Raw genomic sequence first — 288,358 nt, 5'->3', positions numbered from 1 at the left:
AAACTGCCATTTCTCTTACCCTGTTCCTGTTGCTCACTTCAGGAGAGGTCTGGCTTTCTTTTATTTAAACCCTTGACTGAACTCATGGGAAAGGTCCAACCAACTTACAGGGGAACAAGTCCTGGTTTTGAGATTTAATGCATCTTAACTATAGAAACACCCTTGGCCAGATCCTGAGCCACAGTACAAAGTGGATGGCTAATTTTTACTGACTGAGGCTCTTTCCCTCAATGCGTGCTTAAAATTCAGACAAAATTGGGAAAAAAGAGGAATTTTTTAATATTAGTTTCAAACTACAAATCAAAACTACAGCACAAGCTCTGGTGACTGGGACAGCAGAATTTCCTTTGTCTTGTATTTACTTGGCTAACAAGATGGAAAGGGGGCACAATCAAATGCTTACATGCATTTATTACCTGCTGTTACAAAGAGCCATTTGAGGATGCTGGTGTCCCTGCAACTGTCACAAGGGAGAATTAGTCATGTGAGATGATATTTGCCATGTAGGAGTCCAGGCCCTTGATCCTGCAGAAAAATCTATTGCAGGGGTCGGCAACCCCCAGCACGCGTGTCATTAGTGGCACGCAGAGACATTTTTCCCAATACACCGTGAGGCACGCAAAGAAATTGGTTTTTTGGGGTTTTTTTTAAGTTGTTGCTCCAGGCTTTCCTGTGCAGCCACAAGTCACAGCGCCGCGGCAGGCCCCGGGGCAGAGCGAGGGGAGCACAGGCAGGGAGACTGTCTGTTCTCTGCTGCCCCTGCCCCGTGCTCCCAGGCTGCTCCCTCCAGCCCAGCTGGCCCCTGGAGGGAGCTGCCCAGGCAGGCAGACATCCTGTCCCACCCAGGGCAGAACCGAGGTGCCGAATGATGGGGCTGGGCAGTCGGGACAGGGTCTGGGCAGCGTGGTGGGGAGGCACCGCAGGCAAGCAGGCCCAGTCGGGCCTTTAGGAAGGCAGGGGCTCGGCGGGAAGTGGGGGCTGCCCTGGGGTTGCCCTGCGGGGTTGAGCTGTGGTGGGCAGGCAGGCAGGGGTGCCCGGTGGCACCCATGGTGGGGCCTGGGCAGCCCACACAGCTCCTCAGAGAGAGACCGCAGCCACCCTGTGCACGTGGGGATGCTGCCTGGCTGGGGGCAGGACGCTGGGCTCGGGGGGCTTCCCTCTCTGGGATCAACCTCCCTGCACCCTGGGCACAGTGCAGGCAGGGCAGAGCAGTGCCATCCCCGGTGGATGGCTGCGGGAGCCCCCTGGAGCCTGGGAACAGCCACCGCATCTGCCTCAGCCTGCCCGGGTCCCAGCCTTGCCAACCCACAGCTCCCCTCAAGGGACCAGAGCTGGGGCAGGCACTGCACAGAGCTGGTGCGCTGCAGGCTCCCGGCTGACTCGGCCCTGAGCACCGGCTGCGGCAGCTGTTCCCAGAGCCCGGGGAACAGCCTGTGGGTGCAGCTCCCGCTCGCAATGTACCCAGCACATACAGAGACCAAGCAGGGAGTTCCCTGAGCCCGGCGTCATACCCCAGCCAGGCAGCATCCCTTTGTGGGCAGGGTGGCTGCGCCCCATCCCTGCAGAGCTGCGCAGGCTGGCTGGGCCCCACCTCCGGTGCAGGGCCCCCCCGCTGTGACCCGAGTAGCAGAACCTCCTCTGCTCGTGCTTGTAGGGAGGCAGTTAGGTGGGCCAAAGCTACCATGGAGCTGAGGATGGCAACCCAAGTAAAAGACAACAAGAAATTGTTTTTTAGATATATAGGGAGTAAAAGGAAGGCCCAGGGAGGAATAGGACCACTGCTAAATGGGCAGAAACAATTGGTGACAGACAGGGGGGACAAAGCTGAACTCCTCAACGAGTTCTTTGCCTCAGTGTTCCTAAGTGAGGGACACGACAAGTCTCTCACTGGGGCTGTAGAGAGACAGCAGCAAGGCGCCAGACTTCCATACGTAGATCCTGAGGTGGTGCAGAGTCATTTGGAAGAACTGGATGCCTTTAAATCGGCAGGCCTGGATGGGCTCCATCCGAGGGTGCTGAAGGCACTGGCCGACATCATTGCAGAGCCACTGGTGGGAATATTCGAACGCTCGTGGCGCACGGGCCAAGTCCCGGAGGACTGGAAAAGGGCTAACGTGGTCCCCATTTTCAAAAAGGGGAGGAAGGAGGACCCGGGAACTATAGGCCAGTCAGTCTCACCTCCATCCTTGGTAAAGTCTTTGAAAAATTATCAAGGCTCACATTTGTGAGAGCCCGGCAGGACAAATTATGCTGAGGGGAAACCAGCACGGGTTTGTGGCAGGCAGATCATGCCTGACCAACCTAGTCTCTTTCTATGACCAGGTTACGAAACGCCTGGACACAGGAGGAGGGGTGGATGTCGTATACTTAGACTTCAGGAAGGCCTTCGATACGGTATCCCACCCCATACTGGTGAACAAGTTAAGAGGCTGTGACGTGGATGACTGCACAGTCTGGTGGGTGGTGAATTGGCTAGAGGGTCGCACCCAAAGAGTCGTGGTAGATGGGTCGGTCTTGACCTGGAAGGGTGTGGGCAGTGGGGTCCCGCAGGGCTCGGTCCTTGGACCGATACTCTTTAATGTCTTCATCAGCGACTTGGACGAGGGAGTCAAATGTACTCTGTCCAAGTTTGCAGATGTCACAAAGCTATGGGGAGAAGTGGACATGCCGGAGGGCAGGGAACAGCTGCAGGCAGACCTGGATAGGTTGGACAAGTGGGCAGAAAACAACAGGATGCAGTTCAACAAGGAGAAATGCAAAGTGCTGCACCTAGGGAGGAAAAATGTCCAGCACACCTACAGCCTAGGGAATGACCTGCTGGGTGGCACAGAGGTGGAAAGGGATCTTGGAGTCCTAGTGGACTCCAAGATGTACATGAGCCGGCAGTGTGACGAAGCCATCAGAAAAGCCAATGGCACTTTATCGTGCATCAGCAGATGCATGACGAATAGGTCTAAGGAGGTGATACTTCCCCTCTATAGGGTGCTGGTCAGACCACAGTTGGAGTACTGCGTGCAATTCTGGGCGCCACACTTCAAGAACGATGCGGATAACCTGGAGAGGGTCCAGAGAAGGGCCACTCGTATGGTCAAGGGCCTGCAGACCAAGTCCTATGAGGAGAGACTAGAGAAACTGGACCTTTTCAGCCTCCGCAAGAGAAGGTTGAGAGGCGACCTTGTGGCTGCCTATAAGTTCATCACGGGGGCACAGAAGGGAATTGGTGAGTATTTATTCACCAAGGCGCCCCCGGGGGTTACAAGAAACAATGGCCACAAGCTAGCAGAGAGCAGATTTAGATTGGACATTAGGAAGAACTTCTTCACAGTTCGAGTGGCCAAGGTCTGGAACGGGCTCCCAAGGGAGGTGGTGCTCTCCCCTACCCTGGGGGTCTTCAAGAGGAGGTTAGACGAGTATCTAGCTGGGGTCATCTAGACCCAGCACTCTTTCCTGCTTATGCAGGGGGTCGGACTCGATGATCTATTGAGGTCCCTTCCGACCCTAACATCTATGAATCTATGAAAACCCTGGGGCAGCCCCCACTTCCCATCTGACACCAGCTCTCTATTTACTGTAAAAAACAAATTAAAAAAAAAAAAGCAACATTAATGATTATTAACAGTATTAAATATGCAGTGCATCCTGCCATGTACCCCCTCTGCCCCAGTTTTGTTTCTGTGGTGTGCCGGTACTCTGGCACCTTACAAGGTAGACAGTGTTATTTTCTTGGCACTCTGGCCAAAAAACGTTGCCTACCCCTGCTCTATTGACTTCTCTGGAGGCCTTCTGTGGGCAGGTATGTCTCTCTCTAACCATTACACATGATACTATATTTCTCACCTAGGCCTGCTATCATTTTATTAGATAGCAATGGGGAGCCCAAAATGTTGACTGTCAGACACCTCAGGAAGGTGACACCCGTGACTCGCCCTGAATTCCATAGGACACTGAAATTCTCCACATCCCTTTGTAGTGACACCATGCCTTTTCCTGCAGGCTTCTAACTCAACTTGCTTTTAAAGCACCTAAATGCTGAAGGCTTGTGGGGAGCATACAGGAATGTGTAGTTGTTGTGGGCCAGGCAATATCAATCTCTACCATTAGTGCATGGACCCTTGGCATAATACGGCCCTAAAATGCATTAATTATGTTCACCCTTTTAACACCTCCTAATCAAGGCACTCCCAAGCTGTAATCATTTAACTTATGGCTATTTGAAGACAGGGCTTCCACAGGATAGTACAACGCAATGAAAGGAATAAGATGGTCAAGGCACTGGTATAATCTATCTCCATATGCACATTTGCTTAATTAGCTAGATATATATCTCGGTTTTGATAACTTTTATCAATTAGACATTCAGATAACCATTTACTTCTTTTCTCCTGCATTCTGGGCATGTCTATATGTGCATATTAATGCAAAGCAATAAACTCTGGAGCTTTATGCTCTGGTTGCACTGTTTGCATGTGCACTCAGGACCACAACATGTTGAGCTGGGTTGGAGCAGCCACAGCTGGCAGTGGCCCCAGAGGCCAGCCTGGGACTGTTCCCCCCAGCTCAAAGTGCTGCAGAGGAGCTGGCTGGGGCATGAGAGTGCTTCAATGTGGGGTTAGCCAGCAGGGGCAACTTCTATATGTGTGCTGCTGTGGAATTAAAAGCTCTGCAGAAGGATAGTATTATCCTGCTGCAGAATAAATTAGTTTATTCCAACCTAATAGAAGCACATGTAGACGTGCAATGCTTACTGGGCATGTCTACAAGTGCATTAACACACTTTAATGTGCATTAAATCTAGTGCTGGAGGGTACTTTTACACATGCTCCGAGGGGAGGTGACAGCACTTTAATTAGCACATCTCCGAGAGCCACTTTAAAGTGCTACAGCACCTTGTGTATCAGCATCCCCGCACTTCAAAATGGCAGTGGGGGCACATGAACTGAAGCTTGTTTGATACATGAGATACAGGAGGCTGCTGGAGCATGGTAATTGCCACACTCCAGCAGACTTAATTAATGTGCTGATTAATCAAGTAATTAAATTAATTAATCAACTAATTAAAGCACAGATTATATTAGTCTGCTCCAACGTGGTGTAATTACAGTGCGTCAGAGTAGCCTTGCCACTTATGTACAGGCACCCTATATTGTGAGGTACTAGGAAAATGTACATTATCTTGTCTTAATGCACATTAACTAAAGAGCATGGGGCACATCTACATGTGTGTTAATGCACATTAATCTAGTATCTCCAGGTACCTATACACAAGTGGCAAGGTTGCTCCAATGTGCTGGAATTCCAGTACATTGAAGCAGACTATATTAATTGAGTCTGCTAGAGTGTGGCAGCTGCCATGTTATAGCAGCCTCCTGCATCTAGTGTATCAGCATCCCCACACTCAAAAATGGCAAGGAGGCACTTGAACTAAAGCTTGTCAAGCAAGCTCCAGTTCAAGTGCCTCCACCACCATTTTTAAGTGTGGGGATGCTGATACAGGAGACGTGGCAGCACTATAATTAGAGTGGCTCTTAGAGCAGCTCTATTTAAAGTGTCACCTTCCCTACCCCCAGAGCACATGTAAAAGTGCCCTCCATTGTGAGGTACTAAGAAAATGCACGTTAGCCTGTCTTAATGTGAATTAACTAAATAGTATGGCTTTTAGTGATTTTTCAATGCACATTAAAATAGGCTAACGTGCATTAAAGCGCATGTGTAGATGCACCCATGGAATTACAGTGACACTTAATGCACATTAGCCTATTATAATGCATATTAACTAAATAGCACCATTTTTTCAGTGACACTTTAGTGCGCATTAAAATAGACTAATGTGCATTAAAGGGCATGTGTAGGCATGCCCACTGTGCAGTTAATTCATTTACTGCACAGTAAATGTCTCATGTAAATGTGCCTCTATTGCCTAAATTGCTCTAGTGGACTTAAGCAGTTAGGGTCCAAGTCTGAGCTCACCCAGGCTTAATACTACCAACATCAATAGAATTATTCCACATGTACTTTGGCACCTGGGATGAGTGGATTGAGCCCATGCTGTTTGCAGATTTCAGCCCTCTCTGCAGGTCACATTCAATTATTTTTAATATGAAATTAATTCATGAAATATTAATGAAATATGCATACAAACTGGGTCTATATTTCCATCCTGCCCTTTGCTCACTTCTCTAAACTATAGTTATCCACAGACAAAATGATAGCACATGTCAATTTTCACCATAAAACAATTCTTAGATTTTAAAAAATTGTCATCCTCCTTTGCTTTGCATGCAGGTTTTGTACCAGTCTAACTCCATCTGTTTAGAAACAGCTAGGGAGTTGTACCAATAAATCTCTAGTATGCAGTTTCCAAAACAAGCAATCTAAGCATCTTTATATCACTACAATTACATGCATTCCAGGGGACTGCACAACCTTATCTATATTGGTTTCTTGACACATAGAGTTAAATCAGCACAAAAGCTTTACTTTGGCCCAGGCCCAGGATGCCAGCTCTTTGGAGCAAGGAGGGATGTTACTGTATCTTTTAAAAGTGCCTCCTACAGTGGAATTACTTGCACCCCTCCACTTGATATGCAATACCTCAATAAATGTTACTATTGCAATAATAACTGACAATAATGTTACTATGGCAATTAGCTCTTCCCTCTTCCTGCAGTCCTGTCTAGAATATAGGTAACCTTTTGTTTTATTATTACATTCCATTGCACCCCCACTTCCACCTCCAGTGCCTCCCTTATCAAGTGATGCACACGGCTGAGTTTTTTGGGTTATCTTGATTGGCTTATTTGAAATATGCTGTACTGTCCATGCCAGGTGAGCTGCCCTAACTAGCCAATCAAGTAAGGAGTTATGTCACGGAATATTGCGTGTACTGTTTGGTAAAGATTGAACTAAAGTTTGTGTGTGGGGGTGTGTTTTTGTCTGTGTCCTGGGTTGCTGGGAGGTCCCCAAGTGATTAGAAATGTTTTAGTCATTTGCCTAAAGAATGCAGGCTTAATGTTTCCTGTCTCCTGGCTGACAAAAAGAAACCCCAGTGAGGCTTTTCCACCTGCTCTCCATTCCAAAGCTAACTTTACCCCTCCCTTCTTCTGACCAATGCAAATGCGCAGCATTTATATAGTCTGACATCATCCTTTGTTAAGGGTGATTCAGGCGACTCCACAGCATGATTTTGTAATCAGTGTATGACAATATCCCATAACTTAGCCCTGTATAAACTGGCCAGGGAAACAGCATTAGTTCCCCGTAAGCAAGAAATGCATTTAAACATGTGCAGTGTAAATGTGCACATACCTTAGAAGGACTCTGTTGCTCAGTGCCATCTAGTGGATCCTGTATTTCATGCAGGGCAAGTAGCTGGCCAGAAGGATTACTGAAGCTCGTATTATTTGTCTAATTGTGTCTTCTCTGTGTGGGTCATACGCATATACGTATAACCTTTAAAAAACAAGTTATCACCCAACTGTGCAGAAAGGTACTCAGACCTCATCCCTTCTTTCCTACTATTGTTATATCTAATGCTTGCATCTTGATATAGAATCTGAGCTCTGTGGGCCATGCATTATGCTCTCCCTTAAGTTTGTACTGATCAGGGCCTCTCATTACTCCTCTAATATGGGAAATAATGATTAAGTAAGAAGCATTGAGTAGTTATGTGTTCATATTGTGTATTAGAAGAATTCAAGGCAGAGATAAATGTCTGTTTCATTGCAGAATTGGTTCAGGGGATGTCTAGGCTGGATGTTAGTTCAGGTCCATGAAAGAGTTGTGCCCAAGCCATGGAATCTTGACCTAGAGCCATTATATAGATCTTAATTCTGCCTGTGACTCAATTTAACTTTCCAGCACCTCTTTGTGCAAGTCAAGAATTTCGGATTTACAGACTCTGAGATCAGGGGCAATGTTTCTAGGAAATCTCTTGAGTTCCTTTTTAAATGTAAATGTTAATAGTTATAAAAGCTTTCCCCTTTGCAACCCAAATAGGGCAGCATTATACTGCTCCAGAGGAAGCAAGCAGTGAAGCTGACTCAAAGCAAAAACGAATACAATGAGGGTATAATAGACAAAAACACATTTGTTTATTTTTCCCCAGATTGATTCATTTTTAATGTACTAAGCCAGACATGTTCCATCCCCAGCTCATGGAGCCATGTTATTCAGCCTGCAAGGTTCCTCAAAGGTTAAGAAATTTGGTGGCAGAGGAGTGGTGGCAATTAACATTGCCACTGCTTCCCCACTGCCACATTTCTAAGCCCCAGGCAGCTGGATCAGGCCCCAGCTGGGATGGCCCTGTGCAGCTAGAGTGGATCCACAGACCAGATCCAGTCCACAGACTGACTTGACGCCACTTATCTGGCCCATAGGTATGAAAAGCATGGGCACCCCTCTACTAAATTACTAAAAGCAAGCATATTTATACATATCAAAAAATCTAAAGAGGCAGTGTGCTTTGGTAGAAAGTTTTGGGTGTGCAGTTCATTCCTTTGGAGGGCAATCGGTAATCATGCTGCATTTTGCAGAATCAAAGTATGTTCAGATTGGCTTATATTTCTGAATCTTCAAAACCAACAAATGCATGTGAAGGCAAAGCATTGTTCTTTTGTACTGTAGGGCTTTTCAACTTCATCAAGTTTTACAGTTAACTTACCTGTGATATAGGTTGTTACAAAACTGTCAAATGTTTTAGTACCAACTACTGCTGCTGTATTAACATAACACCTAGAGGGCTCATCTGAAATCAGAGCCTTACTGTGTTGAGTGTTGTTATACACACTGCAAAAGACAGACCCTGCCTGAAGAGCTTGGAGTTGACAAGACAGATAAAGATGGGAGAGGAAAAAGGCAAAGTGAATTGCACAATATTAAACAGCAGGTCAATGATGGAGCCAAGATTAGAACCCACCAGAGCCCCAAGCCTTTGGATTGCACTGTCTTCTATGTATATCTAAGCACTCTATTGCCTACAGTAGGAGTCAGCAACTGATAGAGCAGGCAATTATTTTGGGTGGAGGGCTGCTTAAGGAGTTCTGGCAAGTTGTCGAGGGTAATGAGGGCAGCTCCACCCCTTGACAAGTGCCCCGCCCCCTGGTTACCATCTTGGGACCAGAAGTCCTGCCCCTAACATCTGACCTTTGTCACCAGAAATCCCGCCCCTGGCCCCCAGAAGTCCTCCTTGGCCAGCTGGGGCGGGGGTGTGTGAGATGTGGGCACTGACATCACTTGCCCAGCCAGGGCAGGGGCGGGGCGGGGGGATGAGATGTGGGCATGGTGGAAGGTACTGGGAGCGGGGGCTATGCCCTGCTACTGCTTGCTAAGCTGGGACAAGGGTGGGGGGCACAATGCAGGCATGGCTCGCTCTGGGCAGAAGGAGTCAAGTGGCAGCAGGGCATAGCCCTCGCTCCCAGTGCTGCCGCACCCCCGTCCCGCCCCCCCACCCACCACAACAGACTTACCATCTGGAGCCAGCTGCATCCAGCATGGTGAGGACTGCTGCCTGTTTAGTCTATGGCCGAATCTCCAAAGCGGTGCCGAATCTTTGGATCCAATTCAGGCTAATTGAAATGCGACAGTGATTCAAATCTCTGAATCAAATCACTGTCCCCCTGAATGGGCCAAATCTGAATCTGAAGCAAATACTTGTCACTTCGTACAGGCCTCGTGTGCAGTCCCAACCCCATGTGCCTCGCACCTGCTCCAGGCTTGCCCTCCCAGGCTGAGTAGTAGCAGCAGCAGTGGTACTGGGCAGAAACTGTTGCTCAGCATGGGGGGAAAGCAGCCCCTCTCCTTTGCTGCTGCTGGGCAGTTCTTGGTGCAGGTGGTGGGGCCTGCACTGGGCTGCCCTGCAGCTCTGTCACTGCCCAGTGTGGCAGCAGTGACTGTGCAGTGCAGCCCAGCCCAGAGGTGGTAGTGATGGAGCTACAGGGCAGCCCAATGCAGCACAGGCTCCACTGGCTGCACCAAGAACTGCTCAGCGGTGGCGAGGCAGGGAAGACTTTCCCCCCATGCTGAGCAACAGTTTCTGCCCAGCGCTTTTGCTGCTGATCAGCCCAGGCGGGTAAGCCCGGAGCAAGCATGGGGTGTGCAAGGTTGGTACTGCTCGTGTGGGTCCCTGCTGATACCATGGGGCTGGGGCCAGTGGGGCAGTGTGGAGTGGGCATGGGGTGCACCAGGGCTGTGCACTGCTGGTGGGGGTGTGGAGACACCACAGGATGAGTGAGCTGCAGGCTGTTGTGGGGTGGGGGTGGGTGCTGACTTAGAAAGGCAGTCCAGCTGTGGTGCTGTCCCAGCCCCACTGTGCGCCCAGGGGGTGGCAGACGCGCTGACTAGACGGCACCTCAGCCAGGCAGGACTAAGGGACATGCCTTGGGCCGTATTTTGCTCACCCTGGCTATAGAGCCACTGAATCTTCAGGAGGGACATGGATGAGCTTGAGAGAGTGCAGAGGACAGCCACTCACATGATCAAAGGCCAAGCCTTACACGGAGAAGCTGAGGGTCACAGGACTCTTCAGCCTGGAGAAGAGAAGGCTCAGGGGGCACTTGGTGGCAGCCTATACGTACATAAGGGGGGTGCACCAGGATCTGGGAGAAGAGTTGTTCACCAGGGCTCCCCAAGGAATAATGAGGTCTAATGGCCACAAACTTCTGGAAGGCCGATTAAGACTGGACATAAGGAAAAACTTCTTTATGGTCTGAGTGTCCAGAGTCTGGAACAGACTTCCCCCAGAGGTGGTGCAAGCACCTACTCTGGACTCATTCAAATGGCGTTCGGATGCTTATCTTGTGGGGGTCATTCGACCCTAGTAGACTTCCTGCCTATGGCAGGGGAATGGACTCGATGATTTTGCCAGGTCCCTTCCAGCCCCCAATGTCTATGAATCTCTGAATCCAGCCCACAGAGCCCCTGAATCCAGTCCACAGACTGTAAGCTTTCACTGTAGGCAGTGAGGGGGAAGCAGTGACAATGGTGGTGACCAGGTCCTAGCTCTGGCCTGCCTTGGACCAAAGCTGAGTCATTCCAACCTGCTTGCAGAAAACATTGCTGACCCCTGGTCTGTCCACAGAGATAAGGAGCCAGTTTGTGCTCAGTTCAGAACAGATTGCTGAAGAGGAAATGCCTGGTTTTGTACTTTCCTCAAATAAGCTTCACTCTGCTTTGTCCTGTCATGCCTTAATCCAGCATAAATGTAACACTGAAGAAAAGTCTTGCATTTCATTTTGCATACAATAACTGGCAATTAATTATTGATTATTATGCTCTTTGAATTCAACTTGACTACTCATGTGCACGGGCAAAAATGTACAGGATCTGGGGCTAAGTCAGCTATGACTTACAGCTATTTATTCAAGGGTTTTTCCTCTCACCCATGAGTTTAGTATCAATGGACTGGAATATAGCTATAAAAATGAACATTTTAAAATCAGAAATACTGAGAGGTTAAAAAATTTCTGGGAACTTAATTAGTTAATTTTTATAGTGTGCTTTGAAGATGCAAAGTGCCATGTAAGTGTTAAGTGTTGTTACTGCTAGCAGCACGTAGCACAAAGAATTTGCCCACGGCAGTGAAGCAAGGAGCAGCGCTACATTTCCATAGCAGTGCCAAGCATTTTTAATTTAAAGGGATAGAGAGTTATGCAATGTGATATGTTACATATATGAATTTTACCATATCTTTGCTGCCTCCTTAATTTATTTCTTTTTTGTTCTAAAATTCTCTGTTTTTAGAAGTAGTAGAGGCTTAACTGCAACAGTATCTGTCTGTGGACCTGTGACCAAACTGAATATCAGATCTGGGCTTGGGGAAGAATTTTATTGCAGGATACGTTGTCAGAGAACTTGGGGAAAGGAACTGTGGCCTTCCTGTGATGCGACCACCTGCCGGGATCAGACAGCCTCACAGAAAGGCCCTGTAGGATTTTCTAGAAAATTATCATTTTCTGTAGGTCTTTTAGGCCCTTTTGTCCAACTTGATACAGAATTTCATAGATTTCATAGACATTAGGATTGGAAGGGATCTCGGAAGATCATTGAGTCCAGCCCCCTCATCGAGTCCAGCCCCCAAGGTGGGGTGGTGAAGGAATGGTAGAAGGAATTTTATTTCCATAATAGAGTTCTGTAGGTTGGTTCAAAAAAAGTTTGGTATTTCTAGTAAAATCTATACTTTTCTTCAAGTAATTTCTATATATTACTATAGACCAGTGGTTCTCAACCTTTTTCACACTGGGACCCATTAACATAATTATCAGCTTGCCATGACCCACACCCCCTGGCCCTGACCCACACACTCTCTCTTTCTCTCTCTCTTCTCCCCCATCCTCCCCCCGTCTGCTGCATCCAGCTCCCTCCCTTCCTCTCCGGCTCCAGGGGCTGCTCTCTAAATGCTTTGTGCTCGGCACACCCTGGGCTGCCTGCAGCTCCATGCAGGCTGCCAGCCTTGCACACTAGTGGCTTCATGCTCTGAGCACTTGCCCTCCCCCCCGCACCCCGCTCTGCTCTCTGGCCGCTTGCCACCCCCCACCGGACAGGCCCCGCACAGACTGATACACCCCGGGCCCCTCGCACCTCTAGGGTCGGCTCTGATTCCCTGGGGTGTCCCCGTGACCCTTTACAATCTTCTTGCAACCCACTTTTGGGTTGCGACCCACAGGTTGAGAAACACTGCTATAGACCTTCTATAAAGACCTTTTAACCTTCCCATTGCATTGTTCTTTCTGCCTTCTCAAATCACAGAATCATAGAGAAGTAGGGCTGGAAGGGACCTCCATAGGTCATTTTGTCCAACCCCCTATCCAAATCATCCCATACAAATCCGTAATATAACCTCTTAGTAAAGCTACCATCAACACTGACACAGCAAAGACATAAGAGCCTAGCCTGTCACAGGTAAAGCAGGGGGATCACAAGAGCCAACATCCTGCTTCTGTAAAAAGTTGATATATGCTCACAACATCCCAGGTAGAGGGCCAACACCACTTCCCTGCCATTAGTCTATCCCTTATCTTGTATCTGTTTTGTTCCATTGCATTGATTATAAGGCCTTCAGGACAGAGACTCTCTAGTGCTATATTCATACAGTATCTAGCACAATCTTGGGCCCGTATGCATTTCTATAATAAATATGATTATCTAGTTTCATTATTGCTTCCTTTAACTCATTGTGGGGTGGTGAAGGAATGATAGATATTGATGATGGACCTTTGTCCATTTGTTTTCCCTCCGAAGTTTGTAAGTGGTGCTAAGACCTAAACACGTTGCAGGTGCATGCAGTAGATTCTGACTTTGAAATCTAGCACTGTTAAGTAGCATCTCACATGCAACAGTGATTTCCTTTCTGGATTGTAGGTGTACCTGGCATTTTGGTAAAAGCCCATCTGTGATTGAGAGAGAGTAGATATAATTCCATCTTTGGCAGTCTTTCATATGGCCATTTCAACTATCCTGGTTGGTTTTTTTCCCCAGCACCTCTGGTAAACACCACCCCACGTTGCCTGAACCAAACAGGAACATGGTAAGTATGTGTTCATTCTATAAATGCAGGTAAAGCAAATAAATCTGTGCAACAATTTTGCTTAAGTTACCATTTGTGTTTCAATAATTTATGCCTTTCAGCATCTTGCCTGTACTTTTTAATTACTTCAATCCTTCCATCATTTGTGTAATTTAAAAAAAAGCCAATTATAGGAAAGGTTTGATTGCTTAATGACGTAGTAAAATGTGCAAATTGGTTAGCGATGGTGATTATTCTTTCAGGTAAATGTGGCTGTTGACTTATTTGTTTTTGTTCTCTTCAGTAAGAGCTTTCTGAGTTATGTAACTGTTCCCTTTGGCTTGTAATCAGGATTTCAGTAACTTTGGCCACCCTTAGATTCATTGGGGTGCTGACATATGGCTAATCTGTGTGACCACCTCTTGTTCCATGTTCCTGAATGTGATACGGATGGAGGACTTTGCTGTAGACATGGATGTTGAGATTGTAATATGAAAGAAAAAGCAACTAAGGTCCTGATTTCAGTCTCTGCAATGGCTTTGAGAATGATGAGTCACAGGCCATCAGTTCCGGGAGGTAATATTGTACTGTTCTGTGGGGTGGGCATGCAGAGGGTTTTTTTCCAACAGAGCTGTGGTGCTGAACACCTGTAAAAATTGGCCTTTTGGAAAAACAAAATGGCACCCATGTGGTCCTGAGTGAAAGAATAAAAAATAACTAGGGGCTGAGTTAGTTTGTTTATGTAGGATCTACAGTGTTCTGTTCTCCGGTATTATACAGAAAGCAATTCAAATGGAGGCTCCAGCCCTGCAATTATTCATTATTATTATTTAATTACTTATATTATTATGTATGCAGCTTCTAGCAGCCTGTGTCAGGGACCTGGATACCTCTGTGCTGTGTTGTGCAAACGCAGAACAAAAGAAAGTCCCTGCCTCGGAGAGCTTACCATCTAGATTTCCTGAAATATAAAGATGTGAGTAATCCCTGCACATTAATATTTGTAGGACTGTATCTACAACCTCTGTGGCCCGCTGAAGTCAGTGAGGTCTTATATGGTTGCAGGGTCTGTGCACTCATGGAGAACAACTGGTGGGACAAAGGCCTAATAAACAAACCTGTTTACCAGATCTTTGCCAGTCTTTAGTGAAGCCTCATTGAGGCAGAAAGCTAACTAAAATGCCACATTAGCTTTAACCTTTAATAGAAACCTAAAGGGCTTGCAGTAAGGGACATCAGTAATTGACTGAACCAAACACCTGAATTAACCCTGGGTCTCAGTCTGACTTTAGATTGGACTTCAAACCTCTCTAAAATTTACCAGATTCAGCCTACCAGAGCATCAGGGTTTCTGCTTTTGATCTAGATTTTAAATCGAGTTGCTCAGTGCAGAGTATTCAGATCTGGACATCTGGTTTTGGTTACTACAGTTTGGATCTTGAATTTTTGTTTAGAGTCATCTTTAGGGAGAAAGGTGCCACATACCAGGGGACCCGAGGAAAAAGGCAGAAAAAGCAAATGTCCTTTTTCACCCTTGGGTAAGTGTGTTATAAAGAATGGGGAAAAACAATGTGTAAGTACTCAAGAGAGTCCAAGTAAATGTAGAAGAACACTGTCAAATAATCCAGTAACTCTTAAATGGACAAAGAGCCAGCCTCCATACTGTATCTGTGCAACAAATAATTTGGAAATTACTGAGTGCTGTCACACTTGTGAATGATAGCCAATTCATTGCTACCTTCAGAGCAGCAGGCATCCAAAGCTGGTCCAGAATCTTTTTCTTTGGACACCATCCCAACTGGAAAAAAGATGTGTGTGTGGGGCGGGGGGGGAGTGGAGGTGGGAGGGGTCATCTGAATTATCTGCAGAGCATTAGATTTAATTTGGACTCTGCAGGTAGTTCTTTATCAGATTATATAGCTCAGTGCCCTCATATGAGGGGAAACAAAGCAGAGTCAAATACCATGGTGTTACTTACATTAAAAATTGCATGTTGCAAAAATTTGCAAAAATTGTATAAGAGTTCAGCTTTTACAAGAATGATCTCCATCACATACAAATGTTATGTTTTTAGGCAGCCAATTGTATTTGTTAATTGGCTGAAGGAAGCAACGTGTCCACAGGATATCTGAAGAGAGATTAATACATCTTTTTGTTCCCACCCATTTCTGGGGTGGTCCCACTGTGAGTTTGGCAGCCAGTCTTGGAATAAAATTGTATTTTTTAATTATATGGCAGATTCACAGGTCTAGATCACAGCAAGACAGCTGGGGGCGGAGGAAGGGCTGCCTTTTTCATCAACAAAAACAATATGCTGTAGAACTGGAAATGTTCAGTGTAAATTAGTTTTTACTCTTGATTTAATGGGGGAAAAGCTGGTTTCTGTCTGGCAGTGGGCAGAATTTGCTTGCTGAGCAGAAAAATAATATGTGAATATGAATTTTTCTTCTACAAAAACAAAGGCATATTTGCACAATATCACTCCACAGCCTGTATCTATCACTCCCTGTTCCTGCTGTGCACGTGTTTATGAAACCTAGGAACTACCTTCAGACTCACGAAGGCATTGTTTGTCATGTTTTGCTCACTTTATGGAATAGATTGATTGCTACCATAATAATGAATGCATATTAATAGATGAATGGAATATTATCAGAAATTGTTATTAGTATGTATACAGCAGCGGTACCAAGAAACTAAGCAAGGCTTGGGATTCAATTGTGCTAACAGCTGTGCAAACACAAAGAAAGAAGAGATGGTACCTTCCTTAAAAGTCTTGCAAAACAAATTACTTGGTACCAACCCCAAATGATAGAAAAAAAACCCACAAAAAGGCTGAATATGGGATCCACTTAATTTGGGTCCCCAGCAAAAAGGGGCACTTGCTGAACTCAGAGAGCATCTCCTCCTGGTTTTTTAATCTACTCTCCAGTAACTGAGATGAAGGTTCTGGTTTAATTAAGAAATTGTGTAAGCCTGGAACAGAATGCACTTGCTGCTACAGGCATGTTACTAATCTTTTAAGCATCAGTTGCTTTAGCTTTGCTTCCTTTTTTACTCATACTGTATATCTACTTGACACAATGTACTGCTACACAGAGATATTTAAGCTAACCTGGGCACTGGAAACAGGACAGCTGAATTAGTATTGTGCTCCACCTGGGATAATTAGCCCAGCTGGCAAGATATTTCTCTCATGCAGCATTTGCAGCTTTCTCAAAGCCTTTTCTTGCTACTCGTGCTCTGGATGTTGAGCCCTAACCCAAGCAATAACTGCAACAAAACGAACATTTTGTAGTGTTAGTTCATCCCACCACAACGGATGATTAACCAGAGGAAAAGTAAGTGGAATATTACAGAACTGGGACTAAACCTTTAATTAAAAAAAAATTAATATCTTTATTTAAATCATAGCATTTTTGTCTTTGAGCTTTTTCATTTTTAGAAAAAGGCCCATAAAAGCCAAGTCTTAATTCTGCAAAAGTGTGCCCACTGGATTTTGCTTTTGAAAAATCAAGGCTGAACTTGGGAACAATTTGAATTCATGTTTTGTTTAAATGATCATATCTCAGAGAATGGCATAAAGGCTATGCTTCTGGCTTATTTACTCAAATTTATGAATGGTCTTGCTGTATTTTCCCAATAAGAAACTATATATGGTGCAACAATTTAAGTATTAAGTGGGAAACTGAAGAAAAAGTTAAAATATCAAAAATATTATTAATCTGAATGCCTCAGGAGATCTGTTTTTAATTGCTCACATCTGTTGTCCCTCTGCACACGTTTTGTTTCCACTCTCCATCTCGGATCCAAGATCACTACAGGAATTATTTCATGTCCATCCTTTTAATAGAATACATGGGCATAGAAGTTATATTTCTGTTTATCTTCAGCAGAACTGTATCTAGAAGAATGCATAATAAACTGGTGTAGATTATCACTGTGTGTATCATTGACTTCTGCTGGATAGGACAAGAGCAACCCCTGTCCTGATAATGAAGATTCTCTTTTAGAGTAAGGCAAGACCTTTGCTTTTCAAGACAAAGAAGGAGCAGTTCCAGCTATAATCTGGCGGCATTGCATTGATAATGGCCGTAAGTGTAGACCACTTGCTGACTATAAAGGAAAGAGATGTGCATTTGTAGGGCAATTTTCCTGCTTCACTAGAATCATTTCACTACTACAAAGGCTTCAAAGAGAGCCTATCAAAATTCAGACTTTACCCTCTATCTACAGCTTGAACTTGTTTATTAAAATTGAGTCAGAGCCAGAAGAATTAAATGGAGGGGTTTGCTTCTTGATGTCTGTCTCATACTTTTCCCCTTTTGCCTTGAGATTTCTATGGGATGCTTATGGAAAAGTCTCTTAAGACTTAATAAGAATGTAAGGCTGGATTCAATAAAGGATTTATGCACCTTCAAATTAGTACTGCAACACCAACATATTAGATTCCTGAATCCTTGAGAAATCCAAATCCCAAAGTTAGGTATTTGGGCTTATTATACAGTTTGTGGGGTGAGTCACATGCCTAACATCATACACTGAGCAAGTAGTTGCCTAGAGCTTGCCAATAGGAAACAGTAGAGCAAGGGTGTTTCTCCTCTCTCCGAGGGCCTTAGCACCTGTGTCAGGACTGAGGGCAGGTGCCTTTGTCCACTTGGGAATCACAGCCCCAAATCTTCCCCTGATGGCTCCAACTATTCTATGAAACATGGGGTGGGGGTGGAGCTATCTGCCTTTTGGGTAATTTTCTTGTGGTTAGAATACCTATCCAGGAAGGGGGAGATCTTGATTCACTGCCCTCTTCAGCTTGGAGATAATCTAACACACTTTTCCTACTTCCCAGAAAGATACTCTAGCCACCAGAAATTGGGCTGGACTTGATGGGGACATTCCCTATCCCTTCTGTTGAAGCTGGGCCACTGTGTAGAAAAAAATGCAAAATTAATGGGACCAGAATGAGAGCTAACAAGTGAGAACATGACTGGGTAACCTACTTGTTAGGACAGTCTGGTTGGAGGAGGAGTTCTAGCATCTGGTCGCTGCTTTCCAGTATTATCTTTGGATTTTCCCCCACACAATGTCTGTTTAATATAAATCATATAGAGGATCCTGGGAGCAAGGACCAGGATGTCACAATACTTTACAATCCCTCTGCCTCATTTTTGCTACTTTCTTACTGTCTCATGGTAGAGAGGAGTGTTAATCATTGTTACTCAGCTTTGCCACATACAAAACATTTGTAGTGTTTTTCCAAACCCACAACACATCCCATATGATTTATTTATTTTTTGGGGGGGGATATTTTCCTAGCTTGTAAAACTAAAACTAAGTGTCTTTAGTTTTCTTGCCAAATGAGTTTAGATGTTCTGGTAGTGTTTGAGTGATGCCGTAGCCATGATGGTCCAGGAGTTGTGAATAAAAACTCTTTTCATTTGAAAGTCTGTTTAACTTTATCCCAACTATACAGTTGCTTCAATAAAATATATCACCCCCCACAACAACAAATTGCTTTTTAGAAGTTCTTTCTTCCAAAAGATTAATCTGATTAACCAGAAGGTGGCGCCATAGGCTTCCATGTCAGGAGTGTCCCACTTCCATACAGTGCATTATATCTCAGTAAAGAGATTGTCTCTTGGACGAGCCCACTCTCAGTCATGAATGTATGAACCTCCCATCTCTTTTGCAGTTATATAAATTGCCATAGAGATTATATATAGTAGTCTTCTACACAGAGAATCAATTTTAGTAGAGTATTTCTGTCTATTTATCTATCTCCTTTAATAAAACTAGTATCTAGAAACAAGAAAGCACGGACACCATGCAGCCAGTTTTTTGTAGGCCAACAGCAAGAATCCACTTGATCGCCATTCTTTAACCATCGCTCGGCCATGGTTTCTCTTGTGAGGGCTGGGCTTCGAGCGCGTTCCTTTGTGTTCTATCAGTCAAGCCCAACAGAAATGATTTCCCCATCTTGGGATTAAAACTTGGTGTTGCATATTCAGTTCAGTAATCAGTTGATAGATCTCTGAGGGTGTAATCTACAAGCTGTTTGGGTCATCTGATTTCCTCCCTTGATTTCAAGGGAGTTGCGGTCAGGTTCTTGCTGAATCCAACAAGACAGGTGAGCTAGGAAGTAATAATTGCCAGCTGTTTTCTCCATGTGAACTACAACAAAAAATTAAGAGCAAGCATTTAATTCTGCACCTCATTTATGCCAATGTCTGAGAGAACTTTTTTTTAAGGGAACAATATTATTTTATTTATCTAATGTTACCAAAAAATTTGAGAGGTATTGTATCTGCCCAGAAGAATTTTATGTGGCATAATCCTTTATCCGGTCCCACCAAAGTCAGGTTGCCTACATGGAGCAGATTGCAAGACTGGTGCCTACATGACAAAGTAAAAATTCTGGATGAAGATGCGATGTAACAAAAAAGCAAGTGACTAAATTTAGAATGGTCCTTATTTGTTTCACTATTTCTTTTAGTAAGAGAAGTGGACATGCTCATGTAGCATATGAATAATTGGTGGAAAAATTATTTTAAGAAACAGGGACAAACACTAACTCTGGACTCATAATAGTCAAAATCTTGGAAATCATGTCCAGGATGCCTATTGTATGTGTATCACATGGGCATTTGGGCATACACACGGGCATTTGTATCTGCAGCCTAAAATTCCATGGCAATACATATTAAGACTAATTTTCACTCTGGGATGACTTTGTTTCATGGCACATTTACTCATCCCACCTCCTGCTGTGGCATATCAAAACTACTCTGTCATTGCCAAGAGCTTATCTAAGTCTCTGAGCACAGCCTGGGGACAATGACTAGGCTACTGTATCATTTTACAAAGCTGTTGTCCTTAACTTTCTCATAAATAATTAATCTTACTAGTTTCAGAGGTAGTTTTCAGGCCAAGCAGCTGTCTATGAATAGTCCTGAATTACCTGTGGTAGAAAAATATCGGACATGAAGAGTGGATAAGCAGGGCCTTCAATATGATACTTCAGAGTGCTTTATCTTCTCTCCACAGAGAGAGAAAATATGGATTTGAACCCACAAATAGCAGTTGTACATAGGGATGCATGATTAAATTCTTTCAGCTTTACCAAATTCCAGTCAGCTTCAGTTGCACTACCGTTTCCATTTCACTAACTGAGATATTGTTGTATAGGGACGTTGTGCTCTATTGAGCAGTGGTTATTTTTCAGCAGTGGGTGAAGTTGTCCCTGCTTGGAGCCCTTACCAACAACACCGGCATGTCTAATAGTTAATTTGTGAATTCTTATAAACTATTTTGAGAGTTTTCAAAGAAAGACATTTTGGAAGTGCAGAAGTGTCTTGCTGGTTTGAAATATGCATTAATTAGAGCAGATGTACCTCTAATGTTTGACAAGATTTCATGAGAATTCAGGACATGATCCCTGTCTTGATGTGGAAGAAACCATTCCTAATAGAGGGAGGGGGAATCTCTTACACTTGCATTGAATTCCATTGCTTTTGGAGGTACATGCCAAGAAAGTGGAGGGCTGGAGTGGAGAGCTCACTGATTATGGAAAACCACTTAACTACTGACAGCAGAATAGGAAATTATTTAGCAACAATTACCTTACAACATGGTCCACAAAGCAGGGGCTTGTCTTCTGCAAGGACTTTTTCATTTTAGTTTTAATAGACTTTGTGACTGCCTTTTGCAGTTATGACAGGGAGAGGCATTGAATGTAGCAGGTGCTGTGGGAACATCACAGAATCTCTTCTTTTAGCCTGTGCTGTGACATCACTGTTAGTCTAGTCTAGCTGAGGTTCATTTAGGCACAGGCTGTCTATCATGCACAACCCTGTGATGTTCTGAGACAACTGAACATGCATTTGTCTGAAATGGAATGTGAACTTAAGTCTTCTATTACCAGAGGTCTGGGGCCTGAATTCTTCACAGCCCTAGGTCAGTTGAGTTGCAGTTTGTTGCCTTGACAGTGAAATGGGATTTAGTGCACTCATCTGCTAGGGCCTTTGTACACACCACGTTATTTGCCCTTTCTTGTGCTGCAACTACATGACTGTTTGCATGAGCAGGATTTCTGGATGTTTTAGAAGTCTTTCTGGTACATTAAAGTAAAACTCCTAGGATGTAGTTTTGTTTGGCTCATCAGGAATTAAAATGTTGCATCCATGGATTTGTTGCATGCAAACACAAAGAGGCACTCAAAGTTGTGTAATGAGCCTCTTTTTCCACCAGATGGCTGCAACTTTTTGTAGTTCGCCCCTTCGAATTGCTTTCACTTTTGAATTGCTTCCATATTTTTTAATTTCTTGTGTGGTTTGCTGTCTTCCCTGCTTCCACAGCTATGTGGCAGGGCATGGGAAGGGGTCTGTGGGCCAGTGGGCAGCACCGGACTGTCCCACTCTCTTGTGGTGCTGGCCGGAGACCAGGCTTAATTCTTTTGAAAACCTAGTGCGTGCAACACTGACGCGATGCTCCAAAATAAACAAGTTAAATTTTATAAACCTATTTAATTTAATAAGGATTAAAACCCATGGTGTGTACAGGAGCCCCTACATGCTATGCTGTCTGCTTTGCTGTTGCTGCTGTGAGTACTCAGCCTGTCATGCTGATGTTCCTGAGTCACTCTGTTCTGTATAACAGCTGCTTTGTATTCTTTGTGGCAATGGAACAACTGCATCAGTTGTGTCCCTGCTTGCTACTAGCTTGTTGTTCTGAAATTGGGCAGGCTGTGATTGGCACAAGTAATACTGAGAACAAGAGAATTCCCATAGGTCCTTTTTTTTAAATCTGAAGTGTTTGCTTCTGGTGACTCTCTGGTTTTACATGTCCTCCTACATCCCCGTCTCCATCTCACTGGACACCCTGCTGTCTCAGGTGTATCTTGAGGCCGGGTAGTTAGATTCCTGCCAGTGTTCTAGACTCTGGGTAAGAGCCTTGGCGATTTATAAAGATTGTGAGATTCACAGAATTAACACCAATTAGTAAAAGAGCTGATATGAGTTTCTGTAGCCAGAACTTCAACTGGTATAAATATGTACAGCTCCATTTACTTCAGTGAAGCTCTGCTAATTTGTGATCTGGCCTCCTGCTTCTTCAGGGTTGCCTACTGTCCCCAAGCTCAAAGTCTCAAAGTGTGCTTTGGGAAACAGTAGCAGTAGTGCTGGTTAGCTCAGAGGTTAGCTCCTTAGGTTAACCAAGTACTTCAGCTTGGGTATTATGATCAATAAGCCTTAATTTCCTGCACAACTGGTATATAAGATTTGCAAAAGCAGTGGAAGCACAAGCAAAGCATTAGTTTGTGACATACATTGTTTAGCAACACCCATGATAGATGTCTGATTTTTGGACTAGAAAGCCCAATCAGTAGCAGAGGCAAATGAATGGCTAACAAGTTTTTCATTTATATATAAATGTTCATACCCACAAGGGACACTGAACACTAAAAGCTGACCTGACTTATTTTTAGATTTGTAACCATTTTCTGCAATGAGAATGGAGAGTGGGAAATGAGAGAATTTTGCAGTGTTCTCCTACTTCTCTTTATCCTGATCACCTCTATTCAGTTGCCAGGATGGCATTTTATTTAAAAAAACCCAACATGGCAAAATATCTATTGTCAGAAGACTTATCAAGTTTCTTTTTAGGGTACCAGATGCCTCTGACATTCAGTGTCAAAGGGCTATAAAATCTATTATCATCAAGTCACCTGTTCATTACAGGCCCCAGCTGGGAGTAACTGAAAGCCATTACTATTTGCAACCTGGAGTTAGTGGCTATAGAATAGGTTGATCATTTCAATCCATTTTTAGTGCTCATATGCTTACAGTCAACCAGCCACCATCACAGGGGGCATCCCTACTGGCAAGTGCGGTGGGAGGCCTAATAGGATTGGAGACAGAACTGTCTATTCCTATCAGCGCTGCTCCTGATTTGGGCTGAAGCAGGTTAACTAGGGAGCATACAGAGGCTCAACTGCTGATGTCAGTTCTGTGTTTAAATAGAAGGCTTCTCTCTCTCTTAGAAGCACTTACCAGTATGTGCCTACCCCTTGGTTCAGGTGGCTACACTACATTTGTGTCCTGTGCAGTATGTACAGAGTGCAGTATGTACAAGGTGGCTGTGAAGTGGTTTACTGCATCATGGTACTATGACAGCCTTGACAGGGCCAGTTAGTCCCCTCTCATTATGACTGTTTGCTTTAATGGAAGTGATGATATTTTTAAATGGATAAAAAATTAAAGATCAGTCCTATGATGTGTGTACCCTTATGTCAAAAGCCAAACAAATATGTTCTCAAATTTGTGGCAGTAAAATGAACTGCCCCTTGCCAGTTGCTTTTGTAAAACCCAATATAACAATTGAGCACTGTATTATGTCTCAGAGAGATTATTTCTGGAAAGCAGGGATTAGAATGCTAGAGTTACACAACAAGGCAACATCAGCTGAGCAGACTCTATTATGTGCTCTGTACATTGAATAGCCAACAGCAGTTGGATATTGTTTCACAGTAGTCAGGAACTGCACTTTTAAAATCAATAACTACAACCACTTTTTATTATTTCTGCAAGTGCAAGAATAGAATCTGATGTGATACTAGCCTGGGTAAACATTCAGAAAATGTGCAGGTTGAGCCATAGCAGACCAAGGTCTATGCCATTTAATCAGTGACTTGCCTGTTAACTGTTATGCTGTGATGCAGTTCATGGCCTCAACTTCCAGCATTTTGCATAAGCCTGACAGCTTTGAAAGTACATTTGGACTTTGGCAGTGGGTGAATGAAATGCAGTTGGATTTTGGCGTAACTGAATCTCTCCTGCCTTATGCAGAAAGCAGTCGTCTTCTATACGCTCAGTGAGCAGCACGCTCATTATGGAAACAAGAAACCTGGCTTTTAATTCTGCAGAGATTTCCTAGGATTGAGCTATCAGGTAGAAGGCAACCCTAATTTAGAACAGTGACATCAGCCATTGCAGTTTGTTGGCTGGGTATCAGCAGCAGCAAAGGACACAGATCGTCACCGTCCCTCTCACTCATGGACGTCAGCATTCTTTACTAGGCCTTTTCATTCAGTTAGTGTATATTATCAAGACACCTTGTGGACAGCAAACTATGGATCTCAACTTGGTTCTTCCCTTGCCTGTGCAGCTCCTATTTCACTTAATATGCATTATTGTAGGAAAATTGTTTTTATGCATTTCCTACCTCCATGTTTTAATTTTTTCATGTTACTTAATTGTAAGACAGCTCGTCCATTAAGAATTTTAAAGGGTTGAGTTGGAGGAGGAGGTGGTGACAGAATGGTTAAGCTTGTCTTACTATGGCTCCAGAGGTGAGAGTCTGAGGCTTGGAGTCATGCCAAAGGTTACCCCCAGTAAACCCAGCTGTAAATGGGTACAGGTGTAGACATAGGCGGAAGGAGAAAAAATTATTTGCGGGAGGGCATGGGGGCGTGTGCCCCTGGATCTTTGCAGGGGAAAGCGGGCTGCTGCTGCAGGCTGGGGCCAGGGCTGTACCAGGCTCTTCCCACCAGGGGGTGGGGGTTGGGCTGCACTGTGCTCGGGGCAGGCAGCAGCACTGGGACGGAAGTTTGGGGGGGCTACAGTGAATTTTGGGGTGGCTGCAGCCCCCCCATAACTCCCATCCCAGAGCCACTGCCACCTGCCCCAAACACAGCCCAGCCCAGCCCAGCCCCCACCAGGAAGAACCCAGTGCAGCCCCGGCCCCACCCCAGAGTGGCAGCCCACCTCCCCATGCAGATCTAGGGACATGCGCCCACCATGCCCTCCTAGGTGTGTGTAACAGCAGGAGCTGTGGATCTGTCCCATGCCCCACCCCGCCCCACCCTGCCTGCCCCAGCCCCAGTCCCAGTCCCAGTCCCAGCCCCAGCCCCAGTCGTACTTCCACTCCCTCCCTCACTGCTGCATTCATGTCCCTCCCCACCTCTGCTGCAGCTGCTGGAATCCCACAGCTGGTTAGTGCCCTGTTAGCGCCCCCGCTTCAGCTGCCTATGGGTGTAGATCCAAGTGCAGAGTGTCATGTTGCAGTTGTACTGCACTGATTCCTGCTCAGCCCAAACTTTAAAACCAAATGCTTAGGAGAGGCAGTGGCATTTCTATCCAGGCAGCACTGAAGGAGTCAATTGACTTCATGACTCAAATTTATCTGGTTCCTGCTAATCTCTCTTCTTCCATGTTAACAACTCTTTCCTTTTTAATGGTCTTGATGTTCATCTGCTCAAATTATCTTTTCTTCTGCATTTTAGCTGTCTGTTAGCCATTCCTGGTAATGTCTCTTTTCTATTTCAGAGCCCCCTAGACTGGTTTTAGCTCTAGCTAGAAACTTTAACTTAGGTGTGGTAATATTAACTCAGGTATAGAAATGACTTCCAATGAAGTCTTGGAGGCACTGTCAAGGTACTCAAAAATTAGATTTTGTTTCATGAATCTAAATAAGTGATGTGCATTTAACTATAATGACTATAGGACTAATGGCATAATGTCTTTTTACTATTTTTTTGCCTAATTTGTGTTTTTTAATATAATATATGATCTACTAAATTAGCGCAGATTTGCACAATTCAATAGTTATATTTGTTTTTGATTTGGTCTTAAATTGAGTAACAAAGCACCAGGCCCCTAGAATATTAGTAAAGTTTCTGGTTTCTTTTTAATTGAAGAAAAATGTGCCACACCATCTGTACTCCCTTTTCAAAATCCTAGATCTGTCCATGAATAGTTACTTGGTCATTTGGGCAGGGAATCAAAGATGGCTTAGATGTGGTGCTGGCCACAGCCCTCTCTTTAATGTTGGCTATAGAAACTGGCCTGTATTAACTATGCTAACCCAAGGACAGCTAGACCGGGGAAAACACATCTGAGTTAAAGTCTACTTTGACCATTATTAAGTAAAGGACACCCCCCCCCCAACACTTGCTTTCCCCAAGTGAGTGTTTTCCCTTCAGTGCATGATAATATTTTTTAATTTTCTTAAGCTGTTTCCTTCCAAATGAATGCATTTCATCCACCTATTCCACTATATTTCTTAAGACACACAAGCCAGCACACTATTTCTTTAGCGTTCTTGTTTATGCAGTCATATCACAGATCAAATCAGCATGGTTTTGTGACTATGGTCTGTTTAGCTAACTTGTACTCTCACTAATGTCAAAATAAACACAACTCAGGGTTAAATTCTGTCCTTGGAAGTGTGTGGTGTACTCATTCTCTCTCAAGGCTTGCTTTGTTTTTAGCAGATCCTGCTGAAATAGTAATAGAGTTGTGAAATACTGAGGCATGGAGAGGGCAAATAATTTGTAGTCATTTAAATACTGTCAGAGATGTGCATAGTACTTTAAGGGCAAAGATAGGATCCTACCCCGTGAAGCATGTAGTTAAAGTCAGACAAAGGACAGCAGATGCTCAGAGACCAGAAGAAGGGAAGAGGGAGGCATGAATGGATAAAGGTTAAAGCTTAAGACAATTAAAATGCTTTTGGTGCATTACTCAAGGACATGGTGAACTGGAAATAGAGCACAAGAACCCAGATGCCTCCTAGTCACCTACCTTAATCTCTAAATGATGCATGCGTGTGCGCTTACGCTCTCTCCCTTCTCTCCTCCCCACCCCCATCACCAAAGAGGTTTCATTGCTTAATGCTGAATTAGATTATTAGAACCAGAAACTGTGTCCTGACTTGTTTTTGTGAGGTGTCTGCCATATAAAATAATTACCAAGTAAATTGACAATTCAACTAGATAATCCTCTCCTGGCACAGAGAAATTGTTAACAGCCTTATTCTGGGTGTGGAAAGGGGTGGATCTCCTTTTTGGAAGATATCAGAATGTTACTCTGACCTGGGAAGTCTGGCTGGGAGTCGAAGGTTTGTGCAGTCAAATTAAAAGGCTAAAGAATGGATTCAATGGATCCATTTAGCCCCTTAGGTGCTTAAATGTTAGATGCTGCAACACTTAACTTTTATGTGCCTGCACCTTAGAATGGGGTCTATGTTGAAGACTCGTGTCTGCTTGTGTTGTGGTGAGACCATTGCTGTTGATCTTGACTCTTCAGAAACACACACATTAGACTCTGAGGGTCTGTCTACACTGAAGTCTTAATCCACATTCTTAACCATGCTACAGCCCAAAGTCTTTGGCCACCTACAGGCAAAACCCTTGGGCTTTGAACTATGGTCCACTTTCATGTCTGAGGTTATGGTTTGGTGAATTTTGAAGGACATAGCCAAAGTCTACATACCTGTGCTCATGTTTTGGTAGTTCTCCAGTGTCCTGGGTGTGGCATAAAGTAGTCCTGGAAATGTAGTGTTCAGGAAGTGTAGCATACCAAGAGACTGTCAAAGTAGGACCAGAAAGACATTCCTGATGTGGCAGAGCAGTAAGAATATATAGCGAGTTTGGGCTCCAGGGGCAGCTGTGATGCCTACTGGGGGTCATGCAAACCTTGCCCTGCTCCTGCCCTGCTCCTGCCACACCTTGATATATTTAATTGATCAAAACGGAGGCTGCTTAATAGATCCTAGAGCAGTCTGCCCTTTCCCGGACAGTCAGCAGATCCTTCCCAGACTGCAGGTTTCAAGCCTGGCTTAACGCTAAGTGGGCTCTTTCAGCCTATCTGTGCTCCCCAGGGCACCTGTAGCCTTAAGGGCCATTCATGACCTCCAACTTCCCCTACAGCCATGCCCATACCCATGCCTCACAGGTGTTATGGTACATTCTTTCCCTTATTAGGGCCTTGGGCTTCCCAACCTCTGCCCCTTTTCTCTAGCTAGGCCTTCTAGCCCAGGCTCACTGTGCTGGACCTGGCTTCTAGGCAGCAGCTCTTGTCTCAGTTACTTCAGTTCTGGACCCTGTCTCACCCCTGCTTTGGGCACTGGGCTGTCTAGCTCCATCTCTGCCCTGTTTAGAGCACTGGTGGGACCTCCTCTCATCCCTAAAAGTCTGAACTGTAACAAAGAAATAAGCATGCTGGCTATAACACAAACTAAACTCATGCTAGGTCCAAAGATCAACAGTAGTTTACTGTCAGAGCACCCATATTTCCCTTTGCCTTGGGTAACCCCCCCTTGATAGCAAGTCTTCAGTGCCTTACTTGCATCCTTAGGGGATTCCAGCAGTCCACAGAGCCCCTTCTTGCAGTTTGCACCCAGGAACTCTTCACTCTGCAGCTTGCTGGTCACCGGTGTGCCCCTTCACTCTAATGAGCAGCTCTTTGCCTAGGCAGCACTTTTTTTTTCTGTCTTCTTTCTCGTGGCTGGCCACTGCTCAGCTCTCTGTACTCTTACCTGCTGCCATTTCTCTCTTTAAAGTAACAGGGGCCTAAGGCTCCCTGTTACAGAAGGGTAGTCACCAGACCCTAGGAAGGGCAACAGTAACGTTATTACCTCTTTACTATAAAGGGTTCTTGATGTAAACCCTTAATAGAATAAAGGGAGTTGCTTGCCTGCCACAAGCCTGATCAAGATACTATGCTGGGCCTGTGCCTTCCACCTTTCTGCCTATGCACTTTTTACTTTCCTTTCATGCATCAGAAATTCCTGTTTCATTTATCCCTGGCATATATACACCCAACCAACACATAGCCTTAGATGATGGAGAAAGTGACTATGACTCAGTGTTCCCAGCTCCCTGAATGCAATGCCTATGGGTTTTCTGAATGGGGATAGTCTGATTTTTAGATGCCACCAATGGAGATGAGGGGCCAGACAAGCTAGAATAGACCTCAAAGTACGCCGTGGTTCTTGAGCAGACTCAGAAACAGGTTACACAGCTGGGTGAGATAGGGGATATCCTCAGGTCATATTTTGAGGAAATGTTTAGACCTGTACCTAGGAAACAGCCTAGGGAGGAAGTGACACTGGAACAGAGGGACTGGGAACTACAGCTGGGTAGAGAGTGACCAATATCTGTTGCTGTAATGGTATAAATTCCAGCATAAGTGGGAGAGACTTCTGGTTGTGGAATGATTGCTTTGGAAGAGTATATGTGCTAGGGGTGTGCAAAACAGGCCCTATTAGATTTGGATTCGGCCCCAATTGGGTGCAGTGATTTGATTTGTTGATTCAGATGACTGTCCCTGATTTGATTTGTCCGAATCCAAATCTGAAGATTTGATGCTGATTTGGATAATCAGTGATTCGGCCATAGAAGCAGCTTTAAATGTTTTTTCGACATACCTCAAGGTGCCAGGTGTCTTGTGAACGCTGCGATGCAGGGACGGATAAAGCATCCCACAGGAGCGCGCCCCTCTCCCGTGTGCTTGGTGGCAAACCCAGAAGTGGACCAGAAGTACTTCTGCTCCACTTCCAGGTCTGCTACAGAGTGCATGGGGGGCGGTCTCCCCTGTGCTCCCCTGGCTTAGCAATCAGCTGTGGGGGTATCCTGGGTGCCCCCCCAGACCCGGGAGGCACCAGTTGCCAAGCTAGGGGGATGGGGGGGGGGGGCAAAGTGCTCTCTGGCAGACCCAGTAGTGGACTGGAAGTGCTTCTGGTCCACTTCTGGGTCTGCTGCCGAGCATGCTGGGGACCCCCCCATGTTCCTGTGGGATCCTCAATGCAACCCAGCATCACAGGATTCATAAGCTACCTGGTACCTAGAGGTATATAGGAAAAACATTTATGTCCGAATCAGCGAATATTTCTGAATCTGAATGGATTCAGAGGGTTCTGATTCAATTTGGAGAGATTAAAGGTTCCTCTGATTTGATTTGGATTTGGAGATTCGGCCGCTGAATCGGGCCAAATCCCTGCTGAATTGAATCAGGAACCAAAGCTTCACACAGCCCTAATATGTACTGGGCTGATATCAGTTGAGATGGAAGCCAGGCTATTTCCCTGGGTTCTCTTCTTCCACCCCTGCACCAACACATATGATCCAAGGTGAGTCACAAATGGAGAGGAGGGGAGAACGGGAGAATTAAGCGTGCCACTCAGAATTCATTTTTAATTTTGCACCTTTTATTTAAAAAAAAAAAAAGAAATCAAGGCAAAGCTTACAGGTCTAGCAAGCATGAGGGACATAATTCAACTGTCATGCAAGTTGATAGTTGATTGATTATCAAGTTATAGTATTACTATAGAATTAAAGCATTATCAGACAATCTCAGGTATAAGTGCCAGTGGCTGTGTTAATGAAAAAGCCCACTGGGGAGGATAGTCCATGGCTTTCTGATGCTTTCTATTTGTGGTCTGCTGTCTGGGAAGGAGTCTTAAGGGAATTAATTCTGCTATTAGTTACCTTCTGCATCTTCTAATGGTTGCCTGGATTTTCCCCTACTTTAGGTTGATGATGATTGAAGTTCTGTGAGATTCCTAGGCCGAGTAAACTTCAGTTGATCATTCCTGCAGTTTACAAGCTTTTTCCATTCTTTGGTTAAATATTTTTAGTCATTAAATGATGAAAAATCTCCTTTGCATGGAAGATGGAACTCCAGCATTAGATGGCAGAAGCTTTTTCCTCTTCCACTTGGGGATGTCCAGCAGATTAATGTTCTTGAAGACTTGCATAGCCTTACATAATGACAGCATTTCTAATGGCCCCAGTCTGATTGTCCATATGAATATATGGCTTTTAATGAACTAAGTATGAACCTCTTGTCATAGTGTCTGTGTACTGGCAATGTAATTAGCAGATGCTTCTGAACAGGCCATTGTGTGAAGGTGAAATAAAGAGCACTGGGTTAATGAAAGTAACAACCAGAACTTGCTGTGACACAGAATGTAAAAAAAGGGGAATTCTTTTCTTTTACTTCCATGAATGAAAAATGATCACTTCCATTTCCTTGGCAGAATCTTCCATTTCTCTGTACCAGAGCAGCTCCAGGCCCAGGGAGGGTGAACTTTGACCAAGCAGGCTAAATATAAAGGCTCAGAGGGGACCTGCTGCATGACATGGACAGCAATCTTGGTGGAGGTTACATGAACACGTGGACGACTAGGGAGGGAAGGAGGAGCTGGAGCTGGAGCAGGAGTAGGAGATGGAGAGGAAAAGGGGAAAAGGCAGAAGGAAGAGAAAGCAATTACACATTGCTTTGTGCATAACCACAAAGGAGGAGCAGAACTGAATGTAGCAAAGCACCTAAGCAGATCCTCACCATGATGGTTCCCCGGCTGCATTTATGAACAGGTATGTACTCTTAATGTCCTGATGCCAGGCCTGTACATCCCATGTTCTTAGGGGCAAACTGGTTAAGTTTTTAACCAGTGACTTGAGAACAGGCCTGGCAGCTGTCTTTTTATTGATTCATTCATTTCAGTCACTAAATGATGACAAATCTCCTTTGCATGGGAAGATGGAAGTCCAGCATTAGACTGTAGAGGTTTCTTCCTCTTCCACTTCTGGGGGGAAATTTTCCTTCTGTATCCTGGGCCAGTCTGCCTGTAAATGTTGGTGTTTATGAACCTGCTCTTGTGCTTGACCAAGACCTTCAAAACAGTCGGGCAATATCCTTTCTGTGTAAGATTCACTCATTTCTTTGGTAAGATAAACTACTGGCACATGAGCACTATCTGTAGCAGTTTGGGAAGCCTATTTTTAAAGCTCTGTTATTATTTTCAGTTACATTAGGTATGTCTACCATGAATGGGTAAACTCATGTGAAAGATTAGCTATTTTTTTTCTTTATTTAGTAGCCTGGGGTATAACACCTAGAATTAATGATAAGCCTAGCTTTGAGTATAGCCATGGCTACTGGTTCAGCATTTGACCATGTATTTGAGTATTTCAATCTTCCTTTAACCAGATTAACTTTGCATGTGGGAAAATATTTTGGAAATAATTTTTGCTCATACAAGAAAATCTTTAAGCAGCTCACATCCTATAGTCAGTCAGAGATGGCCCATTTGTCTTTAAACTCAGATTTTTCTTTTTTTCTGTTGTTAGCATATATAAAGAATCCATGACAGCTGCTTTTTATGGCATTTATCTGTATGAGCAAGGTGGGCAGAGATAATTCATTAGTGTGTAACGGTAAGTATCATATTCCCATCTCTCTTACTTACAAGAGGCAAATGTTACTTCCTAAACCAACTGTCTTCTCTTTTTTAGAAAAGATAAACCTGTTTTAGGTGACAGCTGTAGAAACATACAAATAGAGCATGTATGAGCAAAAGGCTGTTACAGATCTAGTTAAATAGATGAATGCTGTGCTTCAGTGATTTCAACCATCTCATCAGAGCTGACCTTTTAATGCTGCTATTTCAATGCAATGTGAAATTGGATTGAAAGCCTCCCAGGGCACAGACTGCAGTTTCCTGTATGTGAGTAGAATATAGCACAGTAGTGCATCAGTCCTCTTCAAGGCCTTTTAACATGGCTGAAGTATAATTGATAGATAATAAGCCACAAAATGCAGTTTGGTTGATTTTCTTGCGGCACAGTGTTTAGGAGCAGGGCTTAAGGGGGTACACTGGATAAATGTTACCATGTGCACTATATATATATATCAGATGGGAACACATGGAGTATGCCAACAGGGAGAATGATTTAGTACCTCCTACCTCAACATGGAGTGCAAAGGCTTCACATCTCAAAAGCATTGCTCCAGAAAGGGTACTCAGCCAGTATGGTTTCCACAGGGAAAAGCAGCCTTGACAGAAAACCCTTTCATTTGTATCTGTGAGTGAAATGGTTAATAAATCAGTCATGTATTGTCTGTTGTTCCCACCCATCCATCTCATGCCCAAAAGCCAGTGTCTGTTCTCCTTCTTTCTTCCTAAGATTACCCCTAAATCCTATCAAAGAACAGAGTCCGCTAGCTGTGCTTCGTGTTAGCACCCTAGTGACCTACAGCCAAAGCCGGTAGTCGGCAAGCAGACAAATTCTCTTCGACATGTTGAAAGAGCACAATGTGCCTTGACCAGATCCATCGTTTCCCATGATGGTTCTTGTTTCCCATGATAATGCCTCTGTCTAGAAAAACAGGAGAAAACCTAACAGTATAAATTGACACCAAACAGAAGAGTGGCTGAATGTTTGTCACAATGTATCAGTCAGGTCTGTACTGTGGGGAGGCTTGCTCTGTGGGAGCTCGGCAGGACTAAAAAAGGCATGAGAGCTGGAGCCACAGAACATGAGCAAGGTAGGTACTTAATGGGCTTTCATTCTTTCTGAGGCGCATCAAATATTTTATCTCTTGTAAAAAAATTAGGCCTGTTCTGTTAAAACAGCAGCTAGGAGAACATAAAAACAGTTCACGCAGGCAGCTTGTAAAATGAGCTCTGTTGAGACAATTTATGGGTTGCAGGCTCTTTCTGTGTGTGTGTTTATAATGCAGCTTCAAGACAGTATATTTGACACAGTATGTCACCTATTAAACATTAAAATGGGTTCCTTCAATTTAGTAATGATAACTGAACAAATAGCATAGGATAGTGAAGAATACTTCCATTTGGTTTTGACTAATTTGTATCTGTTTCCTCTGTAATTATTCTTTGTCATCTGATATAATTTATACAATTATGTACATAGATACTACAAAATATATGTCTGTCTTGTTCTTTAGGCACCTTTGCCAAAATTTGACGATGAGCATTTCAGAACATGCATTTATTGAAGGACTGGCTTCAACGTGTATAAGTTTTATATTTACAAAAAGACTTTGAAAAGTACTATATATGTATGCAATACCACCATACAGCAAGCGTACACTAGTTTTTCTGTTAAATATTTTCTTTGCACCCCTACAGACAGTCTCTCGAATCTATTATTAGACTCCTAAGGGATGATTCAGAGACTTTGAATCTTCTTAGCACACAGACAAAGATAACAGGATATAGCCTGAAAGACCATGAAAGATAGAAAACGTTGGTATTTAGACTTAATCCAAAATACATAGCTATTAGCTCAGTGATGCGTAAATGTGGAAACTTTCTTTTTCAGACCATCCACAATGAATATGAAAAATGGGAACTTCTAGGTGTGCTGCCTGAAACTAGCTCTGAACTCTTAAAGTGTTTAGCTGCTCAAACAGTGATTCTCAACCAAGGTGCCACTGGGGTGCCTTGAAAGTCTTTCAAGGGTTCTGCAGGGTGCCATGCAATGTTGGTACTGCTAGGTGTGCAAATAATTCCCAGGATAAACCCAGAGATTTAAAATGGGAATTCATAACATTAAAAACATTCTGCCCTGTTGTGGTCTTTCTGAGTTTTTTGCAACAGAAAAAAATTGCTCTAGTATTTTTTATAGTAGAAAAAGAAGTGAAAACTGAAGTGAGGACTGGAATTTTCTTTTCCTAGAGTCTAACAAGAGGTGTTTTGAGTCTAAAAACCTTGATAATCACTATACTAGAGCCAAGAGCAGGCCTTCTCAGCACTCTACGAGGGCTAGATTATGGAATGGGATTATTGACTCTTGGTAGGGGCCCCAGTTCCTCAAGACACAGCATGAAGTCTTAAAATGCGTTTTCACAGAAAATAATTTTCCCCCTCCATTATGTCATTAACAAAAATGGGCTGTGTAGAGATCTGGGTGAATAACAGATTTTTCAGTTTGAAAAAAATTAAGAAACAAATTCCAATTGGTTAAGAGGAAAAAGAAAATTTTGCAGTTTTTCGGCAAAATGGGGAAAAAAAATCATTTTCAGTCTACCAAAATGTTTGGTTTTGCTTAGGACTTATTTAATTCTTATGTTTAAACTTTATCTTCTAATTCAGGTCAACTTTTAAATGAAAAATATTATTTTAACATAAGTTTTGCTTTGAAAATGTCCATTATTCAGCCAGCACCACTCCATACCACTCCCATGCAGGTAGGCCAAGACTGGCCCACCCCTCTTTCCTTTTTGTTCACAACATAAAAAAGCAGAAATGTTCATCCTCAGTGAGAACTTGGGTTGTGGCTTTGTCATTCAAAATTAAATCTTTTCAAGAATTTTCTCTCTTTTTTAGTTGGAAGCAGTCACTGAATTTGTTTAGAATTTGTAAACAATTTAAATCCCTCTCCTTTTTTCCCCAGTGAATTTACTATTCATCATAAACATCTTTCCTGCTTTATTGTTGAGTCTTATGCCTTCCCAGGAGACAGCTTTTCTGTGGATGGTCCCTGCCATTGTTAGTGATCTCCATGTCTTTATAGTTCTGGATTGTCTTATTCTAGTCTTGGCTCTGTCACCTATTTGCAAGATATTGGGCAAGCCACTTAACTTTTCTGGGCTTCAGTGCCTCCTCAGATGAGGCTAATAATATTCACTCACCTTTAGGCACTTGGAGACTTCCAGGGAAAGGGTATGTAACTACATCAGGGGTGGGCAAAATGTGGCCCGGGGACCAGATGCGGCCTGCCAGGCCATTCTATCTGGCCTGCGGGGCCCCTAAAAATGTAGAAAATTAATATTTATCTGTCCTGGGCTGCCTGTTATGCGGCCCTCAATAGCTTGCCAAAACTCAGTAAGTGGCCCTCTGCCCAAAATAATTGCCCGCCCCTGAACTACATGCTATTATTAGATAAATACTGGTTGTGAAACATTAGTAAAAAAATGTCATAAAAAATGTTAAATGGTATCCAATACTTCACTGACATTTTTTAGGCTTTCAGTGAGAAACCAAAAATGGAATAGTATTCAGTTTTTGGTTTTCAGGAATTTAGAAGTGATGGGCAGCACCTTCTAGTCCTGGAGAATCTCAGGTGCTTGAACAATGGGAACTGCAGAAAGAAACAGGTTTTCTATTACGGTCCTTTCTGTAGGTGATAAACATACTGACTAGATAGATTTGATCTGCCTAGGAGGATTTGTAGTGTATTTTAAAACTGCTCTTCCACTTCTATGGTTGAAATCTTCAGCTGCAATATCCCCAAAAAAAACTCTAGATCCAAGCTTCATAACTTTAAACCATTTGCCTCTTAATCAGTAGATAAAATGGTTCTCAACATAATTAGCCAGGTTATATAGATAGAATTACACTGTTTTAAAATTCAGTTCAGTCCTAGATTGGAACCAGCATGGACAAAACATTGACTGCTTTGTTTGTTGGCCAAGAAATTCAGGCATGGTGAAGAAATTCTGCATCTGAAGAGCAAATTAGGAAAAATAATAAGTTAACAAGTAAAAGTTCTTGCTGGTATGGCAGAAGGATGGTTGAAAAGGAAAAGGAAATCTAAAAAGAATAGAATATTATAACCATTCTGAGTAAAAAAAAAAAAAGAAAGTAGAGAGGGAAGGAAAGAAAATGTGATGCTTAGAACAAAACACAAACTACATGTTTTATATTAATTTTAATAATTTTTAATAAAAAGTTTACTTACTGGATATTAGGATAAATCATGTATCCTCTTTCTGAGCAGTACAATCATTGATCATTGGGGAATGAATCATACTTTGCTTATATTGGCAAATTACGTAATTTATACCAATCCAACATTATTTTTAAATGACTGAATAAAGTGCAGAGCACTGCAGATAGAACATGCCTGCATTGCCTCTGTGCTGCACTTGGGAATACCACTGTGAGATATACAACTCCCACTCCCTCCAGCTCTGCATGCTAGCTCCCCAAAATGAGGCAACATGGCCATCTTATAGTGGCCCAGGGCTCAAGTGCACTTACCAGGATGAACTCAAGACCATTCTGAGGCACTGCCTCATATCTGGTATTTGGTGTTCATGGAGTAAGGGGCTGCAGGTGAATGTGTTTTATAGCAGTGCTCTTAGCAGCAGCATTTAGGTGGTGCAGATAAACCCACAGAGACCCAGAGACTTAAATTATTTGTGAGATGGTCTTCCCACCTATCAGCATGCCTTCCCTGCAGTACAGAGACATGACTGCTGCTTATATGGAGTTTCCTGAGCTGGCTTAAAACAAGTTAGCTGGGGTGCTGATAACTGTGTAATGGCAGCAACTCCCAGGTCAACTTGGCTTTCAGTCTCATGTGGGACCCTGGGTAGGTGCTCACTGGGAAGAGCCCATGTGGCCATTACTAATTTGCTATCCAGATGTAAGCTTGGGTATATCTATATGCATTACAATCACATTTGGTGTGCAGCTTACTACCATTGAAATACAATTTAATGCCATTTAAAATAAAAAAGGAGAAAACTGAAGCCTAGTATTTTATAAACATTGTGAATGATGATTGCTTGCTTCTTTAGGGTTGTTGGTTGTAGCTGTGTTGGTCTAAGGATATAAACAGGCAAGGTTCTTTGGGTAGATATCACCAAGTATTTTGCTTCTATAAGGAAATATTGCCAATTTGGGGGGCACTGAAGAAAGGCAAATCCTCTATGAAGTAAAGATGTCAAAACCCTGGAATCTCAGTAATGTATAAATGGGTGGAAGGGGCGGTACCAGTTAAGCAATGTTGAAGAATCCAAGTTATGATACAGGCTCGGTCTTTGTTCCTCATGTCAAACCCTGACCAACATGGTTGCTTTTTATCTCCTTGTTTAGTCCTAGGTGCATGTTGTTGTAACTGTCTGAGGCCAACCCAATGACCTTGTATTGTGTAAGCATATTCATTGACAAACTACCTAGAATAGAAATACGTCAGCAAGCATTGAAGACTGTCAGTGTAATAACTGCATTTAATGTTGTGTGTGTTTTTTCCTTTTTTGTCTCGGAATATGTGGGAGGATGACACATTTGTCAATTTTGGATGTTTCTGCAATTTTAGTAGATTTTAATGGTGATTTTTTTGTGTTTGAAGGCATCTGGATACTTTTATCTTTGAATTTTACAGTTGGGATTTATTCTACATGGCCTTTGGCATTTTGCAGCATGCCCTGCCAGCTCTGTTCTCTGTATGTGTGTGTTCAAATAGCTTTTTTGCCCTCTCCTTGTGCTGTCATCTTGTTTCCCAGGTATTTCATAGTAATGAAAAGCTTGAACACATATGCATAAAGTGGGCAGTTTTATTACATTTCAGAGAGATTGCATACTTTAGAAAAAAACTGGGCTGTAACAGAGGTTTCTGGCAGATTGAGCCTTGCCTGAGATTTAGCAACAAAATATAGCTGAAGCCAGACCATGCGTGTTGTGCTGTAGCCTACAAAGAGATCTCATGAATTTGCTCACAAGCCCAGATGTGTGCCCTAAAGCTCTGATCGCTGTGAAATTGCTGCTTTGAAAATGTAAAATAGTGAACATTTGCATATTTTTACATTGAATATAATTTTAGGGATTGTGTTACCCTTGGACACTGGGTCCCACTTAGAATGCGTGGTGACTATATAAAAGAATCCCTGCTCTGAACATTGTGAATTTCAGTGTTTCACCCCATGTCCCAAAACTAACTGGAACTTGTGCTCACAAAAAAACTATTGTGATACCTTTTGAGCATGGGATTATTTATGTATATGCTGTCAGGCATATTGGCTTGAAACAAGGACAAGGACATTTCTGTGTCCTTTTCTGTGTCCTGTGACATTCATTGTGATAGTGTTTAAGTAAAAGTAAATGGGAATTTTAAGATAGAGATGCAAAGGCTCTACTCACAAAAGACTTGGACTCATGACTCTATGGCTTGATTTCTACTCTTGTGAGACATTAGTTTCTCAGTGGAAGACATCAGTCCCCCAGTACTCTCTGCCTTCTTTCATCATGGCCTTGTGACTGAGTGAGGAGAACCATTGATCAGCTCCAAAGGAGTCTAAAACCTTTCTGAAGCCCTGGTGATGAATGTAGCTTAAGAACCTAAATACAATAGCCCTACCCAGTACTATGTGGCACTATGATGTACAATACTGAAGAAAGTTTGAGGGAAGGCCTTTCTGATGGTGAAATAAGTTCTCTGAGACCCAACCAAAATCTCCCCACCATAAAAGATTTGCTACTATAATTGAAAGTGCTTATTTCTGTTTTACTTACAAACAAGGAATATTACTATTGTGACGGCAACGGGCCGCCGTCATGGGTGCAGGTGGAGGATAGACAGGATAGGGGGGCAACAACACCCCCTCAAGAAAGACATGGGCCGGGCTACTCACCACCGGGAGGAATGGCGGCACCAGAGCGGGGACCGCAGCAGCAGATGCTTAAACAGCTGTTCCTGACAAGGGGAGCAGCCGCTGCGGCTGCCATGGGAAGTTTAAAAGCCCCGACAAACCCCGCGGTAGTGGAGAAGCCAGGGAAGGAGGGAGGAGACATGCAGCATGTCGCTGGTGCTGCGGCTTCCCTGGAGCAGGAGCCTCAAACAGGCAGCTCTGTACTAGCTCCGCAGCTGGAGCGAGAATTAGAAGCCCCGGTGGGGGCAAGAGGAGTGATCCCTGGGAATTGCCAGGGTCAAGGCATTGATCTGGGAAATCTCCCCATCCCGGAGGAGTATGATTTCTAGAGATCAGGGGAGGAAAGAAAGGAAACGACCCGAGCTAGCAGCCAGGTTAGCCGGGTTCCAAGACAGGCGGACTGAAGTCGACCGTTGGCTTGGATCCCTTTGGTCGGGAACTCCGGTCGGCAAGAAGGCTGGCGAATAGCAGGCAAGTGACCATCTCACGCACAAGTGACCGGTTGGCGAGTGGACGGGGTGTAGGGGTGGCGGAGCCCCGTGGAACACCTGAGGACCCAATTGTGAGTACCCCCATGTCGGGTAAGCCCCTCTGGTAGAAGATCTCCACTGAACCCCTCCTTCGAATTACCAATAACATCAAAGTCGTGGCAGGTGGGACAAGGGGAGGGGCTACCGGATGAAGGGTGGTACCGGATGTGAGGCCCACAAACGTCACACTATATATATCAGAAAAAATCTTTTGTCTCTATTTAAAGCATATGCAGTATTAAAATAGATGCTATATTTAAAGAAAAATGTCCTCTTTCATAGGTGCGGCATGTTTACAGCTCCCATCAAATTCCTTTGGATTGCATATAGTCAAGATTTCTGAAAATCAGGCCTAAGCTGTGTCTCATTCCTTTTGCAGTTACTGTAGAATACTCAGACACCACTGACTAGCTATATACATTTGCTTGGATGGAACAGAGCTTCTTGGATAAAACAAAGTAGACACCTATTCTCTCAGGTCTAAAAGTTAAGCCCATACCCTTATTGTATAGTGAGGACAGTCTAGCTACCAACATTCCTCACTAATATGCAAAGCATAAAAAGTTCTGTTAGAATGGATTAAATTAAAAGGTCAAAATAAAATATGACAGTAAGATCCCTGATCTGCTGGTTTGCATAGTTGCTATTGCATCTAAAAACAAAACAGATCTCCTAGTTATTGGCCCAGTTCTCTTTTGTTACACCAGTGCAATTCTAGTGAACTTAATGGAGCTGATCCCTATTAATGAGAAATGAATTTGGAAAATAGGATCTCAGGGAGAAAGCTTGCTTACAGCAAAGTGCTTGAAAATAACTGTGATGGCAGAATGGGAGACCTAGTTCTAGCAAAAATATGAGTCTTTAGAAAGCTGGCAGAATTTTAGCCCCCATGTACTGCCCAGCCAGGTTGACTGGCTCGGCCAGATGACCTGCACCCAAGACTCCTGAAGGAGCCGGCCAGACTCATAGTGGTGCCTCTGGCGAAGCTATTCGAAGAGTCATGGAACTCAGGAGTGGTCCCAAATGACTGGAAGAAGCCTCTGTGGTGCCCATCTTTAAGAAAGGGAAGAAGGATGACCCTGCAAACTATAGGCCAGTCAGTCTGACTTCAATCCTAGGAAAAATCTTTGAAAAAATCATCAAGGAAGCCAGCAACCATAAGCTTGTAACTGGTGGGGTACTGAGAAAGAACCAGCATGGCTTTGTTGAGGGGAGGTCATACTTATGTGTCCTTTTATGACCAGGTAACTAACCACCTGGACATGGGGCATGAGGTGTCCTTTTATGACCAGGTAACTAACCACCTGGACATGGGGCATGAAGTGGACATCATCTACCTGGACTTCAGCAAGGCCTTTGATACTGTTTCCCATTAGATTCTCTCAATTAAGCTAGAAGGTACTGACCTAAATCAGGCTGCAGTGAGATGGGTTGACAACTGGCTCAGCGGCCAATCCCAGTGAGTTGTAATTGATGGGGTGACCTCATCCTGGAGGGCCATCTCTAGTGGTGTCCTCCAGGGATCAGTGCTTGGGCCCATATTCTTTAACATCTTTATCAATTACCTGGATGAGGGAGTGGGAAGCACAATGATTAAGTTTGTGGATGACACGAAGCTGTGGGGAAATGCAGGCACATCTGAGGGCAGGGCAAGTATCCAGGATGACCTTGACAGGTTGGTCCTATGGGCAGAATACAGTCAGATGAAGTTCAATAGGGATAAATGCCAGGTCCTTCATCTGGGTAGGAAGAACCTTCACCATAAATATACAATGGGTGGTGGCCCACTGGCTGACACTGCATCTGAAAGGGACTTGGGGGTGACAATCGACTAAAGGATGAATATGAATCATCAGTGTGATGAAGTCGCTAACAGGGCAAATAGAGCTCTGGCATGCATCAGCCCATGTGTTGCTAATAGATCCAGAGAGGTGCTCCTTCCCCTTTATTCAGCATTGGTGAGGCCACAGCTGGAGTTCTGTGTCCAGTTCTGGGCACCTCACTTCAAGAAGGATGCAGATAAGATCAAAACTGTACAGAGAAGGGCCACCCATATGATCAGGGGTCTGGGGGATAGGCCTATGAGGAGAGACTCCAGAAACTGGGTCTGTTCAGTCTGAGTAAGAGAAGACTGAGAGGCAACTTGATAGCCACCTACAAGTCTGTCAGGGGTGAACACCAAGATCTAGGGGAGAAGCTCTTCAGAAAGGCACACCTCAGGAGGACGAGGTCCAATGGGCACAAGCTAGTTGAGGAAAAATTTAGGCTACACATAAAGAAAAACTTATTTTCTGTAAGGGTAACTAGAATCTGGAATATACTCTCAGCAGAGGTGGTACAGTTGCCATCCCTGGAGGTGTTTAAGAAGAGGCTAGACACAAGCACCTTGTGTGAACCCAATTACCTCTTGCCCATGGCAGGGGACTGGACTTGATGATCTTACAGGTCCCTTCTGGTCCTTCTATTCTATGAGTCTATGATACCATAGCAAGCTTATTTTGATTTGTTAACTGTTTACTGTGGAATAACTTTTTTAAGCCTTTGCTTTATGAGCAGAGCCTTAAAAGGCAAGCCATTACAAGGAAAGGCTGAGGGATCTGGGACTCATCAGTCTGAGGAAAAGAAGGCTGAGAGGGGGACCTGGTAGCAGCTTACTGCTACACTAGGGTAGGACATCAAGGGCTCAGTGAACAACTGTTCGCCAGGGCACCCAAGGGGAAAACCAGGAGTAATGGCCATAAACTCCTGGAAGATCGATTCAGACTCAACATTATGGAAAACTTCACAGCTAGGGTGTCCAGACTGTGGAATAAGCTCCCTCCAGAGGTGGACCAATCACCTACTCTGGAAATCTTCAAGAGGAGACTAGATAGTCACCTTGCTGGGGTCACCTGACCCCCAGTCATCTTTCCTGCTTGGTGGACAGGGGGCTGGCCTGATGATCTTCCGAGTTCCCTTTCAGCCTTACAATCTATGAATTTACTTCAGATGAAACCATCATCCCAAATCTTAAATATTGTGGGTAAATTCCTAGCTCCTGTGAGGCCAATAGCAAATCTCCTATTTGATTTATGAAGCCAGGATTTTGCCCTGCATTTATAAAGTAGTAGAACATTACTAAACCATACTTGCCATTATGCTCACCCAAAATGCCAGTGGGTTTTCTTAACAAATATTATTTCTTCACCCATGTTTAAAAGCAAAGTACTGTAGTGAGATTGCTAGCTAATACTGTAGAATATCTGATTAAAAAAAAAAATTAAAAATGCCCCTGCCTCCGAATTGCACAGCAGTTGTCAAATGAGCAAAGTACATTTTTATGTGCTATCTTTGGATTTTTGTTAAGTTTGCCTAGTTTCAGTGACTTGCAGTGGGTTTATCTGCTCTGTATCTATGACTTCCCTTGGTAACTGCATAAAAATGTTAATGTTGGACTGGTCAAACATTTTGGCAGTTTTAGCATGGCTGCCATATAATGTTATAAATGAATATAGTGTTCACAGAAGATTGGATGAACAACCTGTGAGGCCCTCTGTTTATTAAATTTTCTAATAGGTTTCAGCCTTGTTTCAGGGGGGATCCCACTTAAGCTTAAAAGGGGAGAAATTCTTACAGAGTGCTCCAATGCTCCGTGCTGAGACTTCCAATAAGAATAGATACTATATAATTCTACCTGACAGTTGCCCATTAGGAACTGAACCGAGGCCATCAAATCATTTTATGTAAGCAGATCATTAAAAACCTCAGAAGATAATAATTCCTATCACTATTGACTTGGGATGGATTTGAGCTGGTCATTTGCAAGTGAAGTGGCATACAGTATTATTAAATCGCTGATCTATCCAGCCCCTCTACAAACCTCTTATAATGAACAGACATTTTTCCTGGAAAAGGCTGTGTAACACATTGGTATGTAATTCTTACATTTAAAGAAAGGGTATGTAACAGAGCGCTGTTCCAGAAAGCCACTCCTAATGTAACAAAGCAAGCAGCATTAAGGGGAATTCCTGGACATAACTTAATAGGGGAGCTATTTCTAATGCATTAGGGCTATATGATGTGGGTATATTGTTACTGCAATATAAGAAGTACTGATGTATTCCTGTGTAAACTATGATCATCCAGGAATAATTACTAATTGTTTGGGTATGCTTAAACCACATTGGCTTCTGTAAAAGACCATGGGGATAAAGAACAGAGTAGTTATTTTATGTCTTTATATTTAAGGGTGAGTTTTTGCTTTGACTTAGAACAGAAATGGAATCTCTCTAAAGGTGTAGTTCTTCTTCCAGTCAAAAGATGGTAGTATAATTTCTATTGCAGCAATCCCAGCCTTGGAGAGCAATTATGGCGAATCTGTCAGTTGCATGATACAGGAAGGAACATTGCAACAAAAGATGGAGAGTGCCAATAAGTAGGTGAGATTACCATAATCCTCCTTTTCTCATGGACTGCTTATGATCATGCTTTTTTCTCATGAGCAGTACTTTTCTTCAAATCATAATGGTCAAGCTTAATTATCCCTAGTGCAGCTACTGAACCAGCTGGTGTCAAAGTGAACATGTATGTGGAAGAACTTAATGAGGTGTTCAGGGTTTGAGAGATCATGAAATGGAAATATCCTTCTCATGCATCTCTAATGCTTTCAGAAAAGTTTGCAGCTACTATGAAAATTGTACTTGGAGCTCTCTTCTAAAATGTGCATCTCAAATTATTTTATAGCAAGGTGTAACTCAACTTGTATCAAAAAGATGATGACCATATTATGTGTGAAAGTCATATCCAAAATTTAGTTAATTAGAAAAAGAAAATCACTAGTGGATTTACTGCTTGGACATAGTTTTAGAATAAGCCGTTACTTGGAAAATATGTTAATTCTGGGCTCCTTTTATCTCATTTAATTTTACAAGATCATAAACCAAAATAAAATGCACTAAGAAAGGTACTACTAATTACTTTGTTCACATTTATTATCAGCTGTATATACCGATATTCTATTTAATTTACAGTGCACCTTTTTATTTCCAGTTGCATGTTTCTGCTTATTTGGGCATAATATTGATTTTAGAGGTACCTGAAACTAATTTTTGCACAGGACTTTTATGATATTCTTTGACTAAATTGAATCATGAAGCACCTAATTATTCCTAGCTTTGTAAGGTTACCAACAGCACAGAGTATAGACATGTTTGATCTGAGAAAGTGTTAGCCCAACTGCATTGATGGATTGTTTATGCCATTTGGGTGCATCTACACAAGACGCATTACTGTGCATTAGACTAATCTAATGCTCAGTCGAGTGTCATCATCTAGACATGCATGAGACTTACTGCACAGTAAAATAGGCTAATGTGCTGTTTGCTAGTACCAGAACATACAGGTACTAGATAAATTGTGAATTAGCTACTGTGCAGTAACGCATGTGTAGATGTTGACTGGGAGCAATTTGCTTCCAGTCAGCTCAGGCAACAGGGGCCCACTGCTGCCTGATTAAGCCCTGATCCAGGGTGAGCTGTGCCAGCTGCAGGGGCAGCTGTCTCCCTGCCACATTGAGATCAGGACCCATCCCAATCCTCACATGGCCAGGAGAGCTTTTCTGGAAGCCAGCACTGCTGCATCCCAGCCACGTGGAGATGAGGTCAGGACACAATTCTCACATGGGTGGGAGAGCTGTCTCCACTCAGCAGGGATGCTGCCTGCCAGCCATATGGGGATACCAATCTCCACATGGCAGGCAGGCAGCATCGGGAATGACTGTTCTGGCCATGTAGGAATCAGGATCAGCCCCTGTGGCCCCTGCCAGCCCCAGAGCTGGCACCCAGGGGAGCCTGGAACCCGCCTTGGCTGCTGCAGAGGGGCAGAGAAGGTCAGGAGAAGTCCTGGACTGCACTACTCCTGTCAGGTGAAATTTGCTCCTGATGAGGGCACATGTGTGGATGCATCTGTTCACATTAATTGCATGTGTAGACATACCCTCTGCGTATAATATAGGGCAATGCTATGAACATTAAGTCCCATAGAAATGATATTGTTAATCTGCATAGAAATAAGACTAAGGATCTTAGAGTCCTGTACTACAAGGCTACTGCACATAGTGTCCTATATTTCAAATGTTCTTGAAGCAGCCAATGGAATCGATGGCATCTGAACATCAAAGAGAGCCAGCTGAGATGGTTAAAAGTAGAGTGATCAATAAGGTGGAAGAGTTGACCTCAAAATCAGCTGGAGTGAAGAGACCATGGAAATCCAGAGGGTTGTTAAATCTTTATAACAATCATGACATAAACTGCCTCTTGTTTTGGTGTGTATATAGGAAAGTATTGATCTGTTGGAACAAATGAGCAGATGGGTAGATTACTAAGTAGAAAGTAGCCTGAGAACCCAAAGAAAGCTTTTGAACTGTCTTTGGGGGCTCTGACCAGCTATTTGACTAAGCTGAGAGTCCGTCACTTTTAGGAATTTTCATGCTATCCCTCTAGTTTCACGTATGTCGAAATCTCTAGGCCTATAATCTACAAAGGCAACAATGGTGCTAGCATCCCAGCTGATATATCAGGCCTGAATTCTCACTTTCCTCCACAGCATCCATAAATTGCATTTCCATCCCTAGGCACATGAGAGAGGCTGATGTTCAGTAGGATTCTTGTTTGAGTTAGGAGCACTTGGTTAGGGCACCAGGATCACTAGGGGTGATCTGCCTTGAGCAGGAGGTTGGACTAGATGATCCCATGAGGTCCCCTCCTGTCCTACTTTGATTCTATGAATAATTATACCAACACTTTGCCTGGGACTGTGTGTAGGGTAAGTCATGCTGCTTTCAGGAAAAAGAACTGGTGAATTAGGGAAGACTCTTTTTCTCCTACTCACAGTAGAAGAAAAGGGATTCTACAAAACTAGAAACAGAAGTTAAGTGTAACACACACACCTGACAATCTTTGTCCTAATATAAAATGTTTTCTGCTGGTTTTGAGCTTTCTGTAGGATTTATTTTTTCAGGCTTGATTTGCCGTGTGGTTCTTAAATTGTAAGTAATCTGATGAAATAGCTGATTTGGACTTGAGTTCTGGAAAAGATTAGTAGTGAGTGTTTTGAATAAGAGCTTTCATCATTTCCATTCTACATGAAACCCTTACTCTCGCAGAAAATAATTTTATTCATTCTAAATTTGAGGTTAGGCCATAAAGAGGTCTAACTAGCTGAATATGTTAGGCATATTGGAATCTAGTTTTCTCTGTGGACAATTTTGGTTTGTGCATTTGACTTATTTCCTTGTGTTCAGAGAATTAAAAATGTTCAGAATAACTTTAGGGCTTGTGGAAAGTATAGTCTTGCTATCCCTGGAGTCTGAAGCCCTCTATTATATCTCAGAGTTTGTAGGGAACAAACAACACAGCAGGCTGCCTCACATTGCTCCAGCAACGTGAATCAACGCTGACTTGAGTGGACCCGGAAAGCTAAAGGTAACTGCTTCTTAATTAGTAGTTGGCTCCCCTTGAAAGTGCTAAGACAGCCAGTTAGTGTCAGCTGTAGTAATAACTTTTGTGCTCTGGGCAATCCTATGTTTCATAGATGAAAGCAATAAGAGGAGGAAAGATGTCTCCCCGAGCCCAGGGCAACAACTGGATCATGGCACCAACTGATAGCTTGTTGTGTTCAAAGTGAAGATATTCTTGGCATCTTCTCTTTACCATTTATGAATATATCCACCTGGACATTCTTGTAATCAGGCCCACCACTTCCTTCTTAGCTACTTTCCCAAAATAGTATGAAAAAAAAAAAAGACAATTTATTTAATAGTTATGGCCATAGAGATGGCCCCGGCACTCAGAAGAGTGCATGAACTGCCCAAGATATTTCTTGTGGAAGCAACTGTGTCAAGAAGGGGCAGGAAATAATTAAAGACATGGCTAGATATTTTGGGGAAGAGATGTACTGCACCTCAGAAAGGGGTTTTTCATATTATCCTCAGCACCACTGATACAACCAAGCATGAGTGGGGTGGCGGGGGTGTTTATTATTCTCCACCTTTCCCATGTTACTAGAACTCCACAATGTCAAAATGGTTACTGATGAATTCTATTTTTCTGCTATTAATACTCATTGTATATGAGATCATGTAATGCAATCCACTCTGTAATTTGATAGAATTAAATTGCTTTGCATGCTATTATCTTCCTTCTATTCCAGCAAATCACACTGAAATCACTGGCTAACGTTTTTCTTTTGATCTTATCTAGATTATTCTGTAGATGCAATTGCATAGAGTACTGTGGATTTCTTTAGAGGTGGACATAAAACAACTTGATTCCACATGCATTTCATTTAAATGGAAAGGATTTAAAAAGATTAAAGTAACAGAGATTGATAAGTGCCAGAAATTTGGGTTTGATCAGTTTACTTGATATTCTGATATGAGAAAAAAGGAGTGGATAGTATAAAAAACATTCAGCTGAAATTGGAAATGTTTTTTCATGTCTTCTAATATTTGTGAGACAAATATAAGGATTTATTATTATAGAGCTCTAATAAAAATTGTAGGATTTTAACTGTGAAGCCCTCTCCTGGGGGTTAGAATTAACAAAATTTTAAGAAGCTTGTAGATAGATTCTGATACAGGAATTATGTGACACAATAATTTGGGGATGAAGTCCGTACTATGTTTGCGAACACAGTTTTAAATAAATTGAAAACTAGTCTCTGCATTTGATTCAAAGCCAGGAACTCTTTGATTCAAAGCCAGGAGCTAGTGTCTGGATACTGAAACTGGCTCCCTCTGATTTTAGGAAAGTCATTTAACCTTTCTGTCTTGCTCTGTCCAACTTTTATAAATCAGGCATGATAATATTTAGCAATCCAGTGGGTTAAATGGATGTGAAGTATTATACCTATATATATAGGTTCATATCATAGAAACATAGGAAAATAGGGCTGGACAAGATGCCAGAGGTTATCTAGTCTAACCTCCTTCTCGAAGAGGGATCAGACCTGTTAAACAAGCTGTGCCAAGTGTCTGTCTTGAATTAAAAAATGTTTGTGGTCAGAGGGCATGTGTAGATGAAACGGGGGCCCTAAATTGAAGTAGTGGGTCTTTAAAAACACCGCTTCAATTACGGGCCAATTAAACCCCTGTGTCACGCACACACCCTGCTGACTTAACTGCCACTCTGGTGGCAGGTAGGGGAGGGCAAGCTACTGGCAGGTGGAGTGGTCCCTGGGCTGTGGGGGGGCTGGTGCTTCCCTCTGCAGCATCGGCAGGTTCCCCCCAGGCAGCACCCACCCACAGGCACCTGGCTCGGGTGGTCCTGGGGGCACTGCAGCTGTGGAGGGAAGCACCAGGCCCCTGCTCAGCTCAGGCAGGCTCCAGGGGGCAAAAAAAATCAGGCTCACCATTTTTCTTGGGCGGAGCCTGCTTTCCCAGTCTGCTGCCAGGCTGCCTGCAGGGCTTCCTGCAGAGCCGCAGAGCTGCACAGAGCCGGGTGCTTCGCAAATGAAATTGCCTCATGTTGCAATTTAAGACTGTTGCTTCTTGTCCTGTTCCTTTTGGACATAAGGGCCATGTCTGAGGTGCTACATACTGCACATTCAGTTGTTCTCTGCACTGCAGGATGGTGGTTGTGGGGCGGGGAGGAGGGGTTTGACCCCTGGATATCCAGGGATCAAAAAACCCATGGGAAAAAGCGGAGCAGCACACACAGGGACAGCATGCATCACTCAAAACCAGAGCCTGGCTAGCTGAACCCATGCTCTGGCTGCTGGTCAGGCTCCACACGGCAGAATCTCCACTGCTGCAGCCGCAGGAAGTCCCCAGGACCCCACGTAAGGCTGCTGGGGACAGCCCAGTGCTGGCCCCAGCCTCCCCTACCTGACACAGCGTAACTTGCTGCGTGCCAGAGGGCATATGACATGGGCATTCCAATGTCCACAAAGTGCGCCACTGTTAGTTGTCCCCAGGGAACCAAATGTCCACACACATGTGGATGCAGCCAAGAGTATTATCCTCCATTTTTATAACAAATCTTCACATATCTGGAGATGATCTCCTCCAGCCTAAATAATACTATTTCTTCTAACCTTTCTTGTGTGTCATACTTTCTATACTGCTAATCATTTTTGTTGTTCTCCATGTTGTTCCTCTGTGTTCTCACATGATCAGTGTAGTTCTTCTTTTGCATGAGCTCTCTGTCAGGGTGTTGTCTATACATTACTTCAAACAAAAGACCACACATGATAGTTCAGTGGCAAAAAAGCTTGGCCAGGTTTATTTCCCTACACAGCACTTATTCACTAAAATGCCTGTCTAAAGGGTTATAGGATGTTAGCCCAGGCTCCTGGTGGTAAGGCACAAGCATAATTTAGAATTGCTTGTGTCCCCTTTAATTTTGCAACAGTAGCACACTGTTAACTTATTCTGCTGTGGTCCACTGTAACCATCCTGGTCCTTTTCTGTAGTACTGTAGCACCAACATCTGTTCCCCAGTTTGTATGTGAGTCTTTGATTATTCCATCTTAAGTGTGGCACTTTGTACTTGGTCATACTGAATTTTATCCAATGTATTTGGGATTATTTCTCCAAAGAAGCAAGCTCATTTTAACTTCTAATCCTACAAAGTGCCTGCTATCCCACCCATCTTGGTACCAACTGCAAATTTATGAAGTATAAACTCAGATTCATCCTTCAAGTCATCGATGAAGATATTAATTAACTGCCATACTGGATCTAGGAAAGACCTCTGAGGAACCCCAATCAAAACCTTCTCCCAAATAGATATTGTGCCATTGATGAATACTTCTTAAGCATGAAGATCCAATCAGTTGTGTACTCATTCCACAGTGACTTCATTTAGCCTGTGTTTCCTTAGCTTACTCATGAGAATGTCATGGAAGATGGTGTCAAAAGCCTCACTGGTGTTTAGGTATATCATATCTACTGCTTTCCTCCTACCCACAAAGCCCATCACCTTGTCATATGTCTAAAATATATAATTTTGTAACATAGTTCCATTCCCCAAGAAGTTGTCATCTCTGCTCTAAAGTGAGCCTAGAAAACAAATGGTTCATTGAAGTCATGTTGTAGAAACCTGTGGCACTGCTGATACTTAATCTATCCTAAAATGAGGGCTGCCAGATCAATTTACATGATTTGGAGGATGACTTTTCTGACCTGACTGCTAGAACCTTGGCTTCTAAAACTAGGGAAGAGGTAGGTAAGCCTGTAGTCATGAGAGTTAGCTGAAACTTAAAACAACAAGTAAGTCAGGCAGTGAGCCACTTGCAAAACATTTTGTATGGGTTCCCAGACAAAATCAGATTAGTTTTAATCCCTGTGAAGATTCTAACAATCTCAGGGCTAGAACCACTGGGGGATTTATGCCATACATAGGTGCCTAACTGCCACTTAAGCTCAAAATGTAGATCCTCAAAAACATGCCCCCTAATCCTGGAGTCAGTCCCCAGTTGCAAATAAGCGTGTCCAGTCTGGCAGTGCTATAACAGGGAACCCTCACTCTGTTACTGGGAGAAAGCAGGGGGACAGGCAGGGCCAGTGAGGACCCTTTAAGGCTGGAGTCTTTATGGCTCAGAGAGGAGGAACTACAAGCAGAGACAATATAGGGAGTGGAAACGGGGCATCCATGGTCACCAGAGGCCCTGCAGCAAGTGTGTCAAACCCAAGCAGAGCAAAACCGCTCAGTGAGAAAACCCTGGGTGCACATAGCGTGTCAGGGCAATGTGGCCAGGGTAGGGCTTAGCAGTATAAGATAGCTGCCCTCAGGTCAGTATGAAGTCCAACCCTGACTGAGGAAGGGAGAACACTTCCCAGGAAAATTGACATGGATCCAGGAAGGGGATAATAAGAAGGGCCTTAGTATACAGATGAGCCTCCTTTTCTTTTTTCTTATCTTAAGTTTGCCCACAGTGGGCATGATTCTGAGTTCTGTTTTGATTTTGGTTTTGTGGAGGTCCCTTCCAGCCCTACTTCTGTATGGTACCCAGAGGAGCTGTATTTTTTTCACAATGGTAAAGACTAAAACTGGAGAACTGGAATTGCTAATAGAGAAGGTATGGAGGCCGCAGGGTGCCTGAGAGGTGCCCCACATAGAGCCTGTTGGGGGTAGGTGCTATCTGGCCTAGGCCCTCTCTGGCCCTACATCTTACCGGGGGATGATGTCAAGACGGTGGGGATCGATGCTATCATAGCTGCTCTTCAGTGTTGTATTTCTCTCCTGCCACGTCTTTGATAGGTTTTCAAGTTGGGAGCTGGTTAGGTCTGGGCCTGTCAAAGGAATTTCTTTGTGGGGCTCCGCCTCCCCTTATACTGCATTCTTCCCACATCCTAGACATTATCCTGAATTCTTCTCTTTGAGGCATGGCCCCTTGTGACAAGTATACTGGTCCTTCCTTAGGCTGCCAGGATCCGAGTCAGGCCCTTCCAATGGATTCAAACAAAGCCACTCAGCGGGGCAATCCTAGTTTTGGTCCACCATTCAATCAGGGTTCATCCCTTTCTATTAATTGACTGACAGCTTTCCTATGTAAATACATTTAAATCAATTCACTAATGCCTCAACCATAGCAGAAGGTGCTTCAGCTGAAGGCCCTTCCTTCCTTCAGGGTTGATCCCCTACATCAGTTTCTTGGCAGTTCCAAACAGGAAAAATCAACTTAAAGGTCTGCATTCATCCAGGGTTGATCCCCCTCTATCAATTTATTTCTCAGCTGTCCCAAAATGGAAGAATCAACTAAAGTGCATGCATTCCTACAAAGTTAATCCTCCTCTCTATCAGTTCCTTTTGTTAGCAGTGCTGGAAAAGAAAAAATCAATTTAAGCAGACAAACTCACACTGGCTGGCTCTACTGCCCCATTCCCTGAAGCCTTGGGCTCCCATGCTGTACACCGCCCCACTCCTTGGGCACCTACTTCAATTTGGGGCTTCAAAACTTCTCTAGGCATGCCACCCCCAGTGTTCTGTCAGTGATCCTCACACTGGTTGGTGGTTCTCTGACCACTCGTACCTGTTGCAATGTGCCCCTTCACCGCAGTTAGCTGCAGGCTGGCACAGGCAGGAGAGTCCTCTGGCATCTTCTCTGCTGGGATACTGCAGTCTTTCCCCCAGCTGCTCCTCTCCAGGGCCAGAAAATACTGCTTCATGCTCCCTGGCCACCAATCTGGCTGGAGCACATGCTATGAAAGCATGGCGAGGCACTCTGGGCTCCAGCTGTGTTCTTTTCCCCACCTGAGGTAAATGTGGGGTAATTATCATTCCTTGGACCTCCACTGCAGCCAGAGCTTCTTCCTTCACAGAGCCCCATAGAGGTCAGAGACTAGAAGAGAGGCTAAGGGGCCCATCAGAAGACTCAGAGGGCTGAATGCCTGAGGAGGGCAAAGCTGTGACCAGGGGCCCAGAGTCTGAGAAGGGCAAAGCCAGGACAAGGGGCCCAGAGCCTGGGAAGGGTGAGACAGGGGCTGTAGCTCAAAAAGCCAAGATTCAAGGCAGTGGATCTAAGCTGAGGGGACACAGCTAGATAAAAGGGCCTAAAGCTGAGAAGGCTGAAAATTAAGCTGTAGGACAGATTAAGCCCCAATAAAGGTCTGAGACAAAAAGGGGCCCAAGTGTTACTTTGGGGACCAGCCCCTCTTCCTTAAGTAAGCAGGTACCACGTGGAGGTCACAAGTACAGGTTTCCCTCACTTTATGCTATACATGCATTCCTGGAAAACGGTGCATAACTCGAATTCGCATAAAAGGAACCCACTTTACAATGTAACAAATAGGGATACTTTCTAAGACTTTGACTGTACTGACCCCCAGACCCATTTCTACCTCTTTTACAAGACAGTGTTGGTACTCACCAACAGCAGACAGTACACACAAGCACAGGGCACTATCATAATGGGGATGGCAGCTACAGAAACACATGTTGCAGATAACAAGCGAGGAACACAGATCCACACAGGAAAGTATAATTTGGTACATGTCACTCCCACAATGCACTGCACAAAGCAGCTGACTGTGGGCTTCCACCATATCAATCGCATAAGAATGAATTTACCTTGCATATAATGAATTTTTGGTATAAAAAGTGTCATTGCATAAGAGTGAATTTGTACATACAGAACACACACAAGCAAGGGAAACCTGTAGCTCATAAGGCAATTGGTGCCCTGAGGCACTAATAGGGGCCACATCTTAGGCCCTGAGGGGTAAAGCAAAACTGGACTGGGCTCACTCTGGGCCCTGGGGCATGCTTTAAACTACGTAAGTAGCATCAAGCTGTGGCAGGTGAGAAGAAGGGAAGATACTTCAAGGAGCTAGAGTTGGGCAGGGATCAAGTCATCTCATGATCATCTCATAAAAAAACTGGACAACTGTGACCTTGGCTACATCACAGTCCATTGGCTGGGGAATTGACTCCAAGTTTGGACCCAGAGAATGGTAATTGACGGAAGTCGATCATCGTAGTACGCCATGACCAGTGGGGTCCCCTAAGGTTCTGTCCTTGGGCCTATACTCTTTAACATCTTCATTAATGATGTAGACATTGGTGTCAGAAGCAGGCTGACCAAGTTTGCCAATGACACCAAACTTCGGGGGTAGAGCGTCCTCACCTGAGGACAGGATAATGACTTCCCTCAGAAAATGGGCGGATGGAAACCTAATGGTGTTCAACACTGAAAAATGCTAGGTACTCCACCTTGGGCAGAAAAACCAGCGGTATGCTTATAGGCTCAGCAGTGCTACGCATGCTAGCACTGTGGCTGAAAGGGACTTGCGAGTCATGGTTGAACAAAAGATGAATATGAGCCACCAATGTGATGTTGCAGCCGGCAAGGGATGCAAAACTCTGGCTTGCTTCCATAGATGCTTCTCTAGCAAATCCCAGGATATCATCCTCTTGCTGTACTTAGCCTTGGTGAGGCTGCAGCTGAAGTACTGCATTCAGTTCTGGGCTCCACAATTTAAAAAGGATGTGGAGAAGTTTGAGAGAGTCCAGAGGAGAGCTACATGCATGATCAGAGGGCAGGAGAACAGGCCTTATAATGAGAGGCTGAGAGCTATGGGACTCTTTAGCCTGGAAAAGCACAGACTCAGGGGGGACCTGGTGGCTACCTATAAGTATATAAAAAGAGTACATCAGGATCTGGGGGAACGCCTGTTCACCAGAGCACCCCAGGGATGACAAGGTCAAATGGTCACAAACTCCTCCAAGACCATTTCAGGCTGGACATAAGGAAGAAATTCTTTACTGTCCAAGCCCCCAAGGCCTGGAACAGACTGCCGCCAGAGGTGGTGCAAGCACCTACTCTGGACTCCTTAATGAGACATTTGGACATTTATCTTGCTGTGATCCTTTGACCCCAGCTGACTTTCTGTCCCTGGGGCAGGGGACTGGACTCAATGATCTTCCAAGGTCCCTTCCAGCCCTAATGTCTATGAAATCTATCAAAGTGGCCACTAGGAGGCATTGCAGCTTCCCTGGAGCCCTGCCCTGCCATAGGTGCCCAGCAGTTGAGTACCTATTTCATGCTTAAGGCCCATCAGGATAAAAAAATGAGGCATTTGTCTGCTTATCTCATGTGGAGTGCCTGATCTGGCAGGTATTCCCAGAGCCCAGCTACTAGATCAGGCCCTGAACCAAACAAGAGCTCAGAGGTTATAGTCCTCACCCGGGAAGGGAGAGAACTGAGTTCTGATCAATGCTTCCATGAATATTTAAATAAGTTTAAATTAAGTATTCATTGCAGCTGGGTTGGCTACCCAGGTTTTCTTTCCCTCCCCAGAGAGTGCCTTAATCACATAGCTATAGGATCATGCTCATTCTCACTCGCTCTCTTTCACCCAATTAATATTTAATTATTCTTTACAAAGTAGGATAGATGCAGGAGGTTGGATTGGGAAAGTTCTGCCCTAGAATACCTTGGAGCCTAGTGCCTAGGGCAGTCTCATGGGAGATTAGTTTCAAACCCCCACAAACAGAAGAGGTACTTGAACAGAGGTCTCCTATATTCTGTGAGAGAGGTCTAACCACTGAGGGAAGTCACTGCTACCACCTCCTGTTTGGCTGTCTGTTGTGTGAAAGGGTAGGCATAGGTCCCTAACTCCAGAAAAATGTCTAGATGGAGTTAGTTATTCTGCAACCCAGAGTAAGATGTCTTAGTCCTGGCCAGAGTTGTGACTGTCCTGGAGATGCGGGAAGCTTCAAAGCCATTCCTGCCTACTCCATCCAGTCTGCTTTGGGGCTGGGCTTACCTGGAAACTGCAACAGCAACAGCAGTGATGGATAGGGAGATTCCCCTTCCCTGCACCACTGCACCTCCTTTGGACCTGCCTGTCTCTGTTCAGTATTTGCTGTTGGATAGTTTGGAAAGCTTCATGTTCAGTGTTCTGGTTTTTGTGAATCCCATTTTTAGGCACGTAATCTTCCCCATATATTTTATACAGAGCCTAGATGCATAACTCAGGCCTGTGGATTTCAATAGCTTGCAAAACACCTTAAAGTAAAGCATGTGCCTAAGTCCTCTTGTGTACCTATCCCTCAATCTGTATACCGATAAGACTGTTACACTGGGTTTTCTTTTACACTTTGCTGCTACCGTTCAGTAGTGTGGTGTAACACTACTGTGCAGTAGCATTGGAAAAAAAAACATGTGGTGAAGGTACTGCACACTAACACTGGTGACTGCACAGTCATTTAGTATTTACTTATACAAGTAGTAAACAACTGCACAGTAACAACTGTGTAGTCCTGTCACAGGCCGGCTAGGCATTGTGAGTGTATCAGCCGTTAGGCTGCTGGGTTCGGGATTGAGGAGGTGAGTTGGGAGTGAAGTAAAGGCAAATTTACTTATAGCTTAGCATACAACAGTTAACAGAAAGGTTAATGTGACAAACAAATAGTACAATAATAAAGAGCTATTAGTAAATAATAACAACAGATAGACAAAATGACAAAGAGTTCCCACATGGGGTTGGCAACTTATCAGCAGTCCCTCTATGCCAGGTGCACGCCAAGTTGTTCCAGCGAAGTCAGGCGTCCCCAATGAACACTGTCCGAGGGGTCATCGGGAAGGTCCCTTGGTCAGGATCCGGTCCTCAGTCACACTGGGAGTCCAGGGTCCAGGCTTGGTACAGCGATGGTCCTGTCCTGTCTTTCAAACTGGTTACTTGACATGTGCGTTCCTTTGTGCCTTATTTTAAACTAATCTGTTGGCTTTAGAGCCACTCACAATCTTGCCCTATAGCTGTTACCCTATGGGATTAAAAGGTGTTAGAAATTATCATGAGAGGTTACCGCCTGAACTCGGGTTCACCCAATAAGCAAATTACACCACATTACTTTGAGGTTTGAAATTAGCAGTACTCTGCCCAAACTCAGCCCCTTGGTTTCTTATTCCTTGGAATGTGCTAATTATATTAGGTGGTCAGATCTTGTTATGGCTGACCTTTAAAAAACCTGTTAGATCAGCTAATCTTGTAGTTTTGCTTATTTTTGGGGCCCAGTCAGTCCCATGATCGGTGCAACAGTTAGATTCAACACGTTGGTTAAATTATGACTGACAAATTCCACTTGCGGGTTGCAAACTTGTAAGCTTTGCATTAGCTAATCTTAACTGCTAGACTATTGCCTGGATGTCTCCAAGAGCATATATTTATTGCTCAAGATAGTAACCCCTCTGGTTCTGGCCACCACATAGTCTGCTGCTCATGTAGATGCAGCCTGTGTGATTTAAACCTGCAGCAAACGTAAGTCCTTCTTGGCTGCTCTAACTTGCCTCTGTTTTCTCCTCCACTATACTCTTGTCCAATCAGAAACCATATCTAGCTGAAGGTACCAAGTGAAGGACTCTCCAGATGGGCACAGAGAAAGTAGAGGAAAAGGGATTTAGGTGTTACAATAATCAGGGTTGTGACGATTATTGTTTAGGCTTTAGGCCATTTAGTGGAAACCATAGCCATTAGTTAGGTTTCTGGCCCTTTATTCTATGCATGGGGAAGGTCTGGCACGAAGGATGCCAGATGGACAGCTTTGGTGGAGGAATTCCACTCTTGAACTAATTGTTCATAACGTGGGGAGAGTTGAGGCAGAGTTGGTACAAGTGTCTACAACAATACTCTCCCAAACTACCCAGGAAGGACCATCTCTAGAGGCAACCGGTAATCCTGACTTCTTAACCAGTGAGATACTAACTACAGAGTGCTTCATAACATGCATCCCTGTCTATTAGAAACCAAGCTAAGAACACAAAGTAATTTCACACAGGTCACTGAACATCTGTTGCTTGGTTACTGCTTTATGTCATTACCTACCTGGCTTGATTTTTGAACTACCGATTTAGAAGTGAAAAACCCAAATCTTTCCATTTCCCAAAAGCATTGTTTTATAATCTGATTAGATCCTCTCTCCTCACTGTGGATTCAGACAGGGTAATCTCTTCTGAGTTCCTTGAAAGGGATGAAAGTGGAGTACACAGTACTGTGTCTGCGTTGTTCATGCTCCACTGTATACCATGTCTCATTGACTTGAACAGTTCCTTTCATTCACTTCAGCACATTTTAAAATTTTATTTTACCTCATTTCACAGCATATACAGCTATTTCAATGATGAAATCCTTTCCCCCTATTATATCTGGATCTGTTATTAAATAAACTGTTGATTGGTGCTGGCATTATCAATACTGATAATAAATAAAACATGCTAGCATACTGATAGCTGCTATAACAAACAGTAAGCTTAACAGCAAAATACATGACTTTTCACCTTTATCATGTAAAAATCCTAACAATGTGCCTAATTTATTTTGATTTAGAAATTGCTTTGCCTTCGTGTGATGCTGTGGGAGTGTCCATTGCATTGGAATCTTAATGTGTTTTTTTAATCCTATATTCATATTGTAATTTGTCACGTGACTGTATTTCTTGACCTCCTCAAATCACAACTGGCTCTCATTTTATCACTGGAATTTCAATATTTAATTTATTTAACAAACAAATGACAATCTAGGCCATATACATTATGTAAGGTTGCCATAGCAACAGATTCTCAGAGGAGAAAACTGGCTGGCTGTAGTTTCCACAGAAACCACTCCCTGCTGAGACAGGTGCCTTGAAGGGAAGGGAAGGGAATATAAATGAGATGCAGAGAGAGAGAGAGAGCGGGAGGCAAAAAGAAACACATAGATGTCATATGATCTCTGCGGCATCCATACATTGCATCAGGATTTTTTTTTTTTGGCTTGTAGGTTTTAGTGGTAAAACCAGCACCATTTCACTGTTCTCTCATCATGTAAACTCTGATTGCTGCTTCCTCACATGGAGCTGGTTTTGTTGCTTGAGATTTGGAAATGCTCCACCTCAGCAGCGAACTGAAACCGAACACATCAGATATTAAGGTCCAGTGCTTTAAGAATCACTTTGCATGGGAACATTTCAATGGTAAATGAGGATCTTTTTTTTTTTTGGTCACAAATTCAGCGAAGCAGGATAGGGAAACATTTACTTTTACGATGAAGAAAGTGCAAGGGGGCAGGGATAATTTTCAGTTAATTTGGGGGGTTGTGTTCGTACAATTTAAGGAATATCTAGGGTGAAAGATCAGGTAGCGGTAAAAAAGACAAGGAACTCCACTGTCAAGATTTAGGTACTGGAGGAAAAAATGAGTGATTATAGTTTTAATATCACTGTGACACTTATTGATTAACATTTCCAAGATTTTTTTTTTGCACAGCTTTTTCATCAGGCAAACAGCAGTGATTTATTTTTTCTTCAAAGACAATAATACTGTGACATTCGTTCAAAGCTTAGTGCAGCCATAACTGCAGATTTACAAGCTGGCTCCTTCATCTTCATCCTGTCATCTCTCTGCCTCTTTATGGGGGAAAGAGGCTGACATGGTTATTAAATCTGGCAGCTGTGTTACACGCACATGGGAAGCAAGTAGAGCAGAGCATATAGAAAATGAGTAGCTTTCAGATAACAGCCGCCTTTTCACTGCTACCAAGCTTGAAAGGCAGTCTAAAAAGCTCTTTTTCTTCTTTGTAATCATCAGTCACTGGATCAGTGCACAAATATCGCAAACACAATTGCAAATGTAAGTATTCCTGGCCTCTACGCTGCTTTCAGATTGCTAATTAAGGTTTCTACCTCTGTTGTTCCGGCTGAAAAAGCAGCGAGATGAAAGCCAAAAACATCCCAGCTGAGTACTGCGATTGCTTTTAATGGAAGAGCTAGAGATAAAAAAGGATCCTTGGTAGCGTTGTGGAGCAACTAGGTTACCATTGTGCTGGCTGATTTTTGGATTGTGTGTGCTGCTTCATTTGCGAAGGGAAATGCCAGGCATCTGCTGGAAATGATGGTTGTTTTTCTGCTTGGATTACATAGCCTTAGTTGTGCAGTTAGAATAGTACCCCGGCAATACGAGACTGCCTGTAAGCACAAAGGAGAGAAATTTGTTGTGGAGGTTTTCATCTGGACTACTCTTTAAAAAAACCCAATCTAAAACCAGGTTCCTATTGTCCTACTGAGTCAGCAGTACCATATTACAGATGAAAACCCAAACCGTCATCATAAGGGGCACTAAATCTGCATCTGAACTGATAACAATGACAATAGTACGGTGAGCCATGCATGTTTTTCACCTGTCTTGCACTCGGTGTACTTGAAAAGGATCTTTGTTTGTAGGAGGCAGGAATGCTGAATAATATGGTGGTTGAGAAGCTGTGGAATTGCAGGTTTCCCTGCGCTGCAGATAGATACAGTAAACAAGAGTGCAGGCTTTTGTTGGTGAGAGCTGTGCCCATAGACTCAGAGCATCAAAGAGATGCACCTTGGTTTACATTCTCCTATTTAAGTCAAGGTTTCTGTAGTGTGATTATCCTATTGTTTTGAATGTCAGTTTATAGCTGGGGAGCTCTGATTATATTATGAATGAAACCTGCATGTTGGAAACAATCCACAACTGGGATCACGTACACGTTTCAGATAACTGCATAAGAAATGCCTGTCATGTCCAATTTGTTTGAGTTATGATGTCAAGTTTCTTTATTATTTTACGGGAATTGTTATTTTCTGGGGACAGTCATGATACTGTAAACCATGACAAAATGTCACTACCAGAAATCATATGAACAGGTGACCAGCACAAAGTGACTAGGATTCCAGCAGCTTTTGTATCATGCGGGTTTTTTGTACTGCAGACTTTGGGCCAAGTGTACCTCTGATGTAAAACCCGTGATGTCACTGTTATACTTGAGATGTATTTGGCCCATATGTTGTTTAGGGGGGTTTGCTTCTGCAGAAATATAAGCCTGAGTTTCTTCCCATATGTATGCCTATTCATTGCAGCTATTAACATTAGTTTGTGGGCTTCTGTTCTTTTTCTGTATACCTCCCTCCTGCTCACAGAGATACAAATTGGCACTATCTATGGAAATGGTCATTTTTATGACATTTGTTAGGGTTAAGCTTCCCATGGCTGATTGGCAGCAAGCCAATTGCTGAGACAAGCAGTGACTTTTAAGGACAATGTCCATCACAAAAATGTGAAAATATTAAAATGGCAGGCATCAAGTGTTGTGTAGGCAGGGAAATATCAGCAGGGGAAGGCACTCAGCTAAAGGAAGTTAATCCAGTGTCTGGATGGATTAAGTGCTGAAAGCCCCAAAAGTAAGCCCCTGGAATGCAGAGAAATGGTCTTTAAATGTACTGAATCCATTCAGAAGTTCATGTGGGAGGATTTGGGACAGGGATTAAAAATCTGAAAGAATTTAAAAAAATCTATTCAGGACATAAAAACATAAACATTTAGGACATAAAAACCTAAAACATTAAAAAGAAAAACTTTTAGCCCTGTCAGCTGTACTTCACATGTACCAGATTTCCTCTCAGATCCTTCATCCCTGCTGCAATTTGATCCTGATGGAGGCTAAACAGAGTTCAGTGACGCACAGCTGTGCAGTGAAATTTTGAAAACATGTGCAGTGACTTTTCAGGCGGATGCTCAGTGAATATTAAACAACCTCCTGGTGCTGCCACCCAGGGACAGAGCCTCATTTCCTATTATTTGTATTGACGTTTTTGACCTTTGTGTGAAGGCACTGGAGTTTAAACATAATTGTGGCAGCCTCTGTAAAGATAATTCCTCCCCCCTCCAATTAAACTACTGTGCGTAAGCATACCTTCTAATAGAGAAGGCATCAACAGAACTTACGCACCCGGTTTCGTTTTTGTTCTTTCTGTCAAATATTTTGGCTATTCTCGGTCCTTTATGGTATGGAAAACTAGATAGTCTTTGAGGCTGACCTAGGGACTAGCCTAATCCTTTAAGGTTTACCTCACTAGAGTGGAACAGAGTTTGCAAATCTAATGTTAACATGTATGATGGGAAGCAATTACACTGATCGTAGAATTTCCAGTCTTCTCTGTTTGAAGTGCAGGGAATATTGCCAATATGGGTAAATGCCAAAAACATCAAGATTTTAATAGTACAAATTCTGTAATCCTCTTTAATGGTGCAAACTCTATAATCCTCTTCATTAACATACACCAAACAGTGAAGATGTAATAGTCTTCTCCAGTGTTTCTGCCCCTTTTTCCCTGGAGTGGGGCCCTGCCTCCTCTTCAGATAGCCTTCCCTACAGAGAAAATGACATTCTGATTTTCTTAGCTTCCAATAGTCCCTAGCATTAGAACAATCCCTGTTTTCTCGTTCACCAACTGAAAACCTCAAGTTCCTTCCACTTTTGGTCTGTACTGTCAGTGCAGAAGGCCTTTTGTCACTCTGAGTATGTCTGTCTGGCCACTGTGCCGCCTCCAGGTGTACTACCACGAAGCATGTGCCACCCTCTCACTCCCGCTCCATACACACCAACCCTCCAAAAGGAAGCAGCGTACCTTCCTTGTGGCAGAATCATAGGCACGGTTTCAGGCGTGCTTATTATCTTATGCTCAGTGCTGCTCCCAGATGGTTGCATGACCTTATTTCCAGGATTTGAGAGTAAATCAGTAGGATGTGCTTCAAGAGTGCTCTGGGGCACAGCAGGGAGGCAGTGTAGGTATGTTGGTTTTTCCAGAGGTGTAGGGAGCTCTTTCAGCACCCAGGGCACAACCGGAGGGGGTGGGGGGGGGTGTTATGCTGACCACTGGAAAGTATGGGAGGGCAAGCGGGGCCTAATGGGCATCTCCTCTGGCAGTAGCTGCTTGTGTTGTTCAAGACAGCTTCAAGCTGTGCTGCCAAGAAGAAATACGCAGCAGTGCCGGTTCCTTGGTGTTTCATTCTTTCCCCGCTCCAGCCCCCAAGTGCAGGAGTATGCCTCCAATGGCAATACTTCCCAGCATCATGCGAGCCTCCCCAACCCTTCATATACACTGCTGGGTGCTGGGCTGTGCCTACCCAAGCTGCTGTGGCCAGGAAAGGGCACCGCAGAATTGCACAAAAGGTAGCGAAGACTCATCTAACTCAGTGCTCTGCTCCCCCTACCCTAGTTACACTAATGGTTTCCTTTCTCCTCAGTTATTTATATATTGCTCCTTCTCCTTCCTAATTCCCACTAAAAGGAAACAAGATGGTTCAGAACAATTTTCCATAAATACTCTGCAACATTTTTTAACAAATACTCTTTAGGCTTGTTTGCCCATTCTGCATTGTCTTTTCATCACATTTTTTGTGATTTGAGTTTTATTTGCTTTTGAACCAGAAACCTGACTGGAAGAATGCAATTATGCTCATGTAATCAGGAAATGGAAACAAAACCATAGGACTAATCATAGCTAGACAACACAGTTCAGATTTGGCTTTTGAATTTCAAACAGCAACCCAGAGGGTAAGCAAAATATATGACATTTTCACTGAATAATTTTGAATAACAAATCACAGTCTCTTTGCAGATATTTCATGAACAGGTTACTTGGCAAAATTATTGAATAAAATATTATCTTATTGAATAAAATAAATATTCATTCATTAATCACTGATTAAATTGTCCTGGGCTGGAGCATTGCATAATTTAGCCAAAGCCTGAGTGATGCTACACTGTCAAAGTATATGATATGGTAGGATCTGTTTTTAAGCAAATGTGAGAGAGTCATTAAATTTGGCCTGAAATGTTAACTATTGTACTGGGTGCAATCACTTCATTCTCCATCACTATTATTATAATTAGTGTTGTTTTTTAATTTTATCACAGTATGTTGGAGGCTCAGTCCTTAGTTATGACTTGTCATCTTTGGTCCTATATAGAACAAAAAGATGGTTCTTGCCCCAAACTGCAGGGAACAGAGCAGTGATTATGTGAAATAGTTGTAATTAAAACTGTCAAAACATCCATCAATTTTCTCTTTGTTTTTTATCAATGGGTGCATCCACACATGCAGGCACGTGTGCTTGCAACAGCTCAAGTAGCAGCAGCACAAATTTGTGCCAGAGATTTGTGCCTCATCACACGTGCCTGAACGTGCACTTTGGTGTGGGGCAAATTTTGCCACTTGGGGCAAACTGACCCTGCCCAGCTCCTCCTGGACCTTTAGCCAGGGGGCGCTAGATGCTGGGGGGCCACTGGACAACTCTGCCTGCAGCAGGCCACAAAAGCCCTGAGGGCCCGCTGCTAGCTGCTGCCACCGGGGGTGGTGGGGGCTGTGCACTGTGGGGGCAGGCAGAGGATTCACCTCTCCCCCACAGCCGCCCCTCCCCCCCCCCGACTCCCCTGCCCCCATATCCCTACTTACCAGGAACAGAGCCTGGGTCCAAGCCACCACTGTCAGCCTTGCCCTGCTTCTGGAGCAGCAGGGGCAGGTGGCAGGCATAAAGATGCTCTGGCTGGGTGCTGGAGCATCTTTTTGGAGGACCCAGACTCTGGTTGCTTCAGAGCACACTCCAGGAGCGCGCCCTGTGCCACTTTTTTCCAGCATGTTTTTTTTAATACTGGAATTTGCCAGTATCAAACTTAGAGTCCACACTGCAAATATTCAGTACAGGGAATATTTTTTTTGTTCCTAGCATGCCTTCTGCAGCATCTCAAACTGCTTTGAGATGTCACAAGAGGCATGTGCTTGCTCATCTGGATGCAGCCAATATGTTTTTGTATACTCATTAGTTTATTTTAAATGAATCAGTCATGAAGATATTTAATACCAAAACACATAACTTTCATTCCTTTTGAGCACTGATGTAAATTATGCCATAATTCTGAGCAGCCAGAGATACAGCTAATCCAGTATTTATTAGGTAGCTATTATAGTGCCTTGCTTATAGGTGGAGAGGAGCTGTTAATATCCTGTTTGTCTTGAGCAAAAAGCTCTTGTGGGATAAGCTCTGTACAAATGATATATATACCAGAGTAACTTTCATAATGTTATAGTTTTACCTCTGATTTGTCATGGGATAATTCTATACTGAATTGGTCAAAGCCACAACAGTGTAAAGGTTTATGCTGTCTGGTTCTTTTTTATACCTGTGTAAAGTTCAAGTACATCAGAATAAATGTGTCATCAGTCCAGACATTTACATGTGTTCTTTGTATGTAATGAAAATATTAAAATGCCATAAAACTTTCTGTGACCTGGTTCAAAATAATTCTCCTGACCTAATGGCAGTATTTCCCTTACAGTTGCTAATATGCAGCCACTCACTGAAATGAAATCATCTCACCAAAACATAAAAGTTAATTATTAAGCAGTTGTGGGCCACTGATGATAATTCCCTTAAACTCATTAGTATGAGGTCATTAATTTAATAGAGTATATTCACCTAAATTGAATCGCAGTGCACAGCATTGAAACTAATTGCCAAACTATAACAGCAACAACATGATTTCCGGTCCCTCAAAGAGTAATTTCCTTCACTCAGGCCCTGATTCTGCAAGCCCTTCCCCTTCTTTCTTTGCTCCTCTCCCAACTTGCAAGGATTGTTTTAATAGCAGGTTTCAGTAGCACATTGCACAGCCTTAAATGCTGCCTTTCTTCTCATGTTTTATTTTAAATCCAGACTGCAAACAAGGAGGCAGTTATCATGTACATAAACTAGGGAGGAATCTGCTATTTAGGCTCAGAAAAATCTCTCACAGACTTGCAAAGCCATACTATATCTACAGCATCCAGATCTGGAAAATCTATACTAATTAAATACATGGGATAACGTAACTGGGCAATGCTCCATAAATAGAATGCTAGCTCAGCATTTCGGTGATTTCTAGGTGGTGGTTTTTATTACAGTCTGAGCCTAGTGGTCCATTATGTTAAACTACACAAGCGCGAGGGGCCCAGTTGCAGTGGATTTGAGGAATAAACTATAACTCTGAATTTCCTGATTTTAGTTTAGTTTTAAGTTCTGAACTATTCTTAGCAGTAACCCAGCTTTTTGCACTGTTTATGTAAGCATGGTAACATATTCATAATCATAGCAGGCACTGATATCAATCAAAAATTTAAATATACTCTGGCAGTCCCAACATTGTCCTTTCCCTACAGCAATCACAAGAATCTAAACTAATGCAAGCCTGTGAATATGGAGAGCCATTGTACTCATTGCATGTCATTTTGGCATCCAAAGCAGTGTTTCTTTTTATATTGCAGGGAACAATGAATAAAGCAGTCCTGAAAGATTACTTAAGAGCATGCAATTAATCATAAATCCAGCTTGGTCTGGATAGTTGAAGCACTATTTATCAATCATGTTAGCTAGTTGTCTGAAAAGGATTTTGCAGCCTTCATTAGCAAAGGAATAATAGGAAAGGTGTCTCTTTTTATGAAGCAATAATATGGCTCCCAACTGAGTAAGCAAGAAGGCCAAAGGTAAAATAATTTACCCCTTGAAAGATCTGGATTGCTACCAAGAAGGTAAGGAAGCCCCATCCTATTATTCCACCACCAGAGCGCACAGCTACAAGTGAGAGTTCAGTGTTAAAATTGTAAACTGGACTGAACCTTATCTGTGCTTGGGTCACGCACTGGGCCTCCCCAGTCTCAGCTTTGTACTCAGCCCCTTGTGCCTCCATAAACAAGCTTCCTTGGAGTGAAATTGATGCTCCGTTATGATTGTTGGTTTGGGAAGCACATTGAATGTGAAGTACAAGGAAAGGTCAGGCTTAATTTCATACTTCCCCAATTCAGTTCTGAAAGTGAGGATGATGGTACTGGGGTGGGAGTGGTAGAGGTCTGGTACATACTGAACCAGGAAAGGAGTAAGATCTCTTCCAAGAACTTGTTCTGGTGGTACAATGTGGTGATACAGCTGCATACCTGACTGATTGAAAATTTTCTTTTACTTAGTACAATCAGCAATAGTGGGCAGTAATATACACTTAGATTTCAAGGACATAAGGAGCCATGACTACCATCAGCTCCTCTTTGATTCTGGCCTAAGAACCTGACCTAATAATTTGTTCATTGAGCTCATAATTTCTGCTTGTTCTATAACATATCTTTCAGAAAGCTATTCAGTCTTGATTTAAAGACTGCAAGTGATGAAGAATTCACCACTGCACTAGGTAAGTTGATCCAATGTTTAAATGGTCTCACTGTTAGTTTTTTGCTACTTTATTGAGTTAGGAACCATTAACTTCAGGGCAGTTTTTAAGGACCAAGAGAGTTTACGTATTAAGAGAGCTGGTGAACTATTCCATGAAAAGTACTGTAATGAATTGACTAGTCTTATGTTTTTCACCGGATACAATCCGGACTGTTGGAATCTGTCTTCAGCTCTGTTTGCTAACACCGATTTCTGGCTGAGACCTGTGATTTAGGAATAGGAAGCTGTAGGTTCTGATGCTTTGAAATGCCAAGTGCCAAAACAGTGCAGCTTCATAACAAGTGGTTATGGATAAACAAATGGTGGTTATGGATTTGTTACAGCATATTTAGCTTTAAGACAAATTATAAATTACTCATTACTTAATGTTAGGCATTTAGGTCCACTTAAATATTTGATGTTCCTGAAGCACATTAACCATAAGCCAAATCCCACTATCATATAAATAAATATAAATCATGCTGAAAATTCTCTGGGCAGAATTTTGTCCTATTGTGATCCCAAACCCATCATACTGCTGTCCATAGTCTACTTTTTTCCAACCAAAATGAAAATTGATCCATGCAGTTTGAAATGCAAATGTAAGAAGTTGAGGGTTTTTTTTATTTTTATGAAGTTAAATGGCAGTTTTAAAGTAGCAGACTAAGCTCTAAAACATAGCAAGCTTTGTTTAGAGCTTATATGAATACTATTGCATAAAACATGGGCTGTGAAATCTTGTACTCCTAAACCTTGATCATAGTTGACAAGAGAAAAAACCATTATTTTCATTATACTTAAGGGGGAGCTGGTGGTGGTTTGCTTTCATTCTGATTTTGATACTTTAGGCACTGAAAATAAGCAATTATTGCTAACTCGTTTTGCCAGAAATTTTCATTTTCTGGTCTGCTTCAGAAAATCAGGATACAGGTGAAATATTGTACAAACTTACTGATGTTTTTATTTCTGAGACGGTTCAGGTTGATCATTTAATGGCAGCAAGTAGTCATAGCATTGGCTTGTGGCTTAAGATATTTAAAAAATGGCTCTGCTCTTAAATTCTGAGAGTTTTTGCTATGCTTGAAGAGGAAAGGGCCCAGAGGCAATGACCCTCAAATCTTTTATCCTGTCTGAACTCAGAAGAGCAGGGGCTGAAGGGAATCTGTTGCAGCTCCCTGATCCTCAGTCATTCAGCCCTGGGACACATGAGAGCTGTTTTTGATCAGCTCTGACTTACACAATTTGGAAAAAATTCCTCAGACCTTCAACCAGTGGAAAATTGAGAGAAGCAGAGCTCTGTTTTACCACATTACCAGCCTTCTTTGCATCCTGCCCATGCCTTCCCAGCTTCCCCTGGAATGTGCCCAAATCCTTCCTCCATCACAGGGGAAGGTTGGAGCCTGGCATGGCATGCTGCTGTAAGAGGAGGCAGTAGCATCATTGTTATGTATCCTACTGTACATCCTATGAGCTATGACTTCTAATACAGCTAGACAAAGATGTTTAATAGACAGGGGGAGAGAAAAAACAAGCATTCTTTGAATTATTATTGTAATATGGTATAAAAATTAAGAATAGTGTCTGTTCTATTTTTAACTGTTTAGGGTAACAGATTGCCTGTTGCTTGTGAGTATGTTTCTATATGGGTGTTTATCAATGCCTTTATGTGTACATATGTCCACTATTGTTTGTTTATCTATGTATATAGAACAGATGCTCCAATAATACAACTTTAACCAAAGAGGAATTGATCAACAGCACAGCTGGGGCATGAATGGTACAAGAAACTCAATCCATCATTTTTCAAAATGCCTGATGAATAACTTGATTGTTGTCACTAACAATTGTTGGCCATTTTATTCATGATAGACATACTATGATCCCACTGTAAGCCAACACAGCAAAATACAGTGACAAGGGAGGTTTTTTTCCCATGAACGACTCGTGCCTCCTGATGGTTGAGAGGCACGGCAACCACTCGCAGGCGGCAGTGTGGCAGCAGGGACCATGGTGACACTGGTGGCAAGGGCGAGCCTAGCAGGGACTGCCTGCAGGCAGCTGCAGCAGTGTTGGTGGCAAGGGGGTGGGGTGGCAAGCAGCAACTGCTTGCAGACGCCAGTGGCAGCATCGGCAGTGGTCAATCTGAGGGGGGCATGTGCCCCCCATACCCTTCCGATGTGTTGCCTATGTCTTTTTCCATTCAGGAGGTTTCATTCGCTCCCAAAATTCCACTGGCTTACACTGGAATCCAAGCCCCACTGGTGAGTGGGTCAGTGGTGTTCAACTGCTTCTTGGCTCTTGTCTATCATAGAGCCTACAAACCCAAAGGTGAGAAAATGGAGTCAAGAAGCAACAGGACCATGCTGTGACAGACTCTTTTGGTAGGACTTCTAGGTAGCTCTCTCTGGACTGTAAAGCTGCTGTCTTCTGATTGAATCCTCCAGTACCTGGTGTTGCTCCCTCTTAACCTCTTTGGGGTTGAATGTGACCACTTTTATTGAACTGGATTTCATGCATCTCCTTTCACATCTATCTTTCTTCATTACGGTTTTATACTACTGCCCATTACTGTACTAGCTGAGTATCTTTTACATAAATTTAGTAGCTATAGTGATGTTTCGAGTGCACTTCATGGGATCTGTAGCACTTCTCCCTTTTCAGAGCAAATTTTATTAATCTTCTTTTATTTTTTTATTTTGTTTTGTAAGGTCTGTTTTCATCCAATCTCTAGAAGTTTGTTACAAACCAGGTCCCCTTGACCAAGAGTGCTTTGTTCTTATCTTTGGCTTGGGCTTTGTGATTGGCTTTGTCTCTGGAAAGTGCAGCTGTTGTGGTGGTTTACAGATGGAAATTTGGTCTTTAAAGGAAGCAGGATTTGATCCATTAATTGCTATAAAATTAAGACTAAAGCCTGAAGCTGGTATCAGAAGCTGACTGGAAGGACTTGAAAAGGGGAAGGAAAAATACTCATTCTACAATATGCCCATACAGTGAGTGTATGTCTTGAAAACACTTTCCAGTGCAAAGTCCCTTCAGGATTCCTTCAGTGGATTCTGTTATGGAGTAACATATAATAAGAGATCTATGTACAGGTTTCCCTCGCTTTATGGGGGTTCTGTATGTGTGAATTTTTTCTTATGAGATGACTCTTTTTATGCTAAAAATTTTATATGTGAGGTAAATTCACTTGTATGCGACCAATGTGGTGGAAGCGGGCAGTCAGCTGCTTTGTGTGGTGCATTGTAGTCCAAAATATAGTCTCCTGTGTGGATCTGTGCTTCTCGCTCGTTGTCTGTGACACGTCTTTCTGGAGTTGCCATCCCCATTATTATGGGCAACTGGTGCCACCTTAGTCACGAGGGGTATGTGCCCCCTCCCCCGCCCCCCCCGGTGACCAGTCCACCCTGCAGCTGATCCTGCTGTGGCCAATCGCTGTAGCCACTTCCAGGAATGGATGCGGCTGCTTCTGGGATTGGCTGGCTGGGATTGGCAGCTGCAGTGGGATTGGCTGGCTGGGATTGGCTGGCTGGGATTGGCAGCTGCAGTGATTGGCTGGTGCTTACAGTGGGGGCACCGGCAGTGTCAGCAGCAAGGGGGGCAGTGGTGAGCTGTGATCACCTACAGGCGTTGCTGGCAGTGTCAGCAGCACCTTTTCACAAGGGGTGCACTGCCATGCTCAGGGGGTGCACATGCACCCCATGCACCCCTTATACATCTCCATTGCCCATTATGATAGTGCCCTGTGCTTGTGTGTACTATCTGCTTTTTGTTAGTACCAAAATTGTCTTGTAAAAGTGGTAGAAATGGGACTGGGGTCAGTATAGTTGAGGTCATTACATTGTAAAATGGGTTCTCTTTATGTGAATTCAAGTTATGAACCATTTTCCAGGAACGCATGTACAGCATAAAGCAAGGGAAACCTGTATACGTGTAGATACTATTGCAAACAAAAAAGCTACATAAAAAAAAGCTCCCGTGTTTAAGACTGTCAAGCAATGCAAAAGCTATGAATGCCCAATTAATGTTGCCTGTGCAACCTTAATACAGCTGCCTAGTGTGTACAGATTGTGACATAGTCAAGTTTGTGTAGCTTTTCATAGGAACTACACAAGGTATATTCCTGGCAGAAAAGCCTCCCTCCCCGCCATCAAATTTCAACTGACTTGCTTAAATTATGGGATACTAGTGCTTTGTCCAGGAGAAATCACCATAGTTTTTAATATGGGAAAAACAATGTTTTCCTTAGCCCTCAAATATGGCTCCATTTCTTTGGCCTGAAACTTTGCAATTAAATTCACCTCTAGGTAACTGTTTGGCATGGAAGATTTCAGTTCTAAGCAACTGAAAACAAGTCTCATAATGGGAAAGGTTTGGAAACTTTCCAAAGAGATGGTGCTATCAGCTACAATAAAACAATAACATGCAACATTATTGATATCTTACAGCAGAGGTTTCCAAACTTTTTCTTATTAAGTACCCCCTTCCAGATTGACCAGCTGCCTGCATACCCCTACATTTTATATTTTATCCCTTAAATGCCAATTATTATTATAATGAAAATTAAATCCACTATTACACAATTTCTCCCATGTACCCCCCAGAAATGTCTTGTGTACCCCCAGAGATACATGTACCACAGTTTGGGAACCCCTGTGTTAGAGTATTTAGCAAAGTTGTAGTTTTATAGTGCAAAGGTCTTCCAGAATCTTGCTGTTACAAGATGTCTCAAAAGAAACTTGAATGATAATTAATGCTGCTAGGAGCAGTGTTACATTTTTCTATGCTTCTGCCCCTTCTGAAAGATTGTGTCAGTAGTTCATTACAGCAGTTTGGGTTTCTAAGAAAGCCAGAGTGCCAAGGAAAAGCAAGAAACTGGACGTAAACACGGACAGACAAGCTTGCACTGGTCTCATACCTAATGTTCCCAATGGATTCTTGTGATGTATGAAAGAATAGGGCATGCCCCTCCCCACCAAGCTATCAGACACATTATGACATGGACAGAATATGTCAGGTTCTCTATGGCTTGAAAGCCAAATTGATTTCAGTCTGCTTTTATCTTTCCTATGAGCTTTACTAAAGGGTCAAGGGGTTGAAAGAAGGGGAAAAGATTGCTTTGTACTTCTCTGTTCTCATTGTCTCAGACCCCATTAGGGAAAAGCAATTTATTTTCTTACTAAAAACTAACACAGATTCTTGAATCCACATACTATATGCTGGATGGAGCTGTTTTGCTTTGCAAAGTATCTGTCTCTTGTTATTCTGCATTGTTGGGTTCAGACATTTTTTTGGTTTAAAATATACATATTATCCAGGCCTGCTATTTTCTTCTTCCATCTTTTAATCTTAGCTTTTACCTGCTATATAATATGAAAGATTTCAAATTGTGAGCCTTTAGGTGCTTTCCTTTTAAGAGTGCCAAAGGGGCTGAATGCAGGGTATGCTTCTTTTCTGGCTGACTTCTGCTGCCATGTATTTTACGTGTACTAACAGAGACCAGACCAAGAAATATAGCCTAGAAATTATTAAATGAATCCAGGCAGTGTTACAAACCACTCTGTGGGGACCATCAGTGCCCTGAGTTTCTCCCCACTTGTCCCAAGGAATAGATGAAGGTTTGCCCTGGGATAACTCCTTATCCCCACAAGCCTCAGCTCCATTGCCTTGAGGCTGGACCTGACATCTGCAGGGAATCTCTGCCAGCTCTAGACGGCTTCCCTTTTGAGTTATGACACAGCTTCATTTTCAATTAAAAATGGTAGTCTGTTGAATTAGGACTGCCTTCACACTGCAAGCAAAATTTAGTACTACTCTCTTCATTTGCTCTCTTCTCCTTTTCATCTCCTTTTTTAAGTACAGACATGCACCAATTAATTGTGGTTTTGTATGAATAATTGTTTTTTTTTAACAGGAAGTAATTGTGTCCTAAAACATGCAGTCTTTTACAAATGTTTTGTGAAGCATGTGTGAAACATGCTTAGCATTTAAAAAAATGCTAGTAAATTCCAGTTGTATTTAACGCACTTCACAAATTCCTTCATTTTGTACAGAAGTGAGATGATAAAGGACAGTATCAAATAAATTGAATTCCTATTATCTGATCTACTTTATATAGGATTACTTGATAGGTTAGTCTGGGAGCTTCAAAGACGTGCGCTCCAAAGACGTCTACAAGCAGGATACAAATGCTTTTGGAATTGACCTTAGGGAGGCCTTAGTAGGATACAGGACAAAGTGGTGCTCCCTTCTCAATCAAGGAGTCCAACATCATGATAAGAAATGCTCACTCAAATTACAACATAAACGTGACTGAAGGAAATGGCCTGTCAGTACAGTAGTCCCTAACACCTTGTACCACTGTGACCACTGTGGCAGGATCTGCAAGTTGAACATTGGTTTCTAGATCCACAAAAGAAAACGCACCACCAGTCAGCAGAACAGGTGCAATATCCATTATAACTTGCTGATGAATGGATGCCATACAGTCTGTGAGAATTTTCAGCACCAAATTTTTTAGATTGTTGCTATAACCTAATACAAATGATGAAAAGTGGCGATGTAGAATGACCTTTCTGTATCCCCATGACTGAGTTAAAACTCTTGGTATATACTATATGCCAAATATTTAATTTGGTTATGGGTATATCCCATGTGCACTGTAGAATCATAGAACATTAGAGTTAGAAGATACCTCAGGAGGTCATCTACTTTGACCCCCTGCTCAAAGTAGGACCATCCTCAACTATATCATCCCAGCCAAAGCTTTTCTAGCCAAGGATGGAGATTCCATTTCTCTGAATAATGTGTTCCAGTGCTTTACTACCCCCTTGTGAGAGAGTTTTTCTTAATATCTCACTTAAACTTCCCTTGCTGCAACTTGGGACCATTGCTCCTTGTTCTGTCATCTGTCACAACTGAAAACAGTCTAGCTCCATTCTCTTTGTAACCAACCTTCAGGTAGTTGGAGGCTGCTGTTAAATTCCCCATCAGTTATTTTCTCCAGACTAAATAAGCCCAGTTCCCTCAGCATCTCTTCATAAGTCATTTGCCCCAACTTCCTCACCATTTTGGTTGCCCTCTACTGGACTGTCTCCAATTTCTCTATATTCTTTCTGTAGTGGTGGGCCAAAATTTGACACAGTACTCCAGATGTGGCCTCACCAGCGCTGAATAGAGGGGAATTATCACTTCCCTCGATCTGCTGGCAACGCTTCTACTAATGCAGCCCAGTATGCCGTTAGCCTTGTTGGCAACAAGGGCACACTGCTAGCTCATCTTCAGCTTATTGTCCACTGTAAACCCAGGTCCTTTTTTGCAGAACTGTTGCTTAGTTAGTCATTCCCCAACCAGTAACCAGTGCATGGGATTGTACCATTGTAAACACAGGACTTAGCAATAGTCCTTATGGAACCTCATGAGATTTCTTTTGGTCCAATGCTCCAATTTGTCAAGGTCTCTCTGAATCCTAGCCTTACCCTCCAGTGTATCTACTGCTCCACACAGCTTGGTGTCAAACTTACTGACGGTGTACTTCATCCCATCTTCCAGATTGTCACCACAACTTTTAGTGACACTATCGTGTAGGATTATCCAACTGGCAGCTCACAGGCCACATGTGGCCCATTGTGAGATAAACTGTGGCCACAGGGCTTGTCAGCACAGCTTTTGGAGCTGCTGTGTTGAGGCTAAGGTGATGAATGCTGCCACCATTTTCCCTGCATCTCCTTTCCCAGTGCCGAATTTATGGCTTTTGGTCACCACTGGTGACAGGGGGGAAAGGGGAAAGGGATGACCCTGGGCTCTACAGCTGCCCCAACACAGCAGCTCTGGCAGCCCCACCAGCAAGCCACCACCCTGCCACTGGAGATAGGTCATCTGGCTTACGAGAAGCCCTACTGTCCAGATCTATTCTGAAAGGCCAAAAGAGTTAGATAGTCCTGTTGTAGTGGGTCAAGGAATAATTGTATTTTGACTGGCTTCTCTTACTTGACTACAGCTGCAGTACAAGTGAGCCCTAACTTTCTGGGATCCCCATTATGCTGTTTTTGTCTGCTATTCTTTATTTCATTCTGATGTTTTAGAAGCTGTAAAACAGTGGTTTGCTTGACATACTAATATGGTCCTGTCGCTAGAAGGGGTTGGATATTTAGGACCTTGACTTTAGAATAGCCAGATCACCTCAAGGTTCTCACACATTATCCCACGAAATAAGGGTGATACTTAGAAAATAAACAACACCAGCACCTAATATCTACAGTCTTTTTTTCTGTCTTCTTCTGTAAATGATTCTGTCTTTTGTTGCACACATGCAGTTCCATTTAAAGTGGTTTTATTATTTTCACGTGCCTGTATACTAGGTAACAAGAACATCTCTTTTCTGCCTTGATAATTGACAGTCAGAACCCTATGAAGCTTTGTTGCTGGGACGCTCATTTGATAATGCCGCAACTTCAGCCAGTTACATAAACACATGCCAAACTTTAAACTCAAGCGCAGTCTCATCAAAGTAGCACTGAATTTGATTGGGCTGTTCCTTTGCTTAAAGGTAAGTAGGTGTTAAAGTACTTTGTTACATCAAGGTATTTGTTCTTATACTGTTTACAGAGGATCTTAACCTGTCATGTTCAAATACCTTCTGTTTTCTGAGCATCCTCAGATACAGAGTGCCAGTCTTGTGCCAAATAAGACAGTGTAAACTGTGCTGTTCATTTGGGCCTTTTATAAGGCATTTGAGGTACCTTAGCACCTAACAAAATCAGAAATGTGTTAGAAATAAGCTTCATATAACTAATTATCTATCCAGTCATATGACGGTAATGTCTGAATAAAGGGCTCCCTCAAACTATTTTTCTATAAATGGTCTGAGGTAACCAGGAGTGCATGCTCACTTTCTCACAGCGATAACTAAAGAGAGAAGCAGCACCATATGGCAGGCAACATTTATGGATATTGCTGACGAAGTTTATATTGTTCTTTAGACCAACACTTCTAGGGGTATGTACAAGCATTCAAATCAACTAATTGAAGTTCAGCAGCTTAGGACCCTACTACATGTTTAAGTTAAAGCTGGGTAGAAACCAGCTATAGAGTTGTTACACATTTTTGAGCACAAACTTTATAGCTGATTGGCTCTTTTTATAGTTGGATAAACATTTTCATTGTGTGATAATTACTCTGGCTGGATAATACCGTGGCTGGTCTACATTTATTGCATGATTAACCAGTTAATTGTGTGCTAGTTACTTTGCATGTGTGGCTAGTATCACTTTGGAAGTGTGGCTGATCTAAATGTATTGTGTGATTAACCTGTTAATTGTGCAATATGTGTAATGTGTAGCAGGGGCCTTAATTTCAAGTGGCTTAAAGCTGTACAAGCATGCAAAGGGTTGTATGCATGCTCTGCAAACAGCCTGCACTGCTGATAGCACGCAGCCAGGGTGGGGGGGCAAACCACATGTCCCAGCATGTTTTCCAGGCTCCTTTATCTGCCTAGAGACAGATGACAGAAGCTCAGGGCACAAGTCAGGGCTGACTGACTGGTGATCCAAAGGGACAATGCCCACCAACCCCTATCTCCTTCCCTTGGCTATCTAGCTGTCAGACAGCAGGCCCTAGGTGGGTCTGCTGTCTTCTAAACCAGGGCCAGAATCTCAGCTTCAGAGGGGTATTTTGCTGCAGGCGACTGCCTACTGCTGTCAGAGTTGGGAATCTGGCTGTGATGGAGGGGGCTTGGCCATGATGCTGCTGGGGCTGCACTCCCACCACTGCAGCCATAGTCCCAGCATGGGGGCATCAAACGCAGCAGTGGGGGAATCTCTGAAGTCCTAGCTGGGGAAGGTGATGGGGGAAGGGGAGGGAGAGGGGGCTGCACAAACAGCAGGTGTCAGGGTGAACCGGGGGTCTGGTGCTGGTGAGTCATATTCCCCAGCAAATAAGGGTGGGATGGGACGGGTGGGGGAAGTGGCTGATGGTTTCACAGCCCCAGAGTTATGAAGAGGGGGATGGGCTTTTCTAGCCTTGAGGGTGATGGGGCAGGATTTTGCTCTGTGCCTCAGCCAGAGCAGTAGTGTTTGACTAAGTCACAGAGGCTAAGTACAGACATTCAAAAAGCCCAAGCCTGAATCGATTCAGTCTTTGCAGGTTAGTTTAAACTGCATAGATTGAACTGAAAAGCAAGTGAACAAACATTCACTTCTGATTCTGGAAATGCAACCACACGCCTGCAGTGGCTCAGGCCAGAAGCTGGAGCAAGCTCTCCTTTCCCTTTGGCAGTGGCAGGAAAGCAGGAGGGAAGCTGGGAGAAGCCTCCAGGTTTTTCCCCTCTCTCTGCTTGAGCTTGGTGGGTGAGCATGGCCAGGCCTCAGGAGGCCACTGAGTACAATTGGAGAAGGGTTTAAACCCCCACCCTAGCCTGCATGGTCCCCAGTCAGGTGTACCTGGAGGGGGAAGGGGGAAGCAACCCCTGCCAGACTTTTCCCCACTCACCCCTCAAGCAGCAGGGGCAGGGGTGTGTCTAGACACCGGCCAGGGGCCAGCACCCTGAGGTGAAGGGGAGAGGGAGAGAGACTTAATCCCCTGTCTTTCCCCTCTTCCACCAGCATAGGACCTCAGCCAGGGTCTGCCTGGCAGGGGCACAGCAGCCTGTGCCAGGGGTGAAGAAGTCACCCCAGCCTGGTGATAGAATTTAAACTTTAGGACACTACCAACTACTATGTAACTACCAACTACTACTATGTATTTTTAAATTGTTTTCACCAACATACACACAAAACTGGCTGTAGTGTAGAGATATCTGTTCTAAGTCTAAATTACCCATTTGAGCACCTGAAACAATTTAGCCACAATACAGGCCTGTTTCTTGTCCTCCATGCTACTGCAAGTAGACTGCTACAGGTAACTAATTTAAAACTAGTTCAGGTATGTCGAACCCCCCGCCCCCCCCCTCCCCAGCAGTTGTAGTACAGAGAAATTCTACCCTTAGGTTGTAAGTTCTTTTGTGCAGGGACAATCTTTTTGTTCCATGTATGTTCAGTGCCTAACACGATGGGGTTATGACTGGAATTCTGAAGTGCTACTGCAAATAAATGATAATTATAATAAACAATTAATAAGTACCTAAATTCCCACTCCAACACTCAATTCACTTTTCTGAGGCATGAGCTGGTAGATTTATAATAAAGGTCTCCGCTTCAGTGATTTTTTTCCCCGTATTTGTTCTTGTGGGTGTCTCATGAAATACTGGATTGGTTTGATGTGTGTTGATGCCAGCTGTGGATTAGCAAGGTTCAAAAATAATAAAATAATACTGAATATCCAAATCAGTGGGCTTTTGTAAGCCTTAGTTATAACACATGGATTTATAAGAATGAAGATATAAAGAGTAAAGAGAGAAAACCCAATCCTTGTCCAATGAAACATGTCTATGTTTAGCTATTGTCTTCAAGTGAGAGGGAGAATTCAAGCCCACAGTTTGCAAGGCAAAATTAATGGTCCACCTGAATGGCATAGTAAAGGCACATACAAAGAATAGTTTGGCCATTGCAATAAGAATTATCCTTGAGCATAAGCTTAGCATAAGGCATATGAATGTCCTTAAATGAAGGCATAAATTATACATAAGGGGGTGAAGAGGCCTTTCTGCTGGCCCTCTAAATTTAATCCTGTTGCTTAGGCAGGCAAGGTTCTTTGGGTAGATGTGATATCTTTTATTAGACCAACTGAGTAGTTGGAAAAAAAGTTCTTAGCAAGCTTTCCGGCAGAGTCACCCTTCATCAGGCATAGGGAGTCTCTCGCCAAAGAACCTTGCTTGCCTAAGCAACAGGATTAAATTTAGAGGGCCAGCAGAAAGGCCTCTTCACCCCCTTATGTATAATTTATCTACCCAAATAACCTTGTCTGCCTACGTCCTTAGGCCAACATGGCTACAACCAAAAACCCAGCATCCTGTTGCTTAGTGTGCTTCAGTCCCTTTGTTAATTGTTCTTGCTAACATGCTTCCATTTGAGGTGCAGATCCCTGAATGCACGCGTTATATCTGGAACAATTCACTCTGGAGGGACATTTAAAAAAGAAAAAAACAACTCCCTCCTTGTATTCCATATGAGTTTAGCTGAATGAAGGAGGAAGAAATAAGTCTGGCCACTTCCCCAGTACTCATTTGTGACCTGCCACAGTTTTCCAGCAGGATACAATGTGACAACTCAGTCAACTAAAGGAACTGCCAAATTAGAAGCATTACATCATAAGAACAAACACTCTTGTTTCAACCAAGCTCTACCTAGGAGGCTTGACGTTGCATTTAATTGCTTCAAAAGCTGTCTTCTGCAGATCAGCAATGTTAATAACAATCTACGCTTTCTGTGGGATATAACAACATGAATGACTGAGTGAATGAATTCTCACAACAGTGCTGTGAAGTCAGTTAAGGGATATCAGGAAACTAAATCACAAAGAGATAAAGTGACCTGGCCAAATTTGCAAAGAAAGTCTGTGGCAGAACTGAGCTCATAAGATACCTATGTCAACTGTTAGAACATCCTTTCCTTCCACCCTGAATATTATAAATAATGCTTCTTTCTCTGTATTTAGGGGTAAAATCAAGAGAGCTCCATCTTTTTTTATAATGGTTGGTTTCATTCATATTAATCTCCATTATTCCCTATCCCTTCTGCACACTAGAAAGCTATTCTCAGTGGTCTGTGTGGCATTCATTAATGCAGTCATGTAGGAGGTCCAGGCTGAGAATTTCTTTTCAGCCCAAACACTGATCTGTGAAGTGCCCTTAATGACAGTCTTGTAAGAGTTGTGAATGGAAAGGCAAAGTTTGAAGTGATTACTGACAGCAAATGAAGGAGATCATTAAAGAGCAGGCTGGGCGAGTAGTGGCTGAAGGCCTGCACATTTCTGTGCTTTGATGCCAAAGGGAAGTTGATGACAAAAATTATTTCACTCAATAAAAAAGATAGGGAACATTTTTTTTCTCATATGGGGCTTCAGAAGATTCAGGTGTGTACCCACTATGTACCCATAGTGTTCTTTGGTGTAAGAAGTGAGGTATCATGAAGAGATTAAATATTTTCCCATGTTATCTAATTAGGAAATAGTCCAAATGTTCGAAGTTCAAAATACACAGTGTCTGACACAGGACTAAGCCCAGTTTTCCATTGACTGTGGCCCCATATATCAGCTCACTAAATCTATGTCACCTCTTTTCCCTTGCATTTTTTTCCATCTGGCTTAGTTTTCCTTTACAAAGGAAAAGCAAAAAAAGAAATCAATTCCCCTCTAGAGTTTTTGGCTACATACAGACATTGCATTTTTACCAGTATAAGTGATTGGAAACTGCTCTATACCCATAATAGAACAGAAATTCAGCACACAGACTGGTTTAAAATGCTGGAACCCAGTCTAAGATTTGCCCCTCCACCAAAGGAAGAATACTGTGTTCTGTTTGCCACTGATCTAAACTACGCCACTTACAGAAAACCACGTAACTTAGATTGATTTCTCCTTGGGTTTTTTGAATGTCTGTATCTAGACTTTGAGTTTATTGGTTCAATATCATAGTTCTTCAGGTGTCCAGTTTAAGGACTCTCTGAAAATAAGTTGTGACCCACTTTATAATTGAAACCGTGCCAATAAAATACTAAAAAATACAAACCACACTCTTTTAGCATAGGCAATACATGACTGATGTATTCAGGGAAATATGAGTGAAACTTAAACCAGAGGCCTCGGTTTCATCCTTATTTGCAGTAATGTCACTTAAGTGGGGCTGTGATTTGAGGAGAATAGGCAGATGGGAAAAGGTGAAAGGTAGGGCTAACACAAACAGGGTGGAAAAAGTGCCCCTTTTCCTACCAGAATTAGAGAGTAGAAAGATGCTGCATGGGCTGAAGAAAGGGAACACAGAATGCAGGTGAAGTTTCATTAAACCAGAAGCATAGGAAGGGTGAGAGGACGAAGTTCTTGTCATTTTTACCAAATGCCATTTGTTTGCTGTAGTAGAAAACAAAAATATTTCCATTTTTACTTTCCAAGCCCAAATATTTTCAGTGAAAAACTCAAGGTTTATTTACCCATAAAAATTTTTCCTTTGAATGTGCAAACTACTTGCCACTGGCTAAGGCTAGGAACAGGCGTTGCATTTGTCCCTGGATAAATTGTGCCTGTGTTTGTGCTGGAACAAAAATATCCTGGGATTGGCATGTGCACATATCCTTCTTCTAATTAGGGTTAGGTAAGCAGATGAATGCAATGCAGCTTTTCTGCCATTGATTCAATGATGCAGTCCCAGGAAAACTACAGATGTACCTTGAAATATCCTGAGATAAACTGTTACTATCTTTTAGTAGGAAACTTTTTGAGGACTTATCCCAGGACAATGGACATAGACATCTGTACAATTGCATTTTGCCCCAGGATTAAATGGTTTATCCAGGGATACATGCAACATCTGTTTTGCAGCCTAATTACACAAAAGTAAACATCAGAGCTTGGTTTAGATTTCAGTGACTAGACCATGCACACGTTGTAGCTGTGGTGGGCTACAACAGTGTTGGGAGCCTTGCTGTAACATAATAAATGGTGGGCAACTGGAACTCCACCCCCAGGCACCCATTTAGGGGTGTGCTAAAAAATGAAGCTGCCACCATTGCTGGCCCAGTTGCCATAGTTGGCCCAGCCCCTGCCACTATCCCTGCTGCTGTTGCATCGGGCACAGACCCCAGATGTTATGTTTCTGGGACCTTATGTTTAAAGAGTGCTGTGTCTCGTGGGGTCATCTGGGGATTAGGTGGTAAAATCACCAGCACCTAATCTACATTTGAATTTACACAGTTAGTGGTAGTTCTGATAACCATTTTCCTAAGTTAGACAAGCCCTTCAGGACAAAAAGCCAAGTTCATTCTTGGCATAACTTCACTGGCGTGGAGTCAAAGGAGTTATACCCAGGGTGACTTTTGTCTGAAGAGTGTGCCTTTTCAACACAGTCCACTAAATCAGCCCATTCTTGCTCCCTCCTTTGTTTCTTTATTTGTGACTACACTGAATTAGCATCTTAAAGAAGCTGCCATGGGAATTGGAGATGAAGTAGCTAGCATTTTTGTAAACATCTACAAACTGTTTGTCATAGCAATTCCTGGCCCAAACTCAGGTACACAGTTTATTCATCTTGGACCTTTGATGCTAGTCTGGACTCCTAAAATCTAACAGCATAAGATGAATGACATATGATGTGTGGATGAGAGAGACAGGGAGACCCTCAAATACATACTTATCGTATATACTGAAATATCTGCTATTTTTATTTATAATTACATAAATATCAACCTTCTGCAGCTATTTCTCATGCATCTCCCTCTAGTGCCCCTTGTCTGAGCTGTGCTATGTTTCTTGTAGGCATTGTGGCAGAAGGAAATCATACAAAGGGATTTGAAGGAAAAAAGATGAGTGAGTGTTTCATAGTTCCACACATAAGGGACTGTGCAAAAGGTTTGGCAGAGGGGATGGCAAGTGGTCAAGATCAGCATTGCTGGTGAAGGAATTACATGCACTAAACACTAAGAGGGGATGAACAGGGAAGGGCAGAGCTGCATAGGACAAACAACTCACTTTGATATGAGTTGGTGGAGGTGGCAACGGGGGAGAGGGGTGGGGAGTGGAAAGAGCAGGGAGCATTATCTAAGGACGAGAGAGGAGTGATCTGAATGTTGGGGTTGGAGGGAAGCTGGGCATCAGTAGTCAGAACTAAAGGTGATGAGGCTGCAGACAAGAGCTTTAGCTGTCTGGGCAAAAAGGAAAAGTCTGATTTTGAAACGTCGTGGGGAAGGGCATAGCAGGATTTTGTCACAGATGTGTGGAAGGGTGAGGTAGAAAGGTCACCAATAATGACAGCACAGGGGTAACAGAAAGGGCAGAACTGGATTAAAGCATAAGAATTATAGGCTAAATCCCAGGATCCAGTGGATGGAGTCATGTCATTGCTCCAGAATCCCAGCTCTCATTTAAAAAAAAACCCAACAAAAAAACCCTCCTCTGTTAATGGTAAAAAAACCCCCCCAAAAACTTGAAACTATGACCCAGCTTAACTACTGCAGCAGTGTATACCTGAATTTGTGGATAGTATGAAACATCCATGTTGAGATTTGTGAATTGCCTGTCCATTTTAATGGGGTATTGACTAATATTCACTGTCCTTGGGGCACAGCTCCCCCACTGAAGCAAATACATATTAGCTGTGGAAGACAACAGCGCCTGCTCCCAGCTGGGTCACTCAAAAGGAGGAAGAAGAATCCTACTATCACACTTACTGCTCCCAGGAATTGGCAGGGTCACACTTTAGGAGGAAAAAGACTCTATGCCACTGCCCCTCCCTCACATGGAGGGAGTCATGGGGTTGGAACCATGAAGGACCTTATGTTATAATATGATTAGGACCTTTAATCTCCCCCTGGAGAGGTGTTTGAAGGTAAATTGAGCAAGTCAGATTGTGGTAAGTTAAATTAAAGTGAACAAGGCATATGGGGAGAAGTCTGCGGAACAGATTGAAGTGTGGGATTGGAGGGAGGGGAAAAGGTGAAGAGCAGAAAGGCAAAACAATGAGACACTGACATAAAAGTGCTGACTTAAGCAGGTGATAACACCCAGACAGATGGCATAATGGAGAATAAGAGGTAACAAGAACAGCACCCTATGGGAGGCCCTTGAAGAGTGAGAAAGGAAGAAGCAGATCTTCTAAAGAAGATTTTCAAGGAACAATTAATCAGCAAGGTCAGAGGAAAAACAGTGAAAGCTAATGAATGACAGCGTCTTTCGAAGGGAAGCTGTGTTAAAAGTGGCAAAGTGTTTCAGGGAGCTAAGAGCTTGAGATGCAGTGAGGAAGAAGTCATCATTAGAGAGACCAGTTTTGGTGTCAGGCAGAGGGTAGAAGCCAGGCCAGATGGGATTCAAGAGGGAAAAGTAGAACCATTAGTTGCAAATTGTACACTCAAGTGTTTTAGAGGTAGAGGGAACAACGGAAATAGGAAAATAGGTAGAGTCATGGATGTAGGTTGACCATATGGAAATCCAGGACTTCCATCTGGGAATCCAGGACACTGTGCCCCAGCTGCGTCCCAGGCAGACAGCAATGCCTGCCTGGAAGGTGGTCTGTGCTGCTCTGACTCCCAGCCAGACTATGCCCAGAGTCCCTGCATTTCTGGGATTCCCATTACATTTCCTAACAGTTGTCCGGGACCAGCCTCTAAAATCTGTGATTGTCCTAGCTATATCAGAACATATGGCCACCCTATTTGGATGGGTTTTCTAAGGGCGAGGAAATGCAAAATATACCAGCATTTTGGGGAGAAACAAGACCATAGCAGCAAGGGTGTAAGAAGACAGAAAAGGGAAGCAATTCTATTAAGGCTGAGGAAGAGGTTACAGGCCAGGACAGATCCAAGAGGTCATGGCAGTGTGTTAAAGAAAGACAGCAAATGAGAAACCCCCACAACAGGAAAAGGAGGTGACAGGGATGAACAGTGTGTTAGAAGAGGAGAAAAAGAAATGAGCTGGGGAGACTATGACAAGCGCAGCAGATCTCATTGATTTTGTTTCTTCTTAAACAAAGAAAAAAAATCAGTAGGAAATTGTGAAAGAGAAACGTTTTTTTCTTTCCAAATAGACAAGGACCACAGCTCTGTTCCCAGGGGGTTTTTAATTGAACTAAAAGCAGGGCAAAGCTAACTGTAATGCAGATGCCTGTTGGTTTTCTAGAAATGATTATATGGAAGCACAGAAAATATGTGCTTTTCCAGGAGTGACACTGGTTTTCTTTCTCTTCTGCCCTAAGCCTTTTTTTGTTTAGCTGTAAAGCATACAACACTAGTTCTTCCTAGTCAGCTCCTCTCACTCCCCCACTCTCCCCTTCTTGAGAATGAAACACAATATCTTAAACAAACAGATCCTAAAGAGGCTAATCATTGGCTCACGTTGTCCCCTGATACTGCAGTCCCGCCTCTTTGGCTTATGCTGACAAGCTGTTTATGTTTTTGCAAGGCCACCCTTTAACTCAGCCGCCTGATGGCCATAATGGGACCAATTGTCTGAATGCTGCAGGGAGCTGAATCTCCTGGTCAGCAAGACTGAATTTCAGTCTCTGATACTCCTGAATGGACGTTATGGAACACTAGTAAGTAGGCTTCTGACTGTGCGGTTACAGTTTTTATAATGAGGAGGTTAAGAATAATCAATCAGCAGAACTGGTAAGAAATTACAATTCCAATCTTTGCTAGAATAAAATGTGTCCTTCTGTTTGAAGTAAAAGGACAGCTACTTTGTATTCAGTGTCACAACTACAAAGACTGGGTTATTTTAATTTCCAGTGAGAATGAGATCTTCTCTCCTTGGGGAGAAAGAGATAAAGTTGAAGGGAAGCAAGGTGTTTAAACTTGTTCCCCTGCCCCCTCCCTCCCCTTCCTACCGTAAAACTATAGGGACTTTAGGTTATCATCAGCATTTAGTTCTTTTCTATTGGCCACATTTAAATAATTTAGCATCTGGTTGTATTTCAAAGGACAGACTGTGGCAGCATTTTCTGGTCATGCTGCTTGGAAAAGCATGAGAGAGGAGGATATGACTTATAAACTTAATGCTCCATAAAAGTGCTTGAAGGTGCAGTTGTATTGTAAGATATACGTCTAGTAGTAAGGAAAAAAAGTCCATGTTCAGCAATTTTAGTATGCTTTACAGTCTGCTGTAAGAATACTGTTAGGCATTTCTCTATGAAGTAGGAGATTTCAGGGTTTGAATGGGCTTAGCTTTCTGCATCCCAAGCATGTCCTTTCTGATTCTTAACATAGTATATTTAAATGGTGCTTTTCATTTTTAACATGCCTTGAAAAGATGAATGAATTACTACTTATCCCCCACATCCTACAAGGCAAAGTCAATATTATTTCAAGGAGAAGTGGGCACAGACCAGAATCTCTGAATTAGTCCCCTGCCCACCTCCCCAGAGCCTTCATCCATAATTAGCTGTATAATTTAAGCCTATCTGTAAATCCACATTTTACAAATGGGGAAAACAGAGACACAAGGGCTTAAGTGACTTGTCCAGGCTGTGCAAATAGTCATTGGGGAAGCAAGTACCAGAATTTAGACTGGCTCCCATTCTGGTACGCAGTATGTGGTGTTGTCTGTCATTGATTGCAAAATCCCATCAGATAGTGCAAGCAGACTTTTGTAGTGATGAGCTCATGTCAGAAGCGTTGTTTCAGCTAAAAGAAACATCCAAGGGTTTGGCTACTTAGCAAAACTTCACAAACCACTGAGAAATGCAAAACCAGGCTGGAAATCTGGGGAGAGCAGATTCCCAATATCTTTTGTGTTGCTTTCCTTTGCTCTGGTTAGAAAAGTACCCTGGCAGTACTTAATGAAATAATTATGCTGGCAGAACAGCCTTTCTTGCTGCTGTCTGCATGTATATAATTCAGGTACCACTGGAAAGGCAGCGATTTACAACAACAAAGAGGAAAAGAGTCCAGTTCAGGTTTTGGGAAAAAAGATACATGGGAAAGAAGGCCTTTATTATAAATTGGTCTGTTCACCAGACCCAGAACTAACCCTTTTTTGATAAAGTCTAAGACGAGAATTCTTTCATTTTTAACATTTAATTCAAATCATCATTAACTTTGAGTCACAAACCAAAACACAAAAGCAAGTTCCTAGGTAATTATGTGAGCCAGTTCTCAAGACTGTTATGGGCAACCAAAAAAGGTCACATACCTAGGATTGTCACGGGGCAGAAGATTGCCTAGGTGGTGAGGTAGCAGCCACCTTCGCCCTACTTCCTGGGTTCTCAGTTGTGCACAGTTTGAGCCGACCTGAGGATCAGGCCTGATGCTTATTACCTCATCCCTCTCATGCTCATCCATAAAACATTTATCATGACTCAGATCAAGGAACCTTGCATTTCAGAGGGTCATCTGTGTGAAATAGTCACTAAAATACCATACAGTGAAGCAAATATAAACCCAGGTTTAAAATAAAAAATGCCATCAAGCATTTCATGTAGTTCATTTTAGATGTATGTAACTTGGCGCTTATGAAATAAGCCTTTATTTTTGAAGTGCTAAGGAATATATGAACTTGGTCTATTTTAGAGGTACACAGTATACATCAGATAGTATAGTAAGTAAAGTATACTATACTCACATTGTAGAGTATACAGACCAATGCTGATTACTGAATTAGGATAGTTCTATGCTGGGCCAGCTGTTATATATCATAGGTTTTCAGTGACTGTGTCTAAGCAATGTATAGATGTTGCAGGATTGATGCAAAAATGGAAATTAATTTGTTTCTTGTGTGGGAGACATGGCACCCAGACCCCCTTCCCAATTAATAGGAGAAACAATGGAAGATGCATCAGATTTCAGTATCTATATTGTGACACCAAAAATGCACCCAGACATTTTAGATGCATTTTGAAATTATAGTGTTAAAAAGAATCAGTAAATTCATTGCATTGCATCCAGCAGAAGACAGGACTACGAGGCCTATCTGGAGCTGTGCAGAATATGACTGGCTCAGTAGGGCAAAAATAATTAATATTGGCTTATCTTCCATAGTGAGAGAGAATTTTCTGGATGTGTTCGTAGTGATAGCTGAATCCAGGAACTGCACTAAGGTCTCTATGAAAGTAGCTGACTAGAGTGTACCCCTCGTCCTCTAGTAATAATACCTGGAGATGCTGAGGTGATAGCCACTCTGTGAAGACAATGCTTTACATTTATTAATGAAGTGGACCTTAAAATAGCCTGCAAGGAAGATAACTGTTATCCTCATTCTACAAAATGGGGGAGTGGAGTCAGCCAGGGAGCTGAAACCAAAATCAGGATGTCCTGCCTCCTAAAGCTATTTATTTGCCTCAAGATCATATATTTGTGTGGTTCATGTGCCATACCTGGGCTGTGTTCTGATTTATCAGCAGCAGCACTTTCTGTTCCTTGTGTCCTTCAGCCTGTAGGTACAGTTGTATTCTCTTTAATGTGTAATAATTAAATTAAGTAATCAGCAATTAATGGAGAGTATAAATTTGAGGTTAACTGTAATCCTGATCTCTCATTGCTGCTTTCCAAATCTACTTCCCACTGCCAAATAGATTATCTGTAAAGCTCAATCTGATTTAATATACTTCCTTGGACTTGTTCTTAATGAAATGTATGTTAGACCAATCCTTAGCCTTAGCAGCCATTTGGCGAGCTCTGAGAAATTATATCTTTGTAAAGAATAGGAGGCAATTTTAATTTTAATTTTCACTGTCTTCTGACTTAAGGCTAGAACCCATGAAATACTGCGCATTCTCAATCCCGAGTGAAAGTATAGGATTTAAGGGTGCTTATTGCTTTGTGGCTTTATCACATACAACAAGTACAAGCAGTGATCATTCATGTTTTTTAAAATGACATGCAGTTAAGCTTAAAATTAGAGCTGGGTTGAGAATGAAATAGGAGACCTGCTTAGGTATCAAAGGCTCCTGACTGAAATAACTGAAGATAGCTGGAAAACTAGCCTAACAAATAATATAGGAAACCTGTGAGTGCCTACTCCACCCCCCCACTCCCCTCCCCAAAAAGAAAAGAAAACCCAAAACACCTCAAAACCCAAAAACAAAACAAAACAAAACAAAACGGTGACAGGGATGTAACCAACTTTCCCTTGAGACACATTTGCAGCAAAGTGATTAAACAAAGAAGAAAAGAACTAAGTTTTAAAAGGAAGAGGCTAAGATAGAGGAGATAAGGGTTGCACACATAAGAAGTTTTTTTTTCTGTCGGGCTACTTGCAGTAGAAATAAGGGTACATCTATACCACAGTCACTGCTATGTGGACAAAAGCTACATAATACTTGGACTTTTAATCTACACTGAGTTCTATGCTATTGTAGCCATGCTGCTAGGAGAAACCAAGCTATTTAGTTTAAAGCTAGCTCTGATTGACTGTAGTGTAGATATACTCTAAAAGGCTACTTCAAGACAGAACAGGTTTGACACATGTGAGTGGGAGCAGGTGAGTGGGACCTGCTTCAGAATATCCCTCACTGGCTAGGGACAGATGTTACAGATAAACAGGTACAAATGATCAGAAATCGGATCAAATCTGTAACAGAACATATGGCCACCCTACTTCAGTCCATATGAATCACTTTCAAAATGGCTGAAACCGGTTTAAGATAAACCCAGAAGGATGTAGTATCAGATTTAACTGATTTAGGTTTAATCGGTTTATTCAACTTCTGTCCCAGATCCCCTTCAGATTCAAGTTAACTCAGTCCTCCAGCATCCCAGGATGCTTCGCACATCCCCCAGAAGCCCCACTTGCAGGGTGGGAGCCTAGCTTTGGCCCAAGCTGTCTGCTCTAGTCAAGCAGGGTGGCATGCTCTAGTGCTTCAAGGCATGTGGCTGCATTTCTAAAAAAAAGGGAATGTCTGTTTGCTTGCTTATCAGTTCAATGTATGCAGTTTAGACTAACCTGGGAAGACTGAACCAATTCAGCTTCTGTTTTTTTGACTGTCTGTACTTAGCCACTGAGAGCACTGAGTAAGGTGTAAAGAGATGTAAGTGACAAATAACCTAGATGTGACCTTCTGCTACAGGCCATTCTGTCCTTATCTTTAATATTTTTGTTGATGGATTAGATATTGCCTTCCTTTCGCAAAGGGGTAATTGCAAATAAATTATAAGTGCCTACGAAATTCAAATTCTGTCTCTCTCTACAGCAACCCTTTTTTGGGGGGGGGAAATTGTAAACAGTGTCTAGAGACAGCATTCAGGACATAAGGCTAGAATTTAGTTTTGCTTTGGACCTTGTATGTCAAATGGCCATTTACACCCAAAGTCTCTGCAAAAGTTTTTAAGGCCTTGGTATGGTTTAAGTCAAATTTCTTTTTGGGATCCATTTTCCTGATTCCAAAAGGGAAACAGCAAAGAAGTTATAGTAACATCAGAAAAGGAAATGTCCACAGGTAATGGGCATTCTAAGCACATGCTCATTTCTGTTGTATGTATATCTCAAGATGCACGGAAACAGCTAAAGCTAGTGGCTCTTCTTTTGTTTATGTTATTTCTGGGCAATTACTCATGGTGGTAAACACCATGCTCAGAAATAAAGATTGTAAGACTGTTATTACGTAGGGCAATTTCACCAACCACATAATTAAAAAAAAAGGTGGGGGAACTTAAGTCATTATTTATTATGGGTGCTGTCCTGTGACCTACCTCTCCTGGGAGGTATAGTCAAGAGTGTGGCCAAAAGGAAGAAAGAAAAATGTGGCTTCATTTTGTTGCCTAAATTCTTGGCCACTCAGGAGCTGAAATGGTTTATGGCATAAGGTAAAATGGTCTTGAGCTGCTTTAATTTATGGAAATCTTCCCATGCCTGTAGGCCTGATTGCTATGATTTCTTTGCTTCCTGTCCTGGGATCTTCCCTGGCATGCCAGAGATTCCAAAGCAAAAAGGCAGCAGAAGCATCCAGATGTCTATATTGAGTGTACGTTGATCCTATACTGGGGTTCTTTTAAGGCCTCTTTATACCCCCAGAGCTGTGTATAGGGACTGGGATCCTCAATTGATCCCTTAATATACTCAGTTCTTGTGGAAATCAGTGCCTTTCAGAACTAGGTTCCATTAATACAAATCTTTGATGGTTCATAGAGTGCTAAGCTCATCACACAATGAGCCAACTTCTTTTTTTAGATTAATACCACAGAATGGTATTACAATTCCATTTTCAGGCAGCCCATTCAGATTCTTTTGATTGAATTTTTAAAGCAAGCAACTCTGCTGGTCCCAGAAAGCAAAGTTTTTTCCAGCATGGGTGATTTTAAACTAGGCAGGAAATACTATGGATGCCTTTGCCCTGGCATCTGTGATGGAGCTTTCGTGGCTGTCCACTTTGATTGTGTAGCTGGGCCAAAGGTCAGGGGAAAGCAGCAATTTAATCTGCTAGGATAAAATGTCCTTAGCGGGGCAGATGGATCTCCATGTCCTGTTCTGGTTATGAACATCTGAAAGAATTATTAGAACTGCCCTCAGGTTTTTCTTCCTTACCACTCTTATGTCCTTTTGTGGGTATTTGATAAGTATAATTCACATTAAGTTTTAAGCCTCATGCTACAATTTGCTCCATGAAATCAAATAGATCTAGGGCTCCCTTCTCCTCTGGGACCCCTAGAACCTAACCACAAGTGCTCTAAGGATTAGTCAGATATTAAAGTATGTTTGGATAATGTCCTGAGCTTAAATTCTGTGGGCCTTAGGCCAAACTCCTATTAAAGGTAAAAAGAGTCCTGGCTACTTCTGGATTGAAAAAGAGCTGAAAGATAAGTATCTTCTGCCATGTGTTGTTCCAGTTCTTCCACTTTTCCTTTAGCATTATGTGTCTGCTTAATATTTCTCTGGTATCTTTTCAACTTGTTTTAAAGTTATAGAATAGATTGGAATATATACTCTTATCTTGGTTTTCAGAATGTTTTACAGACTTCACGAGCACTATGGCCTACATATGCTTGAGGCCTCACTGTCTAAAGAAATCCTCTGTCTCTGGTGCTCTTCTCCAAAAGCTTAGACAGGGATGTCCATGATTAGAAAGGGATCGTCCATGAAGAGATGACAGACAATCATGGACATCCCTTTCTAAGCTTTACCCTTTCTAATACTTAACCTCCATACACTAATATAGATCTAGCACTGCATCAAAATGCAGTATTGCCAATGGTGAAGAAGAAAATGTCACATCTTCTCTCCTAAAGAAAAAGATCACAACCAACTGTGTGTGACATCAAGATGTGTAGTCCCAGCCAAGGCTGGGAAAGCCTAAAGCTGGGTAAGCTTAATATAATGCACAATTTCTTCTATAAATGTAGACCTTTCCATTCCTGCTGGCAAATCGTTTACATGCAAACTGTCCATTATTTAACAAATATTTTGTGACTAGAGATATGTAAAGACATTTAAGTAAGTTAGGGAGAGTTTAGATTGACTTAAAAATGGCCACCCAGTCTAAGGTAAATTGGGGTGGGGGCTAGCGGTGGGGGGGCTTGGAAAGATTGGGTGGGGGTAAGTAGGGTCTGCAGGGGGAGATCAGGGAGGCAAATGGGGTGCACAGGGGAGGGATTGCTAGCATCTGGAAGGGTTTGGCAGGATTGGGAGGGGCAAATCGGATCCAAAGGGATGGGGGGCTGTTACCCCCACAGGACCAGGGGCTATTTTTAGTCCCAACCCTCCCCCACGGTTAACCAGTTCCCCCAATTATGCCTGCCCCTCCCACCACCCTGACTTACTTCCTCAGTTCCCAGCACTGGTGAATGCCAGTAAAACTGGCACTAAGGGCAGCTTACAAGGGGGGGGGGTGGATTGGCTGGTTCATGGGATGGGTTGTCTATCTCAGGGAGAGGCAGGGCCCAAGGGGTTAAAAATATCATGGTGCCTGGGTGGTAGTGGGAAGAAAAGCCCAGCCCTGGAGCTTTCCTAGCCCTAGGGCTGCACTGGGAACAGTACAGAAGTTCAGTTAGAATGGTCTTGCTGGAACTCATCTAAGTTAAACTACTTTTGATGTAGGGTTAACTTGGATCACTTTGGCTATTTTTAGACCAATCTAGCCTTCATGAACTGCTGTATAATTTGCACTTACATTGACCTAACTAGGGATCTAAGTGTAGGGTCCACACCTGTGTGAACTAAGTTAGATCCTTCACGGTTCGTGTGACCAGACTCTGGAATAGACTCCCAGTGCAGCTGGTGCAGGCACCTACCCTGGAGATCTTCAAAAGGAAACTGGATTTACACCTTACTGGGGTTATTTGACCCTAGCAGTCTTTCTTGCCCAGAGCAGGTGGGGCTGGACCCAATGATCTCACGAGGTCCCTTCCAGCCCTAAACTTCTGTGAATCTGTGTGTCGGGTGGCCATTTTAAATCTAACTTTTCCCTAACCTTCCTGAATGTCTGCATGTACCTAAATGTCAGTCTACGAACTGCTCACAAACTGCTATGCATATTCATTTAAGAGTTTGCTAATTGCTTTGTGTGACTGGTCACTTTGATCACATTGGGAAATTTCTGTTGCTTGGACAGAAAATTTTTATAAACAAAAATGAAGACTTTGGGAATGCTGGTTTTGGTTCAAAATGTCTATAAAAAATCTGTTAAATATTTGTTTCCCATGTGCATTCTTTCAAATAAAAGAGGTAAAGTTTTTTTTTGTTGCATCTTTTATTGGTCCAACTGTACAGTTGGGAGAGCTGTTGGACAAGCTTCCAGGCATCAAGTGTCCTTTCTCAGGTAACTTGATGCCTGAAATTGCCCAAGAGCTCTTCTAACTATAGAGTTAGTCCAATAAAAGATAACATAAAAAAGCCTTGCCTCTTCACATTTCCTGGGCTATCACAGCTACAACAACACTGCAGATCATTAAATAAAAGCTTATTTGTGTGAAAGTTACTAGAAATGCTTATTAGAATCTACTAATTAGATTCCCGCTAATTGCTCTTCACTCAACAGCTATTCATGACCCACTCTCCTTGTTAATTGTCTTGATGTTCCACTAATCAAGCTGTATTTTCTTCTGCAATTTTGCTGAAGAATTTGCAATTTTGCAATTCCTGGTCTCTCTCCTCCTATTTCACAGCCCTAAAGACTGTTTCAGCACTTTTCAAAATCCTAGATCTGTCCATGGAGTCCAGTCTTCAGCAGCAGCTACAGTTTCAGCCAAGAGCTGCTGTCATTTCAGCTGTGAAAGGTTTAAAACTGTAACTTTTGCCTCAGGAGGAAAGGGAGGGTACATGGTCTGAAGATTAGGTTCTGTCCCTGCTGTATGTGGCATAACTCTAGAAAGATCTTATTTTCTTTATACCTTCCCAAATATAAGGTGTGTGTTTTATTGGAGGCATGTGGTATGCAAGAAAATACTATGATCTTTAAGTATGGAGATTTTTAGGTGAATTCATGGGTTTAAATGAACTAGGGCTAGTGAGTGAAAGGAGAACTCATCACTCTGTCAAGCTTAGAAAAGGCCATGGTCTGGATATCACCAGACTTCTAAGAATCAGATGATATATTTCATCCAAGCTCAGCTCAGTGAAACAGCAGGTGGCTTTTAGAGCTTGCAGGATGAAAAAGAAGGCTTTATTTTACCTTTATGCTTCCCCTGTTATGGGATCATCCATGAGCCAGTTCAGACCCTGGTGTAGCCCTATGGTCTCTAAATTGTACCCAGTACTCTGGGGCCTCATGGTGATTACTGACAGGTTTATTTGTATCGTCAGTGTAGACAGATTTTTCTAGAGGTGTGTCAAAAACTTGAGGCCATGCCTGAGGCAGGGGTCTTCCACTGATGCAAAGCCTTTCTGTGCCTCTAATTTATATTTTATTTTATACTTTTTCCTGTGTATCCATGATTCAGAGAAAATTAATAGATCATAATAGCTGGGTCCTGCTCTGGAACACTGGAACAGGTGACCAAGGGAAGTAGGGGCCTGATGTTTTCAAATCATTACTGGATGCCTTGCTGAAAGAGGTGCTTTAACTAAGCACAGGTTACTCAGCTCCGTATAGGTGTAACTGAGTAAAATTCAAGGGATTTTGTTATATAGGAAGTCAGATGATCAACAGTCCTTTCTGGCCTTAAACTCAATGAATTATGAACCAGGAGACAAAAGTGATACATATATTAGCCGTAAGGAAATGTTCACCAAGGTACTCATAAAGTAAAAGCTTCAAATATTTCTAATGACATAACTTTTTCTTCCTTAAAAATCTGTTGTCAGAGCCAAAGAATATCATTACATTCGGTCATTGATAAATGTGAATAAATAAGTAACTTGACCTAAGACATGGGCAGACCGGTCTCTATTTAGCAGATTTGTTGCTTTAACTTGGTATACAGCCTGACATCTTATTTGAATCAGAAAAGTAATATGCATTTCTATGATGATCAACTAGCTTAAAATCTGCAGAAACATATTTAAGATCCTGCCAAGTAATCACTACCATTAAAATTAAAGGCAAACACACTGGGAGTTCTTACCTCACTGCTTAATCTGTAGCACTAAAATTCAAGCATTCAAGCATTTTCACTGATCCACATTAAATGGAGCTGTACTGCCAGCTCTGAAACCAAACCATTCATATGTCATTTACTTCATGACAATCTGTGTAATTGAGCTGAGAAAAAACTGTAAAATTCTCCTTCCATTTACACCTCTGGAATGCAATTAGATTTCAACACACATGTACCAGAGAACAGAATCTGGTCCTTAATAATTTTTTATTCTGTCATCTGTCTACATAATCCTGTCATTTTTTTTTTACTCTGTCATCTCTGTTCTGTCATCTCCCTCATAATCTGTCATCCACCAGTCACCACTGCAAAGGCGCATCTTCTGTTTGCTCTAAATAACCTGTAATACCACTTCCTGTTCTTCACCATTAATTAAAAAGATACATGCACACCAAAGGTAGTGTGCCTCATCTTTAACTGGGTAGTCATGGCTCGAGTGGCATTTATTGCCTTCCCTTCACTCTTGTCATATCAGTCAGTGAAGAAATATCAGGGTAATTTCTGCTTCTATGCAAAATAATGGAAATACTTTTAAGTAATATTGTAATTTATATTTTAAAAGGTAAAACTCAATTAATGACAGCTGTCGTTGTTCTTATTTCTGTCAAACTCATCATCATCCTCATCTGGTCTGCTGCCCTTGTTTTCACCTTCTCTATGTGCAGTTCTCCTCAATTCTCCCTTGCCCACCAGTGCATCAGTAAATATTTGCCATCCTAGTTCCATAAAAAATTAAGGCCCTTGAGCAATTTAGAAAAGAGTCTCAAATAAGAGAAATATAAGGCATGAGGAAGAGCAAGGAGTCAAGCCTGTGGTGATAGGTAACAGGCTGTTTGATTGAAGCAGAAAGTTCAAGGAGAGAGAAAGTAAGAAACAAAGCAGGAAGTCAAGATCTAAGCGGGGTGTTGTGGGGTAGAGAAGATGGGATTCAAGTTCATCCTGGAAAGGGAGATATTCACCAGTATTTGCATAGTGTGGATAGAGGGAGGGGATAATGCATATTTTATATTTCGGAAGGATGACAACAGCAACCTTGCAAGAGGAAGGAAATAAGAGAGCACCATTTTCTGCCAGGGAAATGTATAAACAGAATGTGTGAACTCTGCAACACAAAAACTATTCACAGACCCTAGGAATTTGGAAAGTATTATTTATTAATCAGTATTTATTGTTTTTGAATTCTAACAAGGAATTTTTTTCATGATATTTATCTTCCTAGATACTCTTTGAGTGCGTCTGCGTGAGATGCTTGCCTGAACAGTAGCATAGTTTACTGCGCAGTAAGTTTGCACGTCTACACATATGCACACTTACTGCACAGTAAAAACACCTAATCACAAGTAAATTTGCTATCTGCAAATGCAGGTAGCAAATTTACATGTGATTAGTTACCGTGCAGTTTTGAACATATGGACACAACCTGGGAGCAAATTTGCTCCTGGATCAGCCCTGCCACTAGGGAGCTGGCCTAAGGCTAGCCCCAGGGCTGCAGGCTGGGAGCCTCTCCTGGCCCAGGGCTGGGCTGCCTTTATGGCCCCTTTGTCCCTCTGTCTAGGTAGGCCACAGGCTAGCTACCGTAGCTTGCTTGAACCCTGCAAAGCTGCCTGCCACTGCACTGCTGTGTGCCTGCCAGGCCTGTGCCGTCCAGGTCTGCAGGCTGCTCCAGGCTGCTGCAGGCTCCAGCCAGGCCTACCAGCCCCCAGGCCCAGCTGCAGGCAGCTTCTGGCTGCTGGGGCCAGCTTCACATGCCCTCAGTCCACCCCCATCAGCCTGCTCTGAGGTTGTGGGTGCTGTGGCGCATTGCCTCTGCTATGCAGCTGCCAGTCCCATGCTGGACCCCTGTGCTGGGTGCCACAGTTAGCTGTCCAGGGCCAGCTGTCTGTACACAGGGACAGCTGCATGGGGGCCCAGAGAACTAGTGTGGGACCCACTATGGCATCCTCCCTGTCCGTGGCTGTGCCCATGGCTGTGTCCATCACCAGGGGCCCCAACTGGTCCATGGAGAAGACTGGTGACCTCATGGCACTGTGGGGCAAGGCAGAGGTGCAGCATGAGTTCAAGCAGGATGTGCACTCCAATGCCCATGTATATGAGGGGCTATCAGCCCAGATGTGGGAGTGCGGGCACTCCTGGTTGGTGTGGCAGTGCTGCATAAATGTCAAGGCCTTGAGGGCACAGTGGGCTGCCATCACCAACCACAATCAGCAGTTGGGGGGTGCCCATAAACCCATGCCCTTTATGCAGCAACTGACGGACATCCTCACATCCCAGGACCTAGGCTGTAGCAGTGCTGTGTACAGCAGCACAGGTAGCCTGTCTGAGCCCCTGCCCCAGCCTGGCACCCCTGGTGACATGTCACTGGGGGAGGGCCCCTCAGGCATCCAGTAGCCTGTCCTGCTGAGCTCTCCAGCTGCACCCTCCACCAGCAGCTTGGGGAGTCTGGGCCAGCACCTGCCCCAACAGGTCTGCAGTGCCAGTCATGAGGCATGGCTGGCCATGACACCACTGGCCACGAGCAGGGCCAGCTCCTGCTGGGGGAGTGGGGAGCCCAGCTGGGTGCCCTTCCTCTGCACCTTGACATCTGAGGACACCACCCAGAGCTGCATGCCATCGCTGATAGCCATGACTGCACAGAACCAACAGCCACACCAGCTCTGGCCACATGGTAAGCCCCTCTTTAGAGAGGAGGGCACTCCTGCCCCTGCCTCTGACCCCTGCCCCTGCCCCCCCTCCGTGCCTGGCCTGCCTGCTCTCCCCTGGCCCTGGGTTCCCCCCCATAGCATGCAGGGAGATGGGAGACAGTACCAAACTTTACTGAGCAGCCTATGCCCCTGCAGCGAGGTGGGCACGGGCCTCTCACATGCCGAGGAATATGTTGATGCTGGTAGTGATGTCCACCTCAGCCGTGGGGGGAAGGAACATGTAGTGCAGCCACAGGTAGCCGTCTAGCCAGTGGTGGAGGTTGCAGGGCAGCCTGGGCTTGCTGCCCATGCCATCGTAGCTCAGGGTTCCATGCCAGGTCTGCAGGTGTGTCTGGGGCACTATGGTCATCATCATCAGCAGGGCATAGTGGGTTGGGCACCACTCAGTCCACATAAACATCTCCTCATGCACTATCCAGGGAATGTGCCGCAGGGGCACGCTCAGGGTGCAGTGGTGGCATGGGGGAGGGCTGGCCCTGGGGTGCCTCCCTGGAGAAGAGCCCTGTGGGGAGGGTGGAGGTGGGGGCAGCTCCTTGTCCCAGTCATCTGGGAACCCTGTTCCCCCCCTCAGCCTAGGCACCGGTTGGCCTGCAGGAGGAGAGGGGAGAGCAGGGTCCGGAGCCATGGCAGCACGTGTTGCTAGGAACCTGTCCTGTCCTGGCCTGGGAATGGGGTGAGGGAGGCAGGCTGCTCATAGCTAACACCCAGCAACCTGCTGGCCCCAGGGGAGTGAGCGGGGATTAGTGGGGGCTGCCATTGCCACTGCAGCTGGTACTCCTGCTGCCTGGCATCCTCTTCATGCCATGGCTCCTTGCCCTCATGCAAGAGCTCCCTCCAGGCCTCACAGATGTTATGCAGCATGCAGGCTGCAATGATGACCTGGAGGAGGTCATCCTTGGCGAACTTGAGGCGGTCAGTGAGGGTATGCCAGCATCCCTTGCGGTGGCCAAAGGTGCACTCCACCAGGGTGTGGGTCTGGCCCAGGCAGTAGTTGAAGTGGGTCCAGGTGGCCAAGTAGGACCACATGAGCCAGGGTGGGAGTGAGTAGGTGGGGTCCCTGATGAGCAGGACCGCCCAGGTGCAGGTCCAGCACCCCAGGCACAAAGCAGCTTGCACCAGGCCTGGCAGGCCACAGTTCCAGAAGACATGGGCGTCATGGGTGCTGTCTGCCCAGCCGGCACTCACGTGTGTGAAAACACCTTGGTGGTCCATGACAGCCTGAAGCACCATGGAGTGAAAGTCCCTCTGGCTGTAGTACGGGTGGTACCATGGGGCAGGCAGGTGATGGGAATGTGGGTCCCGTCTGTTTAACCATGAAGAAAACCTAAATCACTCGCTTCACTTTCTCCAGTTCCTTGAGGGGAAACAAACATCATTCAACTGGCCCTGCAGCCCACAGACTGAGAAGAATTATTTGCATCCACTGTAATGTAGTCTCAGTGAAACTTTTTGGGACTAGTTAAGTAAAAAACAAGCCTACACCTCAACAGCTCATCCAATCAAATGGATACATTTTATGCCAGGGAATTCTTCTTCTGAAAGTAGTAATCATTAAACTCACCCAGAATTCAAATAGTCAGAAAACAGTCTGTATTGCCCTACAAGCCATGCTGAAAGTAGTATTTCTGCACAGAACATGAAACATTTTTTGGCACCAGAATTACAGCCCACTAAGCCAGGATCAGGTTTTTTGATTGTACTAAAAATATCAGTGCTCAGGAAACAAAATGTAGTCAATTCATCCCATTCATTCACCAGCTGGGGATGGGATGACTCACAGCTCCCAACTCACCCCATTTACTTTTATTTTTGTATAACATTTACCACTTGTTTTAATCCTGCCTTTTCCAGAAAGCGTTTGTACATCCATTGGGACCAGTGGCATTTCAACTGTTTTGCCATTCAACACTTTGAATGTTGGCAGGTGTTTGGGGAAGGAGAACTAAACAAAAAAGAGGAAAAAGCTAGAAATAAGCCAACAAATATGGATGTGTCACAGTTCCCCTTTCTTATGTAGGGCTGCAGACTTCTTGGTGTCTGAATATTATTCATTGGGTATTTTTGTTTAGATTTTTTACTCTAATGCACTTAGTGGCTTGCTTATCTTATCTTTTCTTTTTTTTAAAAAGTACATACATGAGAAAGAGGGAAATGGGTGTTATTTTTTTTTACTTCTCCTAGCTGTTTAATGATTGACTCAGATATTCTTTGTTCTTGTTTTATTTTTAAATTTTATTTTTCTCTTACACTAGAAGTCCTGGCTTGTCTAACTTGAAATAGTGCACAGCTATGAGTCAGAAAGTCATATTGTAACATCACAAAAGAGGGACAGTTGGCTAGTGAGAGGAGATGGGATTTTTAGTGGGACTTTTATGGAGTAGTGGGGGGAGGGTTGTTTAAACCTGTTATTATGATGTCTAATGGATGTTTTCTGTTCAAGATGCATTCCCCAACCCATTTAATTAGCAGGTAACTACTCCCAATACACTTTCTTTGAGAAGTCCACTAGCACAGCAGTTCTCAACCCATGGGTTGTGATCCAAAAGCGGGTCACAAGAATATATGAAAGGGTCATGAACAAACTTTAAAAATGGATCAACAAAAATGGATTCTCCTTTAAAGGAGGAAAAAATATGGGAGACGGTGGGTTTTTCCTTGCAGGCTAGCCGAGTTCCAGTCTGCAAGGAGCTGCCTGGGGCCCCCCATTCCCCTTTTCCCCCCACACACTGGGGGGCTGGGTATGGGGGGCAGCAGGTCAGCAGTGAGGGGCACCAGCAGGACCAGGGGGATCTTTTCTACTTAAACTACTTACTGGGTCAGGACTGGCCATTGATGTTTACAAATGGGTCATGCTGCAAAAAAGGTTGAGAAACATTGCACTAGCACAACTATGGAAGATTGGGCCAGATCCTGACAGTTTTGTAGTGAGAAAGTAAGAACCAAACAGAATAAAAAAGCAGCTTGTTTTAAAAGCAACAGCAAAGCTTTTGAGCAGGAGTGCTCCATTCCTGGCCTCTGGGCCAGATCCAGGTCTTCCCGTGGGGCCAGAAATTTGGTGGTGAGGGAGCAATGGAAATCAACACTCCGCTGCTCTCCTGTCTCCAAATTTTCAAGCCCCACATGGCTGGATTGACCTTCACTGGGCCAGCCACGTGCAGAAGGATCAGACCCTATTTCCACATGGCTGGATTGAGCCTTGGTCTCATCCAGCCACATGGAAACAGCATGGCCAAGGTCTAATCCAATCATAAGGAAATGGCCTGACCAGAGCTGATTTAGCTTAACAGAGCTGGGGCCTGATGCAGCTACTTGGGAATGACTTGGCCTTGAGTAGGCTATTCCCATGCAGCTGTATCAGGCCCCAGCCAGACCAGCACAGGAAGCCAGATCAGGCCCACAGACTGGATTCATCCCACGCACAGACTTGGCACTACTCTTCTGAGGATCAGAAAGTTGAGATAAGCACTCAGACTTTTAGGTACTTAGATTACTCAAACCTCTGAACCTTCAAGCTTGTGATGATACTCGTAACATGTTTAAAAGTGACTAAGTGATTTAGGAGCTTAAATCATATTGAGTGTAACCCAGGTGGTGGCCCAATATTTCCCACCCCTGCCCAATATCAGGGATGGTGTGGTGAATAGGACAGGGCTTCCAGCCAGCACCAATTTACTTTCCAGCCAGCCCCTGCTCCCTACAGAGCAGCCCATGGTCCCAAGAAGGTCTAACATTTAACTGATTTAACTATTTACACTTTATTTACAAAACAAGAATAATAGGAAAGGTTATTTACAAGTGAACTTAAATAGCAAAACAAACCAGAATGCTTTAGTCAACCTCTGACTCAAGAACCACAGGTAGGGTAACTGGCAGCTTTCAGCCACTGCTGAGGTGCTACCACAAGGAAGCAAGGTGCTCACTCCCTGCAGCTCCAAACAGGCTTCCCAATAAGCAACAGACTGCAACAGGTTAAGCTCTTCTGGTCTGCAGCAATCAAATTGTATCAAACCCCAACCCCCCAAAGAGGCTGAAGGGTGACCTTCTGTGGCAACCAAAAAGGCAAGCAACAAGCAACAAAGTAGGCTCCTGCAGCAATCAGCATGACACAAGCACAAAGCTCAGGGACTCCATCCGATGACATTCAGCTGCAGAATAAGGGACAGGACTGAGTCCCCTCTGGGGCAGTCAGTGGCAGAGGGTCAGCAGCACAGGCAGCTCCCAGGGGTCGTTGCTCTAAGCCCCTGGTCCAGATGACTGGCCAGGTACCCCACATGCCTCGCGGCTCGCCAGTCCCGCTCTGAGCACCGGCCTGTGCCCCGAGCTTCCAGGGCCCCTTGTCCAGGCACTCTGCCACTCCTCAGGATCCCAGTGCCTTGCCTGCTGCTGTCACGCTTCCCCAGTTTCCTTAACTCGCAGGTCCAGCTCCCTGCTCCAGATAAGGATGCTGCCTGCACTCCTGGTCGCTGCCTCTTCTCTGCAGTGGAGTGGGGGGCCGGCTGCCACCCCTAGCCTCTGGGACACCTGGCACGTCCAGCACACTGTAATGGGGCCTTGGGGCACCAGATCTCTGCCCCAAGCCTTGGCTGCTGCTCCCTCTCTACTGCAGGGCTGGAGGCACAGCTGACTGCCGCTGCCTTCTTCTCCCAGGGCCTTTGAGGATCTTCAGAGGGGTCTCTCTGCTCCCTCTGCTGGGTTATCTCACCCCAGCTCTTCAGAAGCCTCCTGCATCATTCCCCGGAGTCACTGTCAGCAGCCTCCATGCCAGTTCAGCTGCTGCTTTCATCTCCTCTGGCAGTCCCACCCTGGCTTGCAAACCAACCAACCAGGGCTAGGGTGGCGGGCCCCTGACCCCAGCCATCCCCCTTCCATGCGAATGAGGGGATTGAAAACCCCTTCTTTCGATTGGGTTCTCCTTTTCCACAGGGCAGGGCTCCCTGGCTCCACCCTTAGGGTTGCTCAGAGTTCACTGGCGCTGTTTCTAGCCCAGAGTAAGTATCTCAAGCCAATCTGGTGAGCCCACATTGGCAGTCTGTTACATGAATTTTGGTAAGATTTGGGTGCTTTTCAAAAAATTGCTCACAGTACCTTTCAGAAATAGATGTGTGCCCTCATAAGCTAAGGACAGAAGTTACACATAAACTGGTCTAAGTGATCAGAAAATGGTTTAAACCTGTAATAGAACATAAGCTTAGCGCACACAAACTGGTTTCAAAATGGGCGGAAACAGACCTGCCAGGCGCAGCAGCTTGTGCCCAGCCCATGGACCTCTGGCTACAGCCCCTGGACACCTTCTGCCTTCCAAGGCATTCTGGGGCTGGAGCTGCAGCTCCACATGCTGAGCAGAAACTGCAGGGCTGAAGCTTCCCACCCCTGAACCCAGAGCAGTGCAGTATGGCCGTGGCACCAGCAGCTGGAGGCAACGGGGCAGAACAGCATCCCCGGCCCCAGCCAACCCACAGCTGGTTGTGCGCCTGCAGCCCCAGGTGCTGTATGGGATTGGGGGTGCAGCACCAGTGGCCACCAACACCTCCAAGCTGACCCAGGAAGCTCACTCCCCAGCCAGCCCCCTCCACACTGCTAGGCCAGACTGTCACAGCAGGCTGGGAAGGACTCTGCCCCCACAGGCTGCCCCACAGGACCCTTCCTAACCAGCTGGGGCTCCATGACAGCCCTGCCTGGCTTGGGCGTGAGGAGCCTGGAGCAATCTGGCTGCATAGCCTCCATGGCCTCAGCCCAGACTGCCCCTCTGCCTCTGCCCTCAGCAATACCCACAGGTTGGATGGGCTCAGCCTTGCAGCCCCAGCTCTGGGTGGATAGCAGGGCCAAGCCCCCCACCACCTGAGCAAGAGCAGGGGGGAAAGCTGGGCAGACACCAGCTGGAGTCCCATGTCCACCCAGAGACAGGAGAGTTTAATCCCCACACCTTGCCCTGCTTTTCCTAAGGTGCTGCCTCTGCCAGTGTCTGGCCTTGGGGACAAGTCTGGCAAGGGCTGCTTCCTTCCTATGTTCCTACAGGCCAGGGTGAGGGTTTAAACCCCTCCACAATCATGCTTAGCTCCTGAGGGGGCCTGGCTACACTCCCCAGGTCAGGCTCCCTCCAGCCTTGCCGCTGCTGCAAAGAGAAGGAAGGGCTGCCATAGCACACTCTGGCTTCTAGCCTGAGCCACTGCAAGCATGTGCCTGCATTTCCAGAATTAAATGTGAATGTCTGTTCACTTGCAAATCAGTTCAATCTTAGCAGGTTAGACTAACCTACAAAGATTGAATCAATTCAGGCTCCAGCTTTTTGAAAGCCTGTCCCTATCCATAGTGGCTGGCTTCTGGGATTTCTCGCAAGGACCTCACTTAGGCAGACTTCCACTGACTTAGATAAGAGCTTATGGGAATTTGTCCATGTTTGCACCACAGCGCCCAGCTGTTTTAAAAGTGACCGGTGCTGCAGCGTGTACAGTTGTATAAGTGGCAAAATGTGTGTCAGCACTGAGAAAATGGCGATGGCGCACTTTGAACTAAAACACCTCAAAGGTGCTTTAGTTCAAAAGCGTACCACCACCATTTTCTGAGTGATGACACGCATTTCACCACTTATACAACTGCACGCTACACAGCGCAGTGCACGTCAGCTTGTGTGCGGAGCAGACTTGATTAACTGAGTCTACTCCAACCCACCAGATCTCCAGCACATCACGGGATGAAAAGGTATATGTATAAATGCCCTAAGAAAGACCTCTAGGTTTGCATCTCCCCCCACTCCCTTTCTCTCCCCAAGGATTTCAAAGATGTAAGTCATTAGTATTTACTTTCTCCCATATAAATACCAAGCATTTTAAATGACTTACCTAATTATCACTAAGATCCAGTCAACAAGCTAGATATTTTTTTTTTGCCTCAGAGCTATTCTCATTTATGTTGGGTGGGGAACTTGGGGGTTGGTTTGCTGTTGCAGGGGTGAAAGCATGAACACCCTGTATATTAATTCATGATGCTGTTGGACCACTTGTGGCTGAGTGAGCGCTTAGTCATCTGTGCTTATGAGCTCATAAACTGGACACAAAGGTGGCTGTTTTTTTCAAAGTCTTTATACCTTGGATGACTTGTAGGGCCAGTGCTTGGGAAAACTGGACCAAATATACTGCCTGACTTGTCTGCAATTTGTAGCTTATGAAAAACAGATGAGTTAATGCTCTGAAGTTAACATTGAAAGCTTGTGACAAGAGCAGCTTTGACAAAAAAACAGAGTTAAGAAGATTCAAACTCAAGCTAAATTGTTCCCCCCTCCCTTTGTCTATTTTTACTTCATTGCTGGTACGTGTCCAAGGAGAGTCAGCTAATAGCGTTCAGAAATATGAGGGGATAAAGTTTTAAACTTTCAGATCTTTTCAAGCTGGACATCCTCAGGAGTAAATGAAGGGGGAGGTGGGGGAGGGAATTTGAGAGGGACGTTTTCATTAGGTGAAGTTGTTTTTTGCCTGCTCAGCTGACAGCGGTTTGAAAGAGAAGAGACTGCAGCAGATCTTTTCCCATTGTCGTTCTAAATATACTGTAAGTTATCTTTTCATTTTTGCTTCTTGTTAGCCTTGTGTGCTCTCAAGCATTTTCTTTTGGCAGCTTTGAACTCTTTCAGAGATTCTGCTGTGTGTGTGTGTGTGTGTGTGTGTGTGTGTGTGTGTGTGTGTGAGTGAGAGAGAGAAAGAAAAACCATGAATCAGCTTGTATTGCTGTATTTTTCTTCTTTTGAGTCCCTTTTATACAGCTAACTGTTGGCTGTTTGACCCGTCTTTTTGCTGATGGCTACACCAGCATGATTTTAGAAGTTTTGGTACTTTCTATTGTCTCGTGCATTAGAACTTTTGCTGGATTTGTATAGAAACTGAACTGCAGTTGGCAAAAAAAGCCCAACAAACAACAGCAAATGTTTTGAATAGGGATCATGTCAAATGTGCTGAAGAGCTGGCTTTCAAAGGCAGATTGTATGATGCTGAGCAAACAGGACAGGATGCGACAAGGGAAAAATAATTGTTTCCTGCTGCTTAATAGTAAAAGAAAAAGTTGAAGCAAAGCCAAGACATTTGCAAAAGGAAAGTTATCTAGCCAAAGCAAGAAAGTGACTGCAACCTTGAAAGAACAATGTTAAGTTATATTTAGGAATTCATAAAACAGCGTATTCCCCTTTGTTGTTTAACTCTTTGAAGCGTGAAAATAAAATACATTGTCTTCCCAAATTGTTTTCTCCTTCTTCGTACAGACTTTGTCATTTTAGTTCTTTTACCCGTTTTTTGGCTGCTCAAATATTAGGTGGATTTCTTGTTTATTTTTAAATATTTTGAAAATATAATGTACAAGAAGTTGCAGGGAGGCATAAGGAAGAGCAAGGCCAGTTGGGAATTTTGGGCCTTGACAACTTCGATATTGTAGGCCTCAGATATGTTTTCTATCAACCTGCATGCATACAAACTGCCTTATCTTTGAAATGTATCACCACTATCAGCCTGGGAAACAAGGAGACCAAAACAGACCCCAAAAAATGTGTCAGCTTAATGTGGGCAAATGGTACTACAGAAAAGATATAGTAGCTAAACAAATATATTCACTGAATGAAGAATCAGTATACTTGGGAAATGCCCTGTAGCACCACATGAACAATGGCAGTGGCTAGATCCTGCTTCCAAAGAAAGTGGGGCAGGAAGTTCCTTTCCCCTCCAAAATGTGATTATGGATTGTGTAGGTTGAAGGCAGTGGATTTACTGCCTCACTAACCCTTTGTAGAAGCAAGCAAGCAAGGTTGCCAACACTTTTGGTTTTATTGTGAGTAACATAATATCCAATCTTAAATGTCCCAGAGCTCCCTGACTTGTTGATTGCTTGAAAATCTCAACTTCACATGTTTGTTAAATGAAACTTTCTAGGCCTCAAAGTGTTGGGAAGGCACACAGAAAGAAACTACATTTACTATCTTCTCATGAAAAGAAGCATTAGTTTTAAGCTGACCTGATTTTTTTGAAGGATCTCATGATTTTGTATCCTTGGTGTTGGTAATATCAAGAGGGGCCAACCATCTACTGGGTAGTACAGATGCCTGTTGTTATTCCCACATGCAGAGACATTTAGCCAGCTAGGAAAAGGCTTCTCGTTCTTAATAGATTTTTTTAAAAGATTGATATTGGAGTGCACTGCCCACTTACAGTAGATTTCATAGACAGTAGGGCTGGAAGGGACCTAGAAAGATCATCAAGTCCAGCCCCCTGCCCAAAAGTCAGGAAGTCAGCTAGGGTCAAATAAGCAAGATAAGTGTCCAAATGTTTCTTAAAAGAGTCCAGAGTAGGCATCTGCACCACCTCTGGTGGAAGTCTATTCCAGGCCTTGGGGACTCGGACAGTAAAGAAGTTTTTCCTTATGTCCAGCCTAAAACGGTTATGGAGGAGTTTGTGACCATTGGTCCTTGTCGTCCCTTGGGGCGCTCTGGTGATCAGACGTTCCCCCAGATCCTGATGCACACCCCTTATGTACTTATAAGCTGCCACCAAGTCACCGCTGAGCCTGCGCTTTTCCAGGCTGAAGAGTTCTATGGCTCGCAGCCTCCCTTCATAAGGCTTATTCTCTGGTCCTTTGATCATGCGCGTGGCTCTCCTCTGGACTCTCTCAAGCTTCTCCATGTCCTTCTTGAATTGTGGAGTCCAGAATTGGATGCAGTACTCTAGCTGCAGCCTCACCAAGGCTGAGTGCAGTGGGAGGATTTCATCCTGAGATTTACCTGAGAAGCATTTACTTGAGAAGCAAGGAGAGAATTAACAGTGGATGCATAGGTTTGTCTTGACCATCAATGTATTTTGATGGAAATTCTTTTCCAGGCACCAACCATAGTTCACTAATTAAGCAAAATTAAGCTTCTTTAAAACTGCCATTAAGGAATTTAGAGTTAGGGCCTGACTTCTAGGTGTAACACCTATTGTGTATGCTGACTATCTGTGATGGCTGCATAATGCCTGTGCCTATAGGACTGGGCAGTCTGTTTATCTACATATATTGGGATTTAAATAATGTTGCTTGGAACCAGGATTCATGTTTGTGGGGTGATGAAAATGAAGTGAAAATCTAAACATCTCACAGAGCAAAGCTTCTAAATGTTAATTTTAGAAATATTAAAAGGACTTTTCATTTCAGCCTTATTGAATCATTTTGTTTCTAGTCAATATATTATTTTGATCTTATGAAGTCAATTTATGTTTCATTGTAATTTGTAGCAAAACATAAGTCAAATTAATTAGACGATGAATGTGTCATGATACACCACATCATGTGTCACTGATACATCACAATATAATTATATGCCATAGCATGTACTTTAATTTATTGTTTTGTTTTATTGTCATCATTCAATTAGGGTGCATCAATTATGCTAATGATAATTGGTCTTCTAACAGGCAATTAATGTTTTGAATGATTTAAAAATAGCCTGTAATTTTCTATTGTAATTGGCCAGGTATAATATAAAGGAAAATGCCATGACATGTCATGTTATAGTATATTGTGGTACGAAGGCTCCAGCTAGCCAGTAGTCAGGCAGCCTGCCCACTTGCCATTGAGGAAGTAGGTGAACTCAGAATTTGGGGCAATAACTCATTAATGGATGCCAAATTAAAAGGAAGAATTGTAATTAAAAGTGCACAAGGTGAATAAATGCTTAAGTGCATGGGTGAGCAGTGGCTGGCTGGCTGTTCTAGTAGTAATTAGCCACGGTAGAGTTAAATGGGGCACAGCTAAATTAAGGGTGGGGGGGACTAATCTTAGATATGTGAAAAATGTTAATAGCATGTATTTTGGCACTTCCTGTTCTACATGATGATCTAGTTACTATAGACATAAAAATATACCCAGTCTTCAAATGCCAGCTAGATTACTAAATTCATTTACAAACAAGCAGGCTACTGACAATATGCTTTAAAAATCAGATAACAGCCTTATAATAAAATGTCCTGTCATTAGAAGAAAAAAAAAAAAAAAAAGATTTACAAAGGAAATGGGAACAGAATTTGTCAGCTACTATGTGTGATTAGAAATATTGCTCAAGTAGCTCCATTTAAATGAATGGAGTCCTAAAAGGCAATTGTGTGTGGTAGATTGAACAAGAGACTGAAGGAGTGTTATATGAGGCATTAAAGATGTATATTCAAATGGGAATATAAAAAATTAAACAGCGACTTTTAGAAAAGCAGATTGAAATACTTGTTCTAGTGGGTCTTCCTTTTTGCCCACGTGCCAAAGGCAGGGGCAGATCTAGGGTTTTGAAAAAGAGGGTGTAGATGGTGTGGTGCACTGTGACAAGGTGCCATCTGGGGACCGAGTTTCACATCGACCTGCCCACCTGTTCAAGTAGGTCAGTCCGTCCAGTCTCGCCTGCCACAACTTTGCTGATCCCCAAACTGGTGTAAAAATATGAGAAGCTGCCCATTTTGATTCCCCAATGCCAGGGGGCACTATACACAACTCCAGCCCCCCCTTATCATGTCCTTTGCCTTGCAGGTGGCATCCTGAGATGGCTTTATGCAGATGGCTCTATGCTTTGGCTTGTGGCCAGGCCCAACTCAGCCCCTTGCTAGGCATCATTCATTCGTCCATTCACTATGCCCCATCAGGCTTCATTCATACTGCCCCCTTCTCACTGGGGCCTCTTACATGCCTCTTACACCCTCTTCACCAGGCCTCTTGCATGCTGCCTGTCATTGGGCCACACCCAGCCTGCTCTGCTCCCTTGAGCGACTGCATAGGCCATCAGGCTTGGTTACTCACTCTCCTTGACTGGCCCTGGTGCAGCCTTTTGTGCCTCTCCCATGACCCTCATCTGCATGGTGATCAGCCAATTTGTCTCGCTCTGAGTGGAGTTTGGACCTGAGCCTTGCTCCAGGTAACTTATCCTTGCTCCCTCCTTGGGGCCAACTACTCGCCCTTTTGACCCAAACTCAGCCTCACCACATCTGAGGGCTTACCGATGTCTCCCTCTGACCCAACACTTGGCCTCACCGTGTCTGAGGCCTTACCACGGTCTCAGCCTCTGGCAGCCTCAAGAGTCTCTAGACTTTCCTTGGCCTATCTGCCCCCTCCCTGGGGCTTCCACTCCTGCCCTCCTCTAGGGGCTTCCAACTATGCCCTCTACCTGAGCCTTACTGTTATGCCCTCTTGCTGGCACCTCCGGGATCTTGTTCCCCATGGGGCTCAGGTGTCCGGAGATGTGCCTGGCCCCTGTACCCATCCCTGGATCTGGGTAACCCACTAGGATGTGGGGGCTGGAGTTTTAAGGTGCCCCTCCTTGCCTTTCACCAGGGAGGTAACTGTCCTGCCATGGCAAGCCCCACCAAACCACCCTTCCTGGCAGGGTGCAGTTTTTGGTCTTACCCAGGACCAAGCAGGCCTACCTGCCCTAATCTAGTTCCCTCATTAGGTCTTCTGGCTGATGTACTTGGGCTCTCTCTCTCCTTGGGCCCAGCTCTTACTCTGACCCCATTCAGATTTTGTAACAGCCTGCATGTTTAGAATAATTGATTCATAGATGTTAGGGTTGGAAGGGACCTCAATAGATCGAGTCCAACCCCCATGTTGGCTGACCCCTACCCTCTTCGGCTGTGATGTCCCTCCATTGAAGGGACCTTCAGCCCTTACAGGCTTTAGGCCAGTTGGGGTGCCAGATAACTCACTGTGGCCCTGGCCTGCCCTTTGCGGTGGGCTTAATTGCCTTTCAGCCCTCAGGCCCTGACCCTCTTGCATTGACTAGTGTGAGGGATCAGAAAGTCATTTTAGCAGCCTCTGACCCCCTTAATCCAGAGGGAACACTTCTGGGTCGCACCATAGAGCCCTCTTCTACACCAGGACTTGCCTGGCCCCTTGTAGGCCTACCTGCTGTTAGCCCAGGGGTGGGCAATTATTTTGGGTGGAGGGCCACTTAGCAAGTTTTGGCAAGTTGTCAAGGGCTGCATGGGTAACCCCGCCCCTTGACAAGTGCCCCACCCCAATTACCATCTTGGGACTGGAAGTCCCACCCCTGACCCTTACCACCAGAAGTCCCTCCCTTTGCCCCTGGAAGTATTCCTTCGGAAAAGAGGGTTTGCTATCTTAGAACTGGAAAAAAAGACAAATTATGTACTAAAAATCAAATACCCATAATATTATATTTTAATTCAATTAAAAAATATTTTTGTCCTGATACCTGTGTGTTTTTGCTTTATATGTAGAAGTGATTGCATTAAAATTCAAAGTGTAGTCTTACTCCTGTATAGTGTGTGGGGTGTGCAGCGGTGTTGGGGGCGTATGGGGGGGTGGATGTGGGATTTGTGGGGAGTTGTGGATCTGTGTGTGGGGGGGTATCTGTAGGATGTGCGATTGTGTCTGGAGGAGGGTGTGGCTGTGGGGTTTGCAGGAAGGGTTGCAAGGGGGGAGCCAGCTGGGCCCTTACTGCCTGAAGCCTCATGGCCGCATTTGTGCTCTGGCAGCTCCTGCTGCTGCCAGGAGGCCAGGGCTGCCGGGAAAGGGTCTGTCAGGTTCAGGACAGTGTGAGGGGCTCCTGGAGCCACTGGGGGTGGTACAAGTCAGTGAGGACATGGCCTAGGATGTGGAAAGCCCAAGGAAGTGGTGCACTGGGTGCCTGAGGCAGGAAAGGCCTGGCTGGGCCCCCCCATGGGTGGCCTGGGGGTTGCCACCACCCCTGGGGGATGGCCCAACCCTTCCCCCCACAGGGGTCCTGTGGCCTGACAGCAGCTTGCCCCCTGGCCCTGGGACAGGCATAGGGGCTGTGCCAGGAGCCAGAGCAGAGCCGTGGCTGCTTTTCTCCTGAAGCTTTCAGGAGGTCGGGGGCCCTGGGAAAGCTCCTGTCCTGCCCTGGAGGCAGTGTGGGGGGGCCACCTGAGGCCACTGGGGGTGAAACATGGGCCAGGATGTGGGAAGTCCAGGGATGTGGCATGGAATTTGCATCCTGCACCTGAGGCTTGGGATGGTAATGGCCGGGGTCCCCCGCCACAGGCGTCCCCAGTGGGTGCCACCACCCTGGGGGGAATGCCCGGCTCCTCCCACCCCACCCCACAGGGGCCCAGTGGCCTGGCAGCAGCTTGCCCTCTGGCCCCAGGATGGGCAGGAGGCTGTGCCAGGAGACGGAGCAGAGCCTCAGCTGCTTTTTTCCTCTGAAAGCATCTGTGGCCTTCCCGAGCTTCCTGCACCCTGGGCCAGGACCTTTCCAGGTCGTGCCACCCCCAGCAGCCTCAGGAGGTGATCCATGCTACCCCTGGGGCTGGCCAGGAACTTCCCCAGGGCTCCTGGGCTCCTCACAGCCAGAGGAACTTCTGGAGCAGAAAAGCGGCTGCGGCTCCACTTCCACTCCTGGAGCAGCCACCCCGCCCATCCTGTGGCCAGGGAGCGAGCTGCCACTGGGCCCCTGTGGCCACATCCCCACAAGGTCATACCACCCCTAGTGGCCCCAAGCACCCCCAGCGCTGCCCCCAGGTTGGGAGCCAGCAACATCCGGGTGGTGCCCTGAGGCCAGTGTCGGCAGGGCCCAGAGCAGCTGGCAGGAGCCCAAGGCACAGCTGGCTGGGCTCTGTGGAGCTGGGCTGGGCTGCCCCAGCAGGGAGAGAGGGGAGCCACCCTGCTCTGGGCCCCACCAGTGCTGGCTCCCATGCGCCCCCTCGTTCCCAGCCTCCAGCCCCATGGCCAGACGGGGACCAGCGTGCCCCCCAACCCCCTCTTATCTGAGTTTCCCACTCCAGCACAGGCAGGAACAGCCCCATGGTCCCTCTGGCTGGGAAGTGGGGGGGGGGGGGGGGCAGGACAGGGTGGGCCCTGCTCTGCCAGGAGCCTACTGTGGCTTCCTCTGGGTAGTACTGCCCCTGGCTCCTGTCACTTTTGACAGGTGCCAGAGGCAAATAAATATTAATTTAAAAAAAATTTCTAGGGGCCCCACAGACCGGACAGAATGGCCTGGCAGGCCACATCCAGCCCACGAGATGTATTTTGCCCACCCCTGTGTTAGCCCCATGCTTAGGCTGGGCCTTGTTCTCACTAGGTTGAAGCCTTCTTCCTGGGGCTCTGGACCCCACTGGGCCTGTAGGAACCTTCTACCATCCCCATAGTTCCTCCCTTACCTCCACAGTGTTGAGCAGCAGCTCAGCTGGATGTTGTTGCTCCCCAACTGCTTGCAGTAGACTACTGCCTCTGTCCTGAGAGCCTGGATCTTAAAATGGCTACCTTATCAGGGCCGGCCCACACTTGCTGGCTGCCTGCTCTCAGCCTTAAAGTGGCAGACACCAAAGGTGCTCTGCCACATGCATCATCCCCAGGGATCTGGGTTTTCTCTTTGCTGCAGAAAAATGTGGAAAAATACAGATTTTTCTCCTTTTAAGGAGAAAAAACATGGGAAACTGAGTTTCACCTTACAAGCTGGCAGAGTTCCAGCCTGCAACTAGCTGCTTTGGGCTGGGGGGGAGGAGTGCCATCAGGCAGGGAGCGCCATGTGAATGTGTGCATGCACATATGCATGTGGCAGCCAGGCAGCATGGAAAGCAGCTCTTGCAGGTAAGTCTATGGGAGGAGGGCAGATTGAAGCCCCCACAGTATGGGAGGGAGGGAGTGGGGCAGGGCTGGGGCTGGGGGCACTTCCCAGCTGGGAAGATACACAGGGCCCAGGGCTGGGGTGGGAATGCATGGCTGTAGGACCCAGTTGGGGAGTGGGATGGAGCCACGGGCAGCTTGTCTGGTGGGTGGGGCCCACTCCCCATCCCTGCACACACTCCCAGGGAGGCGGGGAATAGGGGGCAGATTTGTGCCTCCCCAAATTTGTGCATGAGTTGGAGGTATATGTGGGCTGCCTGCTGTGGGCTTGAGGCTCCCAGCTCTGCTGCCTTCCCCCTGGGGCCTCCACAACCCAGCAGACAGGACCCGGTGCGGAAAAGCAGAGCGGAGCAGGCAGACTTGGTACTGCCACCAGAAGACCCATACTGGCTGCACTGCCATGGCAAGGCACCTCTGTCCGCCCAGCAGCAGTGTGGGACACAACTCTGCACTGCCACCACTGCTGTTGCTGGGTGGGCAGGGGGTGCCTCACCATGGTGGGGAGCTGGCACAGGGCTCCTAGCATTGGCAGCACTGTGCCTCCCTGCCCTTCCACTCTGGGTCCCGCGGGAGGCCCTAGGCAGAGGGCAGCAGGGCACGGAGCCTGAAAATAGGAACTTGAAAAGACTCTTCATTTTTGATAAGGGGGAACAAACAGCTATATGTTGTGTGGATCAGTAAAAACTAAAAGCAAAACTACATGACCTATGAGTTTAAGATACTGTATTTACTCACATGTCACACCCACCTTCCTCTCCTGCCCCCCAAATAAGTCATTCAAAATTGGGGGGGGGGGGGGGGGCGTTAAGTAAGGAAGCTGAAATGGAGTTATGGAGATGCTGTAATGACTTCTGAGAGCTGTGCTGCTTTCCTGGACTTATGTGCAGGAGTAGCAGAGTTCAGTGCTCAGTGCCACTCACCCTCTTCTTCCAGCTCCAAATCTCAAACTTTGATCCATTTAAGCTGTTCAGCCAAGAGCTGCTGTCAGTTTGGCAGCACCTGTGGTAGGGAGATGCTTGAGCTTGAGCTTTGGAGCTGAAGGAGAAGTGAGTAATGCGTGTACCCAGCAGCATTCATCCAGGACAAGTCATGCTGTGGTAGGGACAGGGAAAACTGGAAACTTTTTTCTTTATTCTGCCCTCCTAAAACAAGGTGCATCTTATGGGAGAGGGGGAGGGGCAGGCAGGAAGGGGCATATGGTATGCCAGAAAATCCAGTACTTTTGGACTGTAGGATAACATTTAGAATTATTATGAAATACATCTGTCATGACTATTTAGAGAAACTTAAATATGGTTGTGTACTATAAATGTTAATTTAAAAAAATATTTTGGCAAATATCAAAGTTCAGGTAAAAAGGTACTACTAATTACACACTTGACTGTTTGTAGTCAGTGTCTGGAATAAGTACTGTGCTATTTGACTCAAAATATTTTGAGACACAGTATATTTAGAGAAGTTAGCATGCTTTGTGCAATACTACTCCCATTTCATAGACATCACACAGCAGATGTCTCCAGATACTAATGTATGGCAGGTGTCTGCAGGGCCAAGTTTGGGTATTTTGAGAAGTGTTTCATCATCCGACCGGTGAATGCTGTCATGTTTACTGCCACTCGAAGAAATGAAAACTCAGAATGGGTAAACAGGCTTTCACACTAGGCTGTGAAACAGCTGAATCTCAGTCACATGGACATTTGTGTACAAAATTCACACAGCAATTTTTTTTCATAAAAATGGAAGTATTACATAGAAAATTTCAGAACAGCCTGGACACTGCAACTTTCTCTACTGATCTTCACACTGGTGAAAGCGATGTTATAAACCTTGATGGGATTAACTCTCATTAGACATAAGCTCTTGAAATCTTTTTAAATTGTTTTGTAAATGATACAAATCTCATTTGCAATTATTTAGAATCCAAATAACTGCGTCTATACAGTAAACTCTTGATTTGCACTTTTCTAGTCTGCAAACCCCCAAGTCATACTCATGTGAAAATCAATGATCTTTTTCCACGTCTCACCTCAAAAAGTATTTTTCTATAATGTGTTGAAGTAAAGTTTTCAACCATCATATAATTCTTTTTCTCAAATATAGTATATTTATTAATGTACAATGAAGTATCAGAAATAATTAGAGCAAAGCTTTTTGCAACATACATTTTGAGATGTACGACACTCTAAAAAAGAAATCTTTCCTACTGCACAATATTTGATCTTTTGCAATGGGTTTCCTTGTCCATTAGCAAGATATAATCAGAATAGCATAAGGTGTTCAGTGGGTAATAGGAGATTGTTTACTTGTAAAGAATAATTTTATGTGTTTATTTATTCAGTGTATATACAGCCCTAATACTGTATATTGCATGCAAGTTGAAATTATAACCCTCTGTGTTCCTGATTTCAATCTGTTCTTCTCCTTCAATTCCTGTGAAAAAAATGCACTGGACTTACAGAAATGTGAGTGCAGAAATGTGCTGGTGTAAAGTAACCATGTGTATAAAACTAAAGGGGACCATTTCCATGCACACTGTATTGTACCTTCTGTCTCACACATCAATGTGTTATCAAAAAGTGAAATATTACACTGGATTTGGGGTAAGCAAATAAAACAGCAGGAATGCATTTCATTGTCCTATATTTAGCTATTGTGATGGATGTTTTTATTGTAACTGCTGCATCATGACCTCTACCCTTTGAAAACCCATCATCATTTCATTTCCATGACCTTTTCCCCCTATAAAGTATACTCTGATATTTACAACATAATGCTGTGGGTGAGCTAACCAATAAAGATATTGGTGTTTTTTGATATGCTGGTAGAATCTTATATCCTGAAGAGTATAAGGATATATAAGAGTATAAGGAGTATAATTTCATAGTTTGTAGGGTCGGAAGGGACCTTGACAGATCATCAAGTCCAACCCCCTGCCATTGCAGGAAAGAGCACTGTTTTCAACATAAGATGCTGCCTACTGCAACACAACCTAGTGACCTTAATCATAGCCTCTTTTGGAAAATGTTATCTTTTGTCAGCAACTTTGAAGGTAAAATTCACCCCAGGGAGGCATGCCCAGGCCCATGCATCATTTCCACAAAGCTCTAGAATCCTGTATATGGTTTGAGCAGTATATCAAACTCCAGGTTGCTTGTGCACAGGGATGAACTTCATCCTTGAATTAAAACATAAAATGAAAGCATAAGGATATTATGAGAAGCTGTATGGAAATATCTTCACCAGAGGCTTTTTTTATTAGCTAGGGAAATTTGAGAAGGCAGGCAGGATGGAAAGAGCTCTGTTTTCATGCCACATAATGTATCTATTATGATAAAGCTTTCTCTGCAGAGCAATGCACAGTCCCTCTCAACCATCATACCACCTTCTTGTTACCATCATTCAGAAATATGTACATAGGCTGAGGGCATTTCATGGCCCAAAGTGGCATCCCTTATGAAATCATAGTACATTAAGACAGCTATCCAGTGGGTTCATAGATCTTAAAAGCTTTCAGCTGTGGTGTTCTGCAAAGTCATCAAAACAGCTCCCTGGAAGCATTAGATCATGATTCCGGGCCAAATGGATGTGGCCGTCATGCGCATTAAGGCAGCTCTGGTGATGTTTATGCTTGGTCTTCAAAAAGCGGCGGAGTAACCAGCAAGTTATTGGTAGTGTCAAAAGAGGTTTCTGAAAGAGGTGAGAAGGCTGAATATAAACTATGAATAAAGAGGAGCAGGGAGTTTATAATGCCCCAAATTCAGGTCACATAGTTTCATAGTAGCTAGGGTCAGGAGGGACCTGAACAGATCATCCTCTTGAATTTGCCCAAGGTAGGGGTGAGGACCACTTCCCTGGGAAATTGGTTCCAGATTTTGGCCACCCTAACTGTAAAATATTGTCTTCTGATCTCTAACCTAAACCTATTCTCCATCAGCTTATGACCATTGTTCCTTGTCACCCCAGGTGGTGCTGGGGAGAAAAGGGCTCTGCCTATTTGCTGTTGATCCCCGCTGATGAGCTTGTAGGCAGCCACCAGGTCCCCCCTCAGCCTCCTCTTGCTGAGGCTGAACAGGTTCAGGTCCTTCAGTCTCTCCTCATAGGGCCTATCCTGCTGCCCTCTCACCAAGCGGGTGGCCCTCCTCTGAACCCTCTCCAGGTTGGCCACATCCCTTTTGAAGTACGGCGCCCAGTACTCCAAATTGGACGCAGTACTCCAACTGTGGCCTGACCAAAGTCACATAGAGGGGGAGTATCACTTCTCTGGACCAGCTTGAGATGCACCTTTGGATGCATGACAAGGTATGGCTGGCCTTGCTGGCTGCGGTCTGGCATTGGCGGCTCATGTTCATCTTGGAGTCAATAATGACTCCAAGATCCCTTTCAGCCTCTGTGCTTTCAAGAAGGGAACTCCCCAGCCTGTATGTATGCCTGCATGTATCAACATTATACAAGCAAAGTATTTTTGATTTTTTTGGCACAGGAAAATATCATAATATGCTAAGGCAGGGATCGGCAACCTTTCAGGAATGGTGGGCCACTTTAATGGAGCTAAGTCCATAGGTGGGCCACCACTTCTGGCCCAGCTGCCACTGCTCTCCCCCTTCCCCTGTCACAATGCCACCACTGCTGCTCCCTGTTCCCCTTTCCCACAGGTCCTGTCACTGAATCATCGCTATTATCCCCTGTCACTGAATCACTGCCGACATTACAGGAATGTGGGCTGGATTCAGTTGCTTGGCAGGCCGTATCTGGCCCATGGGCCATAGGTTGCTGACTCTCGGCCTACGGCATTTAAAATATCACTTCTTCCCCTTGATAACTGAGCAATGTAATGAGGTACAAAATAAATATCATATATGTTATAAGGGTAATTTTTTCTTTATCAAGCTATCTTAATGTGCCGTGGTTACTTTATTTCTGTTCCTGTTGTTACCCACAATTAAAATGTAGTGTAAGAGGAGATCGATCAATCAATTAGACCATTCCAGTCACAACTCAAAAGCTTTATTAGGATATGCAGGAGCAAAGACTTATTTGGATTAATAAAGACAACGTTTGTGTTGCCTTGGATTCAGGAAAGAAACAGGTTCACTGGCCAGGCTTCCCTCTTCCCCTGAGGATTTGAGTTGGTTCCCTGAGCTCTGGAGAAGTCCAAATGGAGAAGTCCAAAAGTAAAAGTCCTGAAAGTAAAAGTCCAAATTTCCCTCCATTCTCTGTCCAATATTTGTAGATGGCTAGTTTTAATAGCCTAATGATTGATCCCTGATTGGTTTTATTTAAACTTTTTTGTTTCACTGAAACTTTTGAAACTGAATTAAACCAGATTTCTTGCAGACCTGGAAGGTGTCAGTTAATTGTGATTTATATCCCTGTGAAAGCAAAAGGAGCAAAAGGGAGGCTTCCTTATCTCTTTTCCCTTCCCATTGTGGAATGCTGTTAACACTGGTCTGTTACTTCTCCACCTTAGTTTATGATCTGACAAGGCTGCTTTTTTTTTTTACAATTTATCTAAGCATGCTAACAAAAATATATCTATTATAACAAAATAACATTCAATACATTTGGTTAAATCAATCTTTGCTTCTAATTATTTTAAGATGAAGCTATGATTTGGAGCAGTGGTTATCAACCTGTTTTGTACCAGGACCCATTTGTAAAAATCAATGGCCAGTCCTGACCCAGTGCCCCTCATTCCTGACCCACTGCCCCCCACCCCAGGCCCCAGCTCCACTGTATATGGGGAAGCGGGTGGGTGTGCGGGGCAGGGGGCAGTTGCGGCTGGTGAATTCAGACTGGTGGGGTGGGTGAAGTGTCACGCGGAGCTGAGTGGGGGTTGCAGCCAGCCAGGAGCAGGAGGGTTTGTAGCAGGCTGGAAGGGGGTGGGGAGTGAGAAGGGGTTGCAGCTGGCCAGGCACTCCAGCCGAGAGCAGGGAAGCTGCAAATCCCTCCACTCCTAGCCAGCTGCAACCTGCTCCCCACTCTGCTCTCGTGTGTTGCTCCACCACTCTGAGTTCACCACCCACTCCTGGCAGGCGGGTATGTGTGGGGGATGGGGGGCCCCAAGCAGCCCCTCATAGGTTGGAGCTCTGCCAGCCTGCAAGGGAAAAACCACGGTTTCCCACTTTTTTCTCCTTTAAAGGAGAATCCATTTTTAAAGTTTGTTCATGACCCTTTCATATATTGTTGCGACACACTTTTGGGTCACAACCCACAGATTGAGAAACGCTGATTTAGTGTTTGGATTATTTGATGCATGTTCTTTTTTATAGTGTTTCCTTTTAGACCTTGTGCTTTGTGGGTGCTTGCAGATGCAAACCATCCCCACCTTGCCCTTCCCCCCCCCCCCCCCCCCCTGGAAAAATGGCTTTAAATTTGGCACATTCCTGTACTGAACCTCATGCATGCCCAGAAGGGTCAGTGCACTAATTCAACCCAGCTTGCCCAATCTCTACAGACATTGGGCACTTTTGTGGGGCTTTTTTGGAGCTTTTATCTAATAGCTGATTGAATCAGCTTTAGTTAAAAGTGCCAAAAAGCCTGGATGAAGCCCCTGATCTTTATAGATGGTGCAGAACTGGGTTTAAGTAACACACTGCTTCTTCCAGTAAAGTGCGATTTGTTTGGGGGTTTTTTAACATCTGCAAGCAGCCTGTTTGATTGTGTCTAATTAAACATGTGCATGGCTTCCTTTGCTTTGTTGATCAAGCTACTTATTACATCTGCAAAGATTCATGCTATAACAGTCACTCAGGCACAGGCTTTTGAGGCCTTCTGCTTAGCGACACTTCTGACTTCTGCAGCTTTGGCTTAGGTCTCTGTCCAAGTCTGGCAGCAATGTAGCCATGACTTATATTGCACAGGCCTATCTATGCACAGCCTACACTATACCCAAAGTTTTCTGTGGTTTTTGTGAAGCTGCAAGGCACCTTGCATCCTGAACAGTGCAATAGGTGTTTGTCCTAGTGCTTGTAAACCCTTCAGCTATACACACACTAAACTTCATAGGCTATTATAATTACACAAAGTATTCAAACAAATGGCTTGTTATGAAATCTTTTTATATAGTGAGGAAAGATCCTAATGTTGCAAAGAGTCCAGTGGCAGTAACTATACTGTAAGGCTGTTGAAGCCTGGGTTATCTTTTGTTCTGTATTTGAATAATGCTTAGCACAGGAGTCCTGGCCCGGGACTGAGACATATAATAGGTATTATCACAATACAAATACTGCTATGGATGATTTAAGGTTCTGCTGTTTAAGAGCACATCCTGCCCAACTAGTCCCACCTACATGGTATGAAGCTGCTCTGGAAATGTCCTTGGTGCCTTCTCTCAAGCCTGCCTTGGAGAGCAGCTGTGGGGAGTGTTGTGGGATAGATATAGCCTTAGATTGTGGTCTCTGATTTTTTTTTTTTGGCCATGTACCTCATTCATTTAACAATGCAGCCCCTTGCTTGTCCTTAGAATATTTTTATGTAAATACAGAAAAATACAATTTGGCATGTATGTAGGAGGCACTTGAAAACTTTGTCTCAGGATATCATATAATCACTATTACTTGTTTGTTTCCAAGCCCCATATATCTTATATTAATTGAGAGCACTCACACTTTTAGGTAATGTATACCTCCCTACTTAGATGTCAGTCACATCTTGAAGTGTGGAATCTTTGCATGAAGTTAAACTTACAAATGTCTGGCCATTGGTATATTTTGCTTTTGAACGACCTTATAAGAAGGTGGTCTGTCCTGTTTGAGGGCCAGTGTTCCTGGATTGAACCTGTCCTGTTTGGTTATTAGACACATTGTTTGGGCGTTTTTAATAAAGGGAAGAGCAGGAGTGGATTCAGGAGGGGTGCAGTCATGCAGCTGCACCCCACTTTGATTCCTGGTCCACTCTAAGTTTAAAAACAATTGTCTGGCAGTGAGAGCAGGATTTCTATTCAGGCAGCAGTGAGGGAGTCCATTGACTTCATGGCTCATTATAATCTACCTGATTCCTTTTAAACTCTGCATTTCACAGGTGTTAAAGACCCTTTCTGCTTTTTAATGGTCTTGCTGTTCCACTAATTAAGCTATTTTTATTTTGCTATTCTGCTATTAATGATTCGTGGTAATGGCACTCCTATTTCACAGCGCTGCAGGTTGTTTTTAACTCTAGATAGAAATGTTGACTCCAGTGAACATTAACTCTGGCATGGAAATAACTTTCAGGTAAGCACTGGATGCCTGTTGAGATGCTTAAGAAGGCTACACTGGTTTTATAAATCTGAAAAAGTTGTTCATGTAATTCTAATCACTACAGGACTGGTGAAACAATATCTTTTATTACTTTTGCCCAGTTTATTGTGGGGGGGGGGGGTTATACATAATAGATGATATAGCAAATTAATGTATGTTCCAATAAAGTTATATTTGTTTTTGCTTTGATCTTAAACTGAATAGTATAGCCCTAGGCTCCTAGCATATCAGTAAAACTTCTAGCTTCCTTATAACAGGAAAAAAAATGTATTATATGTGATGGTGCACCCCACCTTTTCAAATTCTTTATTTAGCAGTGTTGGGTGGGAAGTGGGTTTCTGTGATTGCTTTTTGCCACTGCAGCTTATGTTGGTCAGGGGGAAAAATGTCCTCTGAGAAAAGGGCCTGAAAGACTGGGATGTGCTATAAAGTCTTCCCAGGATAGGGAGGTAAGTACCAGCCCCACAAATCCTCCCAGAGCATCATACAGTCATGGATTCTCTGTGGCTATAGGCTTTTGCATTACAGACAGACAAACAACATACCACGATGGCTATAGTGAGACTTAATTGTGTTAGCAAGCTTTGGGAACTCATACATTTCTGCAGAGGAAGCAGCAAAAGTTCCTAAGACAAAGGAATCCCTTTGTCTGTTCTGTAGTTCTGATAAGTGAAGTTTCAGCCCTTTCTTGTAATAATGTTAGCTTTAATAGGAAAGAGACAGTTTAGATCTTGGAAGTCCTGTTTACCTAGACAAATTCAACCACTTGGTGTTCCTGGATTTTGATATGCTGAAGGTTGACAGTGGCTGCATAAACACATTCAAATGACCTGGGAGAATTGTCCCAGATTTGTTCACCTGGTGGAAAAACTTCCCTGACAATGCCTGAGCAGACTTTTAAATGCGGGGCCCCCGAAGAGCAGAGAATTTGCAGTGCTGATGTTGCACAGCCAGAGGGCCCCTGTGCACACATCTGAGTTTGCTCTGCAGACTCCCTCAGCCAGGGCACAGGGACTGCTTATGATTAGTCTGCGTCTCCCACACAGAGCCGCCCCTAGGGTGGGGGAAATCAGGGTGACCGCCCTGGGCCCTGTGCTTTGTGGGGCACCATGGACAGTACCATACAGGCACACGCCAAGGGCGCCACCACTCCGCGCAGTGCCATGTGCTGCCGGCTTCGCACTCTGGCCACTTGCCAGCCCCCCGCCCCATTGCACTCTGGGCGCTTGCCACCCCCTACCCCACCCCACTCTAGCCGCTCACTACCCCCACCCCTGCATAGGCTGATATGTCCCAGGCCCCACAGACCCCTAGGGTTGGTTCTGGCTGAACTATGTGAGGATTGTCAAGGTGGTGTGTTCTGCTTCCTGCTTGACTGGAGCAGTAGAGTCCTGTGAGCAACACGCTGTCTCCCGGGGAGGTGGGGGCAAAGCACCCTGGGATGCTTTAAGACTATGCTGCGGTTTTTCTCAGAAGAGAACATGTACAGACATTCACTCTCCCAGGAGAAACTCTCCTAGGAGTGTGTCGCAGGGCACCTCAGTGCTCTGCTCCTAGGGAGTGGAAACTGCCAGGGAGAGAGAGGGAGAGCCCTGGCAGGATATAACGAGCCCAGCTGAGGGTTGCCAGGGTAACGAGCACAGCTGCAGGTTGCCGGGGCAACTAAGGAGAGCCAGTTGCCTGTAGGGGGCAGGGCCTGGCCCTTATAAAGCCCAGGGCTAAGGCCAGGCTGGCAGTTCCTTGCCAGCAGTCAGAGGGGCAGGAGCTCCTGGAGCTAGGAGGCGAGAATCACAGGAACTGCTCTAGCTGGGTGAAGGATGGCAGCTCAGAGAGGTTTGAGCACCATGGTTCTGCCAGGAGGCTTTATGTTTGAGTTACAGCCAGGAGGCTTGAGTTTATGTTTGGCTTTGATATTAAACCGGTGGTTTGGGTGAGGCTATAGGGGTTGGAGGAGGCCTCATAGGGACCCCCAGAGGGGTGGGGGGCCCCAGCGCCTGAGGAGGGCGCAGTGTACTCATAGGGACCCACAGGGAGTGGGGCCCTAGCGCCAGTGAGGGTGCAGCATTCTCAGGGGGAACCCCAGTGGTATGGGAACCCCGATGCCAGTGAAGGCGTAGCGCCAGTGAGGGCACAGCTTGCGGGGTGCGTAGGCTCCGGAGAGGGGCAGCTTTGAGAAGCCCCAGCATGGGCATGACGAGCCCCAGAGGGGGGGCAGTGTTATTAGGAAGCCCAGTAGGGGCACAGCAAGCCCTAGAGAGGGGGCAATATTATTAGGAAGCCCAGTGCGGGCACGGTGAGCCTCTGAAGAAGGGCTAGTGCTGCGATAAACCCCGGAGCAGGGTGGGGTGCTGTGGTTCCCCCCGGTGAGAGGGGGTAGTGGCCTGGTGAGCCCTGGGAGAAGGGAGTAGCAGTGCGGTGGGCCCGAGAATCAGGCGGCATTGCCAAGAAGTCCCCAGAGTGGGCACGGAGAGCCCCAAATGGGGGGCTGTATTTTAGAAGCCTGAGTTTGGGCAACGTTGCAGGGGGAGCCCCAGGAGGGGGCACTATAGAAAAGGCCCCAGACAGGGGGCAACACTATAGAAAAGGCCCCAGACAGGGGGCAACAGGGAGGCCCTGAGTGGGCTCTGAGCCCACGAGAAGGCAAGAGTATGTAGAGGAGGCCCGAGGGTGGGTGGGTGGGTGTGAGAGAGACAGACAGACAGACCAGCGTCTATCCCATCAGCGAGCCTTGGGGCGTGGTATTAGGGGTTGGTAGGAGCCACGCGTAGCCCATAAGGCTAGGGTGTCTGGGGAGCACCCATCATACTGGGAGACCCCCAGGGGGTCCGGGAACACACGGGGACAGAGGTCCCAGCTAACTGTACCCAGGGAATCGTAAGGCAGCCTCCCAACTTTACCTAAACATCAAAGACGTGGCGGGCGAGAATCTGAAGGTGCCCTTGGGCCAACTTGGTACAGAGAGGGGGCCTCAAGGAGATCACGGCCCTCCTGCGGGACCCTGCCGTGACAGTGCTTTAACCCTGGTTGTTCCCAAGACTTTTTTGCTCTGGGGAAAAAAAAACTTCCTGAACACTTGTATACTTCAAGGAGAAACAGAATATCTGTGCAGGACTAAAGTCATATTAAAGGGATGAGCTGGGTGAATGCAGGTCATGAAGACATGGAGTCTAATGAGGATTAAGTACCATGCTCAAAACTCCCAGCAATTTAATTGGGAGTGGTAGACACTTTTACCTGTTGGCATGAGCCTCTGTGTGCATGGCTTTTCTTACAACCCACTGGAAGTACTTTCTGCCAAGGTTACTCTGACACAGTTTGTACCTCAGTGTAACAATGCTGCCAGGTTACGTGCCTAGGGGTGTGTGTATGTGCATATATGTATAAGCATAGTCTTGAAGTGTAAAAGGTTAGCATGAGATTTTTTTTTTTTTCAGCACAGGAAGGTTTTAGCAAACCCCTTTGCTGCTTACATCCTGTTGGGAACCCTGTGGGCTTGGGTAAAACAGATGTATACGGTGCACTTGAAAGGAACCTCTTGCTGTGTGGGCAGGCATGGAGATGCCATTGGGGAAGGACTGTAAAGAAAGGGGAGGAGTGAATCCAGTAGCAGAAGCTATGTAAGACTACAGAGGACTAGCCGCCATGTTTAACTTCAGTCCAGACAAGCTGCTGCAGAGAGGCTGTGCCACAACCCAGCCTGTCTTGTAGGTGGAAGGGGAATCCTGCTTCCCCTGCACTGTTCCTGACACAAACTGCTTGCTCAGTCTGCAAGCAGGGAGGTCTGAAGTGCTTCCCCATTACTCTTGTTTGTTTTTATAATTTTAGGTTCCACTTATTGTATCTTGCTATGAACCACATTCATTCCTTCTAATACATTTTGGTTTGTTGTTTATATCCTTTACCATCTGGCTGGTTAGGTTTCCCGCCACTTAGGATAATTGCTCAAGCCTATCAGTTTCCTGACTCTTTTTTTTTTTTCCTGAAAACAGCAGTCCTGTATCACAATAACAACAATAGCAGTAATAATGTATGTAAAACCTCTGTTGTTCAAGTTTAAGTATCAGGAATTGCAAAAAATGCCTGAAGACCATCTCTGGCCCATTAACCCACATACATTTTAATTGAATTTGTTAAAAAGATATTGACATTTATTTTTATTGTTTTATTATGCAAGGCTATTCTTTCTCTCTCTCAATTTGATCCTATTTAGGCTGAAGTACCTATACAAAGTACCGGTTTGCAGGTCAACTGTGCTTCAGCATGGTTAAAAATTAGTTGGGTTTTAGACTTTGTCCTACCTAAGGATTTTTCATTTCTCGGACTAGACCACCAGAAAAGTCACAAAAATACGTCTAGTTGCTATGGTAGTAACCATTTCTCTTTATTACTAAAAGTGAAAGTAAAGGTTCTCTACACTAGTGCTGAATCAGAAATAGCATGGGTGAGAGTTTATTTGCTCAAGGCCCCTAACATAAACAAGGTTTCACAATGCAGATGTGTTCGAACCATGCTATATTACAGCCTTTAGGGCTTTTTTCTTTTCTTTTTCAGATAAATTTAAAATGGAGTTTAGCTCTCCTTCCTCTGAAAATGAATTGTGGTTTAGCCATGTTTGGAGGCCTGGCATACTTTGGCTTGGTTCTCTACACCGGTAGAACTATGGTGTAGTTCCTAATCTTAGTTTCCTATGATTTATATTTTTCTGCAGGGAGGCTCTTGTATGTGAATGCTATGAAAAAGTAACATGATGCCTAATACAAGAGGAAGCAGAAGAGCAATGACTTAACACACTATGGTAGATAAAGTACCTAGGCACAACAGAATTCTAAATGGCTTCTAAAATATAAACCTATTTGTTTGCTGGTGGTGTTTTCAAGTAAAATTCCTTTTATTTGAACATCCTTTCTTCGCGTTTTTTGTTACCTGGAAAAAACTTTCTGAAGTAGCCAAAATTGAAAGCTGCAGTCTTCCAACTCCAGACACACCAATGTAGGAGCATAACTTCCACTTGCATCGCAGAGAAACCTCCCTCAGGTTTGTGGCATTAGGCAAATATCATGTCATAAGGGGTGGAAATGCATGTGTGTTTAGTTTCAGAGGGACAGCATGGATCAGAAGTAATGTTAGAATCACTGTAAACCTTGAACACTTTGAGACTTTGCATACCTTCTTTTTCTACAATACATTTTAAAGTCAAAGGAGGTAATATCCCATCCATACAAAATAACAGACCAAGACTTTGTTCTATTGCAATAATGGGAAAGCAAGCCTCTATAACTTTGTTTTGGTCTAGTTTGGAATTAATAGGAGGTTTCTACCCATTTTTATAGTCAAATAGGTTTCTATGACAAATGCTAGATCAATTATTTTATACTTGGAAAGTAATTATGATTGCAAGAAGCAGTTCCAGGGAAACTGGCAGATTATTAGTGAATTCATTTTGTTCAGTGATTGCATGGTAAACTGTGATTGCTGGATGTTGTACTGTACATTGCTGAAGTGAATTCTACATTGGGCCAACAAAATCAGATTTAAAAGAGAACGATATAGGAGCAGTGTGGAGCAAAGCAGACCACTTTGTCTTGGTTGAAAAAAAATTAAGTAATAGGCTCTTTCATATTATGCCCTCTATGAGGCTAGGTACACACAGTCAAAAAAAAAAGAGGCTGAATTGGTTCAGTCTTTGCAGGTTAATCTAAAATACACAGATTAAATTGAAACAAAAGTTAACAGACATTTACCTTTGACTCAGGAAATGCAGCCACATGCCTGCAGTGGCTCAGGCCAGAAGCCCGGGGGTGCTAGGGCATGGCTTTCTGGCTGTGTGTTTACTTCCTCGTCCTGCTGCCCTGAAGGTCTCTGAGATTTGCAGTCCTGCTGCTGTAATTCTGGACTCTTCAGGGTTGTTCATCACTTCCCCTTCCTGCTTCCAGGTACCTCTGGGGTTTATAGTCCATAGTCACAGCCAGTAGTAAATTGGAGTGGGGGAAGGGGTGTTTAGCTCCCCTCTCTGGCTCCAGACCCCAGCTGGGGTTTGCCTGGGATGGGGGCAGTCCCCTCCTATAGACTGGGCTGCATCCCCTAGCCAGGCTTGTTTTCTCCCCCCCCCCCCCCCCCCCCCCCCCCCCCGTCAGCCAGCCTTCACTGCTCCAGCTAGGGAGTAGAGGGGTGGGGCCAGCCCTGCTCTTTGGGGCAGACAGCACAGCCCAGCCCAAGGCTGGAAAGCATGTTGGGATGCTGGGGGACTATGATTTAACTTGAATCAGGAAGGGGCCTGGGACAGAAGTTTCATAAACCAGATTGATCCAAATCAGTTAAGGCTGATAAATCTGGTTAAATGTAGCATCTTAAACCAGTTTCAGCCATTTTGAAACTGGTTTATGTGCACTGAACTTCTGCTCTGTTACAAGCTTAAAGTAATTTCTGATTGCAGGAGTTACACACAAACTGGTTTGAGTACCTAGCCTGAAAGGAGAGCTTGAAAGCTACTAAGTCAAATCCATGTCTAGATGGTTCTCGGCTGTGGAGCGGACAAAGAGGTAGAAACCCAAGGAGGGACACTTAGAGAAAGAGTGATGACGTATTCTTTGAAAAAGATTATCCTTCATGCTGGGGACTGCTGTTGGACTTGCCTAGCATTTGCAGTGTCATTTGCTCTATTTGGAAGGTACCTAGCATCACTGAAAACATTGTCTGAAAGGTCACATTTCAAAGGTACTGAAATGCCTACAGATGTAGATAGATGCTTTCAAAACTGCCTCTACTTCCTGTAGGAATTAGAGAGTCATTGACAGTGCTGTTATATAAAATGACACTTTAGAACAGGCACCTAGAGAAGCTACAATGAAATGAGATAACCAAAGCAAACTGGCTACTCCTACTCCAAGGTGTGTAAGAGTTTGTTTTAAATTTTATTTCCTTTCCTGTTGGCTGTTAAAAGCAACAACACAGAAAGTTACAAACACAGAAATGGGGAAATAAAGGAAAAATAAAGGTAGAAAATGCACTTGGCATTCCTTGTGTGACTCTTATTTCTGATGGTCCTGCTGAAAAAAGGCAGGCACAGCGCTTGATCTTACCACCCCCTCCAAGACCTGGCAAACGTGTACCAGGCCCAGGTTAAGCCATTGCTTTTAGCTATATCTGTTAACAACCCATGTTGCAAAAGATACTCTCTTGGCAATGTAAGCTAGACTCTTAAAAAGTGAAAAGAGAGAAGAAATAATGTGAGCAAGGAAAAGGAGGCACAAATGAGGGACTGACTGCTGGAACTCAAGTCTCATCCCATGTGTTAGTTAGAACTTGGGTGAGATGACAAAATTGTGTGTGTGTGTGTGTGTGGTCGGTCCCCTCCCCCCAGCTTGATCTGATCATCCCTGACCACCAGGATAACAAAAGCCCAATAGTGTCAAAGTAGTTTCCAGGACACAGTAGTGGTGGTAACCACAATGGTAGAGCTTGTTTCTTTCTTACCTCCTGTTCTCCTGGCACAGCTGTCAAATTAGAAACTCAAAGCAGGGGTGAGGGGTGAAATAGCCCATCTTCTCATTATTTTATTCACCAGATAGGCCTCGTTTCCAGCATGCTAATTTGGCTTAATTGATTTCTGGCCCTATGCTTCTCTTGTATACTGGGCACAGTCTTAATACTGTCCTTGAGTTGCATCAGTTAGGCCCTTATGTTTTAACTCATGCAGGCTTTTTTATCTGTGACTTCTACAAAGAGGACACATTAGATTACTGGTGTTTTGGCCAACTTAAGAGTTTAGACTTCTGCACAGATAGTTAGTCTGCATCTAAAGCATTATTATACATACGTGTTTTTAAAACTCAATGTCATTAACCCCTGGAGCCCTGAGTTTTGCCTTGCTATCTTGCGGTTTGTCCCAAAAAACAGGCCTGGGATTTCTCTTTATCTCTGCAAACCTAAGCTTCACTACCCTTATACTAGACCTTATAACTGCAGCAGGGGGATCTCTGCCAGCTCCTGGTGGATTCCATTTGGGTTGTGAAAGAAGTCTAGGTTCCCCTTTCTTAGGATCAAAGCCTGGAATATCATTGTGCTCTTTACCACAGCCAACTAGTGAAGACAAAACACCGAAAGGATTTATTATGTAGGAGGAAAGAATTATACAAATAAAACTGGCCATAAATTTGAAGCTAGAACAAAAGTCAAGTTTCTTATCTTCTCACCTGACAACTACCTAGTCTTTCAGAGAGACCTGCCAGCATTTTCAGGGATCAGCCTTCCTGCTGATCTTGCCATCCCTGACTGCTAGGGACCTGGACTCCTCCAGAACCTGAGAAAATCCAAAGATCAGGCATATCACACAGATTGCTCTTAAAATATGTTCAAGCTAGCCGTCTGCATCAGCACTGTCCCAGTCACTCCGAGTCACAGTATCATTTAGAAATGTCTTGCCTTCCCCAGGCACCCAGAGCACCTCTGGCTGATGGGCCAGTTCTCTTGGATACCTGTGCCATTAAATGACTGTTTTTCCCATCACAAGTAGAAAATAACTGGTATGCCCATTCCACCAGTGGCTTTTTCTGTTTGTGATTAAGAGGGCCAATTTTCCTTGCCCTAATAGGAAAATATCCAGAGATATTTAGCAGTTATACCTACTTCCTTATCCATAAGTAGGTATGTCTGAGTTCCTTTAACTAAACCATGTCCAAAATCATAAAACTGTAGACAGATAGCATACCATAATTATACAGTGGCAAAAACAACATCAGTGGATACAGCACAACATAAGCTTTTCAATGAGACCACATACCATATCAGTACAACAAACGCAAGAAAATCTGCATGACACACCAGAGACTACCCCCTTGCTTTTGGTGGGGTGCATGACACCCATTAGTACTGGAGTTTGTTTTTTGTTTGTTTGTTTGTTCTGTTTTTTTTAATTTGCTACTTCTGATCTTCAAGAATAGGAACTGGAACTGAAGGGGGAAATAACAACAAAATAACATAAGAAGCTATATTGTTGTTACAGCGAAGTAGGAAGCCTTAGCTGCATCTCAGTACGCAGGTGGCACATGTTATATCATGTTTTCTGTTCAGAACTAATTTAATTGACTTTGTACAGCACTGGGGGTGGGTTGGGGTTGGAGATGGGGGTGGGAGGAAGGAAATCCCATGGGGGAGCAGCTTATTGTAAAAACTTATTTGAAGCTGGCTGCTAGTAAAGTGCAGCACGATTGTTCATTGAGCTGTAAATCCATTTGAAGAGCTTAAGGTCATTACTGGCTGGTGCTTTCAGAAGTTAGTTATAAGAAAACTGAACTTTTGAGACACACAGCCCTTTATGTTGTTGATATGTAATAGTATCTTTTAGTGAGAATGATTATAGCAATGCTTCTCTGGCAGCCTTCTTCAGCCATATGTTGTGCTGTGGTCTTTTTTGTGATTCAAGGGGGTATGTAGTCATTACTATCAGTATTTCTATTTACAGGGAGCAATAACTTGTATACAGTAATTGTAGTTCTGTTGGTGATTTTATTATATGTAAATTTTATGGTTGTAGCTATTGAGGGGGTAAGTAAGTACAAGCTGCTTGCATGCATATCCCTGAATATTTTGTCTTTTACTTTAGGGAGTGTCAGTTGTGAATTCTGACATCTTGTTTTTGTTTCAAATATATCCTTTGTTCAATTGGCAGAAAAAGTACCCCAGATTGCCTTGCTAGGGGAGTGAAGGATGTTGATGGCTCTAAGTAAAAAAATTTTCTAGGCAGGCTTTTAAACCATGAATCCTGCTGTCAGGTAACTTTTTTTAGTTCACCGCTAAAAGAAAAATTACCTAATTTACTTCTTCTGTCAGAGTTCAGTAAAGGTCGAGGGAAGTGGTGGAACCATATTTGATACCAGAGTCTGCACACATCCCTAGCACATCATTTCTCATTGTAATCCATTTTACAATGTGTTTTGCCACAACTGCAGCCTCACTGGTTTAAAACCAGTCTGGTTAACACCATTAGACCTGTAGTGTAAATGGTATATAGAGTACTTTCTCACTTTGTTTTTTATTTAATTATATATAATATGGTAAGATGTTGCTGTATAGGAAATAAAACAAAATTCCAACAGACTTTTTTCCCCTAGGAAACTTGAAATGTTTTGGCAGGAAATTATCTTCAATGGGAAATTATCAAAATGCATTGTGTTGCATTTTTATTCTGAATTAATAGTATAATAAATGTTATAAATATGGAAATACCTTTACTTTTAATATGGTAATGATTAAAATATCAAAGATCAAAATATTTTAGTTCATGAAAAATTTTGTTTTTATTTTGGGTTTGTTTGTTTGTTTTTTAACTTTTCCTCTTTATTCAGGATAAAATCTCAGAATTTGCTCCCTCCTTTCCTGTAACAAACAGCTCTGTTTACATCTTACGGTTCAACCAGAGCTTCTAGCAGTGAAAAGCTCTCAGGAGCTGGTCACAGTTCTATCTGCACATGAGAGAAAATTGCAATAATAGAATCAAGTTTAGTTCATACTAAAATAACTTCCATGCATTTTACTTGATTAGCTCAGGAAAGGAATAATTATTTTCTGGAAACAGTGTTTGTGACAAGTTTCAATAATGATTTCTAAAACTATGAGGTCTGGTCTAATTAAGCCATGTTGGCATGAACAGAGAAAATGATCTTTTCTCTTTAATGTAAATGGGTCCTCGGAGTCCTGTTGTTTGTGAAAGCTCTGAACACACCTGGTAGCTGTAGTTTCAGGTATAATTTGTTTTTTCTTTTTCAAAATAAATGTGGACTCAGTATATTTAAAAATGCAGACACTATCTTGTATGCAAAAAATACCTCCTGCCGTTGAGGCTGCAGAAGGACAAAGCTAATTTCTTTTTACTTTCAATTAGTAGGTCGTGTACACAACAGCTTTCTCCTAATGACCTGCTCTTCATACCTGAGGACATAACATTGTAAATAAGCTTTGTGGCTGTTGGCATCTGACAAAGTATGCTGCTTGCCTATAGAAGCTTGTGCCCCTGAAACAGTTAGTCTCTAAGGGTAGGGTCAGAAATTATATATAAATCAGTATAAGTGATTGGCAGAGATCCTGGTTTTCTCTGATAAAAGAAAATTCCCAATTTTCAGATTTAAAAAAGTAACCCCAAATCCACATTTTTCCATGATTAAAATGAAACCGCAGATAGATAGATAGACATTTTTCATTTTAATCACAGGAAAATGTGGATTTGGGGTTACCCTTTTTAATTAAAAAATTGGGGATTTTCTTTTATCAGAGAAAACCAGGATCCCTGGTGATTGGAAACTGGGTTAAACCTGTAACAGAACAGAAATTCAGTGCATATACTGGTTTCAAACTGGCTGAACCCGGTTTAAGATAGAAATGGATGGATGTGGTATCAGACTTAACTGATTTAGATTAAACCAGTCTATTGAACTTCTGTCCCAGATCCCCTCCTGACTCAAGTTAGGTCGCAGTCTCCCAGAATCCCAGGATGCCTTGCAACCCTGCCAATCCCCCGCCCCTCCCAACAGGGCAGGTGGACTAGCCTCAGCTGCACCGTTTGCTCAAGCCCAGCCATGCTGGCTCCACCCTTGAAATGTCACAGAGCTGAGGCGGCAAAGCTTCTGCTCCCTAGCCTGCACCCTGCCTGTGCCTGTCAGCCTGGCGGGGTGGGGGGAAAGGGGAACAGAGCTTCTCCATCCACCCAGCCCCAGCCCTGCCCCTGAACCCTGGTCTGCCCAGCTGCCCACCCCCTTTCCCTTACATAGCCCACCCCTGCAGGTGAGAAGGGGGAAGCAGTTCCCCATTCTGGTGGCAGGGGCTGCCCATGGGGGGGTGAGCCACCTCAGAGGGTCTCCCCTGGCTCATACAGGGTCCCCCGAACTCCAGCCTCTCCTGCTACAGGAACCTTAAAGTCCAGCTGCTGCTTGGTCAACCCTACCCCTACAGAAAGGGGGCTGACTGAGCAGTGGCCAGACTGTGCAGAGCAATGGACGGGGAGGAAATCCCTGTGGCTCCCATGGCAGGGCAGACCAGGGCTTGGGGGACCCCAGGCAGGCCAGGGGAAAACCCCTGAGGTGGCTCCCCCTGAGTGGGTGGCCCCTCGGCACCAGGACGGGCACTTCCCCTCTCCCGAGAAACAGCAGGTGGTTGGGGAGGGCTGCTGGGCAGCTATCAGGGATGGCCCAAGTTGGCTGGGCTTAGCTGGCAGGCTAGGAGGTATGCTCTAGTGCCTGCTGCCTTTTGGCCTGGGCCAGTGTGGGCATCTGGCTGCCTTTCCCAACTGAAAGCTGAATGTGAGTTCAGTTCATTATCAGTTGAATCTATGCAGCTTAGAGAAACCTGTGAAAAGTGAACGTTTTCCTCCGTGGGCTTTGTGACTATCTGTACTTAGTCTAAGGTGCTACCCTGCCCCACCTTCAGCCCCATTGTTGTTATTGGTTAGTTTTGTCCTACAGTCAGTAATAGCTTTCTGGTTCATTAAGCTGTGATTTTTTTGACGGGTAAATGGATTAAGATAGAAGCATGTAATATTGCCCTAACGACAGTAAAAAAACAAAAAAACAACCCTAAACATTCAGCTGTGATTCTGTTGTGTTCTTGTTTGATAGTGTCAACGGTGAAATCCCCAGTTTGTGGTATAGGACATTTCTGCTACTTTTATATACTAAAAGTATTTTATTTTATTTTTAGAGATTCTTTTGCTCTTCTTTAAACAGATTTGGAGCCACAGAATACAGTTTTTACATTGCTGAAAGTTGTGGCAGGAGATCACTATTTTTCATAATACTCTGCATCTCAAAAAGTCAGACTGAAATTCATTTATCTTAAACTGTTCTCTTCACTGTGAATGAAAGTGCTTTCATTTTCTCCCGTGACTGTTCTGATAATTGATGTTGTATAATATTTACTCTCCCTCTGAGTTAAGTCCTAATTCTGATTTGCAAGTAATATTTGCACTTGTATTTCTAAGCTGCCTTGACATGCCAGATGCACAGTGGTAGCTGCCTCTGACTGCTAATCCTGTAATAGTGACCAGATTCAATGGCTCTGTGCTGAGCCTGAAACAGCTGATTGCTGACTAGGGAGGGGAAAAAAAAACAGCGAATCTCATTGCAGCTCTCTGCTGCATCCCTATCCCACAATCCTTTGCACAGTTTGCTGCAGTCTTTCTACACAAGCTGAGTGAGAAAAAGATGTGCTAAATAAAGATTGATTGGTTCGAATCCTGAAGGGGTCTCCCACTTGTTAATGACCCAGGGGGGAAAAAATTCATGACGGCTTCACTGGGCCTCCTCTTATTTCTTCCATTTTTCTTTCCACCTGTCCTTTATATGGAATGGAGCATCACTGCCTAGAACAAAAAATATGCTGTGCCTCTAATAATGCCTGTGCTTTGATAGGGATTCTTTAACAGTTTCACGCCTGAAGCTCTTAAACTTGAAATAGTAACAGAATTATGTTTTGTTCGTTTGGATTACTGCGGAACAGCAGCTCCATCCCTGCGAGGAATTTATACTCAGCACTGCACTGATTAAGCTATTTATCTACAAAGATGGGTAGGTCTGAAATTTCAAGTTTGCTCAGTATTATTCTTGGCGGCTACTCCTCCCTCTGTGCTGGCTCCCTGCTTGTTCTTTATGATGCTGCATGCTTTCAGAAAGGAAGATGTTTGCTCTATGTTTTAAATAACAAGGCACCAAACTATATGAGAGAGAAAAGAATGCAAAAATGAGCTTAACAAGCCTTTTTATACAACATGCTAGGTTTCTATAGGATGATGACGGTTAATTTATTCTGTATTTTAATCTAGTATGTTTTAGAATAAACTAATCTGGGGCTGCTGCTGTAACTGGATTAAATTTTATCCTTTTATGCTTATAAATGCAGGCTGGCAAAGTGTCTGGTTTAAGGAATTCTACCCCAATCTTCTCCTATGTGTGAACCAGCGTTATTTAGATCCCCCCCACTCCTTTCTACAGAACTCCAGGCCTGACAGTTCCATTGCAAATGTTGCCACTGGAAACCCATTCATTCATAATACATGAATAGACCCTCTGGGTTCTGAATACCATTGATAAGTAGCAGACGAACAAACAGCAAACGAATTCGTCTGTTCTGACCGTTCTTGCAGTCTGAATCTAGTCATCATTGTGGCTGGGTGGAGTTCTGCAATAGCACTATATCCAAGAACAGAGAGTTCTGCTCTTTTATGAAAAACTCCTATAGAATTTAACAGGCAGTTACAAGTTTTCTATGGGTTTTTTTTAAACAATGAAATTTAATTGAGAATGAAGATCTTCTTTGTTTCTCGAGACTGGCTTAAACCAACCTATAGAAAGAATATAAGTTTCTATGTAATTATGGAGGTTTTTAAGACCAACTCAGATAACGTCTTATTTGTAGAAGGCTAACAATCTTATCCCTTCTATAGGAAGTTCTGGTCTGGAAGGGTGTGGCTGAGTCATGATATTCCTTCTTGAATTTATGGATGCTTATTGGGTTCAGGCTTTTACATTATCCTACAGGGCCCAGGGTTTTTTGTTCTGTGCTGTGACAGATATATTCAGCAAAAAAATTATAAGCATATTTTCTAACAGAAGGATAAAAAATGGAAATAGAGTGATGTCATTTTGAGGAAAGCTGCGAATGAGTATTGAATGGGTGACAAAAAATGCTTGCTTTTTCAGAGTTCTTGTTCTGGAATTGGTTTAGAGAAATACAAATCAGGTTCACATGAGTGGGTGGGGTCCTTTCTCCTCTGAGAGTCTATTAAGCTACAGGTTTAGATAGATAAATATATTGCATGTATACATATTGATATCCAAAGCCTTATCTTAATTTTAAGTGTTGATGGGTTGCTAATTCATATTCCAGTTGTTTGAGCTACTAAATTATGGGCACCATTATTAAACAGTGAAGAAAAAGTTTTGTATGTGCTTTTGAAAGTAGTAGTCGGTAACTTAAGGTTTGTAGAATGGCTTTTCCTGAAAGAATAATAGTTGGAGGCTTATTGTTTAATTTAAGCCACATTACAAGAGTTCAGGGATCTGGGACAAAAGTTCAGTAAACCAAAAAAAACCTAAATCAGTTAAGTCTTATACTACATCTGTCCAGGTTTATCTTAAACCAGTTCGGGCCATAATTTTGTTTGTGAATAATTTTATTCTATTTTGCTCATTGTGAATTGATCCCCAGAGGACGTCCTGGAGAAGCCAGTGCAGTATGTCTGTAACTATTCCCATTACCCTAGAAATAATTAGTCACATAGAATATAAACAAAGCCTACAACTTGAACAATATAATCTGAGTGCAGTTCCATTAGATGTCTCAGCTTTGAAATTATAATAGTTGCTTTGCATATGATATAGAGGGCTATACCAACAATTCTTACAGAATACCATGGGCCAAAATATAAACTTTGTGTTACTCCATTGACTCCTAGGTCCATGTGATAATCATCATAGACAACTTGGGTTACTGTTTTCATTTTGGAGAGCCTGCACTGGTGTAAAAATATGTCAGTGTAACTGAAGTCATAGAATCGTAGAAAGTTAGGGTTGGAAGGGACCTCAGGAAGTCATCTGGTCCACCCCCTGCTCAAAGCAGGACCAGCCCCAACTAGAACATCCCAGCCAAAGCTTTGTCTGGCCAGGTTTTGAAAACCCCAGGGTGGAGCTTCTGCCACCTCTCTGGGTAGCCTGTTCCAGTGTTTTATTACTCTCCTAGTGAGAAAAATCGTCCTAATATTTAACCTAAATTTTCCTTGCTGCAACTTGAGACCATTGCTCCTTGTTTTGTAATCTGCCACAATTAAGAACAGTCTAGCTCCATCTTCTTTTGAACCTTGGTTCAGGTAGGTGAAGACTGCTATTAAGTCTGCTCTGTCTCCTCTTCTCTTGACTAAATAAGCCCAGTTCCCTCAGTCTTTCCTTATAAGTCATGTGCCCCTTACCATTTCTGTTGCCCTCCGCTGGACTCTCGCCAATTTGCCCACATCCTTTCTGCAGTGGGGGACCCAAAACTGAACACAGTACTCCAGATGTGGCCTCACCAGTGCTGAATAGAGGGGAAATAATTACTTTCCTTGACCTACTGGCACCACACCTACCAGTGCAGCCCAGTATGCTCTTAGCCTTCTTGGGTGTCTGTATGCACCATGGGTTTTAATCCTCATTAAATTAAATAGGTTTATAACATTTAAACTAGTTTATTTTGGAGCGTCGTATATGTGTTTGCACACACTAGGTTTTTGAATGAATGAAGCCCGGTCTCTGGCCAGTGCCTCAGGAGAGCAGAATGGTCAAGCGTTGCCCCCAAGCCCAGGCCCCCCCCCCCCCACACACCCTCTTCCCATGCCCTGCCATGCAGCTGTGGAAGACAAACACACAAGAAAAGCAAAGAACTCACAAGAAAGCAATTTGAAAGCAAAAGCAATTCAAAGAGGTGAACTACAAAAAAGCTGCAGCGCCATCTGGTGGGCAAAGAGGCTCATTACGCACCTTTGAGTGCCTTTGTGTTTGCACACAACGAATCCATGGATGCAAAGCTTTAATACCTGGCAAGCCAAACTAAGCTATGTCTGAGGAGTTTGAGTTTAATGTGCCTGAAAGACTTTTAAAGCATCAGGAAATCCCGCTCAGGCAAACAGATATGCAGTTGCAATGCATGAAAGGGCAAAAATTGTGGTGTGTACATGAAGCCCTTGGCAACAAAGACACACTGCTGACTCATATTCAGCTTATTGTCCACTGTAACCCCCAGGTCCTTTTCTACAGAGCTGCTGCCCAGCCAGTCAGCCCCCAGCCTATACCAGTACATGGGATTGTTCTGTCCTAAGTGCAGGACTTTGCACATGTCCTTGTTGAACCTCATGAGATTCCTTTTGGCCCAATCCTCCAATTTATCTAGGTCACTCTGAATCCTAGCCCTACCCATTAGTGTATCTACTACGTCCCCCAGCTTGGTATCATCTGCAGATTTGCTGAGGATGCACTCTATGCCATCTTCCAGGTCGTTGATGAAGATATGGAGCAAAACTGGCCCCAGGACTGACCCCTGGGGGACTCCACTTGATACCATCTGCCAACTAGACATCGAGCCATTGATTACTACTCTCTGAGCACAATTCATAGATTCATAGAAGTAGGGTCAGATGGGACCTTGTAGATCATCAAGTCCGACCCCCCTGCCCTGGGCAGGAGATAAAACTGGGCTCAGATGACCCCAGCCACGTAGACATCAAGCCTCCTCTTAAAGACCTCCAGGGTAGGAGCCATCACCACTTCCCTTGGAAGTTGGTTCCAGATCCTAGCCGCCCTGACTGTGAAGTAGTGACTCCAGATGTCTAGTCTAAACCTACTCTGTAACAATTTGTGGCCGTTATTCCTTGTTACCCCGGGGGGGGCACTAGGGGGAACAGGGTCTCTCCCAAACCCTGCTGGTCCCCCCTGGTGAGTTTATAGACAGCTACCAGGTCCCCCCTCAGCCTTCTCTTGTGAAAGCTGAACAGGTTAAGGTCCTGTAGCCTCTCCTTGTAGGGTCTGCCCTGCTGTCCCCGGATCATGCAGGTGGCCCTCCTCTGGACCCTCTCAATGCTGTCCACATCTCTCCTGAAGCGCAGCTCCCAGAACTGAACACAGTACTCAAGCTGCGGCCTGACCAGTGTCGCATAGAGGGGGAGGATCCCCTCCTTGGCCCTGCTTGAGATGCATCTATGGATGCATGACAAGGTCCGGTTAGCCCTACTGACCGTGACCTCACATTGTCGGCCCATGTTCATCTCGGAGTCAATAATGACTCCAAGATCTCTTTCTGCCTCCGTGCTCTCAAGAAGGGAGTTTCCCAGCTTATAAGTGTGCTGCTGGTTCCTACTGCCCAAGTGCAGCACCCTGCACTTGTCCGTATTGAAACCCATTCTATTTTCATTAGTCTACCCCTGAAACCTGTCCAGGTCCTGCTGTAATCTGTCCTTCCCTACTAGCGTGCCCACCTCATCCCAAATCTTGGTATCATCAGCAAATTTAAACAGGCTGCTTTTTACCCCGTCGTCCAAGTCACTAATAAAGAAATTGAACAGTGCGGGCCCAAGGACTGAGCCCTGGGGGACTCCGCTGCCCTCTTCCCTCCAGATTGAAAATGACCCGTTCACCACTACCCTCTGAGTACGACCCCTCAGCCAATTTGCAGTCCATCTGACTGTGTAGACATCAATGCCACAGTCACCTAGTTTTTTTTTATGAGAATGGGGTGGGAGACAGTGTCAAAGGCCTTGCTGAAGTCCAGAAAGACAATGTTCCAGTCAGTTTTCTAACCACCTTACAGTCCGTTCATCCAGCCCGTACTTCCTTAAATCAGTGACTAAGAACTAATATTTTGTTCAAATGAAGAAAATACCTCCAAAACATCATGGTATTCTTTCTTTTCAGTGGAAGAACAGCATAGTAATTATTGGTTATAAGGAGAATTAGATTGCTGCTTCTGATTTTTCCACAACAGTATATTTGTATCTGCAGTAGTTGCTTGTCTTATTAGCATTTCCCAGTACATTTTAACAAGCTTTCAATTCCTTTTGTCTAGCATTACTTTGCCCTTTTCCTGTCCCCATTTTCTGTCCTTAATATTCACCAGCCTTCTGTACATTGTCTGTGTGTTTAATACTATTCCATTCTTTGGAGTCCAAGCTTCTTTTCCCCTAATACTGCCTTGGGGGCCATTGGTTTAGGTGAGCAGCAATTCCAAGTGTACTTCTGATTTCTTAGTTTATGAAGAATAACAAATTTTGTTGTTGTGCTGTCAGATTGTATTCCTCACCCTCTGCTCCATTATGTTCTTTTTGCCAAAGGAAGTATCAGCAGACTTCAGTCATAGAGGTATGGGATGGGCTCACTCCTTGACTCTGGGACATTCATTTTCTTTAAGGCTATGAACAGATGTTGCATTTATTGCAGGAGAAGGCCTTTTGTCCTAGGATCATACAGACATACATGCCCTATGTTCCACTTCTTTGAGTCTCACTTTAGTATGCTGGATAAAATGTAGTAACACTTCTTTCCAGAATGTCCTGTTGTACATCTGTATGGCTATTGTAGTTCATCCAGTGGTCTTGCTGTCATCTACTGACAAAGGAGCATCAATGCAGATTGGAAGGGGAACATGTGTAAATGACTGTGCTGCTCCTGTCTGTGTACAGCCATAGTTTTGGGGGGTTTTTTTAATATGTTTCTTGATCCTTCTGCTTCCCTGTCTGCTAACTGCATTTGCTCATGCTTCCTGCTGGCACGCTTCTTTGTCTGCTTTTAAGACTTCTGTCCAAGCCAACTGACTGCATTCTTAATTTGAATCTATTAGGGTAATATCTAAGCACCTTCTTCCCTGCTTCCCAAACCCACATTCTGGGTGTGTCTACACATGCATTTAGACATGCCTAAATTTAATGTGCATTAGCTTAATGTGCATGGAGGCAATTTAGGCTTGCATCTACACATGCATGCATTAAAGCACATTAATGCTGTGTACATGGACTGACGTGGGACTTAAGTTAGTCCCAAGTCAGTCCATGCACGTTGTTAATGCACCTTAATGTGTCTACATGTGCATTAATGTGCTTTAGCTATTTGCACCTAAATTTTATACCTGCTTTTGCAAATAGCTTAAAATTTCCATTTCTAAGGTGCATTAAGGGCGTGCATGTGTAGATGTGCACCCTTAATGTGCCTTAAACCAGGCTAATATACCTTATATCAGCACGTGTAGACACGTCCTCTGAAGACAAAACTTCTTTCCCTTATGGAGACTAAATGTGTCACACCTTAGTCATTATGGCTAGGGACAGAAATACACATAAGCTGTCATAAGCCATAAGAAACTGATTCAAACCTGTAACAGCAGAAATTCAGTGTACGTAAACCATTTTCAAAATGGGTGAAACAGGTTTAAAATGAACTTCGATAGATGCAGTATCAGACTAAACTGATTTAGGTAACATCAGTTTATTGAATTTCTTTCCTAAATTCCCTCCAGATTGAAATTAACTCATAGCCCCCCAGCATCCCAGGATGCTTTGCACCTACCCTGCAAAGATGCTTCACAGGGTGGGTAGGCAGGCTAGCCTTGGCTCAAGCTGTTTGCTCCAGCCAAGCAAGCTCAAGCATCCCAGACGAGCCATGGTTCCATCCCATACCCCACCCCACCCCAACTGGGCAGCACCTGCCTCAGCCCCAGCCCCTGCCCTTGTCCCAGCCCTACTCCCTCCCTCACTGCAGGGGCCTCAGTCTGCGCCCCACCCCCTACATCCCTTCCCTGCCCCTGCCCCTTCCAGGTACGCAGAAGGCATGTGGCTGCATTTCCAGAATAAAAAATGAATGTCTGTTCACTTGCTTATCGGTTCAGTCTACGCAGCTTAGATTAATCTGTGAAGATTGAATTTATATCGATTCCATCTCGGGCTTTTTGACTGTCTGTACTTACCCTATGTGCACTGACAAGAAAGTATGTTATATGAACTATTTTAAAACTAATTTTCAGCAAGAACAATTTGGCTGAGTAAGGCAGTTCAGGATGGAAAGTTGTTGAAGCAGTGATGGTCCAGGAAACGTGTGAGATGCAAAACTTTTTTGTAATATTTTTTTATTGGACCAACTATGTAGTCAGGAGAGCTGTCAGACAAGTTTTTGGACATCAAGTTCTCTTCTTCGGGTGTAAGGAAGAGGCAGTCGCAGGTCAAGCACTTCAAGCATAAGCCCTTTCAATGCTTTAGGTTCTTGAAAATGGTTGGGCACAAACCAGTCTGAAATCCTTTCCATCAAAGCCCTGTCTTTAAAATGATATTGGATCAGAATCAACCTTGTACTTCTCAAAATGCAGCTACAACATGTTTCTCTAGAGTACCTGTTTTGACTAGAGGTGCACTGATATATCGGTCTGATATCAGATCAGCACCAGTATAAAGACAATTGACTGTATCAGAAATCAGCGTTTTATCCCTGATGTGGCTAATAATTTGGCCAATAAATGCCCTGTGCATGTGTGCAGCTACAGTGCAGTATGTAGGCAGCGCAGCGTGTAGCACAGCCCAGCAGTGTGGAGAGCTGCGTCCAGCTGGTAAGTCTGTTGTGGTGGAAGGGGCATGGGTGGGGGGCAGATCGAGGCCCTCATGGAGAGGGAGGGAGTGGGGCTGGGGCTGGGGCAGGTGCTGCCCAGCCGGGGCAGGGTGAGGTATGGGATGGAGCCACGGCTCATCCAGGGGGCACTGGGAAGGGGAGGCAGCTTCTGCTGCTGCGCACACCCCAGGAGGGCATAGGGGGTGTGTGCCCCCCAGATCTGCATAGGGTAGGGTGGGCTGCCACTGCAGGCTGGAGCTGGGACTGCACTGGGCTCTTCCTGGAGTGGGGCTGGGCCAGGCTGTGCTTGAGGCAGGGCAGGCGGCAGCATTGGCAGGCAGGGTTGAGGGGGCTATGGTGAATTTTGGGGCGGCTGAAGCCCCCCCAGTAACCTCTTTCCCAGTGCCACTGCTGCCTGCCCTGAGCATAGTCCACTGGCAAGAGCACAACGCAGCCCTGGCCCCAGCCCACAGTGGCAGCCCGCTCTTGCCCAGCACAGATCCAGGGGCACACACCCCCCCATGCCCTCCTGGGGTGTGCGCAGCAGTGGGAGCTGCCCCCACTTCGCTGCACCCCCCTGATGAACCGCGGCTCCGTCCCACACCCTGCCCCGGCTGGGTAGCACCTGCCTTCAGCCCCTGCTCCAGCCCTACTCCCTCCCTCACCTCAGGGGCCTTGATCTGCCCCCACCCCACCATGCTCCTTCCCTTCCCCCGCCCCTTCCACCACAACAGACTTACCAGCCGGACACTGCTCTTCAAGCTGCTGGGCTGTGTATTGGAAATCAGATCGGTATCAGCCGATACGCCTCCTTAAGAAATGGTATTGGCCCCAAAAATCTCTATCAGTGCACCCCCTAGTTTTGACCTAGGTTCTTATTATTTATTGTGTAATAGAAATGTCTAACCATTTCCCAGCTCTGTGTCGTAATAGAACATTTTAAAGGCTTCATTCTGGCCTGTTTTGATTGAAATGAAAATATTAGCTCCCAGATCAAGATGAAGAGTATTTGGAGCTGGATGTTGATTTAGGTTTTGTTTTTTTTCTTTGTTTCAGCACTGTGCTGGGTAGAAGAAAACGGGACCCATATGTCAGTGGTCTAGGATGGCCAGTGAAGGCTCCAACATCCCAAGTCCTGTGGTCCGTCAGATTGACAAACAGTTTCTGATCTGCAGCATATGCCTGGACCGTTACAAGAACCCTAAAGTACTTCCCTGTTTGCACACTTTCTGTGAGAGGTAAGAATTTTTTTTCCCATTTGTAACTCTAATTTTTCCTCACTCAGCTATCATAGACTTTAGCTCTTGGAAATCTTTAGCTACTTTCTAACCAATAATGACCCTTCTCTCCATCTCAGGATGGAGACAGTTCTCTCTAGCTGTAAAAATTAGATGTGAGTTAAGTTAAAAGATTAAAATGTGGTGATGGCTTGCTATTTTTCATATTGGACTGTAAATAGAAGACAGCTACAGAATATCTGCACAATTATTACTGTTTTTTATAAACAGATTCAAATTTTCCTGCTCTGGCCGTGCTGCTGGGGGGAGAGGGCTGCATCATCTTAAGTCCCCCCTGACAAAAATAAAAGTTGGTCCCTATGTATTGGCATGAGAAGAGAAACAAGCCCACAACATTTAAAAATCCATTGTGCTTCTTATTCTAGACATTATTTCTAAATGTAAAGGTCTTGACATAGGAATGCACATTGCATATAATACTGCTGAAAACTCTATATCTCCTAGTTTGCCTTAGATTTTAAAGAGCCTCAAGTCTCATTCCTATGCTATCTGTATAAATAAGAAGTAAAACAAGGGAAGTCAACAAATGGAGTTGCACCAGCAGCACCATAAGAATAATGAGCAATCAGATGAGGATGATAGATTAATAGCCTCAATTTTTTATTGATTATCCCATTATTAGAAGCAATAAAAACTTTCTTTGTTGATTTACTAAGCAGAGAAATAATTATCCCATTTTTAATGTCCAAGTATTAGACATCTTATATAAAATATTAATAACTGGTGATGAACTATTCTCATTATTTTGCCGTTTGGGTGACTGGTGTAGAAAAATTTCTCTCAAAGGAAATCTGAAAAAAAAATCTGATTTCTGTTATGCTCTGTTGAATATACTGAGCAGGTAGCTATAAGTAGTAATATTGAAGCTGTATTTTCCACCAAGTAGCAGAAAAAACAAATGGAAGTTATGGAGAAATCAGTTTAACAAAAATTCAGGCTAGAGACCTTAATTTGACTACAAGATCTGGTTTGTGATGGACTTTCTTATCCATGGTTCCATATATAAAATGAATTTAAGTTGAACAATGCTTTATGGTAGTGTATAATTTAGGACGTTTTAAAAAATGTTATTTCCTAACCAGCTTTTTCCAATTAGAGTTGCCTTGTTAAAAAATTGTTTCTCTCAGATATGGTATTGGTTTTCCATAGTGAGCTGAATGAAATAATGTAGGTCCCTTGTAGAAGGCACACACCATAGAATCCTGGTTTCATTTAAGTCAGTGGCAAAACTCTCACTGATTTCAATGGAGTCAAGATTTTGCCCATAATGTCATATGTATCTTGATTCTAAATTCTCTTGAAACTCCTAAAGTCAATTCTGGCTGTCAGTGAAGCCCTCTTCTGCTAATCTGGTTATCTACAGATGTTATATCTATCCCTTGGGGAATTCCTCAAATACAGGGCTGATGAATGCAGCTTTCTTTAATGTAGAGACAGCAAAGAGATGCGTTGGGGAAGGATGAAGAATGGTCAGAGCAGAACTGTAAGACGAGAAAGAGGAGGATGGATAGCCAAAGCCATGTTTTCTCACTCCAGATTAAAGTATGCTTTCCTGTCTGTACCTCCTGAGAAAGGCAACATGGAATTTGATCTGTAGCTCATTTAGTCTCGTGAAGAAGTGCCTTCTTCCACTTGAAGAAGGGCCTTTGAGTTTCTGATCATTTGAAATTGTTAGAGGAAGTTCTGCACATCCAGATTAATTGATTGTAATGACAACAGGGACCTCTGGACTAACACAGGGACTAATATCCCACCTCACAAGTTTAGCTGTAAACCTGTATTTTCTGTTTGTGCGAGACCATGTTTATTAGGGTTTTCTTTTTTATACTTATTAAAAAATAAGATACTGTAAAAATTAAATTACAAAATAGTTTATTTTTTGTCTAAGAGCAAGTATAATGATGCACATGGATACAAATTGAGAAATTTTTGAGTTCCATTGAGATTTGTATTTGCATATAATCAAAAGCCAAATGCTGACCTCATTGAAATCAGCAGGGAAGCATCCAATTGATTTCACTTGGTTGTAAAGTATTGAAACAAAAAATGTAAATTAAAAATGGAATTTATAAGGAAAAGGAAATCTGTAGCCAAATAAAAAAGGGAGACACAAATTTTGGCATAGGAGCTTATTTGTCATTGCATATCAACTCATTGGTCCATCTATGGCAGAACACCTATGGTGTCTGCCACTTTAAGAGCTGGGATAAGCAGCTGGCAGGTGTGGCCCCGGCTCTGATGAGTGGTCGTTTTAAGATCCAAGCCACCAGGGCTGGAGGCAGCACTTCCATGGAAGGAACATCTCCTGGTGGAGCTGCTGCTCCTGCAACAACTTGGAGGTGAGGGAGAGGCTATGGGGAAGGAGGAGGCCTCTTGGTCCTGGTCATAACTTGAAACTGCACCCTGCCGGGAGTAGGTGGCCTGGTGGGGCTCCTAGTGACATGGGAGCCCCCAGGAAATGCCAGGCCAGTTACCTCCTCGGTGAAAGGTGAGGAGGGGTGCCTTAGGCCCAGTCCCCACCTTTGGACAGGTTATTTACCACTGGAGGCAGTAGACGGCCAGGCATGCCCAGGTGTGGCCACCTGAGCCCATGTGGGGTGCAAGACCCTGGAGAGTGAGAGTTGTGGGCCAAGCATACCCAGGATGCACCTGAGCTCATTGGGGTGTAAGGCCTGGAGAATGGGTGGTGGGGCCAGGCACACCCAGAGAGGCACCTGAGCCCCAGTGGGGTGTATGACCCTGGAGAGTGAGGTGAAGGCCTGAGAACAGGGTCTGCAAGGTCCAGGTAAGCCTTTAGGCACCTGAGGCCAAAGATGGGCCAAAGGCCAAGGAGAGACCCTGAAGGTGAGGGGCATGAGTACAGGCCTGAGGAAGGGGCATTATGTTCTGCTGTGGGGCCAGGGCTAAAGTAGGCCCCACAGTTGAGCAATCACTCAATCAGTGCACAGTGGGGTAGTGGGAGATGCCTGAGAGACGGCATCGGGGCTGACCAAAGAGTGGGGAGTTAAGGAGTGTAAGAGGTCCCGGGGAGAGAGGGGCAGTATGAATGTGACCTACAACATGGCAATGTGAGAGAGACACAACTGTGTGTCTAGTTGGGCTTGGCCAAGAGCCAGTGATTGAACAGCATGTAATCTGAGAGGCTTGGGATGCAGTACAGGGGTAGCTGGAGCTGCATACATAGGCCCAGGAGAACAGGGCATTCAAAGGGCAGCCTCCCACCTAATTAAGACCATAATTATTTAACAACAAGGCATGGCAGAAGAGAAAAAGGGTGGCATGCCCAGAGGTGGGTGGGAGACCAGTATTGTGGATGGTTGAGGTGTTCCCACCTTACCACACCATCATTTGTAGTCTCCTCTGTTCTCAGATGGTATAAAACCTTCATAATAATGTCAGCAAGTTGCATAAATATTGGTGTGTAGAGGTGGAGGAAAAGAGGAGAGAAGGTTTAAGAAAAACATTCCTTCCTGAGCTTCATGATCCTCATTTTTCACTTGGAAAACGATTAATTTCTCCCTTACTAGGCATGATTACAGGTGTTACAAGTTAGAATAATTCTTTTAAAAAAATACAAAAACTTTTCTATTTCAATGATACTTGTTTTTTTTCTCTCAATCTTTCCTCATAATAGGTGCTTACAGAATTACATTCCAGCCCACAGTTTAACGCTTTCTTGCCCAGTGTGCCGCCAGACCTCTATTCTGCCAGAGAAAGGGGTTTCAGCACTCCAGAACAACTTCTTTATCACTAACCTGATGGATGTCCTGCAGCGAACACCAGAAAACAGCATTGAGGAGTCCTCCATCTTGGAGACTGTCACAGCTGTTGCTGCAGGAAAACCACTCTCCTGCCCCAACCATGATGGCAATGTAAGTTCAGTGAGCTACTGTAATGCATAACAAGCTAATCACATTGACATTTAATGGCAGTGGTTTAACTACAGTCTGAATATATTTAACTACAGTCTAAGCCCCAGAATTTCTTTCCCTCTAATATATATATATATATATAACTTAATCTTTTAAGAAGCTGCTAGAGGTATATATATTATAATCTATAATAATATATAATATCAATATTCTTATCTATATTATAGATATAAAGTAGATTAGGTTAGAACATCTTACAGTATTCAAGGTAATCTGTTTTATTACTGTTCAGCTCAGTTGCTATTGTCTCTCTAATATGGTTGGTTAACTGCTTGTTTTCCAGAGCACACTGCAACATAGTTACCATTCTAGCTGTACTTCCTGGTTTTGCTGAGTTCACCCACTCAGGAGGCAGTTCTTGTGCCCTTACCTATCCAGAAGCAGATTTTTAATTCTGACACTCTTAAACTGGGCCCTGGGTTCTAAATTCCCATGTGTCAACTTCGGGTATCTGCAAAAGAAATAAAAGGCTTATCCTAAACCATTCTGTTTTTTCATGCGTTTTTTAATTGTGTACAGTCCCCAATTAAAGAACATAAATACACAGTATTAATTAGTAAGTGTCCCAATAATGGAGTCAAGATACAGTATGCCTAAATTATTCCAAAATAGCTGCAGTTCTCTCATGCACTCAGTCACTTAAATATTTGGAAGTTATCTATGATTTGGAACATGAACATTGCAACTCTTCTCTCTCAGCCCTGATCATGCATGTATATAAAGCAGCCCAGTTGGCAAAACGTATCCTTGCTGTGCTGTAAAGTGAATGCTTTGTTTGTTATAAGCCAAGAAATTTGTGCCAGAATTTCAAGGTCACTTTTTGCAGGCCATTTTATTCGTGACTCAGTTTAGATATTGTCATAATAGAAATAAGTGCTTCATCTGATGCTGGTAGTATAGAGCAACAATTTTTTACCCTGTCATTACTGATCTGCTAGATTTAGATTGGTTTGAACAGACCTATTTTATGCTTCAGTGATACTAGTTATTGATTGACCAAAGTATTCATTTGTAGTTTTGTTTTGCACTTTTAAGGCATGTCCACCTCACCTCACCTCTGTGGAGGTCTCTGGCACAGTTAAGCATGCCACATGTGCTCTGCACACAGTACAGAAGTACTGTAGCTGCTTTTGTGCAGTGCTGAGCATGTGCCAATAGGTTTTTCCCAGAGAGAGAGGGTGTAATGTAGCACTGCAGTGGCTAAGATACTTTTGTTTTGAGAGCTGGTCAGTGCCATACCTAGACTCCTGGCAGACCCAGGTGAATTTTTAGTGTTGGGGGCCCCCCCTTCGCCAGAGATAACGATAATAATAATCAGACAACGGGAAAAAATTACCATTTATACATATAAACCGAATTTGTAGAAATCAAAAAGCAGGATTAGGTATACATATATGTGCCATATTCACCTTTTTTTTTTTTTTTGCAATTGTAATTTTTTTTTTTTTTTTCATTTTCGGGCCCCCTTTCTGTCCAGGCCCCGCCTGGTTCACCCATGCCTGTGTCCAGGTCTAGAGCTGGTTCATGCAGAGTGGGCACAGTGTACCTTACTGCAGCATTCACTGCATCTAAACCAAGGTGGTATAGACAGGTGAATTGCCCAAACTGAGTGACAGTCTGAGTATTGCAGCAAAGGTGTAAAAAGGTGTTCTCAAACCTGACTATACCAGAGCTATTTGTTTAAAAGACAACTCTTTGAAGACCTCTGTACTGCACATTCGATTTCTTGGATTTCTTTAAAATTTAGTGTGGTGCAGGTTGTTTTGGCTTTCAAGTCTGGAGGAATTTGACCAAAGGACTGCTAAATTACAGCACACCAAAAACAGCTATTTCTTATTGTCACGGCGCACCTCGCTGCCCCGCTCCTAGAGAGGGGAAGACAGTGAGAGGAAAAGCTCTGGCAGTGCATAAGGAGCCCCAGCGGTGATTAGGGAGTACAGCTGTGGGTTGCCGGGGCAACTAATGAGTCAGCTGCCTGTAGGAGGCAGGGCCTGGCCCTTATAAAGCCCAGTGCTGAAGCCAGGTTGGCAGTTTTTCCTGCTAGCAGCCGGAGGGGCAGGAGCTCCTGAGTAGGGATGTGAGAAGCAGTGAGACTCGCAAGTACAGCTTATGGCAGCTCGGGAGGCTTGAGCCGTGGTGTTAAGCTATAGCCAGGTGGCTTCAATTTGTGTTACAGCCTAGGGGCTTGTGTTTTGCTTTGGCGTTGTTGTTTATTAAACCGGTGGTTTGGGTGAGGCTATAGGGGTTGGAGGAGGCCTCATAGGGACCCACAGGGGGTGGGGCCCTAGTGCCAGTGAGGGCGCTGTATTCCAGAGGGGGAACCCCAGTGCCCAGGAGGGTGCAACATATGGGTTGTATAGACCCCAGCCCCAGAGGGGGCATTTGAGAAGCCCACGTGGGGGCGTGGCAAGTCCCAGGAAGGGGGCAACCTTTTAAGAAGCCCAGAGCGGGCACGGCGAGCCCCAGGAGAGGGCACTACTAGGAAGCCCAGTGCGGGCATTGAAGAGCCCTAGAGACAGGGCGTTATTGAGAGACCCCAGTGTGGGCGCAGAGAGCCCCAAAAAGGGGGCGACTTCGAGAAGCCCAAAGTGGGTGCAACGAGCCCCAGGAAGGGGGCAACTTAGAGAAGCCCAAGTTGGGCACAACGAGTCCCAGAGAGGGGACAGCATTATTATTGGGGAGCCCGGTGCGGGCGTGTAGAGTCCCAGAGAAAGGGGAGACTATTGAGAAGCCCCAGCGTGGGCACGGCAAGCCCCAAAGAGGGGGAGCACCTTATTGAGAAGCCTGAGATGGGCGTGGCAAGCCCGGTTGAAGGCTAGCACAGCCGTAGACCTCAGACAGGGGTAACGTGCTGTGGTGGGCCCCAACGAAAGGGGTTAGCAGTACAGTACCCCAGGAGCAGGGCAAGGTGCTGCAGTGGTCCCCGGCAAAAGGGGATAGCAGTGCGGTAAGCCCGCGTGAGAGAGGGTAGCAGTGCGGTGGGCCTAGAGGACCGGAGACTCGGGAGCAAGTCCCGGAGCGGGCTAGGTTATTTTGGAGAAGTCCCTAGAGAAGGGGGGCGACATTGCAGGGAAGGCCCCCAGGAAAGGGGGCGATGTAGTAGGGAAGGCCCCAGAGAGGGGTGACATCACAGGGAAGGCCCCAAGTGGGCTCGGAGAGCTCAGGAGGGGGCAGTACAACAGAGAAGGCCCGGGAGAGCGGGCGAGTTGATTTTGACAGACCAACGTCCAGTACATCTGTGAGGCTTGGGGCGTGGTATTAGGGGTTGGTAGTAGCCACGCGTAGCCCATAAGGCTAGGGTGCCTGGGAAGCACCCATCATACAGGCAGACCCTGGTGGGTCCGGGAGAACATGGGGACAGAGGTCCCAACTGACCGTGCCTAAAGAGACGTGAGGCAGCCTCCCAACTTTAACTTAAGATCAAAGACGTGACGGGCGAGAATCTGAGGGTGCCTTTGGTCCGGCTAGGCACAGAGAGGGGGCCTTAAGGAGATCATGGCCCTCCTGTAGGACCCCGCCGTGACACTTACAATTGGCAGATTCTAGCTTTTTCACTCAATTCAGGATCAAGCCGGGCCTATTATACCCCAAATAGTGCCAGTTATCTGACATTTAACTTAGCTGGTGTTTAGCACCCACTACCCCTTCTGAGAAGCAAAATTAAAAATGATATTTCAAATAGGAGTTTGGTTCTCTGGACAGATGCAAACCAGAGAAATTATACTATGCAGGCTAGAATTAGTGACTAAAAGGCTTCCTACTATGCCAGTGTTCATTTGGCCTAGATGGGAAGGGGGTGTGCAATAACCATGGAATCTGATTTAAATTCAGGTGGTGTCTGTTCAAATTTGACCCTTAGTGGAAATATGGAGAGGGTGGAAAGATAAGGAAGACCCATGGCTACAATCCTCTGTCAAAGAGATTTTTTGGGGGTGGAGGGAAGGGAACATAACCTGAGTATAGCACACCACTCAGAATGTATTCAAACTGTTTTTTAAGAGAAAAGCAGTTCAACATATCAATACCTTCTGGGAGGGATTAAGGGGCACAGGAGTAGGAGGATTAGGGGAGAAGGGTTTAGAGCAGTAGTAAGGTGCAGGAGATAAATGAAGTGGTAGAAGGGGTTGGGATCTCGGGTAGTGGGCAAGGTAAAATTGAAACCCTGGGAGAAGTAAGAGCAGGTATATGGTGGTTTGGTTTTTAGAAGTTTTAGTTTTATTGAAGTTGATATTTTTGAAGGGTAACTAACTCTGTACAAAGAAATTTTTTTGTCATTAGGTTGAAAAATGAAAACACTAGTGAGAACTTTTGTTTTACACTCTGCCTAATCAATAGAAGAAGTTGATAGGATAATATTTTTCATTTCTTTTTTGTTTGAAAGTAAGAAACTATATCTGTGCTTGAAGAATTTACTGAGGGAAAGCTAACAAGATAACTAGTTGTGCTTTAGTTTTGGGAGTGGTGAGTAACTATTATGTAAGAGAAAGCTGGTGACACCTTCTCTTATTAAGATTGCCTGGCATTACCCATTGTAAATTGCTTATTACTGTGAAAGACTTTGCCTATTTGGATTGAAAATTTCTATTTAGGTGGAAGCAACTGCTGTTGGTTATTTATTTCAGCTAAAGTGGTTTAGCTGTTTCTAGGAGAAAAAGGGGAAACGCAGTGTTTTACCCATGTCAAGATTTTCTGGAAGCCTTTTCTTTGATCAACTCTAGCATCCTCATGCTTTGGATAAAGCACAGGGTTGCTAACTGTCATCAAATTTACTGTCAGTAAAAAAAAAAATCAGGCTAAAAATGATTGTCAGCAAAGTTAGTAAAAAACTTTAGCTATCCATAGAAACACTAAGCAGCCACAGCTTGATTTGAAGCTCTGATAGACAGAGCATAGCAGCGCCACCTGGTGTCTGAGAAGGAGAATAGCACCCCGCAGACAGCATTCTCTCATCCATGTGCTGCTGCTGTGTCCCAGGCTGTCTGTAATACTACTGGGTTGTAGGTAGGGTTTTAGGTTGTAGACGTGTTCGTCTAAGGATATAGGCAGACAAGGTTTCTTGGGTGAATTTGATATCTTTTATTAGACCAACCCAAATGGTTGGAGAATAGTTATTAAGCAAGCTTTCGGGTTCAAAAACCCTTCGTCAGGCTAAGGTTGTAGGTAGGCTTCTTTGGGGTTCTGTGCTGGGATGGGAGGAGCAGAACCACTGGGGGATGGGCTGGGGGGGTAGCATGGTGCAGGGTACAGTCAGGAGTGTGGGGGTGAGTAGGGGTGGGGGCAGCACTGTGTAAAATCATTGCTGCAGTCAAAGCAGGGTTGCCAACCCAAGAGAATTCTTTTTACTGCAGACATTTTACTAACAACAAAGCTTTTTTTACTGTGATTAATATTAAACCCCCAAATTTGAACCCAGACTTCTAACTGGGGCCTGGCAGATGAGTTACATTTACATTATGTAAAACATATATCGGTCAAATTATGTGCCAGTAAAAAAAAGTCTGGCTGCCAATAAAAAGCTTGCACATTATCAGTTCACTTCAGGGATATCCCCATGAAAACCTTCCCCATGAAAACCTTCTCCAGTTCAGTTATTATATGCCTTTGAAAAATTGCAATTTGTACATTCTTAGCAGAGACTTTATTTAGCAGTCAAAATCTATGGAGATTTCACCCCCATGGAGCATGCCATGGTTTCTCTTAGCTTTTACTCTTGCCCAGAATGCACATGTGCCATCCCTGCAGAGAAACCAAGCATATTCCAGGCCAGGGCTATAGTGGTGAAGTCAAACATTTTCTATACTGACTGATCAGCATAAGTGTTTGATGTTCCCTAGGAGTTAGGGATATTGTAGAGGAAGTACATATTTCAAAATACTTCTTTCTTCTTACTGGCATGATCTCTGCCTTGCCTGTGTTTTAGCTTTAGCCAACTGCTCTTCATTAAAGCAAGGATTTTAACTAGTCACTGAGTAAACTACAGATTGTTGGCTGGTTACACAGAACATAAGGGAGATTTGAAGTGGGGTTATCCGCATGCTGCCAGCACTTCAGCCCATGCATTCTTCCAAGACAGCCTTATAAGATGTTGAAGAATATAGGGAAGTCGATTAAGCCTTGTGGGACTCTGAGTGAGGTCTTTGGCAGTTGCTATAACAACCTTCTCTGGGTTCAGCCTGAAGGGAAAGATCTGACCTGTGTTAGAGGATTTGTACCTTTGCATCTTCTAGAAGATGCTCCAGAAATATTTTGTGGCAAATAGCATCAACTGCCACAGAGAGGTACACCAGGATGGGTCTGCCTGGCGCTTCCTTCTCTCTATATGAAAAAGGCATCCAGAAAAGCCATGTCTTTACCATGCCATGGCTACAAAGGATCCAATGTAATGGCTGTTTTTTTATTCTGTTTCATTGTTAGGCTTTTGCTTAGCTGGCTTAGAAGAAGGGGGGTTAGTAAGGGATAACAGGGTATAGCTTGTGAAATCTGTAATGTTCATTAATGGGGACTTATGCACTGAACTGTTGTATATCTTTGGGAGGGGGTAATTCATTTTGTCTATAAAATGAGATGCGAGTTGGAGTCTCAAGTGCTCCACTGCCACAAACAGAAGCTGCTACTTCTTCACAGAGGTCTCATTTCTTTTTTTTCCACTGATAAATCTAACCGCTAAACAGCTATCAACACTAGTAAGGACTGCTATGCTGACTGTTTAGACCAGTTAGTTGATTGGAGTGAATCCCTGGCATCTCATGTTATAGAGCACTGAAAGTGAATTTGACTAGAAGAAGAACATGTGGAGTGATAAATGTGAAACTTGAGAAAAAGATAAGATTTTTGGGAGGAGAGCACTGGGTAAACTTGGTGATGTACTTTGTGCATGCTTTTAGGAATGGAGAGATGTTCTGCACTGATTCCTCTCTTCCTACTGTTCTTTATATTTCTCTTACAATTTTGGATATTATGTTCCAAGTTCTACCAACATATTTAAGTTACCAAGTGGAAAAAAAAAAACATATGAGGCATTATCATAACTTGTCAGATTTTTATTTTTAGATAGAAATTATTATTTTTTTATTGAAGTAAATTTAATCCCTCTACTGATGTTGGATTAAGATCATAAAAATCCCTTTGACTAAAATCAGATAGAGACTGATTTGTGGAGAAGGTCATCATTTTTTCACTGTCCTGAATGCCTGCTTTTAGCTTAACCTACTTTAGTCCTCATAAATTCTATGATCTCTCTTCCAGTTTGATTCTTAATCTAGTAGCCCACATTTTGCTAACTTGCATGTATTCTCTTATTTCTCTCATTCAAACATGTTCTTTGATACAATATTTGGGTTTTTTTGTGTCCCTTATGGTAAGTAAAGCTTAGAGTTTTAATGTCAAGCTATTTCCTGTGTTTGAACTATGAATAGGTGCTTACTCACAGTTACCCAGCATTTATGTTTAAAATTAAGTTCATTGGTGATATACACTATAAAACCTCTAAATTGGAATCCCATGTCATATCTAGGCACTGAAATAAGAGTTGCTTTATTTTCAAATGTGCTAAACATCTGCAGCACCTATTAAGTAAAGAGATCTGACTGTAAGCCTTAATACAGGTTTGAAAATCTTGGCCTAGGATAAATTAGGCTAGAAAAAGAAGACTTGCTGGATTAGTAGGGGTCAGCCTTTTTGGCAACTGTGCCATGAGGTAAGCCTCACACCCTCCCCGAGTGCCATTCCGATTTATTTTCTCTGCCAGATCTGTTGCTCTGCTTTCTGCTCCCTGACCAATCTGCTGCCCTGCTTTCTGCTACCTCCTCTATTGTCATGTGCCACACGGAGGCATGTGGCATGTGCAATGAGTTGGCCATTCCTGTAGTAGATCATCTTATTCACCCTATTGCAAGTGTAGCATATAGAATGTCTTTAGGTTATGATAGAGAAAAATATCAATGTTGAATTGATACTATAATGGCTTTTATCCAAAAGACCAAAAAAGAAGTGATTTGGCAATTTGATAGGTGCAGGTCACTGTCTGGAATGTAAGAATATTTTGTAAACATACTAGCTGTTCAGCCCTCTAAAGCATCCATTTATTGCTTACAAGAAGTGAGTGATAAAATAACACTCCTTTGCTTCCAAGGTTGTTGCTTATTTATGTGTTTTAATTTTTGTGTCCTGTACTATGCTTAGCACCATGAGGCTAGGTGAATAATCCTGTATGTCAGAGTTAACACTTTTAGGAAGGGCTAGAACTAACAAAATGGATGGTTACTAACAGGTGAGAGTTTTTGGTGTTGGGGGAGCATTCAGGACACTGGTTCATTTTTAATACAGGAAGAGACCATATTATGCCTTTGATACTGTAGTGCTGGGTTGTCAAAGTATGGCTCGTGAGCCAGATCATGCCTGTGGTGATGCTTGCTATGATGCAGCATGCACTTGAATTAGCCCTGCATGCAGTATGTAGAGCCCAGCTTGCATAGGCTGCACATAGTTAGGGTTACCATACATCTGGGTTTTTCCAGACATGTCCTCTTTTTTGGTCCCCTGCCCTAGTGTCTGGGTGGGTTTTTGAAATGCAGGCTAATGTCCAAGTTTTTGCTTTGCCTCTGATTTCCTAGGCTGGCTGCTTGGGGCTGGGAGCAGCGGGCAAGGTGATTGGCTGTGGGTGGTCACATGGTCTGTGTGCAGGCCCTGGCAAACTCCTAGATAAGAGAGACAGATTGTGTGTGTGCATGGGCACATGTGCGCACACATGTGTACTGCATGGACAGCAGCGCTGAGGGGGCAAGGAGCTGTGGGTTGGGAGTGAGGGGCACTAACAGGGCTTGGGGGGTAGGGGGCTGCAGGTTTGGAGTGCAGCGTGTGCATCAGCAGGGCTGGGGGGGCAGGGATCTGTGGGTTGGGAGTGAGGGACACCAGCAGGGCTGAGGGGGGACAGAGGGCTACAGGTCAGGAGTGCAGGGAACTGGCAGTGCTGGGGGTGGGCAGGGGCTTGGGAGTGAGGGGCAGAGGCAGGGCATGGGTATATCACTGCCTCCCCCATCATATACCCTTCCCCCCTCTCCTCCTCACTGTCCCCCACCCCCGTTCCCCTCCCTTCTGTCATCTGGAAATATGGTAACCCTACATGCAGTGCAGGACCGTTCTGAGGTACATGCTGCATGTGGCACTTGTACTGGATCAGACCTGCACACCGGATCTGGGGCTGGTCCAGACTGGCCCACATACTGCCCCCATGTGCTGGATCCAGTGTGCAGGGCCAGTCTGGCCAGGTGCCACACATGTACCACAAGCCCTATGTGCTATATACCATGTCAGGATGGGCACATGCAGCATGCTGCACTTATAGCTGGAGTTGGCATACACGCTGCAAGTGTGGGCTAGATCCAGCATGTTGGGCTCGTTTGTGAGTCTGACCAGTCCCCGTGGTCCAAATGATTTTGACACTCCTGCTGTAGTGTATTTGGTTGAACTAAAACCCTATGCAAAGGATTTTGGTCTTTCACTTGCTTGTGTATGAGGTTTTTAATTCATTAAGCAATTTAAAACAATCCATGATACAGTAAAGTTTCAGTTCTGCGGCATATAGGGTAAATGTTTTTTAAGATTAAAGTAATTATGTGAAAATTACTACTACAGTTTGGTTTTCTGTAGTATATATTCCTGCCTTCATTTAAATGTGGATATGACCAATGGATGAAAAATTTCCTTACTTTCTAATCACTGAGAGACTTTTCTAGGGCCAAAGACTGAGTTTAGGCTAAGTGGAGTCTTAATATAAGTGATCTATTTCTAATGGGCATGTATCTCTGATCCTACAGATAGCAAATTGTGACAATTAAAGTATGCATAGGCTTAGACCTCAAAGCAGATCATTCTGCTGCCATATAGTTGGATGGTTTATGGCAGAGTTAGTGGATGGGATTTTCAAAAGTGATTAGTATTGGTTTAACTCTGATCTCATTATAGCCAATGATAAAATGTCAATTGACTTTAATGGAAGCAGAGTTAGATCAGTGCTAAGTGCTTTAGAATATCTGTTCAATAGGACTGGGGAGGTCTCTTCCATCTGGAAAGTAGAGATTTGGTCAGATGTTTCTGAAGATACATTGTAAGAACTCCCAAATGTAAAGTTCACTTTTGCTTCCACAAAAATGCTGTCTTGGCACCCCATTCAGTTACAAAATAAATCAATAGATTTATGTCAATATTTAGAAACACAAAGGAACAAAATATTAAAAGTCTTAGCATATTAAGAGATGCTAGAGAATCTGAGAAAATCAGCTTATCTAGAGAGGACTGACTCTAAGCCTAATGTATATTAACAGTTAACTTTTTTTCTTTCATTTAGCATGAAAATCTCTATATTGAGTCATATCAAAGTAAAAGCTTATTCCGCTAAAATGTTTTACATTTGTCTGAGACAAAGTGGAGAGCTTATATTTAGGCATATACATTTTCTTTAGAATTCAGCCCCTCTGCCTATACTTATTTATGTGATTCCTAGGTGTTACAATGAGGAGGAAGAAAACTAACTGGGGTAAACTTCTATAAACCAGCAGAAACCAATGGAAAAACTGGAAAATATGAATTGAATTAGTCTAGTATTTCAAGTTTATGCCTCAAATACATGTTGTTGCAAATATGCAAGTGTATTATGGTGTTTTAAAATACAGCAATGCAAAACATACTTAATCATTGTATCTGAAGACCAAAGGTATTTAAATCACTACAGAACTTTTAAAAATGTCTTCAGATACAGAAGGCTGACATTGTGACAGTGAGTCAACAGAAAGTCTATGATCATCCAATGAAGACTGTGAAGGTTGTCAAGTAATCTTTGATGTTTGATTTGTTTTTCATTTTGTTTTGTTAATATCAGCACTCTTTGCAAATGTGAATATATTCAAATTTATAACAAGATTCTTTGGGTAAACCTGATATTTTTTACTGACCAGCTAAAATAGTTGGAAAAATCCTTTGCAAGCTTTTGGGTGCAAATACCGTTTGTTGGGCTGAGGAAGTGTCTGCAGTTGGTCTGTGCACTTCCTGGATGGAATAGAAAAGAAGCCAGAGGCCAGTATGCACGTGAGAATGCCAGTCTGTAACTTTACTTCCCATTGACTTTAATGGAAGCAGAGTTAGATCAGTGCTAAGTGCTTTAGAGTATCTGTTCAATAGGATGGGGGAGGTCTCTTCCATCTGGAAAGTAGAGGTTTGGTAAGATGCTTCTGAAGATACATTGTAAGAACTTCCCAAATGTAAAGTTCACCTTTGCCTCCAGTTTTAAAATGTGATTCCTAGGTGTTGCAATTAGTGAGCATTGGGTGGGTAATAGGTGCTCAGTTTTTTCTGTGGTCAAACCCACTGCTACAGTGGAACAGACAAACTCTGTGCTGCTAAGAAGAGTGTAAATATGTTCCTGGATGTGAACACAGATTGGAACTTCTTTTTAAAGTGTAGATCAGTACTCTCAAATCATCTCCTTTATGGGGATCTAATGGTTCAAAGGATTGGTAATGGAATATGGGGTTTCTCCCATGTAGGTTATTGGTTCAGCTACGACCCTGGTCATTGGCTGAAAGTCTTGTTTGGTGAATTCAGGCCAGTGTTACACAGATGGTCACATTATGAAAGACAGACTAAGCTAACCTTTTCTTTGACATGACTGATGAGGGAGGTCAAGGAATGAGTCTGTGCAGAGATAAATGACCTGGTTTCAGAGCCAGTTCATTTCATAATATAATTGAGATGCTGGCATCTTTTACAGGCTAATGTCAGGGTAATGTTAAGGCTAACCACTGCAGTCTGTGCTGTATCTGGCATTCAGTTTCCTAGCTGTTGATCTGATCCTGCTTCTGTGAACTAAATTCATTGGAAGCAATTGGATGTTTAAAAAAAAGTAATGAATATATTAACTTGTAAGGAACATATCTTAAATTTTAAAGCAGCCCTTTTCATAAACCTTTATACTTTATACATTTTACATCAAGCTACAATCTCAGGGTTTGGATAACATATTTAGAACATCAGGCTTGGAGCTTAAGAGGTACTCGAAGTGAGGCTGCAGCTGCAATGTTAAATTTAGAATTGCTCACTCTTGTTGCAGGTGATGGAATTTTACTGCCAGTCTTGTGAAACAGCCATGTGCCGGGAATGTACAGAAGGAGAACATGCAGAGCACCCCACTGTACCACTCAAGGATGTGGTAGAACAACACAAGGCTTCTCTACAGGTCCAGCTGGATGCTGTCAACAAAAGGTACACAGGTTATACTGGTTGTGCCCTAACATACTGCTGTGTGGAAAGTGATTGGTCAAGTTGTCAGTGAAACCACCTTCCAAATCAGTTTAGCTTGTTCACACTTTTCCTCCTGGAAAGATGCTAGTGTGTCTATCATGGTGAGAAGGCAAGATAGAGATGCACTTTTATAGACTAAATGAGAGAGAGAAACAGCACAAGCTTTTGTGAACCCAAGTTTGCTTCATCAGATGCTGTGAAAGGATGTGCAGAAAGCAGCGTATAAGAAGGAGAGAAAAATGAGTACACAAAAGACCAAGGGAAATGAGGAGAAGAGGGAGAGGGAGGAGGGGGGCAGTGCTAGGAGAGAGAAACAAATGAGTATTAAACCTGTAGGAACAAAAGGGGTCTCAAAAGCTAATCCAGATAATGAGATAAGAATCCATAGTCCCTGTTTAAACCATATGTAGCACAATCAATCCAGTCTGTTGTACCCATACAAGACATTGGTAAGGATTGTAGTATTAGTTGCTGCATAGTTAGCAAATTGTAGTTTGCAGTGTTTCCAGCATGGTAGTGCTGGTTTTGATGATCATTTCTTAATAAATTGCTTTCTTTCACAATTTATGATTGAATTGGGTCCTCAGGAAAGGGAGATACAATATGCACTGAATTTGTAGACACCTGCTTGTACAAACTTCTTTACCCAGTTCTGAACATGACCCCATTACCCCAATCCTGGACCCCTTGAGGAGAGCTAGACAGTGACAATCATGCTGAGCTATGTAATGCATTTTTGCTTTATTTGAGCAACATAGATTTCTTCCTCACCTAGTCCTAGTTGTATAGGAGGAAGGTGAGTGGATATGAAGCTCATGGGTTAAAGCACTGAGACTCAGGACATCTGGGTTCAGTTTTTAGTTTAACAGACTTCCTGTGTTACTCTGAGCAGGTCATTTAATCTACTTCTGGCCTGAATTTTCCATCAGCACAAGTGGGTTAATGATTTCCTACCTCATTGAGGTGATATGAGGTTAAAATCCATAAATGTGTGACCCATTCAGATCCCAATTATACTGCAGAGAGAAGGGCCTACCTTTTATCTGTAAGATAGTGGCCAGGTTTTGCATATGCATATCCCTGATGGCTATATCCCTTCTAAGGAAGGAGATCAAAATGCTGGAGAGAAAAATATTAAGTGTGAGCATTTAGACACCACACTTACAAATGGTATTCGAGCTTCAAAAATATATATGGGAAAATAATAAAAATGTGGCACAATTCTAATTCCCTAACAGAAACATGAGTTAAGGACAGGAAGTCAATGTCCTACCTCATTTGGAAATAAGGAGAGAGTTCTAAAGTCTTTGCTTAAGGAGGCCTTTGACCTAGAACCTCATTCTTGCCTTATCAAGGTTTAATCTCAACAAAAACTATACTATAACAAAATGGGTAGAATAAATGGCTGAAAAACACTGTCTTTTAAAAGCTGTATGGTGATGGCCTTCTTTCACCATAGGATTTTAACACCAAAGTAATGCCTTGTGAGACACCAGTTTTTATAATGTATTTCTTCCACAGGCTTCCAGAGATAGATTCTGCACTTCAGTTCATATCTGAAATCATACATCAGTTAACCAATCAAAAGGCTAGCATTGTAGAGGACATTCATTCTACTTTTGATGAATTACAGAAGACATTAAACGTGCGAAAAAGCGTGCTGCTTATGGAACTGGAAGTGAATTATGGCCTTAAACACAAAGTAAGATGCATATTCTTTTCAGCTAACATCTGTCAATTTAATAAGTCATTTTTTTATAATGGGTGCATGATTCCAGTAGATTGAATTGTATTACAGGGCCAGATCCATTAAGGGACTTGAGCATCTAAAGAAAGGTGCTGCAGCACCTAACTTGTGGGTTCCTGGTTCCCCAGAGTGGAATACAGAGCCCTGTGTGTTAGGTAACCTGCTCCCTCCAAAGTATGGAAGGCACCTCAGAATAGGTCCCAAAACATCCAGCACCAAGTGGGGAGCTGTTTAAAATCACCAGGCTTAGCAGGAAGTTAACCAACAGGGAAGCCTTGAGAGCAAAGATTACTCTTAAATCCTGTTCCTCAGACACCTTACTTGGGGCTCGTAAACCAGAACCTTCTCCTGAAGGTGGGTGCCTGTGCCATTGCTTTCATAGAAGTGAGCAGGGCTCAATCTTTCTTTTACAATATGTCTGCTTTAAAAGGTAGTGGCTATAAATTTTATATTAAAAAGTGGTTGGATGAAATACATCCACAGTCCTTGGAGCAGAAACAAGAACCAAAATCTCTTTTACTTGGTGAAGGCCCTAAATGCTAAAAGATAACCCTGTTTACATTTCCACTCTCTCTGTGACCCCATGGATCTTGAATTATTTTCTTTCCAATGACCCAGGTTCAGCAGGTAGCTTGTAGAGTGCTCCCAGTCAGTCTAGCGCAACATCTTGGTGGTTTGGGCACTCCCTTAGGAAGTGGGGAATGTGGGTTTCAATCCTACCAAGCTGAGTATGAAGTTCTTCTACTGCCTGGGTGAGTGCTTTAACCTTTAGGCCACTGATAGATGTGGAAAAAAGAAAACCAAAATGATGCTTTACAGGAAGAGGAATTGTGTTTGTTTGTCTCAGCTCCACAGCATCTGTATAGATCATGTGCTTTAATGGGCCTTTTCGGCATTTTTATCTAATAGCTGATTCACTCAGCTGTTAGATAAAATTGCCAAAAAACCCTGCTGAAGTGCATGATCTATACAGATGCTGGGTGAGCCGGGTCAAACTAATGTGTTTCCTCCTCTGGGTGTGCATTGTGCTTGGTGTGGGGGCGTGCTGAGCTAAAAGTAAAGTGTGTTTCTTCCCCCCCCCCCCCCATCTGTCAGCAGCCTAGATTATAGGATACAACTATCACTTTCTCCTCTATGTTGTGTGGGCTCCTATCAGGTCTACCCAAAGAGCCTTGTCTGCCTGATCCTATCAATGTGTTCTGAGAACACCCTCAGGCAATTTAGGCAAAGGGATCCTTAGTTTCTAGCCCTGAATAGGCTTAAAAGTTAGCTAACTGTCAAGCTGTTCAACACTACCATAACAGCTTGACAGAGGTGCTTATACACATAAACAGGAGCATACCTTTCAGGCACTAAGTGAACTTTAAGTTAAAAAACTTCAGGTCCTATGGAGTTTGGACATTTCCAAAGTTAGACAGCTGCTGATTGGGGGGTTTCAGGATTGAAGATTTAGATATAGTTCAAATTTAGGAGCCTAACTCCTTCACTGGATCTTCTCCTGAGATCACATTTCATGAGCTCCCAAAAGGGGAGGGGAGGGACTCTTGCCCTGGACTGGGCAGCAAATGTTATGTTACAGCAGTTAGGTATGGACAACCTGGGAGTGATACAAATGTAGCAAAACAGCTCCAACTTTAACACTGTAGTGTGTCTACATGAGCACACTTACTACACAGTAATTTAGGTTACTACACAATAACTATGGCAACTTACGCCAACTTGGGCGTAAATTTGCTACCTGCTTGGTGCAGGTAGCAAATTTATGCTTGAGTAGTTACTTTGCAGTAGCACACATGTAGACACATTACTGCTCAGTAACACTGTGTGTGGACTGACTTGGGACTAACTATACTCCCAAGTCAGTGCACACACAGCATTACTGTGCTGTAATGCTTGCATGTGTAGACACCGACTTAAAAACCGCTTACTGCACAGTTACTATGCAGTAAATGCACATGTAGACATGCCCAGTTTCATTCAGAGTTAAACTGGGAGTAGTTTTGCTACATTTGTATATCACTTCTAGCTTGTAACAGCTATAATGTAACACCTGATCAGCAGCTTCTCTTTTGAAATGTTCTTCTTTTGAAACAGCCCAAAATATGTGTCAACCCAAGGTACAACATAATGCTGTTCCTATCGATGCATATTTTCAGATTTTTTGTGTTAATTTACAGTGTCAGGATTTTTAGATTTCCATGAGGTTTTTTAAAGCAGAAATTTTAGACACAATTTTGTTTTGAGACAAATATTATTTCCCTGAGGAATGTCAAGCCCAGATATTCCAGCATCATCTTGATAACATACAGTAGGAAAACCAAAAAAATGAATCGACTGTAAGTACACTTGAACAAAAGTGAAATTGTTCACTCTGAATTTTATGAGTTTATAATACTGGTTTTGGAGATTAATACAAGATCTATCTCATTTACGAGTATTTTTAGATTTACCTCTTTTAGCATCATTTTTGTCTGAGAATATAGGAACTCACAACTAAAAAGGCATATAGATTAATTTACTATATAACTGAGAAAGTAAGTTATTACATGAATACATTTCCCTAGTCAGATAATATAAAAAAAGAATGAACAGGATAGAAATAATTTCCATTCTCCAAACTGATTGGCATATGCCTTGCTTTAATGCTTTAAACATGTTTAAAATATTAGTTATGGTAAGGTTGAATAGTTTTCTTTTGTGTGATGAAAGAAAACAAGTTATTTGGAGCATAATGATTTAACTCTATAATTGTAAATTGTTTTCTCCCAGAGTTATGGTTTGTTACCCTTAATTCAATAATTCCAACATACGGGTTATAGTTATTTTGGGGCTGTTTAATAGCCAAAGTATCAGTTTAACTTGGTATGTCCCAGGACAGGGGCTGGGTGACATTTCACTGACAGCAGATCACCTCAGTCCTCCTTGGGCCAGGGGCAGCAATTGACAGAGGCAGCCACTAAGTGTTGCGTTCCTGTGCAAATGTGCCTGGTGGGTCTGATATCATCTCTTCACAGGCTGGATGTGGCTCACAAGCCATAGGTTGCCAACCCCCATTCTAGAATGAAGATGGGATAGAAAAAATATGTGGAATTTTGACTCCTGGAAGACATTTTATATACACCAAAAAAGCATTGTGAAAGGCGATTTTGAGATTGCAATTTGTTCCCTTCTGTCTCTGAAATGGTTTGTAATTATGTTATTGTCTGCGCCTGCCTATAGACCATGTTGGCTGCTGAAAGCTGGTGAGCAGACTTCCCTGCCACAGCTCCTTCTAGGGGAAGCTCTTTTCTTTCTTTCTTTCTTTCTTTCTTTCTTTCTTTCTTTCTTTCTTTCTTTCTTTCTTTCTTTCTTTCTTCTTATGGTTGAAATTTACCCTTCTTGTTCAATATGATCATGAGTCTCTCAATAATGCCTTCTTGTCTTGATTGCAATTTCTCCCTACTTTAGTTGTAGAGAAGGGGTTCCCTGCAGCCTCCTATATAAATAAGGGGATGACTCAAAAACACCGTAATCTCTGTGTGCAGAGCTAATTGCTCATATTGTTTAACAACCAAAGACTGCTCTCAGGCAGAAGGATCAAAGTTCTAACCAGCTTTTTCAGCAGTGCAATCTAGTAGACCTTCAAAAGCCACTGTTCAGAGGTCCAAAATAAGAGGTCCCCATCAAACTGCATGGTTGTGCTGGTTATATAAAGGTTTACATACCTAGGAGTACTTAAAAACTTGGTATTGCAAAACCTCATGATAACATCACACTAACCAGGTGTTCTGTGTTACATTCAGGTTCTCCAAACACAGCTAGATACCCTTCTAGAAGGACAGGAGAGTATTAAGAGTTGTAGCAACTTTACAGCCCAAGCACTCAATCATGGTACTGAAACTGAAGTTCTACTGGTTAAGAAGCAAATGAGTGACAAGCTGAATGAGCTGGCTGACCGAGACTTTCCATTGCACCCACGTGAAAATGACCAACTGGACTTCATAGTGGAAACCGATGGACTGAAGAAATCCATTCACAATCTGGGCACCATTTTAACCACTAATGCTGTAGCTTCTGAAACAGTTGCCACGGGTGAGGGACTGAGGCAGACTGTTATTGGACAGCCTATGTCAGTTACCATCACAACCAAGGACAAAGATGGGGAGCTCTGTAAATCTGGAAATGCTTACCTCACTGCTGAACTGAGCACACCTGATGGGAGTGTGGCAGATGGAGAAATACTTGACAATAAAAATGGCACTTATGAATTTTTGTATACTGTTCAGAAGGAAGGGGACTTTACTCTGTCACTGAGACTTTATGATCAGCATATCAAGGGCAGTCCATTTAAACTTAAAGTTGTCAGATCTGCAGATGTGTCCCCTACTACTGAAGGGGTTAAGAGGCGTGTTAAATCTCCTGGCAGTGGCCACGTGAAGCAAAAGGCCGTGAAAAGACCAGCTAGTATGTACAGCACTGGAAAAAGAAAAGAGAATCCCATTGAAGATGACTTGATCTTCAGAGTAGGTAAGGAATGCATTTTCTTTGTATTGATTATATTTATAGGTTCAGATTGATACTTTAAAAAAAATATTTTACCTACATATTGAGGGTAAAAGAAAATTTTAAAAAGTATGCTTTAGAAAGCAGATTAATTTAATTTGTATTATAAAAGCTAAATCAGATATGGTAAATTATGTAGCTTCACCATTGGGCAAGAATTTGGATTTTTTTTGTGTTTAGCTCTACCTCTGAATTTTATGAGTTTATAGGACTGGTTTTTGGAGATTAATACAAGATCTGTTTCTCATTTACAGACATTTTTAGATTTAACTATATTTTAACATAATTTAAGTCTGAAAATATAGGAAATCACAACTAAAAAGGCATATAGATTGATTTACTGTATAACTGAAAAAATAAATTATTACATGAATACATTTTTCTAGTCACATTATATGAACAAAGAATGAACATAAGAAATAATTTTCTTTTAAAAAATAGGAATGGCAGTGTTATGTTTAAGAGAATTTGCCAACAAGACAATATGCTGATTTAGCCAGACACCAAAGAGCAAACATATAGTGAAGACTAGAATATATTTAGAACTCTGGCAAAAATACAGGTAGATAAGATTTGTTATTTGATTAGCCATATCTATTTGATACATTTATTGGATTTATCTGCATTTCTAATGGATTTATAATATCTAGGCAGAATGTAGACAGTTAGTATTTCTTTTTTTTTTTTTAATTTGATTTAACCAATCTGATCTGGTGAGGAGGCCTTAAAGGTACAGTGAAGAGAAGTAAAGCGAGTATGGCAGGAACTGCTCAGAAGCTCCCAGCCTTTTCTAAAGAAACAATTTATAATTTCTTATAAGATAAATGATGCTATAAAATATCAGAGTCAATATATGTTACTGATTCTTTCCTTAGCAAGATTGTGTCCTGTTTTATTGGCAATAAAATTGATTTTATGAAGACTGCTGGTTCAGCAAACTAGAAGATATAGAGATTTTCATGTCTTTGTCAAATCCAGGACTCCTCAGCCAAAACTTATGGTATCATATCTGTTAAGTGCCCTTAATAAATTCAATTTAGTTCTTGGTGGATGTTCTCCATTTTCTTGTAGGCGGGTATCTTCATCACAAAAAAACAAAACCCACAATTAGTGCCTGTTGTAATCTCACTGGAGACACCAGTCTTTGAACAGACAGTGAAGACTAAGCAACCTTTTCTCATGTCAGCTTCATCTACACTGCAACTATAATTTTCCAACAATGCAGAGCCACTTCTAGCAACAACAACAGAGGGAATTGTATGGATATGGCTCAGACATGTTTACTAGCAGTATGTAAAGAAAAACAGATTGAGAACAAGAGCTATGCAAAACTCAAAGCTTTCAGTCTGTGGATACTGGAGTTTCTAGCACTGGGACATGAAAGTCAGTGCTTCTGTCTTAAAGGCTAAATACAGGCAGTCAAAAAGCCTGAGGCTGAATTGATTTGAAGGTTAGTCTAAACTGCACAGATTAAATTGAAACAGAAGTGAACACACATTTACTTTTGACTCAGGAAATGCAGCCACATGCCTGCGGTGGCTCAAGCCAGAAGCCAGGGGGTGCTGAAGTATGGCTCTCTGGCTCTGTGTTCACTTCCTCTTCCTGCTGCCCCCAAGGTCTCTGGGATTTTCAGTCCAGACTTGCAACAGCAGGACTCTACAGGGTTGCTCATCACTTCCTCTTCCTGCTTCCAGGTGCCTTTGGGATTTGTAGTCCACAGTTGTTTCTAGCACTAAGTTTGAGCAGAGGAAGGGGTGTTTAACCCCCCTCCTTGGCCCCAGACCCCAGCCAGCGTTTGCCTGGAGGGGCCAATCCCCCAACCCTGTAGACTGGGCTTCATACCCAGGGGGATTGGGGCACCCTGCAGCCCTCACTGCTCCAGCTAGGGAGCAGAGGGGCAGGGCCCCCTGTTCTTTAGCGCAGATAGCACAGCCTGACCCAGGGCTGCAAAATGTTGGGATGGTGGGGGACTCTGTTTTAATTTGAACCAGGAAGGGGTCTGGGACAGAAGTTTCATTAACCAGTTTGACCCAAATCAGTTCAGTCTGATACTGCTTTCAACCAGGTTGATCTTAAACCAGTTTCAGCCATTTTTAAACTGGTTTATGTGCACTGAGCTTCTGTTCTGTTATAGATTTAAACTAGTTTCTGATCACTTAAACCAGTTTGTGTGTAACTTCTGTCCCTAGCCAAAGAGTTCATGTACTGACAAGAGATGAGATTTCTGTGAACCATCTGACAAATCTGGCTGAGTTCTAGGGTTGTAATTTAACTTAGGCAAGGTTAACATTGTTTGGGGCTTGGTAGAAAACAACTGTTGTTTTGTTGGAAAACTATAACACGATGGGCCTATAGGCATCCAAATACATGGAGCATGTGGATATTTCTTCTGAAGCTGTTGTAGGTATTTTAAGCACAAGGAATTTGGTGATCAGCATCTGGTAGCAGATTCCTTTTGTCCTTGCATTAGTATAAATGGGATGCTTGTAATTACTGTGGCCATGAGGAATCATAACTGAGATCTTTTGCCAATTAAAATCTTCTGTTTTAGCAAATGAGTATGCGTTTTGGTCAATTTCTTGCGACTAAGGTACTGACTACACCTGATTATACAAGTATAATTATTTTAAACAAACATAAACACAGGAGCAGAAAAGAAGCAAGAGAGTCTATGTTCTATAAATTAACTTAATCTCTTTTTCAGGGATGTCTTTAGTAGTCATGTTGGTCTGAGACAAAGAGAAATGCAAAACTCTAGAACTTTTGGTTCAGAGATGATACCTTTTATTAAGCCAACTAAAATTGCAAAAAAAATTCTTTTTCTGCAAGCTTTCAGGCACAAGCACCCTTCCTCAGGCTTAGGGAAAATTAAAGATGGTAAAAAGTCCCCATAGATAGAAAATAAACTTAATTTTTGCACAGTGGAAGCCGAAGGAGGAAATCTGTTCTTCTGAGTCCATGAGAGACCTTTGGGTAGAATTAGCTCTCTTCAAAACATGCACACACACATTTCTAGTGTTTTAAACACTAGAAAAGCAAAATTTCAAACTTTTTTTTAACAAACATAATTCTACTGCAAGCCCTTTAATGGATAATAAGGATAGGAAATAGAATTTGCTATTCTGTCACTGTAATGGCCACTGAATTTATTGCTAGCTTTATAAAAATTATTTCTCCTAATAAGGCCAACTAATAAATAATAGATACTTATGCTGCACCAATTAAAACAAGAATTTGCTTTAACTCTCCAGATAGCTGACAGCAATGATAGCACAGGAACTGGATGTGGGGGCTACATGTCATTCCCTCCTCCTTTCTTCAGTCCTATGGTCTACCAGTAGGGATCAGTCACATGTACTTTAACTCTCTTTGTGCCCTGATTTGCACTTTGCCATATAGCATCTTTCTCTGAGAGCTCTTTGTGACTAGGTGTTTCAGTCTGATTCATGAGTGATGCTGTCCTTCTCCCTGCTATTTCTTCTGCTTTACTTAAGCGTGGAACTGGAGACAGGTAAAGTCTGACAGCAGAGCTGATTGTCTACTAAACTTGGTAATTTTCAACTTTCAAATTTTCAGCCCATGAAAACTTGTGCTATATATATAAGGTGCAAAAATCTTCCCTGATTTCATTTTCAGCTTACCCAAACTGTGGTTTGTTGCATAATTGAGTACTTTGGTTTAGTAGAAGCATTTACACCCCGATTTTAAAAGCTCCCTTATACGTTGGTTTCCTCCTCCTATAAATCACATTGCTGAGGGAAAGACTGGAATTGACAGTGGTGGTGGTCAGGCAGGGTGCTGAGGAAGGGGTCAGCTACTAGTGCGGCTTCCTCCCTCTCTATAGAGCTAAGCCGAAACCAAATACTTAACTATGTACAATTTATTACAAGAATAAATACAGACACTTAGTATAAAACAGAATATATACAAGGCTTAACATATATTGCTATATATATAATATTCCACAATTCATATAATACCAAATTTGAACCAAATAACTTACAACTTTTACAACACAATTAACACATAGGGATATTAACTTATATAACCCAAGTAAATTAACAATAATATTTCTTTAAACCTTCACAAATAATAATACCAATATACACACTGTGGCATTAAAACACATAAACCATATAAACCCGCTTAAAAAATACCCCTAGCTATATAGCCCTTAACACAACGACAACCTCAAAACAGGGAGTGCACTCAGCACCTCCCCAAGGGGTGTCCCTGAAGCCCCTCCCCTTTAGGGCCCTGGGACATGGACACGCCCCTCCCGCAATGGAGGGTGGAGGCAGCAGACCCTCCTCACCCATGTCAGCCTCCCCTGTGGGGCCCACTTATCCAGAGAGGAAGCATGAGTTACTGGGGAAGTCGAGGCTCATCCTCTGGTGGCTAATCTTGCAAGAGCCTCTCCCCAGTGGCTCCTTCAGTTCTCCTCGATGGCCTGGTGCCCCACACTGGGCACTCAGGGCTCTCTCTCTCTCTCTTGTGGGAGCCAAGCCCTTGCAAAGTCTGACACCTTGGTCTCACATTGGGAGTTCTCCCCTTTCCAGGGCCCTGCTCTGGGCACCGGTGCTCTTTTAGTTAAAGGTGGAGCTGCACTGCAGGGCTCTGGTCACTTGGCCTAGGGCTGGGGCTAACATGAGCAGCAGCGATCTGCTTCCAAAGCAGTTTCTCCGTGTACTGACCCACGCACCGGATGAGGCCTGAGCAGCCACGAGCTGCTCCCAGGGCAGATTCTGTGTGTGCCGACCTGCGTACCGGGTGAGGCCCAAGCAGCCTCAAGCTGCTCCTAGGGCCAGCTCCCTGTGCACTGATCCATGCACTGCTGAAGCTCAGGTGAGGTCCCAAGGACGGCCATCTCTGGAGCTCCTCTCTCCTTGCCATCCCTCATCGTCTCTCCCTAGCCTGCCAAGCATGCTTCCCTTTTATACTCTTCAGGGGCCCCACCCCCAAAGTTCTCTGGACCTGACTGGCACAGTTCTGATTCAGTCCAGCTGCTCCTTGCCCCCTCCCTTTGGAAAAGGGCATGGTATTGCTTCCCTTTGCTGTCTCTGGATTGGTGGACAAGCTCCACCAATCAAACAGCAGACCGTTGAGTCTGGGACTTTACCCAAGTCCTGAAAAAGGTAAGCCTACTACATTTGTAAGTTGCCACCAAATCCCCCTGAAGTCTTCTCTTTTCTAAGCTGAACAGTCCCATATCTCTCAGCCTTTCCTAGTATGGCTTGCTCTTCAGGTCTCTAATCATATGAGTGCCTCGTCTCTGGGCGCTCTCAAGCTTTTCCACATCCTTCTTGAAGTGTGGCACCCAGAACTGGACACGCTACTCCAGCTGCAACCTCACCAATGCTGCTTGGGAGAGTGGGAGAATAACTTCCTTAGTTTTGCTTGAGATGCATTGGTTGATGCATGCCAGCATATTGTTTGCTCTGCTAACTGTAGCATCACACTTGTGACTCATGTTCATTTTATGGTCAATTATGACCCCCAGGTCTCTTTCGGATGTGGTGATAGCTCGTGTAGCACGACCAAGCCTGTAAGTTTGTTTCAGATTTTTCCTTCCCAGATAGAGCACTTTACAATTCTCAGTGTTGAACAGCATGTGATTCTGGTCTGCCCATCTAACAAATCTCTCTCGGTCTGCCTGCATTGTCAGCCTACCCTGAAGCATGGCCACACTTCCCCAAAGTCATCATCAAACTTTGCCAGTATGCTTTTCACCCCCACATCCAGATCATTGATGTAGATGTTGAAAAGCACTGGTCCAAGTACCGAACCCAGGGGGACTCCACTGACTACCTCCCACCAGGTTGACACAGATCTGTCTATTAGTACTCTCTGGGTCCAGCTCTGCAGCCACTTTCCCACTCATCTGACCATTGAATTGTTGAGTCCCCTAGTTTTACTTTGACAGCCTCATGAGACACCAAGTCAAAGGCCTTCCTAAAGTCCAAGTAAATGATGTTGACCTCATCTCCCTTATCCAGGTGGTGAGTAACCTGGTCATAGAAGGACATGAGGTTAATCGGACATGACCTCCTCGTGACAGCCATGCTGGCTGTCATTCAGAATTTTGCCTTCTACTAGCTTATCGCATATAGAGTCCTTTTCCTGGGGGATTCTTCCTGGGATTGAGGTCAGGCTGATCAGCCTGTAGTTCCCTGGATCCTCTCTTCTCTTCTTGAAGATGGGCACAACATTGGCCCTCTTCCAGTCTTCTGGTTCCTCTCCTGGCCACCGCAAATTCTCAAATAGGTTTGCCAATGGTCCTGGGATGACCTCAGCTAGTTTGTTTAGCACTCTTAAATGAAGTTCATCCGGTTTTGCTGACTTACAGATATCCAGCTTCTCTAGCTGTTCTTTCACCAGCTCTACATTGACTGTTAGTAAGTGATCATCTCTACAGCAACTATTTTGCATCATATTTGCATTTAGCAGGCTGTCACTCTTAGACTGGAGGAATACAGATGTGAAGTACTCATTCAGGAGTTCAGTTTTCTCCTTGGTGTCAGTGATCAGATGTCCAGATGCACTAAGCAGTGGTCACACATTTCCACTGTTTTTCCTCCTGTTACCTATGTACCTATAGAAGGACTTCTTATTGTCCATGAGTTCGGTTGCTAACCTGAATTTGGTCACTACCTTTGCTTTTCTAATCTGCCACCTACAGGTGTGGGCCAATCTTATGTAGTTCTCCTTAGGGCCTATTCCTAGCTTCCATCATTATTAAGCCTCCCTTTTCTTTTTCAGAAGATCTGTGACTTCCCTGTTGAGCCAAGATGACATCCCGGCCCTTGTGCCACCTTTTTTGCGTACAGGTATGGACAACTTCTGCGCACTGAGGATCGTATCTTTGAGGAATGACCACTCTTCGTCTGCACTCTACTCACTAAAGCCCTTAGCTTAAAGTCAAATTTGTACCTTACTGACGTATTTCCCCAGCCCTACGACAGGCAATGAAAGTGATAGTGTTGTGGTCACTGTCGCCTAGGTTACCTCTATCTTCAGATCACTCACCAGGTCGTCCCTCTTGACCAAGACTAAATCTAGGAGGGCAGTTCCTCTGGTCGACCCATATACTTCCTGAGACAGGTAGAGCTTGTTGATACAAGTCAGGAATCTATGTGACCAGTCAGATCTGGCCAAGTGTTCTTCCCAGGAGATGTCTGGGTAGTTAAAGTTGCCCATGATGACCATATCCCATGCTCTTCCAGCCTCTTCCAAATCTAGCTCCTCATCTTGATTTGGAGATCTGTAATATATTCCAAAGTTAGGTCCCTTTCGCCATGTCCCCCCTGTATCTTGACCAAGAAGGTCTCAAGTTGCCCTTCCTTAATACCAATTCATGTTGTCACATTGAGGGAGCTCCATTCCCACAGCTCATGCTGTAGTGTCCTTCCTGTCATCTCCTGTTGTAATGGTTGTTTGTTTCTTGGCCCCTGGGCTTGCTCCACTCGTTGTCCTCCATCCCCTGGCAATCTTAGTTTAAAGCTCTGTCGAGGAGGTCCGCTATCCTGGCCAAACCTTCCCCTTTGGTGTGAGGTGGATACCATCCCTTCCCAGAAGACCTCTGTCTCTGAAGTGCATGCTGTGGTCCAGGAAGCCAAAACCCTCTTGGTAGCACCAGGGCTGTCCCTGGAGGGGGAGCGAATTGGGGCAACTGCCTGGGCCCAGCACTTTAGAGGGCCCCACAGAGCCAGGTGGAGAGGCCACAGCTGATGTTTAGCCCACCCTCCCTCCCAGCAGGTTGGATGTCTCTTTTTTTTGTTCTGGCTGGAAGTTCTGGCCGCCACCCCTCCCACTGTGTCTGGTGTGCTGGGGCTTTCACTCCCTAGCATAAGTGTGCTGTGGGATGGAGAGAGGGGCCCCGTGCAAGCTGCTTTGCCCCAGGCCCTGCACCTGGGATCATCTCTGGGTAGCACCATTGCCAGAGCCTTTGGTTCACCTCTTTGATACATCTGTCTCTCCTAGGCCCATGGCCTGCAACCAGGAGGATGGATGAGAAAGCTACCTGTTCCCCTAACCCCTTAAGCCCAGCCCCCAGAGCCCTGTAATCACTCATGACCCAGCTAGGATTGCTCAAATCTGCAGTGCCTTCCTGCCCCCTTTTACCTTGCTTGTAAGGGCTTTCCCCCCATGTTCAATGGAGGGAAAAACCTTGTCTGGGATTCAAGTAAATATGGGAATAGGTGGGATAGAATCTGTCCCTACAAGTGTTTTTCAGATCATGGCAACAAGTGTGTCATCGAGATACATTGCTATTAACACACCATTAAACAGTTACCGGCAATCTTAGTGATATTGAACTATCAAGCTCAAGTAGTTTTATTGCCATGAATATAATTACAATATTTCCAAAGCTATAAAAATGAAATGATTACATTTATTGTGTGATAAGATGAAAATACCTTATTTCTAAAACCAAATCATTAAAAGAGGGTGCTGCAACTGCTGCTAGCATTTGTGTATGTCTGCACAGACTGACCCTTGATGGGTTCCCCAAACTCTTCCCTCCTATACCCTGTCCTCTGATTTCCAAGTTCCATGAGTGTTGCTGCAGAATTAAGTACATTCCACCTGCTTTCTTTTCCAGGGACTCAGCATAGGTTGGAAGGGTTGGGAAAAAGGTAGCCCAGGTAGTCTCTGGATCTGACTACTTGGGAAGCACCAGAGCATCATCAGCCTATAAATATTGAAAACAGATGGATCTATTTAATGTTTGTCTTCAGTTCTGTGCGGTAAAATCTCCAAGGGACTGGAGGTCTCAATGTGTGTCCAGGGTGCACTGAAGAAGAGGGCCAGCATCTTTACAGCTACTGACAGACATTCATTTAAAGGCACAAGGGGCTCTGATCCCCCCCATCCCAACAATCATGTCTCCTGCCATGCCACATTGGTATAGCAGGATGTGCAATTTTGGGATCAGAGAGCAGTTCTCAATTTTGTGTAACTTCTAGTGGAAAGGGAACCTGGAATCATAATCCCAGGCTCTCCCTGCCCTGCCAAGCTGAAAGCCAGATCCCTGACAATAAGCTGATTTTTGGCTGGTTCCACAACTACACAGGGCTCCAACCAGCTCCATAGCTGTCTCCAGAGCCAAGCAATGATCAGATAATGATCATCTAGCTCTGGGGACCACACCAGGGCCAGCTGGAGCTCTGGTGCAGTCCTGGAGCCAGCTGACAGTCACTTAACTCTGCCATTGGTTCAAGTTAAGGTGTGATGGAAACCAGCCACAAAATGTGGAATTCATGTTACAAAAAATGTGGAATCATTAATTCCCTTAACATGTGGCCAGGCTAGTATTTAAGACATGATTAACAGACTAATTATGCCTTATGTGTAATGTCTGCCAGGGGCCTATTAGACAATATTCATGGTAGAGTTTATCTTGTAAAAAGAGGATTTATGAGCCAAGTAAGTTCCTTGGATGAGGTGTCACCCCTACTCTGTTGATCCTACATGGTATTTGGTGAAAGTTCTGGGTTGCTCACTTTCTTGTTGATTATACATTAGAAAATTAGCTGAAGCTAGGTGCCATTTTCTTCCTGCTGGAAAATTCACTCCAATACAGAAACACCATAGAAAGTCCTGCCTGCCACTCAAGAGTTTAATAACTGCCAAGTGCCTCACACAGACCCTCTGCTCTGGGCTGAATTTCACTCTCTGTAAACTCTGGCAATAAATTACCATTCATAAATTCTGTTGGGAACTGTAGCTGTGACATTCCTGAACAATGTCCACTGTTTTGTTCTCCTAATGTATATTTACAAGGTCCCATTGAAGAGCACTCTGACTAGCCCTTTATGTAACTCTGAGTTATCTTAAAAGTCAAGGAATTTTCATTTTAGAGAATGTTCTTCTTGAGGAAAAGATTTTGCATTCTGTAAAGTTCATGTTAGTTGTTTCCAGATGCTCTAACTTACGCCTCCTCTTTTTATGACAAATGCTTTCCCTCTTCCATCAGTAGTAAGGGGAATGCTTCTCACTTTTCACCCACTTCTTTTGGCTGGAGGGCACAAAGGGAAGTTATCATTAACATATGCAGGAAGAAAATTACTGGGTCAGCATGCATGCCCATGGGTATAGCTCATTAAAAGAATACACAGAAATGACTCAAGTCTGGGTAGCATAACTCAGATATAGCTTGCTTTCCCTCTATCATTTATTTTCCCTTTGCAATGCAAAAATTACAAGAAGTATGCATCATATTGAGAAGATACAAGTACCCTGCAGTCATAAGAGCAGGCTGAGAAAGAAAGGAATATATTTTCAGCACAAACTGCAGGGCAATTAAGTGCTCTTGTTAATCAATAATGGAAACTGTGAATCCAATCCCCACCACCTGAGCAGATTGAGAGGAGGAAAGGCATAGCTCTTAAACGTGCATCACTAATGAAAGCTAAAGGCAAAGTAGGGCTAATGCATCACTCTTACATCCAGAATCACAATCAAACATTTTAATAATTGTACTACAGGATATCTGAGGCTAAAACAAAATACAGCTTTCAAATTAAGACTATATATTGAAACATATAATGTGTAGGATATGCAGTCAATGATTGCTTGTAAAATACTTTCCCACATAAAATAGCATTACAGTCAGGTTTTAGTAAACTGCATAGTTAGTTGGTTGTTTGAAAATAAATATAGTCATTATGTAGAGTTACAAACTACATTGTTTCAAGATCTGGCTGTTCTTGCAGAGGTGATCCTTCTTACTTACAGGGACTCTCCAAATGTCTCCAAGGGTGCGTCTACACAAGCGTTTTAATGCGGAGTAGTTTATTTTAATGTGCATTAAAGTGTTGTATAAAAAACTGTGTTAATATGCTAATGTAAAATAAAATAGGCTACTGAGCATTAAGCATCACTAAAATAGTGTGCAATTTCGCTACTGTGCGTTAGGGCACCCTAATGTGCATTTTATGTAGTACTTCACATTGGAGGTACTAAATGCAATGCTTATTAGGAAAAGCGCATGAATGCACATGTAGACACATCCAAAATGGAAAACAAACAACTGAGGCATCCAGATTTAGTGAATGCTGTTGAAAGCTCTTGCTTTCAAACACGTGTTGCACTACAGGAACTATTTTTTATGTTTAATATATATACTACAATAGCATTCTGAGGTCCCCATCAGGATCACATCTCCATTGTGTGAGATATTGTACAAACCTTTAACAAAGTTCGGTCTCTGCCTCAGAGCTTTCAATAGAAGGAACATCTACATATTATAAAATGAGAATTATGTATACAGGTGAAATGGATGAGCTTAGGCCACTAACACTACATACTCATCTATGTACCCAGATTCTTATTTTAGTGCCTTTCACTTAGTATGTGAATATCATACCAGTCTCATTCCCTTCTGGGCATAATGAAGCCAAATAGCCATCCTGTAGGAAGTATTTTGTTTGTTGTCACAGAAAAGCATCAGAGGCAGCTGTTTCTGAAAGGCAAAAGGGATTACTGCTTTAATGGGGCTAAAGAACGATGCTGTTTCGTTTTCAGAACTGTTGTTTCGTGAGTTAATTTTGATTGAGGAAAGGAACAATTTACCAAGGAAAGAAAGAACAAAGAACAAATATGCTGAGATCAAAAACCTTAGTTGATTAGATGTGTATAACCTCACTTGTGTGTTTCACGTCCAATTCTAGGTACCAAAGGAAGAAACAAAGGGGAATTCACAAACCTTCAGGGGGTAGCTGCATCTACAAATGGAAAAATATTAATAGCAGACAGTAACAACCAGTGCGTGCAGGTATGATAATTTGCCATATTTAGTATTTGACTTTAGTAGAGACAAGTTTTGGAAGATTCAAGTACTGATAGAAAATATAAAGGAAGCCCGCCGTGTGCAACGCCCATGGTTGGTCATTCTGGTTTCTTGAGATAACCGGTATCTAGTTCAGATCAATTAGCAGATTTGCAAACATGGTTTCCCTTTTTAATATATTTAAATATAAAGAAAAGACCAATCAGGAAAGTGATATTAGAAAAGTGTGTCTTATTTGCAAGTATGACTTGGCATTACAAGTTTATCATTTCCGTATTTCCACACAAAGCAGAATTAAGTGTCCAAACATCTAGTTTCATAAGCTGACCTCTGAGGAAAAACAAAATGTAGGTGTCATTTCAAATGACTTTTAGTTCTCTTAATTTACTTTTCTCTCTGATTTTAAAATGGAAACATTAATTTCTATAGCAGCAGGCCCCATGATGTCTATTTCTTGCCTTTAGGTATTAGGCTTCAGTTTCCTGTGTGAAAATCAAGCTATGTCACCCCCTGCCCCCTTCTATCATGTGTCATTTTCACTGTTAAGGATTTGTCTGCTCTATTTGGACAGCATGTATGGTTGGAGATAAATGGACCCATGCTTTCATATTGTCAAGTTTTCACTAGTGGCTTCTAAATGTGCTCTTAACATTCTGCACTCTCATTTCAATATTTACAGCCACAAGTGGAATTTCAATATCTAATTACCTGGCTTGGAAACAGATAGGCTAAATTCTGAGAGATGTTAATCATCTCTCAGGGATGGCCCAACTTTATCTTCTAAATTAGATAACTTGATTTAATTGTTGAAATTCTGTTCTAGGTTCTATTCCCATCTCTTTCGCAGACTTCCCGTATGACCTTGACCAAGTCACTCTGTGCTTCAGGTTCCTCATTTATAATATGGGAATAACAATGCTTCCTTCCAACTACGTCAGAGGGACATTGTAAAGGTTAATTTACTTATGTTTGTAAAGCACTTTGAGATCATTGAAGAAATGGTGCTATATCAGTGCAAAGCACATATTTATTATCAAGTTAGGGTCTAGGTTGAGGCTTCTCTATAACTTGAGCCTATAGCTTTCAAACATAAGCTATAACAGTGCTTCATATTTACAGTCCTCTATCTGGCCATAATAGTTCTACGGTTTACCTATCTTGCTGGTTCCCAAAGGCCAAGAACTAGATTAATGTGATTATGGAAAATTACTTCAAACATAAATGTAGTTTTTTATCACAGATATTTTCCAATGATGGCCAGTTCAAAAGTCGTTTTGGTATACGAGGAAGATCTCCTGGCCAGTTACAGCGTCCCACAGGAGTAGCTGTACATCCAAGTGGTGACATCATTATTGCAGATTATGACAACAAATGGGTCAGCATATTTTCATCAGATGGGAAATTTAAGGTAAGACTACAATATTGATACTCTTGAGTGTGGTACAGCTTATTAAGAAAGAGATTAATAATGTCTGTTTAGTTTCAAGAACGAAAATTAAATATATGAAACTGATTTAAAAAATGCAGTCTTTCTGTGGAAGCTCATGATGATAAAGTACCTAAAAGCAAGGGAAAAGCCAATATTGTGATATTAATAGTGTATTAAATAGGAAAGATATAGTTTAATTAATAACATTCTCTTTCACTGGATTCTGTACTGTAACTTAATTGCAAAACAGCCAAAATAATTAAGTCCAATTCAAAACAGTTCAACATACATTGTGTCATAAAGTGGTCTACAGTATTTCATTATGGGGAGGGTAGCTTCCAAATACAACTACTTAATAACCATTCATGCTAGGCATGGTACACCCCTGTGCATGGGTGACTGGTGCCGACTGGAGAGAGGGAGGGGAGGGATCCCCTGCAGCAAAACTTACCAACTGGTGAGCAGCTGAACTGCTCCTGAAAGCGGCCATAGTACACGTGCACTCCTGTGCACCCCCTACATGTCACCACTGCCCCTGTAGCTGGAAGCCCGGTCAGCTGATGATGCAGCTAGCTGCAAGGGAGACCATACTACATGTGCAAATTTAAGCTCAGTAGTGACCAGCTATAAAGTTAGTACACACTTTTCAGTCTAAATTTATAGCTCGTTAAAGCTTTTTATTGCGTGATAGCTACTATGCATGTATAGCTGGTCTGAAGGTAATTGCATGATTAACCAGTGAATTGCACAATACCTGTAATGTGTCTAGGTTTCTGGGAAGACAGAAAATGGACAATTGGCCCCTCTAACTATGGCATAAAGGTCAGCAAAGCAAGTAATTCATTTACTTTCCATATCTTGACCATCTTTGACACCCAGCTCTTTGCAGTAGTTGTTGTTGTAGTCATTACCAGAACTAGCTGTGGTTCACCCACACCTAGCCTGATAAGCAGGTATTGAAGTTTGGCATGACCAAGAAAATCCTTGGTGGCTTGTGTATTTAATTGATTAAGAAGAATCTTATTTCTTTGTAGTCTTTTCTTCTAAGTGAAATGAAGTGTACAGCAATGAACATGGGGTTGTCTGTATTATGGAGGCTATACCATTGTAGCTATGCCATTGCAGCTAGATCAGCAGAGCCCTCAAATGGAGATGAGGTGTGTGCCAGGTGATGGGATTTTTATGCTGCCATATACCACCTCTCTGAATGACGTTATCTAATCTAGCAGAAGACCTATTCTAGTTAGCAGAGCTACACCCAGACTGGGGATTTTGATGGCTTAGCTGTGTCTCCTGGCAGGCGTGTGTGTGTGGTCTTTCCTAGGTGACAGCTATGCTGGTAAAACTTTGTTGGACAGACCCATCCTGTGTGTTGTTATCCTTTCAACATTCTTACCACAAGTATAAGAGCCTACTATTAGTATCAGGAAGAAGTGTACTCTTTTAGCTTAAGCAAGAGAGAGGTTTTTAGTACCAGTTTCCTATGTCTGTGTTTTATGTAGGACCTGATTTTGCAAAAATGACTTGCATTTACTTTCTTAGACAGGTGAGTAGCATCCCCATCCTTTGATTTCAATTCCCTTCCTCCCTCCCCCACCCCATGCTACCCCAGGCACCATCATTTAAAATGCCACCTCCGTCAACTTCACTAGTTCAGTGAATGTTAAAGGTTAAGTGCCTCTATAAAATTTGTAATTCAAGTCACCATGGGTCAACTACATATATTACCATCATACTCTAAGTTAGGGGTGGCCAGTCTGTAGCACACATGCCACAAGTGGCACAAGCAACTGCTATGTGGCACGTGAGTCACAGGTTCTCAGTAAAGGGAGCAGAGCAGGGCCAGGATGTTGCTGCAAGCAGAGGTGTCAGGTATTACCTCCAAAAACCAGGTTAGCCCTTCCCTGGCCCTGCAGCCACCATTGAATTCAGGGTTTTGGATCCTGTTCACCATGTAAAACTGGTAGTTGCAGAGCTGGAGATGGGTTAACCTGACTTTTGGCAGTAACACTTGTCTTCCAGCATCCCAGGGCTCAAACTCATTCATGTCTCTAGAGATGGAGATCAGAGTGGCACTTGGGGCACAGGTAGGGCTTAATTTGTGGCATGCCTGCCAAAAAGTTGGCTTCTACTGCCTTAAACCCTAGTTTAGACAAGATGCTATTGATTTCAAGGGGTAATTCAAGAATTTAGTACTCCACATAAGTAGTGGTGGCAAAATTTGACCCATAGTAAATCACAGGGACTTTTCTCTGTGGAACTTACTTTACATCTTAAAATGATGTCTTAATCTTAAAAAAAATCATGGTGACAACTTAACTTGTCAAGTTCAGTAGCTCTGTAAAAAGAAGTGTTTTATCAGCACAGAAATGCAACACACTAGAAAATTCCTTAGGTTTGAGATAGTAATAATCCCCTCTGGAGTGATGAATCTCTTGTGTTTATATGAGCCCTTGAGATGCTATTAAATAAGAGGACAGAATAAAAAAGTAAGTTACCACTCCAGAAAAACAGCCAGTTTACCCCTGATGCCCATTGTCCTGCAGTGCACGAGTTAGGTAAAATTAAAAGCTATGTCTCTGACTATGTCTATGACTGATCCCACTGGAAGAGATAGTAATACACTCTTCAGTGAAACAAATGACCTCCTGAGAATCTACCTCCCATATTTCCAGAGTTGAACTTTAGTAATTCATTCCATGGTGCCATTCCATGGTGGTAAATGACACTAAAATGTCTTTCAGTTGGTCATGGAAAGAACAAGGAAATGCCCCACTTTGGCATTCATTTCCATTCTGTAGTAGACACGAGACTTTCATTATAACCCTTTCAACAATTTAGTCCAGTAACTTGGGAACTCATGTAACCTTAGGATATAGGCAGTTCTGTCTCCTGCCTTTTCTTCTTATACCTGCTAATAAAAAAATCAAAAAAAAATCCAGTTTTTATAATATTGTAACAGATCTGGTAAAAAAAAAAACAAAAAAACAAACCAGTATAGAATATCTTGTGTGTCTACACAAAATATGAGATATTTCCCATATAAAATAGTTTCCAAAATGTGCAGCTAGTAAAGAGACGCCTCATGTAAGGTAGGCTGTTCCACTGATGGTCATAAATAAAGTAAAAATATACTGGCATAAAAAAGGCACAAGTGAGTTCAGAATCAAAACCCTCTGAGTAACTTGTACATTTTATACATAATTAAAATCTCTAATGTAAACTGACTTCATTTGGAGCTATGTGTTTGAATACCATTTTTCTTTACTTCTCCCAAGCTGCTCATAAATTAAGAAACTTGGATGGTTGGTGGCTCAGTAGCTAAGCAGAAAAGAGCTCTGGAGGTCTTGGGTACCAGCATCCTGTGCAGTGTTTGCTGCCAGGAGAGAGACAAATATTGAAAATGTCAGTATTAAGGTGGTTCACAGGACACAGAGACGAGCTTTGTTTTAATTGAGTATGTGTTTTTGTTGGACTCCAGGAGCTATGGAAAGGAACAAGTTTGCCATGACTTTTTTACCAGTAGAAGTCAGTAGATCAAACTTTATGGGACTAGTGACTAGACTCATTGCATGGGAGAGGAAAACTTTAATTTGTAATATGAATGTTTTTGTTATATATTGAGATAATGTGTAAGAGAAACATCCACAACAGTTTATGTAAACTTTTTATATGTAAAGGGTAGATATAGTATTGTGCCAGAAGCACAGATTTACAGGAGCTGGGTTTTATTGCTAGCTCTGCTTGACTTACTTTGGAAATGTGATCAAATCACAATTTCTAGTGTGGCGGTTTCTCCATCTACAAAATGGCAACAATACTTACAGAGGCTTTGTGAGGCTGAATTGAACAGCTTTTGCAAAACACTGAGACCTTTGGAAAAATGAGTAAAGTATGAATGACACTTCCATTTGAAGAATCAGGGGCATGAGATACTTGCATCTTTTCTGATGCTAGGAGATCAGTAGGTGTGTACCATCACAGTGTTGTCCTGGTCTTTTTTTTGCTATAATTTTTATAGTCTTTTTTTTCTCCTTCCATGCCCTCTCCCTTTTCACTACTTTAACAGTCATGAGAGCTATGAAGCCAGTTGTCCAGGGGCCGTGCCTAGACATGTGCATAATTTTCTAGAGTACTTGGCTGACTCAGCAAACTTCTCTGCCAAGGAGAAAAGTGTTAGCTTCCAATGTGTTCAGTCACCACTAACTATAGGGGCAGAGTCTATAATTTTCTCAAAGTTTGCAACTTGAATATTATATAACATTTAATTTAGCAAAATACTATTGTAACACTATACCTAATCCAGAGTTTCTTACAAGGGGAGACAGCATTATTTAACAGAGTGTTTCAGATTTAGGAACTTGTCTTCTGCTCTACTAGGTCACCCCATGCAAGTGACTCCATCTCTTGGTTCTTCATTTTCCTTATCCATATTTTCCTTATAGGATCATAGGAAACTGAGGCTGGAAGGGACCTCACAAGGTCATCTAATCCAGCTACCTGCTCAAAGCAGGATCACCTGACTAACCCATTCCAGCTAAGTGTCTGTCCAGCCTGCTCTTGAAAATTTCTAGGGATGGAGATTCCACAATTTCTCTAGGAAGCCTGTTTCAATGCTTGCCTGGCCTCATAGTCAGAAAATTTTTCCTGGGGCACATCTTCATGTACAATTAATTTGCAGCAGTATTGCACTGGAGTTTATTGCTCCTGGGTGTGCTGTTTGAATGTGTGCCCAGGGACCACAGGTGGGATCAACTGATGTGTGCCCCCTGAGTGTGAGTTGAATGTGTGCCCCCTGAGCCAGGTGGGATCAGCCCCAGCTGGCAGGGGGCCCAGGGGATCTAAACCTTTAGGTCAGGGAGCCCAGGACTGCTCTGACCTAGCTCAATGTGCTGCAGAGGGGCTGGCTAGGGCACGAGGGTGCTCCAGTGCAGGGCTAGCCAGCAGGCAGCCCCCGCACTGAAGCACTCTCCTGCCCAAGCTTAGCCGAGTCAGCATCTACACATACATTGCTGCGCATGAAAAAACCTGAGTTTATTAGTTTCCTGTGGCCTAAAAGGGCCACATGTTTAAGATGTTACTGCAGATCTAATGAGGCAACTGCAGTAAATGTCCCATTTAGACACACCCTTAATCTCCAACCTAAATTTCCCTTGGTGCATAGTGAGGCCATTGCTCCTATTGCAATCTTGTACAGCCACAGAGAAAAGCCCATCTTGATCCTCTTTATAATCTCCTTTCAAGTATTTGAAGACTGTTGTCAAATCCCTCTTCAGTCTTCCCTTCTACAGACTAAATAACTCTTTCAGCCTTTCCTCATAAGTCCTGCTTCCCAGGCCCCTAATCATTCCAATGTGTCCTCATCCTTCCTTCTCCTCAGCTTATCACTGAGCTAAGATCTTTGATAATACATACTATTAAGAGGTGTAATCAGGTATTAACACAGAGAAAACAAGCAAGCAATTACATGGTGGTATGGAGCTATTGACATGTGCTATGATCATATTCTTTAAAATTGCTGAAGCCAATTGTGAGTTTCTATTGCAGCACCATGAGGTCTGTATATACTACCTCTGTATAGTAAGTGATTTAGAAAAGTTTGAAGGTTATTTTAGAAATTTCAGTTAATACTGGTTTTCATAACTCTTTACTCCAGACCCAAGTTTCCTATGTCTCTGAGGAGCTATTTCTTTAATTTCTAGCACTGCTGGGGCCTGAGAGATCAGTCCTTCAATCTGCCTCTGGTTTAAGACCTATTGGCCATGGCCATAGATCATAGTAATAGCTGACATATGGGGAAGGGCGGGAGGAAACATTTCATTTAGCAGATTTTCCCTTTTTTCTTTGTTAAAAAGGGAAGTGTTTGAAGCTGCCTGAAGGTTTAACTAGAAATAATTGTGAAAAGAGAGATAGGAGGATAAAGTGAAGTGAGGATGCAGAAAGATGTGTGAGCAATGAATCCATTTTATTTTATGGTTCTGCAGAATGTACCACAGTGGGCTCCAACATCTGAGTAACTGAAAAAAGAGCTGGTTGGGGAAGTCCTCATACATAGGTAAAGACTGAATGCTGGTTGATCAAGACCCTTTACAGCAAGATGATCTGCCAAATTAAACTTAAATAAAAAGCTAGCAAACCCAACACTGAAAGAGTTAAGTATTTACATTTTAGATACAAGGGACTAATGGTTTCAGCCATAGGAATATCCTATAGTAGAGTATCTTCTGTCAGAGTGGTGGGAGACTCTTCAAACGCATATTTGAAAGCCAAGAAGGAAAATTTATAAATTAAATTCATAAGAGCATGTAAAATAAGGCACATAATGTACTTGACAACCTATTTTAACACATAATTTACACTAATAAAGGTTTAGATCAGTCAGTACACTTATGTTTTCCCAGTGGCAGAAAAGTCAGAGAATATTTCAATTCATGGCATTAATAGCAGTGACTTGATTTCAAAATGTTCTATTCTAAATAATCAAACCTATAATTCTGAAAAACCTTCAAGAAGTACAAACTCATGAATAATATGTTGAGCCAGCCATGGTGACATATCACAAACTTATTCAGGTCTGAACTGAAAGATGAGATTTCTGGTTATAAGCACTGCAACCCTTAGCTGGATATAACTTGTGTGCTGCCTGCAAATTGTTTTTGAAATCCTGGCTCAAGAGTAATGACTTTATTACTTTACTCCATGCTGAGTGCCCATAAGTATGCGGTGTGGTTTTATTCATGTTATTTTATATGAAGTAATAAAGGGCAGAGGAGACACACTGAGTCTTTTTCCATAAGAATCCTGGAAAAAATGTCTAGGAAGTGGTTGAGTGCACAAGGCATGTTTGTCCCTGTCTTCTTAAATTGTGTGCATCTTCTGGCCATGCCTCTTGAGGTTGAAGGTAGAAGTGTGCAAAAAAAAAAATCATTTCTCTTAGATGATTGGAGATCTGGTCTCATTCCAATTCAAAGTGAAAATAAAGGTATTTCACAAGAGGAAATAGGGCCTCAGCTTTAGGGCAGCCCATCTTGTGGGGTGTGGTGGACCTTGTAAACTCTGGGATCCCTGATTTCCATGTGGTTTGTGCTGTAGGTTGCTGAGATGGCAAATGGACAAACTGGCTAGAACTGAACTGGTTTCCGTCAGATTCTTGCCTGGGTTCTGTTGGAACATTGTCAAAATCTATCCATCTCCATGATGTTTTGATTTTGACAAATCGGTACATTCTGATGGAAAAATATTTCACTGGAATCCCAACCAGCATTTTCATACATGCTCCGGGAGATGTGTGGGGTGCGGGATGGGATGCTTTAACTAGAGAACTGCACTAATTAAAAGTGCCCAATCATCACATGTATCAGTGTCCCCGCGCTGAAGAAATGGCAGCGGGGAGAGACATTTTTTCAGTGCAGGGATGCTAATACACGTCATGATAGTGTCTGCTGGAATGTGTTCATTTCTGCACTCCAGACTTGTTTAATCAAGTCTGTTCCAACACACTGGATTTCCAGCATGTCGGAGCAGGCTCGCCGCGCATGTATAAGAGCCCCAAGGTTGCAAAATTTGGCAGTTCCATGCAAATGTCAGTGTTCCAATTTGCCTATGTGAACATCCATCATCTATTTACAAAAATGTTAGCAAATGATATTACTAACAGAATTTCTGAATATGTTTTAGTCTTTAAGGTGTCACTTTGCCCTGCCTTCTGCATGACTTCAGCTTGGCACAGCTAACTACCTCTCTCTGGAATGAAAGGGCACTTTTACATGTGCTCAAGGAGGCATGGAGGGGGGGGCGGTGGAGCTTTAATTAGTGAGCCACCCTAATTAAAAGCACCTGAGCGTCACATGTATCAGTGTCCCCCGTGCTGAAAAACAGCAGTGGGGTGCTTGGAATTAAAGTTCATTCAAATCATTTAGTTCAAAGCACCCTGCTACCATTTTTCAGTGCAGGGACACTGATACATGTGATGCCAGAGTCTACTGGAGCACATTTATTTCTGTGCTCCAGCAGACTTAATTAATTGAATCTGCTCCGACACACTGGATTTCCAGCGTGTCCGAGCTGGCTCCCTGCACACCTATAGGAGCCCAAAAGGAGCCAATGTTATCTAAGTTTCAGGAATATGGGAATAGGTGTGCTTCTTCCTGATCCAAGCATGTTAATGTCCAGATAATTCAGGATGCGTTCTGAGGTTCTGTCCCAGTTTTTGTTTGGCCTGGGACGCTGATGGGGATTCTGAAGCCTCTACACCTACCTGCTGCTTTTTCTGAGCTGGCCGGGGGAAATCTGAAATTAGTGCCTCCTTACTGGGCATATCACACTGGCTGCTTCTTGCCATTAGCCCTGTCTAGTTGTGTAATTCTCTTTCACAACAAATGCAAGAATATTAACAACCCTTCTATATAGAGACCTTAATCCAGTAGTTGGATACACCACAAATGGCACTTTTCCGTGGGTCATTTAGCATTAGTTCTGTTTTACTTTGAGGACTCTGTAGCATGTTCTCATAACCTTCAGCCTACATAAGTGACGTGATCCAAATCATTCTCACTGGAAGTAATGCATCTTTCCAGTGCTGTAACATCACCTCTTGCAGCTGCTAATTCTTATTGCAGCTATGCTTCAGTCACAAGACCTGCTTACTGCATTTGAAATACATAAATTGGAGTAAACAGTATGCCTCATTCCGTGGTTCAATGACTGCTTTATCCGATAATTTTGCACCAAGATTTCCTGGCTTTTCTACCTATTTCAGCCATAATTCCATCTTTTTAATTGTCTGAATAGTGTAATTTCATAAAGGTTCATGACAGGACATTAGAGGCTAACTTTGGCTTTGACTTCATTGGGATTTCTTTCATGGGTTCTCAAATTCTCTTTGCTGTTATACAAATGCTTTACTTCATATCCCGGTCAGCTTGACATTTTTGCAATTGACAAGTTATGTTCTTGGCTTCCATAATTGCTGAAGTGCTTCAGCACAGCATGAATTTAGCATATGCAAGATTAAATCTGGCACCTTTATGCTTGAATGCTGATAGATTTCTATGTTAGAAAGGACACATTTCAGCAAGTTTTTCTTCTCAAAAGGTGAAAAAAATAGAGTGAAAATATTTTTATTGTCTTATACCAGCAGTTAATATATTGGTTTAGTTTTAGATTTTAAAAAATGTGGCTTTGATATATTTCACTATTACAGGAGGTCTCTGTATTATATTGGTTTATTTTTATGATACAATTTTTAATGATGTTCTTCATTTTGTTCTGACAGGCAAAAATTGGGTCTGGAAAGCTCATGGGACCAAAAGGTGTTTCTGTTGATCGCAATGGGCACATCATTGTAGTGGACAACAAAGCATGTTGTGTGTTCATCTTCCAGCCGAATGGGAAAATAGTCACTAGATTTGGTAGCCGAGGAAATGGGGACAAGCAGTTTGCAGGTACATTTGATGGTAATATGTAAATCCCCTTTTCTTGCCTCCAGTGCTCACATTTGCATGATGGTTGAGCATGTTGAAGATGCAATATCCTAATAATTCTTTTGTTGCTTAAAAATTGATGAATACAAGCCAAAGTATGATCTTCAGCTTCTCGGCAGAAACCCCAGGAAAGGAAGGGTCTTTGAGCCTTTTTATCTTAAAACTGGAAATTGTCCAGAAATTCATGATGCTAAATTTCTTGGTGCTGCATTAAGCAAATTCTACATTCTTCATAGTCCACTCTTCCAGAATGCAAATTCATCTCTGAAAGACAGCTTTGAAATATTGTTTTTACTGCTTTTTTGGTTCCTATTAAAACAAAATGTTACTACTGCTTACTCTGTAGTTACTTTAATCAGTCAGGAATATTGGAACATCTGTTCTTAGCCAGTAATTGTAACCACTTTTTATAAGTCCCCTCCCTTTGCCTGGAAATGTTTCAGACTAGTGACCCAGGGAGGGTAGATCTGAAAAGGTAATTTATAAATGCTTCAAAATGTCTGCACTCAACTATTAATGATAATTACCACCTTGACAGCCCTTTATATCTTTAAAAAATCATACAAATATTAGCTAATCCCCCACCTACATAGTTGCATAAATAGTATTTTGCAGCTTTGAAAACAAGCACAGAGTTTTTAAGTGTAAAATTAGTCATGCATGGTTATAGAAGTGGAAATGGCTGCTATTGAGAAACTACCAATACCATGTCAAGCTGGGCATTTGCACATGCTGTTATCCAGTTTGCACATGTAATCATGTTATGCTTTTGTGCATTCCTTTCTTTTTAATATTGAAACTAAGATTCCACATAACTTAGTCTGCAGTGAAGAAGAGTGTATGGAACAGGAGGAATAGGCCCTTACACTACATGCTGTTCCAATCTTTTCTAGGTTGGCATCTCTAACAGATCAGGTAGCTGAACATGCTCTAGTTTTATTACATTAGGGACTCTTAACAGTGCCATATGGTGCACTATAATTGTGCATATTATATTTGCTTTGGCTTTAGTTCTGCCAAAAGTTAATTGTACCCAAAAAGCTTTGGTAACAATATTTTCCTTTCTTTTTAAAACTCATTGGATTAAGTTCCTGAGTTCAGCCAAGCAAAAAAGTTGCAATAAATCATCTGATTGATTTAGCTCTTCTTTGTGGTGAATATCACAACTTCCTAGATTCAGTCACTATTTGAATTTGAGTGTACATAGTTTCACCTTTCTTGCTCAATGAATTGATCACAAATACTGAAACTATGACTTCTGTGTCAGTTTCGTTAGGTAGCATATATGGCACTTCTAGTTGAAGTATCTGTGTTTTGAAATTTAAGGTTTAGTTTTTGCCAGAATTTGCATGTGCAACTTTGATATACAGAGCCAAGTTTTTCTAATAAAAGAGCCTTTTTCTAATTATATTCATTCACTCATGATGACATACTTGTTTTAGAATTTAAATTCCTGAATGTTTATGAAAATTGAACACACTGTATGTGAATCATTGTCATTTAATTTAAAACTGCAAATTTGTTTAGAAAAGCTTTTGTTTAGAAGAACCTGCTCTGAGCTCAAGTACCGTGCCATGTTAATTAAGGTCTATAACTCCTATAAAATAATTGGTTTGTAATAAATGAAAAAACAAGCTTTATTATAGATAAAACTATGATATGAGTTGTAGGAGGACAGTAAATTTGCCCATTAAAAATAGTGCTGTTATTTGAAAAACAGAGGTGAAATAATTCTTAATTCTGAAGTGTTGTTCTCATTTAAGTAGTATTGCTCAGTAACTAACTTTGAAAATCTTCTTAAGGATAGATGAGATTTTCATCATTTCTTAAATCATTAAGTAAAAATACTGGTTTGTTTATTTTTGTATTATTTTTTCCTTTTCTGCATTGCAGGTCCTCATTTTGCTGCTGTAAATAGTAACAATGAAATTATTGTTACAGATTTCCATAATCATTCTGTCAAGGTACTGTTAATTAATACCACTTTGCTATTCTGGCAGTTTTGTTTAGCTTTTATTTTAACATCTTATTTTCTTGAGGAAAATTAAATCTCATTGAAGCAACACCTTCATGTTTTATACTGTATAATTAAATTTACAAGCTTTGATAAGAAAAAAAGACTTAATTAAGGAATGGACATTCTGAGACGTTAACTGTTGCATTTAAGTAATTTCGAAATGCAGGAATAATTGATTGTCTTGATTTGGGGACACTTTTTCCTAATTAAATAATATAGCTTAAGTGAAAGTTATAAATTGGAGTGATAGCAAATATAATGAGTTTGTTATTTAGCTTTCTGCCAAATTGTGTCTTTTATAGTGTGTGCTTTTTCTGATATCATGAAAGGAAAGGCTTCTGTTTCCCTTAGATAGTTTCAAGAAAAGCTTCCATCATTTATAACCTAAAAATAGTATAACAAAGCATAGTGAATGGAGATCACATGTTAAATGTCAAATTATATTTTCATAGATTTGTATCTTAAATGTCATAGGAGCCATTCCTGGCCATCTAGTCTTAATGCCTGCATAACTCCACCCATAACATTTAAACCACACGTTCCTGGATTTGGCAAAACCAGTCATCTTCTTGATGATGTCTGTTGTATGCAAGTGGAGTCCTGGGTCATGACTAGTTAAAGTCATATGACTACCAGGCAGACAAGGTTCCTTTGGTGAATTTGATATCTTTTATTAGACCAACCCAAATAGTTGGAGAAAAGTTATTAAGCAAGCAAGCTTTCGGGTTCAAAAACCCTTTGTCAGGCATCCAGGAAGAGTACACACCAATTGCTGAAACTTCCTTAGCCTGACGAAGGGTTTTTGAACCCGAAAGCTTGCTTAATGACTTTTCTCCAACTATTTGGGTTGGTCTAATAAAAGATATCAAATTCACCCAAGGAACCTTGTCTGCCTATGTCCTTAGACCAACACAGCTACAACCTAAACCCCTGCGATATGACTACCAGTACATTTTTGTTGTTGTCAGATTAATAATGCAGAGAGCAATATATTTTACTATTTATCTCACTTAAAGTCTTGTGTGCTTACTGTCACATGAATGATAAAATGTCCACTAATATTTTTAACCTTATGCTGAATCATCTAGCTTTTTTATACTTTTTGAGTTAGGGAGGAAATAGTTCATGTCATGTGGTTTGGATTACAACAAAGAAAGCAACACCACTGCAGGAGCCATAAAGCAGATTGTTTACATGGGTTTAGGAGCACAAGTAGTTTGACTTGATAAATGATACCTTGACCAGTAGGGCTCACTGCAGCAATATGAATGACTGATGAGCGCTTCTGAAACTAAAACAGCTTACAAGACACAAATAAAGTCAAAGGAGGTATAAGAAATGTGGCCTCAAATAAATTTTAAATCTACACATTACTTTCTAATAAGATTAAACAGTGTCTCTCTGATCCAGTTGTGACTCCAGTAGATAACATTATTGTTTCACCCAACTAGTATTTAAACTGAATAAAAAGCCTTTTCTTATATTTCTATTATTTTCTATTCTTATTTTTGTGGTGTTCTACTCTAAAGTCAGTGTATATAATTGTTGACAAATTGGACAGTTTTTTGTACGTTGTGAAGATAATTATTATTTTCTTCTTAGAAGGTGAAGCAGAGCACAATCTCTCAAATGTTATTTTAGTACTTAAAATCCTCCAGTACCCCCAAAACATTTCCACATCACATCAAGCTTAAATGAAACATAATCCCTGATGATAATTACCACCGTTTCCCTTCAGGGATCTCTGTTTTCTTTCAACTTCTTCTCCCATGGCAACCCATTCAAGCCGGACTTCTGCCCCTCAGTGATAATTCGTTTTTCTACCCTGGAAATAGATAAGCATGTCTCTGCTTTTTCTCGTTATCTTGTTCCGTTTTTACTTCAGGGACCACCCTACAAATTATTTGATTTGAAAATTTGTCTCCCTTCCAGAAGACCTGCTGGCAATGCACCTGCCAGTGCAGCCCAGTATAAGTCTCTTATCTTGAATTATTTTTCTTCTTTTTATTTCTGACTCCCTGTACTAGCAAATCATTATGGCTTATGGCTGGTCTTCTCTTGCCCAGACAGGTTACCTAGAGTCCCCAGTAATGCTATGAAAATACAGAACCACATTGTTTGGTGTCTGCACTCTTTCCTTCTTGCTGCTTTGTCACAGGAGTGTGGAACATGCCCATGCTGTTAAATGATGGAGCCAATTAGCCTCTGTCCCCCTGCACCACCACAACACTGTGTGGATGTGGCTACACTGCTTCTGGTTTAGGAGACAGCCCACACAGAGTAGTGTGGCCTGTTTGAGAGCATGGTAGGTTTAAAGTGCAAACAAGACTTGAAGGCATCATTCCCACTTAACAGTACAGTCATGGTTCACGCTTCTCCCTAATTTGTCTGTCAGATGCATTCTCAAGTAGAGCTGCATTCTTAGGGTTACCATACATCCTATTTTTGCTGCGACGGTCCTGGTTTAGACACCCGTCCTGGGTGTTTTTTTGGTTTCTTCAAATGAACACTTTTGTCCCATTTGCAGAAACCTCCCACTGGACAAAAACACTCATTTGAAGGAACTAACAAGGCAGCTGGGACAGGTGTCTTACTGCCCTGCTCACCCATGTGCTTTGCTCCAGGCACCTCTTCTGCCCTGCTTTCCTTTGAGATTGGTGCCTGGAAAAAGCTGGGCACAGTTCAGAGTGGAAAGGAGGGAAAGCCTGTCACTCATTGAGATCCAAGAAATATGGTCACCATAGGCATTCTGTGCCTCCAGAAAAATTTCTCTTAAAAATTTACCAAATCTCATAACTTTAATGCAACCCCCTTCTTGTACCATTCACTTTGGAGACATGGTTCTTACACGGGAGCTCCTGCAAATGCCTAGGTCTTGAGTCAGAACAGAAGTTTCACAGGATGGTCCAAGACAAGTCAAACATGTTTTGGCTATGAAAAATGATTTCTCTTTCTTAGTCCTGTCTGAAACACAGGCTAAGCATGCTTTCCCTCACCACATCAGGATTAGTGATAGAACCTTTCCAGCTCTCTGTTTCCTGGATAATTTTTTAGAAACTATTTATGCATCTTCAGCACAGTTGCTGTATAACCCATAGAGAGGGTGCAATTTCCTATTGTTCTCAGGCCCATCTAGCTCTGATGGTTAATGAAAGGTTGCTTTAGTCAACTGCTTCTGAACTGACTAGGAGTGCAAGCCAGGTATAGCCTTTGCGCTCCCCATTTCCTAGGTCACTAGGCACAAAGGTATGACAAAAGGTGTCCTGACATTCTGTACCCATACTGCAATTAACAGCACTGATTGGGACTGGGATGAGCTAGAAGCCACTTTGCATGTTGGATACTTTTCTGATTGCAAAATGAGCCCCTTGTATACAGGTTAGACTGTATGACTCAATGTGTGGAAAAAGAAAAAAAAACAAACACCTGTTCTATATGGTTGAGTCTTATTCTTAAACCCACATTTTTCAGAACTTTGAGATGGTTTAGGTTTTGTGTGATTCTTGGAATAGAGCACTTTTTCTTTTAATTAACTCATTCTTCCTCTCCCTGTTCAGGGTGTAGTTTAGGTTTGGTGATCTGAGTGAATCCCGACAGATTTTTGTTCTTTTGTTCTTCATTCCTATTTCACCTGTCATCCATATCCCCAAAATGAAATGTTAAGCATTTGAGTATGATGAAATGTAAATAGACTGACTGTTTCATATACTGTTTTAGGAAAGCATAACTCCAGCTTTATAACGTATACCTTACTGTTTCTATCAGCAAAGTAAACACAACACTTTTACATTATTAAAACCAGAGAAAAGGAAATAAGAAACCAAAATACCTAGGTCAAGAGTGCTCAGAAAAGCAAGGCTTATCCAGAAGGAAGGAGACTCTTGGGTGCATTTAATTCTGACTCTTCTGCTTTGCTAGTGTAGTTGCCCCCAGTAATGCCAGTAGCAATGAACTGGACAGCCTCAGCTGTCCAGATCAGTAGAGGTTTAGATAATGTCTGAACTAATCCTTTGTTCACTCTGTCTCTATTTTTTTTAATTATGTAGGTATTTAACCAAGAAGGAGAATTCATATTGAAGTTTGGATCTAATGGAGAAGGAAATGGCCAGTTTAATGCTCCAACAGGAGTAGCTGTAGATTCTAATGGAAATATTATTGTAGCAGACTGGGGAAACAGTCGAATACAGGTAGACATTTTTTTTAAATAAATGTATATATGTGTATATATAGTTTAAAAAATTAAATAATATGAGAGGTACTAGAATGACATTCCTGGAAATTCAAGTCTTCTGTTTTCCCACAAAAGAGGTGAATTAGCCAAGACAGGCTTTCTAACACAACCTTTAACATACGTCAATGCTGATGGTCACTTTTAAGAGTAGAAGGGTTAATAGTTTCCGTGTTCTTTCAGTTCTCAGACCCCGCTATGACTGCTAAAAAGGCTGATAGAATTATTGTGATTAAGTTACCCATTCTCTAAAAATAGACCAGACCCATCAATTTGTTTCTCATTGGGTGCGTTTACTGTGGAGTTGACTAATTAGCTCTACAGTAAAGCATCACAGTCTACACATGCACTGGTATTAGGGTGCAGTATATTAATTTACTCCATAATAGGATAGTAATGTCAATGACAGTACTGTCCTACAGCAGAGTAATTTACTCCACTGAAACACATGTGTAGACCATGCCAGGGGCTAGCTGGGGCACAAGAGTGCTAAAGCCCGGGGGCTACCTGCTGCCTATCTTGGCACTTTAACACCCACATGCCCCAGCCAGCCCCTCCACCACCACCACCTAGAGCCCAGGACTGACCCCTTGGACCCTCTGCCAGTCCACCCCAGCTCAAACTACTGTAAGGCTGGGTACACATGTAAATACTGTGCCTGGAAGAAGTTTTCTTCAGAGCAAACTGAACCAGAGTTTATTACATCGCCTTTATGGCATAGGCTACCAACTGCTATGTTACAATTGATAGCTGCTTCTCTTTCTGAGTACCACCCCGTAGATATTATGAAATAGTCTCATCATGCCATGTGAAATTGGGATACCAAGATATGCAAAAACGTAGAGAGAATGGCAAATTGAACAGTTGAATTTCTGAATGGCATAGATAGTGCTATTCTTCAGACAACCACATTTTTAAAATATCTCTCAGATGATAGGAGGCAGCTAATAGATATTTATCTTGTTGAGAAGTGCTTCTAGCTGGGTTTGCTGAATGCCTCTGGCTGGCTTTTAATCTCCTGAAAAAATCAGGCACTTTGCTCTGTTCTGTGTCAGAACGCAGGGGCTGGGTGAATGGACTTCCTCATCCAACTACCGTGTGAATGGTGCCTTTATATCTGTAGGATAAAGATCTGAGCTGGATTGAAACCACACCTTTTGCCCCAACAGGGGTGGCTCATGTCTTCTAAGGTTCTCCTTCCTAGATTAGCCTGGGCTTCTCCCTTTATGTTAATGTGTCTTTTGGGAGAAAGTATGGTAGTAAACTCTGGTCTTATTCTAGAAGACACTTGTTTCCTCCATCCTGGCTCTTCCGGGTGGTGACCTGAGGACTTGCTCCTCTTAATTTTTCTCTTGGGGATCACTGGTTGTTTGTTCCCACTTTCTGCCACAGAACACTAAAAAACCTCTTCTGTTTCTGTGGCGGGCCACTGGGGGCGCTCCTGTGTTGAGCCGCCCACCTCACTGTGCCCAACCAGCTTCCAGGCTCCGAGTGCCCTCTCTGGGGTGCCTCATGTCCGGCTGACCCCTTCCCTGGAGCACACCCACTAGCCTGGGGTTCCCGCTGCCACCATCCAAGGCTTTGGACTCAATTCTGGCTCTGCGCACCTTGGAAAACACAGGCCTGATCGTCCAATGAGTACTAGACCCAATACAGGCACTTGGGGCACTTCCCCAAGTCTGGGGCTTATTAGGAAAGTCTCCCTTAGTCCACAGACCTAAGGGCCCTCCTAGGCATAATTTAAACCCACCCCTCAATAAGTCTCCCACACCGGTCACAAAGGAGAACTTTTATTGATTACAGGGGGTAGGATGAAAACAGGGTAAAAGGTAGAGCAGTAACATAGAAATATCAGAGGAATATCAGAGGGATCCCATAGAGCAAACCAGTATGGCTGAGGTAGCCTTTTGATCTCGCATCTGAGTTACTGTAAGCTAAATATCTAGTCGGATTTCGAGTAGCTTACTCACACGTATCATCCAGAGGTGGTTGGAGTTTTCCTCTGGAGGCAGGTCCCTCTTTGAGCATGCGGTTATGAGGAGAGAGCCAGTTTCAGAATCACCTGGGTGACCGCATGGCTAAAGGCTTCCCTTCTTCCTGGACCGGGCCTTTAAATAACCTTTCTAACCTCAGCAGCCCGGTCCAATCGAAGCTGCCAGTGCTGGCCACTAGCCAACCAATTCAAAAAAGCATCACTGGCTACCTGGGTCAGTGAGCGGGGCTTTTCCCTCCCCCCCCCCAGCTGACCAGAGAATCCGCCTCCAAGGCACCAGGCTTTTGTCATGTAGGCAGGGAGGCAGATCCCCCGCCTTGAAGAATTCAATACCAGCCTCTCACGCTGGCAGAGACCGATCTCTGGAGAGGGACACAGACGGTGGCATTTCTGCCACAGCTTCTGTAGCCACTGGTACATGCAGAGCCCTTAACGTTAAGCCTGAGGTATTCCCATAATGCACTGTACTCTGCAAATACAATTGGCCTCAAATGAAAAATCACATACAACTGTTTTACACAGGAGGCTTATTCAGTACTGTACAGGTGCTAGCATAGATGGATCTAGGATTTTAAAAAATGATGTGTAGCAGATGTGACCCATACCACAGCCCAACCATGGTGGGGAGCATGAGATGCGGCTGGCGTCTGCAGGCCCAATGAGGTCACCTAGAGGGGGCAGGCAGTGAGCAGGTGAAGGAAGGTAGAGACTGTCCACTGTCACTGCTACCCCTAGCCAAACTCAGCATCCCAGGCAGCCGCTCTCTGCAGCCCCCAGCTAGAGCACACCATGAACAGCCCTAGGGCTCCCCCTGCTCCCAGTCAGCTGAGATGAGTGGCAGGCAGATATCCCCCTTCCTGGTTTGGGGGGCTCCAGATATGGGGAGTGGCTCTATGGGGTGCTGGGGTCAGCCAGGAACTGCATCCACAGATGGGTCAATGCTCCCTTACCATTCCCCCTGGGTTTTCCCTGCCAGCCCAGGGCCACCATCTTTTGGGACCAGATGTTCAGAGTGCCATGGACAGCAGCAATGGGCAGATCCCCCTTTCCTGTGCCTAGTCCCCTCTGGCTGTGTCTCCCCCTGGCCTGGTGGTAGCGATTCCTCACTGTACTACAGAGCAGAAGATGGGTTGTAATTGCACCACCACACCCCCTGGATCTACCTTGGGGGTGGTAATTTCACTTTAACAGAAATTTAATAGAAGATAGAATACTTTAAAACTCAGAAAAAGAAAATGATCTGTCTGAGCCCTGAGGCCAGTCCAGGCACTTTCTTTCCTTTATTCTTTAGTCTTTTCTCCTTTTTAACTGAGAACATATTCAGTATTTGTTGTTAAAGTTGCACTTCTTATATTCAATGATAAGTTTCAGTGATAAATTATTGTATATTATTGTCATTTGCAAAACATATCTAATAAACAACTAAACATATGTATAAGCAGAAATGTTTAAGTTGATGCTTGTTTGTTATAAAAGAAAAGGAGCTGTTGAAAAATTCTCCATGAAGCATACTTTTCTTCCTAATCCAAGTAATTTATGCTCTGAGAAACTAACAGATTCAGACCTGTGTATCTCTGTAGGAGTTTGAAGGGTCATGATCACTGATATTTGGAAGAGAAAGGAGGTGTTGATTGGGTTGTTTGTAGTTGATTATTTTTGGAGTGAGGAACAGCTGCTGGCTTTATTTTTAATGTGATTGTATGTTTTTAATTTTTGGCAAACAGATGTGTAGATAGGCTTCATAGGGAAATATATTTATAAATGTGACTTTTTAATTTTGAGATACTGGGTCAGATTCTGCTCTCACTTAGAATGGTGTAAATTCACACTAGTTCCTGAAATCATTTCAGACATATACCAATGTCACTGAGAGAGGAATGTGGCCCATTACTTTTATTTTTCATTCATAACATTTGGTATGTGTTTTCTTTCCCTTGAAGGTTTTTGATGGAAGTGGATCATTTTTATCCTACATTAACACATCTGCTGACCCACTTTATGGTCCCCAAGGTCTAGCCCTAACTTCAGATGGCCATGTTGTAGTTGCAGATTCTGGAAATCATTGCTTCAAGGTCTATCGGTACTTACAGTAACAATGGGCTTTGGAATGGATAATTCTCTGCCCTAAACATACGACTGGTCCCAGAGATCCTAAATTGTTCTCTCTGCTGGATGTCCACTACGTAAAAGAATTCATTTTTAATAATGGAAGGTGTCTTCAGTGGACTTCTCATGTTAATTTCCAAATGTACCATGTTTACGTAGGACTTGCATCTCTTATGTTCGTCATGGAACTTTTTGTTGTAAGGGTTAGTAAACAAAACCCTCTTTGCTGAATTCATGAAGACAATGAAATATTGAATATGTGAACTGCAGCTTATGGAACAGGAATTTATATAGTTGACTAATTTTCCAATATAAAAAAGGGAATTTAAAAAACCCCAAACTATTTGAATGGGTTTGTTTGACCTGGAAAGGATAGCTCCTGTTTTGAGCTTCCAAATTTGAAAAGTGTCATTGGTATGCATTATTTAACCCAGAAATGAAGTCTGTGACTCTTCTAGATCTCATTATCATGGTAGGTATTACACTTGTAACGTTCTTCAGACTTAGTAACTATAAACAGTAGGTTCTTTTAGGAAAAATATAAAGTTAAGTCATACAAAATCTTCTAGCTGTAATTGTGAGACCTAACACAGCTCAACTTTTAGCACTACAAGCATCAATGCAAACTTCTTACTCTTTGTGGGATTAATGAAGGATTGTTTTATGTGCTTGTTTCTCACCCCTCCTAATGCTCAATAGGCTGTAAGGACTTTGAAAAAACCTGAACTTTCTAAAGCTTTGAGAAGACTTTATTGTAATAACATTAGTGACAGCTGAATTTCTATAGAATGATGGACCCATTAACACACAACTAATTCATTAGAATCAGGGTCAGCACAGTTATATGATGTCAACTCAATTAAACTCATGTGTACCACTCTTCCATACACGTTCCTTGCTGTGCTTTCTTGAGACAACCCATTGTGTTCAACAACATAGCATCATGCAGGATAGAAAGCCAGACAGGTACCCTTTTGGAGGACCTACATTGTACAACCAAAGGAACTTTGGTTAACTGAGTTGTATGATGAAAACCAAGGGTTACCAAAGCTATTAGTTTTTAACTTAAGAAAAGTACATCTCAAATAATTAAAAATTTAACCAGTTCCTGCAATCCTTCATAAAAAACTTTCTTTAAAGACAAAACGGGGGCTGCAGGATTTGTCCCGTTACGTACGTGTGTGTGTGTGTGTGTGTGTGTGTGTGACACAATAATGAAGAGATTAAGTGTAAGTGATTTCAGCTGAACTGTAAAATCCTTTTGAGTATGGCAGCACTCTGAAGAGAGTCCCCCACAAAATCTGTTCCTTGTGAAACACCAATCTAATTGAAAATGCTTACAACCAATGACTTGGCTCTGCTATCATTATTTTCTTGTTTATAATGTGCACCTGTCCCTTTTCAGAAGCATTAGCTTTATTAAGAATATGAACTCAAGAGTCACAAGATGTTGCTAGGGTATGATGATATAGGGCCATATTCTGTCTCAAACCTTGGTAGAGGAGCTAGTTAGCATGTGCCAATGGTGGAAATTGTTTGGAGTCGTATCTTGCTTTTCTTCTTTTTTAAGATTCCAAAACAAAGTGGGGTGGGGGCAACGAATGGGGAGATATTTTAAGCATGTCTGCCAGCCTGCAAATATGGAAGAGATTTGTTTTTAAATTGCTTGTTTTAAATATCGGCTTATTTCTAACAGGTGAAATCTGTTGTTCCGACTCTTTTGAGAAACATGCCTTTCACTTCCAGTTTTTCTGTAAAGAAACATTTAATGTTAAAATAAGAGTAGATCCTGCAATTCATAAAGATGAAGTAGTCTCTTTTTTTGAATAATTATATTTATTGTTCTCTCTCCTTTACTTGATTTTGCACATATAACCCAATCTTACAAACCTTTGAGTCTTGTGATTTCAGTAGGATGGCTGTGTTATGTAAGGGTTTCAGGGTTTGGCATAAAATGTATCTGTAAAATTGGTAATATTGCTTATCAAATGTTAAATACAAAGGTAATTATTATGAAGAAAGCAAAATATTTTGGGTTTGAATTCAGTTTGTGCTAAAATTCTGCAGGGAAGTTGGTCAAAACTATTACATAGTATAAACTGTATTCTCAAAATCAAGTACAGTTGTAACTCAAATGTTATGGTACCCAAAGCTGTGTTTTAAAAGTGTCTTTATAATCAACATTCAATTCAACACTCACACTATCAATCTTAGACATTGGAGCAACTTGAAAACTCTTAATATCCTAATGAAAAAGGATGATGTATATGACATTTCAGCTATATTTATTCACTAAGAAAAAGGATTTCACCAATTTTTAAGTTGAAAACTAAAAGGAAAGAGAGGAATAAGCTATTGCTGTAGGCTGTTTTTAAAGGACACTATCAGTCAAATTTGGCCAAGGATTTTGTAAAAATATTTTACTAAATTTAAATGGAAGGATTTCCATGAATTAAGAAAACACTATAGGCCAAATCCTCCATTGACAAGAGTGCCACAGGAATCCAATCCTAAACTATATGTTAAAACCCATACTGTAAATGACACCATTTCATGCTTACATACATGTACATTTATACATTGTTCCCTTAAGATTATCAGAGAGTATCAGAGAGTTCCTTTCATCTGGTACTAATAAATAAGACTTTGCTTAGCTATGTCAACTTTATTACATCTGGATGAAACCTGAAACTTTATATGTTCTCTTTACAACCAAACTAACAGATGTTATGTGTGATGGAGCCTTTTCCTGAAGACTTCTAGGTCTTTGTTCTTCCTTTTATATGGTTTTTTTTAAGAATTTTGACTATGGCCATACCCACTTCATCTGAGCAGTGCTGAAAATTGACACTGATTTGGATTGCCTTTACCTAGCAAATACTTGCCATTTAAACCCAGTTGAATTATTCAGTCCCTTCATAAAGCCAGCCTTAATGTGCCTGGCACAGGAAAACTGAGAAACACATTGCTGTTACAATGTGTTTTTTAAACCTACTCAGCTGAAATGCTTGGATTACAGACCTCACAGAGAGCTACCACAGCAGAAGTTTGGTCCTTTTTTGTGATGGATTCTTTTTCTCCCATGTAAGTGATGGTCAGAATTTCACTGTTTGATGCAATAATAACTATCAGTTATTAACATTGATAAAAGGCTCCGGGCCAGCTGTTTTGTCCAAATTCCAGGTACACCCAGTACAGTGTTGACGTCAGTGCAGTACTGATCAGCAGCACAGAAGGCATGGATGGCAAAGATTTATGTTCTGTTTAAAATGACATACCTACTGGAAGGATTTTCAACAGATAATCAGATGTTATGTTACATGGAGTCTTTTAGGACAAACTGCAAAATCACTCATTTTTTAAATAGAAGAACATAGTTAAATTCAATAGAAACACTAATGCATGTTTACACAGATTAAAGTTTTAGCAATGTGACTGGAAAGAGAAAACAATATGGTTTACGGCGAATATTGTCTAATATTGCTAGAGACTTATTTATTAGTAAATGCTGTTTTGTTCTGTAAAAGTTACAGAGCTTTCAACTTTACAATTATGTTAATATTTTTATAACTAAGGATCTAGTGTTGCCATAATGAAAACTATAAGTGCCCAATAAGTTATGTTTGTCATAAGGAAATGATTTTCATTTATGGATGACAACAAGTATAAAGTTGTGATGTACATCAAGGAAGTAAGTAGTGATTATTTGGTCTGTTTGTGGAGATTGTATGAAAGATATTTCTATTGTAGAATAGAATGATTCTAAATAGGGTATGTTGTTTCTGATGAATGTACCGCACTTCAGTTGATGTTTGTGAGCAACACAGCCTTAACCCTGATGCTTTTGCTTTATGACATGGGAATGTTCCATAATCTGCATAATGTATCAGAATATCCCTGTACTAGAAATCTGTATCATTTGATACATTGTACCCTTCTGGTTTTAGAAATGAATATGCTTTTTTTTGCTGCTTTTTTTTTTTTTAGGGTTTTTTTTTTAGTTTTTTTAGGTTTTGTACATTCCATCTTTGTAAGTCCATTTCATGTGTTTTATGTACAGAACATATAAAGTCTTGCACATCCTTAAACTGATAAAATATTCTAGTCATTTGTTTTAATTTTTTCCTTATAGAACAAAATACAAACTCTGTCTACTTAAGGTCAAGGATGAACGATGTGCATCGAAAAGTGTTTGTATGTGTGTAGTCTAGCTTCATGTGTGCCACGGTATTTTTGATGCTTTAGCCTAAAATTAAAAATTTAAATTTACTCTGTCTTGGAAGTGTAGGAAGAAAAAGTCAATTGTGTATCTTTACCACGCACAAAAAAAATCCAGTAATAAAAATAAAGCTTGTTTCCTCTGTTGTTTTCAGGGTAGAAGATTTATTTTTCAGATTATCACATATCCATTGTACTTGAAAATTTCTCTATAGTGCTGGGAGGGGAGCAATTGTCTCAAAGGGAAAGTTCCTGCCAAAGACTACAAGACAAAAGAACTGTGATTTATTTCATTTGTTTGGCTTTTCTCACATAGGTACAGAGGAAAGAGAGAAGATTTCTTTTATTCATGTCCTCTTTTTTGGTATCATATTTTTTAGAAATGTAATGATCTTATATATAGCCTTTTGTAAAAAGTTCAAAACCTTTATCCCCATTAGTGGGAATCAAATTACAAATCAAATTACATGTTTTTTATTTTGTTGGAAAGTGACATATCTTCACAACTGTGACACAACCTTTTAAAAGCCATATTTGGAAAAGCCTATATACTGATTTAACACTCTCTTGGGCTAGATGCAGATATTGTACATAAACTGGTATAAGTGATTGGAAACTGGTCTAAACCTGCAACAGAACAGAAGTTCAGCACACATAAACTGGTTTCAAAATGGTGGAACCCAGTCTAAGATAGTCCTGGATGGATGTAGTATTAGGGTGTGTAGATGAAATAGGGGCCCTAAATTGAAGTGGTGGGTTTTAAAAAATACTGCTTCAATTTAGGGCTGATTAAACTCCTGTGTCATGCACACACCCTGCTGACTTAACTGCCTCTCTGGTGGGGAGGGGAGGACAAGCTCCCAGTGGGTGGAGCAGTCCCTGGGCTGCGGTGGGGGAGCTGATGCTTCCCTCTGTGACAGCGGCGGCTCCCCCCCACCCGCCCCAGGTGGCACCCGCCCACAGGCACCCGGCTCAGGTGTTCCTAGAGGGCACCACAGCCGCAGAGGGAAGCACCAGACCCCTGTGCAGCTCAGGAAGACAGGCAGGCTCCGGTGGAAGGGAAGATCAGGCTCACTGCTTTTCTTGGGCGGAGCCTGCTTTCCCGGGCTGCTGCTAGGCTGCCTGCAGGGCTTGCTGCAGAGCTGCACAGAGCCCGGTGCTTCTCTCCGCAGCTGTAGGACCAGCAAACTAAAACTCCTCAAAGGAGTCATTTGAGGCCCCAAGTCATTTAAGGCACATTATGCCACTGAATTTCCTACAGCGGCTGGAATTAATGCACAATATGCCGCCGAGGCATACAAACACTGACACCATTAAAGCGGTGCAAAAGCATTTAGCCCACTTTAAAGTGTCACACACACATGCCTCTCATTTCGTATACACATGGTCTTAGACTTAACTGATTTAGGTTAAACCAGTCTATCTACCTTCTTCTGTACCAGATCGCATAGTGGATCACATAGCTTTGTGGCATCCCAGATGCCCCTTGCAAGGTGGTGTACTAGCCTTGGCCCATGCTCATCTGCTCCAGGTGACCACTGGGCCAGCCCCACCCCCAGGTGCTTGCAAACAGGAGCCAAAAAAGCCTCTATCTCCTGAGGTTGGGGAGGGCAGGGGTTGGGGAATGGAGCCCTCCCCTCCCTAAACCCCAACTTTGCTGGCTCAGGTCTTGGGGGTGGGGGGGAAGGGGCAGACTGGGTCTATGCAGCAAAGATCTCCATTCCCTCCTCCACTGTCCCAGCCTCCTGACAGCTGCAGGCTGGAGCTACAGCTCAGAGCTGCCTGTCTTTTTGCCGTGCCAGGAACTGAGGTTTGGGGGTGGGGGAACAGAGCTCCCTGCTGCCTGGACCCAGCCCAGCCCTGCCAAGAACAAAGCAAGCAAGCTGGGGGTGGCTCGTATGGCAGTGGTGTCCCATCCCCACCTTCCCTCAGTTCCTGGCACAGTGAAAAGCTGGGCAGCTCTAAGCTTCAGTTCCTGGTTGCAGCTGTCAAGAGGCTGGGGTGGGGGGTGAGCAGTGGAGTCCCCCACTGTGCGGACCTGGCTCAGCCCGGCTCCCAAAGACCTGAGCCAGCAAGCTGAGGGGAGCCTATTTGACACGGGGGCTCCATTTCCCCTCTTGCCCCAGCCTCCTGACAGCTGTAGCTAGGAGCTGCAGCTCAGCTGCCCAGCTTTTCACTGCACCAAGACCTGGGGGCAAGAGTGGGGGAACAGAGCCCCCCTGTCACACTGCCCCCCTCAGCTTGCTAGCGTAGGTCTTGAGGGGGCTGGGCAGGTCTGCTCGGCAGGGGGGTGTATTCCCTCATGCCCCCAGCCACTGGTGACAGCCAACAGCTGGGGGGGCTGGGGCCATGCTGGCCAATTGGGACTCACCGGCTGCTTTGATGCTCAGCTGGGTTTGGAATCCTCCAGCAGCTGGCTGTGAGCCCCCCCAGCCTGCTGACCTTGGCCAGTGCAGGCTGCCTTCGTCCCCGCCCCTTCCCCCCCAAGGGTGAACATGACCTCTGTTTGCTCTGAAACTAATCGGGGACACTTAGAAAAAGCCACAAAAGTTAGTGTGAATCTGCATGGGGGTTTTTGAACTGCTATACCTAGCCTCAATCACCTCGCCTTTTAGAAAACAAGCATATGTACTTTTGTAGAAAGCTATGAGGTTGGCCTTACTTTCTAATCTTCTAGGGGCCCAAAGTAACTCCCTTTCTATCATAACATCCTTTTGGCTTATATTTCTTTCCTTCCTTCCTTTCCCTTGTGATTTCTCAGTCTCTGGTGAAATGCCCAAAGCCGATCCTCCAAGAATTCAGTTGACCTGAAATTCACTTAACAAGGCCAAAAAAGAGAGACTCTTCTGATACAGCTCAGATATAACAGGGCTACGGAGACCCAGGAAAGTCCATTCTGGTAACGAATGTCATCAGGACACTCAAAAGTGCGGAAGGGGAGAATCAAACTACGGAAGCAGTCATCTTCATTTTTCTTATCTTGACAAAGCCCCGGATAAGTATGTAGTCCTTTTCTTTTGGTGTGAGTTAGTAGGTGTGCCAGCATCCAGGTTGCCAAGCCTCCAACTTTTCTCCCAAAGAACGCATTTTCTACAATACGCTGAATCTTTAAGGCTGTTATTTATTAAACCTCAAATTAATACATGGCTGGCAAGGGTAGCATCAATACTTTACTTGTTGGAGTACTCTGTATATCTGTGTTGAAGTTCAGCATTATGCAATAGGTTTTATTTGGCTGCCAGCTAGAACAAAATGCAGTGAAGCAAAGCAATGTTATCCTGATTTTCAGAGAAGCTGAGCTGAGCACCTGATGCTTCCATGGAACAATGTAAGATACAAGAAGAAGAAAGCTGATGTAAGATATTTGAGGGGAGAAAAGTTGAGTAGTTGAGAATTCTGTTGTATGTTGAATATTCTTATTTAGAAATGTTAGTACACAATGCACAGAAAAGTGCTTAGTAAAATACAGGCCAGATCCTATTCCACTTATTAGGTATGTAAGTGGATTTAGGCATTTCAGTGTGATCCTTTTCCACCCAGCACAAGTCCCCCCACCAAAATATAAAAGTACCTACTTTTGTAACAAATCATCATTTTAGGCTTAAGCTTAAGTCACAAAGAGCAACAAGGAACCAGAAGAAAGGAAAATTGGATCACACTTAGGTGCCTTTGTCAATTTAATAATGCATCTAATAAGTAGGAACGAATTTGTTTAAATGACAATTTCAATATCCTCCATTAACTCACTTTGGCTATTCAATGCTGTACTGTATGTTAGTACTGTACATTATTATTCCTCACAAACTTCTCCTTTTCATGAACACGCTCTGTAAACATGTACACCATGCTTTTTATATTCTTGTTAGCCTTACCATAAAGACTAAATATCTTCTGTGTTGCCTCCTTAGTCTGGTACCTTGGATAATTATCAGTTATATAACTAATGGTTTATTTTGTGTCTCAAATCTCTCCTTTAGGAAAGCTTTTACCAAGTACCATATGTGAAGAATCTCTATAGGTAGCATACAAAAACAAGTACAAAATAGTTAGCTATTACATGAGTACTCCGCAAATGTTACTGGTTTTTTTTATAGCATCTCTGTAATAAAGCATCTCATATTATCCCAGTTTTACAGATGAGTATCCAAACATGTAGGCAGTTCAGTTTGGCCCTGATTTTTCAGTGTTCTTTATTTGTTCAAAAGAACAACTCTTAATGCCACTTCTGCAAATCAAATCCCAGGTAGCTGACATTAAGCACCAAGAAATTGAGAAATACATGATAAAAGGCCACCTTTTAAAAGGTGAGTAACTTGCACAGCATTCCATGGGTACTCAATGGAGGGTCAGTGCTAGAAACCTACTATTCTCTTGTGTGCCATTCAGTTGCCTAAGCCACAAAACTATCCTTTCTTTCCGTAGCCTCTGGCCTCATTCATTACATATAGTATCTAATTGCAATGGCTTCGGTGGGTCCTCTAGACAACAGCTTCATTCACTAAATATTCTGATTCCTTTCCTGAATGAGGCATAGGTTCTACAGAAAACACTATGTATATGATCATGTCATTAAAGACTGTGCCTTAGACTATAGGTATAAAGGGGTTAACTTTAAAATTGCCCAGTCAACCCTAATTCCAGTGTTTCCTAACTCTTGAGCGCTTAAATATACATCTTGATGTGTTCCTATCTTAATTTTTAATGTACTTCCCTAGTTTTTCTTTTAAGAAATAAAGAAAAATTGTGAATCCTGTAACATACAGTTATATGATTCCCCAAAAATGGATCAGCAGAGTTTAAATCCACAGCACAGCCCTCTACTTGTTGAGGAGTAATTGGTATTAGCAGAAGTCTATTATCTTCTGTGCAGACCAACCACTATTGGAGGATAAGATGCACTTTGCCAGAAGGTTTCATAGTTATCTGCTCACAACGGAAGATCACTGAGACTTGGGAATCCTAGGTTTAACTGGAGGATAATGTGTATAATAGTTCCAGATCCTTCTTTCCATGTTCTTAGTTTCATCTATACCCTTCTGCTCCTGTTCCTTAATAAACAGGAGCAGATAGCCTGTCTCTCAGCCACCTTCCCATATCCCCATCTCCACCCCAAACTCTTCATCCTCAACATTTAAAACAATCTCTTCTACTGTCTTGATAGTTCCCTGAGAGCACAGGAAGGATTGTTTCCTTGCTTGCAGTTCCTCTGCCTCACAGAATTAGGAGGAATAATAGATAAACTGCTGTTCAGGTTTAGACCATACTTAGTACAGGTGGAATTTTTAAAGAATCTGTCAAAATCTAAATTGTCATTGCTACATGGATATAGATTTTTAGAGGTTCATAAATCATCTAAATTTGGGTTTATTTTTCACAAGGACAGGAAAGACCCTTTTTGACACCTGGGTAAGGTCTGAAATACTGATCTTCATATTCACTTTGCTTAGGTCTTCTCTTCCCCCTTAAGAAGTCTTCTAATTTAGCTGGTTTCAACTTGGCCCTGAAGAATTGGAGGTGTTAATGGAATTTTTCATTACAAGATGAAACTGATCTAATGACTTGGCTGCAAAGGGGTCTGTAGCTGCCAGAACTCTTGGCCAGCAAACTAGGAGGATTAGGTAGACTTACTCCAGGGAACACAGGCAGAAAAATTTTCTAAGCCTGCAGCCACGCCACTGAGAGTGTGATCTCATAACGTGTTTAAGATAACCATTATTGGAGGGTCACTACATAGATGGAACACCTGTATGGAAAATCCAGGCACTTTTTTGTGAGCTAATGTTGCACCAGTGCACCAGTGTAGTTTTAACAGGTGTTGTGCTGCTAGATACTTATTCTGTTTGATGAAATATACAACCAAGATTCTATACACTAATTTCAAATTTTGCTATTGCTGTAATGAGGAATGCTATTCTAGATATCTGAAAGGCTCATTTCCTGGACTTGCTGCAAGTCTTAGTTGGGATATATAATCTGAGCAGTGGGTGAAAGTTTTGTCCACTACTTCCTGTTGCGTGGCTTTGTACTGTAGAAGAGCCTAAGGCAGGGACAGGCAATTATTTTGGGCAGAGGTCCACTTACTGAGTTTTGGCAAGCCATCGAGGGTCACATGACAGGCAGCCCAGGACAGATAAATATTGATTTTCTAAATTTTTTAGGGGCCCCGCGGGCTGGATAGAATGGCCTGGCAGGCCACATCCGGCCCCCGGGCTGTATTTTGCCCACCCCTGGTCTAAGGCACATGCTCCTAAGCATGTTTCAATGTGCAGAACTCTATGACACTCACTTCAATGCTTTCACTTCACTTTCCCCAAATAATGTCTGCCTTATCTCAGTTACCTGCTGTGCTACCTACCCACAATGTGCAATATCTCCAAGCAGCCTCATGAAGCAGCAGGCCCTCAATCCTGCCTCAACTGTTTCTCCTTTGGCTACAGAGGGGTAAGCAAAGGAGCAGAGCTGAACTTAATCATGGCTAAAAAACAAGCATGAACAGGAATATGTGTATGTGGAAGAAAATTCACTGTGAAGGAAGGATGACAACTGAGGAATGAGACCAAGGAATATATGATTTTGTGTGGGCTAGCTACAGAGAAAGCAAGACATGAACTTGTTGATCTGGCGCATGTCAAGTCCACACTCGGGATCCCAATATTGCACTGTTAGACAGGAGGGCGTAATACAAAATTATATACACACACAAACATCAATATGAGTTCACACACACATACACAAACATACACTTTTGTAGCTGTATGTTAACACTAGGGGGCATTTGAGGTAACTTGGTGCTTGGTGTTACTTAAGGTCAAGTGGCTCTGGAGTTACTCGAGGTCAAGTAGCGCCTGGGGTTACTCGAGGTCAGTGTGCCCCAGGGTTACTTGGGGTCACTTGGGGTTGGGGTTACTTAAGGTCACTGTGGCCCCTGGGGTTACTTGAGGTCATTAGGGTTTGGGGTTACTTAAGGTTCATTGGTATTCATTGATCAAAGGGAAAAGCCGAAAGGCAGCAGGGTGGAGAAGCGATGCCAGGGAGAAGTTGGCACAAAGGCCAGAGTTGGAGCCAGAGCGGAGAGACTGCGGGGGAACCGAGGTACAGGGAGAGGCTGCGGGGGCTGGGAGTCAGAGAGGGGTTGCGGGGGAATCTGGTAAACTGCAGGTGCCAGAGAGAAGTTGCGGGGGGGAAACAGGGTAGCTGCAGGGGAATTGGGGAGGTTGCAGGGAGAGCTGGGTAAACTGTGGGTGCCGGAGAGAGGAGCTCTGGGTGCCAGGAGCCAGATCGGGGCTGCAGGAGAGGCTCTAGGGGCTGGGAGTTGGATCAGGGCTGCGGGAGAGGCTCTGGGTGCCAGGGAAAGGCTGCAGGGGCCGAGAAAAAAAGCAAGGAGCTGCTGGAGGTGGTGGAGGTAAGCCATGGGGATCAGGGAGCAGCAGTGAATGGTGGTAGAACAGCGCAGGGGCCAGGGAGGAAAGAAACAGTGGGGTAGCTGGGGGCAGTGTGGGAAAGGAGCCGGGACTCGAAAGAAGCTGGTAGGCAGTGGGAGAGCTGAGAGGCACTGTGGAGATGGAGGAAACTGGGAGGTAGAGACAGACGGCGGAGAAAGGCCAGGGCAGGGAACGAGGAGCCACTGGAGGCAGCGGAGGCAAGCCAGGAAATTGGGGATGCTATGGGAGGTGCTGGGGGCTGGGAAAGAAAGCTGGGAGGAGGTGGAGGTGATGGGTGGAGCTGGGAGGAACAGGGAGGTGCAGCAAAGAGGTAAGCTGGGAAATTGGGGACACTATGGGAGGTGGTGCCGGAGGCCAGGAAAGAAAGTCGAGAGCAGGTGAAGGCAATGGGTGGAGCTGGGAGGAATGGGGCTGGGTGGAAGATGGGAGAGAGAAGGCAGGAGCGGTGGGACACAAGTGGGAACAGAGAGAGAGACAGGGAAGATCGTGGAGAGAAGGTGGAGGCAGCAGGGCACAACAGGGAAGCTGGAGAACGGAGAGAGAGACAGGGAAGATCAGAGAGAGAAAGAAGAGGTGGTGGGACACGTACGGAAAGCCAGGAGATCAAGGAGAAGGAGGAGGGAGCTGGGAGACCAAAGAGCATGGCCGGGAGGTCAGCGGAGATGGGGAGAAAGCTGGGAGGTGTAGGGAACCAAAGCCAGGGAAGGAAGCCAGAAAGTGGTGGTGGCACTAAGATGTGGGGAGAAGTGGGCATGCTAGAAGACAGGGACAGGCTATAACTAGACCTAGACAGGTTACAGAGGTGGGCGGATGAGAACAGGATGGGTTTCAACACATACAAGTGCAAGGTACTGTACCTGGGGAGGAAGAACCAGCAGCATACCTACAGGTTGGGGAACTCCCTTCTTGTCAGCACAGAGGCAGAAAAGGATCTTGGAGTCACTATTGATTCCAAGATGAACATGGGCTGTCAATGTGGGGAAGTGGCCAAGAAGGCTAACCACTCCTTGTCATGCATCCATAGATGTATCACGAGCAGGTCCAAGGAAGTGATCCTCCCTCTCTATGTGACATTGGTCAGGCCACAGTTGGAGTACTGCATCCAGTTCTGGGCACTGCAATTCAGGAGGGGTGTGGACAGCATCGAGAGGGTCTAGAAGAGGGTCACTCGCATGATTAGGGGTCAGCAGGGTAGGCCCTACAAGGAGAGGCTGCGGGACCTGAACCTGTTCAGACTCCACAAGAGAAGACTGAGAGGGGATCTGGTGGCCATCTACAAACTTGCCTAGGGGGACCAGCAGGCAATGGGAGAGTCCCTGTTCCCCCCCAAGCACTACCGGGAGTTACAAGGAATAATGGCCATAAGTTGACTGAGTAGATTCAGGCTAGATATCAGGAGGTACTACTTCACAGTCAGGGTGTTCAGGATCTGGAACCAACTTCCAAGGGAAGTGGTGCACATTCCTATCCTGGGGGTCTTTAAAAGGAGGCTAGACATTCACCTAGCCGGGGTCGTTTGACCTCCGCATTCTTTCCTGCCCATGGCAGGAGGTTGGACTCAATGATCTGATTAGATCCCTTCTGACCCTACCAATTATGAAACTATGAAACCAGGGCCAGGAAGCTGCAGGAGGACACAAATGGGAACAGAGAGAGATCAGGGAGAGAAATCAGAGGTGACGGGGCACAGTGGGGAAGCCAGAGAACCGAGAGAGAGACAGGGAAGTTCGGGGCAAGAAATCAGAAAGAGACAGAGATTGGGGAGAAGGTGGCGAGACACAAGTGGGACTGTAGAGAGAGAGAGATCAGGGAGAAGGCAAAGGTGACAGGACACAAATGGAGAGAGATCAGGGAGAGAAGGCAGAGAGAGACAGGGATCGGAGAGAAGGCAGAGGTGGTAAGACACAAGCGGTAATGGGGAGAGAGAGAGAGATCAGGGAGAAGCCAGAGGTGGAGGACAGAGCGGGGGCTAGAACTGGGAAACCAAAGTGTATGACCAGGAGGTTAGCGGAGAAAGAGAGAAAGCCAGAGCCAGGGGGGATAGAGGTGGCAGAGAGGAATGAAGCCCAGAGGGACGGGGATTTAATTGGAAGCCTGCAGCAAGACAGAGACCAACTCGGGGTCAAAAATAGCAATTTTTATTAGACAGGCAGTATACTTACAGCTCACAAAGTTATTGGTTCCTATACACACACTCAAGCACTCGCACTTGTGCATGCACACACACACACACAATGGTAGCAGGAGAGAAAAAGGCTTGGTGGAGGGATTGAAGTCAAGATGTGTAGGGACAGAGTCCAGGTCCTTTGCTTGGGGAAGGAAGGTGGGTGATAGCTACCTATCCTGGGCTGTGAGTTGATCCTCGATGGCCAGTCGGGGTCTTCTCCAGCACGGTGTTGAGGGGGGGTCACCAGCAGGGCCTCTGGGTGGATAGGTGGCATGGCACAGGGCTGGTCCAGATGGAGAGGGCATCCCAAGAGACCACACTCTACCAACCCTTTTATAGGGGTGAGCTACCTGGGTCTCCTATGGGAAGGACATGTCCAGGCAAGGACAGTCTTGCTCAGATGCATACATGCAGATCCAGGTGTCCTCATTGTCTGGTAGGACACAATGTTGGGGTTGCTGGTTTCTGTAGGGTCTTTGTCTTCCAAATGTTGGGTTCCTGTAGGTTCTTTATCTTTCAAATGCTGGGTTTTGTCTCTGTTCCTGGCTGAGGTTCCTGTGGTTCCTGGGTGAGTCAATGCAAGGCAATGGTCGGGTCATTGAGTTGATCATTCAGTACAGGCCTGCTACCATTGCACCTCAAGCACCTTCATTCACTCCCATTCATTCAGGAACCAATTTACATGAGACTGGTTAGACACAAGCCACAGTTACAACATAGGTTATACCCGGACAAATGACACAAGATGGAGGCTTGATATGCAAAATGGAAACTTGACATTACTTGACATTACTTTACGGACATGGGCCTAAATCATATATATTCAATACAAAACAGTAAAAATCAATGCCAACATAATAGGAACATAACACAATACAATATATAACAGTAAAAATCAATACAAACATAATAGAACACTATTTACAATATAAAAGGGGCTTGTTACTATAAGGGAGCATAAGAACTTAGCTTACCTAGTACTACTTGTAATCACTTATAAGGGATAGAGAGGGCAGAGAGAAAATCAGAAATGGCTGGGGAAGGGGAGGGAATGTATTTTCAAATGATAATAATTAAAAAAAGAAAACCTGGGGGGTTTTCTACAAACTGAAGATTTATAGGTCTTCATAAAGGCCTACTGATGCCTTTATGTGAGAAAAGTGTTAACAGGTCTAATTAAAGGATGGGGCTAATACAACACAAAAAACAAAAGAAAAAAGCAGACGTGTCCAACAATCATGTTCTGCGCTACCAGAAAGGGAACCCATTTAGGACAGGGGTAAGCACCCCCTGGCATGTGTGCCAGAGTGTGACATGTGAAGGCATTTTGCTTGTCATGCATGCCTTGGGGAGACTGTGGGGAAGCCAGAGGGGCCTGATCCTTGTGGCAGTGCAGCCCTGGCGCCTTCCCTGCTGCCCACCTCGAGGCATGCATGCACCCACTGCCAGCAATGAGCCGGGCCAGGGCTCCACGGACCCCAGTGCAGCTGCTTGCACCCTCCCTGCCACCTGCTGCAAACAGCCTGGGCTCCGTGGCAGGTATGCACATCTGAGGGTGGATGGTGGGGAAGGGGCCAGGGCTGTGCTGCCACAAGGATCAGGCCCCTTGTTGCCCTGCCATCTGCCCCTGGCATGCTAACATCTTGCAAGTTGAGTTTGCAGGTGAAAAACTTTGCCAACCCCTTCTCTAGGACCACGAGAAAGGCCTCAGAAGGGTCTTACTTTATTTGATAATAGCTATGCTTCTCATGCTGTCAAGCTGCAATGATGGGATCAAATGACATGCACAAGATGATGTGCAAGAAGCTTTATAGCTTGCTGGATTAATTTCTTGAGAATTCATGTTCTCCAACAGAGATTGCCAAACTTTGTAACTATAAACCAAAATTCTGAAATGATTCAAAGCTGCAGGACACTTAGGGTGGCCATCATAGAGGACAGTCCGGTTGTCCTCTGTTCACCATTGCTATGAAACCGGATACCTTTATGTCTTCTATTTTTCTCTTGAAGAGAGAAAATAGGGGATATAAAGGCGTCGGGTTTTGTATCAATAGAGGACAGAGTAGCAGAAAACCGGAATGTCCTCTACGATGTCCACCATTAAACTTTCAAGGGCATGTCCGAGAGCCATTCCTCTGTGCCCAGAGCCCACTAGGTCTCTTTCATATGGAGCCACATTTAAACTGCCCAGTAGTGTCATGAGCCGTAGTTTGACTGACTCCATTCTATGACCTACATTTCATGTATTGGCATAATTCATTATAGTGGAATTAAATTAGCATTAGGACTTTGTGTGTGGGGGGGAGAGAATTTGGCATTTAAATTTGTTTCTTTTAGTGTAGAACAATTGCATGCTATTTACTGAAAGTCCTTTTTTTGTTATGGTTGGCTGTGAAAATTAGAAAAAGAATTAGTATAGTTTACGTGAGCTTTTTTCTTCAATTCTTGTGATAATTCTGATAATCCTAATAGGTATATTTTAAATTAAGTTTAGAAATGTTAATAATGCTTAGACATACAAAAACTAGAACTCTTGGTTCCAAAATGATACCTTTTATTAGACCAACTGGAAAATGGCAAGAAAATTGTCCTTTTCTGCAAGCTTTAGGGATCAAAGTCCCTTCATCAGGCTCTGGGAAAAGTGTAGATGGTACAAGATGGTAAAAAGTCCCCATAGATAAGAAATAAATTTCATTTTTGTTTTTTTGTCTCAGACCAACATAAATGTCTTTTTGTCTCAGACCAACATGACTACCAAGTACACCCCTGAAACAACAAATGCTTAGCAAATTTCTAAAAAGGAAGGAAGGAATTAAGTCGAGGGGTTATGACAGGAAATCAAAACGCTTAAATTCTCCTCCTCCCTTCCCCCACATCTTATTTTTGGCAAATACAGCTGGTTGAAAAAAAAAAAAAAAAAAAAGAGTAAAAAATTGCCCTGATCCTGCAAACAGGTGCTTAATTATACACTTAATCCAGGCCAGCTGATTAGCTTCAGTTACTGCAGGAAAGTCCCCTTAACTGCAAGGGCCTACTCACAGGTCACAGAGTTAAGCACGTGTGTCAGTCTTTGCAGTAGTCAAACTTTCTACTTTTGCAAACTGTTGTCCCAAGGTGTGAACAAAGTGCAAGCCACCTGAAGATGTGGGTGGGAATGGGGGTGCGGGGTAAGGTGAGGGAGGTTGACCTAAGGTGCACCAGTGGTTCTGCAGTAACTGTGAAAAGTCCTCTGGGAAGTGAAAGCTAAAGCGCAACATCTGACCTTTATTGAAAGGTAGGTAAGTTAATGTGGTTTAGTTTTCTCTAACCCTAGACCTGAGACAAGCAAAGCACCAGCCAGGCCAAGCCCTCCTCCCTTTCAGCTCACTTTCTCCTCTTCCCTTTTCCTATCTGTGACCTCTGCATGGGCTCTCAGCACCTTATCTGTCTCACCAGCTACTCAGGAGTGACGGGGAGGACAGGGCAGAGCAACACTCGGAGCAGCCGTCCTCAACCTTTCTAGCCTTGAGGCTCCTCTCAGAAAATACCAGCTTCTGTTTTGGACTACAGAAAAGGAATAAAGAGCCGATCTTCTGCAGCCAGCCCACAGCCGGGCAGAAGGCTTTAAACGCTCTGCCTTCTTCTTTGAAACCTCTGGGTTTCGATCCTGACTCCTGTGCGCAGCCCGTGTAGCACCCTGGGATCTCAAGGCACCCCAGGGTGCCGCAGAGAAGCTCTGTCTTAAAGAGCACCTCTCCCGAGAGGCCCCCGCTTTTCTAGGCCGCAGCCCACCCTGTCCGACAGGGCCAGATGCCTCACTGAGGTGCACGCGAAGCCCTGCCTCAGGCCCCGCCCCGCCCCTGGGCGCAGGGCTACATCCGCCCGGCAGCCTCCCGCGGGGCTGCGTCACCTTCAGGCCGCCGTCCGCTTCTGTTGTGCGCGGGGGCCGCCAGGCGGCGCTGCAGGCCGCCGCCTCCCCGTGACCTTTCCCCTCCCGGAGGCGCCGAAATCAAAGTCCGCGGCCCGGGCCCGCGGGAAGAAGGCGGCATGGTAAGGGCAGGGCAGGGCAGGGCAGGGCAGGGCGGGGCGGGATCCGGGCCCTGTTGCCTGCCTTAGTCCCTTCCCCCCCCCCCCCCCCCCGGCTCCAACGCGGCTTCGCTCGGGACAGCCGCCCCCAACGCAGCGGCCGGGCCGACCCCCGCCGGGATCCGCCCGGCCGCAGGGACCAGCCGCCGTGTGCGACCGGCCTTCGCCTCGCCTCGCCTCGCCTCGCCGCGGGCCCCGACATCCCCGCGGGGCCGTAGGCTGGGGAGTGGGGGACTGGTGGCAGCTTAAAGTAGGGGAGCGGGTGTGTGTGTGTGTGTGCCCCCATTATGGGGGGGGGGAGTGCGTGTGTGTGCGCGCATATGTACACAAACGTTCCTATATATGCACAGATACAGATATGTGCAGACACAGGTATGCACACACAGGACCGTGCAGACACACACGCATGCATGAACACATGAATGTGCACACACAGGAATATGCAAATGTGTATAGGCAGCCCTCAGACTTACAACGCAATTGGTTCCTGAAAACCATGTCTTCAGTTGAAACGCTGTAACTGGGAACCGATTTTTCCCATAGGAAACAATGTTATAAATGGGGATTGGTTCCTGAACCGAGGACTGATACGCTATTTTCACCAAAAATACCCCAGAATTTTGTACTCGATCAATTATAGATGAGTAATATAGCTACAATCATGTATTTATATTGTAAATAGTGATCATATTGATTTGTAAGGACTTCTTTGAGGTGACTTTGCTGGACTTTTTGAAGGGTTCTTGGCTGGAGCCTTCTCGGGAGTCTGAGCTGCAGGATTTTCTGGAGTCTTCTCTGCTTTCTTAAAGAAAATGTCCAAGGAAGTTTGGACAGCTGTTCTCCAGGGAGATGGGCAATGCAGCGAACTTATTCTCTGGCGTGGTGTCACGTCAGATCAAGCATTGTAAAGTTGAAGCTGAGGTCAGAAAGTTGAAACAAGGTGTCAATTTATAAACCTTGTAACTGTGAAACATTGTAAGTCGAGGACTGCCTGTATATGCACACGTGTATACACAAACGTGCACACACACGGGTATATATACACAAACGTGCACAGATGGGTATGTGCACACGTATGCACACACAAAAATGCACATGGGTATATGCACAAATGTATACACACAAACGCACATGGATATACACAGATGTGCACACAGGTATATGCGTGCATGTGTATAGACACAAATGTGCACACAGACGTATATGCGTGCATGTGTACACACACAAACGTGTGCGCACACAGGTATACGCACATGTGTATATACGCATGTACACAGGTCTACGCACGCATGCGCGTGCACACGCACACAAAAAGATAGATATACAGCATTACTGGTATAGGTAGGACCCTGATCCACCTGCGAACCAGCCCCGGATCACTCATCTGGCCTGCTTGGGTAAAAGGTTGAGCACCACTGGTCCAGAAGAAAACTGACCTTGAATCCTGAGGGTCTCTGGGAGATGGCAAGTTTTCTTTCCACAGCATAAACCCATATAGAGCTGGGTAGGGGCACTAGAGTACTTTTCTGGTTCTCGGTAGAGTATGATGAGTTGCTTCATTTTGGTTTTAGTAGAATCTGATAACATTGGCCCATTCCTTTGGTTTTTCTGAATTTGATGGTATGCTTGATGTTGCTTTTAGTCTCCTTCTTGACAGTGCTTAAGGTGAGGGGATAAAGTTTTCCCTGCAGTCATTCTTTCGGTGGGGAAATATCTTGTACCATTTTGTGGTGAAATTGGCCAGTGTTGTTTATAACAGCTGCACATAGTTACCATCCTGATAGTCCTTTGACTAATGAGGGGGGTCATGAATTTAAATGTCAGGACTTTTTCCATTCTATTTCCAGTTTATTTAATTTATTTTTCTTTGGCCCTGTTCAATGCAATATTAATTAGCAGCCCTCCATATTATTTCCAGTAAACACCTTTAAAGCTGTGTTGTATTGTTTTTATCTGGTTATGGCAGGCTGCCCATAGATCAAATTAATTTTAGCTGGAGGCTGCAACTGTTACAATAGGCCATGGAAACATAGCTTGAATTAGGCCCAGTGATCATAGCATAGCAAAATTGCAACGTAGAAGGGTTTGGGGAGAATTTACATGTGCAGTTTCCCATACATCCAGATGTGAATAGAATCTGTAATAGCTTCATTGTGGTTGTATTAAGGTCAACACAGCCACATGAGCCTAAAGGATCTTTTCTACACTAAAGTAAAATTCATACAGCATGATGCCAAACCTTAGTTAAAATATCATGTTGCATATCATTGTCTTTAATTTTATCACTGCTGAGATTACTAAGCTTTTTGGGGGGGGGAAGGAGAAATAGAAAATTGCTAGTCATTTATTTTTCTCACTTAAATAGTGATGCAATATTTTAGTGTTTGTAACATCAGGCTGTCTGTCATAGTAACTGGTTGGGAAGTCAATAACCCAATGTGGTATAGCTGAATATAAGGTTCATCTGATTTAGAAGGCTTTGGTTAGGTCAAAAGGAGTCAAACTTGTGGAAGAGGTGATATCCTTTATTAGACCAACTAAATATTTGCAGGCTTTTGGGCGTACACTCCCTTCATCAGGCATAGGAGAAAGCAGTATCTGTAAAAGTTCTCCTAGGTAGAAATGAAAATTCGTATTTCATTCATTCATATTGGTTAGGTCAGGTTTGATACCTTGCATTACTGCTGTTTCTTGTGTGTTCGTCATTGATAGTTCATCTTCAATCTTCTGAAGTACAGGTTTTTGCATGAGACAGATTTTTTTTAAACCCCATTCATTGTCCTTATTGATATTTGCAGCTACTGATTTCAAACCTTTGCACTAGTAGCGTGTAGCTTGTTTCAAAAGGAAGCAGTAGTGAGACTAACAAACATTACGTTGCTTTTGCTTGGTGAAAGCTTGGGATATGTTAGGAGTAGCAGAGGCAAGGCCTGATGTCCCTCCCTGCACCCCCCTACCAAATCTCTACACCTATCCACCTATTCTAGGAGCTCACCAGATTAATTTTCCACTAGTTAATACATGTTCCATGTACAAGAAACGCACACAATACATTTTATCAATTCGTTAGTTTGATTCAAATGGTAGGCTACCAGGTTTAAAGGTACGCTTCTACTTGAAAATCACATCTGTCTGAAAAAAAATTAGCATCCTATGGTTATAAACCAGGGCTGATTACCTGGTGGCCTGCAAGCTGCCTGCAGTCCCTGAAGGATTAGGCTGTGGTCTGCAGGCAGCCGTTGCCCCCATCATTGCTGCTGCTCCTTGGGGGCCAAGGTGTCTGTGCTGTGCAGGCATTAACAGATGTGGCCAGGCTGCCACCATTGTAAGTGGATGTATGGCTGTGAGGGGAGGAGAGGAGGGTGTTGTGTGGAACTGGCGGAGCCAGTATGCGTGTGCTGCAGGGGTGAGGGTAGGCTGTTCACACCGTATGCCTGAATGTGAGGAGAGGCGAGAGCCAGGCTGCCCATGCAGCACATGTTGGAGTGGGGGAGCTGGGTACTCTGCATTGGACCTGGATGCTCCACACTGCCTGCACCTTGAGGAAGACCCCTGTGAAGGGGGTGCCTGCACAGCGAGCAGTCCTCAATCTGTAGCCTGCGCCTTGTGCAACCCCCAGGACTGTGGACCACATCTGTGGGAGGATGACCCCAGCTGCCTGGAAGTTGGACAGTTCAGTTATAAGCTATCCTGAAGTGTAATATAACTACAAAATATTGGAGAAGAAAATACTTCTCATTTCTACTTTTTGGTAGGCAGCAACTCGCGTGAAACCTACTCCACTGTTCTCCCATGTGTTCAGTCAGTAGCCCCTGCAAATTATTGATACAGATGTAGGGAAAAAAAAAATCATGTAAAAAAGTTAGAAATACTCCCCAAATGGTTGAGGGACTTGGAGACTAACTCAGTATCTAGAAACAGCTGTCTTTTTTTTTTTTTTTTTTTTTTTTAGTGACCTGTATTTCATATTAGTAGCTTCACTGTAATAAAAACAAGGTTTACAGTAGTGAAGGAGTCCAACAAAAGCAAGTCTCCCACTGTGTAAAGAGTAGAAATAACTATTTCTGCTTTTTTAAGGGCAGTTGAGCAGTTGAATAGACTTCCCAGATTGAATGGAATACCTTTTTTAGAGCTATTAAGGCAAGACAGATAAGGAATTATGGGGATGTAAAAAAAATAAATAAAGGACAGTGAGTAGGAAATGAAGTTGATTGCTTAGCAAATCAATTCCTTGAGACCATTAATGTTTTTAGTGGATTAGCATGGAAAGGTCTTCCTTTGTGAAGAAGTCTGTCCTGAGGGAGTTGTGTGGGATGTTCTTTTATTTAAGGAGAAATCAAAGGAATAGCTCTCTCGGATTAACGAGTGTGAGTTCTGAACAAAATAGCAGTTCTTAGGATGCTATAGTATTAAACTGCAGTATCTATGTTCTCCCATTTTAGTCCAAGAAAAGGGGACTGAGTGTTGAAGAGAAGAGAAGTCGCATGATGGAAATATTTTTTGAAACAGTAAGTAGGATTTTTTATTTATCATCGTTCATTTGGGCCCAGTGGTTAGAATTCAGAGTGCACTTAACTGCCTACAGTGGGTACTGTAGTGGGAAACATCTTTTTGATTTCATCACTGTTACATTTTTTTTAGTTAGCTTTATTTTTCCTAGACCAGATTGGCTTCATTTGTACTTGCAGAACCACCAGTTGCTGACAGTAGATGCAGTTGAACTGGTGCTGAATAGAATTTGGCACCAGTTCAGCTGTATGTTGTGTTGACCCTTTTTGTCAGCAATGGATGAATCATCGACAGTGAAGTGGAATAACTAAAAGAATTGTGTTTCCTGTAATGCTTTCAAATGTAGTGCTATCAGTGTCCTGTAGACTTTTCAGATTTAAGTACAAAAGCCAAGAAAACCTAACTTAGATTTTCCATAACATCAGTAATGGCTGCTGAAATATATTTCTCAAACCCTTTTCATTGTATGTGGGTTGCCATATGTCAGAGGTTGACCTGAAGAACTTCAGTTCATGGACAGTGCAGCAACTAAGTGAAATTATTGGGCATTTGGGACATTCTCACTACTTGACTTGTTCTGTAGGATCCAGATATTGTCAATTTCACACTGTCACTGCAGTATGGCAAGAATGATCAAATTGGGACATGAGAGCAACTGAAGTTGTAGAGTCAGAAAGGGAAGGATCAGAGTACACACTAAAGGAGGCAGTATGGAGGGGAGATAAGAATGACAATCCAACAGCAGAGGTTTCATTGGGCTTCACATAAATTTATTGTATTATTAAACGTAATTGTACTGGTATGCTTCAGTGCCTCATCAATGCAGAATGTCTGAAGAGATAGATGTAGTTAGCCATCTTAGGCAGAAGTCAAGCAGAAAGCATGGCAGGGTACCACCTTAGGGTGCCTGTACATGTGTGGGGTGCTTGCTCCAATGCATTCTAATTAGATTAGAACAATTAGATTAATTGAATCTGCTCAGGTATTCTAGTTAGAATGCTCCAGCAGCCTTGCCATCATGCGTATTCAAGTGTCCCCATGTTTCAAAATGGCGGTGGGGGTGCTTACCTAAAGCTTGTCAAATGACCTTTAGGTAAAGCGCTCCCCCAGTCATTTTGAAGCACAGGATGCTGAATACACAAGAAACTGCGGGCATTTTAATTAGAGTGGCTCTCACCCCAGAGCACATATATAGATGCCATTAGAGTCTAAGTAGATCAGACAGGCATAAGCTCCTATAGCTACTAGCCTACTTCATCAGATTGATTGAGGTTTTAGCCACTCAGACCTGAAGTCATACCATGTAATGATGCAATTAAATTAGAGTAACAAAGAGCATGAATTATGACAAAAGGCAGTTTCTTTTATTTTTAAATTACTTGAGTTCTTTATTTAGGAGTACAATACAATTTTTTCCTGGAATAATAAGTATATGTTAGATTTTTCTTGGGTATTTATTGGGATTAATTCAGCGTGGGTCTTTCAGAGCTGATGTACTTTTTGTGTTTGAGCAGAAAGATGTGTTCCAATTAAAGGATGTAGAGAAGATTGCTCCCAAAGAAAAAGGAATTAGTAAGTGTTTATGGCATTTTAAAAAAAATATCTGGAGGCTTTACATATTGTTTAGTGGAGAGGCCTTACTTTGCAAATTCTCATTTTCGCAGAACTGCTTTTCTTTTCTTGTTATTGCAAAGACAACTAACGGCATCAGTTTATTGGTCTGTGGTGGTGGTCTAGCTTGAATAAACACAAAGACAGAATGCAACGACTTTATTACTGATATATGTAACTTACTAAATTGGTCTGATTATAAGTCTACCTTGTTTCCTCAAAAAGAAGAAGAAAACCACCCTCCTAGCTGACTTATTTTTGACTGACTTATAATGGGGCTGCCAGCAGTCTTGTACTTTTACTATTGTGGGCACACACTAAAACACCAAGTAAAAAATGTTTAGTCCATTGTGTCTTTTCTTTTATTATTTGATTCACAAGAGCAATAGCAGTGTATAGTCTTTATCTATATTTACTGATTTACATTCAGGGAAAAAGCTGTTGTTCCTAAAATTGAACTTGAAAATAGGGGTTGACCTATATGCAAGGTCAACATAATTAGAACAATATAGTATACTGGACATGAAGGCCAAAGCTTACAAGTGTGGGTTACTAAAGACTGGATCCTGAAATTCACACTCTCTAAATATATAATGTGATTCTCAGAGAAGCTGAGATCCCATTGATATCACTGGGTGCTCTTCATCTCTTGAGAATCATGTTTCACATTTGGCTAACCGTGGATTTAAGTGACAGATTTTAGTCTTTGGCATCTTAAAATTTGGCTCCAAATATGTACACAAATAGTTTTTTGTTACATTTCTCCAACAATACTACAAAGCAGTTTTACATAGAAAGTATCTCAGGTTTAATATCCAGGACCATCAATAGAAATCTGATGTCCATTAGTTATGAATATGGCCCAGGATAACTTATCTTGGACAAACATTAGATTTATTTAAATATTCCATTCTCATGCCTGTATGAACAGTGAGACCGAATGTCCACTTTCTTGATTTGCATATCTGTGTGATGATGATAATGCAGCTATTATAGATCAAGAAAAAGCAGTTGTGTTGTAAGAGCTACAGGGGGATCTGCTATAACCCCACATACATTACTGCAGTGGTACATTATTTTTTGGTTATGTTAGCAGATAAAAGGCACGCATAGAAGCCTCTAGAGATGCAAGACTATTTCAAAGAACATTTATTTGTATTCACAGGCTGTTAAATAAGATTTTTTTAATTACTGTAGAGACTCTCACAAACCTTTATAATACAATCAAAACTAAATAATCTGCCAGTATAATCCTTTAGAAGCTTCTTTACACCTGAGTATTGAAGAATAGTTACTGAAGATTATTAGTTTAATTGTTTCTTATTTTCAGACTTGAAAAATTCTCCTGTCTGTGTTGAATGGGAAACTTTCTTGGGCAAGTGTGGGGCATAATCCATTAAATTTTTTTTAGCCCTTCTGATTAAGAGAATGACCTGCCACCTGAGAACTTAATATAAATTAATGTAATGGGTGTTCTCCCAGTTCCTCTGCAGCTGTTGATTGCTTAGAGTGGAAATTACCATATAAAATTTTAAAAAATTACTAGTTAGGAAGTGTTAGAATTAAGGTTGCATAGACAACTGGTAATCAATAGACATGCCCTCCTGTATGGGGGTGCATGTGGGTATATATTATGATGCTGTTTTTAATTATGTGGTAACAGATTATTCCTTTTCACAATATCTCTGTTTTAGACTTTAGTCATCAGTCTTTCACTTTCCGTTTCCCTTCTACATTACCTCACATGTATGGTTGGCTTGAATCTTAAAGTAATGTAAAGCAGAGGTTGGTAATCTATAGCCCATAAACTGGATCCAGGCTGGAGGCTCTGGGTTTGGCCTGCAGAGCTGTGACTTCTGCTCCCCTGCACCACAACCAGCTTCCAGGAGCTTCGGTGGAGCTCTCCCTACTTTGTGCTGCAGTCAGGTGGCTGGAGCTTCAGTGGAGGCAGGCTCTCCCTGTGCCACACCATAGTTGGGTGGCAGGGAGAAACAGTGAATGCAGCCATGTCCTCGTGCCTTCCTGCTTCAGACCCAAGGTGGGTCATCTGGTTTCCCTACCAGAAAATGTTTCTGACCCCGGTGAAGGCAGCCATTGACAACATTTTCAAGTGGCAGGCAGAAGGAACCTAGTTTGGTTCCAAGACCCAAAAGCACTTCCTACTTACCTGCTGCTGCTGTTGCCATTTCTTCTTGCCACCTTGGCTGCAGCATGGATGAAGCTCTCTGCAACATGGCTGTAGTTTAGGTGAAGTCCCTCAGCTCCATGGGCTTGGTGGCCTTGTAGGTCATAGGTTGCCAACCCCTGATCTAAGCTATTAAAACAGACTCGTAAAGACTTAAGACAAGAGCATAAAATATAATATCATGAAAGCATATTTTGCCACAGAAAGTGGAATTTGTTCCATATAACTTGATTCCTGGCAACTTCGGAGACCAAAAGAGCATTTGTCCAGAAGAGAAATTTATGGGTCTGCCATTGAGTACTCCATCTTGACCAAACACTACAGGCTTATCTATGCAAGATCACAGGTCATGTCCTTTTTCCTAAATAAGTTTATCTCACCTTCTTCCAGATCATATTAATCTATCTGCTGATTTCCTTTATTGATAAGTATATTTCAAGCTGGATTAGATCAGGACCCACAATAGGAAACTGGTAGCAAATTTTCTTGAATAAATTGTTTTGTGCACAATATTGCCATTGACTTCAAAAGGATTCTCTGTGTGAGTGGTTTGTAGCATCAGGTAGATGCCAAAATGGAGTAGTCTCTTCAGAAATATATTCATGGGGTAAGAGTTACTGTATTTACCTAAATACAAGATGACTCAAAATATAAAATGACTCCCCAGTAATTTGATTCTACACATGGAAAATGTATAAATGTATTATAAGTTTCTATGTATGAAATCTAATTATTGGAGGATCACCTTAAATGCATCCTTAATGAAGTGATGAGGGGGACAGTACTGGGGCAGGCAGTGGGGGATGGTGGGAGGCAGATGGTAAGGGGCATGCAGTGTGAAAATGGTGGGGCAGGCAGTGAGAGAGGAAGGCAGCTTGCCCCCTGCTGCCTACTAACCCTCCCATTGTGCTGCCCCCCACCCACTCCACAGCTTCAGGCTTCCCCGATTCCCCCTTCCTCTCTTCCCCACATCCACACTGCTTCTCCCCCCCTCCATCCCGCACACTTTACCTTTGCTCCATGCTGGCAGGCTCCTTCCTTCCTGCAGCCTGCGCATAGAGCATGTCTCCAGCCTGGCTTCATAGCAAATACAGTACATTTATGCTGTTGTGGTTCTGTAAGCAGTTCCTGGGAAAGATGAGAACAGGTAGAAGTACATAGGCATCTGTTATGTTTACTTATTTGCTACTCATTTTTTTTCTTTATTGGTTCTACTTAATTTTAAAATGGGTTGCTTTTGCCTTTTTAGCTGCCATGTCAGTGAAAGAAGTCCTGCAAAGTTTAGTTGATGATGGGATGGTGGACACTGATAGGATTGGAACTTCCAATTATTTTTGGGCTTTCCCAAGTAAGGCTCTTCATGCCAGGAAGCGTAAATTGGAAGCACTGGAGACTCAGGTAAATCTGTGTTGGGGAAAAAGACTGCTTGTTTGCCTGTAAAGGGTAAGATTTTTCATTGTCCAACAGTCCTTGCTACATATCAGCAGCTTCATTAGCAACCAGATAATGAAGTTATTTTTCTGCTATCCTGTTCTTCCATCTGAAAAGTCCATTTGGAAGCAGAGGGGTACATTAAAATATATGGCTTTCAGAAGATTTAATTGTTGTCCTGCTTGCTCTCTGTTTCTTGTATTCGGGGGAGAGTCTACTTATCAATTTTGTGTATTTATAGTATAAAAATAAAAATAACTAAAATACCAGAGAAATGCTTGATAAACAGATTTATTTCCTGATTGCATGACAGCTGTGTCAGCTATTCCATCCCTTATTTGACACAATTAATTGATTCTTCAGTGAATGGATCATGAATGCAAAATTCTTATTCCTCTGGGAAATGTTCATGTGTTCTTTATCCCCCCACAGCATAGCTCTTACACTGCCAGTACAAGTTGAAGTATACACTGATAAATTTTTTCAAGTGTGGAAAAAAAAGGGCTTTACCCTGAGCAGGAGGAAATGAAAAGTGATTTTTCTTCAGTTATAGTCTTAAGATGTCTACAAGTTAAATGCAGTTATCTAAGTACTAGATGACACAGCTGTAAAGGGGACCATTTTAATTAATTCATCCAAAATACCAACTGTAAAGCAGTGTTTTTGTTCACGACACTATGTGGGAAATGTAATTGTTTTAATATCCTTTGCTGAAGAATACCCAATAAAATTTTAACTGTGAGTTTCAGAATGCTTAATTATATTTTGCTGTTATAGCAAGATTTCCCTACCTATACTGTTTAGAGAGAAATGAAGAGCAAGAGGCTTTACATTTTTAATGAAATATCTGTAGTACATGTTACAGCATTTGGGTTTATCTAATTTGTTCTTTTTTAAAAAGCCCCAAAATTTATCTTTGAAATATGAATGCTCACTAAAAAACAGGTGCTTGTTTTGGAGATCTCAGATTCTTTTGCTTCTTTTGCTTCCTTTACTTCTAAGTACTGTGGGATGTACTCTCTGCCTGAGCACTGCCTCTTCAATGTGTAGCTCCTTTTCTTTTATCTCCAGTACTTAAAATGGTTGTTTTTATCACCACCCTCTCTTGTTTTCATAACAGCTTTTTTATTCCTCTTGGAGTTCTGTTCATCTTCCCTGTTCTACATTGCTACAGACCTCTTAGGCATTTCGTCCTTTTTGTACCTAGGAAGACTTAATGGTAGGCTTCTAAGGCAGTTAGTATTGTTGTGTTTTAATTTAAGTTAAAATGAATGGAGGGCTTGTCTGCTTGAGCGGGTTGGGTTTTTTTTTCTCAGTATAGGTTTCTGCATATTGGCAATTGCAGACAGATGGCTTCAGGGGAGTTGGAAGAAAGCCATCACTGTAACAACTGTGCTGTTCCATGAGAACTGAGTCAAAACGCTCGTCTCTTTCCCTTGCTTCTCCATCCCTGGCTAGAGTTGCTTATTTTATTGCTTAGTTTGCCTAAATTAAAAGTATGAACAGTACCCTCACATAGGCCTCATTCATGTTGTAAAGCCTAGAAACAAACTTGTCTGATGTGAGATGTTCAAAGAAAAGGTACAATATGACTAAAAATATTACCACAAGTTCTATTTTTTTTCAGCAGCCTGAGATAGGCATGAGAATTTGCTACAAGGGGGCATGTGTCCATTTTTGTTGCATGGAAGTACTGTTATGTGAATACCACCGAAGTGAGGTTTTTCCTCTTCAGCACTAGATCGGCTTAGCTGCCTTGCACTGACCTATTTGGAATTAGGATTTTTAGTAAAAGTGGACAAGTTCACCACCTCATTAGACTATTCAAACAAGATTTGAGACAAGGCAACTTGGGAGATCTACAGACTGGCCAGTTTGGGAATCAGCCACAGCATAAATAAGCAACTGAGCAGCCATATGACTGTGCCAAAACCCCAGTCTTGTTCACCCAAACACACCATTACAACTGCCTTGTTGAATGCAAATGACTTGTTTTTGGATGTTTTCTGTAATGAGTCAGACTTCAAATGATTTATTTAAAAGAGCATTTAACCAGCTAGCTGAATAAAGAAATTGATATTTGTTGTTTTGACCTCTGGCCATATCTTATGAATTTAAAGATAAATTCTGACTAAAGTCTGTCTCTTCCTTTTGTTGATGCATATTTTCCTTGGAATGTCCTGCAGTGGCTGATTAGATGGCATTGTGACTCGCCAAAGCTTTGTCCACAATTCCATTGTGCTGCTTTTACTGTACTGCTGGATACTTAAAGTAATACAGCCTCAGTAGTGTGCATCTACCTATTTTGGCATATAGTTTTTGTATCAATGTAGTTAGTTCCCCTCCCATACAGAAATACTGCACCAGTGTAAGCATATTTGTAGTGTTGTACTAGCATAACTGTTTCATTAAAAAAATTATAGCAGTACAAAAGATGTGTGCAAAAACCTGAGAGATTCCTTAGAAATGTTACCCCCATTACCTTCTTCGGAAAAAAAGACAAGTGAACTTGCTTCGTTCTTTATTCTTATTATCCTCTAACAAGTGGTTTGTTTTTTTTTTGACAGCAGAAAGGTGGCATTACAAAAATACTAGTTCTCTGAACACTTTTTACTAGATGGCAAAATGTTCTCCGATTGCAAACATAGAACAATTAGTTATATCTAGGCTAGGGTGTGATACACTTGTCAATCTGAATGAAGTCAAGACCAAGAGAAGCCAGTTTAACAACTGGCTTTTGGTGAATACATAACCACACCCTGAATTAGTCAGATGCTTAATAGAAATTGAGTCTGACTCACCTATTCACAGTTAAGAAAACAAGCCTCTTTTCTTGGATGTTTCAACTCTCATTATGTCTTTGTGTTTAGTTTTCTTGTGAAAACTTCCTTTATGTCATTATTATTGTATGATATAAACTAGACAGCGATCTTGTTTGTGCAATAAGTGTTATAGGAGTTGGCCTCTTCTATTTGCTTTGTTACTTTTGTTCATTCTCTTTTCATTGTTTTATTGGAGTTGTGTTGTTTGGTTTCCCAGTTTGGTCTTTGGTTTCTGCCTCACTACCTGAACTGCAGTTTTGACACTGTCGAAGTCCGTGGAACTTTTGTAGTGCACTCCATCAGATCCAAAATTTACCATGGGACCATTGTTTCTCTTCAAAGCAGCACAATGAAGTGAAAATATTAGTCAGCAAATATTTTAATGGCATGGTTTCTATAGCAGATCTTCTCTAATAGCTTGTAGAGTAGTAGCACCAAGTGAGCCCATTTGTCTCCACCAACTTGACCAAGCTGGTGGTGACAATTCTCTAAACTACATCTGTGATGATAGCAATAGATTTTTGTTTAATCCTCTTTCAGTCTTTTCCCTTGTATTATAGGCCAGTTTTCATTCTGTTGTTAGCCTTGTTCAGTTTTATTTTAACAAAGGGGAGGCTAAAATCATCGTTGATGTAACTTCATTGAAGACTTGGTACTGTGGGGTTGGGTTTTTTTTTTTTCATGAGTGATGAATTTGACTCCACAACTTCTATTGTAGAATGGGGGAATCACCTTTTGTAGATCATACTGTTACTTTTAATTTGTTTCATAATTTGTCCGTATGTGGTCTGTTGTTTTCCAGAGGTGGGTGCATGAAATAGCAGTTCTTCAAAGCTGAAGGGAAACTCTTGTTCTGTTACTCATGCTTCCTGTCTGAAAATGACCTTTTATTTTTCTAGTAAGCTTAGATGTTATCTCCAACTTTTAAGTTGGAGAAAATAAATAACTCAACAGTTGTTTCCCCAGTCTGTTGGCTTTTCGTGTTTTGCTTATAGTCTCATAGGTGGTCAATTGCACACGTTTCATACTGCAATGATAATATCACTAAGATGTGCTATTCTAAGGTTACCATATGTCCGGGTTTTCCCAGACATGTCCTCTTCTTTGGCCTGCTGTGCTGCGTCTGGGTGGGTTTTTAAAATAAGAGCAAACCTCCAGGTTTTTTTCCTGTTTCCTCTGCTGTCTCAAGCTGGCTGCTTGGGACTGAGAGCAGCGGGCAAGGTGATAGGCTGTCAGGGGTCATGTGGTCCCTGTGTAGGCCCTGGCAAGCTAGGTAAAGAGACACTCTGTTTTGTGAGTGCATGTGTGTGTGTGTCTGTGCATGTGTTGCTTGGGCAGCAGGGCTGGGGGGCGGGGGGCTGCGGGTCAGGAGCAAGGGGCACCAGCAGGGCTAGGGGGGCAGGGGGCTGCGGGTTGGGAGTGAGGAGCACTGGGGTGGAAGGGGCTACAAGTTGGGAATGAGGGGCTCTGGGAGGCAGGGGGCTGTGGGTCAGGAGTAAGGAGCACTGGCAGGGCAGGGGGCTGTGGGTTGGGAGTGGCGAGGGCTGGCAAGGCGGGGGGAGCAGGGCCTTAGGAGCAAGGGGCCGAGGCAGGGCACGAGCATATCACTGTCCCCGCGCCCCCCCCCAATCATATGCCTTTCCCGCCTCTCCTCCCCCTTCCAGGTGTCCTCTTTTTTGCTGCTGGAAATATGGTAACCCTATTCTGCATACAGCTTCCATGCATGCTTTCTGATGGGGCCTTGAAAACAGTAGCAGACCTGCTGCTGCTGATTTAGAGAGTATGAAGATGTGTCCTTTTCCTGGAACCCCTGAATGCAGTTAGGAAGCCACAGGAGTTTGTGGGACAAGACAGTAGGAGGAGCTTCATACTTTACTCGCTATGTCCCAGTATAGGGTTTATAAGCAGCAGTCTTGGGAAAGGACCAGAGGAGTTTCCTGAGCCCTTTTTTGCACCGCCCCCTCACCCCCCCACTCCAACAGCCAGTTAGAGTTGTAGGGGACAGGTGTTAACTATGTAATTTTTTAACTGTGTGCTGGTGCTGAGCAGAGTTCTGTGAGAGGGGGCTGTTGCTTCCTAGAGCTTCATAGGGGTTCGTTGTAGTACTTGGGAGGCTTTAGCTCCCTGTGACTACTAAAGAGAAGACCAGTGGGCATAAGGACATTTTGGGGGTTCACCGAGTCCTGAATTGATTATGCTATCATAGGGTAAAAACCAGAAATAATGCTGGGAGCAGGGACCAATACCTAGTAGATCTCCCCCTTGTCAATGGACTAGAGTTCTGCTTCCTTTAACTTTACCTCACTCTTGTCTCTATGAATTTTGTATTACTTCCTGCACATTTCTTGGTTTTCAACAGGGAGGGTAAAGGGTGCCCCCAGTCACTATAGTTCGGTGGCTAGCTCAGTTATGTTGGAAGTGAAAGATATGGGTTTGAATTCCCACAGTGTGAGGAGGGCCTAGTACCTAGGTCTCAGACTTCCTGGGGAGGTGGTCTAATTGCTAGGATATCGGGTAGATGCTTCTTTCTCTTGCTGTGTTTTGAGTGAAAATGTCTGCCTACTGCATTTAGGCACCTGAGACAGTTAAGGACTGCTTTGAAGGTCTGGTACTCTAAATCAAGGCACTGACTGTGTAACACTGCTACATGCAAGTGGGCTTAGCATGTGGCTGTGCATTTGATAGAACTCTGCAATTTCACTGAATATTGAAGTTCTTCAAACTTTGCTAGTTAGTTTAGGAGTGGCCTTCTGCATTAAAGAGCACAGTTAAGTTACTTGGCAGATGCTTAAACCACTTGGCCCTTCAAGATCCTGAGTACCTTGTTTTTGGTACATTATCAGTATCTACCCAAAGCGTTGTATGTCCTTATTGCTCATAGTTTTAGCCAATAACTTTATTATACAAAGCAATGTCTTGGAATACCCTTAAGTAAGTACCCTTAAGTACTCTATCACCTGGACAAGGGAGAAGAGATTGATGTCATATATCTTGACTTCAAAAAAGCCTTCGATCTGGTGTCCCATGATCGTCTCTTGGAGAAACTGGCCAATTGTCGCCTTGGGTCCTCCACGATCCACTGGCTGGAAAATTGGCTCCGGGGTCGGACCCAGAGGGTAGTAATTGATGGAAGTCACTCATCGTGGTGTCCGGTGACCAGTGGGTCCCCCAGGGCTCTGTCCTTGGACCCATACTGTTCAACATCTTCATTAATGATGTGGACACTGGAGTCGGAAGCGGACTGGCCAAGTTCGCAGATGACACTAAACTTTGGGGCAAAGCATCCACACCAGAAGACAGGCGGATGATCCAGGCTGACCTGGACAGGCTCAGCAAGTGGGCGGACGAGAATCTGATGGTGTTCAACGCCGATTAATGCAAGGTTCTCCACCTTGGGGAAAAAAAACCTGCAGCATCCTTATAGGCTCGGCAGTGCTATGTTGGCTAGCACTATGGAAGAAAGAGACTTGGGGGTCATCATTGACCACAAGATGAACATGAGCCTGCAGTGTGATGCTGCAGCTAGTAAAGCGACCAAAACGCTGGCTTGCATCCATAGATGCTTCTCAAGCAAATCCCGGGACGTCATTCTCCCCCTGTACTCGGCCTTAGTGAGGCCGCAGCTGGAGTACTGCGTCCAGTTTTGGGCTCCACAATTCAAAAAGGATGTGGAGAAGCTTGAGAGAGTCCAGAGAAGAGCCACGCGCATGATCAGGGGTCAGGGAAGGAGACCCTACGATGACAGGCTGAGAGCCCTGGGGCTCTTTAGCCTGGAAAAGCGCAGGCTCAGGGGTGATCTGATGGCCACCTACAAGTTTATCAGGGGTGACCACCAGTATCTGGGGGAACGTTTGTTCACCAGAGCGCCCCAGGGGATGACAACTAGGTCGAATGGTCATAAACTACTACAAGACCGTTTCAGGCTGGACATAAGGAAGAATTTCTTTACTGTCCGAGCCCCCAAGGTCTGGAACAGCCTGCCACCGGAGGTGGTTCAAGTGCCTTCATTGAACACCTTCAAGATGAAACTGGATGCTTATCTTGCTGGGATCCTATGACCCCAGCTGACTTCCTGCCCTTTGGGCAGGGGGCTGGACTCGATGATCTTCCGAGGTCCCTTCCAGCCCTAATGTCTATGAAATCTATGTCTATAATCTACTTTGATGCAAAGTAACAATATTGACACATGTCTCCAGAAGTTAGATAATTATAATAACAACAATACCCTCTGCAGTCTTAAAGTTTTTTTATGCTCCTCATCTGTCATTTTTATGCACAAGATTCTCATTCTTCCCAGCAAGACTTAAAGTGCTTAGAAACATTAAATGCTTGTTTGTTTGGTTTTTTTAACTTTATTTATGAAGCTTGTGACTACCTAATATCATTCAAGTACTGTCTTCTAAAACTAGGGGTGTCTATCAATCCTACTACAAATAATATTTGTAATATATACATTTGGAGTTGCTTATATTAAAAAAATAAATGTGAAGTTATCTCAAGTTTGTTTTTGAGACCTGGCTCCTCCAGGGAACTGGTAGAATATTTAATGGCTGAAAAGTTGCTTCTTTAGTATTGGTTTCAGCATAATATATTCTGTCCCTGGTGGGATCACATTTAATCAGTATATGGAAGTCTTTTTCACACACTTCCCTACAACTTGGGTTACTCTTCTTACTGCACTTGCACTCTTGTGGATACCCTGCTTAGTTGTCTGTCTCCAATATCCTCTGCTTCCCTGGATGTTTCTGTCCCATTGATGAGAGGCCTGCTAAGTGACTCCAGTCTCTTGGAACCCTCTTCTGATGACTTTCCTTTTGTGTGCAGTGACTCTCCTAACAAAGGCAACTAGAATAGCTCCTCTTGGTTTTTAGCCACTTTTCAAAGAAAAGCCTGCTGGTCTATAATCGTATAAATGATTAACCTGGGCCCCCTCGGAACAATCAAAGATAAACAGTGGAGCAAGTTTGGTGTGGAATAAAACTCCTGTAAAAAAGCTGTAAAGTGAACAACAGAGAATCAGTGTGATATAAATGGTTATAAACATACCTCATGTTATGTATCTTATCTTGACTGCCAGTTAATATGGATCATAAAATCCTGTGTGGTTGCTGTCTTGGAGCAGCTTTCAGAAGATGCTGAAAGAGCTGTTGTTTGAAACCCTAATTTGTTCCTTTCCATTTTTTTTTAACCATTTGAATGTTTATATTTTAAAATCCAGGAGTTTAAAATTATTCCGAATTTGTTACATTTAAGAATGGCTAGTAGGGAATGCCATAGCTATCATGATATGAAGCTAAATTCAGAATTTTTTAAGGAAATGGCATCTCACTTTTAAGTGCAAGACAGTTTTCAGAGTGCAGTACAGGCAATCCTTGGACTTACAACACAATTGGTTCCTGAAAACTGTGTCTTAAGTCGAAACGCTGTAACCCAGAACCGATTTTTCCCAGAGGAAACAACGTTATAAATGGAGATTGGTTCCTGAACCAAGGCCCGATACCCTATTTTCACCAAAAATAACAGAATTTTGTACTCAGTCAATTATAGATGAATAATATAGCTGCATTAATACATTTATATTGTAAATAGCAATCATATTGATTTGGAAGGACTTCTTTGAGGTGACTTTGGACATTTTGAAGGGCGCTTGATTGGATTTTTTGAAGGGTGCTTCTCAGGAGTCTTGGCTACAGGTTTTTCTGGCATCTTGTCTGCTTTCTTAAAGAAAGTGTCCAAACAAGTTTGGGCAGATGATCTCCAGGGACATGGGCAATGCAGCGAACGTGTTCACTAGTGTCGTCACATTGGATCAAGCGTTGTAAAGTCGAAACTGACGTCAGAAAGTTGAAACAGGGTGTCAATTTATAAATGTAGTAAGTGCAAAACATTGTAACTTGAAATGTTGTAAGTCAAAGACTGCCTGTATTTCTTTCGAATTACTGGTAAAAAAATACATGTGATCCTTCTGGTGCTGAAGTCATGGCAAAAATCCTTCGGATATCACTTCACTTTGAGCAGCTTGTAAGTAAACTTACTGGGGTTAGATTCTCGCCCACATTTGTAGTTTAGTGCTTTAATCCATGGGCAGTCCAGTTATCTGTCAGTTAATAAAATCTAACCAACTACCACAATTGCTTGTGGACTGACAGGGGGTGTCAAAGGTATAGCCTGCGGGCCCATCATCCAGTCTCAGGCTCCAAAGATAACATGTGCCGCACGCAGCACACAACAGACCAACTCCGCATGCAGGGCCTCAGACATGTGATATACTCAGCACCTGCTCTAGCCTGATCTGGCCTGTCCAGAACCTGTGCTGAATGTCCTTCCTCCCCTGTTTCAGGGGTATAGGTTGTAGCCATGTTGGTCTAAGGGCATAGGCAGACAATGTTCTTTGGGTAAATTTGTTACCTTTTATTAGACCAACTCAAATAGTTAGAAAAATCCTTCTTAACAAGCTTTCGGGCACAAACACTCTGGCAGGCTGAGGAAGCATTGGCAGATGGTCTGTGCTCTTCCTGGATGGAGTGGTAAAGCAGCCAGAGGCCAGTACTGGCCGGTACCATCCACTTTACCATTCATAGTTTCATAGTAGCTAAGGTAAGGAGGGACCCGAACAGATCATCTAGCCTGACCCGCTGCCACAGGCAGGAATGAATGCTGGGTTCACAAGACCCCAGACAGGTGATCATCCAACCTCCTCTTGAATTTGTGCAAGGTAGGGGCGAGGGCCACTTCCCTGGGAAGCTGGTTCCAGATTCTAGCCACCCTAACTGTAAAATATTGCCTTCTGATCTCCAACCTAAACCTATTCTCCGTCAGCTTATGACCATTGTTCCTTGTCACCCCAGGTGGTGCTGGGGAGAAAAGGGCTCTGCCTATTTGCTCTTGATGAGCTTGTAGGCAGCCACCAGGTCCCCCCTCAGCCTTCTCTTGCTGAGGCTGAACAGGTTCAGGTCCTTCAGTCTCTCCCTATAGGGCCTGTCCTGCTGCCCTCTCACCTCCTCTGCACCCTCTCCAGGCTGTTCACATCCCTTTTGAAGTGCGGCGCCCAGTACTGGATGAAGTACTCCAACTACGGCCTGACCAAAGTCACATAGAGGGGGAGTATCACCACTCTGGACCGGCTTGAGATGCACCTTTGGATGCATGACAAGGTATGGCTGGCCTTGCTGGCTGCAGTCTGGCATTGGCGGCTCATGTTCATCTTGGAGTCAGTAATGACTCCGAGATCCCTTTCTGCCTCTGTGCTTTCAAGAAGGGAACTCCCCAGCCTGTATGTATGCTGTGGATTCCTTCTCCCAAGGTGCAGCACCCTGCATTTGTCTACGTTGAACCCCATCCTATTCTCGTCTGCCCACTTTTGTAGTCTGTCTAAATCTAGTTGCAGCCTTTCTCTCCCTTCAAGTGTGTCCACCTCACCCCACATCTTAGTGTCATCAGCAAACTTGGACAGTGTGCTTTCCACCCCCTCGTCCAAGTCGCTGATGAAGATGTTAAACAATGCGGGCCTGAGGACCGAGCCCTGGGGTACCCCACTGCTCACATCTTGCCAGGTTGAGTACAACCCGTCCACCACTACTCTCTGGGTGTGCCCCATCAGACAATTTTTTACCCATCCAACTGTACGGGCATCAGTGCCACAGTAACTTAATTTATTGATGAGGATGGGGTGAGAGACAGTGTCAAAGGCCTTCTTAAAGTCTAGAAAGACTACGTCCACAGCAACACCATCATCCAAGGATTTAGTTACTTGGTTGTAAAAGGCAATCAGGTTGGTCTGGCAGGACCTGCCTTTGGTGAACCCATGCTGATTGCCTCTGAGCATGATCTCCCCTGCAGGCCCCCCACAGATGTGCTCCTTGATGATTCTTTCCAAGATCTTCCCGAGCACTGAGGTGAGTCTTACATGCCTATAATTACTTGGGTCCTCCTTTCTCCCCTTCTTAAAAATAGGGACCACATTAGCCAGTTTCCAATCCCCCCGCACCTGGCCAGATGACCATGAATGCTCATACAACTGGGCCAAGGGCTCCACAATGACCCCTGCCAGCTCCCTCAGCACCCTTGGGTGGAGGGCAGCTGGACCTGCAGATTTAAAAATGTCTAGCCCTTCTAGAAGATCCGTAACTACATCTGCACTGACTGAAGGCTTGATAGAGCTATCCCCAAGATTGTCCCTACCTCTGATAGGTGGGATATCCTGGTCCCTGTTCAGGAAAACAGAGGCAAAGAAACTGTTAAAAATATCAGCTTTCTTGTCTAGCGTGGCCACTAGATTACCGTTTGTGTCTTGCAGGGGCCCTACATTGCCTGGTGCCCTCTTCTTGCTCCCAATGTACTTGAAAAAGAAGTTTTTGTTGTCCTTAATCGTGGACGCTAGCCTGAGTTCCATCTTTGCCTTGGCCTTCCTAATAGCCCTCCTACTACTCCCGGGCCAAGGAAGAGTACTCCTCCTTGGTGATAGTTCCTCCCTTCCACTGGTTGTACGCCTCCCTTTTAGTCCTCAGGCATTGCTGAATGCCCTTGCTGAGCCAAGGGGGTTTCTGAGCACTCTTACCCCCCTTGCTTCTCTCAGGGACTGTTATCCTTTGGGCCTGGAGGATCATCCCCTTAAGGTACGGCCATCCCTCGTGGACTCCTATCTCCTCTACCATCTGGGCCCTTAGTGCCTCCCCCACTAGTCTCCTAAGCTCATTGAAGTTGGCCCTTCTGAAGTCAAGGGCTTTAGCCTTGGTGTGAGCCCTAGACGCCCTGCGTTGGATAATGAAATCCAGCAGGTGATGATCGCTATTGCCCAGGTGGTCAAGGACCTGCAGTCCCCTCACCAGGTCATCCCCTGTGGCCAGGACCAGGTCCAGCAAGGCGTTACCCCTATCCAGGAAGAGCGCACCACAAGTGCTGGAGTTACCTGCCACCCACTTGTATGGGCACCACAAGTGCTGGATCCAGCAGGTGGGTGCCAGGTAACTCTTTGGTTCCAATCCAGCTGGTGGGTCCACACACCACTCATCCAGCCAACGGATAGGCTCCATACTACTCATCCAGCCTGCAGAGACAGATGAGTTGGGCATCCATGGACTACATACACTAGTGCAAGTAAGGGAAGATAATTCTGTTTCTAAATAAGGATCTGGATCTCTTAGTAATCATATTGAAATTATAATTTTGCTTTATTCAGAAGCTTAACTGCATTATTTCCATTATAGTCTCCACCTTCTATTTAGAACTGGAGGTGACTGTGTTGTCTGATTATTAATTTTAGTTTATTAAAACAGTATAACATGGGATATCAAAGACAGATGTGAAAGACCTCTGTCAAATCTCTTAAATTTATTTGGTATGTTTATTGCACCCTGGGATTTTTTAATACAGTTAAATGTAAAATTTGGACATAATATATATTCAGTCTTTGAAATAATACCTTGAATTTTTTTTTGGTCTCTTTAGACAGAAATTGAATCCAGGACATAACTATATATCAGATGTTCTCTGAGGAATACATTACAGCTCCAGGGACTGTCTGTGCCTTGTCCCTGAAACTTTTGTTAGTATGTGTCCTAGCTGGTTAGGAATAGCAATCACTGAAGAACTCTTTAGGTAAAATTTGTCAAAGGACTCTCTTTAAAACTTTTTTTGTAGCATTTTTCCTGCTGTTCTCAGACTTGGTAACTATCAAACTCCACTTGTTGTTCATTCACAGTCTAGTAAATTCTTAATTATGCACTAAAGAAAAAGAGTGACAAATGGTTTTGAAATGTTCCACATTTTAAAAGCTCACATCATTTAGTCAAATGTGCATGATTGCTTCTGGTTTGCTGTTTCAGATCTTTAAGATTTCTTGCAGTTGTATGCTGGAATGAGGAATTTCTGCTCATTCTTAGTTTTTTGTTTAGGTTGATTTGCCATACTGGGGTTTTAATTAGAGAGCCACCTGTCCTTAAGGTCTTACCAGCTATACCAACTTTGAAAGCAGTTAAAAATAATTTTGGATCTATTGTTTTGTGCTTAAAACTATTACATTGCTGATTTTAAATAATGCTAATAATAATAAAATCTGAAGAAACATCGATAGCTTAAGTATTGGCAAAAATAATCAGTTAGCAAAATTAAATGTACTTCCTTTTTATGTACATGAAATATCTTTGAAACAATTTAGTGTCACCACTGTTTGTCTGTTAAAGAAACAGGAGAGCAGAAAATAACATTAATGCTAAGATCATTAGAAGTGCCTGTTATGTACAAACACATTGACGATTTCATCTGCAGATGATGTGTTCTCTGCTTTTCTATATCCAGAATCAAAGCTCAAAAAGGACAAGTCTGGGATCTAAAGTAATCCTTCAATACTTACAGACAAAGCCACATGGAAATAAGACTTGTTTTCAATCATTAGATATTATATTGATATCTAATCAATGTGCTGAAGCAGATTAGTTTATAATTCTAACTTCATTTTTAAAGGTAATCTTGTTCCATCAGCTAAATAAAGTTCAATTCTTCTTCCATCAGATAAATTCAGCTCAATTCTTTAAAAGTATTGGAGTGTAAGCACCACTGTGAGTGGTGTTTGTATCGGAGTCAGGAACAGATTGCTCAGTTTTCAAAAAAATAAATACCTAATATTGAATTCCTCGAACCCAGTTTGATATCTGAATAAGTGGCTTGAATTTCCACAGTAATTCTTACCTTGACTTCAACAGAAGCTCATTTGTGTGCAGTACTGTGGACAAACAGGCCATTGATGGAGTTGGGAACTTTAATTTTAGCTTCCTTTTTTTATTACCTTGACAATACTTTGTCAGACATTGTAAAAGGAGTCAGAAATATATTTGTCTAATTGTGTTTCTGGCAACAATACCTTCTCATTCAGGAACTCATGCTAACTCAAGTATCTCATTATAGGTTCATTGTTTTCCATGACAGTATTTTCAGTTCTGTTAATTACCTTGGTGTTTCTTTTCTTAATCCTGTGCTATTTTAAGTCAGAGTCTCCCAACTTACTGTTTGATATTTCATCTTTTCACTAATACCTATTAAATTCTTACTGAATTTGGCATTCCTTAACTCAGTAGTTGCTGATAATGGAAAAGCAGACACTTCTAACTACTGATCAGTGTATGAGAGAAATAGCAGGTATAAGAAATACAGTATATTTAGGCAATCTACATATATTTTAAGGGGCATGATATTTACTTCTTTAGGAGCTATTAGGAACATTAAAAAGTTTTTAAGTAAAGCATCATATTGTAAAAATGTAATTAAGATCCATTGAAAAGAGCATGAAAATAAATATTGTTTGTTGTCTTCATTGTGTTACTCCCTCTTGGCTGCATTTGATTCCCTGATTCTCTGCTGATGTATTTGAAACATCAAGCATAAGCATCTAAGACCAAAATAGGTGTGTTTAAATTTAGTTAATTATACCTTTAAAATCATCTAGAATGTTCATTTTTTTTAATAACTGAACTATATGGTTGTAAACTCATTGTTCAGTTAATAATAATAATTAAAAAGAACCATAGAAAAAGTATACCTTGTCCTATTTTAAAATCAATGTTATGATTCATAGATCAGGACCTACTGAATTTACAATGTTGTGGATTCTGGGCAATGCCCATGAATCTGCAAGGGGAAAAAAATACCAAAAATAAAATGCTGGCTCCCAGAGGGGTAGGGAAGTTGGGGAGGGGCTATCCACTCAAAGGGCTGCCAGCAAGATGGCTGCCACCCTCTTCCTCCCCCCACAGCTGATTGCCTGCAATGGCTGTCTACAATGGCCTTGCCCCTCTCCACCAATTGCCAACGAGGAGCGGGGCTGCATGGCAGATATCCCTCACAGCCGATCAGCAGCAAGGGGTGGGGACACATGACAACGCCCACAGCCAATCAGCAGCAAGGGGTGGGGCCACTAGGGCCCCTTGTCTAATCAGGCATGGGGGGGCTGCCATGCTCTGCCTGTGAAATGGGTGCCTTGGCCTTCGTTCTGCCCATGAAATGCGGGGCGGGGCAGCCCCCACAAATTAGGTAGGCCCCTATTCATGGAAAATGATCACTAAGAAAAGTATACTACCACATTTACCTGAATCCAAGACAACCCTGAATTTAAGATGATTTCCCCCCTCAATAATTAGATGCTGTACATAGAAAATTTATAAATGCATCTTAAACTCATGCCCCGCCCTGCCCCCGTGCGCCCCCTCCCCCCCACTGCAGAGGGGAAAGCAGTGGCAGGAGGGAGGGGAGGCAGTGGAGAGAGGTCAGGTGCCTTGGCCCTTCTGTCTGTCCCTCTACTGCATCTGTCCCACAACTTCTGCCCCAACTCCTTCTTTCCTGTTCCTCCCTCTTCCCCCCCCATATGCTTGTTCCAGCACTGGCAGGCTCCATTCCCGCTCCAGCCCCATAGCAGCAATGGTGGTAAGTTGCTGCTGCTCCTGCCACTTCTCTTAATGGGCCAGGCTGTGCACTCCATGCCCCAGGTTGCAGCCTACCGGCACTGGAGCCAAGGATATGCAGGCAGGGATGCAGGGAGAGGGTAACAAGAGATTGCCTCCCCCTACCCCCAACCTCTTATTTGATTCTAGGATGATGGCCTTTTCCCTCCATGTTAAATTGGGGAAAAAAACCTCATCTTAGAACTGAGTAAATAGAGTAGCCTTTCATTTCAAGTAACCATGGTGTAAGAGTACTTTAGTTTGAAGCTTTTGCAAAAGTTCAGTTGACTGTCTTCCTCTTTGATTTTTAAAGTACTTTCAAATATTGTGTGAAATGGCACTTACCTCTTCTACGATAAAATTGACAACTGGCTAAGAGGAAGCTTTTTCACTGAACAATATCTCCCTCCAGAGACGATCCTAGCAGGGTGCGGGGCCTAGGGAAAATCAGCCTGTGTGGGGCCCGGACGTGATGAAGCCGGCAGCAGGGGTGGGGGGCGGGGTGGTGAGTGTGGAGTCACCGGCAAGAAGCCAACAGCAGCATGGAGTCACCAGCACTAGGCAGGCCCTGCAGAAAGGGCTGCAGCCACTTTGCCCAGCTGTGTGGGCCTTGTGACGGTCACCTCGATTCGCACCCCCCCAGGGATGGCCCTGTCTCCCTCCTACCCCCCAACCTCTCAATAAAATGATGTGTACACACATTACTGAAAGGAGAAGAGATTTCCAGTGTGAGTGTAGAAATGTGGTGCAACTGGACTTTCTCCATTCTTCCAGTGTCTGTACCACCACTTTTGAGATCTCCTATGAAAGTATTATCTGCATTCCTTTTCACCTTCTGGATTTAAAATTCTTTGTTCCTGCTTTTACTTCTACCCTCATTATAGCCTGTCCCCCCCCCCCCCCTTGTTTGTTTGGCTCTTGTTTGCATCAAGCTTCATTGCTCCTTCCATACTTCTGTACAGGCTTGGAACAACATCCCAGTTAGTTCATCCTTTACCTTCTTCTTTCTCAAGTTCTTGAAAACAAGCCCTAATTAATTCTGTGACCCTGAGATATATAGCAGAAATGTTCCTTCCTTCTGTGCTTCACCAAAACTGTCTGTTTTCTACCTGATACACTCTGACTGGGTGCAATTCCCTGATGCATAGTGTTGTGTATACAGATGACACTTGGTGAATGATGTCTTTACAATTAATCATCTTGAGAGAGCAGAGCAACTCCGCTGTCTGGTATAGTTTATTATAGTTGTACTGTGTTTCGCTTGCGAGTTTTCTGGCAATGTAATTAGCTAGGGAACTTACAATGTCAGGCTTTTTATGCTATGTTCTGTCCAGCAAGTGTAAATGTGTAAATGGAGAGAGAGAGAGAGAGAGAGAGAGTGTGTGTGTGTGTGTGTGTGTGTGTGTGTAAAAGAAATAATTGTATTAGGCGTTTCCTTCTAAGTTTGCAGCCAAATGTAATTCTGTTCTCTAGAAACCAGATCTATAGACTACTTGATCAGCAGACTGATTTACTCCTTAATCAAGTTACCACTTTAGTCGTAGCTGTTGTAGAGTATTTTTTATGCTGTGTATTCTTTGTTTTAGTACAGGCAAAGTATAGGTGTACAGGTCTGTTTTTACTTTTCTTTCATGAGTTGTATTATATTCTGTTCTTTAGTACATTATGTGCTTAATTTCTCTACTTTGTTAAACTGCTTGTCAGCTGTTCTTTATGAGTTAGTGCATAAAATGAAACAAAAAAAAAAGTGGTGGAAGAAAAGTGATGTAAAAGGCTCCCCCCCCAACACACACACGCACACACACCATTCTTTCTATCAGTTCCATTTTGTCTAATCTCTTCAGTGGTGAGTGGTGTTTAATACAGAGAAGAATGTATTTTTTTTAAGTACGTATAACTAAAAAAAATAGTTGAACTGCTTTTTTGAGCCAAAAAACAAACAAACCCTACTCTCTGGACTGAGACAAAGCATGGATAAATTCAGTGCAGAAGGAATTCATTTGGTTTAAGTGAAGAGTAACCAAAAAAGAAAGTTGGGATGGAAATTGCAGCACATTTGTCACCCTACCGTGATCTACCCACACCCCCTGTGGTACTATATGGGTACCATTTTTGGTTAGGTTAGGCTTCTTGTCTGAAATTAAATAGAGCATGATAGTATTTCTCTTAAAGACCAGTATAACAGCTGCGAAAGCTCTTGGTAGTTGGCATATGGGACCTTGGTTTGAATCCTGTCCAATATACATACTAGGATCTGTGTTTGCATGCGTATGGCACATTTGAAGAAATTTAACGTGATAGGAAGACAAGTAGTGTGGTTGGTAGGATACTGGTTAGACTGGTTGAGAGCTGGGAACTTGAAGGAATTAGCCAAGAACATTTTACTATTTTTCTGAAAAATAAGGAAATATAAGGTATTGTATTGAGGCAGATTTTAGGGAGGTTGCGGTTTGGGGAAGTGCATAAATATTTGCATTCAGTATACTTATTAGTGGATTAAGAAAATGACATCTTAGCAATTACACTAATATACTGTAAATCTTGTGTATCTGTTTATTCTTCATCCTTTATTACAAACAGAACCAGAAGCCGGCAGTGCTACTAATATTAACACTGTTGCTTTCAAGGCATTGCACAAATGTGATCTGATTAATCATTCCAACATTTCTGAGGGTTGGTATTCCTTTATTGAACTTCTGTCTCTACTACTGAGGCTAAGTACAGACAGTCAAAAAGCCTGAGGCTGGATTGATTCTGTCTTTTCGGGTTAGTCTAAATTACAACATTGAACCGATAAGTAAGTGAACAGACATTCACTTTTGATTCCGGAAATGTAGCCACATGCCTGCAGTGGCTCAGGCTAAATGCTGGTGGGTGCTAGAGCATGCCTTCCTGTTTCGCTGGAGCAAACAGCTTGGGCCAAAGCTAACTTGTCCATCCTGCGAGGGGCTGGTGTTTGCGGGGGTGGTGCTTGCGGGGGTGGTGCAAAACATCCTGGGATGCTGTGAGTTAACTTGAAACTGGATGGGATTTGGGACAGAAGTTCAATAAACCAACTTAACCTAAATCAGTTAAGTCTGATACTACATCCATCCATCTATCCTAAACCAGTTTTGGCCATTTTGAAAGTGGTTTATGGGCACTGAAATTCTATTGTGTTAGATTTGAACTGGTTTCTGATGCTGCTGATACTGGTTTTACTTATACTGCTTTATGAATAATTTCTGTCCATAGCCTGAGTAACTAGGCGTGAGCCTAGTGGCAGGTCATGGTAAAGCATTTACAGATTGCTTTAAAAAAATGTTCTCTTTCATAGATGCCAGATCATTCAATTAATTTCAAGGTCTGGTCATATACTTCTTCCATACTTTGTAAATGCAGGCATTATCTTTGAGGTGAAACTTCACTGTAAAGGAAAAAAATCTAAAACTTAAAATATCTTTTAGACAGCTTTCTGCCCCCCACCCTCACTGGCCCCTAGTTTAGAATTTTTCTAGTGATATTCTCAAAGCCGTGGGTAAATCCTGATTTTGAAAGGGGTTGCACTTGGTGTGGAACATCATCACAGATAACAAAACATACATTTCTCTCCAGTTAAAGAGAAACTAGAAACTTTACTAATATGGTAAGGGGCTAGCACTATATTATTCATTTTAAGATCAAAGCAAAAATAGATATTGGAATGTGCAGTAATTTCTAGAGTATGTATACAGTTTAAAAAAACCCAACAAACTAGGTAAAAGGCTAAAATGATGTGTATTATTAGTTTGGTAGTCATTACTGTTAATTGTGCACCTTTTGCTCAGATTTATAGGACAACGTCTAGTCCTGTTGAGCATTTTGACAGTGCCTCCAATACTTCACCATTAGTCATTCTACACCTGAGTTAATATTACCACACCTGAGTTAAGGTCTTTAGCTAGAGCTAAAAACAGTCTGCAGGGATGTGAAATAGGAGAGAAATTATCAGGGGTGGCCAACAGAGAGTAAAGTTGCAGAAGTTTGAATAGTGAAACATCAAGACCATTAAAAAAGACAGAGGGCTGTTAACACCTGTGGTGTGGAGAGAGATTAATAGAATAATGAGCCATGAAGTCAATGATAATGATACCATGATAATGATAATGAGCCACAAAGTCAATTGACCCTCCTAGCACTACCTGAATAGGAAGGCTGCTGCCCCTTCCAGGCAGTTCCTTTTAAAGTTTGGGTGAAGTAGGAATCAAAGGAGGGTGCAACTGCACCAGTGCATGGGGAGAAGGTGGGGGTGAGACACAGGAGTGAGTAAGCAACAATGAGGTGAAGCTGACAAGTACCACCATAGCTGGAAAGATAAGGCTGTAGGTTTGCTCAGGGAGTTGAAGCCTGTTTCTTTCCTCTCTCCTACCAGCAGGTGTCCTGCTGCCATCATACCATCACAGCATTTTTTTCAAACAGTTTTTCCTTTTGACTCTGTAATTTTGTCTATCTGACATTCACCCAAAGCTCTTTTTCTACCCTCCTGTCTTCTATATTGTAGTGTCTTGTCTGTCCTTCTTTCTCTCTATTGGCTGTACTGCACTCTCCCCTTGATATGGTGGTTGGTTGATCTTGAGTCTCATCTACTTTTTGTACCTCCCTCTCATTACAAGTTGTGTCTTTGTTTACCAGCAATGCCATTTGGTTCTGTTCTAGTTTTCACATTTCAGGGTGCCTCTGGTGAAAGTCAGATTACCGTTCATTCTCCATTCCTTCAGTTCTGGGCAGTGTTCATTCTGTGATTTAACTGAATCCTATGGCATCAATCCTAACTGCCTTTCTGCCACTTTTATCTCATTCCTATACCTTTCCTGCCTCCCCTCTCTTTCCATACAGGAGAAAGATGACAAATTAGATGCGACTTTCTTTCCCATTTCAGTTTGCCTTCTATTTTTCTTTTTTTTCTGTAAGAGGCAGAAATTTCTGTTTGGTCAGTGGCTTGTTGACGTAACTTCCTATTGTGTGAACCATTGTTGTCTCAGTATTTCCTTATATTTTCCTGTCTGTTCCCATCTTGTCTCCAGTTTTATACTTGGGCAGGGATCCTTTTTCTTTTTTTATAAGCAGGGATCCTGATTTTCTTTGATTAAAAACTGCAAATTCTCCGATTAAAAACCCAAAATCCGTGATAAAAAATTAAGGCCCCCCACAGCCCCTCCCAGTGCTGCTGGTGCCCCGCAGTACCCCCCACAGCCTCAACAGCCCTCCTGATGCCCCTCGCAACAGCCCCACAGACATGCAGACATGGACACTGACACCCAGCCCAGCAGGGAAGGGGCAGAGCAGGGTGGGGGAAAGGGAAGGTGCTGGGGGAGTAGATCAAGAAGTGGGGGAGTGTGCTCCTGTGCCCACTCCCAGGAGCAGGGACGGGGGGTGAGGGCAGGGTGCCACTCTGTGGGCCACACACATGCCTACCGGCTTGACAGGAGGTTTGCACACAGAGGTCGCCACCACAACTCTGCCACTATGCCCTGCGCTACTGTCCCACGGCCGCCTGAATGGCTTTGTGGGCAAGTGGCGCAGGGCGCAGCAACAGCAGTGCGGTGGCAACCACTGTGTGCAGGCCATATATATGACGCCCGACTGGGGGGGGGGCGGGTGAAACGGGGGGGCTTGCATTCAGCGGCATGCCCCACAACCAGCTGCACACCTCCGCAGTGGCGTCCGCATGCAGGGAGGGGGGCTTTGTGGGCAAGCACTGCCACTGCAGAGCCATGCCCTTTGCCCCTAGGTCCTAGAAGTAAGTAGGGCTTGGGGTCTGTGGGGCAGGGCTCGGGAAGATGGTTGGGGGCTGAGGGAGTGGGGGGTGCTGCTGGTCCCAGGCGGCACATCGCAGCTGGGAGCGAGGGCAAGGGTGCCCCTCTGTGGGGGACTTTGCAGGCAAGTGATGCAAGGCACAGCGAGGTGGTGCCCACCATGTGCAGGCCGCACACATGCCGCCTGGCTGGCTGCCCAGGGGAGGGGGAGAGGGAGGCTGGCATGTGGCTGGAGCACAGCTCCGTGGCCAACTCTGCAGCCACGGTGAGGGGTGGGGCAGGGCAGGGGCTTGGGCTTGCATGCAGCGCTGCTGCTTACCTGGAGGCCTGTTATGGCAGTGACAGCCGCTGCCTCCAAAACCTCGCGCTGGCACTGTGGAGCCATGCCTGGAGCTGTGCAACCAGGCAGCAGCGTGGTGATGGCTGGGTGGCACGCAGCCATCCCCACCACCACCCCACATTGCGCTGCTGCCGCCAGCTGCACAGCTCTGAGCATGGCTCCGCGGCGGCAGCGGGAGGTTTTGGAGGCAGAGGCAGTCACCACTGGCACAGGTGGCCGCTGCTGCTTGCCTGTGGGGCTGCCTATGCCAGTGATGACGGCCGCTGCGTACAAAACCTCCTGCTGCTGCGGAGCCCTGCTTGGAGCTGTGTGGCCAGTGGCAGTGGTGTGGCGTGGTGATGGCCGGGCGGCACACAGCCATTCCCAGCCCCACCACCCCGCGCTGCACTGCTGCCACCGGCTGCACAGCTCCAAGCACGGCTCCGTGGCAGCAGGAGGTTTTGTACACAGCAGCCGTCACCACTGGCACGGGCAGCCCCACAGACAAGCGGCAGCGGCTGCCCGTGCCAGCGGTGACTGCCTCTGCCTCCAAAACCTCCCGCTACTGCCACGGAGCCGTGCTTGGAGCTGTGTGGCCGGTGGCAGCGGCACAGTGCAGGGTGGTGGTGGGGATGGCTGCGTGCCACCCAAAAAGCAGCAAAACAATAGAGATGAGCAAAAATTGTTTAAAATCCTCACTTTATATCCTTATTTTTTTGAAAATCCTTATATATGTATATACATACATGCACACACACGTACACCTACACATACACATGTGTGTACACACACACAAAATATCTTTAAAAAAGTCTGGGTGCTTTAAATCAAAAAAACTAAATGAGAAAATTGGGTACAGTCACACTGCACAGAAACATTTTTGTCTTACTCTGTAGGTCTGGTATAGTATGCTATAGACCTAATAATATGTAGCCTGGAAATATTTCTTGTCTGATACTTGATTCTGGGGTAAATGTTACTGTTGAGAGTTAATGAATGCCTCACACTGCATTTTGGGATACAGAATTTGTCTTGCTTAGCCTCAGTAACATGAGAACTCCAACCTAACCACTTGCCCCTGAACTGTATGCATCTGCTTAGCAGTGCACAATGTAGGGGATATTGCGTTTGCTTTTATTACATGTTGTTATTTGGAAGGAAGACCAGGAAGAATACACTTTTCCTGTTTTAACTACCTACAAAATTATTTTTGGTTTAGTTCACATTACATGCCGGGCCAGATTAACCCTTTGCTGGGCCCTAAGCAAACAAACTCATGGGCCTCTACTTTTTTCACTTAATGTGTAAAATAAGCACAACTCGGTGCCTTCTTCACTTAGGGCCCTAGGCATGTGCCTAGTTTGCCTCTGCGTTAATCCAGCCCTGGTTACATGCAGAAACTTATGGCCAAGCTAGCATTCTTTTCACTGACAGTAAAGAGGAAGCGATTGGACTTGTTTAATCCAAAAGTTACATGCCTCGTCAATGCATGTAAATTGGTTGACTTTTTTTCTTAATACCTACTTGAAAATTGAATGCCTCTTATATATTTGCACTTTTTCTTGCTCGCACATGCATGCACACACAGTATGCTAGTAAATTTGATCTAGCAAAAGAAAGTAATCTTGCAAGTATAAGCTGTATAAATAATACTCAGTAGCGAAGCGTTCTTTCAGAGTCTTATCCTTCAGTCTTGCATATAATGTTCAGGATTCTAGGCATAGCAACATCAATGTACCTTGGTAGAAAGGGAGAGGAAGATTTGGGTGATTATGACTTAGTATATCAGTGATGTTTGTATGGGCTTCTTAGAAGCCACGGAATAAAAGGAGTTGTAGCAGTTTGGTGAACGCACCAAATTTGGAAACGATCAAAAATGGCTCGGGTGAATCTGCTATAATTTGAATGGACTAGCCAGTTTTTATATTGAATAGTGTTGCAGCTGTGGGACATGTTACAGCAGCAGGCCCTTGCAGCAAACTTGGCTATTGTTTTTTATATGAAATAGGATTTGGGCCCTTACTTTTGGTGCTTTTAGATAATAACAATTTGAGCCAGGGGAGGAAATTACTCAGAATTATATATATTCTGAGTATATATAATATATCCTTTCTTTACTTGCTTTCTTTTTTGATAGGCAGGGTGTGGGCTAAGCTCAGATATAAAGTATGATAGCGTTAAAATATTAAACCTTTAAGTAGCCTGTAAAATAAATTTATTGTTTTTCTGTTTCGTTTTGTTTCTTTCCTTAGCTGGCTGAAAGTAGCCGGAGGAAAGAGAGTTTACAACAGAGCATCGAGAAATCGAAAATTGGACGTCAAGATACTGTAAGTTTTTGCTGTGGTTGTGGTGGTATGTTTTCCATTGAAAAATCTGCCTGTGTAATGTGCAAATATGTTCATTTAAAGTTTTAGAGATAGAATAGGATAGAATTTTTCTCAGCTAAGCATCAACTCCACAGCTGAGTGCTACAGAGGATGAGAAATTGCTTGAGGGCTGTTTGGATCAGATTTAAAAAATCAGCGCATAATATAGTTAGAGGTGTATGCTAGAATGCCCAATAACTGCAAAATGGTCTAATAATCCTAGCTGCTTGGGAAATTAGGTTATCTTAAAAAAAGGTGCATCTTGTTTTCAATCTGCTTATATTAATAATTGTATAGAACAGCAAAGTATAACCAAGATACTTTTGAAATGACTTGAGATGCACTATAAAAAAAAAAAAAATTGGGCTCCAAATTTAACATGTACATTCTGTGGCAGTGTGTCATTTAATGTGGAAATGTACTTCATGTAATAACCTGAGTTGATATTTTGCCCTGAAATGGTCAGTTCAGAAATCCAACAAAATAAATTAGAAACAGAAACTTGTTGTGGTAGAACTGGTCAGAGATTTTCAGGTGGGCAACTAGAAGCTTTGGTCTTCCAGTGTCCAGCATAGCCTTACCACACGGACAGGTTTTGTGTCAGGAACATCAGTGTTTCCCAGGCTTCTGAGCTCCCTTTTGTGAAGCTGGTAGCTTGGTAGCCCTGGAAACTTTGGAGAGACCTTATTCTAGCTGGGGCTCTTAGCATCCTGATTCCTGTTTTTTCACAAAGAAGGCTAAACATTCTCAGAAACCTGGCTTAAGTCAGGGATCTTAGACCTTGCAGGCTCCCTGTTGCAAAGTCTGGAAGCTGCTGTTGGGATTCTCAGTGCCTAGACTCTCTGCAAGAGCTGACAGTGTGCAAATCCTTAGTATTTCCACCATGAAGATTGCCTAAGGCCTGGGACTTCTGGATCCTTGGGGGAAGGGGGTCCGTGCATCCCATTACCATCAGTCCTGCCACCCCTACCTCCTTGGAGACCTCCCAGTTCCACTCTCCTGCCATGCCTTGTTGGAAAAAGAGTTATTATGGGTGGTGTCTTACTGCTGCTCAAAGCATAAGATTGGAAGACTCTTCAGGCCGTGTCTCATTGCCTAGAGGTGCTGTCGGTGTCGGGTGGGTCTATTGGTTTCCTGGTCATGCTGCCACCTCACTGTTCTCATTCTTTGCATCTTAGTTTTGTTGCCTGGGGCTCTGGGCTACTCCCGGGTTTCCACCCCTTGGACTAGAATCCAAGAAGTTGGACTTTGAAGCCACTTTACTCAATGCCATGCACCACTGCAGCAGGCCCTTGTGCTGTCACACCTGCAGCTCCAAGCTTTCCCATGGGACGTAGGTTACGCAGGATGTTCGAACACCCTGTCCTGCAACCTCCCCGTCTCTGCTTATGGTCACTCCCTGACCCCTGCGTGTCTGTTGAGCAAAAAAAAAAGAAAAGGGGGGGGGGGGGAGGCAAAGGAATCTTCAACTTTAAACTTCCTCCCTGCTGCGGAGTGATGGACATGGTCTTTTCACAAAGTTACGCCCCACAGACCTGTTGTCTAAACAAACCGGGAACAAAGGAAAGCCATAACAAAATTCACTTCTCTTCTGAGACTGCATATGGTATCCATCCAGGCCTTCTCTCCCTCAGGCAGGGGTGATCCAGCCCTGCCAGCGGTCAGGTATCCGGTGCCCCACTCTTCTTGCTGGGCTAGTTTTTATCTGTCTGGGCCTCTTCCCTCCTCCATTTACATGGCCCACTTGGCCTTTTCTGGCCCAAAAGGGCCAGGCCCCTGTCCAGCCTTTCCTTTTTATTCTTCATAACAGGGACTCAGCTCCCTGTTACAGCTGCCCGATTCTTTGGAGTTGGTAGGAAACATCAAAACTGACTGTACAGGAAATTTCAAGTTTCAGTGGGTTGAATTCAACCAGCTGCTACAGCTGACAATTACAATTTCTGTGATGATTTTGTTCCTTGTATGTTAAGTGTTGGTAAGTGGGAGGGTAAGTAGCGGTAGGTTTCAGTTGTTCAGTTATATATTTTATGATTCCCCACTGAAGAATATATCCTAGATATTTGGAGATTGCTGCTGGCCTGAATCCTATACAAAGAAGATGAGATTTTTGTTATGGAAACATCAGTTCCATAGAGAAAAATTGCATTAAAAGGATATTAATATTGCACAGTCAGTATCCGTCAGAAATTGTAACAGTTATGTTTTACTGCAGTGATGCTCAACCAGGGCATTGCAAGATTCTTTCAAGGGTGTTATGGAATGCCCCACAATGTTGACACTGTTAGGTGTGCAGACGTTGTTCACAAGGTAAATCCGGTGATTTCAAACAAGAATCCGTAATTAAAATCCTTCTGACCTGTTGTGATCCAAGTTCTGTGCAGTAGAAAAAAAGTTGTACTTTACCATAGTCAAAAAATGAGTGAAAACTAAGGGTTAGCATTTTCTAAAGGGTGTCTTGAGCCTAATGAGGGATTCCTTGCCCCTAAATAGTTGAGATTCCTTGGTTTAATATTTTAATGCAGTCTTGATCATGCAATACATTTTTAAATAATCCAGTATTTCTACAGCCTACAGTACTTTTGTCAAAAAAGTCAAAGTTCTGCTCACACTTAACAGACCATTGAGGTAGGCCCACCTGTTTGGTGGCCACCTAATTGGTCAGTTGCACAGAAGGGAATGATGCAGCTATAATCACATCTGGCTGTCTTTGACTCCTTAGCCTGACTGACAAGTTGTCCATTTACAGCTGGGACCCCAGGAGCGAGGCTCTGAGCCTCTTTGGGAGCCATAGCAGGTCAGCTATGCCTCCAAGTCCCTAGCACAGTACCTACATACCATCTTATAGTGGTTTTTAGTCACTGTTGTTTGCTTGCACTAAGGTCTTTACAGTATACAAGTACGGTATCAGTGTATCATATATTAAGTGACTTAGATTTGCCACATAAGTTTTCTTTAAAACAGAATTTAATTTTGTTTCTATTCAAGCAGTACTCTAAAAATAGCAATCAATTACTATAGTGGTCAAAACCTGATACTCTGAGAGCTGCTATGTCCTCATGTGTTAGTAAATAGGCTAGAGGGGTGTGACTGTTCTAATATTTCATATTTTGTTTTGTTAGGTCATAGTGTAACATATTTATTTTTCTCATTTATATTCTTAACTGTCGCAGTAAAGAACATTATCAAATTCACTATTGAATGCTATGGGCAATACTACATTTAAGTATAGTGTAGTAATGGCTATACTACATTTAAAATTTCTGCTCTTACAAGTTGCACTAAAATTAAAATGACTTTTCATTAGTATGCATCTTTTGGCATTGTTAACTCCTAATTATTCAACAGGATTGTATAATAATAAAATAATAGCATGCTTAAAAAAGAGGATACACCAGAAGCACTGGTATGCTTACAGAATAGTATGTTTATAGAAGGATACACCAGAAGCACTGGAGTGTAATCATCCTGACTATTAGCTTAGTAGTTATTAATTAGTATAATTATGAATTATCATAATATATATGGCTACTATAGCAAGGGTGTGTTGGGATGTGGCCCCAATACATATTTAATCATGCCTTCCTTATATAGTTAGATAAGAGGGAAGGAGGCACTGTTTTGTTGCTTAATTTTAACTGTCTACCCATACTTAAACTTGATCTTGTATTTGTTATCCACTGAAAACATCCTTTGATATTGCTGAGTATGTGAAAAATGGAAGGTTCACTCACTTATTGCAATACTCAGAGATACATTATTAAGATTTATATCTGGCATTTTCGGAGGATAGTTCAGTTTTGCAAAATGTGGAGTATTATAATAACTAACTCTTAATTTTCTTTCCTGCTGGTTTCTCCCAAAATATTTTAAACCCAGGCAGAACGTGCTGCTTTAATAAAAGAACTTGCTGCTCTTCGACGGAAAAATGAACAGTTAAAGGCCGAAATAGGCAAATATAAGGAATGTGACCCTGACGTTGTTGAAGAAATCCGTAAGTTGGTTATTCTGTGACTCTAATGTGTTCTACAAAAAGACTGGTTTAACTGAATTTCTATAGTTCTAGAAAGCTGGTATGCAAAGATAAGCTGAAGACCAGCTAGCTTTCTTTTTAAAGCTGTAAATAATGAAGGATGGGTTTTATGATTGTTTGGTTTTTTAAATATTTTTATCACTGTTCTGATTCAATTTGGCCGAATCCAAATCTGAACATTCAATGCTAATTCAGACAATCAGCAATTCGGCCATAGACATAGCTTTAAATGTTTTTTCTACGTACCTCAAGGTACCAGGCACGGCTTGTGAATGCTGCGATGGTGGGGCAGATGGAGCATCCCACAGGAGCACAGTGGGGACAGCTCGGCAATAGCCATGACGGGGGACCCTGGGATCCCCAGCAGAAGTACTTCCAGTCTTCTTCTGGGTCTGCCGCCGAGCGCATGCTCCCATGGGACGTTCCATCCTTCCTAGCATCTTAGCATTCACGAGCCTCCTGGTACCTTGAGGTATGTAGAAGAAAGATTTAAAGCTGTGTCTATGTCCGAATCATCGAATCTCTCCAAATCAATTCGGAGGGTTCCAATTTGATTCGGAGAGATTAAAGGGTCTCCTGATTCGATTCAGGTTCGGAGTTTTGGCTGCTGAATTGGGCCAAATCTCTGCTGGATCAAATCAGCGACCAAAGCTTTGCATAGCCCTAGCTGTAAGGTAGAAGCAAAGAAACTTGCTTTATCTGGAGTGGGTTTAAAACAAGAAAAATGCAGTAGAATAGATAACCTAATTGTGTAGAAGAACAAGACCAGTCATTATTACCTGTGGAGTGCAGGCAGATTGGCAGAGATAGCAGATTATAATGAGACATAAAGCCACTGTCTATTTAATTCATGATTTTTTGTTGTCTCCTAACTATGATTTTTTTGCTCCCAGCCCTAGCTTCTGAAGGTGTTTTTAGATTTTCTTTGAGTATGAAGATTGTGAGCTGAGACAAGGAGTGTTTGTTCTGTGAAAAGTGTTCTCTTCATATTTATGCCTGTGCCCTTTATTTGTTGTTTTGTAAGGGTTTGTTTTGGGGCATAGCCTTTTCTTAGTTTCATCCTCCTAGCTTCTACAAGAGCATTTGGTGCATTGGGTGAGATATACCGCACTCTGTGATAGACATATGTAGGATCTGTGGGTTCTGATGATTTTACGATATCAGGATTTTGATTGCAGTGTCAGCGAGATTGTATTGACAGATCTTGCATTTTTTGTTAAGACATGGTTGTATCCCATTTTGGTTTATGTTAATCAGCAGAGAGTTTGCTTCTGATAAGTTGAACCAGATTTGGAGGTTGTTTGAAAGCTAGTTGTAGGGGTGTGTGGGAATATTTCTTCCTTTTTCATATAGGTGGTAAGTGTTGGATGATCCTTCTTGTGGGTGTGAGAGAGGGCTGTGTGAAACAGCACTGTTTTGTTTTGACTTCCGTTTTGCCATTTCGAAGGGCTAGTGTTTTGTTTCACTGTTTCAAAGCACTGTTCCGTTTCATTTAGTCAAAACTGTTTCAATGGTGTTTCGGCGCGTTTCGGCGTTTCACCCATAGGCTATAATGGGGAATCATGAAAATGCCTATAACATTCTCATTTTTTGCCTGTGAAAATTGCAGGGATGGTAGCCCTTTCTGAGGGCATGAAGCCTGCCAAGTTTCAAGGAGATAGGTGCAGGGGTTTCTAGGAAACTCCACCTCAAACTGTTCAAAGCAAAACTCTTATCACTTGCCGGTAGTGGCAGCCTGCTGTCATCCCATACGCAGATCTGGGAGCCCACATCCCCCCAGGAGGGCTGTAGGGTTGTGCTGGACTCTTCCTGCGGGACGTGGGCCCCTGGATCTGCACACGGGATGACAGCAGGCTTCCTGGTGCTCAGTGTGGGCTGCGTCAGGAAAAAGCTAGTGCTGGCACTGGCCCCAGCTGGCGGCAGCAGCCTGCTGTCATCCCATGTGGAGCTCCGGGGGCCTGTACCCCGCCCGGAATAGTTCGGCACAGCCTCGCAGCCCTCCCCAGGGGTGCAGGCCCTCGGATCTGCACACAGGATGACAGCATGCTGCCTCTGCCAGCTGGGCCCAGTGGCAGCACTAGTCTTCTCGGCGCTCAGTATGGGCTGCGCCAGGAAGAACCCAGTGCCGGCATTGGCCCCAGCTGGAAGTGGCAGCTTGCTGTCATCCCATGTGCAGATCTGTGGGACCACACCTCCTGGGAGGGAAATAGCCCAGAGCTGCTGACATCCTGCATTATCCAGGGGCCCGTGCCCCCCGGAAGGAGCTGGGGGAAACAATTAGAGAGCTGGGGGAAAGATCGGGGAGCTGGGGAATCAAACTGGGACCTGGGGGAATGTTCAGGGACCTGAACATTCCCCAGCCACCAGTTCAATTCCTGACCTCTCTGATCGCTCCCCCCAGCTCTTCCCGGGGGGGTACGGGCCCCTGGATCTGCGTGCTGAGTTTCAGCAGGCTGCTACTGCCAGCTGGGGAAATAGTCCAGAGCTGCTGCCAACACCAGTTGGCAGCGACAGCCTGCTATCATCCCACATCATCCGGGGTCCTGGGAATATTCAGGGATCTGAACATTCCCCCAGCTCCTGGTTGGATTCTCCAGCTCTTCCCAGGGGGCACAGGCCCCCGATCTGCGCACGGGGTTTCAGCAGGCTGAAACTGCAGTGGCAGCCTGCTGAAACCCACCATGCAGATTTGGGGGCCTGTGCCCCCGGGAAGAGCTGGGGAAATGATCAGAGAGCTGGGGAATCAAACAGGGAGCTAGATGTCAATATCAGATCAGTCCTTCCCCTCCCTTCCCCCTCCCTCTCCTTAGTTTATGTTCAGCTGCAAGCAAGCCTGGCTTCAAAACTTTTCAAGAAGGGGAGGAAGGAGGCCAGTCAGTCTCACCTCCATCCTTGGCAAAGTCTTTGAAAAAATTATCAAGGCTCACATTTGCGAGAGCTCGGCAGGACAAATTACGCTGAAGGGAAACCAGCACAGGTTCGTAGCAGGAAGATCATGCCTGACTAATCTAGTCTCTTTTTATGACCAGGTTACAAAACACCTGGACGCAGGAGTAGGGGTTGACGTTGTTTACTTAGACTTCAGGAAGGCCTTCGATACGGTATCCCACACCATACCGGTGAAGAAGTTAAGAGGCTGTGACTTGGATGACTGCACGGTCCGGTGGGTGGCAAATTGGCTAGAGGGTCGTACCCAGAGAGTCGTAGAGGATGGATCGGTATTGACCTGGAAGGGTGTGGGCAGTGGGGTCCCGCAGGACTCGGTCCTTGGACCGATACTCTTCAATGTCTTCATCAGCGACTTGGACGAGGGAGTGAAGTGTACTCTGTCCAAGTTTGCGGATGACACAAAACTGCGGGGAGAAGTGGACACACTGGAGGGCAGGGAACAACTACAAGCAGACCTGGACAGGTTGGGCATATGGGCTGAAAACAACAGAATGCAATTCAACAAGGAGAAATGTAAAGTGCTGCACCTAGGGAGGAAAAATGTCCAGCATACCTACTGCCTAGGAAATGACCTGCTTGGTGGCATGAAAGCGGAAAGGGATCTTGGAGTCCTAGTGGACTCCAAGATGAACATGAGTCGTCAGAGTGACGAAGTCATCAGGAAAGCTAATGGCACTTTATCGTGCATCAGCAGATGCATGATGAACAGAACCAAGGAGGTGATAATTCCCCTTTTTCGGGCGCTGGTCAGACCGTAGTTGGAATACTGCGTTCAATTTTGGGTGCCGCACTTCAAGAGGGATGTGGATAACCTGGAGAGGGTCCAGAGAAGGGTCACTCGTATGGTTAAGGGCTTGCAGGCCAAACCCTATGAGGAGAGACTAGGGCACCTGGACCTCTTCAGCCTCCGCAAGAGAAGGTTGAGAGGCGACTTTGTGGCTGCCTATAAGTTCATCATGGGGGCACAGAAGGGAATTGGTGAGGCTTTACTCACCAAGGCGCCCCTGGGGGTTACAAGAAATAATGGCCATAAGCTAGCAGAGAGCAGATTTAGACTAGACATTAGGAAGACCTTCTTCACAGTTAGAGTGGCCAGAGTTTGGAATGGGCTCCCAAGGGAGGTGGTGCTCTCCCCTACCCTGGGGGTCTTCAAGAGGAGGTTAGATAGGCATCTAGCTGGGGTCATCTAAACCCAGCACTCTTTCCTGCCTGTGCAGGGGGTCGGACTCGATGATCTATTGTGGTCCCTTCCGACCCTAACATCTATGAATCTATGAACTCATTTAGTTTCAAAGCTGTTTTGAAGCCTTTTGTTTAATTTTGATTTTGCTGTTTTGAGCTCGAAACATGATTGGGTTCAGGATCTTGAGGGAAGGAGATTAGCAGAGAAAGGACTGGAGTTCAGAAAAGCAGACAGCAATTTGCCCACGGAACTGATGGACTGGTTCCCCTGCCCCGGCTCCTTGCAGCAGTGAGAGCCTGGTCTGGAGCAGGGGCAGAGCCATAATCTGCTGCCAACATGCCCCTGCCTGGAGAGAGCAGGCTGCAGGTTGCAGCTCTACCTGGCCCCGGAGCAAGCTCCCCCAATGCAAGATCCCAGCAGCTATGGAGCTGCCCTACTCTGCTCTGTTGCATGCTCTGCCAGCGTGGCTGGGGCTGGTCTCCATGGCAACCCCAGCCTTGAGCTTTCACAATACAGCTGTGGTTGGGGTCTCCATGGAGACTAGCCCTAGCCATGGGTGTAAAGGATGCTGGGAAATGGAGTCCGGCTGCCAGCTGGATCAGCCATTTTGCCCATCCCTGCCCTAACCTGTTCTGTTCCCCACAGTTGGCTTCTCACCCCCTCCCCAGATTGTGCTGCCAGGTGCAAGTCTAGGAGCTGACCTTGCCTGTGAGGCCAGTGTGAGGGAGAAAGGATTCCAGGTTAGCTGGTTCTATTTTAAAGAAACTTCACAGACAGCACAGGAACAAACCATCCCAAAGCGCAGGAAGATTACCAAGTGTGGCAGAAGACCAGCTTGACTTAGCAGAGAAGTCTTCAGTAAGCTAAAACACAAAAAGGAAGCTTACAAGCAGTGGAAACTTTGACAAATGACTAGGGAGGAGAGTATAAGAGTATTGCTCAGGCAAACAGGCATGAAATCAGGAAGGCCAAAATGCAATTGAAGTTACACAGCTTGCAAGGGATGTGAAGGGTAACAAGAAGGGTTTCTACAAGTATGTCAGGAATAAATGGAAGGTCAGGGAAAGTTGTTGGTCCCTTACTGAGTGTGGGAGGCAACCTAGTGACAGATGATGCAGAAAAGACTGAAGTATTCAATGCCTTTTTACCTGTTTTCACAGGCAAGGTCAGCTCCTAGACTTGCACCCGGCAGCACAATTTGGGGAGGGGGTGAGCAGCCAACTGTGGGGAACAGAACGGGTTAGGGCAGGGATGGGCAAAATGGCCGATCCAGCTGGCAGCCGGACTCCATTTCCCAGCATCCTTTACACCCATGGTGACCCCAACCACAGCTGTATTGTGAAAGCTCAAGGCTGGGGTTGCCATGGAGACCAGCCCCAGCCACTCTGGCAGAACATGCAATAGAGTAGAGCAGGGCTGCTCCATAGCTGCTGGGATCTTGCATTGGGGGCAGCTTGCTCCTGGGCCAGGTAGAGCTGCAATCTGCAGCCTGCACTCTCCAGGCAGGGGCATGTTGGCAGCAGATCATGGCTCTGCCCCTGCTCCAGACCAGGCTCTCACTGCTGCAAGGAGCCGGGGCAGAGCTGCAATCTGCTGCCTGCGTGTCCCTGCACTGAGCCTGCAGGCTACAGATCGTGGCTCTACCCTGGCGCTAGAGCAAGCTGCCCCTGTAGTAAGATCCCAGTGACTCCAGCGCAGCCCCCTGCCCTGCTTTGCCATGTGCCCTGCCAGCATGGCTGGGGCTGGTCTACACGGCAACCCTAGCCTTGCTATCACAGCGCAGCTGTGGCTGGGGTCTCCATGGAGACCGTCCCCAGCCATGCACAGAGGTGGCTGGGAAATGGAGTCCACTGCTGACCGGATCCTGCCCGAGGGTCGAACTTTGCCTGCCCCTGGGTTAGGGACTGTTTAGAGAGGTCCCAAATGATTGGAAAAGGTCAAATATAGTGCCCATCTTTAAGAAGAGGGGGATCTGGGGAACAACATACTAGTCAGCATCACCTCAGTTCCTGAAAGGATTATGGAGCAGATCCTCAAGGAATCAATCTGTAAGCACTTGGAAGAGAAGGCGATTAGGAACAGTCAGCATGGATTCGCCACGGGGCAAGTCATGCCCAGTCAACATGATTGCTTTCTCTGATTGGATGTGGGGAGAGCAGTGGACATATGATATACCTGGACTTTAGCAAGGCTTTTGATACAGTCTCCCCACAACATTCTTGCATGCAAGCTAAGAAACTATGGGTTGGATGAATGTACTGGAAGGTGGGTAGAAAACTGGTTGGATTGTCAGGCTCAAAGAGTAGTAGTCAGTGGCTTAATGTCTAGTTGGCAGCCAGTCTCAAGTGGAGTGCCCCGAGGGTAGGTCCTGTACAGTATCTTCATTGATGACCTGATGGAGTTTACCCTCAGCAAGTTTACAGATGACACCATGCTGGGGGAGTCGTAGTTATGCTCGAGGGTAGGCCTTGAAAGATTGGAGGACTGGACCAAAAGAAATCTCATGAGGTTCAATAAGGACAAGTGCAAAGTCCTGCGCTTAGGACAGAACAATCCTGTACACTGGTATAGGCTGGGGACCAACTGGCTAATCAGTTTTTCAGAAAAGGATCTGGGGTTTACAGTGGACAATAAGCTGAATATGAGCCAACAGTTTGCTTTTTATTTAGAAGGCTAATGGCATACTTGACTGCATTAGTAGGAGTGTTGCCAGCGGATAGAGGGAAATGATTCTTTCCCTCTATTCGGCACTTGTGAAGCTATATCTGGAGTTCTGTGTCCAGTTTTGGGCCCCCCATTACAGAAAAGATGTGGACAAATTTGGAGAGAGTCCAGCAGAGTGTATTGGAAATGGTTTGGGGGCTGGGGCACATGACTTGTGAGGAGAGGCTGAGGGAACTGGGCTTATTTAGTTTGGAGAGGAGAAGACTGAGAGGTAATGTAATAGAAGCCTTTAAGTACCTGAAGGATGGTTCCAAAGAGGATGGAGCTAGACTGTTCTCAGTGGTGGCAGATGACAGAATAAGGAGCAATGGTCTCAAGTTGCAGCAAGGGAAGTTTAGGTTAGATACTGGGAAGAATGTTCTCACTAGGAGGGTAGTAACACACTGGAACAGGTTACCCAGAGGGGTTCAGGAATCTCCATCCTTGGAGGTTTTTAAGACCCACCTAGACAGAGCCTTGCCTGGGATTATCCAGTTGCAGATGATCTTACTTTGAGCAGCAGCTCAGACTAGATGAGCTCTTGAGGTCCCTTCCAAACCTAATTTTCTATGATTCCATGAACTAAAGGATTTGTTTTCCTATTGTAGTAAGTTATTGCAGAGTATTTGGATGGCTTGTTCAAACGTGCAGTGTATTTCTCTGCTGGAGTGTCCTTCTGGGGTAGAGGCAGTTTTCAAGTCAGTGAGGTGGGTGTCTTGAGTATTCTTCTCAGAGCAGATGTGGTGGTATCTGAGGGCCTGGCTACAAATTACAGCTTTGTTGGTATGTTTGGGATGATTGTGGGCTTTGTGGACATTGTTATGATGGTCTGTGGGTTTTTGTATATACTGGTTTGTAGTGTGCCATCCCAGATGTGGATTTTGGCATCTCCATGGGACCTACCATCTGCAGCCCTCTGGGTAAAACATACAACTCTCACATTCAAGACAACTACATCTACTAATTTGTGAGGGAACAGCCTGCTCACAGGTTTTTACACTTCACTAGTGCTCTGTACATTCAGAACTTGTACTCAACCTCTGCCTAACTGTTTGTACCTCATTAAGAGTCCTTATTTTGTTCCTCAGTCTTCCCTCTGAAATCAGCATTGGAATTGACAGGGCTGAAATAGATTTAATGCCTGCTAATAGCACAGCACTGACTAGGGCTAAGATGGGTAGACTGTTTAACTGCTTGTGCCTTGTTTTGGGCAATTTTGTGACTGCCAGACAGGTCTATTATATGTGGCTCAGGCTGTGTGTAAAATTGCATTAATCTGCATTCCTTTATTTTCATCAGTGACCCAGTTGGTTCTTCTTGGGCATTGCCAGCTCTACCCAAACCAACAGCATATTTAAATCAGCTTGATATCCAAGTGCCATTACAAAATTAATCATAAATGAGCATAGAGCATTTTCCCAAAAAAGGATAAGAACCTGAATCTTCTCCCTTCTCTTACGAACAAAGCTCAGTGAACCTAAAATCAATGTTTGAGAGAGATGGAAAAAACACTTCCCCCTGAAATTTGACAGGTTTTGATCTCAGTGGAGTTAGAATGCGCCAGCTAAGGATCTACCCATGAAGGTCTGATGATATATCAGAGGACAGGCAGGTTCTAGACTCCGTTGAGAATGTCATGTCTCTTGCCTTCAGGGCCAGGTACAGACATTACACTTTTACCAGTATAAGTGATTGGAAACGGGTCTATACCCTTAACAGAACAGAAGTTTGGCACACAGACTGATTTAAAAATGGCAGAACCAGGTCTAAGACTTGCACCCCCACCAAAGGGCAAATGTTATGTTCTGTTTGCTACCACTTACAGAAAACTGAAACTCAGATCAATTCTGCCTCAGGCTTTTTGAATGTCTTCATCTAGCTCAGAGGTTCAACAGAAAAAAAAACCCAGTTGATCACAAGTACAAAAACTGCAGTGTATCACTGGGTGCAGACATTGAGGGACTTAATTCATGAGTACTTCAACTGTGAGGGTTTCCTGTTTTCTCATGAACATTGTCCATCCTGTGAACAGTAAGGTAGTGGTCATGTAGAAAAGTGGTTTTTGATCCTGTTGATTAGGACTGCATATATCCATGGGAGGTCAAAATGAGTTCACATGGGCAATCTAAATTCTAACACTTCCTAATGTTTTACTTTTACTTTGCAACCTTAATATTATTCTAGGGAAGCCTTTTTGTATGAAGTTGCATACAGTTGTTTATAATATTTTATCATGTGTAATTGTAATACCTTGTCTACCTTATTGTGCACTGCTGGTAAGGTTTGAACCTTGAGATTTCAATGCTGAAGTGCTGGTAAGAGGAGAGGGCTATTGTCTCAAAAGGGTAGAGGGTGGAAGTAGAACCCCTATGGTAGATAATCCAATGCACAGGTGTTCTTCCACCTCCCCAGGCTTCCCAGGAATCTGTTGCAGCCTCCTCTATATATTAGATCCCCAGAGGGAAAGATGGGCCACTGTGGCCCAGCTGGTTGAGGTATTTATCCTGGCTCTTTGCTCCCAGGTTTCTTTTTGAAATGGGTGGAAATGCATTTCAAGTGGTGGTGATGGTGGTTTGGGAGTGGTGTTGGACTGACATTACATTAGAAATATTCATGTTCACTTTTGATTTTGTGACTGCCAGCATTTTGCTGAGCATTCAGTTGATGGAAGGAGCATTCAACTTATGGAAACATGTTTTCAAAAGCGTTTGTGTCCATCAGAACTGTGTGGCATTTTCGGTAATGAAGAAAAAGCCACTTCTCTGGTAACAGAGTTTTAGGACTTCTTCAAAAGCCCAGGGTAGAAAAAAAATCAAAGTTGAAATGTTGTTTGTTGGTGGGGTTTTTTGTTTATTTTTCAAGAAAAAGCGGTAACAGGAATCTTATAAAGAGAAGTGTTAGCCAAAATGACAGTGCTGCCAGCTCCTTCTGAAACAAGTCCCTTTGCTACAACTGAAGTTATTTGGCAAAGAAATTACAGAGGAAATGCATAGCCCACGTGAGCAATATGTGACTTTCCACTAAACTGTGCGATTTGGAGGAAACTGTCTCTGAGCACATTTGCACAAGGGACAGCTGATCAGGTTACCAACCCCACACAACCCTATTTAAACTAACATTTCTTGAACAGCTGAATCAGAATTCCATCAGTGATGGAAATGGTTGTTAGGTCGTGTAATCCCACCCTGTCAGTGTTGAACTGCTCACCCCACTACATTGTGTAGTGGACTGTAATTGTCAGTTTCTTTCTTTTGGATATTCTACAACCTGCTTTAAAATAGTTCAGTCAGGAAATTCTTTCTGATAGTTGGCCTAAAATTGCATTGTATTACACCTTCTTACACCTCTCGGTATCTTCCCCCTCCTAAATCCTTCTAATTTTGGTAGCACAAGTTGGTGTGCCAATCACAGATGGACTCAGAATCAGTCAGGATACTTTTTCCCTCAGTTGTTTTTGCCATGGGTCCCTGCTTCTCACTTTCCCTCCTAACAGAGTTATGAGGATAAACTCAGTGGTGTTTGTTGTATATTAGATGAAAAAGTGCCATAGAAAAGGGAAGTTTAATAAGCCATGTCCAAAGCAAGGTTTAAAATGTGTTCAGTAAAAAAAAAAATAAAAAATAAACTTACTTTTTGGGGAAAAAAAGAGCAGTTGTCTCATTCCCAGAGTATTTTCCATTCTGTGCTCTGGCTTGGGCAGGTATTACGTGCTGAGAAAAGTAGCATTTCACCATGTAACATAAGAATGCATCGTATGTGCGGTGGGAAGGGCCATTTGACTTCCTGGTATTTCTTGACTTCATTGATTGCTTTTATAATCTTCATAACAAGATTTTAATGTGTATTTTGTATGTAATTTCCTAGTTATAAAGTACATATATTATGCACAGCTCTGTTGCTCATCTCAGTCTACAGCATTCCAGCATAGTATGTGTATTTGCAATCAAGGATTAACTAGAGTAGCTGACACCAGAGATAAGATTGTAACTGTGGGCTGTGCAGATGCTAAGAGGAGTATCTAATGCACTGAGATCCTGCATTACGTCCATCTCTACATAGCCAAGTACTTGGATTTGATAGATTCCTTCTGGGGGCAAGTGTGGTTTAATGTATAGGAATTAGGCCTGCCACACTGAATACCTGTCTTGTCTTCCCAGCTTGTGTGACCTCAGTAAGGTAATATCCTTGTTCAACAATAAAAGTTGTGAGGACCCCAAAATTAACATGGGGTAAGTGGAAATGCAGATTGTACTCCCAAGAGTTTGCTCCCTACTGTTGATCTCTGTTTGACATTGACTTCAGCTGACGCAGGATTGAGCTGTAGTTCCCAGGCCCGTTGCCCTTTTCTCCTAGGTCAGAGGCTTATTTTGATGCACAAAGCAGTGGCCGGCTGAGGAGATTCTGTGTTTCCTGTATTCCATCTGGCACAGGTCTGTGAAAAGAGAGGCATTACTTGATATGCACAATGTTAGTGGAGTCTTTGGGAATTTGGGTACCAAGCTAGAGATGCCATCAACAAAACACCTGGGGAAAAAGACGTTTTCAAAGTTCATAACTTGCCCAGATCAGAATGAATTTTCAAGTGGTCAGCAAGAAGTGCCTCTGACATAAGGATTCGTCCTTTACTGTCAGTTTTCTGCTGCAAACTTTGGGGTAATAGAGCTCAAAAAGTTTTTCATGTATTTTATTTAATAAGGGAGGCTACGGAAGTAGCTAGTTTTCCCTCCCTATGCTATTTTGTTACTCATTACTGATAATTTTGTAATAAAAAAGGAGCTGAGGGCACTTTGTCACTAATGTCACACACAAAATGTTATAGAGGGGGGGAAAGCAGCAACTTTGTATTTAAGTTTACTTAACAGTCACCATCCAGCCAGTATTTCTATCTTTCGGGGAATTCTTGTTTTTACTTTCTAGTTAAGCATTTTTTAATAGTGGGCTATGTTAATATAACATGGTTGATCTTAACAAACTTAGGTCTGATTTTCACAACAGTTGTAATTTGGTCATTCTGTATAATATAGTGGTATAATATAGTTAATTTAAACATATTTATATTTAAGCATATTCAGTGGAACTGCAAGAGTTTGCACTGCAGGACAGGCTTTCCGAAGGCTGACTGTCAACATTCCTTGTTTAATCAGCATGTTTTCAAGTATGGTTGAGCACCGCTTCACTTTGGAACAATCATCTGAACGTGTTTGAAGGAGTTTTATTTATATGAAGCAGTTTACAAATTATTTCTACAACATTGCGAGTATTTTAATGTTGGCTTCTTTTCCTCCTACCCCATTCCACAATACTATTTTAGCTGGTAGACAGGAGTATAGGTAATCAAGAAATTGTGTATATCAGCTGTGGGGCAGATAGGCTGGGTTTCCAGCTGGGAAAATCCAGATAGTTGTCATTCTGAGCTTACATGCCTGTGTTTAAGGGCATGTGTCACTACTAGTCTGTCTTGGAATAGATTATCTTTCAAGAATAATTGCTTCTGCAGCTGTTTAAGGATTGTTTTTGGCTATTTTGAACATACTGGGGCAGTGTAGCTTTATGGTGGAGCCTAGCCACCAATTCTTGTACAACAGAGTTTATAATAGGAGCAGGTATCCCAAAAGGTGACAGAAACACTGCAGTGCACATAGACCTTAAATGGAATAGGAAATGTGCATTCTGTTAGCAAATTAAATCTTTCTCAAGTTATTGGTTCATGAGTTAGACCACTGGAAATAGGTTCCCTAGAAATGCCATGTTATGGTATGGATATAAAACTGGTCTCTGGATTTTTGCAATCTATAGGTTTTACGTTTTCATCTTAAAATAAATGCTAATCCTAACCCTTCTAATGATGAAAGCAGCCTTCCATTTGTGAATTGATGCTGTACTGTCTTGTTGAGTATACAGCTGGAAGGAAAGAATATTTGAGAGAGAGATCAGCTGCCACAATCATGTTTTGAATGTTGAATCTGAAAGCTAATGACAATTGAACTATTTTACCATGTCCCTTTGGCAGAGGTAGCCACTTTAACCACTGCATTTGGATTAATTTGGGAAGATGCGCCATAGTGAAGAATATTAAAAGATTTAAAGATACCAAAACTCATTTACTCTAATACTGTCTTCTTATTTGGTCCTTAACATTAAGTTCTTATTTCCAGAGGAAAACAACACTAGGGAGTCTTAAAGGAAAAGAATCAGTTTAGGAAATAGAAATGCTTTGAAATGAGCTACCTTGTTTTTACTTAAGCTCTAGTAATCTATTTTGGCTTTTAGAGAATGTCATGTTTGTATTTTAAGTAAACTCTAAAACAGTATTTTGTGAATATTTTTTGTTTTTAAACAGCCAAGTGGACTAAGAAGTCACACTTAAGTATGTAATATTGGAAATAAAGGTACTGTCTGTACAAATGACTCTAAGCCCAAGCTAATGCCCATTGAAAGGTAGGCTTGGAGCAGGCACATAATTAGATTAATTTTTAATGACTTTCAGATCAAATGTATTCAGTTTGTAAATAAAGAGGGCGTGTTTTTTTTAGTTGCCAACCATGAAATATGCACCTGGCATCCAAAATGCAGTCTGTGTTCTTTGTGTTTTTTTGCATCAGCATCATTAAGAAATATTCTGCAATTAAAAGTTAGTTAGCAATTCCTGGGAAGAAATGTGAGTCAGAGGCCATGGACAAATGAACAGGTGAGCCGTGACAGGCTAAGCCTGTGACAAAAAAAAAATCAGATCCCATTTTAACAGCCATGCACAAATTAACAGGCTGTCCTCAGCTGTCCTAAATTTGTGCACAGAAGGCTTTTGCCAGCATAGAGTGGGATCCCTGCTGCAGCACAGAGCAGGACAGCCCAGAAGCCTCTAGCTTCAACTCTTACGGATCCTCATGGCACGTATCTAAGCTTCTTTCAGGAGGAAGATGGCATCATTTCAAACTACAAGAGCAGCAGCACAGGCATGTCCTGTCTTGCTTTCCTTACTGTGTTATGTCAGCCAGGTCACAATGAAGTATCTTGCTTTCTGCCCTCAAGGATACACTTTCCTGCAAGTCCTCAACTGGACTGAAGAACAGCTGCAATTCATGCTGTGACAGGCAGCATGTAAAGGCTAAAATGGACATCTTTGTTATGCAGTGCCTAGGAGATGCTGGCAGCCTGTTCTTACATGGTGGTGATGACCCAGCCAAAGAGGGGAATCTCCTAGCATTGCATGGGGATGGATTGCTCTAGGACTGTGTTCAGACTCTTGACCAGTGGTCCCAAGTGCAGGAAACAAATATGACATGCGGAAAAGGATTGTGCCATAGCTGCGGGGTGACCAGCAGTGCTGAGAGAACTGCAGGTTGAGGAAGAGAGCTTCTTTGTCAATCTGCATGGAGTTAGCTCGAGCTTCAGAGGCAGCCTATCACTATGACTGATCTCAGAGAAGCGAGTCGAAATCTGGAAGCTGGCTGTCTCCAGCTCATTTATTGTGGATCAGTTTGTTATAGGCAAATTTACTCTCAGTGCTTCCATGCGTGAGGGGTGTTGTCATGGTTCTCATAGACTGTACTGAGCCTATGTTTATAAGGCTTTCCAACGTTCAGGATGGTATCAATGACTTTGCAGGCACAGGGGTTCCAGTCAATAGCAGAACAAGGGGTGAAACGCACATTTCCATTTCTTTTAACCCCCCAGCCCAGAGCTCATAAGTAGGGTATGTTTTTTCTGTTGTGCTGCATGGGGGACCACCGTGGGAGTTAGTGCTGGATGATCCAGAAAAGTGGAAGAACCGAAAATTTTCAACTTAATTTCAGTTTCCCTGATGAGAGGGACTTTTGTCAGCACCTCTCTCACTGTAGAGATCAGTTTTGTAACTGTCTACCCACCCTTTCCCCTCGGCACTTGGGAGCCTTCCGTTTCTGCTGCCCTAGCTCACAGTCTTACCCTGGGCACCTTGATCACAGGAAGCAACTGTTTAACTATTGAATGAACAGCTGCAGGGTGACAGTTGAATGTGTCTTTGGCAGCTGAAGGTAAGGTGGAGTGTGCTCAGTGTTATGCTGCATTTGATTGCCTCCTGCACCCTGCACAAGATATGCAAGAGCAAGCATGAGGCCCTAGGGGAGGTGAGAGTGGTGGCAGAAAGACCGGTACAACAGTTTGAACTACTAGAGCCACAACCAGTCAGAAGTGACAGCTGGCAGAGACACCTTGTTCACTAGTCCTTGAGGAACATACATAAATGTGCCTGTTTGCTACTAGGGTTCATTGGCTGGAAACCTTTAGTATTGCTGTGAATGTAACTGGAAGAGAGCTACTTGCTTCCTGTCTGTTCTGGGGATCAATGGAAGGGTGGGATGACTTGTGAGATCTATTTGTATGTCCTTTTCTCTGATTATTTTGTATGCCTGGGCCAGCTGGACTGCTTGGGCAGAAAGCCCCCAAAAGCTCCCAAACATTATAGACATCCTTTACTTTTTCTGCCTCTGTCTCTAGATGTCAAACCTGTGTTTTATTAATCATTTCCCTTCTCTTGATAATTGGATCTGCTGAGCAGATGGGCCTTTTAAATGCCAGCCAAGCAGATGCACTTTATCTGCCTTCCTCAGATGCATCGGGCCACTGTATGGGAACCCTGTGCACCAGTTAACTGTTTGTATTTGGTGCATGAAAAAACACTAAAATTTGAGCTGCAAAACAATGGTCGGAAGGCAGCATAGCTTAGGATAGAAATGGGCAAAATAGCTGGGATCAGACATGAACAGTGGACAAAATTTAAACTATGCACAAACACAGAAGAACAAGTAGCACAGGGTAGGTGGGCCTAGGGGGTCTTCAGTCCTTTAGTGCTAGGCAAAGCTGAGTACCTTGGAGGAGATTACCTTCCTCTGCCCATTGTATGTGCCAAGTCCTAGGACAGGGCACAAAGCCAGAGGAGAGAGTGGATGGGTCAAAAGAGCTCAGCCTCTAGACAGTACTGTTCTCTCTGTATGTCATGGAGAAGGTGAGGCTGGAGACTCCATTAGTATCCACTCAGGAATGCCTGATTTTTGGGAGCTCCACTGGAGTTCTACCATTTGTATGCTGCTGTTCTGAAAATCAGGCATTCCTAAGTGGATATTGTATGGGCAACAACTGAACCTCTGTTGAAGTTTGGTAAATCAGTGTGGAGGGGTAGGCGGAAGCAGAATGATGGTATACGGATGGTGCAGAAGACCAGGGCTGAGCCCTGTACAACTTCAGCAACATTTATTGCCCCATCATAATATCCAGCTTGGCATAATACCTTTGCTGCTTGAACTGGATGCTGCTTCTTTTTGGGTTCAGAGTCTCCTTGGTGATAGCTACAGTCAGGTGTTGGTTGATGGTCAGGCTATTGCATGCAAGCACCCTTGACAGCCTTGAAGTGATCTATGTCAGCCTCTTGAACCTCTGCACAGTAGTTCTGGTGAAATTCCTTATGTTCCCTCCAGGAATTAACAGCTCTGGGTTGCTTTGTACTGGTGGACTCAACCAGCTCCCCTTATATCTTCTCCTTGCTACATTTTGTTTAGAGTCCTCATGTTAGCAAGGTGCATTGTGGTTGTCATCATCTGGGTCCATTGACTGCTTCTGATGCCTGAAGAATAACAGAGGTGCTGCACTGTGGAGCATGGATCAAAGCAGGGTGCTTCTATCTTGGGCAAATAATCAGCTTCTTTGCTTAATACACTCACCCCAGTTTTGGGCAACTGATTTTTGGGACAAAGTTGCATGCTGTGTGTTAGAAAATATGGTACGCAGCCTAGTGCTTCTGGTGAAAGACAGTGATGGGGGGGATCATATTGGCAAACCTGGAATGACCAGGGATGACCTGGGATGACCAGAGCAGTCATTGTGCAGATTCCCTGTGAGGAAAGCTACCTTTGTGGAGCTCTGTGAAAATCCTGTCCGACCTCTTCAGCATTGGGATGCGTAAATGAGGGAGGTCATACCAGTCTTGAAGCCTGTTGCCATTGTGACCTGGCATCTGGGTACCTTAGACCACTACAGGGCTGTGGTTAGATCAGGGGTGGGCAATTATTTCAGGCAGAGGGCCACTTACCGAGTTTTGGCAAGCTGTCAAGGGTAGCCCCACCCCTTGACAGGTGCCCCTGGTTGCCATCTTGTGATCAGAAGCTGCACACCCTAATCCCTGACCTTTGCCACCAGGAGTCCCTCTCCTTGCCCCTGGAAGTACTCCTTTCAGCAAGGGGTTTTGCCATCTCAGAACCAGAAAAATACCAAATTATATTCTAAAAAGCGATCATCTACAACATTCATTAATTTGATATCAAAAAAATAGTTTTGTCCTCTGATTTACATGTGTTTGTGTAGTGTATGCAGAGGTGACCTCATAATAGCTTAAAATGAAGTCTTACTCTTGTATGTTGTAGGGAGTGGGTATAGATTTGTGGGTGTGTGGGTATGGGGGGGAGGGTGGCTGAGGTTTATGTATGGCAATGCGAGGGGAGGCATAGGTGCATGTGTATGGAGGGGTGTATGTGTGGGACTCACCCTATGAACACACACACACACACACACACACACACACTCTCTGCCCCTGTGCCTACAGACACACACATACTCTGCCTCTGTGCCTGCCGACATGTGTGCGCGCGCACACCACACTCCTACCAGCATGATCCTATACTCTGGGGTCTGGGGAAGCAGCTGGGAGCCAGAGCCACCTGGTGCTGAAGCAGGGCGGAGGCAGGAAAGCAGAGAACTGGCTGGGGGTGGGCAGGGCTGGGTTGCTCAAGCCTGCTGAGGGCTCCTTCTGGGTCCTACTGCCCCGTCTCCTGTCAGCTTTGACAGGGAGCCAGGGCAAATAAATATTTTTACTAATTTTTTTAGGGGCTCTGCGGGCCGGATACAATGGCCTGGCGGGCCAGATCCAGCCTGTAGGCCATATTTTGCCTGCTCTGGGTTAGATTGTGCTAGCCACAGACCTATGATATGATGTCAGTCTGTGCTATGGTTGTGGAGATTTGTAAGGCAAGCACAGCAGTGATTTACCCCTGGATGAGTGGCCCTTTTTAATGTATCCACAGTAATAACTGACTTGGAGAGAATTGCTTTCACAAACTGCATTGTGGCCCTTGATAGCACTCAGGACCATTGTTTTCCTGCTACACATGAATATGCCAGCTGTGAGGAATGCTGTTTGATTATTCTGCAGGCCTTGGTAGACCTTAAACATATGTTTATAAATACTTAGAGCAAGATGCACTGGAAAGGCGTACCATAACAATGCAGAGATCTGCATTCCCGTGTAGAATGAGAATTGATTCTAGTCCTTCTAATTAACATGGTTAGCAATGGATCATCTGTGCCTGCTGGTGCTTTAGAAAATCCTATATACTGTCTAGTGCCATAGTTCATGAAAATTTGATGTCACATTCTGACATCAAAGTGCTTGGTGAAGATTATTCAGCTGCCGTGAATTGGATGATGGTAGAACGTACAGTAGACTGATGACAGGACAGATAGTCTGCAAAGCTTTTTGAATGCCTTTCAGGGATAACTTGCTGTAATAATCATTTCCACGCCACCCTCTTCTCCCAGTGTGCGCTCACATGCATACATGCACACATATACACACACTTGTTAGTAGGCCTAGAATGTGGCAGGTCTTGCTAAGGAAATGAAAAAGCAAATTTTTCTTTTTCCTGTGGAAAGAAAAAATATCATCTTTCTTTTCATATTATTCATCACAGCAAAGCCACAAGTTGTTGCTTGGTATACCTTTGTTTCATTTTCTATATGTTGGCTTGTTCATAAGCTGCTGGAATGCCAAATTATGCGCTATATGGTATTATTTCATATTAATTCAGTAAAAAATGAAAAAGGTGGGGCAATGATTTGGGGGAATGGAGAAAAGTCATTTAGACCTAGAGACCCTGTTAGCAGCCTTTGTTCTAACGGTCAGGAAGGGGTAGTCTTGGAGGATGTTAATCCACCAGAGATTCTAGAGTGGAGAGCAGGTACTTTTCCAGGCCATTAGAAGACTGCATAGGCAAAAAGCAGATATTTAGCAAATCAGTAAACCATGGGTACTAGTTAGCTATTCCTATAGCTTTGAGAAATTCTGCACATTCCCCTCTCCTTTTCAGAAGTTTCACCCAACAACACATACTGAGTTTCTCCTGTACACAAAATTCCTGGCAGGACTGGGGAAAATGTTTGAGTGAAAATAAAAAGAATACTGACCTAGGATGCAGGAGCTTGCTGTCAGAACTGCCTCTCCTGTCCTCCACTGCCTGGCTGCCTGCCATGTGCAGAGAGTATTAGGAGGCCAAGTACTGCCGTCACCAAGGGATTTATTCACTTATTACAGCCACTGGGGCTTATACTGCAGCCTGTCTGGGACAGTGCTGTATCAGTTTAACAGTATGACAGCAGTATATATGGATGCATGCACTCATGCTTGCTAAGCCTGTAATCCAAGTTTTGAATAACTGTTTTGAATGGTAATTAGTTCAGATGTAGCTAGAATAAATCACCACCTGCATGGCTACCCATCTCCTCCATGAAATCCAACTTGGATCACACTTGGTAAGGGGACTAGAGAAATAGTGCTCAACCTTTTGGCTCTGAGGACCAGCTGAGTGTCATGGGGCCAGTTCACAAACCAGGTCAAACCCCATACACCAGGATTGGGAGTTCCCTTGAAGTTTTCTTCTCTTTCCCAACACTGGATATCTATTTGCTCAATACCCTCCTCTACCACTGCTTATATGTAGGGCCTCTCTACAAATGTTATTTGCATCATAAATGGCAAGGGTGCTACATGTACTATAAAGTGGCAAACCAGCCATAAAAACATTACATATATTATGTAGAACATTTTTATAGCTGGTTTGTATAGTGCCTTAAATTGAAGGTGTGGCTTGTCCATGAGCTGGGGCTGTCAAGGGCAGATGCTTGACGATCAGCTAGCTGATTGTTGGAATCAGTCCTGGACAGCCTAAGGTTTCCAACAAGCTGTGGTGACAATTTTGCCAGCATTGGCCTGCAGCAGCCCTCAGTTTCCAGCCTGCCTGAGGCTGTCTCAGAACTGTAGGTGACAATTGGCTGATTGTCAGCAGTGGCTCCCAAGGCAGCCCCAGTTCTGGGCCTGGGGTTGCCCTGTGGGCTCATAGCAGAGGAACCAGGAGGGCTCCCCAACTAAGGGGTTTAAACCTCCATTCCAAAATACAGCGGAGTTGCCCAATGCAGGGTCTAAGGTTCCTGAACAGGGGACTTTCCCAAATTGGAGACTAAAGTCAGTACTTTGCAGATCTGATAGGGCTGCCAGGCACAGGTGAGGATCAGAGACTCCTAGTGGGGGAAGCCATAGGGCTTCCTCTGCTGGTGACTTTAAACCTTGTGCTTGTGGTTTAAAGTCCCTGGTGGGGAAAGCCCTTGAGCTCCCAACTGCTCCTGCTGGAACTACTGGGTGGTATGTTTAAAGCCCCCAGTAGAAGAAGCCCTTGAATGGACCCAGGGTTGACAATAGCTGATTGTTGACTGCGGGGCTTCCTGGCACCTGGCTTTCATCTTGCTGATGGAGGGGGAGCCTGCCTTTGAATGCGAACCATAGACCATACATGCTGATTTTTGGTGCATCTTAAAATTGCCTCTCTCTCTCTCTCTTTGCAAGTTTTAGGTAACCACTTCTGCCTAAGTAGCAGCATGTTGAGTTGAAAATCTTCTGGGCAGTGGCATTTTTAACTTTTTGTTTGAGCTGAGCTGTGCTGAATAAGGCTTGACCGGGTATAAACAAAGTGGTATGTGGTGTCTGATGCATGGGAGGAGAGTGGGAATGGAGTATGTAGAGGGGCTAGAAAATACAGCCTCAGGGAATTGTGGGATGGCACTGGAAGTTTGTCAAAACCAGAATTCTGTAACCTAGCCTTCACCTTGGATCCAAGATGCCAGTTGGATGTGTTGGAACCTGCCTTACAACAAAAATGACATTCTGACCTGGACCTCTAGTCAGACTGGTCAGCTCAAGCATACGTAAAGTACATGCAATGCTTTTCTGGTGGGTTTTCTCTGTAACTCGTAAAAGAAGTTGAGCCTAAACCCTGGGTTAACCCAGCTATAAAGATACCCCCTGATAGCATGGGTGGTATTCATATATTCAGACAAAATCAAGTGCCTTGTCTTCTCTAAGGATTGTATGAATGCCAAGTTTATTTTAGAATGAGGCTACTTTTTAGCTAGTTATGCATAACACCATGTTTTAAGCACATGCATGCTTTTTTCATGGTAATATAGCCAACAACTGGCTCAACAAATTTTTTCCAACTTTAGAACACCAAAACTTTTTCTTGTGAAAGAAGGCAAAATAAATTTGTCTTGTAAGGATCTATATTTGGATATTGTAAGAGCAGTTGAAAACAAGGGTTTGCAGTGGATTTGCTTTTTAGGTCCTTATCCTGCAGTCCAGTCTGTGTGAGCGAGCTATTGTTGATGAGTTTTCATAAAGTTCCTCCTTTGAAGGAACTCGGCTCAGGTATTTTTAGATCCATCACCCTCATGGATCTAGTTACAGGATTAGGCTTTTAAAACTAGCATCTGCATCATGCAGTTTTGACTTTGGACAATTGTACTTGCTATGACACATCACCTTTGTAGGCAGAGGAATTTTGAGATGTGGAAAAATGGCCAATAGTGATTAAACTGGGAGTATAATTTGAATCACATCTCAGTCATGTGGTTGTATTTTAGACTCTTTCTGCCATGGAAACCTTACACAGCAGCAGTTTGTGTAAGATTTATCATAAAAAAAACCTAAAGAAAAGAGAAAAGATGTTTGTTATTCTGAAAGAAACTGGTGGCTTTGCTTCTATTTTCCTAATGTTTATTTAATTAATGGAATATCCTAGGTTACTTGACTTTCCATTAAACAGTTCACTTGACCCTTTTGAATAGAGGTAATATTAACTCTCAGTGATGATCTGAAAGTTTAAAATATTGGTTTTCTGCCATTTTTGTTCCTTCATGTTGTATAAAGAATTACCTGGAAAAGAGTTTTTCATTTTTAAATTATTCTCAGTCCTTATGTTTCTAGCATAAAAGTAGAAATCTGATGTGGTTAGGAAATACATTGACAGTGTTATATGTTGAACTTTCTTATGCCTTCAACTCTTATCTCCTGAGTTAATTCTGGGATTCTCTTGATTAGAGAAAATTGTCCATGTAAATTGTCCTTGTAGACAGCACCAAGTAGGGGTGAACAGATAGAGATTTTTCAGGCTGATGCTGATGGCTGATTTTTAAGGAGCCATATCATCCAATACCAGTCTGATTCCGATATGCAGCTGGGCAGCTTAGAGACCAGTGCTGGGTTGGTAAGTCTGTTGTGGGGGGAGAGTAGGGGTGTGGGGGAGCAGATCGAGGTCCCACAGTGATGGAGGGAGTGCTGCTGGGGCAGGTGCTGCTCCAGCAGAGCGGGGTACAGGACAGACCTGCAAGCAGTTTGTTCGGGAGGGCGGGGGGCACTGCATGCACCCTGGGAAGGCATGGGGGGGTGCCCCTGGATCTGCATGTGGGACAGGGAAGGCTGCCACTGTGGGCTAGGGCTGGGTCTGTGCTGAGCTCTTCCTGGTGGGGAGCTGGGCTGGGCTGTGCTCAGGCCAGGAGGCGCTGGGAGAGGGCTCCAAGGGAGGCTGTAGCCTCCCCGAAATTCACCATTGCCCCTCCATAGCCCCACTCCCTGTGACGCCCAGCACAGCCCTGGCCCCAGCCCACAGCAGCAGCCTGCCCCATCCCATGCGCAGATCCAGGAGCATATGCCACCATTCCCCTGCCACCCCCCAGTGGTATGCGCAGCAGTGGGAGCTGCCCCGCACCCCCCAGATGAGCTGCTCTCAGTTTTGTCCCATGTCTTGTCCCACCTCGACTGTACAGTGCCTGCACCGGCCCCACTCCTTCCCTCACCACGGGGGCCTCAATCTGCCCACCCCCACTCTTTCCCTCCCCCCAGCCCCTTCTACCACAACAGACTTACTAGCTAATGCTGCTCTCCAAGCCACTGGGCTGCACTCCTGGCTGTGTGCGTACTGCAGCTGTGTGCATGCACTGGGGGCATTAATTGGCCACATCAGGCAAAAAAAAGCCGATTGCCGATATTCTCAATTTTTCCTATATTGGTGCCGATCCAATATGGAACCAATGTATGTGCATCTCTAGCACCAAGTGTTGTGTGTACTTGACTCCAGTAACCTAGTAGGGCAAGTCCTGTCTTACAGCAGTACTGTACGTTTGCTGTAGACTGCACTGGTATTATTTTTCCCCCTTTATGGGTCAACTTTACTGAAATGAGCAAGATGCTAGACTGTGACTGGACCAATAACCTACCAAGGAAAACAGATTAGGAAACACTTGTACGCCTGGTCTCTAAATACAGTATAACAGAATAAAAGCTTTGAAAGGTTGCCTTTGACTGGTGTCATGCATGCAAGGTTGAGGGAAGAGGGAGCCATTTTACAGTATTTCTAACATGAGGAACTAATAAAAATATTTAAGAAAAGTATATGGAATAGCTTCAGGCAAACACTGATGGTCTTTGGAAGCAGTAATTGCCTCTGGGGGGAGATACAGTTATTGGATTTTGCAAGTGAATAACCTTTCTGTCCTCTGAAGGAATAAAAAAGGACTCTCACTTAGCACTGGATCAGACCTTAGTCAGTGTGGTCACTTTTCCTTCATAAGCATACTGGTTCCTGTTTGCTTTATTTTTTTCTGCTCATGTTTGGGTAATAGAACAAGTGTATTCTTGGTTACAAAACAAAGAATTATATACTGGGATTTTGAGTATAAAATTATTTAAGCTAAATATACTTTTTTGTATGTACACAAATCTAGTATTTGTGGTTTTCTCTTTATGTACATTGAGTGTGGGTTATAGAAATCTTGCTACTTACTGGCCCTAACATCTATCAGACATTTTTTTTTCCAGAGATGAGATCTGGCAATCTGACCCTTTTCATAAGGGGCATGGGAGCCTGTGCTGATGAGACTTAACCTTCTTTTTCTTTTTCTTTCTTTAAAGGTAAACTGATAAAGATCTTAGGCTCTTTAAAGCACAGTACCAGAGAGGTATATCAGCTTCTCAATAGGTTTTTCTCAAGTGCTGCTATACTTCACCATATAGAAAGAGGGAAGCACTATTTTATACATTTAGACACACTTTGTTGCCATATTTTCTTACATATAACATATACCTTTTCCAGCAAAATCAGCCTCCCAAAATTGGGGTACATGTTTTAAGTAGCTAAGCTATTTTTGGCTGGAAAAGAAGCATGCCTAGAGATGCTGTATATGCCATGCATCTACCAAGATGGTGGAGTCCTGTGTTACCTGTCTCGCCACAGCTATTGGCAGAGCATTATAGCTCTTGTATGAAGCTGCAAGTGACCTGCTGGTAGTATCTTGATGTGATTTGCTATGTGGAAGCGACACTTTATTTACAGGAACTTACATAAAGACCGACTTATAGTAAAGATCTAGCAGTCTTGCTACTGCCCTTGAAAAAGTCTAGGGCCTAACCTTGTGTGACATAGCACAAGTTGCCCTAAGAACACAAAGTATCCAGGAACAGGGCTAAGTTACCTGGTGTTTTTTAACTTCTACTTAACATGGAATAGAAGTAAATGTATGAAAAGGTTACTGTGGAGCAGTTGAACTACAGTGTTACCCCTGCCCCCCCTGCTCCCTTCACCTCCTCATTGCAACTCAGTGTAATTTGTTCATCGGCCCATGTCTTGAAGCTAAGGGTTATGACCCAACAAGGTAACATTTCTGTAACATTTTCTACTGTATCTACACTTTCACTTAAAAGGAGATATTTCCTTACGTGAAGATAAATTTATCAATGTAGATAGCTGCTGTAAATTGTTTTAATATCATTTAAATGACAAATTCTATTTATGTCCATTGAATTTGAGTTTATGGCATTTGTGAACTTTAGAAGTATTGCAACATGTTTTATTATGTCAGCTGAAATGTAACAAAGTGCAAAGGACTCTTAGAGGGCACAATGGAATCATCGGAAAATGTGGGTGGTTTACGATTTATGGTTGCTAATAGCTTTGTAATACATAGCTACATATTTTTTTAAGAAATGCTCTTCACTTCGATTAAAATGGAAGATTCCTTTTAGAGTGATAAAAAGGTTCTGTTAAACTAGCAAAATAATGTTGCAAACTATCCTCTAAAATGATTCTGGTTAACCTCAAGTTAGCACCATCTCATTTGGCAAGGCAGTCATACCTTATAGACCAAGGGTGGGCAAGTACATGGGACTGTGTGCCACATAGGCAGTTTTGGGGAGCTGTCATGGGCTGATCAGCACCCTGCCCCCTCGCAGCAGCCCAGAGCCTGCACTCAAGCAGCCCAGACCTTGCAATTCCACACTGCCATCAATGCCCAGCAGCAGTTGAATGCACAGCACTGGCTTGTCCTGTACTCACTTTGTACTCACCTCAGCCGGAGCAGACCAGCTCTGGACCAGCCAGGACCAAGGCGCACAGCTCTGACCCTGATCCTGGCCCACCCTGCAGCTGCGGCTGGGCAGAAGCTGCTGCTAGGCACAGGGGAAAAGTAGCCACCTTCTCCTCACCATTGCTGGGCCCTTCTTGCATCTGCCTGGAACCCATGCCCGGGATGCCCTGTGGTGACAGTGGTGGAGAGGAGCCACAGGGCAGCCCGGGTGCAGGCTCTGGGCAGCTGCAGCAAGAAGGGCTCATCAGTGGCAAGGGGGAAGGTGGTCGCTTTTCCCCTACACCCAGCAATAGTTTTTGCCTGGCTGCTGCTGCAGCCACTACCACTCATTGTGGGTGGATGGGTGGGTCTGGAATGGGTGCAGGGCAGCCTGGGGCCAGGGCTGTGTGTGCAGGTCCCAGCTGGTCTGCTCCGGTCGGGGTGGGTCTGGAGCAGGCGCGGCTACGGCTAGGGCTGTGTGCATGGGTACCCTGCCAGTTTCCATGGGGCCAGGGCCTGGTCCGCCTTGAAATGGAGTTCAACCACGGAGTCACCCCAGCCCTGCTAGGTGCCCAGGAGTGGCAGGACATGCCATGGGCTGGATGGCACATGAGCTAAATGGGAGCAAGAGATCTGCTATGGGCCAGTCAAAGTTCCTCCACATGCTAGATTCGGTGTATGGGCCATATTTTGCTCACCCCTGCTATAGACTAACTTGTTCAACCTGTGAAAGTTCATGCCTCTGCATGAGTTAGTCTAGAAAGTGCCACCCTCCATTGCCTTTTGTCTAACTTTGGACTTAACATGACTAACTACCTCTCACCACCTCATTTGTATACCTATAAAATATGGGCTGTTACCCTGATCTCTTTGATTGCCCCATTATGTTGGGAAGAGTTTTTAGACCGTGAGGTTTGCAGTTGTGTTTTTCTGAATGCCAAGTGTATAATTTCTGCACTGTAGAGGTGTAAAGGTTTAGTGTAGAAAGCAAATTTGGTCCATTATTTTTTTCGAGGTGAAGGAAGCAAGTCTTCTGAATGCAGAAAGCTTAAAGCCAAGACCATAGAAAATGTTACATACCCTATTTCCTTATTTGAATAGGGGATTAGGATTCATGATTCTTTTTATAGTTGCTGTGTCTATATTTAATGTCACTCTTGCAACATACAAAAGAAACCTTATTATCAGAATCCCAATTGCAGTGCTGTAGCTAGAGGGTACTTGCTCTTTCTTAAGAATTCTTGAACTAAGGGTTGCTAGCTTGTGAGCAGTATTGCAGCAGCTATTGTTTCATGAAGCTGAATTATATTTCACACTGTGAAAGTTGCTTACCTGAAAAGGTTGGGTTTTAGTTATTTTGCACGTACCTGGTAGCAGTTTTCCAGATTGACTGGCAGCTATCTCCATGGAAGCCTGTTGATTTTCTGTGATTGATGACAGTGTTTGCCAACCTTTTCCAGTGCAAGACACACTTGCATTAATAAATTTTTTCTGTGGCACACCTGTTAAGGCATTCCCCATTCTCATACCCATTGTAGGTCATTGCCATGGCAAAATTCTGTGGCACAGCTGTTCATTTCTGACAGCACACTTTTGTGCTGCCACACACTGGTTAGGAAACACTGATGTACGATTGTTTCTGTTAAGAAATCCATAAAACCTGCTTGCTGTGTTCACCAGGTAGCTTGCTCTGATACTAGACATCTCTTGTTTAGCAAATGTAACTGTTTTGCTATGCTGAAGGGCCAGATCTTGAGCTTCCTGCTTGTGAACATTTTCTTTTATCTATTTACAAATTAGTCAAGTCCTAAATGTGTCCTGGAAAGGAAAGCTTAGATAGTTAGGGTAAGAAAGGGAATTTGGTATGGTTCTTTCTTTGATTTTCTTCTTTCATGTTTTTAGTTGACAGTTAACTGGTTCTGGTGGCTGAATCTCCAACATGCCTTAGTGTATTTACTAACGTTGGAATAAATAATCTTTGCAGGTCACTTTTGCATATGTTTAGGTCATTGTTTCTGCAGTAGCTCTTACAAGTGCCAAGTAGGAATTCAAACAAAAAACTGGCTTGTTTCCCTTTTCATTGCTTTATATCTAACGAGAGCCTGACAGGAGATTTAAAATCTTGCTAGTGGCTTTTTGTTTGTTTTTGGTTTGGGGTTTGTTTGTTTTAAGCCAAGGAAATATCAGGAATGTCAATTCTACTTTTGCTGGAGAGATTTACTGGATGATTTAAAGCACATATATTGTGTTTAGAGCCAGACAGGGAATGGGCTTCCCATTCCATGAAAGTATTTGACATTTCAAAAGTTTGATCTAAATCAAGACCTTGAATTTTTTCACAAAACAGGGAAGGCAAGAGAAACTCCTACATAGACTGGTGTTCTCAGGGAAGGACCTAACCACCCGGCTGTTGATAATTTTGGAGTATTTGGGGAGCCTCTCCTTTCCAAGAAAAAAAAAGCTTTTAGTTGCACTCAAATTGTTACTTGGCATACTTGATTTGAATGGGTTGGGCTGTTGAATTATTAACAAATAGAATGTTTCTTTAAAATTAAAGTTGGATAGACAAGGGGTTGCCAACCAATAGCCCAAGAGCTAGAAGATCCAGCTTGTCAAGTGACTCCATCCAGCCCACAGAACTGGGACATTAGTGGCAATTTGGCAACGGGACAATCGAAAGCATTTGGTTGTTGAGATGACTGGGTCTCAAGCAGCGGTCTGCATTTGGACCTAGCTGTGATGCTTCGGCCTGCTGCTTCTTAAAGGTTCCCAATCCCTGGAATAGACTTTAATAAAAATCAAAGCAAAACAAAAAGGCCAGATAGTTCATAAACAGTGTGACTAAAAATCTTTCCCCATTTTAACTGTTAACCTTTTATTCTCATACTCTTATAATATCATCATTTCTCTATTGTATGCAGCCAGTGCTGGCATTATCACAGATAGAACTGGACAAATGTAGCAATGAGTAATTCTAGGACCAAAGGCAATGCAAAGGAGACTACAGTTTCTCAGGACAGACATGGCTTGAATTCCCAATTTCAAAACAAAACAAAATGAAACAACCTCTCCTTACTATTTTTTTTTAACCTTTTGGGCTTGAGTTGTATATCCTAAACAAAAGGAGCACACATCCCTTTTTTCCCCTCTGTTAGGTCATCTTTTATAAAGAAAATTTAGACAGCTTAGCTATGATGTAGGCATTTCTCAAATTACTAAACTAACTGCTGCACCTAAGGTGAAATACTGACCACTAATCTTCCAGAGTGCTAGCAGAGTGTTTGGCAAGATAATTAAATAAATCTTGCCCACAGTGTAATCTTTGACAATGAATAGTGTGTGTGTGTGTGTGTGTGTGTGTGTGTGTGTGTGTGTGTGTGTGTGTGTGTGTGTCCAGCATGGTTTCATGCTGACCAATGTAAGTGAATATTATGCAAGTACTGACAAGCCTACTAGGGATATTCAAAGTGTATGTATGTGTAAGAAGTGTAATGATTCTGATAAATTCTCAAGTTAACCTATTTGATTCTGTTTTTTTCCAAGGAGGGCAAGAAGACTTAACAGTGGTTTTTTTAGCAATTGATGTCTCATGAAAATAGCTGTAAAATATTTTCCTAGGTAGAATTCCTTTTTTTTTTTTTTTTAAAGGTTTTGAATTCTCATTTTAACATTTGTTCTCTAGAAACATAATTCTCTCTCCAGGTTATCAAAGACATTCTTAGATGGAGCCCCAAGAACCTTCCTACCTGTCTTCCTGTAAGCTTTCATAGTCCGCACTCAGATTTTCCACAGACTATTGCAGTTGCTATGTGCTTTTTCCATGAAGAGTCATGCACACCTGTGATGCTATAGAAGTAAGAGTACTTAAGCCAAGTGCTTTCTCCAGACTGATATGGTTATCTCTGTTACTGTCCCAAGCCAGGAATCTCAGTCCTCCTATTTGGCAGTTCATGAGTCTTGCACAGATTCAACTGGAATTGTTTCATTTTTTAAAAACTCAGGGCACCTCAAACAGTATCTTCTGTGTTCCTTTGCCAGTGACTTTTCATACACCTACTTTTGGGCTTGGCTGAGCCTTAAAAATATAGAGGAATGGCTTCTTCAGTATAAACAAAACCCATCACCTTGAGCCTGCTACATTAAGTGACTGTTCTTTGTTCATACATGTTTTCTTTTTTTTTTTTCAGGTCAAGCAAACAAAGTAGCCAAGGAAGCAGCCAACAGATGGACTGGTGAGTATACATTTACATTGGTAAACAGTTTCCAGTTATAGTGCTGAGGCAAAAATCAATTCAAAGTGGTGGTTTGTAACCTACAAGGTGTTCTTAATTGCATTTAATTTTTAACCTAAGATTGGCCTGGGTGGTAGGAGTGCAGGAAAGAAAAATCCCTAAAAATGGTTTGGTACAGATGCAGTTCCTTATGATTTTAAAGTAGATTCATGGAAGTGTTTCTCACAAATAACTCAAAATCTGACCTGTTTTATATGAAAACGCACAGCAAACTTCCTCTTTTAGTAGAAGTGGTGTAAGCAAATTTCCCTGGTGCTAGTAGTAAGAGTGGCACAGTCACACTTACCTGAATATCCCCAAAATTGTATGAATTGTTTTCTAACTGTAATCCTGCCTTAAATTTTCCAAAGATCTGTCTGTCTGTTTTTTATTGAGAATGCTTTGTAAAGATTTTGTTGTTGCTCTGCATCTGAATTCCAGTGTTTTTGGAATGATAAAGTTACTATTTTGGCCGAGAGAATTTCACTTGTTTTGTCCTCCAGTTTATATGCTATTACAGTTTTGAAGATGGTCATTGCACTGATGTTCTTGTGAAATTATTTTAACCTATTTTTTAACCTTCCCATTTCCTGGTATATTTCATTTGTTCCATCTTTTATACTAAAATATGTTCTACAACCCAAAAAGAGTAGAAATGTCTTTTCTTTGTTCTAAAAAACAATTATGACTTCAGCAGAGAATTGATTGAACACTGTCTCAAATTATTGTAATACTAGCTTAACGTTCTTTGAAAGGTAAAATGCTACTATTATGCTAAAGACAAATATATTTGACAATTGCTTTCTTAATACTATATTTGAAAAATCTCCAGTGAGCTGCAAAAGGAGAAAACATGGGTATGTGTTCTTTTTAAAAATTTGTAACAAAAATGGTGTTCTATATTACAAAAATGTATTATTTGTTTCTGGTCATTCTTTCCTCAAGTTCAATGAGACACTACTGACTGTGGTTTGGCAGACTTTGTGTGTGTGTAAAGGAATTTGTTCAACTTCATGTTGGCAAGCTTAATTCAACAAGGAGGTAATAATGGGACAGTGTATTTGGGGTGATTTTCTATAAGGCCAGTATTTAAATTGGTTCACTGGTTATCACACAGTGCACCACTGGTCTTTTGAAACATTACAGATGGGAGACTGCATTGGGAACTTTAAAGTAGGTATTTTCAGGACATTTTAAGTGAGAGATTTTTTTAAAACAGCACGTTGCAGAGGTGGGATAGACTTCTCATGGATTCTTTGGTGTGGCTGTACTAGACTGTTTGTTTATACCAGTGCAGTCCGTCTGGTTTAGTTACAACCTGCTCATTTCAGAGGCATGCATTCAGTTCTCCGCCTAACAAAACTAGAGGGCCATTATTACATGATGACTTCAACTGTGAAAACTGCTAGGCACCCGAGATGGGAAGGACATCTTATTCATGCTTGTTGATATGTTTTCAGTAGTTTTTAATTACATCTGACTCTTCCTGAAGTTTGAAAAATCTGCTGAAATGACAACTGGCACAAGCCAAGCTCTTTTTTTTTAAGGATCTCTTCAGTTCATCTTTTAAGTGATATTTTTGATAGGGTAAATAAAATATGGGCAGAATTTCATATTACATATAATGACATAAGTAATCAACAACTTAGTTTGAGCGTAGCTTTATTTTTACATACACTCTCTTACTGATCCTGATTGCCCCTTTAGTATCTGTAGCAGTGCTCAGTTACTCCTAAAAGCAGAAAAAGTATTTGGCTTTTTCTTTCCTCTCTTATCCCTACCTGTTAAATGGTATGAAGCAAGTTGGCTAGTCTCAGTTTTTTGATCTTCCAAAGGTGAAACAAATAGAGATGATGAAAAGTTTACTGTGGCAAGGATTATGGTACTCTCCTCTTCTGATTGCTAACTTACATTTTTCTTCACTCTGTTCACAGATAACATTTTTGCAGTAAAATCTTGGGCCAAACGGAAATTTGGATTTGAAGAGAACAGAATTGACAAAAGCTTTGGGATTCCAGAAGATTTTGACTACATTGATTAGTTTTCAGTAATAATTAATGGCACAGTTGTATATAACCAGTTAAATATGTCTCAGCTGGCATTTATCTTTTTGGTTTCCCTCCAAAGAAACCAACCCAGCTTGTAGTAGTTGCACTTTTCATCAATAAAATATAAAACCCACGTGTTCTGTTTCCTTTTTGCTGTCCCCTCTGAGTCCTTGACTGCAAATCACAATGTATCAGGTTGAGAAAGATCAAGTACAGTGAAAGGAAGGCTCTGCAGCGTAGTTGTCACAAAACCTTGTGGCCACTGATCATAAGTCCTCTGTTTGGATTCTTCCCAGATCTTATGATCAGCAATCTAAAGAGGAGCAGAAGCTGCAGGGAGCTCTCAACTATGCATTTTTGGCAGGTTTGATTTCTGTGATGTGTTTATGAAATGGGAGTACCAGTAACATTGGAGTATATGGGAGAGAAGAGGTTTCTCTTGATCTGAGTGTTGAAATGCAGCAGGCACAATCCATTAAAAAGACTAAGAGGCAACAGGACCTGATGTCTAGAGAAAGATGTATGAACTTGGTGGTGGAGTCCATAGAAGTTATTATTGCTAAAACTGCTTGGAGAATTTTTTAATGAAATGTTCCCTGCTAGAAAATTCCATTTAGAAAGCTGAAACTTTTTGGAGAAACATCTTGCTTTTGACAAAATTCTGGCTGAGAAGCCTTCTCTAGTTCTAGGTATAAGTTTAGGGGAGGAAGAAAGAGAAACAACTATTTGTCCCAAAATAACTCGGTGATGAGGGTACACCTAGCAAGCCATTGTTTCAGTGGTGCAGATGTAGATATTCTACATACATAGCGTGCACTTATGCACACTTTCTCTTTCTCTCTTTACCCCCCATCCAAAAAAGTAAAGCTCTCCTATTCTAGAATAAAATGGAAAATTTCAGAACTTGAGTATTTTTCTTGACATGTCAATTTGTTTTCCAGCCAGCCCTAATCATCTGGCCACAGAAGGAACTGTTCCATACATTCAGGGTGCTTACACAAGTAGCATTTCTCATGTAATTGGGCCCCTGATAGGAATGTTGCTAGCAAGTCAAGGGAATTAATTATTCCCCTCTATTCAGCACTGGTGAGGCCACATGTGGAGAACTGTGTTCAGTTTTGGGTACCCACTACAGAAAGGATGTGGACAAATTGGAGAGAGTCCAGCAGAGGGCAACAAAAATGGTGAGGGAGCTGGGGGACATGATTTATGAGGTGAGCCTGAGGGAACTGGACTTATTTAGTCTGGAGAAGAGAAGACTGAAGTGGGATTTAATAGCAGCCTTCAACTACCAGAAGGGAAGT

At 43.4% G+C, this 288,358-nt stretch overlaps 2 protein-coding genes across 10 annotated transcripts; both read left to right on the top strand.

Annotated features, from left to right (window-relative positions):
- The first annotated feature begins 47,424 nt into the window (after positions 1-47,424).
- On the top strand, positions 47,425-204,424 carry TRIM2 (tripartite motif containing 2). Of its 9 annotated transcripts, none has more exons than XM_019481477.2 (13): positions 85,518-85,650; positions 126,814-127,139; positions 144,257-144,438; positions 148,133-148,370; positions 160,534-160,685; positions 162,246-162,426; positions 166,254-166,977; positions 178,686-178,789; positions 180,045-180,212; positions 189,508-189,676; positions 191,609-191,679; positions 195,779-195,919; positions 199,894-204,424. In XM_019481477.2, exons 3-13 carry the CDS (start codon positions 144,305-144,307, stop codon positions 200,044-200,046), a joined length of 2,235 nt encoding a protein of 744 aa, XP_019337022.1. In that variant the 5' UTR covers positions 85,518-85,650; positions 126,814-127,139; positions 144,257-144,304; the 3' UTR covers positions 200,047-204,424. The 9 variants fall into 9 exon arrangements, with proteins under 9 accessions (XP_059577937.1, XP_019337023.1, XP_019337024.1 ...); XM_019481476.2 differs by lacking the exon at positions 85,518-85,650 and adding an exon at positions 123,834-123,938; XM_059721954.1 differs by lacking the exons at positions 85,518-85,650; positions 126,814-127,139 and adding an exon at positions 47,425-47,446.
- A 13,278-nt stretch (positions 204,425-217,702) lies between these two features.
- MND1 (meiotic nuclear divisions 1) lies at positions 217,703-287,187 on the top strand. Its single transcript, XM_014593495.3, has 8 exons — positions 217,703-217,915; positions 222,394-222,459; positions 223,975-224,032; positions 227,506-227,654; positions 251,286-251,360; positions 255,276-255,390; positions 284,923-284,967; positions 286,941-287,187. Exons 1-8 carry the CDS (start codon positions 217,913-217,915, stop codon positions 287,045-287,047), a joined length of 618 nt encoding a protein of 205 aa, XP_014448981.1. The 5' UTR covers positions 217,703-217,912; the 3' UTR covers positions 287,048-287,187.
- The last annotated feature ends 1,171 nt before the right edge of the window (positions 287,188-288,358 follow it).

Source organism: Alligator mississippiensis, chromosome 2 (assembly GCF_030867095.1).
Source record: "Alligator mississippiensis isolate rAllMis1 chromosome 2, rAllMis1, whole genome shotgun sequence".
NCBI lineage: Eukaryota > Metazoa > Chordata > Crocodylia > Alligatoridae > Alligator > Alligator mississippiensis.
The sequence above is the reverse complement of the archived record's forward strand: the minus strand, read 5'-3'. Positions and strand labels throughout refer to the sequence as shown.

Excerpts from the sequence above, each read along its gene's own strand:
- MND1 (XM_014593495.3), top strand. Across the intron at positions 224,033-227,505 it reads TCCCAAAGAAAAAGGAATTA|CTGCCATGTCAGTGAAAGAA; the intron begins GTAAGTGTTTAT and ends TTGCCTTTTTAG. Across the intron at positions 284,968-286,940 it reads AGCAGCCAACAGATGGACTG|ATAACATTTTTGCAGTAAAA; the intron begins GTGAGTATACAT and ends CTCTGTTCACAG.
- TRIM2 (XM_059721954.1), top strand. The coding sequence starts at position 144,305 with ATGGCCAGTGAAGGCTCCAACATCCCAAGTCCTGTGGTCCGTCAGATT. Across the intron at positions 189,677-191,608 it reads TGGGGACAAGCAGTTTGCAG|GTCCTCATTTTGCTGCTGTA; the intron begins GTACATTTGATG and ends TCTGCATTGCAG. Across the intron at positions 195,920-199,893 it reads GGGGAAACAGTCGAATACAG|GTTTTTGATGGAAGTGGATC; the intron begins GTAGACATTTTT and ends TTTCCCTTGAAG.